The sequence below is a fragment of the Sturnira hondurensis genome, unplaced genomic scaffold (assembly GCF_014824575.4).
Source record: "Sturnira hondurensis isolate 20B ecotype Veracruz unplaced genomic scaffold, ASM1482457v3 Scaffold0014384, whole genome shotgun sequence".
Lineage (NCBI taxonomy): Eukaryota > Metazoa > Chordata > Mammalia > Chiroptera > Phyllostomidae > Sturnira > Sturnira hondurensis.
Genome location: NW_028087015.1, coordinates 28,985,841 through 29,274,198, shown reverse-complemented (window position 1 = coordinate 29,274,198; position 288,358 = coordinate 28,985,841). Strand labels below are relative to the sequence as shown.

The 288,358-nt window shown below is 40.3% G+C and overlaps 1 protein-coding gene across 1 annotated transcript; it reads right to left on the bottom strand.

Annotated features, from left to right (window-relative positions):
- Positions 1-123,230: 123,230 nt before the first annotated feature.
- On the bottom strand, positions 123,231-251,186 carry HMGA2 (high mobility group AT-hook 2). Its single transcript, XM_037062801.1, has 5 exons — positions 250,591-251,186; positions 247,902-247,988; positions 237,642-237,692; positions 135,804-135,836; positions 123,231-123,378 (listed from the first exon to the last, which is right to left on the bottom strand). The coding sequence occupies exons 1-5, from the start codon at positions 250,699-250,701 to the stop codon at positions 123,331-123,333; spliced, it is 330 nt and encodes a 109-aa protein (XP_036918696.1). The 5' UTR covers positions 250,702-251,186; the 3' UTR covers positions 123,231-123,330.
- Positions 251,187-288,358: the final 37,172 nt, after the last annotated feature.

The following is a 288,358-nucleotide window of genomic DNA, read 5'->3' as shown; positions in this document are numbered from 1 at the left end:
GTTGTTAATAATTGTGTGTTTGCTGTCCTTTCACTGTTAATATTTTTCATCTTCTTTTTCTTAGATAAGTCCCTTTAGCATTTCATATAATAAGGGCTTGGTGATGATGAACTCCTTGAACTTGACCTTATCTGAGAAGCACTTTATCTGTCCTTCCATTCTAAATGAAAGTTTTGCTGGATAAAGCAATCTTGGCTGTAGGTCTTTGGATTTCATGACTTGGAATACTTCTTTCCAGCCCCTTCTTGCCTGTAAGGTCTCTTTTGAGAAATCCGCTGACAGTCTGATGGGTACTCCTTTGTAGGTGACTGTCCCCTTATCCCTTGCTGCTTCTAGGATTCTCTCCTTCATTTTGGTCTTGGCTAATGTAATTATGATGTGCCTTGGTGTGTTCCTTCTTGGGTCCAACTTCTTTGGCACTCTCTGAGCTTCCTGGATTTCCTGGAAGTCTATTTCCTTTGCCAGACTGGGGAAGTTCTCCTTTATTATTTGTTCAAATACGTTTTCCACTCGTGGCTGTTTCTTTCCCCCTTCTGGTACCCCTATAATCCGGATGTTGGAACGTTTAAAGATGTCCTGGAGGTTCCTAAGCCTCTCCTCATTTTGTTGAATTCTCATTTCTTCATTCCTTTCTGGTGGGATGTTTTGTTCTTCCTTCTGGTCCATTCCATTGATTTGAGTCCCCGTTTCCTTTCCATCACTATTGGTTTCCTGTGCATCTCCCTTCATTTCAATCAGTCCAGCCCTCACACGTTCCTCTAATTTGTAACTTTGTTCCTCTAATTTGTGACTATAATCAACCAGTTCTGTGAGCATCCTGAGAAATAGTGTCCTGAATTGTGCTTCTGAGAGGCTGGCAATTTCTTGGTCGCTTAGAGTTATTGGCTCTGGGACTTTGAGTTCTTCTTGTGCCATCTTTCGGGTTGTTTGTGCCTGTTCCATAGCAGGATCAGAGCCCTAAAGTGTTCACTAGAACAGGGCAACTCAGTCGCTGGGTTGTGACGCTGTATGTGGGGGCGGGGTCAAAGAGGGACTATGGCGTCCTGACCGCCGCCTGCCGCCACGGCCGTCACCGGTGCCGCAGTTGCTGCCGTCACCGGGCCCACGCGTTTCGTCCCACTGCACGCGAGTGTGCCACCACCGTCAGCCCTCGCCCCCTGGGGCCTGCGTGGTCTGTCTCACTGTGCGCGAATATGCGCCCGCGGTCTGCCCCGCACCCCAACTGGTTCCCGTCTGCCTGCTTGCCTGGGTCGGGGGCCCTGTCCTGCCCGACCCTGCTCACTGCTGGCTCCGCCCCTCTTACCGTCCCCGTTGAACGGTTAGATGTAGTCGGACTTCCGTATAATTCAATTTTCTGTCTTTTGGTTGTGTCTGTTTCTCCAAACCTTTGTTGTATTCAAACTTGGTTGTGGGAGAAGGCACAGTGTTTCCACCTATGCCTCCATCTTGGCGGAAGTCCCCACAAGATAGAAATCTTAATGCTACGATTCTACTTCTAGTTAGGGTTTCTAAACTTTTATTTATTTAAGATCTCAATTATGAAGCTAAATTGCAAGTTTGATAGTGTCTAACCCATAATCAGTACTCAAAAGTATTTGTTAAAAGGATAAATAGATATATTCATTACGGAGTAAATTGCAATGTATCTTTTCATGAAAACCAATTTGTACCACCTCTCAGAAAATAGTTCTTGTCATTGCTTCAGTGAAAAAGAAAGATAACTCTGCCATGATCAAAGGCAGTAAAACTTTTAGACCTTTGGGTTGAACTTCTTTTTCAAATATACCAGAAGAGGCACTAGTTATATATTTTAATAAAACAGTGTTGCACCTTCATTTTCAAGCAGGGCAAAGTTATCTTTGGCATGGCTAACAAGTGAAGGAAGAGCCATGTTTTAGTAGGAAAGGTGGGACTGAATGGATTCGCCTCTGTCCACCTTTTTCTCATCCCTGGATCTGCCTTGTTGGATCACTGCTTTAGGGGATGGTTTACTGGTACCAAGATGGAAAGAGATGAGAAGAATTAAAAGTAATTCTTAAGGCTACTTGAGGATAAACAATGTGAAGACCCTCACATGGTTCAAGGTGTGTGCTATTCCTAAAAGGGAATTATAGCCCTGGCTGGTGTAGCTCAGTGGATTGAGCTCGGGCCTGCGAACCAGAGTATCACGTTCGATTCCCAGTCAGGGCACACGCCTGGGTTGCAGGCCAGTTCTCAGCAGGGGACACATGAGAGGCAACCATACATTGATATTTCTCTCCCTCTCTCCTTCCCTTCCCCTCTAAAGATAAATAAATAAAATCTTTAAAAAAAAGGGAATTACAAATGGAATTTTAACATGTAAACCCAGGATTGATGGGAAATGAACACAGAAAAAATGTGTTGTAACTAAAAACAACAACAAACACAATTGGGCTTAGAAGCCAAATATTAGTCACTTTCACATTGTATTAGTTGTATGATTTCAGGCAAATAGTTTTTCTCATCTTACAGCAAGGAGATAATGCCATTCTCACGAGGATGCTAAGAGCCTGACCTGAGATAAGACAGTGTGCAATAAGCCCTGGCTGATGTGGCTCAGTGGATTGAGTGCTGGCCTGCGAACCAAAGACAGTGTGAAATAGATAAATCCTAATGTCTTCCCCTTTTAATTACCATTGTTCCCTTAGAAGAATGAATTTTCATGTGCTGATGCCTTTTGTGTTAGAATCTGTAGTTTGTAGACCAAAAAACAGGTTCAAAGAACCAACCCTTTGGACTATAAAAGTTGTATCTAAGTTATTCCTTATGATGGGGTTAAAAAATTTCTCTTACAGTTTTAAAGTTACTCATCTGTAAATTGAAGGCATTGGTATAAGCAGACCTTGTAGCCCACCTGTGACTCTCTAGAGACACCTTGCTGAAGGTCATGTGTGAATTTTGGTACAAGGTGCATCACAGGTTTGAGTTATTTTTTTCTCCTGGTCTTGAACTGCATTGAAGGACTCACATTCTGTATTGCACACCCTCCCTTTTCTTAATAAAACATTTAGTAAAAGGGTATCTTTGGATTATCTAAAATCTGAAAACAGGGGAGCTGCAAAAACATATTCCTAGCATATAGAGCTAGTAAGTTGCCAAAGGAACAAGTCACAATTTATGCCAAAAAAGTTAGAAAAACATGTCAATTTTGTTCAATTTAAAACAATATTTTTAACACACCTTTGACTTCCAGTCAAGATGGAGGCATAAGTAAACACAACTCACCTCCTCACACAACCACATCAAAATTACAACTAAAATACAAACAACCATGTGTTCTGGTTTGTGTGAACACAAACAACCTAGGCATGTGTTCTGACCACTAAGGATGATCAGAAATTGAGTTGAATGGGAGTCCGACAACTATGGAATTAAAGAAAACACATCCATCCACACTGGTAGGGGCGGGTAGAGATGCAGAAAGGGCCAGTCTCCCATCCATGGGTGGATAAACATTGTTTATCCCATCTGTGGATAAACATTCAGGAGGGCTATCTTGGGAGCAAGAAGTCCAAGCTCCACATAAGGCACCCCAGCAGGGTTCCAGTGCCAGCAAGATAAATCGCCACAACTTCTGGCTGCAAAAACCAGCCAGGATCAAGTCAGTGAAAGAACCTTCTGGAGTCCCAAGAAGTTCCTCTTAAAGAACCCACATAAGGATTCACCTACTTAGACTCACTCCCTCTGAACTCTAGTACCAGGGTAACAGCTTGAAAGGCACCTTGGCATACCAGGAGAATCTGAAGTGTTTGGCATCAAGATGAGAGCTGGGGGACAGACTTCTCCTAGACGGAAAGGTAGGCAATTGCCACTTTTCTGAACCTGCCCCACTGTGGAGTCACAGAGCTGGCAGGCTGGTGCCATATCGGAGACTCCATCAACCTGGCTATCTCTGTTTGCCACACCCTGGGTATCCCCAGAGACTCTGTCTCACTCAACTTATAAGCCCACCCAAGCTGCTTTTCCACATAAATGGCTGGTTTTGGCTCAGGCTTCATAACTTCCTAAATCCTCTTAAATAAATAACAGCTAGCCTCAGTGAGGCCCCATCCCTCATGCTTCTTGCTAAGGGGCCCCAGGCCAGGCACTAGCAGCAACCAGTCTGGATTCAGAGCTTGGTTTTGTTGGGAATCTCAAAGCCCAGCACAAGTAGCAGCCATCTCAGATTGCTTTATAGGTCAGGAAGGGCAGCTCCAGGCAAAACACACATGGGTGTTGATGTTGGCCTGCACCACCTAGGAAACTCCAGGGCCTTCACACCCAGTGGACGACTATAGACCACTTTGGAGCACCACCACCCTGTCCTGCACAGCTGATCCTCCACAAGGGCAGAAGTTCGGGGTCAATGGTCACAGCCAATCTTTGCAGCTGACTTGCCTGGGTAAATTCCTCCCATTGATCTGCCAATAGTAACCAAGGTTCAACTACAAGAGGAGGGTGTACTCAGCTCACATGAAGGGCACACCTCAAGTACCAAGCTTGGGTTATAGGGGAGGCTGTTCCACTGGACCCTACAGGACACCTACTATACTAGGCCATACCACCAAGACAGGGAGTTATAGAAGCTCTACCTAGTACATAGAAACTAACACAGGGAGACTACCAAAAAGAGAAGACAAAGAAATATGGCTCAAATGAAAGAACAGATCAAAACTCCTATAACAGAACTAAACAAAATGATGATAAGCAATCTATCAGATGCAGAAATCAAAACACGGGTTATAACAATGCTCAAGGAACTTAATGAGGACCTCAGCCGCATAAAAAATTTAGTAAGAAATAAAAGATGCTCTAATTAAAATAAAGAACAATTTACAGGGAAAGAACAGTAGAGTGGATAAAGCTGAGAACCAAATCAATGATTTGGAACATAAGGAAGCAAAAACCAACCAATCAGACCACAAGAAGAAAAAGGAGTTCAATAAAATGAGGATAGTGTAAGTAGCTTCTGGGACAACTTCAGGAGGTCCAACATTTGCATAATAGGGGTGCCAGAAGGAGAAGAGAAAGAGCAAGAAATTGGAAATCTATTTTAAAGAAAGCATCCTTAATTTGGTGAAGGAAATAAACATGCAAGGCCAGGAAGTACAGAGTATTCCAATCAAGATGAATGCAAACAGATTCACTCTGAGACACATTATAATTAAAATAGTAAAGGATAAAGATAAAGAGAGAATCTTAAAAACACCAAAAGAAAAGCAGTTAGTTCCTGACAGTGGAATTCCCATACTGTCAGCTGATTTCTCAAAAGGAACTTTGCAGGTTAGAAAGGATTGGTAAGAAATATTCAAAGTCATGAAAAGCAGAGACCTACAGCCAAGATTGCTCTGTCCAGCAAACTATTATTTAGAATTGAAAGGCATATAAAGAGCTTCCTAGACAAGAGAAAACTGAAGGGGTTTATCATCACCAAACCATTAGTATATGAAATGTTGAAAGGAATTATTTAAGAAAAAGGGAGATCAAAACTTTAAACAATTAAATGGAAACTATTACATATCTGTCGATGATTGAATCTAAAAAATAAACTAAGCAAACAAGAAGAACAGAGACAGAATCATGGAAGAGAACATTTTGATGGTTGCCAGATGGGAGGTGGATGTGGGGAAATTGGTGAAGAGGTGAGGGAATTAAGAAGTACAAATAGGTAGTTACAGAATAGCCATGGGGATATAAAATATAATATAGGAAATGGAGCAGGCACAGAACCTATATACGACCCATGGACATGAACAATAGTGTGGAGATTGCCTGAGGAAGTGGGAGTGCTGAGTGGAGAGAGGCAAAGGGAGAAAAAATGGGACAACTATAATAGCATAATCAATAAAATATAATTAAAACAATATTTTATCCTTTATTTTAATCTTGGTGTTGGAAGTGAATTATAAAGTCTGTGAAGATGGTAAGATGTTGGGCCTAATTTTAAGACAAAATGCACTCTTGTCTCCTCAAATTGCAGTAAAGAGCTAAGTTCTCACCTACCTGATGTATAGACAGCACTGTTTGCAAAGGAAAAATCTCTGAGCCCAAGGAATCACAGAGTGGAGGGGTTGGGCTCTCCCACCATACACTTTCTTCCTTCTTCTTTGTTCTTATGCTATAGCTGTCTCTATGGGGCTTGCTACTCAAGTTCTTTCCTCGTCAGATACCCCGAGGAAATGTTTCTGCAGAATGACTCATAGCTAAGGTGTTCCAATGAAGAAAGAAAAATCTTGGAGCCAGGCCCAGCAATTAAAGAGAAGATCCGTTTTCCCCTAATACACACCCAATTTCTATTTGGGTCTCTCAACTAATAATCTAAGCTTCTGCTATGGGATATGGGTACAGAGAGACAAAAGGCTGGAAAATTCCTCAAGATGTAGTAGGGTTGAGCTCATTACCTTTAACCTACACCCCTGAATATACTACACAGTCTCTCATGGATGTGTGTGTGGCAGGATAGTGAAGGCAGGGTAGAGGAGGGGTGTAGCAGGACAGTAGTCACAGCAAGCCACTCATAGGAGATCAGGAATAGTCATACAGCATGACATCACCTATAACAGGGAAAAAGGAATAGAATAGAGTAGGTTGAAGAATACATGGTAAGCTGGGGAAATTCATTAGGTCATTACTTTGAACCGAGTGCATGGGTTATTTGATTTAATTCTCATAACACCTCTGTGAGGTAGGTTGCCACTCCAATTTTACAGATTAGGAAACTGAAGCTTAGAGGTTAAGTAGTTGCTTTGGATAATATAGCTAGGAAGTGGTGTAGGCTGGATTTGATCATCATACCTGTACCTCATCATCAATGCACATGTTTCCCACTTGTACTCTTTGAATACTCCCTCGTAGATACGTGCATCTCCTTCACCCCTGGCACATCCCATGGTGCTGGGCAGGTGTCAGGGAATGTGTCTACCACTCCTGCTTTCTTTTGGCTTTCTTCCTCCCTTCTTCCTTCCCCCTTCCTTCCTTCTTTCCTTCCCATCCTCACCCAAGGATATGCTTATTGATTCTGGAGAGAGAGAGGGAGAGAAACATCGATGTGACAGAGAGAGAAAAACATTGATTGGTTGCCTCCTACCTGCCCCAACCGGGGACCAAACTGGCAACCTAGGCATGTGTCCTGACCAGAAATTTAATTTGTGACCCCTCAGTTTAAGGGATGATGTTCAAACCAACTGGGCCACACTGGTCAGGGCACTCCTGCTTTCTTATATCAACTTTAATCAGATCATGTGACCAGGTTTTTACCTCCAGCCTCATTAGATTCCATCCTAGAGAGTCAATTTCATATTGCACTTGCTATCAACTTGTACTCCCTGTTTCTCTAATAATCAAATCCCCACCTAGATCAATCCTTATGTATTGTCTGGTCAATGCACTCCCAGGATGCAGTGTACTACTAAGAAAAAACATAAGTCAGTGTTTATTGTTTGTATTTTTATTTTATTTTGGTGTGCACAATATCTTTATGATAGTTTCCCATAGTCATTCACTATCATTCAACATTTTAAAATCCATCTCTTGTTGATTCTGTTCTTATCATAAACTTTATGACAGGTTTTCTAAATCTAGAATTCAAGTATTTATATTTGCTCCACTTTCTACTTTCTTAGATGTTGCACATTCAATTTTGTATTGAAATCTATTCTTGAAGGTAACCTGTGACTTTCTAATCATCAAGTCATATGCCATTTTATCCTGTCTGCAATCTGCACAGGAGGAGGTCTGGCTGACTGCCTCCCTCCCTTTCTTGAGAATTCTCCTTTCTCCTACGCTCTGTCCCTCGGCCCCTCCCCCGCGTCAATGGAGACAGTAGGTACATCACTGTGTCCTTTTCCCTGGAGGCCAGCGTTACATGCTAGAGTCTTCACCTGAATTCAGCACAGGTTCCTAAACTTATCATGTGAAAAACAAATTAATTATGTTCCCATAAAACAGGTACTTTCCCTTATTTCTTTATTTTTATTTTTTAAAAATGTAGATTCCAACGTAATGATCTTGTTTTATGCCCCTCTGGAGAACTTGTTGAAGTTCTGTGAAATCAGTCTCCATTTTCTTCAGTCCTCCCTCTCCATGTCCTTAGCTCCACGGCCTACTCTTGGTTAAGCCGGGAAGAAGTGCTCTTCCCTCTTTGTAACTTCCAACCACTGGTCCTGGTTCTGTTCTGTGGGGCTACAAAGTATATCTGCTCTTGAAATTTCAGTTTCCTTCTTTCCTTCTTCTCTCTCCTCTTTCTTTTACTTTTTGGTTAAACACCCCAGGTTCCTTTAAGCATGTCTCTCATATGACATCATTTCTAGACCCTTCATCATTCTGGTGGCCTCTGAAGACATGCTGTCTTTCACTGAGACTTTTTAAAAATGCATCTCCAGAATCGAACACACTATCCCAACTGTTATATTTCCAGGTCAGAGGGCAGTGGGGCTCTAACTCTACCTTTCTTGTCCTAAATTTGTACTTCTATTAAAACAGTCACATAGCACATTGGCCGCTGGCTTTAATGGGCAAATGAACATGTGTTCATTCTTGCCCCTTTTCCAGCTCTGAGCACTTTTACACTGAGGTTCTCCACATGCTTTTACGAACACGAATTAATTAAGCATCACCACACCTTGGTGAGGAATAGGGAATCACTTCTTCCAGCATGGAATTACAGGCTGCACCTCCATGGAATGCTAACCACCATGCCTAGCAACGCTGTGAGTTGGAGGGTTGAGACTATCGTATTCAATTGAAACTGCAGGGGGAATTTTAGGAAGGCAGAATGTAATTACTTTAGTTGGACTTGGGCCAGGATTCCTGAGTTAACACAACTGCTCTTAGAAAGTCTGCCATAAGACGTCTGGTGACCACAAATGGTTAGGTCTGTGGTTTTAGGTTTCATCCAAAAGGTAAACAGCACAGTGCCCCCAACACCACGCGGGGTGTTGATTCACACGGACCCAAAGAGGAGAGGCCACCTACTGAATGAGAAACGCCATTTCCTGAAGTACCTACTTGTTCCTGGGAGGTCTCTCATCCTCGCACCAAAGCAGGCCAGCCCTTACTTAGCTAGTACGAACTGACAGGCTCACAGCACAAAGTGGTATGGTTGCCAGACTAAATTATGTGCTTGTCATTTCCCCTCGTGTTGTCCAAGATTCCAGCAACAAAACAGTAGGGAACTCCCCATACACATTTTTGCTCAAAACACATTCGTTTCTCCTCTCTGTAAAGTTCCTGGATCCCACAGTCCAAGTTAAACACAACTGGAATTTCCCTATAAGTCAAAAACAATATTAATTCTGAGCCCACATATTTTTCTTCTTGTAGGGTATGTACACATTTAAACACAGCACATGTTGTAGACAATCTGCAACTGGTAAAAAGTTCTGGAGGAAAAAACCAAAAAGGAAGAAATGCAAGGGAACATATTTTTAACAAGAGAGCGGAGGAGATTTGGTTGGGTATCTGACCCAGCAGTGAGAATTTTCCTCTGTGGTCTGTTGAAAGAAGAGCAGAGGCTGGCATGATGCCGTGGGCTGACGGTTGGAGGTTTCTATACCACACAAATCTTCAATGAGGGCAACTGCTCGGTGGGGAGCAAAGGGACTCTTGTAGAATCTCAGCGTGGCACACAGCTGAACTCGTGTGTCCCTGACTTGGGCTGCACAGGAGGCACTGAAGTCCCTGTTTATCTGAAGTCTCAAGATTACCATAGTCATCTTTTTCAAATTAAAATGGCAATGTAAAGTTTTGTAAATGTTAGTTCTTCTAATTGACGGTGGCTTGTATAATTAAAATAAAGTCACTAATATTTTCTCTTGTTTTATTTTTTTATCACTGGAAGTTCATTTTTCACTAACTCAGACAAGGTCTTCATTTTTATGAAGACCCATGCTGACCCCTAAAAAATCTGAATTTTTTTTCAGTTAATGTTTGTGCCCATCTGGTTTGAATTTAGCATTCTTATGAGTCATTTCACTGTGATAGGAACACTCTGCTACAGAAAACTTCTGTTAATATTTTAACATTTTAAATCAAACACCGCATAGAGCATTACCTAAGCTTCCTTGCAATTATGAAAAACTGTGCCCTCTATTTGTTCATGGTTCTTGCCTTCACGTTTATTTTCTTTACGTTGAACATAGTACATGGTAAATAAGTGCATACCCCATATGTGTCTTCAAATACTTTACCATCTTGGGCCAACATATCCTTTTTCAGCTTAAGAGCCTTTTGGAGGCAGCGCTTGCCTGAGGAAGGATGAATAATTCTATAGGAAGTTGGATGGTCTTTACTTCTCAGGGCTGACACTTAGCCCACCATTTAAAAGAGCTCAATTTATTTTCCGATCAGCATTGACTTTATAACTTACATTTTTACTACCCAAATTTCCTGATTTTGAAGCTTGAACTCATTTTCCTTTTACTGCTGGGCAACATTTCTCAAGGTAGTCTTTAAGTCGAAATGAAGGAGGAAAAAAATGCCAAGAATCTCTTTAAGAAAATATAGCAGTGTCTCCTCTACCTTCTCAGGCAAATGGATGGTTCCCAGGGAGGCCAGACTTGGTTGTGTACTTAGTCAGTAAATTGAATTTGCACATGGGGTGGACATAATTTAACTTTAAAAAAAAAACAGAAAGAGGATTTTGAAGTATTATTTGTCTATATTAAAAGTGAAGTAAGCATGCCTTAACAGGCCAAGTCATTTTGTCCTTTGTTATATTTAAAATATTTCATCTTAATTTTGGAAGAAAAAAAAAAAGACCAGCGGTTTAAATCAAGAGCCTCGGTAGGAGCCGTCCATGTTTAAGGTATGTGTGAGTTCCACCCTTCAAAGATACAAATGAGCTCCTTCTTTGAATGAATAATAGGGCTTCACTCCCCTGTTCCTCCATTAAAGTTTCTTGAGTTTATTTCCTAATCTGCAGGAATAAAGTTTAAAAAAACAAAACGCCTTACCTGGGCTCTGAGCACCAATTCCTTAAGATAACTTTATTCTAATTCTCATTACAGTGTAGTTCACTGATGGCGCTTGGAGAGGTTTAAATCAAAATAGGAAAAATAATAACCATTGACTCACAGAGGTGGGGCCCGGTTTCCTCATCTTTGTTCAGGCAAAACATGTGTTGGAGGCTATGAAAGCTCCGCAAACTCCAAGTCTGGGGATTTTAGCAGCCACATGCCTTCACTGCAGATCCCAGGCCCTGGGCATGACGAATACGTTTGTACTTCCCGTTAGCCATATTGTTGTGACTGAATATAAAATGTAGTCTTTTTCACACAATTTAATTAAAAGTACCAGATGTGGTGTTGTATGACTGATGTCAAAATACGACACTTTTATGTAAACACTTTAACTCAATCAATCAAGTAAATAGCTTTCACTATTTTAAAGCATTTCAAATCTGCTTGGTACAAATACATTATTTTTTTGTTATGCTAAATAGATCATGGCCAGCTGCAGCATTATTAAGAGATTAGGGGAATAAAGTTAGATTTTACTATATTATTTTTCAAGGGCTGGCCTTTACAATTTCCTCCTCTGGGACGGACGAAAAGAAGATCGAGTTAGAAAATCCTTTAATTTTGTGGTGCCGGAGAAAGTCCTCCTTGAAAAAAAACTCTCTCTCCACCCCCATCAAATATTATTATTAAATGTATCTGTGCATCCCCCATCGCTTCTGGAGAAAATTGTTTCCCTCTGGTTCCCTGCCCAGTAAGCAGGGCATTGCTGAGCCGGTGTACCTTCACCCGCACACTGAGACACACCATATTGAGTGTCCTCGAAGTCTGATACCCCCTGGACCACAGCCTGGGAACTGAGCATTCAGACACCAGGCCATTAGTTTCCAAGCACCTTCCCTTATCCTGCTGAGTTTGAATTCTCTGTTAGTTCCAATTGCCTTGTTTCAATGGGGTCAATTTAACTTTATCAGTAAAACTGGTGCTTCTGCCCAGAGACGTGCCTCTTCGAAGAGCAAAAACTTAGGGGAAATAGGACACCAAGAGTTGTGAGTAGCTCTAGGGCTCAACTGTGAATTGCACTGTGGTCACGAGCTCTGAGAGCTGTGTGTAATGCTCCCGGGGAGGGCGGCTGATACAGCACTCGCTGGAAATACTTCATTTTAAGAAGATGCACAAGAAGGAATGGGTTTTAGGCTTCTTCGTGGCTCAGCAGGATGACCGAATGTGTTTCTAAGGAACTTGTTTCTCCCTTGGCCCTGTTTTCCACAGTCTTCTTTAACTCCCAACTCTGTGCCACCACCACCACGCAGGACATTTGTGACAGTAGGAAGAATCATTCTGGAGGGTGGTTGGGGAAAGCACTGTGTGCATATAGGGGTTGATGTACATTTGGCTAATGTTCTAGAATTTTCTGCAGCCCCTAACCTTGGTATACATGTGAAACAGTTCTTCCAGCTTGTGCCACTCATAATATGGTTTGCAAGACCATGGTGCTCCCTGCGGTTGGACAACACAGGGGGTCAGCATGTGTCCTGTGGAAACAAGGGGAGGACAGGATAAAAATGAGAACACTGCCCTTGAGGTTCTGATTTTTCTTGCTTTAAGAACTATTGACAGAGAGGCAATCTGAAAAAGAAGAGAGAATATGTAGGTAACATTTATTTTTTTCTCAATTCAAAACTGTTTTGTTTTTTTGGTTTGTTTATTTAGAACGAGACTGCTTTAAGACTCAAAACAGAACTAAGGACCAACTTAAACAGAGCTAAGGATAAACTTAAATAATACACAATTTGTTCAGAACTTACTTTTAAAAGCCTCTTGTAAACTGTGAGTGACTGTGTGGAGAGGTGGGAAAGACTGTCTGCACTCTTATAGAAGGTTTGAGACTGCGGAAAAGCCCATGTGAGCTGGGAGACACCCCACATGCATGCCGTGTTGGGACTCTCTTAGTCAGAGTGGTCTCTAGGGATTCCAAATTAGAAAAATGCTGAATAATCTGTGGTTGAGCTTTATATTCATTTATAAGTAAAATTTTAGTAACGTAGAGCTCTATACTACACTATCCATACCTTAAGAGTTTCTTCCGGTCCGGGTCCCGGGATAATGGAGTCTCTCCTGCCTCACCTCCACACCTCCCCCCGCCCACCCTCCCCACCCCCACCCATGTTTCCTGCACTTTATCAAGAGCTACTTACTTTACTGATCCTACTTAGGTTGCAGGCATTACCTGGGGGAAACAATAAGTGAGGAAACTGAATGAACTTGCAAAGAAGAGGTGTGGGCTTTGTTCTCCAAATGGATTAATTTTCTGGACCACACACTGTGAATGCAATCAGTCAGTGGGTCTGCTTTTTATGCCACTTAAGCTGAGTGACCCGGTTGTTGTGTGTTTCGAAAAGCTACAGGAGTCAGGTTGGCATTCAGATAGTTTTGCTGTGTGAATCCCCAAGTGCAAGACATCCTGAGGGGATTTACTTTCTTCATTTCCCCCCTTTCCCTCTTCTTATTCTTTTTTTTTTTTAAAGGCATCTCTGCTTACTTTGGCAGATGCACAAGTCTAAGTTAAAGGTGGGTGGAGGCCTTCAGGGAAGGAAGTGCGGGGGAAACAAAATGAAAAGGCAATGAGGCCAGCTAGCTGCCACCCTGTTTTGCTGGGAGACCTGAATGTTTTGGAAGAGGTTCTTGTGTAGGTTTCTCTCTCTCTCTCTCTCTCTCTCTCTCTCTGTATGGTGAGAGGTGGAGCAAGAGAGCCTCAGAGCCTCAGAGAGGCAGGAGAATCTTGGTAGACTTACGAACTTCCCAGAGGTTGTTCCTTGAGCAAATATTTCCTAACAATTTTTTATACTATGGTCAGTGATGTGATTGTTTAGGGTTTGAATACTTTTCTTGGTCTGTCTCGTAGTGCCCTATTTTCTAGGGCTTCATTTACATGACAGTTTCTTGAAAATATTGCTCTGTTGATAACCTATGAAGTGTTAATTTTTAATAATTGGAACAAATACCCATACCACATCCAGTTTCTTTCTGCCTCATGGTCCTTATACCTGCTGTCACAGGCTATTCTTTGCTTGGAACATTTTTTACTTACTATCTTCCCACCCCCCCACCCAAGCCAACTTCCATTCTTTTTCCATATTTTCTATTCAGGTGTCAGCTTAAACATCTTATTAGCAAGCTCTTCCTTGACTTTTCCAGGCTGGCATGTGTCGTTGCTGCTTCCCTCCTGCATGATGTGTCTCTGACTGGTAGCATATCCCGTCATTGGGATCTGTTAACTATTCGGGCAATTACTTGTTTACCACGAGATTTCCTGCTGGATCGTAAGATGCTGACAGTAGGACTGTATCTGGTTTGCCACTGTGTCCCCAGAGCGTGACATGTAATAGATGCGCTGGGAATATTTGTAGGGTGAATAAACGAACAAATGAGTGCTTGGATTACTACTAGATAGAAGAAAAAAGGGGTTGCTACCATTTCCTGGAGACCAATACACTGTTAGCTCAAACTGCACCCCCCCAACCCAACAGTAATGATAATGGTTATTCAGAATATTTAAAAGCTAGTTTAAGCTTGATCCTCATGGAAAATTTAATTAAAAAAGAGATAATGAGGAAGAGGGAGTGTGATTATCACTATATTTCTCTGCAGTATGCAACAATGCTTCCTATCTGTTAAGCAATCCCGGTAATTTTTTTAATTGATGCAATTCAAATTTGATTGCGATTGAGGTTGAAGGTATGTTTGTATGTTTATTGGATATTTGTATTTCTTTTTGCATGAGCTGCTCAAATTAGAGGAGGAAAAGTACTTCTTACAACACTCGTAAGTTTTTCTGACACTGGAGATCCTCAATATTTCCACGGCATGGAGAGTATCACTACCTGTAACCCCTTCTATCAGAAATACCTTTTCAAAACCAGATACAAGGTTCTGAATCAGAGGGTTACAACATAAACATGAGATTAACAATAGTGACCTACCTCAAAGATTTTCCCCACAATACAATTATTATAAAGCACTTTGAGTCTAGTCATTTTCAAATCATGCAGTCTCTTTTTGGTGTCTTTTCTCTTCAGTGCTAGTAATATGTGCCTACTTAGTGAGTTTTTGTGTTAGAAAACTATACTTTGAAATGCATTCACTTCACTTTTTCATTCAAACACATATTAAATACTGATTATGCGATACCCACTTGCCAATGGGTGACGTAGGGTAAAATACTTAATCTCTGTGTGCTTCAGGTTCCCTAGATGTAAAATAAGGTTCTTAGGATGAAATGAGATAATATTTGTAGTCGAGTTATTAGCACAGTTCTTGACATACAGTAAGCTTTCAGCGATGTTAGTGGTAATTACTGTTTTCATGCATCAGGGACTACATTCAATTCTGGCCATCCAAAGACTGAAAAGAAGTAATCCTTTTCATGGCTTGCAAGTGATTGGCACTGCAGGGCTTGAGAGTCTCTTTTCCTCTTTGCAACCAATCACGTTGGTAAAATGACCATCAGTGGGAGCTTCTCATTGCACTCACTCTGCGGGATGGCTTCCGGCTTTTCCCAAGTTTTGGTGGAGCAGCCGTATGTTCACAGCTCACCACTCCCAGCAGCATTTGGTTTGCCTTCTCTGTGGGCAAGTCCCACATGGGGTCCTCTCCTCCCCACCCTGGGGCCTTTGAGGAGCAGGACAGAGGGTGCACCGGGCATTTGCTGTCCTGCTTGGATTACATTGAGTTTGGGTGCTGCTGGATACATAGTGGAAGGTTCAGAGAAAACTGTTCACAATCCACGATGCATGTGAATTACATTTTTGGAACATTTTAGAAATTCTTGGCAGAGGGAGAAGTGCTGAGTGAAAGATAATAATTCGCTTTACCTTCCTCTTCATTTGCCTGTTCTAAGACATCTGTTGAGAAATTTGATGAGTTAAACTCATCATTGTGCTTCCCATTCATTCGGTAGCCTTTCTCCTTCTGTACCACTTCCCACCGGCAGAGCATGATTAAAAAATACTTTTTACACAGGAATGTGATTGATATCCAGTTCCCAAAAGCTTTGCTTCTTAACACAATGGATTCTAAGTGAAATTGAGAACACGTTTTGGCCATTACTTTTATAGGTGGAAATGTGCCACAAATTACTGCTGTTTCTTTAAAAACACCATCTCAGCCTTGTGGGAGATTGGTTGATGTTTATGGCAAAGTTATGATGACAATATAGAAATCTCCACTCCAAGTTCCTGGAGACTTTCATCCAGATATAAGAGGGAAAAAAAGGCAAGAAAAGAAAACTCCAAACCTGCAAAACTATGACTATGAATGCATTACATATGATTTCCAATTTTTCTAAAACAATTTCCACAATACTGTCCGGCAATTGTTCTTTCTTCCTTTTTGATTTCTTTCCTTTGTACATTCACTGTGTGTATGAATACAGTTAAAACTACTTACTGTGTATAGATATTACTCTGAGAACTTTGCATGGGTTAACTTTATTAATACTTTATAACAAACTTATGATAAAGTAGTGTTATTATCTTTACCTGCAGGCAAGGAAACAGAAGCAGAAACAACTAATATAAGTCACCTAAGGTCACAAGCTAGTAAATAAGGGAGGTGGAATTTGTGTTCTTTAATGAACATTTTAATTTTTTAAAGTATATTTTATTGATTATGCCTCTACATAGCATTTTTGCTACTACTTGTCCCATTTTTTCTTCTCTTTATTCCACTCTGACCTGTACTCCCCATTCTACCAGGATTTCCTGCCCCTTAGTTCATGTCCATGGGTTGCACATGTAAGCTCTTCAGCTTCTTCACTTCCTATACTATTCTTAACCTACCAATTATGCTTCTTGTTCCCTGTACCTTTTCCTCCATTCTCTCTCCTCCCTCTCCCCACTGATAAACCTCCATGTGATCGCCATTTCTGTGATTCTGTTCCTGTTCTAGTTGTTTGCTTAGTTTGTTTTCATTTTTGTTTTTTAGGTTCAGTTGTTGATAGTTGTGAATTTGTTGTCATTTTACTGTTCATAGTTTTAACCTTCTTTTTCTTAAGTAAGTTCCTCTAGTATTTCATATAATAAGGGCTTGGTGATGATGAACTCCTTTAACTTGACCTTATCTGGGAAGCACTTTACCTGCCCTTCCATTCTAAATGATAGCTTTGCTGGATAGAGCAATCTTGGATGTAGGTCCTTGCCTTTCATGACTTTGAATACTTTTTTCCAGCCCCTTCTTGCCTGTAAGGTTTCTTTTGAAAAATCAGCTGAAAGTTTTATGGGAACTCCTTTGTAGGTAACTGTCTCCTTTTCTCTTGCTGCTTTTGAGATTCTCAATTTATCTTTAATCTTGGGTAGCTTAATGATGGTGTGTCTTGGTGTGTGCTGCCTTGAGTCCAACTTCTTCAGGACTCTCTGAACTTCCAGGACTTCCTGGAAGTCTATTTGCTTTGTAAGATTGGGGAAGCTCTTCTTCATTATTTTTTCAAATAAGTTTTCCATTTCTTGTTCTTTCTCTTCTCCTTCTGGCACTTCTATGATTTGGATGTTGGGGTGTTTAAAGTTGTCCTAGAGATTCCTAAGCTTCTCCTCATTCTTTTGAATTCTTGTTTCTTCATTCTTTTCTGGTCGAATGTTTACTTCTTCCTTGTGTTCCAACTTGTTGGTTTGAGTCCTGATTTCCTTCCCTTCACTGTTTGTTCCTTGTATATTTTTCTTTACTTCGCTTTGCATAGCCTTCATTTTTTCCTCTACTTTGTGACCATACTCAACCATTTCTGTGAGCATCCTGATTACCAGTGTTTTGAACTCAGCATCTGATAGGTTGGCTATCTCTTTATTGGTTAGTCATACTTTTGGAGCTTTGGTCTGTTCTTTCATTTGGGCCATATTTCTTTGCCTTGGTTCACCTGTTACTTTGTAAGGGGTGGAGCCTTAGGTATTGTCCAGGAAACAACAACCCATGTTACTGTGCTGTGGTGCCGTATGTGGGGGAGGGGTAAAAGGGAGAACAATGCTGCTTGCTTGGCTCTCTCCAGCTTTCAGTCACTTTTCCCACTACTCACAAGCAAATTGGACCCTATTGGTGCTGATTCTCAGGTGCGTCAGTTTGTGTATGTTCTAGGACCCTGTGGGTCTCTCTAATGTGCTCCCCTATGAGGTTGGGAGTTTCTCCCACCACCAAAACCCCCACAGGTTTTTACAGCCAGAGGTTCTGAGGCTTTATTTCCCCACACTGGCACCTTGGGTTGTGTGGTTTGTCTTGCTCCCCAGTTGTTCCTCCCAGTTTATCCACATGCAAATATGGGACCGCCAGCTGCCACCTCGCCTACCTGGTCCTTCAGCCACCACTTTGCCACACATCCTCTCTGCCCTGGCTGTTCGTCTCCATCCCTCCTACCAGCCTGAATGAATGTTTCTTCTTTAACTCCTTGGTTTAGGGCTTCCATACAGTTTGATTTTCTGGCAGTTCTGGTTGTTTGTTTTAAAATTTATTGTTGTCCTTCTTTTGGTTGTATGAGTTGGCAAAGTATTGCCTAAACCACTTACACCTCCATCTGGGCTGAAAGTTGGGGAACTGGAATTTGAACCCAAGCTGTTTGGTTCCAGCCAATAACTACTATTCTCCATTGTCATTCCAACCTAGTCTATGCAAGGTAAACCACAGAGAGGGCCTATCTAGCCCACACCCAAAGGCTGTGCAAATTATTGGAGGAACGTGCAAGGCAACCAGTGTCCTCTGGGTCTCAGCGCTGAAGAGCCATCTCTGCTCATATTCCCTTCACTAGAGGTCATTCATTGCTTTGTTGCTTAAAGTAAAAAATCCTAACTTTAAAGATCAATCCAATCTTCATGACAAAAGTTGATAACAGATAAAACAAGAAAGCTTTCTTTTCAGAAATGGTTCAGTTGAAGAAAATTATCCTTAGTTGTGTTATAAACATATAATCTCTTTTCAGGCTTACAAATACAGACCTTGCATGTTAAACCCTATATATACGTGTATCATTAGTATTTTTCTGATTGTATCATTTAAAAGTATTACATGTCTTAAATTTTGCTTTCAAAATTACATGAGAAAATATAAGACTAAAATGATTTCTATGATGAGTTCACTCAAGCTGAGCCTAGAATTAGCCCAATTGTATCACTTGTCTTTTCATGTTTGTTTGTCTTCTCATGTTTGTTTGAGGAATTGAATTTCTTATACTCCTATTTGGTCCAGTCGTATGATGTGCTAGACACAGACTGACTTTACTGACTTCAACATCTGTTTTCATAAATCTTAGCACTTCTCACCTTTGTTTGGAAGCTGCTAAGTTCTACCCCAAGAACGAGGTGCACTTTGAGCAGTTAGGGTGAAGAGTTTACCAGGCCCTCTTAGACGTTCATACCTTTTATGTCTTCCTGAACAGAGCTCTGGGGATAGAACAATGTGGTCTCAGCTATTAAAGATAGTGGCCAGGAACACCTGGTCACAATAAATATAGACTCCTTCTTTCAGCCTTCCTTGTGGTCTTAAAATGAATCTACAAATTTTTAAGTTTGTCATTTCCAGGATTATGATAATCCTGGGTAACGAGACATTTTCACAAGTCCCACATTGTAAATCTGAAGCTTGCTTATTTAAAAAGCCATACCCCCAAAAGATGGAATTTTGTTAATTGTACGGTTTCCTGGATTCATTTTATACCAAAACCAGGTAGACTTAAAAATCAAGAATATTTTCAAGGTACTGAATTATTAAAATCATTAAAGCAAATAAACTTCACTGAATGTTATTTGAAGAAATTGACAACCACACTCAAAATGTTTAGGCAAATTTCTGTTGTGCAGAGATAAATTTGGTTGAAGTCTAATTACCTGTAGGATTACATGAGTCTAAAATCTTCCTTCCAAATAATATTAATTGGTATGCTTCTAATTATAGAAGTTATTTGTACTTATTTTAGAAAATTTGAGGAGCAAAAAGAAAACTAAACCATTTTTGGTCTTACTCATGCCTGAAATCTTGACATCCAAGAAAAAGCAATTGTGTATTCTATTAAGAGTTCTTTTTCAAAGCAACTATACATTTTGAACTTAGTGTGCATTTAAATTTAAGAATGTCTGATAATAGCATCAATTACAATGGCTCTATACCCTATTTCCTGGTGGTAGGGTGCCCCAATTTAAGATGTAGATTTCCTTATTCTTTTTCTAAGTTACTTTTTCCAATTATGAAAATAACACTTTAATTATGGAAAATTTGGATAATATAAAAAATCACTCTTAATTAACCCCACTTCTCCTTTAGACAAGCACTAATATTGGCATATTTTTATCCAGTCCCAAAGTTTTTTTTCTCACTTACCAGGTGCTTTCTTAGAAACAGATTGGCTCAGGACTTCTTAGAAAAGCTGACAAATTTGACAATGTCAGACCATGGGACAGGGTTGGGCAGAATAAAGCTATATAAGAGAAGAGTTTCCAACAATTGTGCTTTCTGGGCAGGAATTTGTAGGTGGGGTGTCTAGGAAGGAAAATGAAAATGATCTATTCCATAAAAGTAAATTCAAACATATTGGGGCTGTATGATCTATCTGCTACTAAGATGTGCTGTGAGCTCTTCTTTGGTGGAGAGAACTGGTACTTTGTCCTTGTTCCAATTATGTTCCACTACAATGTGGTCAGTATTCTCTCATCAACTTGTGAAAATAATCAGCCCGGCCTAATGGCAATGGGAACATAGCAGGTCCTATGTAAATGCTTATTGAGCACAACTGAAGAAAACTTATAATCTGAACTGCAATCTCACTTAAGAACATAAAATTGTTTTCATGAAAGACCTATAGCTGAACTTAGTTAAGGGATATATCTTTTAGGAAAGTGGGCATAATTTACTATGTGCTGAATAAGGTGATGATGATGACAAGAAAAAAGGACTGAGCATAAAGGTTAGAAAGAATTATTTTTCAACAAAGCATTCTACTTACCTCAAGATATATAAATAGATGTCTCTAAGTGCATATGTACAGATAAAATTTTCTACAAAATTGTCTGGGGCTCTGGTGCTTATAAGCCCATTTTAGGAAGAAATAAGAGGAACTGAAAATGCCAAAAAATAGAGAAAATGCTCAAGAAATAGAAAACCATAATGAGAAAAATTTACATTTATACATTTGTAGGAATCTTATTTTTGCTTTTATGAATTTTAACTTTGCATTGATTTGACTCAACCAATTTCATTAGCATCTCACTTCTGCTTAGGACTTTTAGCAACATGCAAACAGTCTAACTGAAATGAAGGCCAGCAACCCATATGTTTGAAGAATTCCTTAAAACATCCCTTTAATGTTTGGAAAGTGTCAACTGTAAATACTATCTGCTCAGTCTAGAAAATTGAATCAGTGAACATTCCTCTGTGTCAACAGATGCTCTTTTTATAATCTCTTAAGTCCTGAGACTCAGAGGGTCTGTGTTTCTGAAAAGGTGGTGCAGAGACCACTTAGGTCAGATGCACTTGGGCACTGATTAATATGCAGATTCCTGGGCCCCTCCCAGGTCTGCTGAAAGAATATCTAAGTATGAGCCTCAGAAATCTGGGGGACATTTACGCACACCAGACTTTGAAAATCTGGTGTAGAATACATACTAGAAGGTAGTACTTGTTTAAAGATTTATGCAAGTCCAGAGAAGAAGGGATGGAGTACGCAGGTTCTTCTTTCACCAACAGAGGTCACTTACTCTTTAGCCTTGAATTCTGTTCTACGAGGCTAAAAGATGCACAACAAAACCCACATGAGGAGACTGAGCATTCAACAGAAGAGAAAACCAGGAGGTTTTCTCCAATGGATGAATCAGCTTTTCAGATGTAATAATGATAGTAATGATTTGATTTTTATATAATAATATATATAATAATCTTTGATTACTTCTTGTGTTCAGCACTTTTCACAAGAAACTGTAGGGGATCTCATTGATCCACTCAATAATTCAGTGAGATTAGCACATCTTAATTTTATTAGTGGGCCTCTTGAGGCTCAGAGAGATTAAACAACTTGGACTGGGGCTTCCTTCCAGTAAGTTGTGGTAATAGCATCTCTGATTCCAGATCCTGGGATCTTGGTCCCCACACCACAGTGTTTCCATGACTCTTGTAAACAGGTTTCAAGCATACCTCCCAGGAAAAGAGGTTTTTTTTTAAGTTGAAAAGTATTTTAATTTTTTAAAAAGATTTTATTTAGTTAGTTTTTTAGAGGGGTGAAGGGAGGGAGAAAGAGTGAAACATTGATATGAGAGAGACACATTGATTGGTTGCCTCTCCTATGTGTCCCACATGGGGACCAAACCAGCAACACAGGCATGTGCCCTCACAGGGAATAGAACTGGTGGCATTTCCCTTGTGGGATGAGGCTCAACCAACTGAGCCACACTGGTTAGAGCAAACTTGAAAAGAATTTCATACATTTTTAACTGAACTGACTGGGGTCACATTGGTGAATAAAATTATACAGGTTTCAGGTGTACAATTCTATAACACATCATCTGTAGACTAGTGTGTGTTCACCACCCCAGGTCAAGTCTCTTTCCACCACCATTTCCCCCCTTTATTCTCTTCTACCTCTCTCCACTCCTTTTCTCTCTGGTAATCACCATACTGTTGTCTGTGTATGAAGTATTTTTTTTCTTTCTTTGCTTAATCTCTTCAGTTTTTAATCAGCCCCCTCAATCTACCTCCCCTCTGACAGCTGTTATTCTGTGCTCTGTATCCATGAGTCTGTTTCTCTTTTGTTTCTTAGTTTTGTTCATTAAATTCCACATATAAGTGAAATCATACAGTACTTTATCTGACTGACATATCTCATTTAGCATAATACTCTTCAGGTCAATCCTGGATGTCACGAAAGGTAAGATTTCTTTTTGTTCTACTGCTGAGTAGTATTCCATTGTGCAAATGTACCACAGCTTTTTTATCCACTCATTTACTGATGGGCACTTGAGCTGCTTCCAAATCTTAGCTATTGTAAATAATGCTGCAGTGAATATAGGGGTGCATACATTCTTTGGAATTACTATTTTGGGTTTCTTTGGTATATTTCTAGAAGTGAGATCACTGGATCTTAAAGCAGTTCCACTTTTAATTTTTTGAGGTAACTCCATACTGCTTTTCAGAGTGGTTGCACTAGTCTCATTCCCACCAACAGTGCCTGGGGGTTCCCCTTTCTCCATGTCCTTGCCAATACTTGTTGTTTGTTGAGTTATGGATGATAGCCATTTTGACAGATGTGAGGTGATATCTCATTGTGGTTTTAATTTGCAGTTCTCTGATGATTAGTGATAATGAGCATCTTTTCATGTGTCTGTTGGCCATCTGTATGTCTTCTAGAATTATTTATTCAGGGCCCTTGCCCATTTTTTAATTTGATTGTTTGTTTTTTGGTGGTGAGTTTTGTAAGTTCTTCATACATTTTGGAAATTAACCCCTTATTAAATACAGCATTGGCAAACATGTTCTCCCACTGAGTGGGTTGTCTTTTCATTTTATTGATGATTTTCTTTGATGTGCAAAAAGTTTTTAGTTTGGGGTAGTCCCATTTGCTTATTTTTTCTTTTGTTTCCCTTGCCCGAGGAGATATATCAGAAAAAATATTGCTAGGAAAAATGTCTGAGGTTTTACTGCCTATGTTTTCCTCAAAGATCTTCACAATTTTCAATCTAACATTTAAGTCTTTAGTCCATTTTGAATTTAATCTTGTGTGTGGTGTACAAGGTGGTCTAGTTTCTTTTCTTCTTCTCTTCTCTCTCTCTCTCTCTCTTTTTTTTTTGGCATGTACCTGGTTAGGACTTCCAGTACTATGTTGAATAAGAGAGGTGAAATCAGACATCCCTGTCTTGTTTCTGATCTTAAAAGCAATACTGTCAGTTTTTGCCCTTTGAGTGTGATGCTGGCAGTGGATTTGTCATATATGGCCTTTATTATGCTGAGGTATGTTCCCTTTATTCTCATTTTGCTGCGAGTTTTTATCATAGATGGGCGCTTCAATTTATCAAATGCTTTTTCTGCTACTACTGTGTTTTTTATCCATTACATTTACTGATTTGTAGAAAATGTACAAAACTTGCATCCCCAGAGTAAATCCTATTTGATCATGGTATATGAGCTTTTTAATGTATTGCTGGATTCTGTTTGCTAATATTTTGATCAGGATTTTTGCATCTATGTTCATCAGCGATGTTGTCCTATAATTTTCTTTCTTTGTAGTGTCTTCATCTGGTTTTGGAATCAGGGTAATGCTGGCCTTGTAAAATGAACTTGGGAGTCAGTCTTTCCTCCTCTTGAATTGTTTTGAATAGTTTGAGAAGGATAGACATTATTTCTTCTTTGAATGTTTGGTAAAATTCACCTGTGAAGCCACCCACTCTAGGACTTTGTTTGTTGGGAGTTTTTAAATTACTGCTTCAATTTCATTAGTTGTAAACTGTCTATTCAGATTTTCTAATTCTTTCTGATTTATTTTTGGAAGATTGTATGTTTCTAAGAATTTATCCATTCTGTTCAGAATGTCCAACTGATTGGCATATAGTTGTCTGTAACATGTTCTTACGGTCCTTTGTATTTCTTTGGTGTCAGTTACTCTCCTCTTTCATTTCTGATTGTAGTTATTTGGGTCCTTTCTCTTTTCTTCTTGACTACTCTGGTTAAAGGTTTGTCAATCTTCTTTATCTTTTCAAAGAACAAGCTTTTGTTTCTATTGATCTTTTGTATTATTTTTTAGACTCTATTTTATTTATTCTTGCTCTAATCTTTATTATTTCCTTTCTTTTACTCACTTTGGGTTCTGTTTGTTGTACTTTTTCTATTTTCTTTAGGTGTAAAGTTAGATGGTTTATCTACAGTTTTTCTTGTTTCTCGAGGCAGGCCTGTAATGCTATGAATTTCCCACTTTGTAGTGCTTTTGCCATGTCTCATAGATTTTTGGGTTGTTTTCATTTTCATTTGTTTCAAGGTATCGTTTGATTTCTTCCTTGATTTCATTGTTTAGTAACATGTTATTTAGCTTCTTTGTCTTTGTGTGTTTTTCAGTGTTTTCCTTGTGACTGATTTCATACCATTAAGGTCAGAGAAGATGCTTGATATGATTTCAATTTTCTCAAATTTATTGAGACTTATTTTGTATCATAACATGTAGTCTATCCTAGAAAAATTTCCATGTGTACTTGAAAAGAATGTATATTCTGCTGTTTGGGTGAAATGCTCTGAATATATCAATTAAAAGTATCTTACCTAGTGCGTTATTCAAGGCTGCTGTTTCCTTGATGATTTTCTGTCTGACAGATCTGTTGCTGACAGCAACTGGGGTCCTGCTGCCTGCCACTACCCTCCAGGCAAAATTCTACAGGCAGAGTTTCAGTGATCTGGGAAAGGAGTCTTTATTCAAAAGCCTCACAATTTTGGAATAACAGCTTTCCACATACATTAGTCACTTCAGCCTATCAATTAAGGCTAAAACTCTTTAGCACCTGAGTTCTTCTATCATTAGTTCCCCCTGTTAGTTTTAATTATCTTATTTCTATAGGGTTATTTTGCAAACTCAAACAACATAAGATACAAAAGCTATTTTGAAGAATGGCAGGCTTCTGCCTCAGAGGTCGTCCCCTCTAGAACACCCAGGGAATAAACCTGCCACCCTCTGCCAAGCCAGCCTGATCCTAAGCTGTGTCTGGAATCCCTTCCCATACCGTCCATTGGGAGATGCAGGCAGATGCAGCAGGGTCGTCCAGGCCTCCTTGAGGAAGATAGGGCCAGTGAGAGAGCCTGAGAACCCTTCTCTTATTTCAAATCTCGTATCCCACAATTCCCATGTGCTCTGTAAATATAGGTCTTATTTTCTTATCCATTCAGCTATCCTATGTCTTTTGATTGGAACATGTAATCCATTTACATTTAAAGTGATTATTGATAGGTACATATTTCTTGCCATTTTATTCTTTTAACTATCTTCTGTTGTTTCTCCTCTTCCTCCTCCTTCCCCCCTTCTCTTTCCCCTTCTCCTTCTCTTTCCCCTTCTCCTTCTCCTTCCCCTTCTTCTTCTCCTTCCCCTTCTTCTTCTCCTTCCCCTTCTTCTCCTTCGAATATTCTTTAACATTTCTTATAATACTGGTTTGGTGGTAACAAACTCCTTTAGCTTTTTCTTTTCTTTTTTTACATAATAATTTTTTAAAGATTTTATTTATTTACTTGTAGAAAGAAAGGAAGTGAGGGAGAAAGAGAGGGAGAGAAACTTCAGTGTGTGAGAGATCTATCTTTCAGTTGCCTCTCACATGCTTTCAACTGTGGATCTGGCCTGCAACCCAGGCGCGTGCCCTGGCAAAGAATCGAACTGGTGATCTTTTGATTCATAGGCCAGAGCTCAATCCACTGAACCACATCAGCCAAGGCCCTTAAGCTTTTTCTTGTCTGGGAATCTCTATATGTCCCCTTTAATTTTAAATGCTAGCTTTGCTGAGTAAGGTAGTCTTGGTTGTAGGTCCTTGTTTTTCATCACTTTGAATATTTCATGCCAATCCCTTCTGCCCTGAAATGCTTCTGTAGATAAATCAGTTAACAATCATATGGGAGCCTCTTTGTAGGTAACTAACTACCTTCCTCCTGCAGCTTTTAAGATTTTCTCTTTGCCTTTAACCTTTGCCACTTTAATTATGTTGTGTCTTGGTGTGGCTCTCTTTGGGTTTGTCTTGTTTGGGACTCTACGTGTTTTCTAAACTTGCATGTCTTTTTCCTTCACCAGATTAGGGACATTTTTGGTCATTATTTCTTCAAATAAGTTCTCAATCCTTTGCCCTCTCTCTTCTCCTACTAGTACCCCTATAATGTGGGTGTTGTGATGCTTCATGTTGTCCTAAATGTCCCTTAAAGTATCTTCATTTTTAAAAATTCTTTTTTTTTGGGTGCTCTGATTGGGTATTTTCTGCTATGCTGTCTATAAAAATCACTGATTCTATCCTTTGCTTCCTATCTACTGTTTATTTCTTTTAGTGCATTCTTTATTTCAGATATGGTATTCTGCATTTGTGACTACTTCTTTTTTATGGTTTTTATGCCCTGTTTCATGCTGTTGTAGTTCTCACTAAGTTCCTTAAACACCCTTATAACCATTGCTTTGAATGGTATATTTAGTAAATTGCTTGTCTCCATTTTGTTTAGTTCATTTTCTAGAGATTCCACCTGTTCTTTCATTTGATACTATGTTTCCTTGTCTCTGCATTTTAGCTGCCCCTTTTTGTTTGTTTTTATGTATTAGGTAGATCTGCTATGACTCCCAGTCTTGGCAGAGTTGACTTACTATGTATTAGGTGTTCTGTGGGACACAATGGTGCAGTCTCCTTGATCACCTGACCTGGGTGCTCCAGGAATGTCCCTTGTATGGGTCATGTGAGCCCTCCAGGTGCTATTTAGTCTTGATTTCTATTGACCCACTTGTGTGTGGGTTCGGCTCTCTGGTTGGCTGACTCTAAGGATCAACCCCAACCACAGTGTACAAACTGCTGTGTAGATGCTGATCACAGAAGCAGAATTTACCTCATAAGGGCTTTGTATTTGCCAAGAACTTTCTTGGGATATGCTGCTTGTCAAGCTAATTGGACTCTGCTGTGATGTCTAAAGCTGGCCATTGAGTGTGTTTGCTCTGGGGTCTCTTGGGAGGGACTCTGGTGTGCAGACCAGTGTTAAACACTGCATGTGACTGACTTTGGGCAACCTCTTTGGAGGTACAAAGTGATCCACAGTTTGTGGCTGTCTCTGCTGGGCTGCCTCCTTGGTCCTTCAGTGCGTGGGAAGGACCAAGCTGTTCAGAAAGCCAGCTTTTACCAGCACTGGGCTTGGAGGCAGGTCCGCAAAAGTCCCAAGGCACCTGAAGACTGGTCTCTGCCCATCTGCTGTTAGTTAGGCTCATTCACTGAAAGAGCCACTGCAGTACTTGAGTTACACAAAGTAGGCTCTAATTAGATTCTTGGTAGGGGTGAGTGGTGTTAACTAGATAGATACAAGTCCAAACTCAGTGCCAGTGCTGGGTCTGAGGTCACTCAGCAAATGTCCCAGGGTATATCAAGTCTAGCTACCACTCTCTGGGTACTTGCACATTTGTGATGGGGTGGGAGTTCAGGGAATCATAAGGGTGAGGCCAGAGAGGTTTTCATGTGCAGCAGTGACTGGAGTTGCTCAATGGGTTGAGTGTCATCTTGCAAACAGTAAAGTTGACGGATTGATTCACAGTCAGGGCACATGCCTGGGTTGTGGGCCAGGTCCCCAGCTGGGGGTTTGTGAGAGGCAACCAATTGGTGTTTCTCTCACCCATTAATGTTTCTTCCTTCCTTTCTCCTTCCCTTCCCCTCTCTCTAAAAATAAATAAATAAAATCTTAAAAAAGAAGAGTTTTTCAGACCCCAATAGATCAAGATTTGGCGGTGTGAAGGGAAGGCCCTATACCAATTTGGCATGTGAGAAAAAAATGTCTCCCATCCTAGAGCCACATAACTTGAGTCTGTCCTGGACTCTTCCAGAAGCTTGATCTCAGCAAGGCAGGGCTGCGAGGACTTGGGAGGATGGGGCTAGTGGATCTACTGTAAGGGGGAGGTACCAGAAAGCCTTGGGAAAAGGTATAGGGGGTGTCCTCCTCCCCCCAGAACCATACAACTCAGCCTGTCCCTGATTCTGCCCAGGCCTTAGCTGGCCTGAGCCACTAGGCATCATAGGGTTGGGGTCAACAGAACCCGGAGAATTTTTCGTGAGGAGGAGGCACCAGTCAGGTTCACAGAAAAGTGAGAGGAATGACCCCTACCCCAAAGCCACATAACTCAGTCACTGATACCCCTTGAGTCTACACAGACCTCTACACTCTGGCCCAGGCAGGTGACTCCTCAACAGGGCATTAATTTTGCAGGGTGGGGTGGCAAGGAGTCCAGAGGTTGGGGCTATTGCATTCCCTCAGACTGGTGCCATATGGAGGAGAGTGCTCCACTCAAGAAGCGGGTATGGAAAGAGGTATTCATGGTGACTGTCCCCTCAGCTGTCTTTCCAGAGCCACCAACTCCAACCTCTCTTGATGCAACACCAGTCTGCTCCACCCTCCCTCTGCCTGAGTCCATAGTGAGTGGCCGCAAATGAGACTTTGTTTGTTGACCCTTGAAAAGGGATTTGTGTGTCTAGCAGACTCCAGTCCTTCTCTGGCAGACAGAATCCTGGCTGATTTTTCACAGCCAGATGTTATGTGGGCACATTTTCCTGGCTCTGGTGCTCTGGGCTGGGAAGCCCAGGTTAGGGTTGAGGCCCCAGCTCCTTGGGCGGCGGGGAGCTCTGCAGCTGAGATATCCCTCTGGAATCTTAGTCACCACCCGTGGCAGCACGGCCAGCCCTTTTCGTGTCTCTGCTCTTCCTATCATTCTTGGTGTGGTTATAACACTTCTCTTCAGCTAGTCTTCAGGTTGATTGCTCTATATTTTAGTTGTAACTCAAGTGTGGTCCTGGGAGGTGAGCATAACATCTACCTACTCCACCGCCATCTTAGATCTCTTCACAGGAATGTTTTTCTCCCCTTTTGTGCCTTCCCCGAATGCAGCTCGAGTGGTCGCTGTCACACCTCCCATGTTGGGACCCAGTAGCTGTGTCGAAACCACGAGCAGAGGGAACTCGGTGATGGCTATTTTCATTTCTGTTGTTTTCCAGCTTCAGAAATTTGGTATTCTTTCAAATCACGGCAAGAGCAAGATCTACCACCGTAGGTGCAGCTATACTGCTAAGTTATAGAAAAATCTGCGAGAGTGCCCAGAACGTTTTGTTTCTTGACCTGGGTACTTGTTACAAGGATAAATCCAGTTTGTGAAAATTTAGCAAATTGTATACTTACAAAACAGTACTTTTAAATAGATATATTATGTATAGCTAAAAAATAAAAAAAAAAGGTAAACATGTAGTCTTATATCAAATTATGTAACTTAGTGGCCGAAACTCACCCCCTCTCTGCTGTCTTTCAATTGTCACCACCGCTCCCCCTTTCATTCCCAAATCAACCAACAGTTTTTCTGGTGAGAAAGTGCTAAGGTAACAACTGTGTATGGAATTACTTGTTAAACCAAAAACTCAGAGCAGGAGTTAACCCCGGTGAATCCTTTTTACCTCTTGGTTTCCGCAATCTTAAAACTTGAGCACAGTTTTCTATTATGTTAACACATTGTGTACTGAAAAGGCAGACCAAAGCGCTCTGAATGTGCTTTCACATTTTTGCTTAAGTAACCTCACAAGACTCCCACATTCTTCAGTTCTGCCTGTATTGAGAATCAGCAGTTACTTTTAAGTTTTAATAAGTTTCACATGTTTCGTAGTAAAACCGTGTTTGGTTAATTCCAACCTTTAATTAGCAGGCTCTGGATTGGTGTACGCCAGACATGGGGATGTTATTAGTGTGAGCCGAACGCGATGTGTGTTACTCCATAACAGATCAAAACAAACCCTGTGTGCTCTGACAGCGGCAAGCCCCACTGAGACCTGACCAGGATATGGTTTTCAGTTGTAAAAGAAAATTGTAATTCACAAGTCCTTGCCAGATGTCATACCCCCATACCTCAACTTCATTCCATCTACCCAGAGTCGGTGGTCATGTGAGGTTCAGCCAAAAAGACGTGGTGTGGTTTTTTAATCATTTAAATATTAGATTTATTCAAAATCCTTAGTGGATATATTGTGTATCTTGTTTGGGGGTGCTTTTTAATGAAAAAAAAAACCATTTGTGATGTATGTTCTTTGAGATGTAAATAATACTTTCCACTTTAGGAAGCAGTTTTAAAATCTTCACATCTAGTGGAAGTTCTATCTCTTGAGAATGTTATATCAAGAAGAAAATTTTCTTCTACGAAGTATAAGAAGGTGCTAAGATAAAATAGATGGAAATGAGCACACTGGAATGAAAACACAGGTTTTAGGGGCTGGTGTCTGTTCGAAGGAGTAAACCAATGATTTCTAAGGTTATTCTTAACTCAGACCCATACAAACGCCATGCATGTCACCAAGTACGAAATTTCAGAAAAGTTTCCTGGTTTGACCAAGAAAAAGGAGCGAATGTATTTTTTAAAACTAGTTTGATTGGCGGTGGCTTCAGTAGTGTTGAAGGCATTAGATAAAGTTCTAATGCTAATGCCCATAGTGTTTCACGAGTGACTTGTGTGGTTTGCCAGGACGGAGAGACTGCCCATGTAGGAGCGAAACACAGAACCCTCAACTTCTGGACTTCTCTCTTCCCGATCATTGCGTTGTAAGACTTTAGCAAAATGCGCATTTTATAACTTACATTTCTCATATCCTTTTTTAAACTGTTAGATTGGTGAATGTTTCTTTGGTTAGATAATTGGTATTATTCTCATACTTATTTCAATATAACTTCAATATAATTTCCCAGTACTATATAATGCAAATGGTAGGGCAGAGTAGTAGCTTTCACCTCACAAGCAAATCATATTGTATCTGGCTGCAACTATAACAACTGATTCTTGAGGGAATGTTATAGCAAGATTTTATTCAGTGAGATTTTACTGTAGTAAAGGTCACTGTTAAATCCCAAAGATTCAAAATGTAAATTATTGCATTATTTTTTCCCTATAAAAGAATAACTACAAAAAGCAACTCCGAGGTATTCTGGTTATACACATAATTTGACACTAAGCTCCCTGTTGACTAATTTGAAAGACGCCATTATGTTTCCCTGCTGTTAGAAGCCCCTGACTGCCCACCACTGACGAACAATCAACATCTTAAAATGTGGTGGAAGAAAGTTCCTTTAAAGAAATTCCCCTCTCTCTTTTCACACATTTTGAACTTGTGAGGAGCCAAATAATCACATTTTTGAGAAAGAGTGTTTTCTTTCATCAACTCCAGAAGGAAAAGATTTTTTTCAAAGCTGGCTTTTAGGATCGCCAGTGCTAATTTGTGTGTGTGAACTAAGCAATAAAAACACACAGGCAAACTTGAACTAGGCTCTGAGGTTAGAGAATAAATTTGAACCTTCTTTGGAATTTTTCCTTTTGACTTATTTTCATCTCCAAATACAAAACACAGAAACAGAATTTGTTGCTTTACATGCAATGTGTAAATTATTGTTGCCACTGACTGCTTGAAGGATGTTTTTTTGAACATCTTTCAAAGGGCTAAATTTTTATTCTTTCCTCTCCATTTTAGATGTAAAAAGTTAAACTTCATGAACTAACAAGATTCAAAGGTCTTTTTGTTCCTTATCTTTTCCAACTTTTCATTGACAATTCATTTTGAAAAAAATTTCCTTTTTCCACATTAAAACACATAGATAACGATTACTTCCCCTCTTTTTTCCTACAGTAAAAAAATTTAAATTATTACCTGTCATTTTTTAAAAGTTTGCAGTCTTTAAAGGTTATTAAATAGACAAACTAAGATAAATATATCTTATAATCAGTAAAGCTTATAATTTATGATGATCGATAAATACTTAATGCTTTTGTCCTTTATTATTAGGTTTATTTTAACTGCTACTAAGTTTTTGTAAACAAATAAAAATTGACATGTTTTAATTTAAATTACATTTTATTAGCATAAAAGATATAGTAAGACTTCCTTATTTGTTGAGTTCATGTGTCTATATGCTTGTGCAGAACAAACTTGCCATCACCCTTTTTTCTAGCTATATGGAGTATAAAATAGTGTAATAATAAGAGCAGAGAATTTGAAACCAGAAGATTTAGATTCCCTTTTCATTCTGCCTCATACTAGATGTATGACTTTAGGTAAGTCCTTTAATTTCTTTTAGCCTCCATGAACTCAGTTCTAAAAAAGAGAAGTTTAGCCCTGGCTGGTGTACCTCAGTGGATTGAGTGCGGGCCTGTGAACCAAGATTGTGGTTCGATTCCCAGTCAGGGCACATGCCTGGGTTGCAGGCCAGTTCCCAGCAGGGGACGCACGAGAGGCAACCGTACATTGATATTTCTCTCCTTCTCTCCTTCCCTTCCCCTCTAAATATAAATAAATAAAATCTTTAATTAAAAAAAGAGAAGTTTATAACACCTACCTCAAAGTTAGAATTACATATTCTGACATATATAAACACATTTGATAAACTGTAAGTTGCTATGTTACTATATTACCAACTAGGAGGAAGCATTTGCTCCAAGTAGCTCTCGAACAATCAACATCTTAAAATGTGGTGGAATTTTAAAAAGTATGTTACCAAAGACAAGAGGGAAATAGAAGATAGTAGTTAAGAGACAAGTCTTTGGAATTAGATGTTCCTGAGTTCAAAACCCAGCTCTGTGTTTTATTAACACTAATACACTTGGATAAACCTCTTTCTCTTTCTGACTCTCAGATTCCTTTTCATAAAAAGGAGGGTGTAGGGTGGGTAATAAACTGACCTCAAGGGTAACCAAGAGGATTAGATGAGATAATACACACATTGAACATCTAACAATGTGTGTGGTACTTTGTAATTGCTCAATACTTAATGAGGTAATGTTACAATTTTGTCTTTGCTATGGTAATCATTGTAAGTGCTTCTTGGATAACTATAATCTTTACTTCTTTTAAAAATGACAAGCATTTATACACAACGGTGTCTATTCAAATGAAGCAACGCAGTAGGTATTTGCAGAGTAAAAGTACATCAACTTCACCAATATGGAATTTTAAAAATGTACTTTGCATTACCTAGCAAAAGCCCAGCCTTTTAATAATGTTTTCATAGGATAGTCATCAATCAAGGCTTATCTACATAAGCTTCTAATGATTATTTTGCTACAAAACTTCAAACAAAGGTGTTTATAACTTTCTTATGTTCAAAGATTTTAGCATAAGATGGGTATTTAGACACACATAATTATCTTTATACAGTGTTCTCCCTTGCTAATAATCTCAAAACCATGTGTTTGCTACAGTTTTCTCTTAGTACTTCTCTTAGTGGTTAAGACATGAAGCAAAAGTATAACCATCAAACAACTTTGGAGACTAGCTAGAACAGCCTTTCATCAAAACCACTGTAAAAGAACATTTTGACAGGAATGTTAATTTTCCACAAAATAAAGCAAGTATGTTGTTTTTCTGTAAAACAGATCAAACAAAAAGAGAAAGTTCGAAGATTATTCCCGAATCCTACTGCACTCCTGTATTTTAACTTTTATCTCCACAGGAAGCAATGGCAGCTGAGAGGGTGGAACCGCACAACCAGTTGCGTGCACAAATGTCAGGAGGGGAATTGCCAGATGGCCAACAACAGAAGGAGGAGGTATTGGAGCCATGGTTAATATACAAATTAAGCAACCACGCCCTGGAATTTTGACTACATATTATTGTTCAAGGAAGCTCTTTTATGTCTATTTGGTCCTTTCACTGGTGGAGCTCAAGGTCTTTTTTCACGTGTTTGAAAAGTTCAAGGGCAACACAATTGTTATTTGACGGCAGAAGAAAGGGAGGTAGCAGAAGGCAAGGGTGTCTCAGGGACTGAAGGCTGGTGGGAGAAGATGCTGCCAGCAGATTTCATCGGCTGAAGCAGACTCTAGACACTGCCCTGCATCTTAGCCTTTTCAGGAGGTTTTCTCTTAAAAACCCTGGGAGACTCTCAAATCACACCACGTAAGCTTTGCACATGCTTCTCTTTTTTCCTGGGAAGTTCCTTGTTTTCCTCTTGGAGACCTTCTGTTGTTTGAGGACTGCTCAGACATGACTTCCTCCATACAGTCTTCCTTCACTGGGCCTGTCCCCTCCCCAGCCCCTCCATGCACCCACGGTCATATGGCTGACCTCTAGGAACTGGTTGTATACTCTACAATATATTGTAGGTGCGCCACCCAGCACTCACCTTGCTGTACTGCAGTCATTAGCTAGCATCTCTTTCCCACAGTCCTCTTGAGTCAGAATCATGTTTAACTCTCTGATGCTCAACACACAGCATAGCACCTGGCAGATAGAAGTCCCCATTTTATCCTAGATTTATAGATGATCAATGTAAAATAAGCAGTCTTTATTTGTATTTTAATCACATAATTGCTTAATACGGGAGTTTAAGTATAAGACCTAGGAAATTCTAAACCTGAATATAGATTGGGAGATTAAAAATTATTTTTAAAATGTAAAAAATTATAATGGCATTATTAGGTATTTAAAATTTTTTTCGGGACTCAAGAAGTTAAAGAAATACAGGGTTGCACAAAATTAAAAATAACATATATTTGAATTCCAGGTTTTACCAGAGCTTAGTATGTTGTTTTCTTACCTAGATTTTAAATTCTAGTGGGGAGAGAGAATATTTTTGTTTCTGTTTCCCAATAAGCAGACACAGTGCTTGATGCGTAGTCCCTGCTCAGTAAACGCCTAGCTGACATTACAGACACACACACTTCACTGCGACACACAAACATCCCTACGTGTTGAAAACCAATGGGAAGCTTGGCACTGGGTTTTGGTTAAGACGTGCCTAAGGAGACATCAGCTTTTAATTGAATGCCATCAAATATGCAGTTAATTCATGAATAACAGCATGTCACAGTCTGTGAATGATTTAGGGTTCTCCCAAATTCCTGACAACCCAGGACTACAATTAGAGAAACACACCCTTAAGGGTGTTTTGCCAACACGGAGCTCATATTTGTCTTTATTTTGGATTTTAGAAACCTGATAGCTGCTACTGTACCCAAAAGCGGGCACGATGGGAATGTGCCTCCAGTTGCAGGAATGATTTCAGCTGTGAGAACTTCTCCAGACAACCTGTTTTCTCTATTTGCAGGAAGAAAGGAGAGAGCAAATACAAGAATTTCCCCTGTGCAGTACGGACTTCCTCTGAGGCCCCAGAGAAGCCATTCCAACACTCTTCCTTAGTTCCTCCAGCTGTAAAATGGAACTAATAATGACTAATAATGTGTTTCACAAGGTAACTGTGAGGATTAAATAGCCAGGGTTTCAAGGTGGTGGACCCTGAGTATGAATTATTTCTATAATGTGAAACTCTGTTGGACCTATTTTTCCTGGCCGAGCATTAATGTTTCCTATTAGATTGGGTTTTCAAATCCCCTAAGTTCATTTACATACCCAATTCAAGTGGCTTGCAAGCAAGGTGGTTCATTTCTATGCTAAGAATTCCATTTTGAGGCAAAGACATTTCTAGAAAACAATAGCACTTAGCATGAAAATAGCATGAATTCCTATCTGAGCTACATCACAACTGTGGACAGCCCCAACATTCTTTGCTCCTCTGTTTCCTTTCAGGTCCTAAAACAAAGTATCCGTGCCTGACTTCCAGGGTTGTGAGAATGAAAGAGGTAACATATGGTGAAATACTTCAAGCTCTGTGGTAAAGATGCCAGAGAATATTCTTCTACAGATTGGAAAACTGAGTCCCAGAGAAGCAAACAGACTTGTCTCGAACCATGTGACAAGTGAGCATCAGAAACAGCAGCACTCGGTGCCCTGATCACACCCCATTGTGGTGGCCTTGTCGCTTTCTCTGCACTCAAGTCCCTGCAGAGGTGGTTTTTCCTCCCCACTCGGTGGACAGTCGGCTTTCTTTCACCTGGGGAGCAAGCTTTTGCCTCATTTTAAAAATGGAGGTTTATTTCCTTATTTGCTTGTTAATTCATTTATTAATTTTTGCTGAGTTGTCTCTCTTTTCTCCACGATAGAAGAGGAAGGCGGCTGCTAGAAGGGGAAAAAAAGTGCCCGATTAGAGAGTCTCCAATTGAAGAGTTATTATTGGCTGCAGAGAACACTGTTCTATAAGCTGTAGAAATCAAATAAAGTCTTGAGAGGAGGCCAGAAAGTCAAAGAAATCCTGTTAAATCTCGAGTCCTGTATGATGAAGAATAACTAAGGGGGAAATGCAGGGTGTAAATTGAGTTGTAATTCCAACCAAGTCAATGCAGTCAGTTTTGATGGCCAAACAACAGATGCATAAAGGCTTAGGGACCCCAAATGTTACAGACTCTGGCTGCTACCCAAACTCCCTTGCAGCTGAAATAAAAGAGTCCTGTATGCTTGCAGAGACAAAGCCTTCAGGACAAAGCAGCAGACCCTCTTGACTAAAAGGGTTTGCAATGGATATATTGCTAGTAATCTTAAACTCACTCAGCAGAGACTGGGCAGGTTTGGGAAACAAACAGGTTTTGTAAGATGGTGGGTTCTGTACATTTCTCACATGTTCTTGGCACCCAGTGGCCTACCATTCTTGTGAATATTAGTTATGCAACACAGTAGTATGTGGGCACAGGATGCCCTGGGCAGGGAAGAAAAGAAGCTGGCACGATTTCTACAAGTCCTCCCTGCTGGTCCCATCTCTTTGGGCCTGGGCTGAACGAAACAGAAGGAAAGAAAGGCAAAAAAGAACAGCTGGCATTTTTGATTGCTTATTATACCCCAAGTCCTGTGCTCAGTATATATACAATATCTTATTAACTAACACAATAAATCTATGAGGTTTATAACCTACATTTTTTAAAGATGAGAAAGCCTGGGCTCAGCTAGGTGAAAGTGTAGTCGTGAAGAGCTTGTCCTCTGGAGACCGTCTGGCTCTGAATCCTAGGTGTCCCACTTGTGAGTCGTGTGACATTAGGTAAGTGACCGCATTGCTGTCTCGTCTATAAAGGGTGTGAAAATAGTGCCTACTATCATTGTGAAGATTAACTAAGTCGACAGACACAAAGCACTGAGAAGAGTACCTGGCATGTAGTAGGTGCTCTACACATGTTGCTTAGTTTTATTACCATCCACGGTTATGAGCCCAACTGTAAACAGCGCAGTGGTACTACTGAGCCTAGAACTCAGGTCTCTAGTGACTTTTAAACATCTCACTCTCTTGCCTGTATGAAAAAGGAAGAGAGGATGTAGTCAGGAAACCAGATGCAATGTTCTGGAGCAGTTTCTATCTGCTTAGCAATAGGAAAGACCAGAAAGAGCATTCCTTCTCCACCGGCCACTCTCACCACCACCAACTGTATTTATTTTATTTTTTATTAGTTCCAATTGCCTCCAATTGACAGCCAAAAATAGGAGTAGCATAACAGCTCATAGTCACTTTCATGCTGTCTCATTAATGGTGTCCCCTGCTGATTCTTGCCTGTCCTTTGCACCCAGTGCTTCTTGCAAGCAAGAGAAAAGAGAGATGGTTTTCTTGGCATTCCTTATGAACTTAGAACAAATAGCTTCGGGTGGGGGGAAATCATCAATTCTATTTAGCGTTTTCAAGGCACAGGAGTTTGGATGTTGAAAGGGCACTGTCTGATGTGATTTCCTTGACATAACCCTCTGGTCTCGGCTTTGGTTTTGATGAAATGCACAGGAAGGCTCTCATCATCGGCTTGGACACATACTGTTTCCCGCACAGCCCTGCAGTGTTGTCTGTGCAGGGAGAGGAGGATGAATTGCAATCCCACACACTCGCAGCTGCCAGCCGTGCTCTGGTGGCAGCAAAGTTCCAGGCTCTCTGCAGATCTTGGATTTCAAGCAGGATTTGCAGGGTCCTGCATCTGTAGCACAGTAAGCTGTGAAACTCACACTACTACTTTAGAGGAATAAAGCTGTTGTGAGGCTTTTTAATTTTATTTCTTAAATGTAGGACCCAAAAACATGTTCATGTGGCTGTATTCAGAAGAATTTCAAGTTTTAATCTGGGAAATTCAAACTGATTTGGTCCTGCTGGCTGACGACTTCGATTCTCTAACAGGAGCTAAGAAACAGCTCTGTGGGTGTCCAGCTGTTAAAAGGATACAGGCAGGCAGGAGCCTGTTCAGCGGTGGTTAGGACATGGCCCCTAGGACGTGCAGCGCCACAGTGTTCTGCTGCAGGTGAACACAGCTTTGCCTCGGACTCTAGAGGTTAGGGACCCAACAAAGACCTCCCACTTTTGGGGGTAGGATGGCTGCCTCCATGGAGTCAGGAATTTGGCCTTTGCTAGCAGGCCATGGAGAGCACTAAGAGCAGCTGTAACAAAGTTTCTGGGAGTGTTTCGATCTCATTACCCACCTGCCTCTTCCCTTGTAGTGAATGCTCACTACAACACACCCAGGGGCTCCATGCTGTTTTTCCCTTACAAGGAACTAGCCCATCTCTACTTGCTGCAAGGAAACCTTGTCAGAAGTATTTCAGCAGCTCTAGCTTGGGGGTGGGCTCTGTCCTTGGGTGGATCTGCGCAGTATCAAATTCAGCACGTGCCATTCAAGATCCAGAGTCATTCAGTCCAAACTCCTGCCCGATGGGGAAATCCTGCCTAGAATACTGACACGAAATATGCCCCGGGACAGAGCACTCACTCCTTTTAGGGTTTTATGGCATAAATAATCTCTACACTGGGTCAAAAGCTTCTTACATGAAAAATGATAGAACTGTAAGGTTGATCAGCTATTATTCTGGGCTAATATCCAATTTCCAATTATGTTGCATCTGGCTTCCCTTCTTCAGTTTTTGTTAACCTCCTCCACCTTGGAGCTGGGGGTATGGGTGAAACAATATGTTCACTTTAATAGCTTATAGTAAGCTTGATCAAAGAGTTTTATTTGTTTAAGGGAAGTTGAAACTAATGCCTGAAGGAAACAACAGAGTCATCTATGCATTTTTCTTGTGCGGACTGTTTTCACTGCCAGATTTTCTGGGAGGGGTGTGGGAATCTAGTGTTGGAGGCTACTAGGAAAGTGACTTCTTCCCCTGTCTTTTTCGTTTAGTAGGGTGAAAAGCTATTTTACATGCTGGTGGAAAAATGCCTATTTGTCCCCTGGAGAAGCTCATGGAAGCCTGTGGCCTGCTACATAACAAAAATCACTCACCCCAAATGTAGTCACCCAGGTCAAATTGCTCTGTATAAACCATTTTACTTCATATCAGAGACCTATATAGCAAGACAATTTGTGTTTATTGGCTTCTCAATTCCCTAGATCTGTTAAGTACTCATCTCTGAATTAGATGTTAGTGATTCTCGTACTGAAAGAAAATGTTTTAGAATTGTTCTTTTTTCTCAATGGGTGATTCATCATGCAGCCCCTTCAGCTGTGAGTGTAATGTTGCTGGTCAAAGTTTCTCTTTGTTCCAGATTTTTCACGTTAACGTGGTCTGCGTAGTAAAATCCTTGCTGGGGAAAGGAGAGCCAGACTGGTGGCATGGCCCATAACACACGTACATTGCTGAGACCACACACAGATCAAAAAGATAAAGGCATGCATTGCTTTTGAGCAATGACCCGTGTCCCAAAAACGAGGGTTCACCTACAATAGACCAGAAGGATATCAGGGTTTGCTTTCAGGGTACCAAGAATTTCCTTTTCTGTTCATTCTACCTTTGAAAAGAATGGCAGGACAATATTTTTAACATTTTCAATTGTTCCAGTTTTGCTATTTACAACGTAAAGAGAAATAAAGAACATTTCCCTCGGACCGGCAACCATTGCTAGGAGAGCAGCAGCAAGGCACAGGGCCCAGGCCTTTAGCTCTAGAACAGGACTGCCGGGCCTCATTTCTGGATGACCCGGCAGTGTAGGTCTGGGCCTCACTGTCCTATAAAACAGGAATAATGACTGTACCCACCTGGAGAGATTACTGTGAGAATTAACTAAGACAATACAAGTAGATTGCTCAGCACAGTGCCTAGACCCTAGTAAGTAAGGTTTTAATCTGCTGCCATGAGTACTGTAGAATCTTCTCCAGTGTCATCAACATGCTCCAAAAATTAAATAGAATAAAATGTGGGGCGAATTTACTCCAATATTAATAAATAACATATATTCAGTTGATCTATACTGTTACAAAAGGCACAAGTAGATAGTAAAACTGACCATTTGTTAAACTAGGAAGGTTCAGGAAGAGGTCTTCCAAAAAATTAAAACTTTACTAAGCCATCCTACCACCCAGCTCCTTATAGGGTTGGAATGCAGTACATGCATAATTACAGTATATCTAACCAGTGTACTGGAGGAGGAGAAACAGTACTGAAGGCATTACTTGTTATTATTAAGGTGGATGTCTCAAACCTGCTTTTAATATTTCCAGTAGGTTGGTTCTCGACCCTGAATGCACATTATAATCACTCAAAAAGCTTTAAAGAGCCCTGGCTGGTGTAGCTCAGTGGATTGAACGCGGGCCTGCAAACCAAAGGATCATGGTTCGATTACCAGTCAGGGCACATGCCTGGGTTGCAGGCCAGTTCCCAGCAGGGGACACATGAGAGGCAACCATACATTGATATTCCTCTCCCTCTCTCCTTCCCTTCCCCTCTAAAGATAAATAAATAAAATCTTTAAAAGAAGCTTTAAAGATATATTGATGTTTGGGCCCAGGATGGAAGCGGCAAGTGTGTAGTCACTGAGGATTGGATTCAGATCCTGTCTCCACCATTTTGAACTATGTCAATGTGGACAAGCTGTTAACCTCTCTTTTTCCTAATTTGTAATATTGGTTGTTGTAAAGAGTAAAGACAATGTATTTAAAACTCTCAGCATAAATTTTGGCATGTAGTCAATAGGTGATTAATAAATGCCATTTGTTAATAATCTACTCTCTCTAAAGATTCCAGCTTGAATTGTCCTCCACTTCCACTGAGCTCTATTGCAGAAATGTTGTCCCCAAATAATGTCTTGGATAAGAACTGGTGAAGGCCAGTTTTACAGCTGAGAAAACAAAAGCACAAAATATTGCTCAAGGTTAAAGGGCTGATAATAGGCTAGAACTCAAACCCAGGTCTCTTAACTCTTTGCCCATTGCGTTTCTTCCTGTTTCATAGTTCTCAGTCATATGATCTCTGTGGCCCAAAATTCTGGCCCTAGGCCCCAGCTCCAGCCACACATTTTGCCAGTCCTTCCCTCCCTCTAACTTTTGGGTGGAGCAACACCAACCTGTTACCCCCTGATACTCATGATTGCTGTTTGTCACCTCTTTGCCTTGGCGTATGTGACCATTTCTGCCTGAAATGTTCTTTGTGTCTTCACTTTCTACCAACTATGCCTACCCCTGCTTCTGCTCACAAATGGTTAATTACTATACCAATCATCATCCCACTGTAACCAATTAGAAATCATACAAAATGTCAGATGTCACACCACCAGATTTTATTCCTGTAAGAAAGAATATGAGGTGAGCCCTATGAATTGCATAGCTTTCTGCTTAAAGGCAGTTTCCATACCACTTCCCAATGTGGGAACGAAAGCATAAACTGGTGGTCTCACTGATGTGAGGAGACAAAGGTCAAAGTCTGGAAAGACCAAAGAGGCTAGAATTGGCAGGGCATATTACTTTCTTTCTGTTCTGGCAAATTTAAATTGCCAGAACAGAAAGAATGAAATGGGAAGGTGACTCTAGAATTCACCCCATGTGTTTGGCTGAACATTATTATCTGCACACACATGTGGAGAAACTACCAAGATTGGGGAAAGAACTACCAGAATGCACTTAGCTGAATAATACCTGGAGCTCACGTAAGACTGGGAAGAGACTGTGTTTCCACCAGCCTGAATGAAGAATCTTTAAAACATATGGAGCATTAGCAGAGTCCTTAGAAGGCTCATGCCTTAGTAGTGGGGTTACATTAGCCCTAGAATAAAAGCTGCTGTGGACTCACAATAAAAAGCTTAAAAGCAAGTCTCTCATAGGTTAAACTGATCTGCCCTATAATCCAAAGTTCTTTAAAGGAACCTAATATGCACCCAATAAGATAAGACTCACAATATGTGAAATTCAAAAGTAATTACTAGATATGCCAAGAAGTGTAAAAACATGATTCATAACAAGGGAAAAATGAAATACTTTTTAGTGATTGAGAAATGATAAAGATTGTGGAATTAGTATACAAGGACCTTAACAGTGCTATTACAAATCTTATTCTTATGCTAAGGTTATGAAAGAAAATGAGCATCATGAAAGGAAAATAAAAGATATAAAAAAAGACACAAATGTAACTTGTAGAGATAAAAATACATGAAATATAAATAGACTAGTTAGAATTATCAGTCTATTATATATTACAGAAAAAAAAGATAACCATGCTTTAAGACATAACAACAAAAACTACCCCAAATTAAGTACAGGTTAAAAAAAAAGACTAAAAACAAAGCCCCAAACAAACACACACACAAACAAAGCCTCAGTGAATCTGAAACCATATTAAGCCATACAATATATGAGTGATTAGAATCTTAGAAATGTGGTACCAGAGAAATAAAAACACTATTTGAGGAAGTAATGCCTGAAAATTATCCAAATTTTACAAAAAAACAAACTCCAAACAGAAACAACATAAAGAAAACCATACCAAGGCACATCATAATTCAATTTCTGAAACCAATCGTAAAAAGAAAATTTAAATTGCCAGATGTAAAAAGACAGATCATCCACAGAAGAACAAAGGCAGAATTACAGCAGACTGTTTCAGCATAAACCATGAAGGCCTAAAGACAATGGAATGCTATCTTTCAAGCACTGAAAGAAAAATCTACCAATTTAGCATTCTGTACCCAACAAAGACATTTAAAAAATGAGGGACAAATAAGAACCATTTCAGGTAAATAAAAGATAAGGTATCTTCACTGTAGTAAATGTTTAAAATTTTTTTCAGCAGAAATAAAATTATACCAAATGGGAATTTGGGTCTACAGTAAGAAATAAAGAGCAATCCAAATGGTAAATATGTAGGTAAACACATATTTTTAAAAAACATGTTTTTTTTTCCTCTTCACCCTTCTAGAAAGAAATTCTACACTTCTTTACCATCCCTCCTTAGGTCCAACTCAACACCCTATACAAGCCAGATTGATAAGTTCAATGAGTGAAGCTTATTTGTGATGACAGAAAACAGTGGGGACAGTGGTGAACTGGAACATTCACTACTCAGCTTTAGCTGATTGTGGCTGGGAGGAAATTGAGCACAATTCTTTTGTGTTTATGTAGTCAACTAATTAAACTCAACCCAAACCAAAAAAAAACCCCCAAACCCTCTGTATATATTATACCTATGGGCTGTATTTGGCTTTTGGGCTACCAGGATACAACTACTAGTTTAGATATTTTTCACTTATGCTGTCATGTGAACATCTACTCAGTGGGTATCTCTGTTATATGTACTAAAATATATTATAATTCCTTCTTTATTAGCTTCCTAATTAGGTTAAAACTGTTCATGGGAGTGAGCTCTGTCTTTTTATATCCCAAGTGATTGGCACAGAGACTAGCCTGGCAGAGGAAGCACACAACAATCCTTATTAAATTGGAGGTCAATTCAATGTATTATTTTCTGAAATGAGCTCACACTCTCTGCAACTCAGAGAACTGGGGAAAGATTTAGGAGATAAGCACTTGACTAAAATTTTGCTGGACTACTCTGGGAATGCATCAGAATAATGTGGTTTACATTTTTTTAATTCGGTTGATGAATCTATTCCCATGGATGTGTTCTGTGAGACTCAGCAGTATGAGGATTAAAGCAATGTGGTATTTTGGTAGCTGCAGTCTCACTTCAATACCTTTATTTCTGGCATAAAGAAAGAAACCACAAAGCTTGTTCCTCTTAGTCTCCAGGAAATTCCTCTTCTAATGTAATAGATGCATTTGTTACTGGGCTAGTTTCTAAGTATTAATCAAGGTATAGCTGGGATCTCTCATTTTATTCTTCCCTGGACTTGCTTTTCATCCCACCTTCCGTACCTGTCCCCCACTGTTATCAAACCTAACCAGTGTGGGGGAGGTCCTAGTGCTTGCGGCCTACCAGGCAAATCTTCAAAGACGGAGTTCGGTGGAAAAGAAAAAAATCTTTTATTTAATGGCAAGTTCCTACCTAAAATATCTGGGAGACAAAAGTAAGCGGAAAGAAAAAGTCAGAGTATTACATCAAAAATAGCTCTTTAAATATTTGTCATTACAACTACTACGTAAGTTCAAGAACTGAAAAATAACACAAGAACAAAAATCTGTTCACAGTGCTGACTACTGTCACCAAAGTCTTTGGAAATGATGGCAAGTTGCTGTCTGAAAGCCCATTTCCTCGGAGACAACCACAGGAAAAGCACCCTGTCCCCACCCTCTGCCAACTCAGTTCAAGGTTGTGCCAGGAAATTCTCTTCCCACACAAACATGTCATCAACGTGGGTGGCTTAGCTGGTCTCCAGTCACTGTCCAGATTCAGGCATCTTTCAGAGTCTGTACCCCCCAGGCCTCTGCTCACAGGCCTGCACTGGCCGTTACTGGCAGACCCCCTGGTGACCACTGACATGCCCCCCACAGGGGAAGGGGAAAGAACCAACCTACTTTTCCTTCTTGGTGCGCTCCGTTTAAAAGTCCTCGCTCAGAATCCCATGGACCAAAAGCCAGTGGGCATGTTCAGCCTTCCAGCCAATGAGGGCCAGTGATGGCTCTGTTTGCTTTTGCTTTTTCCGCTGTCATATTTGGCGAAAGGCAACATCTCCAGCCACGCATGCTCTGTACCAGCTCCCTGCTCCAGTGGCTCTTCCCTTGACAGGGAGCGCAAGCCTCTTCTGAACTTCCATTTTGCCTCCAGATTTTCTCCCCGCCCCCTGCCTTCCCTTGGCGACTTGGCCTGGCCACTCTGTCCCACCACCTCAACACACGCACATTTCATGGCATCCTACACATCTTGGTCTCACCATCAAAAAACCAAGTGCACAATGGGCATCATTCTTTCCGAGCTGCTCCAATTCTCAGAGTAGTAAAACTAAAGTACTGGTGGTAGTCAATGCCAATTGAGTACTGTGAGCATTAAATGACATGATGGCATATAATAAGTAATCCTACATGATAGTACTTAATCCCTATCTCACAGAGAAGAAGCCTGAAGCCCAAGTTTTCACAACTCATGTGTTGTAAAATTGGATTTTGTGTTTTTTTACTTTCTATACCATTGCCTCTCAAAGTATCATCATCTTAATGTTTGTTGGAAAAGTATCATCTCAGGTCCCACTCTGGACTCTGAGTCAGAACCTGCATTTTAGCCTGACCCCAGTGGACTTGTATGTGCATTAAATTTTGGGAAATGCTAGTCCACACAGTACCACTTCCTGTTGGGTACACACTTCTTGGTAGTGATCATACTCTCTGTGGCTGGAAGCCCCAACACACTTTCCAGTCTACCCAACTTTCTCTTTAGGAGTGATCTAAGTCGCAAGATTTTTGCTCATAGAATTCCATTGTATTGACATGAATACTCACCCCAAGATCTCTCCCTTCCTCTCATCTGTCATCATGCTGCATTTTCCACATTTGGACACAGCTCACAGAAGTGAACAAGAAAGGCCAGGAGGTTTGCAGAGATGTGGATAAGCCATGGAGCTTGCTTATGGCACTGGTGCCCTAAACAATGGAGAGTTCCAACTTCTGATTGATGTGGGAAGTTCACTTGACTAATAATTTCTCCCAGTGGCTGCTTCTGTCCCTGTGCAGGATATAGGGAAGTGCTGTGGATGACAGGGCAAGGGAACCTTCACAGGAAACACCCAATAGGCAAGAATCTCAGCAGAACTGGAGGCATGAAGTAGTTATGGGGACAGAGTATCCATACTGGTACATGGATGCTGGTAACTATATTAAAGGCTATTTTTACACCGATACTGCTCACAAGCAGAAGTCTGACCACTACATACACATTTTACTGGGTCCAAAAGACTGTGGAACTGATTCATTGTAAAAGTGGGCTCTCAAAATACTGTAGGAGGTCAAAGTTGTTGGCTGGTCAATGAAAAATAATTTTTCCAGTTCAAGTATCTCATACATCTTTGCTTTAGTATGCCACTGGTAACAAAGGGTGCTTTATGACATTCTTATAAGGGCTATTGTGATGTTAATAAATAATTTATTTCCTTCTTTCCAAAGGCTAGAGTGATTTTGTTTGCCGGTTCTGTCTGGAGAAACCTTTTGTCTTCCTCACCACCTGTCTGTGGGGGTCTGCTTTAAGCAGAATGGGCTGCTGTGGAGTGACGGGAGGAATTCTTTCCTCTTGAGATGTGGTTGGGGCTGAATGCTGGGACAGAGGCCAAGTTTTCTGCCAAGAGAGACGGCAGCATGATCATTAATATTGTTGTAACTTTGTTTTGCATGTTGAATGAACAGAAACACTTAGCAGAAATAATGTTTTGTAGAAGCAGCATGACGTAGCTGACCAGAACCCTATTTCTGGGCACTAATCCACCTGAATAGCAAAGGGACATTTTTCACAGGGTTCCTGCATTCATAAGATTAGAAAGTTATGGGAATACCGTTATCACAGAATCAAAGTGCTCAAAGGGGGCGCCGTAAGATCATTTTATATATTTTCCTCAAAGGCAGACATCCAAATTTTCAGAGATGAGAGGCAGCAAGGTACAATGAAGAGAACAAAGCTGTAGGCTGATGTAAATCTTGGAATAAATCTTTGTTCTATTATTCATTAACATGACTTTGAGGAAATTGTTTAACCCCTCTGGTTTTTAATTTTCTCATATAAAAACATGAGGAAATAGAAGATTTTGTACTTTTGATACTTAAAATGTGGCTGCAAGTTGATTAGTGAAACAATTCATTTAATGGGTGAGGGATACTGTTTTCTTAGAAGTTTTGCTTCTTAGACACACTATTTGAATGATTTAAATTCTAGCATGTCATCCATGTTAATTTTTCTTTTCAAGTGAACATGTAGTCAGCCTGTTTAGCTGAGATTTGTCTGAGGTGAAAGATTTAGCGTTTTAAACATGCCTAGTAGTTTTCATCTTTTCCTGGATTATACTGCTTGTGAGACTCCTATTACTAGTATGCATGCCTTTATTTTTCTGTTTTCAATCATTTTAATAGGAAAAATGAATTGCAATGAAATATCCAAATAACTGCACAAATATTGAACATTATTTGGATTACTCTATCCACAGAAGTTATTTATTGGGATAGTTACTGTTAGCTGTTGCTCCGAAGAATTCTCCAAACCTCAGTCACTTAGTTTATTTTTTTGCTCACATAGAATCCAATGGGGATGATTTTGCATGGGTAGCTCTTCTCCTAGATGGGGCGCAGGGGCTCTGGCATGTTCCCTGAGTGGTTCCACCACCAATTAGGTCCTCCTTGGGAGACTTCTGCTGCATCTGCTATATTCAGCCAGCTGACGAGTAAAGAGAGAGAATAAAGAGAATCTAATCCATGGGTCATTTTAAGGGCCAAGACTCTAAGTATGTACATCATATCCGTTCATGTTCCATTGGCCATAAAACAGGTTCCCATTTAGATGCAAGAGGACTGAGAGATGCAATTTTTATGTTCGCTCAGGAGAGAAACAAGACCACACTGCCCATGCCACACAACATTGCTGCTCAAACTGAATTGTAGCTGGCAGGCAGCCCCAGGGGGATCTCTCAAAAAGTCTGTTCATCAAATGATGTACAAAAGGGTGGTTTTGGTGTATAGTAAACAGACTATGGCCGTCCACACACGATATATGAAAATTAAATGTATGAAAGTTGTGGAATATATGTATATCAAACTTTACACATTACATCCACTCCTGAGCTATTACATCAATAGCGAGCTATTGATGTGACCATGCCTAGCACAGGCTCAGCACTGACCAGTGGCTGTTCTCGGGGTGTTGCAGCCTGACCGGCACCATTGGCTCCACCTTGGAACTTGTCAGAAATACTCTCCTGCGTTTTACCCCAGACCCACTGCGTCAGAAACTCTGGGGGTGGGGCGGACTGTCTGTGTTTCAGCAAATCTTTTCATGTGATTCTGATGCAATGAAGTCTGAGAATGACTGACACAGACATTGGTTTTCTTCTTTTCTTTAAAGGAACCTCTTCAAAGAAAATGGATTCTTCCACAGTCTCCTTTAGTACACTTTTCTAGTGATAAATGGGTTCCAGCTAGTCTGAAATTTCATACATGTTGCCAAACTTAATTTTTCTACTGAGTTTAATAATATAATTTTGAATTGTCCTCGTAGAAATAGTAAAACATCTGATCACTGCTCTTCCTGTACTTCTCCATCAATGTCAAGACCATTCAGCCATCTGTAAGTCTTTTCTTCTTTTGGCTCAGTTAAACCTTTTTTGATATGTCTACCAGTTTTCACATATGACTCAAAGTATATGAACTTCTATTTTCTTGTGGCTTTTTGTGTGTGAAAATGGCACATTATAATAATTTCATACCTGGCAAAGTTTCCATTGACTTTTATTTCTCCAAATGCTCTTTGTCAAATAAGAATGTGGACTATGTCAGAATACCTCAGGAAAACAAGGATTTCTTTACAAAGCTCAGAATGTTAATTTATCCCAATGGGATACTGTTCTCTAAAAATTATCACGCATACCATCGCAATCAATACTTTCTTTCAAGAACATAGGAGTGATACTTGTTATTATGATCACTATTTATATACAAATATTTTATTTTTTAATCTTTAATAAATTAGTATGTAATTACTGGTTTTATGAGCTAAATCATACTTCTATGTTTTGTGATGAGGGTAAGGGCCTTGTTTGTTAAAAGAAGAAGAACGACAACAATAACAATAAAAATATGAGTGAAATTAATAGAAACAATTGAAAAAGCTGTCTGGGACACTAGAAAAGTAGTAAATCCTTATGAGTTTAATGACTTGAAAGGTATTTGATTTGAATGAAAATTTTCTAAGTCATATAATAAATCACAATTTTTCAACCAGCTCAAAGATTAGTCCTTATTCTTCTGGGCTGATAGTGACACTTTCTCCCTTTTCTTTGGTGAAGAGAAAAGTAAGAGAATGATATCATGGGTGCATTTATAAAGGGCACTTGAACATACAAAAATGAATAACAAAGAAAAATAACCTCAGAAAGAAGATGGCTTGTCACACTACCTTGGACAGACCCTCTGGGAATATCTTGCCGAGATTTTCAACTTCTTCTTTTCTTTAATTTTATCTGCATCTCAAAAGCAGAACTTTCTGAAACCTACTATCTTCTGGAAATGACTCCTAATTTGCCCTGGGTCTTCCTTCCTGCTGTGCCCTAGGACTCAAATCCTTACAAATGAGTAGCCACTTTAAAATGTGGACACTCAAGAACTGAACAGGGACCTGTTTGATGTAGATTTGGGAGGACTGACTTGTCCACTTTAAGTGTGGTGGCCCAGGGACCTGGGGACCGTGCTTCCCTGCTTCCCTACCTATCCGCTTACCAGTTTCCTACCCATGCTCTTCTTGCACTTAGTAGGTTTCTGGGTAATGTCACTTAACAGTTAAAATTGCCATTTCAGACAAATTACTCATTTACACATTCAAATTAGAATTTTTATTCACCGGTTTCATCACAGCTGGCTTAATTAACGATGTAAAGTTTAAAATCTCTCCTGTGACAACATTTAAACTTGTTATGCTTTTGTCTGTGTGTGTAATTAACACAGTGTGCTTGGTATCACTTTATTCTTAAAAAGTGAAGTAAAATCAGATGAAGTGTATTCACAGACTCATCAGCCAACGATTAGATTAAAGAGGCAAAGGACTTAGTAGGAAAAAGTCAGCCAGACGTAGGAAAATCCAGGAAAGAAGGAAAACCTCCAGGATATGTAGGAGCTTTGGAACCTGGTCTGGCCACTTGAAAACTGTTTTGGTTTGGACTCAATGATCCACTCTGGTGCTGTGGATGCTTTTCTTCAGAGCCTAATGTGCCAACATTTTCCACCCATAATTTTGTTTCCATTTATCATACACTTTTCTTCTTCCTGCTCCTCTGTGAATTTTGTTGATGCATTTAATTTATGTGTGTGTGAAGGTGAGATCTTGGTTTCACTGTTTAGAGAGGGAAGGCGATACAGTCTCAATGGAAAAGAAAGAAGGGAGGGAGGGCATGAGGGAAGGAAAGAATAAACAGGATGAAGGGATAACAAATTCAGTTGTTTTGATCATCTTATCAAACAATTCCTATTTCTGAACCATCTCCTCAGCTGTCACCCATCTGGAGAGACTGAAGAAATAAGTTCACAGAGAACTCTGAGCTTTGTTTTTGCTGAGTTGATTTTTCTGTTATAGATATAAGACCACTATATATATTTATGTATGTATATTTGAGGCTATGTATTTAATTCACAAGACAGTCACCTGACTGTCTAGATCCCTTTGTAATTTAGACAATACTTTTCAAACCACCAGGACCAAAGGTCCCTTTTTAAAATTTCCAGCAAGTCATGTCTGATATTTTTGTAAAATATAGTAAAGATGAGTGAGAAGAAAAATTAAATTAAAAAATCACAAATCATGAAAAATGCAAGCCTCTAATGTTTAATATTAAACAGGAAAAAATTACCTGTCGAATTGCGATAAAAGTTCCTAAATGTGTGCTCTCAGTTTCTGTGCTCAACTATGGCAGGACAGCAGCAGTCGGTTCAGGGGCCACACTGTCCTTCCAGGACCCTTGAGTAGCACCAGTTTAGATGGTTCTGTGTTGAAGAACAAAAGGAAGATGATAATCGTTTAGATTAAGTTCAGAGCCTTTAACATACTATTGAAATATAGACAGTCTGATCAATACTAGCATTTTTCAAATAATTTCATTTTCCTACATATATTCTTTCCTTTTGAAAGAAAATATTTAATTGCATGGGCACTGTTGATCTATAAAAATCACTGACTTGTTTGCTGAAGTAAAATATATTATATACATGGAGTACCTCAGATATCATATGGGCCCTGTTTATTCTCAAACACTAGGAAGATGAATCTGTTTTAACACCGAAATAATTTTAAGAATGAAACTGTTTCTAAAATATAAATAAGGGTATGCTAATCTGAAACACACATACAGCGAACTGGCATGATACACACATTCATGCGTCCATGTTATTTCTTTCCATTGCTCTTTCTTTACCCCCAAATAATAAATTGATATGGACTGTTGCCAATCCAGAGTGAATGAAGTAGCATGACTCGCATATATAGCCAGGAATCTTGTGGCAAGCAGAAAAGGTTCTAAAGTAAATTGCATGTTTCCTTTGTAGACATTGACCGATTCTCACCGATCCCAAGTTGCCCAAACAAACTCCCCACGCATAGGTTGGAATTTATGTCCATAAAAACAGTAAGTTGAAAGGGATGCTGGAGTCACAAAGATATTCTCCTGCTATAAATTTATTATTTGTGAAGCAGAATTCCTTCTTTAACAACAAATGCAGAGCAGAACTATTGCTTATCATCCCCACATGGAGTAAGTGGTGAAAGCACAGCGGGTTGTGGAAGTTGTATTTATTATTATCATGTGTTTTCCTTTGCTGTGGCTATCGCAGGGAATTTTTCTGGGAAGGTATCACTTACAAAACCCTATGGTTTGACATCTAACTTTTATGATTCTGTTTCAATAGTAGTTTATTACTGGGACATCTTTTTTTTCTCTCTCTTTCTAGGTTTCACTTTAAGAAAATGTTGCACTCAAGTGATAATATTTTAGGGATCACTCTGAAATTGAACCATGTGAATTGATTGGTTGGTAAGCCTGGGTTCTTAAGAAATGACATGTCAGTAAATTCTGGGTGGTGAGCATGAAAAGAGTTCACACCAATATGTCATTTAAAAATGGAACTAAAATCCACTGAGTGGCATCAAATTGACATGAATTGGCTTTGAGATGGTCAGCGAGAGGAGCTGGCTCTCTTGAGGCTGAATCGGAGGCAGGGACAGAATGTCAGGGCTGGGTGGGGATGCGGTTTGTGGGTCTGGGTACACCAAGGCGTGGAGTGTAACTTTTGATTCTGCACTTTGGACACAGGCTGCTGAAACCTGTAAAAATGTGCCCTGCTCAACATCGTTTCCCTGTCAAAAGGGGCCGTCCCTGTGTTCCTGAATGGAGGAACAACACCATCCAGTTTTGTCAAAATCTGTGTTCTGTGAGAGGATGATTCCTGGACAAGACCGTCATCCTCTCTGTTTCCGTTTTTGACCCCAGAGAGCACCAGTTAGACTGGCATCTGATTTGCCCGCTTTTGGTACATTCTGGGTCTTTGCCTTTTGTTTCTGTTCCCCTGCCTATACTTGTGAATATACAGCCCCTAGTTGGTTACTTTCTAAGTGCCAGTTATGATTCATATTTCCACAGCAATGACACCAGCTGCTTTGGTTTTAGGAACTATCAGCTACAGCCCCTAGCCCAGAGAAAGGGAGTGAGGACTAGTCCTGAGTAATTGGTAAACGATGATCATTTTGTTAGTTTCCTTTTCCTTTTGCCTCCTGGAAAATACAGACCTACTCTGTGACCAGGTCAATGTTCCAGATGAACCTGGAAGGATGACCTTGAATTCCAATGCTTCATTTTTCTCTACAGACCCCAAATTAGGGAGTTTTAGTACGCTTGGGATCAGGTTCTATACTGACTTTGGGCTGTTTTCGAATGGAAAAACAAGGGGAGAATTGGGCCCATTAATTATCTTCATCTCTTTCTTACAAGGTATTAAGTAACATGATTTTTGGACTATCATGAAGAAGACAAGGAGATTCATTTTTCAAGGCCAGCAGGGCCAGTGGCTGTGAGCAGGCCTAGGTTAGCACATACAACCCTGCTCTGCTGGACCAGTGATGCTTTCCGGATGATGACAAACTCTTCCATGATCTGATGACAAGAGCTGAGGGCAGAGGGGGTCACTAGATTAAGTAGACGATGCTTATAGTAAGAATGACCATGGCCCTGGCTGGTGTAGCTCAATGGATTGAGCACAGGCCTTCGAACCAGAGGATCGCAGTTTGATTCCCAGTCAGGGTACATGCCTGGGTTGCAGGCCGGTTCCCTGCAGGCCAGTTCCCAGCAGGGGGTGCACGAAAGGCAACCGTACATTGATGTTTCTCTCCCTTTCTCCTTCCCCTCTAAAGATAAATAAACAAATAAAACCTTTTTAAAAAAATGCTACTTAAAAAAAAAAAGAATGACCAGTCAGCCATAACATGGTCATTGAACCTTTACTCTGTGACAGGCTCTCTGCTGGGTGCTAGACAGTACCAGGTCTTCACTGTAGTCTGAACTCTTTAAAATAATTTTTTGTTATCTCATTAGCACTTAGAAGTCAACTTCCAGGGAATGTTGTCAAAGAATTCCATAGAACTCCCCACAGTGGGCAAAATTTTGATTTGATTGTTGATCTACTCTCTCTGTCTTTCTGTTTTCTCTCTCTCACAACCCCCCTCCCCACCCCACACACTCTTCATTCTAACTACTTATTGAGGTTGCAGAGGGAAGAACAATATTGTAGTATTACCATTACTTCAGTGAATTTTAAATTATTATTTATGAGGCCTCTTCGTTTCATGTCCAGATAAGCAGAAATATTTTGATTTAGACTTTGTTGAAGTAATGTTTCAAAGTGGTAAATATTGGTTATTCAGTTCAGAAGAAATAATAAAGAACACATTTGTGCTTTACTGCAGAGGTGTCTAAGATGTAGAATTATAGAAACCCAAAGAAGGAAATAATCTTTAAGGGAAGCTATCCCTGAAAACTTATCAAGTTATAAATTTGAAGAGTGCTAAATGGCTTCTCGTAAAGCCACATCATTAAAAACGTTTATCACTTAACAATGTTAACACATGGAATGCTTTAATTCTGTGGTCACTGTAGCCAACAGCTTTCAGGTTTTCTAGACAACTACACAAATGTTTTCTTTTACTGTGATATTTAATGTATTCTATCTTCATTCTGAAGGTTTTTCTCATGCTTCCACATCTGAAACAATTCAGTGCTATCTGTATTTGAACTCTTTCCTGGTTAGCAAGCTGGCTCTTGGTGATGGATCACATACAGTGGTTTCTGTGATGTGGTTTGCTGACCACGGGAAGATGAATGAAGATCACAGTCACAGTCACAGTCATAAGTTGAGGACTATGGTCAGACTTAAACCATTATTCTTGAGGTGTATGGCTGTTAATTCATCAATGTCTCATTTTTAAGAATGAAATCTTCTCAAAGTTGTTTTACACTCTGTGGATGTATGTTAAGTGAAGTATAATGTTATATTCTCTCATAACATCACACGTAAGAATGTATTGCTTTGAGAATGAAATAAAATGACAAGCTGGGTGGATCCCGAAAGAGAAAATCATGACAACCACATGAGGGCGTTTGCCCAGAGATCTGGAAGGCCATGACTCCTCCCATATCCCCCTGCAGCCCTGTAGCTATGGGGCAAAGCTCAGAATTCATCCAAATGATGCACATTAAGAGTTTCTCATTCTTGGTTATTGGATCCAAGATGGCTGATGGGTAAATGGAAGCTACCCTAACTTCCTCCCAGGACCAATCTGGGAGGAAGACCAATCTCTACAATTACAACTAAATTGTAGAGAAATCATCCAGAATAAATAAGTGAACGCTTATAACCAAGGACAAACAGAAGAAATCCCTTCATCACAATGTGACTGGTAGGGAGTGTGAGGAGGTGCTAGAGGGTTGGCTAGGCTCCCATGGGTGGTAGCTGTAGTGTCGGAGTGATATTTCAGCAGCCGGGGGGGTTCCCATGAGAAGTGTGGGGTCTAAACCCCAAGCAAGGCTCCTGAGTCTAAAGCACCAGGGCAGGAAAGTAACCCAGATAACACTCAGCTGTGAGAAGCAGCAAGACTTCTGTCTGCCAAGAAGAGATGGCTAGAAACACAGAGAACCCCTTAAAAAGTCAAAGCACAAAATTTTGTTTGTAGCCGCTTACCCTGGGTATTGGCAACAGGAGGGCAGAGTGGACTAGAGATGCTTGAGGAGAGTCTGGGGTTGGTGGCTCTGGGGAGAGAACTGAAGGAACAGCCACCAGTATCTCTTTGCTGAGTCATTCCCCATACTGTAGGAGCCAATATTTTCAGGCAGAGCACTTCTTTCCAAGTGGCATCAGCCTGAGGGGAAACCAGAGTCCCGCCCTCAGGAATTACTCTGCCCTGCCCTGTGGTGCTTAATCTAGGCTGCTAATCAAAGCTTGATAAGGTTAATAACTAATCAGCATAAGTGTAAATTAGTTTAAACTTAGAAAGTTAGATTAGTTTAAATCTAAGAAACTTTGATTAGTTTAAAACTAAGAAAATACAGAGCAGCAAAAACATTACAAAATGGAAAGACAAAGTAAGAGACCACAAATGAAAGAACAAGTGAATTCTCCAGAAGAACTTGATAAAATGGAGGCAAGTAATTTATTAGACAAAGATTTTAGAGTAATGATTATAAGAATACTCAACAGCATGAAAAAAGGCATAGAAACCATAAAAAGGGAATAGTCAGAAAAATGAATGCAATATCTGAGATAAATAATACACTGAAAGGAATAAACAGAAGGATCAATGAAGCAGAGGATAGAATCAATGCTTTGGAAGATAAAGTAGAAGGAAAAAAAAACCCACCCAGGCAGAGCAGCAAAAAGAAAAAAGAATTTCAAAAAATGAGAAGAACTCATGAAACATTTTGGACACCATGAAGCATAACAATGTCCACATCATGAGAACACCAGAAGGAGAAGAGAACAAGTGAGGATCAAGAACCTATTTGAAGAAATAATGACTGGAAATGTCCCTAATCTGGTAAAGAAAAAAGTTACACAAGTCCAGAGAGCTCAGAGAGTCCCAGACAAGTTGGGCACCAAGAAGCCTACACCTAGACACATCATAATTAAAATGGCAAGGCTTAAAGACAAGAAGAGAATTCTAAAAGCTGCAAAAGAAAAGCAGGGAGTTACCTACAAGGGAGCACCAATTATACTGGGATCTGATTACTCTACAGGAACATTTCACGCTAGAAGGGAGTGGCATGAAATATTCAAGGTGATGAAAAGCAAGGACCTACAACCAAGTTTATTCTACCCATCAAGGTGATCATTTAAAATTGAAGGAGAAATAAAGATATCCCTAGACAAGAAAAAGCTAAAGCAGTTTGTTAACACCAAACCAGTACTACAATAAATGTTAAAGGGCTTGCTTTAAGAAGAGAATTAAAAAGATGAAAAAAACAAAAAGGGCAGAGAAAAACAGTCTAACAATAAAATGGCACCACTTGTGTATCTATCAATAATCTCCCTAAGGATAAATGGTTTAAATGTAAATGGCTTAAGTGCTCTGACCAAAACACATAGGGTAACTGAATGGACAAGAAAATAAGACCCATATATATGCTGCCTCCAAGAAACCCATCTCAGATTGAAAGATAAACACAGACTAAAAGTAAGGTCTGGAAAAAGTTATTTCATGTAAATGAAGAAGAATAAAAAGCTCAGTAGGAGTATTTATGTCTGACAAAATAGACTTTAAAACAAAGGCTATAGTAAGAAAGAAGGACACTACATAAGGATGAAGGAAAATCCAACAAAGGGATTTAATCCTAGAAAACCTTTACCCACCCAACATAGGAGCACTTAAATATGTAAAGCAAATCTTAATGGAAATAAAGGGGAAGATCAACAGAAATACACTCATAGTCGTGCATTTTAACACATCATTGACTTCCATGGATAAATTTTCCAGACAGAAAATCAACAAGGAGACAGCAGCGTTAAAGGACAAACTAGATCAAATGGATTTAATTGATATCTTCAGAGCATTTCCTTTCAAAGCAGCAGAATATACACTCTTTTCAAGTGTACGTGGAATGTTTTCTAGGATAGACCACATTTTGGGACACAAAACAAGTCTCAATAAATTTAAGAAGATTGAAATCGTATCAAACATCTTCTCTGAACACAATGCTATGAAACTGGAAACCAATAGCAAGAAGAACACTGAAAAAATACACAAAGACATGGAAGCTAAATAACATGTTATTTAACAATGAATGGCTTAACAACAAGATGGAGGAAGAAATCAAAAGATACATTGAAAGTAATGAAAATGAGGACACAACAATCCAAAATATGTGGGACATCGGGAAAGCAACCCTAAAGGAGATTCATAGCATTACAGACCTATCTCAAAAAAAGGAAAAAAAGCTCAAATAATCAATCTAACTTATACTTAAAAGAACTTGAAAAAGAACAACAAAGCCAAAAGTGAGTAGATGGAAGGAAAGAATAAAGATCAGAGCAGAAATAAACAAAATAGAGTCTAAAAATGATACAAAAGATCAATGAATTGAAGAGCTGGTTCTTTGAAATGATAAACAAGATTGACAAACCTTTAACCAGACTCATCAATAAAAAAAAAGAGAAAGAACACAAGTAAACAAAATCAGAAATGAAAGGTGAAATAACAACTAACACCAAAAAAATAAAGGATTGTAATAACATATTATGAACAATTACGTGTCAATGAATTGGACAACATAGACAAAATAGATAAATTCCTAGAAAAATACAATCTTTCCAAAATATATCAGGAAGAATCAGAAAATCTGAAGAGACAGATTACATGTAATGAAATTGAAGCTATAATTAAAAAAAAAACAAACCTCCCAACAAACAAAAGCCATGGACTAGACCAGATGGCTTCGCAGGTAAATTTTACCAAACATTCCAAGAAAATAACACCTTTCCTTCTCAAACTATTTCAGAAAATTCAAGAGACTGGAAGGCTCCCAGACTCATTTGGTGAAGCCAGCATTATCCTAATTATAATACTAGATAAAGATGCTATGAATAAAGAAAATTATAGGCCAATATTCCTGACGAACATAGATGCTACAATCCTCAACCACACATTAGCAAACTGAAAACAGCGATGCATCAAAAAGATCATACACCATGATTGTGGCATTTATTTCAGGGATGCAAGTTTAGTACAACATTCACAAATCAATCAATGTGATTCACCACACAAACAAAATGAGGGATAAAAATCACATGATCATACCAATAGATGCAGAAACAGCATTTGATAAAATCCAGTATCAATTTATGGTCAAAACTCTTAGCAAAGTGGGAATAAAGGGAACATACCTAAACACAATAAAGGCCATATGTGACAGACCCATGGCTGGCATCACACTCAATGAGCAAGATCTACATGGGTGTCAGGGACTTCCAGCCAAGATGGAGGCATAGGTAGAAACACTGTGCCTCCTCCCATGACCAAATTTAAAGACAACAAAGATTTAGAAACAAAAATGCAACCAAACAGACAGAAAAGTAAACTGTACCAAAGTCTGACAACAATGAACCATTCATCCAGACCAGTTAGAGGGGCGGAGTTGGTGGCAGCAGAGAGGAGTCCTGGCAGGAGGAGGCGGTGATTGGTGACCCGGGTGGTCACAGATGGCAACCCAGTAAGGCTCACAAGATGGCTGGTCGACTGCGGACACACATTTGCGCACAGAGAAACCGGGCAGGTTTAAAATTGGTCAGTGAGACAGACCACGCAACCCAGGGCCCCAGTGATGAGAAATAAAGCCAGAAAGCACTGATTGGACAAACCTGCAGGGGTTGAGGTGCTGGGAGAGACTCCTAGCCTCACAGGAGAGTTTGTTGGGGAGACCCACAGGGGCCTAGAATGTACACAAGCCCACCCACCCAGGAATCAACACCAGAAGGGCCCAATTTGCTTGTGGAAAGCAGCAGAGGGGACCGAAATCTGAGAGAGAGCAGAAAAACGCCATAGCTCCCTCTCTGACCCTGTGCCCAGTAACAACCCAGCAACTGGATTGACCCACCCCAGTGAACAAGGCTCCACCCCTCTTTCATAACAGGCATGAACAGACCAAAATATTATGGTTTAAGCAGAAGAACAGCTTAAAGCCCCAGAGCCTATACTTCTAAGCAAACAAGAGATAGCTAACCTATCAAATGCACAGTTCAAAACAATGGTATCAGGATGCTCACTGAGCTGGTTGATTTTGGTCACAAATTAGATGAAAAAATGAAGGCTAAACTGAGTGAAATGAAGCAAATTGCACAGAGAACCAATAGTGATGGAAACAAATCTGGGACTAAAATCAATGGAGTGTACCAGAAAGAAGAAAGAAATGACCAAACAAAAGAATGAAGAAGCAAGAATTCAAAAAAATGAGGAGAGGCTTAGGAACCTTCAGGACATCTTTAAACGTTCCAACATGACAATTATAGGGGTACCAGAAGGGGAAGAGGAAGAGCAACAAGTGGAAAACTTATTTGAACAAATAATAAAGGAGAACGTCCCCAGTCTGGCAAAGGAAGTAGACTTCCAGAAAGTCCAGGAAGCCCAGAGAGTCCCAAAGAAGTTGGATCCAAGGAGGAACACACCAAAGCACATCATATATACATTACCCAAGATTAAAATGAAGAAGAGAATCCTAGAAGCAGCAAGAGATAAGGGGACAGTCACCTACAAAGGAGTGCCCATCAGACTGTCAGACGATTTCTCAAAAGAGACCTTGCAGGCAAGAAGGGTCTGGAAAGAAGTATTCCAAGTCATGAAATCCAAAGACCTACATCCAAGATTGCTCCATCCAGCAAGGCTTTCATTTAGAATGAAAGGACAGATAAAGTGCTTCTCAGACAAGGTCAAGTTCAAGGAGTTCATCATCACCAAGCCCTTACTATATGAAATGTTAAAGGGACTTATCTAAGAAAAAGAAGATAAAAAATATGAACAGTGAAAGGATAGCAAACTCACAGCTATTAACAACCACACCTAAAATAAATGCAAACTAAGTGGACAGCTAGAACAGGAGCAGAGCCACAGAAATGGAGATCACAAGGAGGGTTAACAACAGGGGAGTGGGAAGAGGAGAAGGGGGGAGAAGGTACAGAGAATAAACAGCATAGAGTGTAGGTAGAAAATAGAGGAGTAGGCAAGAATAGTATGGGAAATGTAGAAGCTAAAGAACTTATGACACATGGACATGAACTAAAGGGGGGAATGGGAGAGGGGGTGTGCAGGGTGGAGGGGAATAAAAGGGGAAAATGGGGCAACTGTAATAGCACAATCAATAAAATATATTTAAAAAATCTACATGTGTTCTTTTTAAGGTTGGGAACCAGACAGGGATGTCTGCTTTCAGCTCTATTCTTCAACATAGTATTGGAAGTCCTACCCACAACAATCAGACAAAAAGAAGAAATAAAAGCATCCTAATTGGAAAGGAGAAAGTAAAAACTGTCTTTATTTGCAGATGATGTGATACTGGATCTATAGAACTCCAAAGATTTCACCAAGAAACTATTATAACTGATAAATGAACTCAGCAAATAGCAGGACACAAAATTAATATTCAGAAATCAGTTGCCCTTTTATGTGCCAATAAAGAAACAACAGAAAGGGAAATTAAGAAAACAATCCCATTCACAATTGTTACAAAAAATAAAATAAAATACCTAGGGCTAAACCTAGCCAAGAATGTAAAAAATTTGTACCCAGAAAATTAAAAGACACTGAAGAAAGAAATTAAAGAAGACACAAATAAGTGGAAGCATATACGGTACTCATGAATAGGGAGAATTAACATAATTAAAATGTGCATACTACCCAAAGCAATCTGTAGAATCAATGCAATTCCTATCAATATTCCAATGATGTATTAAACAAAACGAGAACAAATATTTGAAAAAATTATATGGAAACACAAAGGCTCTGAATAGCAAGAGTGATCCTGAGAAAGAACAACAAAGCTGGAGGAGTCATACTACCTACTATCCAACTATACTACAAAGCCATAGTCATCAAAACAGCCTGGCACTGGCCTAAGAACAGAGACATAGATCAATGGAATGGAACAGAAAGCCCAGAAATAAACCCACACCTTTATAGTCAATTAATATTTGATAGAGGAAGCAAGCTCATACAATGGGCTAAAGATAGTGTATTCAATAAACTTGTTGGGAAAAATGGACAGATATGTGCAGAAAAATGAAACTAGACCACTCTCTTATACCACATACAAGAATAATATAAAAATGGATGAAAGACTTAAATGTCAAAGACTTAAATGATAGACCCAAAACCATAAAAATCCTAGAAGAAAACACAGGAAGCAAAATCTCAGACTTTACTTGTAGAAAATTTTTATCAGCTACATCTCCCCAGAGAAGGGAAACAAAATAATAAAATAAGCAAATGGAACTTCATCAAACTAAAAAGTTTTTGCACAGCAATGGATATCATCAAAAAAGGAAAGAGACAGCCCACAGAATGGGAGAACATATTCATCATATTCATCATGGTAAGAGGTTAATATCCAAAATTTATCCAAATTTTTGTAAGTATGAGTGCTTAATATCCAAAGCACTTACAAAACTCAACACTAAAAACTCAAACAACTCAATGTAAAAGTGGGCAAAGGACCTGAATAAGCACTTGTCCAAAGAGGACACGGATGGGCAATAGACACATGAAAAGATGCTCAACATCACTAATCATCAGAGAAGTGCAAATTAAAACCATAATGAGATACCATTTCACACCTATCGGAATGGATATCATCAATAAAGTTATAAACAACAAGTGCTGTGGAGGATGTGGAAAAAGGGGAACATTTTTGCACTGTTGGTGTGAATCCAGACTGGTGCAGGCACTGTAAAAAGCAGTATGGAGATACCTCAAAAATTAAAAGTGGGCCTACCTTTTGACCCAGCAAAACCACTTCTGGGAATATATCCAAAAGAACCCAAAACACCAATTCGAAAGAACATAAGCACTCCTATGTTCATTGCACCCCTATGTTCATTATTTACAATCGCCAAGATATGGAAGGAGCCCAAGTGTCCATCAGCAGATGAGTGGATAAAACAACTATGAAACATTTACACATCGGAATTCTACTCAGCCATAAAAAAGAAAATATTACCCTTTGCAACAGTATGGATGGACCTGGAAAACATTATGCTAAGTGAAATAAGCCAGTCAGAAAAAGAAAAAATACCATATGATTTTACTCATATGTGGAATCTAATGAACAGACTGAACTAACAATCAAAACAGAGACAGATTCATAGATGGAGAGCAGATGACAGTATTGGGGAGGGTGTTAGGGAGTGGAGGGATTGAGCAAAAAGGAAAAAGGACTCATGGACATGGACAACAGTGTGGTAATTGCTGGGGGGAGGGGGGTATAAGGGAACTAAATGGTAATGGAAAAAATACAAGAAAGATTAAATTTAAAAGAGAAATAAAATAAAATAAATTAATTAAAAAATTACAAGCTGTATTTTGTATCTATATATTTAAAAGGTCATGAAGAGATTAATGGTTGTTGGCAGCAGGTCAGATTTCTTTGATGTCCACTATTTCCCTCCCTGGAATTCTGCATTTGTCACTCCCTGAAGGAGTTGCCCACACATTTATGTACGTAAATTATGGTGCCTTTATTACATCACTTCCAACCTATCTGGATAAAAGCATGGTTCAATTTCTTCCCTGTGTGCAATTCCATTTTGGTGGCATTTCTGCTTCCTAATAAATTCCAGACAAAGTATATACCCAAAGCCTGTTTTTTATGTATTTCAGCTTTCTGAGTTCAGCCACACTTGGTTTGGGAGATGTCCCGCTAGGAAGTTACTTAGACTTACGAATATTTGGAAAGCTTTTTGCAGAAGTGGGGGTCTGGAGAGTCATATAATCTCATTGTATATTGTGTCTCTTTTTCTTTTTTTTTTACTGTGAATTTCAATTTTTGGTAATTTGGAAGAGACATTTAATAATTTATCAACTAAATTTAATTATGTACTTACAGTTTCAACTTTGATCTCTTTGTAAACAATTATCAGAAGGATGTAAAAAAATTCCAAAATGAACTCTGACATAGATATAAAAGGTGCCTCCTCTATTTTTATGGTTTTCTGGTCTTTTAAGACAGGGCGGATTTTTCACTTCCACCATGTCTTTAGCATGAAATGTAAAGGTGCTCAAATGTCCTCATATGGTCTCAGCTCACACTCACCTCCTTCTGCGACTTCCTGCATTTTGCTGCATTCTAGAATCAGAACTTAGCATTTTTTGTTACTTCCAATTAGTGTCTAAAGGACAAGGGCTTGTATATTTTTATTTTGGTTCTTCTACTGTTTTAATACTAACACACCATTGAATAAATGTTTCCTGGGCAAATAGCAAATGATAAAATCAGTTTATTGGTTTTGTTTAAATAACAAACTAAACAGGAAATACATAAAAATCACACCTGTAGCTCTTTGAATTAAAAATATAAATTTGTTATATTCAACATATTAAAGATTTAGTAATATAAATTCTGTTAGATGGAGAAACCAATCTAGCCTCTGCAAAGATGACTTAATTATCCAGCTCAATGGGTGAAAGCCCCAGCTTCATGGACATCCACATAGAAATATCAGAGCACGATATTTTTGGACAATAGTTTTGGCTCCCAATGCCATATAATTTTTACTCACCTGGACCTAGGTAGACTGGCTGCATTGCTTTCTGGTGGGGATGCTTAAAAGCATACTCAGAGCCTGGAAGTGGCTGGGGCTTGGGGATGGGCGTAAAAAAAACAAAGATCCTTAAACAAATGGACAGCCAATTATTTGAAGACTGACTACAATATAGGCAACACAGCCAATTCCTGTATTATACCCTTTAAAAAATCACTTAAGATATAGTTCATACCTGTTAGAAAGAATGTCAAAATGGCAAGAAATAACAAGTACTGGCAAAAATGTAGAGAAGATAAAACCCTTGTGCACTGTTGGTGGGAATGTAAGTTGGTGCAGCCATGATCAAAAACAGTACAGAAGTTTCTCAAAAAACTAAAGTACAATTACTATATGATGCAGCAACCCCACTTGTAGGTACTCACCTGAATGAAATGTAATCACTAACTCAAAAGGATATCTGCACTCTCATGTCCATTGCAGCATTATTTATAATAACCAAGGCATGGAAACAACCGAAGTATCTATAATGGACAAATGGATCAAGAAAATGTGGCATGAATACACAATGGAATGTTATTCAACCATAGAAAAGGAGGAAACCCTGCCATTTGTAATGGCATGGGTGGACCTTGAGGGTATTATGCTTAGTGAAATACGTCAGGCAGAAAAAGATAAATACCATATGATATCACACGTGGAACTTGAAAAAAAATCAAAGTCTTAGATACATAGGACTGATTGGAGGCTGCTGGAGGTGGGGGCTAGGGGATGGGGGATGGACAAAAATGGTGAAAGGAGTCAAAAGGCAAAAGCCTCCAGTTTATAAGATACATAAGTTGTGGGGATGCAATGTACAGCATAATGATTACAGTTAACAGTAGTGAATTTTATATTTGAAAGTTGCTAAGAAAATAGAGCTTAAAAGTTCTATCAAAGGGACAAACAATTTTTGTTACTGTTTGTGGCAATGGCAATTAAATAAATGGATTGTGGTAAACATTTTGCAATATATACATATATCAAATCATTATGCTGTACAACTAAAACTAATATGATGTATGTCAACTATATTCAATTAAAAATTATTTACATAAAATGACAACAAAATAAGCCAACAAAGACGAACTTTCCTAATTTTCAGGATTAAGAAGCAACTACTTGCTAATACAGTATTTGTTTACATTAGCTCATTCTCAATCTTTTTTTGTTTAACTCAGAAACCTTTCCATTGCATTAAAAAATAGTCTACTCAATAAAACTGGAAAAAAGCAAAAAACAACTAAATTAAAATTAAAATCTCAAAAAATAATTCACTTAAAAAGTTCAGTTTTACAGCAAGGTTTTGGTAGACATAACTTGTGTGTCTTATACAGATTGTGAGATGTACATTGTGAAATGCTATTACTACATTTTGTGGTACTGTTTTCCCACCCTGCCGTGTAAGATATTCTGAATTTTCTTATCATCAAAGGTAAAGATATAGTGTCTTGTTATGTGATTAATTTGAAGACTATGCTCAGAGCTAAGCAGAATAAAGAAAGCTCATCTACTGAAAGGGATGAGATACCTTACAAAGGGCTATACAGAAGACCTTTCGATTTTTCTCCAGTGTTAAAATTCACTCAGTTAACATCACAACTATTAACTGAGCATCTTCTATAAGCCAGACATTGTTCTAGGCACTTCAGCACATTAAGACCCTGCACTGCCTTACCTGTGAAGGTTTCAGATGATGAAAAACTTTTTCATAATGAGAACATAGTAGCTGAGGAGTCACCAGATAATGGAGGTGATGGGTATGGTAGCAATGACTATTGGATTCAACATGTAATTACTGAATATCTGCTTTGTAACAAGACCTCTGCCAAGTGCTAGGCAATGGTACCACTTTACTATATTTTGAACTCTTCATTTTTTGTTATTTTATTTTATTAGCATTTATAAGTCAACATTTAGGGAACTAGGTTAAAGCACTCAATAGAATTTGCCCCAGCAGGCAAAATCTTAACCTGACTAATGACTTTCTCTCTCCCTCCCCACTCCCTTCTCCTCTTTTCCATACACAGACACACCCTTACACTCCCCATTTGATCCCAATTTGGCAGAATACAGGACAGACAGCCATCCCTACCTTCATGGACCTTACATAACAATGGGAATAAATATGTCGATCACATGTTATATTGGCAGGTGATAAGTGCTGTGAAGAAAAATAAAGCGGGGAATTGCAATGAGCCATGGGGGATGGAACACTGTAATGTTAAACAAAGGTGGTCAGAGAAGGTATCACTGTGAAGGGACATTTGAGCAAAGCCCTGGAGAAGGAGAGGGAGAACGCCACGTGGATATCTGGGGAAGAGAGTTACAAGCACAGGGAACAGGGGGACACGCACGGCCAAAATGAAATGGGAGAGGGGAGCATATCAGAGGGGAAACTGAGATGGGCAGATGGCAAGTATCCCTGCAGTAGTCTGCTAGGGGCACTCTAACATAGCACCAGAGAATGGGTGGCTTTAACAACAGAAATGCATTTCCTCACAGTTTTGGAGGCTAGGAAATCCAAGATCGAGGTGCCATCAGTGTTGGTTTCTAGTGAAACCTGTCCTCCTGTTTTGTAGATGATGAGTTTCTCGCTGTGTCTACACAAAGCCTTTCCTCTGTGAGCCCTCAGGGAGGGAGAGAGCCTGGTGTCTCTTCCTCTTCTTAGAAGGACACCAGTCCTATGGGGCTAGGACCCCACTCTAACAACCTCACTTAACTTTAATTACCTTCTTAAAGGCCCTGTCTCCCACTACAGGCACATTGCGGTGAGAGCTTAAATGTATGCATGGGGAACACAGATCAGTCCATAACAATCTACAAGTGCATACAGTTGTAAGTCAGAGTGAGGCAAGGAATGGAAAGGTGTGATCAGACTTTCTCTTTGAGGAATTGCCTTGGCTGCTGAGAAGTTGGCAGACGAGTTAGGAGGCTGCTACGGTACAACGGGAAGAGATGTGACAGTGGCAAGCCCCAGTGTGTGGGATCTTCTGGGCAGGTGAGTTGGAGCACATTCTGGATGTCACACTTGCCATGCTACCGAGCTCTCCTGTGAACCTCTCAATTCCTTTGTACATCAGCCCCTCTGATGCTGGACACTGCTGTGTCTTCATCTGGTGTAAAATGTGTAAAGAATTTCATATTAAAATTAATATTAACACTAACCAAAAATACCAAAGCTTACTAATGAGACTTTAAAATTCAGAATGAAATATGTTTCCTTTATTTCTGGTAGGATGACATTTTTACTCCCTTGCAATTAAGTTGTCTTGGGTAAAAGTTCAATGGAACAGAAATAGGGAAGAAGTCTATAGGAGTGTGTTTTGGTTGAAAAATCTGATTTCCTCCAATCTTCACAAGGCTGGATTTTACTTGGCATTCCAGTTTTAGCTCCCAAGTCTCCTTTAAGAGGCCTTTCTTGATTACTCTATCTAAGGTATTTCCTGCTGTCACTTTCCATCCCATCATGCTGCTTTTTTTCCAGCATGGCGGTTTCGCTCGACAGTATTTATTTGTTGGTTTGTTGTTCACTATCTGTCTGCCCTCCCTAGAATCTGCACTCCAAAAGAACCAGGTCTTTGTCTTGTTTTTCACTGTATCCCCAGCATCTAGAACAGTGCCTGACTCTTAGGAAGCACTCAATAAATATTTGTCAGATGAATGAAAGGATAAACGAAAAAACATGGAGACCCGGTTATGTAGCTCACCAAGACGTACAGACCGTAAGGAGAAAGAAACCCCTTCTGTGTAGTGCCATGTTGAAGGTTGACAGGGGACCACACAGTAGACGAAGGGCTTGGCAGAGTTCAGAGCTAGAAGGTTTGTATTTTTGATGGTTTATGTGCAGATCCGGGAGAGTAGAGATTGGGGTTCACATCTGCTCTATCTCCAACTCAGTGAGTGACTACAGTACAAATCATTAACTTCCGCAAGCATTAGTTTCTCCATCTGTGTGGCGTTACTGGCTAGTTTAAACATTTAGAAACCTTCATGGGCAACTGTGACTCTATTTATGCTGTTTCTTTCAGGAGATTGAGTGCCTTGGGGAAGCCAGCCCTATTTTTTCCCTTTGGTTTCTGAATTGCACCTCCTTGGCAGGCAAGGTGATTAATGGCCCTGGATCCCTCTTCTGCTCTGTTTCCCAGCCTCTCCCAAATAGTGTCCTCATTAAGTAAGGCCACATGACTTTGATGGGAAGGACAAGACCTTGATCACCTTACTACATGCCTTGGGTTATCATTCCCAGCCTTCATTTCTCTTTTCTTGCCTACTCCAGCTAGATGAATCTACCAGCTTTCTACCACTCAGATGTGTAAGTCTGTCTCAGTGCCAGAAGGAGGTATTTAGCTTTTACTCATCTCCCACTTGAGAGAGTGCAGTAATTAAGTCTTGTGCCCCAGCGCAAGAGGCTGTCCATGCATCTCCCATTTTTTCTTCCCTGCTGTTAACCAGAACTACTCTGCCAGGACCTGGCCTTGGCCTGGGACCAACCATTGAATGACTTCCTTCTTGACTTCGTTGCATCCTCATTTCCTAAGAATCAGGCTTTGGGATCTGTCCTCCAGCCCAACTTTATTGCAGGAGAAATATTGGACATCGTACTTAGGGGCATAAGCTTTGGACTCAGGCAGACAAGGTTTGAAATCCCAGCGATTCTACCAACTCTGTGAGCTTAGGCAAGTTACTCAACTTTTCTGAGCCTCAATTTTCTCATTTATAAAATAAAGATGAGAAGGAGTTGTAAGACCTGAATGATGTGATACGGGTCAATAGTTCAGCATAGAGCCTAGTATGCAAGTCTAGTAGTTGCTGTTATCAATCAAACGATTTTCAGCCTACCTTTTATCTACTCATCAGCCTGTCTCTGATGGCTAGTGTTGCTGGAGCTCAGAAATGTCTCACTTCATCCTTTCAATAATGACCCTGAAAAAAGAAAGTGTTCTCATGCCATGTCTACACTGACGGAATCAAGCAAAGATCATGTAATTTCCTGGAGAATGGAATTGTAGAGACAGCCAATCTGGATGGTTCCAACTAGACTATAGCATGTCAATATTTAATGGATTACTTAATTTTTCTTCAAATATTTGTTAGCAATAAAAATAATTTTATTCTGAAGCAGACTTTATGTGACTTTTCTCCATACAGTAAATGTAGTATTGGTTTCAGATACAGCCAAGATTGATGAAGTATTTTCTTAGTTACATGGATGGAATTTGTTTTCTCTAAAAAAGGAAATATCTCTGTAGGAGCATTTAGGTATACATTCTCCAGCTATCAAGTGGTACAGCAGGTTTTCCTGAATGGCATGTAATATTACTTTCTGGTGTTAAGAAGTCAGTTTCAGCTGAGAGAGAGAAAGAGAAAAGAAAAAAGAGAAAAGAAAGAAAGAAAACAATGGGAGCCTTGTAAGAAATATTTATAAGTCAAATGTACAGAGAAAAACCCCAAACCAAAACCTATTTCAAAAAATGTTGGAGGAAATGGTATATCTTTTTATGTGCTTAAGAAAACAGTTAAAAAGAACTTCACAGCGTCAGGTCTATTAAGTACATTTATTCCAGTGATTTCCCAGATATTTCCAAGTTCCATTGAAAACAGAAGTCTCCTATCAAGCAATCCTTTGAAATTATTTACTCTTTTATGGTTGTAAAGTATGGAAACATAATACTTTTAATGGAAACCCTAATAAACGGCACATGCTACAGAGTGTCTACTGATGTGCTTTATAGGTTGGGGTTCTTAAGTCTACGCTTCTGATCCCAATAAATGCCCAGTGATGTGGACGGGGATAGCTGGAAGGGCAAGGCCTTGTGAGAATGGCACGGACCATTCACGCCCACTGGGAAGATGTGGCAGCCAGCGTCCACTGGGATGGGACGCAAACCATGCCAGCCTGCAGCCACAGATTATTTAGAACAAGGACCTTGGTTTGTTTGAGGGATGGTGACCTGATGTGCACCAAAACTTAGAAACAAACGTTTTTTTTTGTCTTGTGGTCAATGTAAAAGAATGCTTTGTAAAATCCTGATTGTGAATCCCCGGAATAAAGTCGTCTGTAATATTTTGGGCACATTTTTAATTGGCCACAGAAATATTAAAACCACTTGACTTATAATGTTAAAATGGTATTTTGGTTAAAAGCAAGTCCCAATCAAGAAAAGTTAGTGTATTTTCACACAAAGTAAATATATTTTAAAGTTATATATCCTTAATTTAACGCTGAAATAGCAATAGCAGTTCACAGATGGATTCCCTCTCCCCTCCCCAGCAAATTATTTTTTGTTGACATGTTTTCAAAGCATTCTCACCTGGGTATGTTTTGATTTAATAGTTCAGGCATTCTATAATAATTGGTTTATTGACGTTTGATGGATTCATATTCAGTTTCCTTGGTTTAAAAAATCTTGATAAAATGTTGTTAATAATCTGGGGTATACATTTCAAATAACTGTCATTAAATTTAGAATAACTGTCATTAATAGAGACTTACACATAATAGACTAGTTAACTATATATTCAAATATCAAATGGATGCTTAGAAGCAGATTAGTTCAGGGTTTAATCATGGCTGCCTAAATGCATGTACTTTTAGCAAATATATTCATTTTATTTCTTTTGTCTTGAAGTAAATGGTTAGTAGGCACTTAAATGGGTAGTGTATCAAAAACTAAAGCATCAGTAAATTTGTCTACAAAATATACCGAATGGTCCTGGCTGGTGTGGCTCAGTGGATTGAGTGCTGGCCCACAATCAAAGGGTCACTGGTTCATTTCCCAGGCAGGGCATATGCCTGAGTTGCAGGCCAGGTCCCCAGTAGGGGGTCTGCAAGAAGCAACTACGCATTGATGTTTCTCTCTCGTTCTTCTTCCCTTTCCCTCTCTCTAAAAATAAGTATATAAAATCTTTTAAAAATATACAGAATGCATTCTACTGTTTGAGACCATTCAAGACCATGTATATTCATCCTTCACGAAAGTTGAAAAGTCTATCCTTTACAGAAACACTCAAAGAAGTCCAGAGAAAAATGGCAGTTACAGATAAAAGGTAGGAAATTCACCTGATTTTTTTTCATATTTGCCACTTGGGAAAACAGTTGCCTAACCCCTTTTAAAATGTCTTTGGTACTACGGGTGAAATATCAAAGACTGAAACTTTTAACAGCATTGTTCAGAAATGTCAGTTTGATACACTTAGACTATCATGTTTTAGTTTTGTTTTATTTTGAAATAACAAGACATATCTCCCAAACTATCTGAGAGGTTGGTTTCTTCTCCCCAGCCCTTACCCCACCCTACCCTAAGTTTGGAGCTTTTTGTTAGATCTCTTTGATCTTCTGTTTGACTTCTGCTTCATGGAAAAATGCTCATAAACCTTCAGAGAAAAACTTTCTTTACTTTTAGCTTTATTCAAGAATTATAAACAGTGGACAGATCTATAGCAAAACTATTTTAAGAGCACTTAGGACCCACATGCTAATTTATTTGCTCACCACCAAAAAGAGGCTTGTTTGGTAAAAAGAACTTTGAAAAGTTCAACTTTGCTTCGTGAAAAAGAACTCCACTTTTAAGTGGCTAAAAGGATTGCATTTCATTTTTTAAAAAAATATTAAGATCTCTAAAGCAACAATCTCCTTAAAGATGTTATGCACAAGGATTGGCATGACATTCCAAATGGCTTCAAGAGTCCTGTTACTCTTGACATGCTGGCAAACATGTCACAGATGTGCTTTCTCAGTGCAGCCACAGTCAAGAGAGAATACAAAACCTGCAACTAAAAACAAGCGTCCTGAATTGCCAGGGGAAGAGTAAGCCGGAAGGCATTCCGGTGTGAGAGCACCCCGTGAGCTCTAATCCGTCATCACGCCAGCCTGCTTGTAGCTTCTCTGCAAATTTTGGGACCCACGGATGGGGCTCTGTGTTCTTAGATGTTGGATAATGATTGTAGTTTGGGGTAAAATAAATAAACAAGAAATCTTTGCCACTTGGCATTCTGCAGTTCTAAAAAAGAAAACAAAAGGAAAAACCTTTCAGTATAGAAAGTTAAAAAAAAACAGTAAGGACTGTTCACGCCACTGCTTTTTTTAAAAAATGGAGTTCCGCAAGAGTCTCTGTGAGAGACACACACTGATGTCTCCTGAACTGAACTCTTACTGTTGAAGAATTTTATTTGAAAAATCATTTAATTTCATGTAACACTCAAATTTCAGCTTCTCTTGGAAAATTAGATATGACCACGCTGGCATTTTCTCCATCAGCCTCACTGGAAAAGGTAGTGGCCACACATTTTATAGAGACAATTAAAATTTTTTTTTTTTGGTAATTTTCCTACTCTATTTCACTGAGCTTCTTTACGCATTTACCCGTGACAGTGAGTTGGCATTTGAGTCTGTGACTCCTATAGCATAAGATTACGCTGAACTACCAGTAATGTCACTGGGTATTGGTATGAGGGAGTCTGCAAAATTCAAGTTCTGTTTTCAATAGATATTCATTCTACAGAACGGGCCCTTTTTCTCTAGCAGGACATTATGCAGACATTGTTTGGGAAATCTGCAGACCATTCTTGGAATAGATTGAATTCAGACACTTCAGTCATTTCCAGCAGGCTTACAATGGAGGTGGGTAGGTGGAAAGAGTTCTACTCTAGGCTCAATGGGAGAAGCATCTCTTCCCATGTAGATGGCATATAATATACATACTCTCAATAAAATGCAAGTTTGAGGAGGTCAGAGATTTCTTTTTCTTTGTTGTTGAATTCTGAGTACCTAGTAAAATGTTCATCGCATAGTAGGTGCCTAGTAAATATTTCTTGACTGAACTGGATCGATTGTTTATTTACCAATGAACTAGATGAATTATTTAAAACTATAAAATGTCCAACTTTCAACTTAAACAGAAACTTTAAAAAGACCATTATTATTATTACTGTTTACTGAATGCTTTCTATGTGTTAAGTGTTTTATAAACATCATTTCATTTTCCTCATGGGGTTTTCCCATGGAAATCCCACTGGGTAGACATTGTTGACCTCATGTTATATGTTGGGACATTGAGACTCAGAGATTTTAATTGCCTAAAGTTATATGCATAGGAACAGCAATCATTTTCACTCATCTGTTTAACTACAAAATATGTTCTTTCTGCCACTCCATATTTCATTTTCAACATAAAACCATATTTTGAAACATTAAGCAAGAGTAATAATGAACAGACTGTCAAAAAATACCAAAATACCCGACATATTTATTGCTGACATTGTCAATTCAATCAACTGGCTTTTTTATTCCACAAAATTAGCTGTTTGGCTGAGTTTACTGATCAGTTCTGGACTGTGCAGGGGAGCAGGGTGGGTGAGTTGAGCATGCAGGAGTTAATTTGTGAACCTGAATCAGAAAAGGTATAAAACACTACAGGTTGGACTTCGTATTCAGCTTCAGATTCTCTCCTCTCACCTGGCAATTGGCCTTCTTGACCCTCCTTATCTTTTATCAGCCAGAAAGCCTAAAGGATTACATTTTCTCTGAGCATTCGCTGTGACCTCTGGTTTCTCCCACCATGGTTTGAAAGCCTGATCAAACTCCCAAAGCTCTTGGCCTTCTTTGCTTCCTGTCGACTGTGTCTGCTTTGTCTCAGATCTTCGTTTTTGTACGTCTAGTTCTGGCCTGGCAGTCTTACTCCAACTCCTGATTTCTCCACTAGCCTGGCAGTTTTGGATATATTTTTGATCTTGAACAGTAGCCAGCCCCAGGACTGCAGCACACAAAACTCAAGACCTTGACTTACAATTAGAATGATCTGAACTGGTCTATTTAGTGTGAGGTGGGGAAAGTTGTTTAACTTCTGTGTCTTATGATTACATTTTCTCCCTACCCCATGGAGTTGTGAGGGGCACCTTTAACGGTGATTATAAAGTGATTAACTTAAAAATGCTCATGAATTTGAGGTAGTATGGTAATAACATTTTTTACTAAATTTCTGTTATTATATCTAAAAACAATTATGTAGGTATAACACAAAAACAATTTTCACACACAAAAATCAAATAATCATGAAACACAGAATGGAAAATCAAAACTGAAACAGATATAGAAAACAGTGATTCTGTGAGATAATTGAACACCCTTCTGAAACACCTTCTGGAACTGGGATCCTTATATAACACTTTTGTCTGTTTCCCTTCTCATAATTTTTTCACTGAAAAATTAATGTAGTTTAGATACAGTAAGATTTACACTTTCAGTGTAAAGTTTTGTGAGTTATGTCAAATACATTCAGTCATATAATTACCACCACATTAAAAACATAGAACAGTTCCATCACATTAAAATTTGTTTGTGCCTCTTTCTGGTCAAGCTCTCCCTTCAACCCTAGTCCCTGGCAATCAGAGAAAACCAGGTCAAAATATTTGGGTTCCCTAACCATTTTCAGATATTATCTGGCCATTTTCATGCTACCCTGTGTGCATTGGGATTGGAGTTACCAGCACTAAAATGTTGATACTCTGGTGAATGTTATTGCTGTAATAAAATCCTTTTGTCTGATCTAGGAATCTTATGCCTTCTGTCAGCATCCATGAAACTGGGGTAGGTTAACTGGTTAATGTGCAAGTAGGGTAAGATTTCAGACCCTTTATTTGGGTCTGGACCAGGTTATTTCTTCCTTTCGAATCCATATGCATCTTATTTCTTTTTCTTGCTTTGTTACATTGGATAGGACTTCTAGTATGATGTTGAATAGGAGTGATAGGAGGGAACAGCCTTACCTTGTTCTCAATCTTAGGGAAAAAACATCCAGATTCTCCCTATTAAATATGACATAAGCTCTAAGTTTTAAAAATGTCTTATTGTTCTATGCAGCAGAAAGGAAGAAGTAGCTTCTACCTTTTGCGATAGCATGAATGGAACTGGAAAGCATTATACTAAGTGAAATAAGCCAGGTGGTGAAAGACAAATACCATATGATCTCACCTTTAACAGGAACCTAATCAACAACAAAAAAAAGTAGCAAAATATAACCAAAGACACTGCAATTGAGAATGGGCTGACAGTGACCAGAGGGGAGAGGAGAGGGTATTTCAGGGGAAGGGAGGAAGGGTTTGAAGGAACTAGTATAAAGGAAATATGGACAATAATGGGGGGTTGGAGACCAGAGGGAGATGGGGAGGGCTGGGGGGTGGGCTGGGATGGAGGTAAAGGGCAGAAAAACTGTACCTGAACAACAATTAAAATAAAAAATGTTTTATTGCCTATGCTATTGCAGTTGTCCCGATTTTTCCCCCTTTAGTCCCTCCACCTAGCACACCCCAATTCCTCAGGCAATCCCCACACCATTGTTCATTTTCATGGGTCATGCATATAAATTCTTTGGCAACTCCATTTCTTATACTGAACTTTACATCCACATGGCTATTCTGTAACTACCTATGTGTACTTCTTAATTCCCTCACCTTTTCACACATTCCCTCACATGCCCCTCCCATCTGGCAACCATCAAAATGCTCTCTGTACCCATGAATCTGTCTCTATTCTTCTTGTTTGCTTCATTTGTTTTTTAGATTCAATTGTTGATAGATATGAATTTTTGCCATTTTATTGTTCATAGTTTTCATCTTCTTTTTCTTAAATAAGTCCCTTTAACATTTCATATAATAATAGTTTGGTGATGATGAACCTTTTTAGTTTTTCCTTATCTGGGAAGCTCTTTATTTTCCCTTTGATTCTAAATGATAGCTTTGCTGGATAGAGCGATCTTGGCTGTAGGTCCCTGTTTCTCATGATTGGATATTTCTTGCCAATCCCTTCTAGCCTGCAAAGTTTCTTTTGAGAAATCAGTTGACAGTCTTTTGGGAACTGCCCTGTAGGAAACTATCTTCTTTTCTCTTGCTGCTTTTAAGATTCTCTCTTTATTTTAATCTTTGGCATTTTACTTACGGTGTGTCTTGGTGTGGTCCTCTTTGCATTCATCTTGTTTGTGACTCCCTGTGTCTCCTGGGCTTGCATGTCTATTTCCTTCACCACATTAGGAAAGTTTTTCTTTTGTTATTTTTCAAATAGATTTCTAGTTTCTTGCTCTTTTTCTTCTTCTTCTGTTACCTCTAGATATGAATATTGGACCTCTTGAAGTTATCCCAGAGGTTGATTATAATACCCTCCTTTTTTGGATTCTTTTTCTCTTCTTGTTCTGAGTGGTGGTTGTTTTACTTCCTATGTTTCAAATCATTGATTTGATTCTTGGCTTCATCCATTTCACCATTGTTTCCTTGTTAATTCTTCTTTATTTCAGTTAGTGTATCCTTTGTTTCTGACTGGGTCTTTTTTGCACTGCTGAGGTCCTCACTAAGTTCTTTTAGCATCCTTATAACCAGCATTTTGATCTCTGCATCTATCTAATGGATTGCTTATTTCCATTTGGTTTAGATCTTTTTCTGGAGTTTTGATCTGTTTTTTCATTTGGACTGTATTTCTTTGTCTCCTTGTTTTGGCAGGCTCTCTGTGTTTGTTTGTATGTGTTAAATAGAGCTGCTTTGACTCTGTGTCTTGGTAGTGTTGCCTAATGTAGTAGGTGTCCTATAGGGTCCAATGGTACAACCTCTCCTCTCATTCAAGCTGGGTACTTGAGGGGCATCCTTCATGTCAGCTGAGTACACCCTCTTCTTGTAGTTGAGCCTTGGTTACTGTTGGCAGATCAATGGGAAGGATTTACCCAGGGCAGTCAGGGGCGAGAACTGGCTGTGATCACTTACCACTAACCTCTGCCTTCCATGGAGGATCAGCTGTGTAGGGGCAGGGTGGTGGTACTCCAATGTGGTCTGTAGCTATCCACTTGTTGTGCTGGCCCTGGGGTTTCCTAGTTGGTGCAAGGCAGTGCCAGCCCCCACCTGTGTTTTTCCCAGGGCCATCATGAGTAAGCTATAAAGCAATATGAGATGGCCGCTACTTGTGCTGGGCTTGGAGGTTCCCAGGTGAAGCCAAGCTGTGAATGAATTTAGGTTGGCTCTAGTGTCAGTCCTGGGGCTCACCAAGGCCAGCTGTTGCTTATTTGAGAAGATTTAGGAGGTTGTGCAGCATGAACCAAGACCAGCCATTCAAATGAAAAGAAGTTTGGGTGGGCCTGTAAGTTGGGTGGGGCAAAGTCTCTGGAGATCTCCAACGCAGGTCAAACAGTGTTAGCCATGTTGATGAAGTCTCAGATATGGCACCATCTTGCTGGCTCTGTGGCTCTGAGTGCAAATGGTTTAGAAAAGGGACAATGGCCTCTGCTTGCCTTGATGCCAGATACTTCAGTTTCTCCCTGTATACCACTGCCTTTCAAGCAGTTATCTTGGTGCTGGAACTTAGAAGGAGTGAGCTGAGTACTGTATTTTTTGGACTATAAGATGCACATTGTATACTTCCGGCCAAGATGGCATACTGTGCCTTCTTGAACAGCCAAAATAAGAACAATAGCAATTTAGAAACAAAATAGCAACCAAAACTGAGAGAAAATTGGAAGTCCAGCAACCAAGGAGTTAAAATAGACACATTCATCCAGACCGGTAGGCAGCGCGGAGTCGGACGGCTGAGCAGAGAAGGGTCATGGCACAGGAAGCGTTGATACCGGGTGCACAAGGCACCCTAGGGCGCGCAAGACAGCAGAGGGCAGACCCTGGGTGCTCAGGCAGCAGCTGGCAGACCCCAGGCGTGGGGTGGCAATGGGCAGACCCAGCAAGGCAGAGATTGAGAAGCGGTGCAAGGTGGCTGCCTGACTGGGCAACGGTCCCACATTTGCACGCAGATAACTGGGGAGCAAGTCAGATTGCGCAATCCAGGGTCCTAGGGCTGGGAAATAAGGCCTCAAAACACCAACTGAAAACACCTGTGGGGGGTGAGGCACAGAGAGAGACTCCCAGCTTCACAGGAGAGTTCATTGGAGGAACCCACAGGGGCCTAGAATGCACACAAGCCCACCCACGTGGGAATCAGCACCAGAAAGGCCCAGTTTGCTGGGGGAAGCAGTGAGGGACTGAGGTGCAACAGAGAGCAGAGCAAAGCGCCATTGTTCCCTCTCAGACCCTGCCCCGACATACAGCATCACAACCCAGTGACTTGGGTTACCCCACCCTGGTGAACACCTAAGGCTCCACCCCTCATACCTAACAGGCACAACCGAACCAAAACATATGGCTCAAGCAGAAAAACCACTCAAAGCCTCAGAGCCAATATGTCTAAGCAACAAAGAGATAGCCAACCTATCAGATGCACAGTTCAAAATACTGGTGATCAGGATGCTCACAGAACTAGTTGATTTTAGTCACAAATTAGAAGAACAAATGAAGGCTACACTAAGTGAAATGAAGGGAAATGCACAGGAAACCCATAGTGATGGGAAGGAAACTGGGACTCAAATCAATGGAGTGGACCAGAAGGAAGAAAAAAACAACCAAACAGAAAAGAATGAACAAACAAGAATTCAAAAAATGAGGAGAGGCTTAGGAACCTCCAGGACATCTTTAAACGTTCCAACATCACAATTATAGGGGTACCAGAAGGGGAAGAGGAAGAGCAACAAGTGGAAAACTTATTTGAACAAATAATAAAGGAGAACTTCCCCAATCTGGCAAAGGAAGTAGACTTCCAGAAAGTCCAGGAAGCTCAGAGAGTCCCAAAGAAGTTGGACCCAAGAAGGAATACACCAAGGCACATCATAATTACATTAGCCAAGATTAAAATGAAGGAGAGAATTCTAGAGGCAGCAAGAGATAAGGGGACAGTCTCCTACAAAGGGGTTCTCATCAGACTGTCAGCTGATTTCTCAAAAGAGACCTTGCAGGCAAGAAGGGGCTGGAAAGAAGTATTCCAAGTCATGAAATCCAAAGACCTACATCCAAGATTGCTCTATCCAGCAAAGCTATCATTTAGAATGGAAGGGCAGATAAAGTGCTTCTCAGATAAGGTCAAGTTGAAGGAGTTCATCATCACCAAGTCCTTATTTTATGAAATGTTAAAGGGACTTATCTAAGAAAAAGAAGATAAAAACATGTATAGTAAAATGACAGCAAACAGAGAATAAGTAGCATAGATGGCAGGCAGAAAATAGACAGGGGGAGGGCAAGAATAGTGTGGGAAGTGCAAAAGCTAAAGGACTAAGATACAGGGACATGAGCTAAGGGGGGAATGTGGGTGGGAGAGGGTGTGCAGGGTGGAGGAAAATGAAGGGGGGGAAATGGGACAACGCTATTAGCATAATCAATAAAATATATATTTTTTAAAAGATGCACATTTTTACCACATTTTTTGCTTCAAAATTTTCCCCCCTCTGGGGTCCACACCAATAAGACACACCTAAGTTTTAGACATGAAAGAATAGGGGGAAAATTTGAAGCAAAAAATGTGGTTCAAAAGTGTGTCTTATAGTCCCAAAAATATGGTAGGTGAGCCCTGTGTGTGAATTCTGTAAGAGGAACTGCTTAGGGCTCCAGCAATTTCTTCCACTGACACAGTCCCTGCTGGTTTTTGCAGCCAGAAGTTGTGGGGACTTTTCCTGGCACTGGAACCCTGGGCTGGGCGGCGGGGGGGGGGGGGGGGGGGGGNGGTGGGGGGGGGGGGGGGGGTGGCGTTCTGGTGTGGTGGTGTGGTGTTGGGACTTCTTCCTCCTGAGATATCCCTTTCAAATTTCTATCCGGCACATGTGGGTAAGGGCCCAGCCAGTTCCACGTCTGTACCCCTCCTATCAGTCTGTATGCTGTGGTTTCTTTAATTCCATAGTTATCAGACTTCCTTTCGACTCGATTTCTGACAGTTCTGAAAGATGATTGTTCTATATTTCGTTGTAATTTTGATGTGGTTGTGTGAAGAAGTGAGCCACATCTGCCTATGCCACCACCTTGACTGGAAGAGAAGCTCTAAGTTTTTGGTAGATATGTATCAGGTTGTAGATGTCCTCTTTTATTCCTAGTTTGCTCAGTTTCTGCTGACTATATTTTCATCTTTGTTCAAGAGAGATATTGGTCTGTACTTTTTGTATAGCATCTGTATCTAGTTTTGGTATCAGATTAATGCTGGCCTCATTAAATGAGTGGGGAATTTTTTGTCTCTTCTATATTTTGGAAGAGTTTGAACAATGCAGTTGTTATTTTTTTAACATTTGGTAGCACTTGCCATGAAGTTATTGGAACCTAGAATTTTCTTTTTTGGAAGGTTTTTAATGAGAAATTTAATTCCTTTAAAGGATATAGGACTGTGCGAGTTATCTATCGCTTCTGGATGGAGCTTCCTGAGGAAACTGCAGGTCCCTGTTCGATAGCTCCAAAATCTCTCTCTCGTAGTTGAATGACTCTGATGATTGCTTTGTACCTTAATAGTGTACTATTTTTGCTCGCTGCTTTGGTGTCTTGCAACTTTTTGGCTGAAAGCTGAATATCTTGTGTAGAACAGTATAGACTGAGGTAAATGATACCTGTGCCTGATAATGGGTGTATTTCTTAGTTATGCTAGGCCTTCAGCGTGTGGGACTGTCATTAAGGCATAGACAGTTGTGCTGGGTTTGGGTTACTCCTAACACTGGGGAGTGAATGGGGGTGTTTTCTGTTGTCCTGCTTCGGTCCCAATCTCAGTGCTCCATCCCCGGCTCTAGGTGGTGAGGTTTTCTCAGTGACCCTTCTACTCATCCAGCAGTAAAGGATTTCTAATGGTGTGAGCTGTGGATGTATTCCTGCCCTTTCCCAGAGGTTTTCCTGTTTCTTTCCTGAGCTGCAATGTGCCTTCACCTGTACCCTGAGGATGTCAGGGTTTAATGCCCTTTGCCCAGTAGGATGAGGCTTTATCCTATTGGAGATCTGGGAGAGAAGGATGTGGACAGATCTTTACCTCAGGGGCTGCTCTCCCCTTCCCCAGGTCTGCACCATAAGAAGTGCTTCTGCAGACTCTCATCCTGTGTTCTCATGTACGCTTCGTAAACCATACGGAGAAAGTCCTGTGAGCGGGTGTATATTTCCCTTATGTATGTAGCTATCAGTAGTTCTATACCCTCACTCTATACTTGCTAAAAATTTCAGCCATTTTTTTCTTACCAGCTCTTATTGCATCTAATGTTTGCTGCAGTTAAAATGCCTCCCTTTGGAGGCACCTGCCTTTTTTTGCATTTCTTACGTTAATTATTTGCCCCGTGACCACAGCTGTGCGATAGATTCAGGAAAAGTTGTAACTTTATAAAATATCTAGCTTTTTTTTTGTTATAATTGTGGGGTAATGTTTTTTGTTTTGTTTTGTTTTCTGCATCCCATAGTGAAACCAGAAATCCTGTTTATTGACTTAGAAGAAAATTCATTTGTAAGTGCTCAAACCAACTACAGGCAAATCTTATTTTAGAAGCTAAATGTCACTTAGGTCATTTTATACCTCAAATGATGGAAAATATTATTATAACCCAAAATATCTAAACCCAAAGTTATTTATTATCTTACTTGAAGAGAAAAGTGGAAGTGTAAGTTTTAATAAAATCAGGTTCTTTCTTTTTTCCACTCAGCTGTTCTCAGGATATTGTGATGTCCTCTTCGGGCAAATGCCTCCAAAGTCCCAGGATGACTATTAAAATACTGGACATCACAGCAGAGGCAGAGAGAGAGAAAAAAAACACCAAACCACACAAAAAACTATAAAGAAAGTTAACAGTCTTTCTGTATCTTTATTTTCTAAGAGAAAGAAAAATATTTCAAGAAGCCTTCCACATGTCTTATTATCCAACAGTATTGGATCATATGCCAACTGCTCAATTAGTTGCTAGAATAAGAATAGAATTATCAAATTTGATTTACCATCAAGATTCACCTCTGCTCTGGAGAGGGAACAAATTCCTCTGAAGCACATGGCCACCTGATAGCTGGACAAAATCAGGATTCTATTATTAGCAGAGAAGAACGTGGAGAATGTCTGTGCAGCAAGGGACTAACGCTGCCTGGCAGCATTCACACAGCCTAGAGAAGCCAGGCTGTGGAGTCCGGTTGATCTAGGTTCAAATCTTGGCCCTTTGAACTTTGCAAAGTACAAAGGGGATAATATGGTGTAAATACTAAATGCCTAACACTTGTCTTTCTCCCTCATTTAATCATGTTTCTTGGCATTCATGTCAATATTGTATATAGCTCAGGCAGGGCAGGGAGAATACCACCTCGAGAAGCTAGAGAAGGTGATTTTCGATATAGTAGATGGTCAGCATAGGTAACTATTTTTATCCCACAAATCAATTGCTGTAACACATTTAGCCCTTTTCTGGTTACAGGCCCTTTATTACAGCTGTATTTCCACTTTGGGGAAGATGGGGAAGAGTTTTCTAGCTCATAGGCAGAGTGACCACCTCTTAGGTGATAGCAAGGGATGGGGCATATGGCATAAATGGCAATTTAAGGGTAAGGGGAAAGGTCCTATATTCCTCTCTGATCCAGGTGAGCTATACTGCAGGGTGCAGAAGAACAGGAATGTACAGGGAATGGTATTTATCTTTTCATCCATAGCTATGGGATTCTGCAACAAATACGAAAAGTAATAAGATTGGACAAGTAATGACTAGGTTAGATAAATCTAGAAAGACTCCTATTTATCTTTTACTATAACATAAGAAATAAGACATCGTTCAGGTTAAAGTGCAATACATTTCAAATAGGGCAAAAAATGAGCCTTTTATGTACATCACTCACCAAAGAAGTTGTTTTGCTTTAGTTTTTCTAAAATGCATGCTTATTCTTATTAATCTTGTGACGTATTTATTTCCCCAAGGCTCTAGACTGTGTTATTTCCTTCTAGAACAGTCGTTCTAACATGTGTAAAGGACGCATGGACCTGGACAATAGGGTGGGGATTGACCGTGGGAGTAAGGGAGTGGTGGGGTAGGGGAGAGCAATAGGGGGAAATTGGGACAACTGTAATAGAACAACAATAAAAAATTGAACATTATAGTTATTCTCTAAAAATCATATGGGCCCCTACCCTTAATTTGGTTCTTATAGAGAGACACACAAGAGGGTAATTAATGTACAGGGTTATTTCTTACTTAATTGAGGCTTTTCTGGGAAGAGCAGGGAGGGAACACCAAGCAGGTCTGAAAATGGTTTGAGAGAGCTTGGGATTTTCACGGTGCTGAAGGGCGGTCAACGCTGAGGGTGTGTGTGAATGGAGACTCGTGTGCCTTGACTCTCCCACCACAAAGGAGGGGCTCAGGCTTGCTGGTCAGCTTGTCCAGATGTGGGGCCGAGGGAAAGAGGGAGAGGTGAGGCTTAAAAGCTGTCAGCAGTCAAACGTCAAAAAATGAAGTCAGGATCCTTAGTAGAGTACCATATCTCAAAATGTGTGTCCTTGGGAAGGCCTGTTGAATTTGATAATCCAGGTATTTGAACCACTTGAGATCTGGGTGGGAAAGTTGCTGGAAGCGGGATGAAGAGAACATAGAGAAGAAGGGAAGGAATGACCTTTTAAAGTCTTTTGCTAGTAATAGTTTACTTATTCTGGTTCTCAATAAAATCCAAACTTAGTACTTTGGTCTGCTGCCCCTTCGTGACCAGTTTCCTGTCTGTCTGCCTCCCCGGTCTCCCGGTCATTAAGTAGGCTTCATTCTCATTGGCATTTTATTATTATTTTTAATGCTTTACACTTATGAAATATTTGGTGCATACGAAATAGTCTATGCTTTCCACAGACTATTTTAAAAAATATGTTCATATCCACAACACAGATTTTAAATACACAGTCAATTCCCTTCATTCACAGTAGTTATGTTCTCTGAAGTCCTAGAAGTACTGAGTTAGCACTGAACCATCCCTCCTAGGAGAATACAGGGTTAGGGTTCTGAGAGCCTCTGGTCACAATATTTTCATCAACGGGTGAACACACAACCCTGCTTTATGCATATTTCTCATTAAAGACCCCTTATTTAACAAGTATTGTTGATTAACTTTGAACTTAAAGCAACACTATACCTCATATCTGAATGTTTACTTAACATGTTTTGTCAGATGTCTTAATTTTTGCCAAATTACTTGGCATAAAGTACTCACTTTTGTTTAATTTGCACTTTCCTAATTACTAGGGAAGTCAGATATCTTTCGGTGTGGTTATTTGACACCTGGTGACCTTTTGTTGAGAATTTCCTGGTCATATCATTTACCCATTTTCTTTTTTTAAAAAAGTGAGTTAGTTTCATTTTATATATTTTCTTTCTTTTTTTTGCCTTCTATTTTTTCCATGACAATTTAGTCCCCTTATACACCCTTCCCTCTGAAATTACCACTCTGTTGTCCATGCCCATGAATCCTTTTTCCTTTTTGCTCAGTTCTTCCACCCTTTAACTTTCCCCATTTCTCAGCTGTCATCCTGCTCTCTCCATCTATGAGTCTGTGTCTATTTGGCTTGTTAGTTCAGTTTGTTCATTAGATTCCACATATGAGTGAAATCATATCATATTTGTCTTTCTCTGACTGGCTTATTTCACTTAGCATAATATTCTCTGGGTCCATCCATACTGTCGCAAAGTGTAAAATTCTCTTGTTTTTCATGGCCGAGCAGCATTCCATTGTGTAAATGTCCCATAGTTGTTTTATCCACTCATCTACTGACTAACACTTAAGCTGCTTCCATGTCTTGGTGACTGTAAATAGTACTACAGTGAACATAAGGGTCTTATGTTCTTTTGAATTAGTGTGTTGGTTTCTTTTGGATATATTTCCATAAGTGGTTTCACTAGGTCAAAAAGTAGATACATTTTTAATTTTTTGAGGTATCTTCATACTGCTTTCTATAGTGGCTGCACCAGTCTGCATTCCCACCAACAGCGCAAAAACGTTCCCCTTTCTCCACATCCTCACCAGCACTTGTTGTTAGTTGATTTATTGATGATGGCCATTCTAACAGGTGTGAGATGGTATCTCATTGTGATTTTAATTTGCATTTCTCAGATGATTAGAGACGTTGAGCAACTTTTCTTTTCATATGTCTATTGGCCATCTGTATGTCCTCCTTGGAGAACTCACTATTCATATCCTCTGCCCCTTTTTACATTGGGTTGTTTGTTATTTTGGTGTTGAGTTTTGAAAGTACTTTAAAATTTTGGGATATTAACCCCTTATCAGATGTACTGATGAATGTATTCTCCCACTCTGTGGGTTGTCTTTTATCTTGTTGATGGTTTCTATCACTGTGCAAAAACTTTTTAGTTTAATGGAGTCCCATTTATTTATTTTTTCTTTTGTTTCCCCTGCCTCAGGAACTATATCAGTAAATGCTATATCAGCAATATCCGAGATTTTGCTGCTGCCTAGGTTTTCTTCTATGATTTTTACGGTTTAAGGTCTAATGTTTAAGTCTTTGTTCCATTTTGATTTTATTCTTGTCTGTGGTATAAGAAGATGGTCTAGTTTCATTTTTCTTCACATATCTGTCCAATTTTCCCAACACCATTTATTGAATAAACTATCTTTAGCCTACTGTATGTCTTGCTTCCTCTATAAAATGTTAATTGGCTATAAAAGTGTGGGTTTATTTTGGGGCTCTCTATTCTGTTCTGTAGATCTATGTGTCTGATTTTATGACAGTACCAGGCTGTTGTGATGACTATGGCCTGATAGTATAGTTTTATATTAGATAGCATGAATACTCCAATTTTTTCTTATGTCTTAGGGTCACTCTTGCAATGCAGAGCATTTTGTGGTTCCATGTAATTTTTGAAATATTTGATTTAGTTCTGAAAATACGTCATTGGAATTTTGATTGGAATTACATTGAATCTATAGATTGCTTTGGGTAGTATGTACATTTTAATGATGTTAATTCTTCTCATCCATGAACAAGGGGTATGCTTCTACTTATTTGTATCTTCTTCAATTTCATTCTTCAGTGTCTTATAATTTTCTGCATATAGATGTTTTACATCCTTGGTTAGGTTTATTCCTAAGTAATTTATTTATTTTTTTGTAGCAATTGTGAATGGGGTTGTTCTCTTAATCGCTTTCTGTTCATTTATTTTTGGCACATAAAAAGGCAACTGATTTGTGGATATAAATTTTGTATGCTGCTACTTTGCTGAACGCATTCATCAGTTGTGCTAGTTTCTTGGTGGAATCTTTGGGGTTCTCAATGTACAGTATCATGTCATCTGCAAACAGAGACTGTTTTGCTTCTTCCTTTACAAGTTGGATGCCTTTTATTCCTTCTTCTCTGACTGCTGTGGGTAAGACTTCCAGTACTACGTAGAATAAGAGAGGTACAAGCGGACCTACCTGTCATGACCTGATCTTAGGGGGAACTCTTGTAGTTTTTGTCTGTTGATTACAATGCTGACAGCGGGTTTGTCATATATGGCCTTTACTGTATTTAAGTATGGGCCCTCTAGTTTCACTTTGCTGAGAGTTTTTATTGTAAATGGCTGCTGGATTTTATCAAATACTTTTTCTGCACCTATTGATATGATCACGTATTTTAGCCGTAATTTTGTTAATGTGGTGAATCACATTTATTGATTTGCAAATGCTGTACCAAACTTACATTCCCAGAATATATGCCACTTGATGAGGACATATGATCTTTTTGATGCATTGCTGTATTCGGTTTGTTAATATTTTTTGAGGGTTTTCGTGTCTATGTTCATCATGGGTATTGGCCCAAATTCTCTTTTTTTATAGTGTCTATCTGCTTTTGGAATTAGGTTAATGCTGGCCTTGTAAAATGATCTTGGGAGCCTTCCCTCCTCTTGAATTTAATGATACAGTTTGAGAAGGATAGATATTAGTTCTGCTTGGAATATTTGGTAAAAATCACCTGTGAAACCATCTGGTCCAGGACCTTTGTTTGTTGGGAGTTTTTTGATGACTGTTTCAACTTCATGAGGTGTAATGTGTCTATTCAGATTCTCTGATTGTTCCTCATGTATTTTTGGAAGATTGAATGTTTCTAGGAATTTATTCATTTCCTCCAGGTTCTCCAGTTGTTGGTATATAATTGTTCATAATATTTTCCTACCATTCAAATAAATAAATAAAAAGAAAAGAAAAAAGGAAATGTTACCCTCTGCAACAGCATGGATGGACCTGCACAACATTATGCTAAGTGAAATAAGCCAGTCAGAGAATGATAAGTACCATGTGATTTCACTCACATGTGGAATCTAATGAACAAACTGAACTAACACGGAAAACAGAGACAGACTCAGAGGGAGAGCAGATGACAGCTGGTGGGGGATGTTTAGGGGGTGGAGGGAAGGAGCAGAAAGGAAAGGACTTATGGGCATGGACAAAATGTGATGATTGCTGGGGGGAGGGGGATATCAGGGAACTGATTGATAATGGAAAAAATAAGATAAAGATTAAAAATTTTGCTGTGTTCATAAAAGAAATCAGGGAGCTTCTCCCCTTTTTTAGTCTTTATAACCATTATATAAAATAGAAATTAGCCCTGGCTGGTGTAGCTCAGTGGATTGAGCTCGGGCTGCGAACCACACGATCGCGGTTCGATTCCCAGTCAGGGCACATGCCTGGGTTGCAGGCCAGTTCCCGGCAGGGGACTCACGAGAGGCAACCATACATTGATATTTCTCTCCTTCTCTCCTTCTCTTTCTCTCTAAAAATAAATAAATAAAATATTAAAAAAATAGAAATTATATGTTTATAAAGGTTTAGTGATACCTAATCTAAAAGCTTTGAGATACATATTAAACACACTTAATATACTTAACATCAGTAACTATTAAATTAGCATATAATTAATATTAATGATTATATTAATATATTACACCAACAGAAAATAATGTAATTAAATATAATAATACTAAATTAATATATGGACAATTAAGTAATAATATATAATTAATTTAATGCACTCTATATATTAAATTAATATAAATTAAAGTTTAATATTTTATGTCTTCCTCTAACCTCACAGTTGAGGCTGAAGCTATATTACAACTGTTCCTTAATTTCCTTGGTTTTGCATTTAGAAACCTTATTGTTTTTCTCTGGGGATTTAAAAACTTCCTGGAATCTCAGTATGCTGAGAAATATGGACCTAATCTTTTGACTGATTCTCACAGATACTCAGTTCTCGGCTCCTCCTGATTTTCCAGGTCTCAACAGGGCACTTTAGAGATCACCTGCCTGTGGGGTTAGGACTTCCTTCAAACAGTAAAAGAAATGGGGTTCTATCTGACAACAAGCTTTTACACTTTTCCAGTTGAATCTTACCCATTTTCTTTTAAAAATATTTTATTGTTTCTGCTATTACAGTTGTCCCATTTTCCCCCTTCACCCCCACATCCAGGCTATCCCCCAACTCGTACAGTTAATTCCCACAGTTTATTTGTTTCATTCGATTCCTGTTATAAGTGAATTCATATGATATTTGTGTTTAACCAATTGACTTATTTCACTTAACATAATAAACTCCAGTTCCATCCATGCTGTTGCAAAGGCATTAATTCCTTCTTTTTTCTGCTGCATAGTATTCCACTGTGTAAATGTGCCACAGCTTTTTAATCTACGCATTTACTGATGGACACTTAGGCTGTTTGCAGCTCTTGACTATTGAAAATAGCACTGTTATGAACATAGGGGTGCATAGGTTCTTTTCAATTGGTTTTTCAGGATTCTCAGGGTATATTTCAGTAGTGGAATTGCTGGATCCAAAGGCTGTTCTATTTTCAGTTTTTTTGAGGAAACTCCATAGTGTGTCCCACAGTGGCTGCACCAGTTGTATTCCCACCAACAGTGCGCTAGGGCTCCCGTTTCCCCACAACCTTGCCAGCACTTATAGTTTGTTTACTTATTCATGATAGCCATTGTGGCAGGTGTTAGGTGATTATCTTATTGTGGTTTTAATGTTCATCTCTCTGATGGCTAGTGATATTGAACATCTTTTCATATGTCTATGGGCCATGAACTTCATCCAAAGCTAAAATTCAAGGGAAGATAGTTTTGGTTTTTATAAAACACTCTCAAACATTATCATAAGCCATTAATCTGTATCAAAATAAGAAAGTGGAGAAGACGTCAATTGCCCAGTCACCTACCATTTGAATGCTCCTTGCAGATGTCTTTAGCTGCTGTAAGTCTTCTAATATAAGACAAGGCCAGGGCTTTCTTTCCCTTTGTGAGATCTAGACCTAACCATGACACCTGCAATCTGTGTAGGTGTCCTTTCTTCCAATTCAGCACTCGGGGCCTCCGTTCGCCTTCTAGATACAAAACCATCATGGGCAGAACAAGCTCCGAATCCCTATGCTGGGTCTTCTTTCCACCAATCACAGAGTAATGGGCTTAATCAAGCCAATGAAAGGAAAGGTCCCTGATCCCTCATTTTCATTTCTGACATTTATTTTCCCTTCACTCACGCCTTTACTCTGTGGAGTCAGTACTGCCTAGAGACTGTTCTTACCGCAATTACTCTGCTTTCCCAGAAACTCTGGGGCTGGCACACCCAGGCCCCTGCATGTCACCACCCTTACTCACAGCTCCTGTGGGCTTTTGCAAGACAGAGAAGATTCAAAACACACCCTTTGAGGCAAAATGGCCCCAGGAAAAGAGTCATGCTAATATAACAGAGTCTGACAAGGAGTACAGCTCACTCCAACCCCTCACCCCTATTAGAATGGGTATTTGAGAAGAATTGGCAAGCACCAAATAGAAAAAGCACACTATTTCATTCTTGTGGTTTTTGTACCCCTTATTTCAGACAGGCTTGGACAAATTCTACTCGTTCTATTGCTAAATGATGGCCCTGGAGGCATTACCAGCTACCTGAGGGAAAAGGAGACAAGGAGAGGGGAGGGGAGGAAGGCTGAGTAAAATACACCTGGTGGCCCTGGCAGGGCTACCCACACTGCTGTGGGAAACTGCTGCTACTCACAGATATTTTGAAACTTGGCTCCTATTGAGGTAGGGGTTGGCGAGGGTCAGAGGGCACACAGTGAAGAAAGAAGGTGTAGCCCACCTTCTTTCTGGGAGGTGGAACAGCTGTTGCGCATGAAGGTGAGCAATGTCCACCCGGTAGATGAATGAGGGGCATAGGATTCTTGCTTTGGTGCTTGTCCAGGTACCAGGATTGACCAAAGCAAGACCAAGATTATACGTGTTTGTATTCAAAGAAAAATATGGTGCTGAAGGCATGGCTGGGTCTAAAATATTAAGCCCAAGGAACTCAAAGAGAGAATAAAGCCAAGATTTCAAAGGAAAATGAGCAACTGGATCTGGAGCGGATTTAGGAGGCAAGGCCTGGAAAAATCCCTCCAATACTGTCCTTGAAGGAAACATCACACAGTGCGGGGCCCAACTTGGATCAGAGAAGCAAATCCCAAGGTTTCAACCTCAGAGAATGAACACATCGGGAGAGGAGACAGCCACAGAAACAGATAAAGGTGCCACAGCACACTCATGGATGTAATCCCTAAAATGCTGAGGTGAAAGAGGAAGCCTCACTGTGGGGACAGTGACATGGAGAATTTTGCAGAGGAGCTCATGATTAAGCAAGCTTTAGAGTGATGCTGACAGAGAAGGATGTGGGAAAGGCCAACAGAATGGCTTGTGCAAAGGCATGGAGACATGAAACATCATGGAGTGTGGGAGCTTAAGGAATGAGATCATTCTGTAGGGGAGGAGCAAAGGATAAAGGTGAGAGCCAAATCTGGAAGGTAGGACCTATGGGGGGGGGCATGATGATCGAGGGCCTCAAATTATGTGGAGTTGTGTTTGTTTTGTTTCTCACGAGAAGGGGCAGAGCTGCTGATGTGTTATAACTAGGGCTGTGTGACTTCCTCAGTTTTGAGTTTTTGAAGAATGAGTTCCTGAAGGGAGTGGCTGTAGCATACAATATCCGTTTGTGCTACAAGAAGCAAGGGACTTGGCCAGTTATAAAGCTATTGCATTGGTTCCCTTCAAGGCTAGAGAGACTGGAACCAAAGTAGTGGCAGTGGTGTTGGGGCAGGACGTGGAGAAAAGATTCCTGGTATGATTAAGATGTGATCACGAGTTAGCTATAAGAGGTGTTGTAGAGATTAGAGTCAAAGATGACCAGATAAAATGGCATTCACCCATCTGCTATTGTCTCTCACGTCTCTAACTTTCCATTGCACTTGACCTTTGCATATAATACCTGTGAACCAAAAAGGCTTTCTCATCTGCAACCCCCGACTAGCCTTCCCAAATTCTTGTCTTACTGCTCTCCCCCTGGCTCGCCGCACTGTGGCCACACTGGTCACGTCACACACTCCAAGCATGCTTCTGTCTCAGGGCCTCTGCCTGTTCCATCTTTCTGCAATGCTTTTCGTCTTGGTGCCCTCATGTCTGGCGCTCTGATTTCTTTCAGGTCTCTGACCAAATATCAATTTATCCGAGAAAACTCCCCTAACCACTCTACCTAAAATAAAAACCATTCTTCCTGTGTCATTAAAAAAATGCCATGAACTCTTCTTGATTTTTCTGCGGAGTACTTAGCCACCCTCTTTTTGAAAAGTTCTGACTATTCTGTGGTGAGCGGTAATCTTCAAATACTAGTGGTAAAATATAGCAAAAATGTGTTTTGCTCATGCAACTTGTCCACAGCAGGCTAGCAGGGGCTTCCCCTGTGGTAATCACTCACTGTCACAGAACAGCGAGGCCTCACTCACATGTTTCTTCCACAGTCACGGCAGCAGTAATAAGGGAATGTGGTAGTTTGCGCCCCAGCTCTAAATGCTTTTGCCCGCGAGTGACATGTAATTTCTACTCCTATGCCATTGGTCATAACAAATCACATGGCCACGCTTACATCAAAGGGAGAAAGAAAGAATGGTGTCACCATGTGCCCAGCAAGCACGCAACCAGCAACCTTTGGTGAACAGCACTAAGCTGGTACTACAATATCAGATACATGATACAGGATAGAGCAAAAGTAGGTATACGCTTGTTCATATGGAAAAAGGCACGCAGGTTATGATTATTACAATAGCTTGATTAACTCCATGTTTTGCATACTCACAACTGTAAACCCACTTTTGCCCCACCCTGTATAGTTATTTCTTTGTTGTCAATCTCCCTCCTCCAGAGTTTGAGCTGCATAATAGCAATGTCTTTACTTTGTTTCCTGTGGTTTCTCTGATGTTTAGAACATGCTTGGCATGCAGTAAGTACTTAATAAACATTTGTTGAATGATTGGATAAATGTCTAAGCTTTTTCCCAAGACTGAAACTCCTTGAGGGCACACTCGATGCTCATTTATCTTTGTGTCTGCTTTGATTTCTGGAGAGTGTCTCTGACCTGCTAAACATTCATTAAACATTTTCTTGATGAAAAACAACCTATGGCTTAAGACTATGCCTCCCGTTTTTCAGAACTCAGGAATAGAGTGTTTTTCAGCTAAGAAAATGCTGGAAACAGAACAAGATAATAAAGGGAGAAAAAGAAAGAGAAAAGAGGTAGAAGACTTTTGACAAACTGTGGCCCTGTGTTAGGCAGTTCCAGAAGTCTCAAACTACACTGGGGTCAACTGAGTCAAGATTTCTTAAAATAAATGATCTTCATTACCTGCACTTTATTCTAATCTACTTCCCACCCCCAAAGCCTTCAACACATAGTCTAACACTCTCTTTTCCAATTTTGGCTGGAGAAAATTTTAAACTCAGAATGTTGAAATGGATCTCTGAGCCCAGATCCAATCAGTAGACATCGACTCTTTCTAAAAACTTGCTGTTCTTCTTATAGGTTGTTTTTGAGTTTATCAACTAGTTGAAGACTCATCTATAGTGAACGACTCTGCAGCTGTGGCATGCCAGAGACAAGCCTGGGTAGGCAAGCAAACTAAAGAAATGACCTTGGCCCTGGCTGGTGTGGCTCAGGGGACTGAACACCCATCTGTGAACCAAAAGGTTGCTGGTTCAATTCTCAGTCAGGGCACATGCCTGGGTTGTGAACTGGGTCCCCAGTACGGGATGTGTGAAAGGCAACCACATTGATGTTTCTATCCTTCCATTTCTCCCTCCCTGCCCCTCTCTCTAAAACTGTATTTAAAAATCTTATAAATAAAGAATTAAATAAATAAAAGAGACCACCATGAAGCACCCGAGATTGTGGTTGAGAGCATAAGTGACATTTGTGCCCTGGTCAAGTGGCTTGGTTGGTTGGAGCATCGTCCTGTACACCGAAGGGTTACAGATTCAATTCCTGGTCAGGGCACATAACCAGGTAGTGGGTTTAATCCCCAGTTGGGGCACATATGAGAGGGGCAGCATATATATCAACTGGGGCAGCCAGTTGATATTTCTCTCTCATATTGATGTTTCTCAGTCTGTCTGTCTCTCTCAAAGACATGAACAAATGCCCTTGAGTGAGGATTAAAAAATAATATTTGTGATATAGGCAATTGATACCTAGGAGTAGGTATCAATAGCCAGCAATCTGGTTGCAAATTGCTGGCTCCTGGGTATTTGGTGTCATCCTCTCTGAAATGTGGAATGAGTAGATGACTGAACATTCAATCTTGTTCAGAAATTGAGCATTTATATTAACACACCTGTCCTAGCTTTGTAGCCACAAAGAAATCTGTTGGGACCAAGACATAAAGATCTTTGAGGCCTTTTCAAAAACGAAAACTATAAACATTGCCTCTTTCCCAAGAAAAAGCTGGATACAGGCATAGCACTGAGTCCTGTGCTTGCAGAATAGCTGGGTTTCATTTGCTGGTTTTTAGTCTCTTAAAAGAGGAAAGACCAATTTGTTTATGGTGCAGTTAAAGAGGGGTGCTGACAAAAACACTCAACCACGACGCGAGCCCAGGGAGACCCAGACCTGCCCCTCGCCCAGGAGGACCCACAGTGCAGTGTGGTGCAGGCAGGCCGCAACGGGCAACCACCGCAGGAGTTGCTCCTCAGTGCTAGCAAGCTTCTTGGAAACAAGGGCAGGATTTCTGACGAGTGAAAATGGGGCTCAGAAACAAGGTCTTTTGCAAGGTCTTTTTCCTTGCAAGAGGCTGTGACTTGATTCTGGCACTCAACTTCTACCTGTGTTTTGAGATCTGGCATTACTTACCTGCTTCTCCTGACCCTCCCTCTGAAGTCACATGACCATGAAGTGATAGTACTTATAAATATTAATGTGTCAGATACCGTATCAGGATGCACCCATGACCTCGTTTAATTTTCAGAACAACCCCATGAAATTGTAAACTTAGTTTTACAGAAAAGAAGCTATTAAGAAACTCACCCAAAGAGGCAGGACTCCTAAATGGATGGGGGAGTATTTAAACCACCTCTGCCTGATTCTAGAGAGACACTGACCAAGAGAAATATAAATCAGGACTCAAATATAACTTTAAAATTTCTTGTAGCCATATTTAAAAAGTAAATAGAAGTGAATGAAATTAATCTTAATAATATATTTTCTATAACCCAATATATTAGAATATTAGCACTTTAACATGTAATCAACATAAAAAATTATTAATGAATACTTAAATTCTGTTTTATTCTAAGTCTCATTATATGATGTGTATTTTACATTTGTAGAAAATCTCAATTCGTAGCAGCCACAGTCTAAGTGATCAAGACTTAAAAGAGGCTAGTGACCAGTGCAGAGTGAGAGGTCTGCCTACTACTCCCTCGCATCTCTCAAATGCTCCCAGGGCAGGGAGAGACTTAGAAGAGTGGAAATCAACACCTGATGTCACCATTGTCATCCTTAAAGTAGAAAGAGGCCAGGGCAGGGCTGCCAGTAATACATTTGGTGAATATACATACATATACTTTCAAACAACGTTCCCCTTCTGGGCAGACACAACCCTGCACTAGTGTGCATGACTTGGCAAGCAGAGTGCTTGTTAGAGTTTAGTCTCACTCGCCACCTTGGCTGAGCACCCTTGTACAGTGACTAACCTGCACAGCCATGCACGATGGCCTAGTTCCTCCATTTTTCTTGAGCAAACTCCCACAATTTTCTGGTTCTTAGAGTGACTAAGATTCAGCTGTGGAGAAATCTCTTTGTCAAGCTTTTGTATCCTGAGAAGCAATTCTTTTCCCTTCTCTTAAAATGTACATTCTTCTAAACATTTTTAATAGAATGAAATGCTTCTAATTGAAAAAAGTGTCTCTCAATGGGTTATTTGGTGAGGCAAACAGATTTTCACAACACGACTCAGAAATCCTGCAAAAAGAAACTTTTGTCTCTTAACTTTGTTAATTGAGGAACTGTGTTTCCTCTTTGAGTGGAGAGTCCCTTAACCCACAACAGAAACCCTATCACCAAGCTATGGAGATGAGCATGTTGTAGAGATGGACCAGATGGAAAGAGTCCGTGCTCCATCTGTTTATCATATAGATGTGGCCATTGTCCAAATTGTGTAAAATTGTCAGGAGGAAAAAAGCACAAGGCGATGCATTTTCAGGGTAATCACAGATCTATGGACTATTTTAAAAGCACTGCCTATTGTGTGTGTGCATGTGTGTGTGTGTAAGGGACACCTTCCATGTCTTTCTGCATCCTGGTAGACCTGAGTTTGAACTTCTAGCTTGTCTCTAATCGTGTCAGGGCAGGTTAACTAATTTTGCTGCCCTTAAGTATGTTCACCTATGTCGTGGGGTTGGTGTGAGAATTAAGAGATCATATGGATTGTTCATACAGAGCACTTACCATGGTGATCAACATGTACTAAGCGGTTGGTAAATGGCAGCTGTTAGATTTGGTACTAATAACTTCTTATGATTTTAATTTTTATTAATATTTTATTGTTTTCAAAGCTTTAGCTCTCTCGCAGCATCTCTAAAAATGAGCTAATGGGGTCCCAGCATCCTTTAGATTTGAGACCTTGGGAAATAGTTCACAAATGTGCCTCTTGTGATAAAGCCTTAAGGATAAATTTAAGTACTCCAGCTGTAATTTTTTCACTTCAATTCAGCAACTACTTTGTTTCAGATGCTGGGCCAGGTGGATTTGCAAAGAAACTTGTACCAAGGACCCCTCACTCACAGTGCTTCTTAAAATGTGCAGAGTGTTATACAACACCTTCCCCCTAAGCTCACTTCACATAAACTTCTGGAGAAGAAGAATGGTTCTGGTTTGTAGTTGTACCTCCAGCATCTGGCACATGGGAAGTGTTCAAAAAGATATTTCTGAATGAATGAAATCAGCAGATGGTGGAGGCCAACATGAAATAGGTCTGTCAGTTCTGGATGTTTTTCTCCGAGTCTTATTGCTAGCTCCATGTCCAACTGTTCCTACGTCCTCACGCCGTTCTAGGCCCATGTCAAGATTACTGCATTTCCTAACACCCAACTTTGCATATGCTATTCCTACTCTCTGAATTCCCTTCCTTCTTTGCCCGGTGCACTCCTAATCACCCAGGATGATCCAGTGAAGCACCATCTCCTCAGTGGAACCAGCCCTGACCTTCCAGAGTTAATCACACTCGTCTGGGTGCTCCCCTGGTGTTTTGGACATGGCTGACTGTAACACCTATAGGACACTGAAACAAAAGCGCAGATGGGGGCCTATATACCACATGTCTAAATGTTTAAGAAGTTATAAGTCAAGCTAATTAATGGTCGAATAAAATATATTCTATTTTCTTCTCTTGTCAAATATATGATCATAAGAGAATAAAAATTATGAGAATGTTTTTATAGAATGACTTAATTTAATTTAACAGTCATTACTAAGCATCATTTAATTTATACACTAGAAATATTTGTATGAGTAATAAAAATATACATAATTTATACATGATTATACATTACTGTGGGCATATTTATATAGTTATTCCATGAAATAGATTTTAGCAATATTATGTATTGTATTATAATAAATATTTGCATTTAATTTGTATTACATTGACAATTATGATCTAAAGGATTAAACAATAAATTGTTGTAGTTGATGGATATGAAATTGCACATATCTTGTGTGTACATTAAAGTAAATGTAAAATCAAAGAAGTTAAAATTATTTCTGTTTTCAGGAAAGTTATTTCTCCTAAATATTTAGAATTGTCTACAAAATTAAAGGTAAACTACATTGTAATCAATGTATGTCAAAATTTTAAATACAAAATTTTAAAAAAGATTTTATTTATTTATTTTTAGAGAGAAGGGAAAGGAGGGAGAAAGAGAGGGAGAAAAATATTAACATGTGGTTGCCTCTTATGCGTCCCCCACTTGGAACCTCGGCTGTACCCCAGGCATGTGTCCTGACTGGGAATCAAACCACCAACCCTTTGGTTCTCAGGCTCATGCTCAATCTACTAAGCTATACCAGCCAGGGCTAAGTACAAATTTTTAATGTAAACTGATCTCTCTAAAAAATGTTCATAGCAGTGTATAGGTCCTGGGCTATCCATGGTGTGATGACCATGGTCATGGGAATGCAGCTGATCACCTCACAGAGCTGATGCTCAAGGCTTGCCTCTGCAGGACTCTGCCTGGTCTCCTAATTTTTTCATATTTAAATGAAATGTTTTTGCAAAGTTAAATGTTATTAAATATTTTTACAAAAGTAAAATCGTTTGCAAATTTAGCATCCAACAACCATCTAATGACCAATACAAATAATCAGTACTATATAGTCATATGCCACATGCAACATTTTGGTCAATAGTATATATGATAGTGGGTCCATAAGATTATAATGGTGCTGAAAAATCCCTGTTGCCTAGTGATATCGTAGCCATCATAACATCATAACACAATGCATTGTTCACATGTCGGTGGTGATGTTGGTGTAAACAAACCCACTGCACGCCAATTGTCCAAAAGTATAACACATACAATTTATGCACAGTATGTAATGCTTGATAATGATAATAAATGATGATGTTACTGATTAATGTGTTTACTCTGCTACATTTTTATCATTATTTGAGTATACTCTTTCACTTATATAAAAACTTGCTGTAAAGCAGTACATTGTGTTATGCTACCAACAGCCCCGCACATCTCTCATGTACGACATTTTTTGATTACGTCATTTCTTTTTGTGCTTGATTTAATCTTGTGTTGTTTTATAAATTTAGCACAGCCTAAATATACAGTGTTTACAATGTCCACAGTGGTGCACAGTAGTGCCCTAGGCCTCCACACTCACTCACCCCTCACTCACTGACCCACCCAGAGCAACTTTCAGTGCTCCAAGCTGCAGTTATGGTAAGCACCCTATACAGGTGTGTCATTTTTATGTTTTATACCATATTTTTACTGTAACTTTTCCTTGTTCAAATATATTGAGGTACATAAATACTTACCATTGTGTTACAATTGCCTACAGGATTGGCGCAGTAATATGCCGTTCAGGTTGGTAGCCTAGGAGCCATAGGCTACCCGAAATGATATTAGCATAACAACCAGATAATGATGCATCTTTCAGAAGGCGTCCCTGTCCTTAAGCGGTGCGTGAGTGTATTTGACGCATTACTTAGATCTAAGTCTGCGTGCCTACATTTAGGGAGAATGTGAATTTTTTAAATGTTGCAAATTGTTTTTTTCAGAAGCCACGTGCAACAGTTTTGAATAATGAGCTAATTGGTGAGTATCTTCCGGGCCATGATTTGGAACATCCAAAGAAGCAAGAAAATTGATGCTCGGTACCGTTGGGAAATGAAGTTATTTACGCAAGAGGAAAGATGCGACAAGTTCATTTGTCTTTCTCTCTTACCTAAGTACTTTCACTGCTCAAGTCCTCTCCTCACTCAAAGCAATGTTTTATCTCCAGCACTGGCAATGGCACAACCTATACACATTCGGGGCAGTCATATGTTTATAGTTTAAGGATATGGGGCAAGAGATTCAGAGAAGTGTTTCCCTGGGGGTCTGAAGGATGTTAGTTTTCAGAGTGGTGTTTAGAATTACCAGACATGTGCAGGCACTGAGTGCCAGATCCTCAGTCACAGAGTTCATGAGCTCTTTTTAATGAAATGTATGTGCGTGTGTGTTGTGACATTCTGCCTTTATTCTTTATGTATTGTCACCTAAATGAAACTGGTGCTTCCTCCAGCATGAAAACTTGAAATCACCCTGGACGCTCTTCTTTTTCTCTCATCCTACATCAAGTTAACTTCCTAATCGTACTGGCATTAACTTCAAAGATGATTCTTGAATCTAGCCGTATATCCAACCTCCTCCACCACCACTCTAGCCCAAGCCACCGTTATCTTTTCATCTCTCAGTGCTCGGTGCCTTCTAGCTCATCTGTTTCCTCTCCCCGCTTCCCTGACGCCTGCTGACGTCTATAACAGTAGGCAGTCACCATCTTAAAATATAAGATGTAACATCATGTCAATCCTGTGCTCAAATTCCTTCAACACTTTTTAACACATTTAGAATAAAGTCTATGGTCTCTGCCATCATGGACAAGGCTGTCCCTGATTTGCATCCTGTCTACCTCACTTTCTTCATCTCCGATCATTTGCTTGCTTGCTGGACTCCAGACTCATGGGCTTCCGCTGTCTGTCAAATACTCTGCATGCACCACCCTCAGAACCTTTGCCCACACCCGGAGCACTCCGCACCACAGAGTCAAAGAGTAGCTCCCCATCTCATTTCCTGCTGACCCTTTCTAAAAAGCACACTTGTCCTCCTCTATTCCTTTACTCTGATATATTTTTTTTATTTAGGAGACATCACCACCTGATGTAATATTACCTATCTGCTTTTTAATGCCATGTGTCTGTCACCCAGGTTTGTCATTTCAGATCTGCTTTGTGTGGTTCCAGGGCCGGCCTTGCCCTCCTGGCTCTGCAGGTGGAAATTTTACCCAGGTCTGGCCGCTTGTGGCCACAGTGACTGGTTTGGGATTAGACAAGTGGAGCAACTAAGTATCTGCCTAGTACTGTTACTAACACATCTTGGTAAGAGAAGCTCTAATTTTGTCAGGTTGTTAAACTGGGAGCTATTGAATACTAGTGGCCAATCCACCGATCTATGGGAGAAACTGCTTGAAAAGAACGACAGCGAGAGGAAGGCAGCGCGGGGGTGGGGTGGGGGAGAGCTTCTCGAATACGTGATTTGAGCACTTGGATCTTCAGTTCAGTGGTCAAGGGAATTCATTTTCACTGAAGCCAATTCGATTTTCAACACACAATAAATACTTGGATTTTCAGTTCAGTGATCCAAAATTCACTTTTTTTCACTTAAATCAATTTGATTTTCAACACCCAAAAGCTTCTGCTAAATATTTTTATACCACATTACTTCTATATTATTCGCCTAGTATGGGTAAACCAGACTTTACCAAAGGCGTGATGTGTCTAAAGAGAACTACCAAGTGGAGGATTGTAGTAATAATATGATACAATTTATTAACATTATGTTAATAATATAATAAGTATTTAACTTAATAAAACAGTAATCCAAAATTATACACTAAATATGACTTTCCCCACAATCTAAGGGAAACTAATCCAAGAAGTTGAGCAAGTCACAGGGTGTTTTCTAGTGGGTGTGTTATGCCCAACCTCACATCTCTGCCCTCAGCTGCGCGCCCCTCTAAAATGCAAGCCTCCTTTTCCTCAATTCCCTTGGGGTAAACTCCACCAACCTTTTGGGAAATCTTACCTGGGGCAGGAGTGGAGTGTGAGGGAGCGTGGTGGGGAGAGGCGGCAGCAGCAGCCCAATTCAAGGGGTCCTCTGGCATTCTAAGTGCCACAGAGAAGCCTGAGGTGTACACATGCAGACTACTATTTAGGTCTCCTTCCGGGGGTGAGATGCAGACGCCCTGTCCAGTAAGTATGTCCCCTTGTTCAGAAATTGGTTAGCCATTGGCTCGCACATATGTAAGCACCAATGATTCTTAAAGACAATGTCATCTAAGTATATAAGAAACAAATGTTTTCCTAACTATCCCCCTGGAGACTTTCAGAGTAGTATTGGCTCTTTTCTTTGATCTTATCCCTAAGTTTTATCATACAGTATATTCCTCAGATGTGATGGAAATGTGAGAAGGTCTTAGTAGTGTGCCATTATGTACAGTTGTGGATTCAATTTTCAGCCCGACGATCATCCTCTTCCCCTGTGACCTGGTCTGAGGAGGGGAGATGGGGAATTGCCTACAGAAGGGACAGCTTCATTCTCTTAGTTATAATAGCTTTCTCCCTTTTTGGGACTGGGGCTCCTTGAAAAATCCTAACAGAAATCCTTTCTCAAAGGCAGTAGAGTCAATAAATAGGTGTTGACTTAACGACTGAAATTGGCCGTGGTTATATTTATGGAATTATCACTCCTGAATTTAGTAGTGGACTTGATTTCTGTCTACTACTAAATAGAAGTGGATGTGGAGTCTTTATTTTGGGGAAAACTGTTGGTGTTCTAGAAGCTGCCAATTAAGACACAAATATCTGAGGACATAAATGAATCCTTGAACATCCATCAAAAGGAAATCATCGGTACCCCTGTTGGCCAGGAGGGGGCAGGGTCCCTGTGGGAATGGGACAGGATGGGTGTATTTTCTCCTGGCACAAAGGCTCCAGAGCACAGGGGCTGCCTAGGAAAGGAGGGAGTGAGTGACAGGAGTCGGATGGGGGAGGAGGAAGAAATAATCTCCATAAGAGGGTAGGATGGGAAATTAGTCACATTTCTGTTTACTTTATCCAGATCCATCATTCAGTATTAATTGATTCCTTCATCAAAATTATTGAGTACATACTATATGTGGGGGACCACACCTAGGATTATCAATACAGAGATGAACACAGTAAATAGCGTCTCTGCCCTGAGCAGCTTACAGGCTAGAAAGAGTCACAGAAAGTAAAAAAATAAGTACACCTATAATCACAGATTTGATAGGGACTACAGAAGAAAATAATACTGTGACAACTAGTCAGGGGAGATCTATCCTGGAAGGTGAAAACTGAAGGGTGAAGAGTCATGTAGAAAGTTAGTAGGAATGTATTCTAGACAGAAAGAACAGTTTATATGAAAGCCCTGATGTCAGAAGGAGATTGGGATATTCAATGTTAATGTGACCGCACAGTTTTCCAGAGACAGTGAGAGGGGCCATGGCAAGAGACAGACTAGGAGAGATGGGAGAGAATCATGGAAGACCTTTCAAGCCATGCTTTAAAGTTTGCACTTTTTTACCTGAGCAATGGGAAGCCATTAAAGGGGTTTAAGCAGAGGAATGACATTGTGTTATTCAGGTCATTTTAAAATATATATATTTTACTGATTATACGATTACAATTGTCCCATTCCTCCCCTTCATTCCCCTTCACCCTGCGCACTCCCTCCCACCCACATTCCCCCCCTTTAGTTCATGTCCCTTTGTCATAAGTTCATTAGCTTCTATATTTCCCACACTACGCTTGCCCTCCCCCTATTTTCTCCCCACCGTCTATGCTACTTATTCTCTGTACCTTCTCCCCACCTCTCCTCCTGCCACTCCCCTATTGCTAACCTTCCATGTGATCTCCATTTCTGTGGCTCTGCTCCTGTTTTAGGTGCCTGCTTAGTTTGCTTTTATTTTAGGTGTGATTGTTAATAACTGAGAGTTTGCTGTCCTTTCACTGAAGATATTTTTTATCTTCTTTTTCTTAGATAAGTCCCTTTAACATTACATATAGTAAGGGCTTGGTGATGATTAACTCCTTGAACTTGAACGTATCTGAGAAGCACTTTATCTGCCTTCCCATTCTAAATAAAAGCTTTGCTGGATAGAGCAATCTTGGATGTAAGTCTTTAGATTTCATGGCTTGGAATACTTCTTTCTAGCCCCTTGTTGCCTGCAAGGTCTCTTTTGAGAAATCAGCTGACAGTCTGATTGGAACTCCTTTGTAGGTGACTGTCCCCTTATCTCTTGCTGCTTCTAAAATTCTTTCCTTCATTTATTATTTTTTAATTTTTATTTATTTATCTTTATAGGGAAAGGGAAGGAGAGAGAAAGAGAAATATCAAAGTATGATTGCCTCTTGTGCGGCCCCTGCGGGGAACTAGCCTGCAACCCAGGCATGTGCCCTGACTGGAAATCAAATTGCAACCCACTTGTTTGCATGCCTGCGCTCAATCCACTGAGCTACACCAGCCAGAGCTCTCTCCTTCATTTTAATCTTGGGTAATGTAATTATGATGTGCCTTGGTGTTCTTTTTTGGGTCCACCTTCTTTGGGACTCTCTGAGCTTCCTGGACTTCCTGGAAGTCTATTTCCTTCGCCAGATTGGGGAAGTTCTCCTTTAGTTATTTGTTCAAATAAGTTTTCCACTTGTTGCTCTTCCTCTTCCCCTTCTGATACCCCTACAATTCAGATGTTGGAACATTTAAAGATGTCCTGGAGGTTCTCATTTTTTTTGAATTCCTGTTTTTTCATTCTTTTCTGTTTGGTTGTTTCTTTCTTCCTTCTGGTCCACTCCATTGATTTGAGTCCTGGTTTTCTTTCCATCACTGTTGGTTTCCTGTGCATTTTCCTTCATTTCACGTAGTGTAGCCTTCATTTTTTCATCTAATTTGCGACCAAAATCAGCCAGTTCTGTGAGCATCCTGATTACCATTGTTTTGAACTGTGCATCTGATAGGTTGGCTATCTATCTCTTGGTTGCTTAAAAGTATTGGCTCTGTGGCTTTAATTTGTTCTTCGGTTTGAGCCATAATGTTTTGGTCTGGTCGCACCTGTTACATATGAGGGACGGAGCCTTAGGCGTTCATCAGGGCGGGGCAAGCCAGTTGCTGGGTTGAGACACTGTATTCGGGGGCAGGGTCTGAGAGGGAACAAAGGCGCTTGTCCTGCTTTCTCTCGAATTTCCGTCCCCTCTGCCCCACAAGCAAATTGGGCCCTTCTGGTGCTGGTTCCCAGGTGGGTGGGCTTGTGTATATTCTAGGACCTTGTGGGTCTCTCCAACAAACTGTCCCGTGAGGCTGGGAGTCTCTCCCTGTACCTTGTCAATTGGTGCTTTTAGGCTTTATTTCCCATCACTAGGGCCCTGGGTTGCATGCTCTGTCTTGCTGCCCTTTTTTTGCCTAGTTTATGCACATCACCTGTGCTCCCAGGTCTGGCTGCCACCACCTTTTCCCACTGCGACCCCTCTCCACTGGCCACCAACTCTGCCCCTCTCACTGGTCTGGTTGAATGGTTGTCGGACTTCTGTACAGATCAATTTTCTGTCTATTCTGGTTGTGTTTTTGTTTCCAAATCTTTGTTGTCCTCAATTTTGGTTGTGTGAGGGGGGCACAGTGTTTCCACCTATGCCTCCATCTTGGCTGGAAGCCTCAGGTCTTTTTTTAATTGTTGTTCTATTACAATTGTCCCAATTTTCCCCCATTGCTCTCTCCTGCTCCAACCAACCCCTGCTCCCACAGTCAATCCCCACCCTATTTATTGCCCATCTCCATGGATCATTTATAATTGTTCTTTAACTAGACCTTTCCCCTTCTTTCCTCCCTTATCTCCCTTCCCATTCCTCTCTAGTTTCTGTCAGGCTGTTCCTTGTTTCCACACATCTGGTTCTATTTTGCTCATCTGTTTCTTTTGTTTATTAGGTTCCTCTTATAGCTGAGATACTATGATATTTGTCTTTCATTACCTTGCTTATTTCAGTTAACATAATATTCTCTAGTTCCATCCATGCTGTCATGAAAAGTAGGAGTTCCTTCTTTTTTTCTTCTGTGTAGTATTCCATTGTGTAAATGTACCACAGCTTTTTGATCTACTTATTTACAGATGGGCACTTAGGCTCTTCCCAGCACTTGGTTATTATAACTAATGCTGCTATAAACATAGGGCTGCATAGATTATTTTGAATTGGTGTTTCAAGATTCTTAGGGTATAATCCCAGCAGTGGAACTGCAAGATCAAAAGGCAGTTCCATTTTTAGTTTTTGAGGTAATCATGTACTATTTTCTACCAATAGTAGAAATAGTGACTGCAAATAGTAGAAATAGTCTGCAATCCCAACAACAGTGCACTAGGGTTCCCTTTTCTCTAGCCCTGCCAGCTCTTGTTGTTTGTTGATTTATTAATGGTGGGCATTGTGACTGATGTGAGGCAATATCTCATTTTGTTTTTAATGTGCATCTCTCTCATGGTTGTGACCTTGAGCATCCTTTCCTATATTTCTGGGTCCTCTATATGTTCTCCTTGGAGTACTGTCTGTTGAGGTTCTTTGTCCATTTTTTAAAAATTGAATTATTTGTCTTCTTGGTATTGAGTTGTATGAGTTCTTTATGTAGTTTGGAGATCAAACCCTTGTCTGAGGTACCATTGTCAAATATATTTTCACATATGGTTGGAAATCTTTTCATTTTGATGATATTTTCTTTAAGACTTTTACGGTGTCACAACTTATATTTAAGTCTTTTATCCATTTTGAGTTTATTCTGGTGTATTGTATAAATTGGTGGTCTAGTTTCATTTTTTTGCATGTATCAGTCCAATTTTCCCAACATCATCTATTGAAAAGGCTATTTTTACTCCATTGAATATTCCTGTACCCTTTGTCAAATATTAATTGACCACAGAGACATGGCTTTATTTCTAAGTTCTCTGTTCTGTTCCATTGATCTATATGCCTGTTCTTATGCCAGTACCAAGGGTTCTGATTACAGTAGCCTTGTAGTATAGTTTGACATCAGGCATTGTGATTACTCCAATTTTACCTTCTTTCTCAGCATTGCTGTGACTATGTGGGGCCTTTTGTCATTCCATGTAGATTTGTGAAATATTTGTTCTAGATCTGTGAAATATGCCATTGGTATTTTAATGGGGGTTGTATTGAATCTATAGATTGCTTTGGGTAGTATAGATATTTTAATGATGTTAATTCTTCCAATCCATGAATATGGCATATGCTTCCATTTATTTGTATTTTCTTTAGTTTCTTTCTTCAGTGTTCTATAGTTTTCCCAGTATAGGTCGTTTACCTCCTTGGTTAAGTTTATTCTTAAGTACTTTATTTTTCTTGTTGCTATAGTACATGGAATTTTTCCAAGTTTCTGTTTTTGATGTTTCATTGTTGATGTACAAAAATGCCTTTGATTTCTGAATATTGACTTTGTATCCTGCTATTTTTCCAAACTCCCTTATTAGGTCAAATAGTTTTTTTAGTGGAGTCTATAGGATTTTCTATGTACACTATCATGTCATCTGCAAATAATCACAGTTTTACTTCCTCCTTTCTAATTTGGGTGTCTTTTATTTCTTTTTCTTGTCTGATTGCTGTGGCTAGAAATTCCAATACTATATTGAATAAAAGATGTGAAAGCGGACACCCTTGTCTTATTCACAGTCTTAAGGGGAAAGCTTTTAGTTTTTGCCCATTGAGTATGATGTTGGTTGTAGGTTTCTTGTACATGGTCTTTACTAGGTTCAGGAATGCTCCTTCAACTCCCACTTTGAGTGCTTTTATTGTAAATGGGTGGTGTACGTTATCAAATGTTTTTTCTGCATCTATTCATGTGATCATGTGATTTTCGTCTTTCATTTTGTTTATGTGTTGTATTACATTTATTGATTTGTGAACATTGTACCATCCTTGCATGCCTGGGATGAATCCCTCTTGGTCATGGTGTATGATTTATTTATGCATTGCTGCATCTGGATTGCCAATATTTTGTTAAGAATTGTAGCATCTATGTTCATCAGCAATATTGGCCCGTAGTTTTCTTTCTTTGTTGTGGCTTTACCTAGTTTTAGAATTAAAATAATACAGGCCTCATAAAAAGAGTTTGGGAGTCTTCCCTCTTCCTGAATTTTTTAGAGTAATTTGATAAAGAAAAGAGTTAGCTCTGCTTTATATGTGTGGTAAAATTTTCCTGTTAAGCCATCCAGACTAGGGCTTTTGTGTGCTGGGAGTTTTTTGATTACTTCTTAAATTTTACTACATGTTATTGTTATATTCAGGCTTCAAAATTAAAATAAACTTCAAAATGATTAATTTTGCTTACATGTCCTTTCAGTATCTGGTTCCATTTTTTAAAAATTAATTAATTTTTACTTTTTAATCATAGTTTACATTGAATGTGAAACTAATACAGGGTCTGGCTCCATTTTTTAAAAATTTCTCCCCAGCATCTTCTGTGATCATTTCCTTCTTTCTAAATTAAATTATACTCTAGCCATACGTGCAGGTCCACAGTATGCTATGCCCTTTCACTAGTAAAAGACTACACACATGTACATACATTTGTATATATACGCATTTATACATATAATATATATTTGTGATAAATACATGGAAAATATATGTATATATGATGGAAATTATAACAATCAATAAATGCTTCTTATGTTGTCCATAGAAATCTGATTATAGAAGGCAGATTAGCTAATACATTAATCCCTTTTTTCCTAGACCCCATCAGAATCATAGTAAGGGCATTTAGAAGTTATAGGTTCATGAGAATAAAATGAATGGTATTAAAGCCAATAGCAAATAAGAGATTTCCACACATTTCTGAAATACGGATTTAGCAAATCTAGCAGAGCACAAGGATCTGCCTCTTTGTACACAAATGGAAACACAGACAAAAGAAATGAGGTTTGCCCAGGGGAATCCCAGAAAGACTTTGGAATGATGGGTAGACCAGTGGGTGGTATTTAGCCTTAGGGCTGAAGGTAGGTGGAGGATATGGGTCAGCTGACTGCCATCCATTTCTTTGGGCATAAAATGCCTGTGGCCTGGTTTCTGTTCTTGAGCCTAGAGGTTGGTGGTGACTTCCCAGAGGACCTTGAGAGTTTCAAATAAAAGACCACAGACCTGTTGTATGAAGAGTTAAAAAAATAAAATTAAGAAAATCTCCCAGAGAATAGAAAAAAAGATAAAGACAAAAAAGGTATTTGTGGGTTTTTTTTGAAATTTTATTTATTTTATTTTTATTTATTTAAAATATATTTTATTGATTATACCATTATCGTTGTTCTATTTCCCCCCTTCATTCCCCTTCACCCTGCACACCCTCTCCCCCACCCTTCCCCCCGTTTAGTTTATGACCATGTGTCTCAAGTTCTTTAGATTCTATATTTCCCCCACTATTCTCGCCCTCCCCCCTATCTATTTTCTGCCTACCATCTATGCTATTTTCTGTGCCTTCTCCCCTCTTCTCCTCCTCCCACTCCTCTGTTGCTAACGCTCCATGTGTTCTTCATTTCTATGGTTCCACTCCTGATCTAGCTGTCCTCTTGGTTTGCTTTTGTTTTAGGTGTGGTTGTTGATAACTGTGAGTTTGCTGTCCTTTCACTGTTCATATTTTTTATCTTCTTTTTCTTATATAAGTCCCTTTAACATTTCATATAATAAGGGCTTGGTGATGATAAACTCCTTGAACCTGACCTTATCTGAGAAGCGCTTTATCTTTCCTTCCATTCTAAATGAAAGTTTTGCTGGATAAAGCAATCTTGGCTGTAGGTCTTTGGATTTCATGACTTGGAATACTTCTTTCCAGCCCCTTCTTGCCTGTAAGGTCTCTTTTGAGAAATCCGCTGACGGTCTGATGGGAACTCCTTTGTAGGTGACTGTCCCCTTATCTCTTGCTGCTTCTAGGATTCTCTCCTTCATTTTAATCTTGGGCAATGTAATTATGCTGTGCCTTGGTGTGTTCCTTCTTGGGTCCAACTTCTTTGGGACTCTGAGCTTCCTGGATTTCCTGGAAGTCTATTTCCTTTACCAGACTGGGGAAGTTCTCCTTTATTATTTGTTCAAATAAGTTTTCCACTCGTGGCTGTTTCTTTTCCCCTCCTGGTACCCCTATAATTCAGATGTTGGAACATTTAAAGATGTCCTGGAGGTTCCTATGCCTCTCCTCATTTTTTTGAATTCTTGTTTCTTTATTCTTTTCTGGTTGGATGTTTCATTCTTCCTTCTGGTCCACTCTATTGATTTGAGCCCCAGTTTCCTTTCCATCACTATTGGTTTCCTGTGCATTTCCCTTCGTTTCAATTAGTTTAGCCTTCATTTGTGACTATAATCAACCAGTTCTGTGAGTATCCTGATCACCAGTATTTTGAACTGTGCATCTGAGAGGTTTGCTCTTTTCTGGTTGCTTAGAGTTATCAGCTCTGGGACTTTGAGTTCTTCTTGAGCCATATTTTGGACTGTTTGTGTCTATTATGTATGAGGAGTGGAACCCTAGGTGTTCACCAGGGCGGTGTCCATCAGTGGCTGGGTTGTGATGCTGTATGTGGGGGCAGGGTCAAAGGTAATGGTGGTCCCCTCTGCCTCCTCCCACCACCAGGGCCGCCTGGTCTGTCTCACTGCTCACTCCTTTGCTGGCTTATCTGCACGCGCGAATGTGCAACAGAGGCCAGCCTGCCCCGCACCCTCACTGGGTTTGTCGCTGAGAAAAAAGTATTTGAAACATCCAAGCAGTATAGAGGATTAAGCCAGCAGGGTCAACATCTTACTAACAGGATCCAAAAAGAATAAAGAAAATGATGGTGAAGAAATTATTATAGAAACAACATAAGAAAATTTCCCAAGATTAGAATCTGTTCAAATAATCAACTTCTCAGCGAGGCCTTTCCTGACCAACTCATTTAAACTCTCCTCCACCCAGCACTCCTGTTTTCTCACCCCACTTCAATTTTCTCCATTGAACTTAAAACCACCTGACATACTATGTGCACTACCTGTTTAATGTCTCTCTTCACCATTAGAATGAAAGCTCTATGCAGGCAGAAGCGTTTTGTCATGTTCGTTCACAGAGGCATCCCCAGGGCCCAGCTAGGGGCACTCGGCACAGGAGGCATTCAGTCATTACTTGTTGAGCAAATGAGTAAGTGAATGATGCAAGAGATCTAAATTCTCACCTGCCGAAGAAAGAAGTCAGTTGATAATGACCCAAGTTGGCTCCTCAACAGAAAGTGACATAAACTTATGAAGCAACTGCCTGAAAATACCAATAAAATGATTAAAGGTACTTTTGCATGTGAGAAATAGGATGAGTGAGCAGGAACGAGAGGAGGCAGGTCACTGTCATTTCCATCATTGGTTTTTGCAAATTATTATTATTTGTTATCACATGTCTGTACTGTTTATTTTTCAATAATGTATATGTGTCAGAAAACATTTTGAGTTTAGTCACTGGAATTATGTCATATCAACAACAATCATAGCTAATTATTATCGAACACTTATTATATGCTAGGCATTGTGCTGAGATTTATAGGGATTATTGAAGAATGTGTTACAGATTTGTTGTCATTTTGCAAGGATTAAAAACATCTGGATTTAACATAAAATTAGGGGAAAAACCCCTTAATACCAAAATATAAATATCGAGTAACCTAAACTCAAGTCAAGTCTGCTTCCCAGTCCTCATAACACAGATATTAATTTGATGTGCTTCCTCATGTCCTTACAATACAAGGAAAAAAGCATCCTACAATAATTTTTTAAATAAAATTTTTCTTTATTGGATGTCCTCATAGAACTACAAAAGCATTTGTCAACAGGATTTGTGCAACAGCAACCAAAGAAAGTGGAGGGGAAACAGTGTGTAAGCTCTTCAGAAAACGTGTCGGTGTCCTCGGCCTGCTTTCCCAACACCCTCCTTTCCACTCCACACCTCTCTCTCAGTCTGTTCATCTGATGTAAGTCTGATGTAAGCGACCTTTGTTTCAGGACATTTACGAGATTTTTCACAACATGAAGCAGCTTGTGGACATTTGGGGGCTTCAGCTCTGATCTGCTGCCTTCCGTCTGTGCCTGGATTTTCTGCTACAATGTCATCTACCAGTTGATCAGGGACACACAGAGCCAGTCACCATTGCAAATCATTCTTCAGACTTCCCAGAGGTGGAATTTAAACATTAACAGTTGTTTTAAAATACAAGTTTTAGCACAATTCTTTTTTTCATCCTCATTTGAAGATATACTTACTGATTTGAGAGAGAGAAGAAAAGAGGATGCGAGATCGATGTGAGAAAGAAACATCAGTAGGCTGCCTCTTGTTTATACCCAGACCACCCAGACCGGGGACTGCGCCTGCACCTGTGCATATGCCCTGACTGGGAAAGGAACCATGATGACCTTTTGATTTATGGGACGACACTCCATCCAACTGAGTCACACTGGCCAGGGTTTGCTCAGTTCTTTTGCTTAGATGCTGCTGGTGTTTAGACCGTGCTATGGATGTGTTGAGAGAAGTCTCTTCTTCCTTTTTGCATTTGCTTGGCTAAACTTCCCCTCTCTCTGGCTTCAGCTGGGATGTGTCCTCCCTGTAGGAGTCCAGCTTGACAACGACACGACCTAAATCGGGATCCTGCACCTCCCACAGCTCCTGGAACACCCCTCTGACATTTATCTTTATACACTGTATTGCTGTTGGACCTGTGCTCCGTGGGCACAGAGACTGGGCTTTATGTATTGCTAGCTCCAGTACACGGCACATAGCAGGTGCTCAATAAACATTTGTTGGCTAAATTGAAAGACTGAATGAATGAATGCAACTGTCTCTGTATTCAGCTCTGCTTTAGATTGCATACTGAATATGCACACATATTGAGTATGTGTGAAAATTAATAACAAAACAGCTGCACAATTGTGCTTAACAATTACTGAATCAAAGGCTAACGAGTTAAAAAGTGTTGGACTGCTTCCAGAAGTTCAGGGAAAAAGAGATAGAGAGAAGGTTGTGCTTATTTCCTGTGTTCCGTAGGAAATGAATATTTCCTAAGCTCTTTTCCTCTAGCAATTTCTTAAGTAAATTGAAAATGCGCCATATAATTTTATAGCCCCACGAAGAAGAAAATAAAATGCTTTCAAAATGGTTTGTGCCACATGCTATAACATAGCCTCTTATTTATGGCTTGACAAATAGGTGAGGGAAAGTCATTATATTTTCCTCTTTCTTTGGAGCCTTTGAACAATAGTTAACAAAGACCACATTGAAAACTAAATTTGCCTTATCACTCATGAGATCAGGTTCTGGACTTCTGTGAAGTGAAATGTTTTCAATACAGCCCCCTCCCCCGCCTATCCTCCCACCCCCATCAGCTGGGGCATGAAGTGCCCTAGAAGCATCATAGTTACTTCATGCTTTTTCTATTGCTCTTCATTGGACCAGAGCTAATGTGCCCTGAATGCCCTCACAAATGATATCAAAGGGTTGAAAGAGAAGTTTAAACCTGGTTTTAAATTTTTAATCTAAGGCTGGTTGAAAGATGAATGTTTGTGGAGGTGTGGTCCTTTTGTGCTTATGGGGAAGCTGGAAAAGATTTTATTTTTTAATTTAAGTTACATGGCAGGTTATGGAATAACAAATCATAGAGACAAAAATTCATTGAAACTACCCCATTGACATACAAATGAGCAGTAAGAAGAAGCAGAATTATTCTACTTTGACGGCTTGTGTGTTTTACGCGCGAAGCCAGCTTTTCAGTTTGTGTAATTCTGAGGGAAAAAGGTACATCAGGATGTGACTAATAATGATTGTGGGAGAATTTTAATTGACTTACATAAGAAAAGATCTTGGATCAATGTCTGTTTTCCTTAAGTAGTTGTTTCTTTGGTAAGAAAAACACTCCTTTTAAATGGAATGTATCATTAGTGTGAATGGTGTTCCAAGGATATGCAGTCTGGCACAGATAACACCCCTCATTTTATTACAAAATCTTTCATTACAAAATCATAAGCATGTAATTCTGTAACATAACAATATCATACTCGAGCACACCATATGACATTTCAGGTGAATTGTTCAAATTAAAACTGTAAATTATTACACCCATATTATTACCCTACCGACCACACGCAAGCAGGTGTTACTTCTGCAAGACCCTGTATTTGGATAAGTTGAAACCACTTTGGTTGCAAACCTACATCATGCTATATATTATGACCACTGTAATAGGTACATTATCTTTCATTTATCTATAAACAATAATATGTGCTATTTCATTTACTTCTTTACTAGCTCTATTTTGTGAGTTAGCCTCTAGATAGAATTGTAATTATTATCATTATTACTTATACTCATATGAGTGAATGCATCTTTATATTATCTTAAATTCAAGAAAATATATCTGCTATGTATATTTAACTTAATATATATGCATACACATATGAGGTCTGCCCAGAAGATGTCCGGCCATGTAATATGAAAAATAGAAACATTTATTGAAGAAGATACAAGACACAGGAAACACTGTGTATAAGACAATGACACCTTAGTCCCCTTCAAAGAAGGCATCTTGGGACCTTACACAGTTCTCCCAGCATCTCTTCCACTGTTCAAATCACTCTGCAAAATCCTTTGTTGGAATCACCATCAGCTGTCCCGTCATATTTTCCTGAATCTCATCGATGGTCTGAAATCTCTTCCCTTTCAAAGGTGATTTTAGTTTTGGGAAAAGCCAGAGTCACAGGGGGCAAAGTCTGGGTGTAAGGGGTCTGAGTCACCTAGGTGATTTGATGTTTCACCAAAAAAATTCTGCAGGCCTTCCAGAATGTGGATCACTTTCAACAGCTTCTCTACCATCTTTGAAGTGTTTGTTCCACATTTTTATTTCTGCTGCACTCATTGCAACATCCCCGACAGTACACATGCTCACTCAGCATCATCTACTGCCCCCACTGACTAGTACAATGAAGACGTCGTTGTTCACACATGCACATTCCAGTCCACCCTCCTTGGCTGCCTGGTTATATCGACGTCACGCAAACCATTCTCATTATATTAACAATGGCTGCACTTTTTCTGGACAGACCTCATACACAAAGAGATTATGAAATAGACAAGCTCTTTCAGGAAATTACACTGCTGACTTATGGGGTTACAACTTTGCTATTTGTTGGTTTCAAACTCCATTTGGTTCTATTTTCAGTCCAGGTAGTTTTCTATTTCTTTAAGGTAGAAATATAATAAGAATCTGCGCACCTCTGAAATAGAAAAGAGCCAGGGAGGTTTCCCCCATCCAGTTCTGTTTTCTTTACAGGATCTTATCCTAATTTTCACCATTTGGAACTAATTCCTTCAACATCTTAGTATCACGGAATCCTAGAGTCTGAAACCGAGGAGGAATATTAAGCATCTAATCGAACCATCATCCTCAGTTTGTAGATGAGGAAATGGAGCTCTGTTCAAGGTTTGTCACACTCTGAGAGCTGTAGAACCAAACAACGATCACGGTCTCCTGGAGGTTCATGCTGCTGTCTTTCACTATGTTCATTCATCGATTCATTCCTTAATTGGTGGTTTCAGCAGGATTCTTCTGGGAGAAAGTGAGAAAAGCCCTACTCTGGAACATGAAGGGAAGAAGAAACTTTTTTTTTTTAAAGATTTTATTTATTTATTTTTAGAGGGGAAGGAGAGAGGGAGAGAAACATCAATATATGGTTGCCTTTTGTGCGTCCCCTGCTGGTAGTTAGCCTGCAAGGAACCGGTTTGCAACCCAGGCATGTGCCCTGGCTGGGAATCGAACCGCGATCGTCTGGTTCGCAGGCCCGCGCTCAATCCACTGAGCTACGCCAGCCAGGGCGGGAAGAAGAAACTTTTACTAGCCTCCAGGCACAACAGGATCCAGCGGCTCAAATGATGACTTCAGTACTTGCTCTGCCTGCAAATCTTTGTCTCTCCTGTCTCCTGCGCCGGCTTCGTTCCCAGGTGTGTTCACCCCATGCTATGGCAACATGCCTTCCTCACTGACCTCCCCTCAGAAGTTACAGGTATGCATCCCACTAGTTTCAGTTCTACCGGAGTGGGAAAGGGTCACCTTCCTAGCATCATGGAGCTGCCTAGGATGATGGTCCAACCAACTGAGCTGCCCAGCCAGGGCAAAAAGATTTTGATTTAGACCTGAGAGAATGACATTTGTCCTCAGATTTGTTTTTTTTTTTTTGTTTTTTAAGAGAGACCACTCTAGCAGTGGGTAGAGAAAGAATTGAAGGAGGTGAGACAGACTACACTGGCAGAGCATTCAGGAGGCGATAGTGGCTTAGACTGTATAGTAGTGACAACGAAGATGAAGAGAAAGCAGCTGCATTCAAGGGGTGTTTGCGTTTCTTAGTTTTACAAGAGTGACTTCTGCAATAGTTGGTCAGGCATTACGACCGACTTGTGGATTTCTGGAAGTTTCACATTTTCATTAGCTGGTTGAATTGTAGGTTTTATTTTCCATGACAGTATTAAGTCGGCTGAGGATTAGGCTGAACATAATTGTTTTATGGCTAAGGGTATCCCATTGTAATAAATAAAAACCATATATCAGCCTGCCGAGTGCTTGATTTAAGAGTGCACGGCCACAGGGAACTTTGCTGAGCCTACAGATTTGGTGACTAAAGAAATGGGACTTTAAACTCTTGTGGCCCCACAAAATGTTCTGGGACCTATAACCAGCTTGTTTGCTGCAGTTTCGAAAATCCCTTAAACCTGTTTGGGCTCATATTCTCCTGAAATATGTTCTTGGATTGATAAATGGGACGAACAGCCAGGCTGAGATGCTCTGTGTGCAGTGGAAGCATTCCAGCTGATGGGGGATGAAGACCCATGCTGTTATTACTGCAGTCCCATGAAAAACCAGCTCTGCAGAATCCAATTTGGGCCTGGGAAGCTAGAATGAAATGTGTTAGGGATGTGCACTTAAGAGCAGGCTTATACCAAGCAGCAACTGCATAGGCAGAGCTGCTATGGATGTTCATTAGTCTAAAGGTGAGAGTACGAGACTAAATTTGGGGGCCCCGAGATTCCATTAGGGCTGTAGCTCTGTGTCCTCAAGCCAGTAGTCACTTCTACTCTCTGAGCCTCAGTAAACTCAGTAAGGTAAACACAATAAAAATAATGCCTGTTGTATTTCCTAGCACAGTACTGCAGATGAAAACAAATGCCATTTGTGAAAGTGCCTTGTGAGCAAAACGTGAAGACGCCACAAGAATTACCATTATTTGCTCCAGTCCGTGTAGACTAAATTGTGCCATGGTAAGGAACAACAACATCTCAGAGCCTTAAAACAAGGTTTCTTTTTTGCCCCTGCAACGTCCACTGCCAGACTGGCAACTCTCAGGGCATCTGCCTTCTATTCACGTCGATGAAGTAGGTGACTGGCAGCCCTGCCCCCGTGGACCTTGCCTCACTTCCTGGTTCTTCAGTGGGCTCGCTGGCTGTGCCACTGTAACACATAGTGGTGTTTTCCCCTCGTCTGTGCCCGTTGTCCCTTCTGTAAGAGCACTTGGAGGTTTCATTGAAACACCACCCATTTCATGTTTCACACGGAGCTGGTCCTTCCCTGCCCACAGACATACTTAGAGGTTCCCCATCCTTGATAGGCTCTGGGATAGATATGAAGCCTGTACCTGGCCAGTGCTATTTTTCCCTTGGCCAGAATCACTGGTAGAATGAATGATGCCGGGGGACCCAACAATATTCAACCCGACTATGTTGTTGTAAATATTAGGGAAAATGTATCTTTCTGCAGAGGTTATGAGGCCAAGAAGATATGTGTCTGGGGTTTCAAGCAGCTAACTTGCCACCGTTAGGGGGGCACCTGTCTGGCAGTAAACCCCAAGAAAGAGAAAAGCTTAACTGAGAAGGATGCAAAGTCAGACTCACGGCCACACACTTTGGGTCCCTGTATCGGAAACCGTGCCTGAAGATCCAGTATTCTGGACTCCTCAGTTATATCAACTAACATCTTGTTTTCCTCTCTCTTTTCTTTCTTCCTTCTTTTTCCTCTTCTACTCCTCCCTCCTCTTCCTCCTCCTTTCTCTTTTGAATAAGCCATTTCAAACTGGACATATGTCTCTCACGGTTGAAAAACCCCTGGCTCCTAGGGTCATTCATCTCCAGTGGAAAGTGCTGCCAGCCTGGTCAAGGGCCTGGCGGTGCTGGTGGAGACAGGTGCGCAGCTCCCTCGTCCCACCCCAGTCCTGATCAGTCACCAGGGAAACTCCAAAGCACAATAAGCGTTTACTCTCCTTTTCTCTTCTAGTACTCTACTTAAGTGGTCCATTTTCCTCTGTCCAGGAAGACTAGCATCATTGTGTTACCTAAGGAAACCTGAGGGGATGTCGAATTCAGTGGACACAGCCCGGGCAGGAGAGGACGACTAGGCAGCCTATGGAATGCTCATGAGATGAGGTGCAAAGACTGGCTGCAGAAGTGTGTCTAGTTCAGCTCCATCAGGCGGGCAGGCTATAGGGGGCGGCTGGAGTCTGAAGGAATAATAGGAGTTGGGTGCTGAGCCAGGAGGGGGAAGACCACCAGGAGGCCCTGTCCTCCAATACTGTGATACTTTCAACCAGGGCCAATGTCAGGATGAGACTGGAGCAATCAGGGCGAGGGCTGGACTGAAGGGTGGAACTTGAGCAACCCCACAAGCAAATAAAGCTGGGGGTGGGGGCATCAGGGACCTTCTATGACTATCACTGTAATAAAGTCAATTGCATTTTGCTGGTTTTTCAGGGGTGACTTCCTTTAGTAACCACTGAGCTCAAACGATGCAAGCCATTGTGTGAAAAGGAAGCCTGTGCATATACAGGGTCCAGCAAGAGTAAGGCCTGCTTGAGTGTGGTTGGTAGGGTAATAACACGGGTGTAATAATTTTATACCCATTGGGTGTAATAAGTTTTAATTTGAACATTTCACCTAAAATGTCATATGGTGCACTTGAGTGTGACATTTTTATGTTACAGAATTACATGCTTGTGACTTTGTAATAAAAATGGGGTGTTATTGGTGTCAGACTCTGTAGGAATGATTTTCATGCATGGAGTGTATAACCAAAATGGTGTTTGAAACCCTCTTACCTTCTGACCAATATCTGTGGATATCCCTGTGTGGCAAAGATCAAATAATGATAGAAACCAGAGGAAAAATAATTCATTTTTAAGTCCACCTGGAGCCAGAAGCAGAATAACAGAAATAACAGCTAACACGACACAGAGCCTTCTATTCACCAAGTGAATTTCACATATACTGGCATATTTAATCCTCAGAAAAACACTCTTAGGAAGATGCTGCTATTATTTCTATCTGAAAAAATGATCTCAGAACAATGATGTGACTTGCCCAAGGTTCCCCAGCTGGTTAGTGGCAGAGCGAGGCCTCAAACCCAGGCTGCCTTGTTCCAGAGTCCACACTTTCTGCACCAGATGGCACAGTGGGTGGACTTCTCCAGTGCCCCTGGACTGGACAGTGACTGTTCCTTCCCTAAGGACGACCCCGCCTAACTTTGTGAGTTTCTCTTGTTCACTAAAAAGTTGTCGTATGTAAATAAAACTTGGTAAGAAGCACATTCATTCTGCCCTCTTGTCAACCCTTCTGCTTCATTTTTTTACTTTTCTGAAGTTTCATTCACTAATCTGTAGTCTGAGTTTGCATCGTGTCTCACTGACTGGAATGTTATTCTTTAGTTCTGTTTTTATTACTGCCCGTACTCCTAAACCATTTAGCATTCCTGAGTTCACTGGAGTCAAGTACCACTGGTCCTGTTGAAAAGCAATCTGCTCATATAAAATGCTACCTAGGCTGAGACTCATTGTCCACACAGCCCCCGGAACCCTCTGTAATGGCAACACTAAAGCCCGTTGGTGGGAGAGCCTGCGGTTCGTCCCTTGAATAGGCAGAGTGTGGGCCGCCTCCAACCACCTTCAGGGCAGCTCAGTAAGGTTCTACCTACACAGCTCTCCCTGGGGGCCTTGCTGTGAAGTTTCGGCTGTTTGCGGGCAGGGATGAAGTCTTGTGGACTTTTATTGCCTCAGACAATATCCAGTACCTACTAGAGGCCTCACTGTGATTTTGAACTTAGGTTTAAATTTTAGATTTCTTTACAGCACGGACTGGTAGGGCTCAGTGGGCTGGGCATCATCCCGCAATCCCAAAGGGTTGCTGGCTGGATTCCTGGTCGAGGCACATGCCTGGGTTGCGGGCCAGGTCCCAGGTTGGGGGCGTGCGAGAGGCAGCACGTTGATGTTTCTTTCACACATGGATGTTTCTCTCCCTCTCGTTTTCCCTCCCTTCCCCTCTAAAAATAAATAAAACCTTAAAAAGACTTCTTCACATAATAACTCACATAAGTGTACTGCTTGCTATGTACAAGCAATAGTTTCATTTTTTATAAAAAAAGCCTAATTCAAAAATGGTTTAGTATCGACTCCAAAATATGGTAAAAAATTTTATCCTATTCATCGACTTATCCTATTCTGGACATAATAAATCCTTTTCTTGTCTTTCTTTTTCAAGCCAAAGATTCCCTCTTGGTTTATTTTCATTTTCAGGAAGTAATTTCTTCTTATGTGCTTTTCTATATTAATAAAAATGAAGAGACTCAATATGGGTTATATTAAATACTTTTGGCCTGTCTCCCTCTCAGTAGGCTGAGCTGATCCACCCCAGCAGGAAATGGCTTTCCTGCCTCTGAATTCTTGAAACTTGTTGCCTAAACAATATAGTTGGTTCTGTTCACATGCTGCACTTATTTCCATACTTGCAGAATTTTCTCCAAGGAGACAATCTCTTGGACTGGGGCTCAGCACAAAGTAGGCACTCACGAAACATTGGCTGTGAAAATAAATGAACGAAGGAGTGGAGCAAAACTGGACAATAATTCCCTGCAGGACATGTTTTAATATGGGGAAGTCCTTCCTAAGAAGCTGAGTGAAGAAAAAGTTCCAGTGATCATGGTTGCAGCACTAACCAGGAAATGTTAGCTTTTTAAGAATCCTGGTTTGTTCATCCATCATCAGCACTTGAGGTGTAAAAACGATTTTGAACTTGGTGGAATAATTCTGACTCTGCTTATGGGTGTTCAGAAAACGGAAGACTCCTGCCCTGACCAGTGTGGCTCAGTTAGCTGGGCATCATCCTGCAAAACCAAAGGTCACGAGTTCGGTCCCCGGTTGGGGCGCACGCCTGGGTTGTGGGTTCAGTCCTGGTTGGGGTGTGTGTGAGAAATAACTGATCAGTCACGCTGATGTTTCTCTCCCTTTCTCCCTCCCCTCCCTTTTTCTAAAAAACAAACATTTAAAAATGAAATACTCCTGTTTAATAGTATCCTTCATTTCTTATTTTTTTCTCCGAACTTTTGGATCTCTCTACAAATGTTACCTGAAAGATAACCAGTATATCCGTTACTCCCCTTCCAAACTTGGTTGATGCCAGCCTCAAACAGAAATTCTCTAGCTTTAAACTACAGGCTCTGCTTCCTTTGTATTTTCTCTAGGGTCATCTCTGTAGAACTAAATGTCAGACCATGCAAGGTGGTTTAGGGCAGTTGGTTTAAGAAGTATGATGCTTTACAATTTGCATCAGTGTCTGAACACACGATATGCAGGAGGGGCAACGCAATGACTTGTGAATTGAATGTCTCGCTCCTTGATCTGTTTTGACCAAACTTTATTTAATGGAGTTATGAAAAAGAGTAGGAATCAAAACACATGGGGATCACAGAGGCTGTTATGTTTATTGTGCAGAACAGACAGTGATAATCCACTGAGAAATATTTTCAACAAGCAAGCGATTCAAAGTACAATCATAGACAGCAATTCTACATGAAGAACAAAGAGTAAAGTTAGAAGACACTCAGAGGAATGGGAGAAAGCCAACTGCAGTTAAACGTCTTGATAATTTTCTCCTGCAAACACGCAGAAATGGTAGAAAAGTTAAATGTCCAGTCTTACTTAGCTGAGACCAACAACAGCAAAGAACAGTCCTATAAAATTTATCTCCCACAAAAATAAACTATATATATAAAAATTTTATGATGTTCTTACTGTTCCATTGGCCACAAGCTTTTTTTTTTCAGTATGAAAAATGAGGTATACTGGGGCTTAAGAGGTAGTAGTGTGTTTTGATTGTACAACATAGAAGACATAAAACAGTAACTTCATCAGAGATGGAAATTGCTCGGTTTCCTAGTTTGGCCAACATGAGTAACCACGTCAGTTTTATGAGCTGGCCAATGAGGTTTCAAAAAGGCCCCACCAAAGATACGGATCGGGACTCTTATGTTTATGAGCCACTGTTTATTTGCTTATTTAACGCACAGTTAACAGTGAAGTTGAGTTTTAATTCTCTCCACAGCTCCTTTGGTGATTCACAACAGCGAGCCATCTGCCAGTCGGAGAGAGGTATGCGGTCTTTGAAGCTACCTCCCTGAAGTGGCTGGAAGATAGATGGTTTTGAGCTCCGTTTGGTGTCGGAACGGGAAGCCACACTGACATATGTGCTCATGAGAAACTACCTCCTGGCCCAGTTGATAATACCATGTTAAAAAGTCAGCACACTCACTAGCAGAGAAAAGAATAAAAACTCTACGTAAGAAGCGCTTAAAATAAATCTAGTTGAGACATATTACAAAAAAATCACATTTGTGTAAAATACATGAAAATCTTTGTCAAGCATTTTCTCATATTCAACTAATCTTAAAAACACATATTTCTGATTGCATCGCAAAAGCTGAGCTTGTTGCACCTCACCTGCAAAGCTTCAAGTTTCTTTGAAGGTTGGCTTTATTTTAGGTACTTATTTGCAAAAGTATGTAAAAATATGTTCCTTTCTAGCAAACGTCTTGTACAAAAATAGTTTTGACTAGGGGTAGCGGCAGTTTGAACTGTGTCAAACGTTGATGAAATTGAAGGCTGCAAGTAACGAGTTTATTCATTTTGAAGTCTGGAGGTAGGTCTTTGCAAGTCAATCAGCTCATTTCCTTAAACAATTCATTTGAGGTACAAACTTGGAGGGTAATATTTAAACATTACAGTCAAATTTTGTGTGACGTGTAGTGCGATGGAGAAAAAAGATCCTTAAGAACCTAGGAGCGACTTGGTTAAAAAAGTGTCCGACTTAATGTAGAAATCTAGTGGAGAAGCTGAAACAAGTATTTGTAAAGTTTTAATTTAAAAAAATGTAGAAAAATACATAGCCATGCTGACACACAGTAAGGAGACCGCTTCTTTTACTGGAGTTTAAGTGTACAAAAAGAACTGCGATTAGCATCACCTACCCATTCAGTTTTCTCTCTTGCATTGCTTGTGTATAGCAGCATGTAAAAAGTACTAGACTGTAAATCAATTGTAACATTCAGAGGTAGTATTGAGTAGTGGGGATATATTGCATCTCTGGCTAAAAGTGCAGTTTGAATGAAAAGATGGTGAACCGAAGCCCAAGTAAAGCACCTCAGTCAACCATCCTATGTCGAAACGTATTACTTGAAAGTAACACATCGGCTTGATTTGAGGTAAGTGGTATTTAGGTCTTTCATGGAAACTGATACACAATGGAGAGAGGGGAGGAGGGGAGAGGGGGAGAGAGAGACAGAGAGACAGAGAAAGACTGCTTTAAAAAAAAATCATAGCATAACTATAGCAAAAGAAATTTAGATTTCGCTCCTCCTACCTCATAAATCAAGTGAGTTCATCATGCATTATTCTTGTACCTTTTCATTAAATTACAAAGAGGATAATTCTACTTGTCCAGGTTCCTTAAATGCTTTGAGGCCGACAAGTGCAATTTATTGCTAAATGGCATTTGGCTCTGCAGGAAGTAGACTCTACCCGGATGGTTGTTCTTCCCGAAAATGAGTGTGGCAAGTAAATGTATTCCTCCTACCGGTATGTGTGGTGTCCATAAATATAGGAGTTGCTGACACTTGTTTGCTTACTTCCCTTTTAAAAAAACGAGCACCACCTTTTCTGGTCCATTAGCTGAATGAAAGGATACATCAGCATTTCGTCTCATTTAGAAATAAAAGTTAAAAAATCATCAAGTAAGTGTCTACAAGATTATACGAAAAAGAGAGAAATAGTATCTATTCCTATCTTTGGTGTTCTAAACAGAAGCTTGACTATGGTGAGCGGGGTGGGTGGCGCTGCAGGCAGCCAGTGTTACACACCGCGCCTTTCCTACGTGAATGCCCGACGTCACGAGTGTGACAGGTTTCTGGTTTGTGTGCAGTGCAGTGATTGACTAAACCTGATTCAGAGTTTTTCTCACCCACCCACTCTGGCTTATCAGATCAACAAACTATTAGTAGGTTAAGAAAAAAGAAAACAGTAATTAAAAGTTGCATTGTTAAATTGTGTCCCCTGTGTTTACAGCAGTTTTTCACTAAACCTGGGACAGTGAAGGGATTACAAAGAAGGTGAGTAATATAGTCCTTTTTAAGGTTATGTGATTTCTCCCCGACCCCCACCCGTCCCCCGCCCCGCCCGCCCCGCCCCCGATGAAAGTGGAAAGACCATGGCAATAGAGAGTAAGTGGTCACTGCAGTGTCTTCTCCCTTCAAAAGATCCAACTGCTGCTGAGGTAGAAATCAAACGCCGGCGCCCCCTAATCCTCTTCCGCAGACTCTTGTGAGGATGTCTCTTCAGTCTCCTCCTGGAACACACGAAAGGGCACAAGCGTCATGCTGTGTGGGCTGTTCTTACAAACAGTTCAGAGTGACCTGCTTCCACAGCACATTGTACTTGCTTCAAAAGAGGACACCGATGGTGGGCAAGCCCCTCACTCCCAGGGCTTCTGACACTGTAACTGAGGAATCAAGGTGTTGTTTTTTCCCAGAGCAGTCATCAGCCACTGTTGACTTAAGGCTGGACAGCATGGTGGCTGGTCAGCAAATTCAATTGTTTGCAGTCCAGAGAACGTCAGGCCAATGCAAGCTCACTCACCAAGTAAGAGTAGAAAAAGAAATGGGTGCTTTTCCCACCCCCCAGACAGCACGCCACTCATCAGTTTTAAAGGCCGTCATACAAATAAGAAAAATAAAGTTCAGGAGATCCTTACTTAAGGCATAAATAGACATGTTGTCTAGACACTGGTCACAACAGCTAATACTTTTATGGTGATTACTGGATGCTTTTAGGGACTACCTTCTTTTATTCCCTTTTCACTGGTGAGAAAATCAAGACAGCAAGTCATATACTCAAAGCGACAGGGGGAGTAGGGTGAGAATTCGGGCAGAGCCAGATGGGCGCCAGACCCTGTGTGTGACCACAAAACTACTGCCACCGTCAGTGGCAGCGCGGGGGCAGAAGGGAGCCCGACCAAAGGCTGTAAGAGCTGGCCACTAACTTCCTCTCTACATTGGCTTCCTCGGTCTTGTGTGTATTGAAGGACATTTTAAGACAGTGACCAAAGTTTGGCATCACTGCTCAATCTCCATGCTAAATCCACATCGACCAAATTTAATGCTGGGCTGGACAAGCAGAGAAAATCCAATATGTATGTTTTTGCAGGGCCCCCTCTTCATATAAATCTAATTCCTCCTTCTCTTTTCCTTTTTCTGATTCCTTGGGGTTCTGGAATCTATTGGCGCTTCTGCACGCTGGCTTGAGCTGCACAGTTCTCCTTCCTTTTGCTTATTTTAGAAACGTGCAGTACCTTTCAGGACACGGGTGGTAAAGCGGAGACAATAAACATTTCTGATAAAAGCGACGTTACTGAGAGGATGATTTTAATTGAACGCTGCACCCTGTCTCCTAGGACGGCATGTGAGAAAGATCTGGGAGAAGAGGTAAACATTTACCCCAGCAGCAAACTGAGCCCCTTTAAGAATGGCTAGCTTAAAGCAGCTTAGAACAGTCTTCCTACTTTAATAGATTTGATTTTCCACACGGCTTCATTTTGTCTGGGTGGCTAACTGACACAATTTATACCTCTCTTCCTTTCCCGGGTCACTACAGTACACCATTCAGTAACGCATGCCTTAAAGCTTGTCTGCATTATATGGCCAAACTTCCATTCATTAGTGTTTGAAACACTTCAGCTGTGAAGGAGCTCCTAAATGCTACCATGTGTGACGCGTTTGCGTAAAAGCAGCAAACGGGAGGGGGAAAAGCCCACATAACCCGACACACACACACACACACACTCTCTCTCACTCTCTCTCTCTCTCTCTCTCTCTCTCTCACTCTCTCACTCTCTCACTCACACACACACACACACACACTACACACACTCTCACTCTCTCTCTCTCTCTCACACACACACACACACACACACTCTCACTCACACACACACACACACACACACACACACACACACTGCACACACTCACGAACTCTATCCTAGGCTTTAATCACAGGCCACTGCTTACTAAAGAGCCTTGGCAAAAGGCTTCAAACATTCTGCCCCTGAAAGACTGAGAGAGCTGTAAATCCTGGGAATAAACACACCTACAAATGAATGGATCACAGCTTAAAAAATGTAACCACAGCAGCATCAAGTCATGAGATTTCACACCGGTTTTGTTTAGTCTGCTTTGGGCTATGTGGGAAATGCGGAACGTATGAAGCTACCTCCCTCTACTCCTAAACCCCCCAACTCCAGGCTTTGCATATTTAAACAGCAGGTTTATACCTCTTGATAGGCAACAGGCCATGACCCTGAGATTCTCTGTGGAGTCTTGGCTACAAAGGAGGATGTTGGGTGATCAAAGCCATGAGCAGACGAAAGAGAGACAAGCCAAGGTTCAGCTGCCCTATGACCTTCTCTTTTCACTTAATATTTAAATTCCAGAAAGCCACTAAGCTGTCTGGCAGATACACTCTTCATCTGTCCCCAGATGACTCAGTTCTCATGATGACATGAAGTGTGAAACAGGTCACAGCATAAGAGATGGCAGGTACATCTTATTCCTTCTTCTCATGGTTAATAAATTAATAGAACTCAGTCAAGCTGGAAACCCTCCTGGACCTAGCTGTAATCATTCCATTTCTAACTGCTCAATTTTTCTATACTATCTGGAAACCAAAGTACCAGGTTTTGGGGGACCACAGACACACCTAGGCTTTAGAGGAGGAAAATAGGGAAAATTTTGAAGCAAAAAAAATGTGCTCAAATATTTAATAACATAAATCACATAATACTTCACCAATGTAAATATAAACAGAACTCAACAGAAGCATTAACAACCATTACTCCTTTCAAATTTGGGGAAGGGGTAGTAGTGTGTCTTACAGTCCGAAGAATATGGTACTTTGCAGCCTGGAAGGAAACATAATTTTCAGGCCATGAACTCACAGAGACCTTGTAGTGGATGGAATGTGATGAACTGTCCAAAACACTCCCAGAAACTTTGCTTGATTTGGGTTTTTGAAGCTCCTGATATGTAAGTGGTTTGGTTTATTCAAACCCCTTAGACACAACTGAGTTAAAAAGGATGCACCCTCATACTGTTTCCTTAGTAGTTCTTAACACAACACTGACAGTTGTTTTATTAAGGTATCTGTCCACTGACCTTGGGATTCTTCTACTGGTAACTGTTAGTTATCGTACTGGTAGGTAACTAGGATGTCAGAAGCGGGGAGCTCACACTCCATTAAACTTTCGGAGGCAATGGGACTCTTGCGTGCTCAAAACAAATGGTTTTCTCAAAAGTCTAGTTAGTGGAGAGTGGTCTCTTCTTTGTGTAGCCCTGGCTGGCCACCCTGCAAAAGACAGCATGACTACCAAGCAGATGACATTGGCAGGGTGTGTGGCACTTCTCACCCCCGAAAACCTCACCTTTCCAGGGACTTGGTTGCTGTGACAACCAAGTGTGCATGAGATGAGAAGAAAAATCCTTCCTGTTAGGAATGAAGTTGGAAACCCAGCCTCTGTTGCCCCATCCTGGCTGGCCAGACTTCATAGAAGGCTCTTCTGCGGTGCCAAGAGTGTGGTCCCCGTGATGTCGGGCATAAGGAGCTGGCTCTGGTGCCCCCAAAGAATCATGGCAGGGGAGTTATTAGGGACCCCTCAGATTCAATCCTGTCCATTCACTTGGAAGACACTGTCAGTCATTGCAGACACCAGCTTGCACCTTGAGATGTTTATTTAAATTGCTTCATGTTTGCACATGCAGCCAAAGGCCCTTTGGGCTTGTGTAGCCCCCACCAAGAGCAGCTTTGAGGCAATAAGGAGATTGAAATATTGTAGCCAAGAATTATACACATTTCATTAGGGGCTAGTCTTCCAGGTGGGAAGGCCAAACAGCAGCAATCTGGTCAAGAAGACTCAGTCTTGGAATGGGGCTTAGGGACTGTAGGATACAAGGACTTGTTGAAGTGACCGTGCACGGTGACATTTTTACTACGGCCTCTAAACACCGTGTAGCTCCCAGCGATTCATGCGGTTACTTTACAAAGACGACTGAAGCTGCATCAACTGGGGCAAAACATGTGATTTTTTTTGGCAGAAAACTGATGGGAGGGAAGGGAAAATGGGCAGAGTGGGAGAACCATATTTTTATTATGACTATTGGAAAATTGTACTCACTTTGAAAAAAGGAATGAAATATAAAGGAATTTAATAAGTGTAACTCTTTCATGGCTTCGGTTGCTTGGAAAAAACCCACTGCAACTGAGAAAGACTAGTGCGGACATATCTCCATTAATCTGGTCCAGCAGAACGCACGTGGCATTCGCCTCTGAAAATACTTCCATTAAATGACTCCAAAGGAGGAAAAAGACAGTCTGTTATCCAACCATATGCCCTAATGCTTGATGGGATTTTAAAATGTCTAAGAGTGGAATTCTAGCTCTTACCACAGAGACATGGGTAAGGGTGTGTGCTGGAGGACAGCCCAGTATTTAATGCAAGAGGTGAAGCTCGGGGTTTCATTTTCAGATGCAGACTAACAAGCAGGTTTGCAGCGGAAGGGAGGTCAGTGAATTCTCAGAAGAGCCCAGGCGTGGAAATGCTCTCCCTGCAAACTTGGGCAGTTGCATCATCATAACGCTCCTCTTCGTGGGCAGAAAGGAGTCCATGCTGGCTTTAATACAGCCTTCTTTTTTCCCCTTGATTGCAAAGAATTCTGCCATTCTGACCATAAATGTTGCAGGCTAAAAATACATTTATAATCCAAGTTATCTTACCAAGAAACCTAAAAATATCTGGTCATCAGAAAGAGTAGTTATGGTTTTATGGCATTCTCCTTTTGTCATCTTGATGTGTTTAATTTCCTAAGGCCTTGGGCGACACATTTAAGGGTTCTTCACATTCACGACTATTTTGAGCCAGTCCTGTCCAGAACAGAAATCATGGGCTCTCCTGGTTGGCAGCAATGGCCAAAATTCAACCACTGTTCCGTCTGCAGCTAAGTGACCCGCAAGACCACAGAGCCGAGTTTTCCTATTTCTCTGTCAGATATTTTAACTTCAAATGGATTGGGACTGTTTAACTTAATGGAAAGTGATTACTTCCTCCAACTAGGAAAACTCTGTATCAGGGGTTTTAAGAAACATATTAAATGGAACATATATAAACCATGGACTCTGGCAAGTACAAGGGGGTTCTGGTGGAAATACAAGAAGGCAAAAATGTTTTTTGAAAGGAGACATAAAAAGTTGGATGTTTATGGCATCTGAAGCCTGTCTTTACTTTAGCTTTATGTATGTAAAAAATACACATATTAGGACTATCTTGCATATGTTACCATCATCTTAATGAAGTCAGTTAAGGGTCTTATTGGGGGTTGCTTGAAGTAAAGATGGTTGATCCCAGATGTTACTGACCAGAGCACCAACTGTTAAATTAATGGGTTGTCTAACTTGTGTCTTATTCCCACTGTGTCAGATTGGTAACAATAATACTCATTTATCTGCCAAGCAGGGCGTGAGAAAAAAATGTGACAACCAGATGGAAAACTTTGAAGAAAAAAAAGTAAAAAAATCTTATAAGACTATAGTGTGGAACTGCAATTATTAATTACAGTTATTCATGTGTGTCTATTTCTTTACCTGGGATTCAGTGATAGATTTTTTTGAGAAAGGAAAAAGCAAACAATTAAACAATACCTCAAAAAAACCCCACCAAACCCAAATAAGACATCTTAGGTTTCAAAAATGCACTTCCGTTTGTCTCCTTTTGCCCTTGGTCAGATCCCATCACTGAAAATACGGCAAATGGAGGTAACATGCATGGGTCTGATCGTAGTGAGTTCCTGCCTGGAATGAAGGGCTACGTAAAAAATCTCTCCAGAAGGGAATCACATTTCCTGATAGGGTAATCATGTTATTTCTCAGTGAACTGCAAGTTTCAGGGTCCCATAAGCCACGATTTCTGAGGATCATGAGCTTAATCAGCTTTCCATGCTGGTTCTTATTCTTACTGAAGGACCCTCATGTTTAAAAAATAACTAAAGATATAGCCAAAGGATTTTTGCATGAGGGAAGCACCCAGAAGAAGGCAATTTATTTCAACATGTCTAAAGTTGTCAGGGAACATCCTTCTTTTTGTGCAAAGTAGTTGTAAAAAACATTTATGGAGAAGGCTGCTTAACAGTTATATTGGAGGTGTGCTTACTGATGGACAGACTAGGAGAAGCCTTTTCTCTGTGTTTTCCGTGTGTATGAAACTTTGCCCAACTTGCATTTGTGGCCAGAGAACAGGACATTCCTGAATTTTAATCATTACTATACCAATCATTTGTCATTATCCTAGGACTTTTGAGAAGATTATGAAAATATCAGTACCAGCAATACAAAGTCAACAAATAATTACTTAATGGGCATCTGAGCACCCAGAACACATTTTCTGAAAGTAAAGGAAGCATCTTGGATAAAGCAACGTACTTGTATTCAAACATTAAGGGTTTTCTTAGGAAGATCAGGCTCTAAAGCCAGTCACTCTTATTCATATTAATTTGGGTCAGCAAGCTTGGCTAATAAGAAAGTTTACATAGTTAATAAGGAATTGTTTTATGTCCAACTTACCCCAGAATGCAGAGAAGAAAGAGGAAGGCAGACGTTGCTATTTTAACTTTAGTCTAATCCACGGACTTCGTCACACCGTTAAAAAAATTACACTTTTAAAGACTATATGAGATCTGTCAAGTCCCGGAACAGTGAATTTTCCTTTGGAGTTTTACATATTGCCTAAATTGAGTGATGTTCTTTCACTTCTGTTAGAGGTTTATGTCATCTCTACAAGACATTCCCCGCCCAGAAACAGCTAGATTCATCTTGCCAATATTCCTCTATTACAACTGTTAGCTAAGCTAATTACTTCATATGTTTACAGTTAAAAATCATTTTGATGTGTTTCCTCTTCCCTACCCCTGTGTTGTTATATCCTTGAGCTACTTTATTGTAAGGGTTAAGTGTTAGTTTCTACTTTGCTTTCTCCCTTCCCCATGACCTCTCCAATGTCAGAGGTCAAGGGGTGAAAGCTAAAAGTATTTCCTACACAACATAACAGTATCACTCAGGGTGGACTTCGATATAATTCTTCGTGTTTTACCAGTTGGTGCCAAACGTTTACTGGCCCACAAAATGTTTTACCAGCTTGAACGAGCATAAGTAGGAAAATAAATCAGTTCTCTTTATGGCTCCGGCAGTGTAAATCACTAGGCTCCCCGAATGAGCAGAAGACTATTTGCTAGTCTGATTTATTATGAACTGTTTACTGCGTTGGCCAAGGTGCCGTGTAGGAGATGAGTGCTGGAGTGACCACGCTCTCTTCTCTTTCTCCTTCTTCCTTTGTACGTCTAGACTTGAAGCCCCCAGTGAAAATGCTTTCTTTGAGAACAAGATGCTGACTGCAATTCATCAACTTGCTTGTCCCAAACTGAAATCTCTCATTTTGCTCCAAACAATGTTTAGGTTGTCTGAAATATAAACATCCTTAAAACTGCCCTTGAAGTCTCTGTAAAAACATTCAACTTTTTTTTTGAAGGGGAGAAAAAAAATCCTGATAACCAAGACTCCCTGAGATTTCTCTGCCCTGATGCACAGCACCTGCAGGAGATGTTACTTGCAGGTAAAAACTCTATTTTGAAACAGAGAGCTTTGTTTCCAGTCTTGCAGAATCTGAAAACCTGCCACTTCTCTCACTGCGAAACCTGAAAAGGACTGGGTTTATACCTGTTTTAATTGCTACCGGGGTGGCTTGCCAGGGCTGTGCAACAATGAGGGAATTGGGTGGAAAGGCGGGATAACTGTTGAGATTTTAAAAACCTGTTTTTACTCTTTGGGTGGGGCTCTGGTGGAAAAAGAGTCTGAATTATATAGAAGGACTCACTTCCAATCTCAGCTTAAAATTGAGAAACAATAAAATATCTGATAAACCAGCAAAACCTTGATAGAAGTCTGAGACGGAGTGAGATGTGTTCTTATCAAAACAGAAACTTAAGAAACAAAGCCTCCCCCCCCATCAATGATAATAACCTGATACCTTTCTGGTGTTTTTAGAAATAAAACAACAATGACAACAGCAAAACCTACCACAATTTCCCTACTAAAGTTAAGAATGTAAGCCATGGGGCTGAGAATTCAACGGGTTCAAATTGTGAGACAGCTAGCCAACTTTAATTTATTGCTTATTTTATCACTTTAAATAAAAATACAGTAGTGATCCCTAGTAGGGTTTTGTTTTCACTGGTTTTGGAATTTTTTAAAAAGTTAATGTAAGTATTGAAAAATTTCCCCTTTAAATTTATAAGAGACTGGAACTTTCCCACTAGGATTATTAGACACACTAGGTTTGCAGCTGATGGCACCTGGTGGATTCTCCAAGCACCCCCACTCCAGTAGGGGTTCCCTTAAACTTTTATTCTTTCTTGGACACATGCACTCATATACACAAACTCAAATATCTAAACTTTGAGATTTGTCACAATCCTGAATTTGTCTCTCAGAGTGAATTTTGTCACTTTGTATCCCAGTTTCAAGAAATGGTATTCTCACCCTGGCTGGGGTGGCTCAGTGGACTGAGGGCCAGCCTTCGAACCAAAGGGTAGCTGATTCAATTCTCAGTCAGGGCACATGCCTGGGTTGCAGGCCAGGTCCCCAGGAGAGGGCGTGTGAGAGGCAACCACACATTGACGCCCCACTCCCTTTCTTTCTCTCTCCCTTCCACTCTTTCTAAAAATAAATGAATAAAATATTTTTAAAAAGAAGGGGCATTCTTGAAGTTCAGAGAAGGTTTCAGAATTTGATGGATTTATGAGACTTCACAATAGACCCATTGTAATTCTAGATACATGTGACCCACAGGGAAAGTGATTCTGACTGCTTTAGTCCTAATGATAGGATGTAGCAATTACCATAAAATTTCCCCCTTAGTTAAACATCCTTATTTTAAAGAGAAGCAATAAGAACACTTGCAGTAAAACGGATGGTAGTTTTAAACTAATCAGAATTTGGGGAAATGAAAAACCTAGCATCCAAAAATAAGTCAGAACATAACAACACTCCCTGGAATTTATATAATTATGAATCTCTCAAAATGTTCTTGAGAGTACATTGAGGGAAGATGTGTTGTATTACCCCACTTCGTAAGTAGACAAAGGGTACAGAGACATTCACTTGCCCAGTGATGGGGCTAGAAGGCAAAACCTAGGTCTGAGTATACTTCACTGAGCGCTTTGCTTTAGATATATAATACTAAATTGTGCTAAAATCTTCACCGCCCCCAAACAAAATCGAAATGTAACCCCTCAAAGTACTGCTGACGAAGAAAGAACATGAGCCTGAGGCAATCCAGACTGCCACAGGGACAGCCAACTGGGAGGGTGTTTTGAAAGAAACAGATGAAAAAGGAAGAGATTCTTTTGAATGTAGTATAAAATTTACATTATCCTCCATGCACTTCCATGTAGTCCCTGTGTTTATATAATTCATCGCTGTGTCCTGAGGCAATATAGATTAAGAAGCCCAGTGAGCTCATGCTCTTTCTTCTGTTTCTGAGTCTGAACTCTTTTTAAGGGCAACTAGGGAGCAGGTTCTGTGGGGCAGCCGGGTTGATCAGTGAAGACCAGCCCAGTCTGTCTGGGGCTCCTTTGATATTCTTGACTGCCTTGGGAAGCAATTTGTGATTCCACTTATATCATTTTGTGGTATATTACTGCCCAAACTGCAGTCGGTCTCCACCCGAGATTTATTTGTTTCTGCCCCTCTACTTTTGAACATGCCATTCATCTCATCTGTAAGGTTTTTCTTTCTTTCCCCTGATTTATCTCTGTTTTCCCTTTTACGGCTAAACAACAACAGAAGAATCAAAACCCTTCCAGTAATCATCCCCTTAGTGACCCCCTTGTGGCATTTTGTATCCCCTATATATCATCTACACGTTGACATTCTGTGTTTCAAACCTCTTCTCACGAGTGTTCGCTGAGTATCTTCATCCCTGGCTGCCCATTAGAACCACTCAGGAGTTCATAAAAAATACCGATGCCGGAGGCTCCAGACCAGAGAATCAGAATCCTGGAAGGGCGGGGCCCTTGGTGTGTCGGTACATGTTTAACAAACTGCTCTCCAGGAAAAAGAAAGTCCCGATTGGCAGTATCTGGTCAATTTCCATGGTATAAATATTTCCAGCGTCGTTGATTTCGAGCTATCTACTTGACATCGCTGAATGCAGAATATGGAAGAGATACTCCCAGTCGGTTCACAAGGGCCATCTCCAGCACATGCCATATACCACTGAGTGGGGATATATGTGGGATATGTATGCCATGTGTATGGTGATATATAAATGTATATGGCATATACATGGCAATATTTATAACGGCCATTTAAATATACGTGGTCTCACACACACACACCCATATACAGTTTCCCTTATCTGTGAATTTGCTTTCTGAGGTTTCAGTTCCCTGCAGTCAACTTTGGCCCAAATATGTTAAATGGAAGATTTCAGAACTAAACAATAAGTTTAAAACAGTGCACTGTTCTGAACAACATGAGGAAATCGAGCTGTCCTACTCCGTCTGCCCGGGACTTGAATCATCCCTTTGTCCCGAACATCGTTCATCCCCTTTACTGACTTAGCAGCTGCCTAGCCTATCCATTGGTTATATCAGAGATCGACCAAGAACACATATACATAACTTTTACTATAATATATTGTTATTTAATTCATTATTATTAATCTCTTAGTGTGCCTGATACATTAAACTTTATTATGGATATGTAGTACAAGGAAACACGGTACAAATAGATATATAGGGTTCAATACCACAGCAGTTTCAGGTGCCCACTGGGGGTCTTGTTATGGATCCCACAGCTAAGGGGTAACTACTGTGTATGTGTCATCACTAGGTTAATCTAATACGCAGCCAACGCTAAGAACTTCTGAATTAGATTACACATTTCTTGGAGGGACTATGTGTTTGTCTGCCTCATCTTCCCTGCAACACCAAGAATAGGGACTGAATCAGCATCGCTAACAGACCACACGATGTTACTACTAACTTCTCCTTCACAGCCCGGGACCCAACAGTGAACTCTGTAGTATCTTCGACTCAAAGGCACAGAATTACAAATTCACTTTCTCTTGATTTTTTTACTGAAGAGTGAGAGGCTCAATATATTTGGGTTGTCCTACTTATAATGTTACATTTTTGTTTATATTTAATTTTGTTTGGTATTGTATATAAACGTTGAAACGCTGGGTATTTATTTTTAGTGCCCTCTACCACTCACAGCTTTTAGGTATGGAGGTAGCACGAGAATGATTTTTTCCACACTAACTCTGCTTTTATCTTACTGAAAGCACATGTTTTATTATTTGGATACATATTTCCTGTACGCTCACACATGTTTAGAAGCTTCAATTCTCTTTCAAGCAGCATTTGGGGGGAAAAAAAACCAACAGTAAACACATAAAATTGTGTGGGTGATCTTTCCCAGGCAAGGTAACGCTGCCCCAAGAGAACAGGGTGCAGGGTACAGTTTCTGGGACCTCTGGGGAAAAGGGCCCAGAGATACTTTAAATTATATGAAAGAGATCTGCAGAGACCTTGGTAACCCACAGCACTGCTTACTCACTCACTTCAGCCAGTTCTGCACGGCACACCTACATCTCCCGACCTCCTCCTTAAGCCCAGAAGGGGAGAGCAGGCGGGGCATTCTTATACTTCAATAACAACTCTCGTATTTGGCAATCATGCTAATTTATACTTCAGTATTGCTTTCTTCAAGATACACTTCCTGCCCTGGCTGGTGTAGCTCAGCAGATTGAGCGGGGGCCTGCGAACCACACGATTGAGGTTCGATTCCCAGTCAGGGCACATGCCTGGGTTGCAGGCCAGTTCCCGGCCCCTGGCAGGGGACACACAAGAGGCAACCATACACTGATATTTCTCTCTCTCTCTCTCCTTCCCTTCCACTCTAAGATAAATTAAAAAAATCTTAAAAAAAAAGATACACTTCCTTAATAAATATGATTCTTATGTTTCTATGCATAGATGACAGTCAGGACAAGGATTCCAGTCATGTGGGACAAGAGCAGGGCAGCTGATTCCTAATACTGATGCACCTGAAGGCTGCAGAGACTGGCTTAGTCACTGGAGCAAGGCCTGAGAGCGCATCAATCTGCAAAACCAGTGTCACTTAATTTCCTCGTTTCCCAGACTTCCCTGGGGGTGGTTTGGAATCATCAAATGTTATGAAATAATTCAATGAACAGATATGCTTCCAGTCATGGACCATGAAATATTTTGCAGCTAATAAGTCCCATGTCAAGTCAATGAAATACGGATCGCTGGGTGGGAAGGACAAAGCCTGAGGTTTCAGAACTGGTGAAACAAATGATAACATTAGACATATGTTTCCTACACAAGGCACTGGAACAAACTTTTTACTTTTTAAACTTTAATATTTTCTTTGTGCACTTAAGCAAAGGTTTTAATCTTTTGGGGTCTTTAATGACAATCTCTGTGCACTTCTGATTTTTTCTGAAGAATATAATAAATGGTCAAGAATCCTTTAATGCTGATATAATCAAAACTAGAAAAACACTAATTAAAGGTTTAATTTGTTTTTTTTTCCACTTTACTTTTCATATTAATTAGGAAGAAAATAGTCATCATGACCATCTCTTACCTGAGCAGGCTTCTTCTGAACAACTTGTTGTGGCTGAAAGGAAAGAAAAAAAAAAGAACTGTTATAATTTAAGAGAATACATAAATAATGAAAAAATTAAGTATACATGTTTTAAATATAGACATGTGTCTGCAAATAAGATGAAAATTTCAAGGTTTGAATGGTTTATTTACTCATGATCTCTATGTGTTAAGGAAATAAAATGCAGGTTGTCTCTATTAAAACAATTCCCAACTGAAGTCTGGCATCCATACCAGCTCCATCAAAATAAACTTCTTTAATTCACTTTTTTTTTGCTTGAATACCATGAAACTTGAGGAAGGAATAGACCAAATTTGTTAATATTTTCCTTTTTTAAGAGCTTTATTGAGATATAATTCACATACCATAAAACTCACCTGCATACAGCATGTAATTAAAATGTTTTTAGTATATTCAGAGGATTGTACAATCATCATCACACTTTAATTTTAGAATATATTCACCTCCTTTAAGAGAAAGCCGATACCCATAAGCACCATTCCCCATTTTTTTGCCTCCCTAGTACCCTCTCATACCTAATTCACCACTAAGCTACTTTCTTTCTCTATAAACTTGCCTATTCTGGATACTTCGTGTAGATGGAACCATGAAATATAGAGAGTTTTGTGACTCAGTGTCTTTCACTTAGTCCAGTGTTTTCTAGGGCTGTCCACGTTGCAGCATGCGTCCGTGGTTCATTCCTTTTTATTGCTAAATAATATTTCATTGTGTGGATATACTATATTTTGTTTCTCTGTTCATGAGCTGATGAGCATTTGAGTTGTTTCCACCTTTTGGCTATCATGAATAATGCTATGAGCATTATTATATGTAAGTTTTAATGGAGGTATGATTTCATATATATATGAATGAGGGGGGACCCCCCCTAAAGCTGAAATTATCTTCTGGAGGGCAGGCCCCTTGAAGTATAGGCTTCTCCAGCTAGGTGACTATTCTAGGAACCTATTTGTATCAGGGTACCAGCTGGTGTTATTGTGAGAGGCTGTGCTTGGCTTCGGTGAATTGTTTTTGAAGACTCAAATGTTTGCTCATTTCATAATAGGTGATTTATGAGCACGCCTGCCCACACTGTGCTGCGTGTTCAGCAGGTTTTGACCAAACACGGCATGACCCCGTGCTCCACCATCCCTATTCACCCCATCTCTCCCAGAGCTCCTTTTTTTTGTTTTCCCAGATGTAAAAGTCTTTAAAGGAAAATGTTTTGCTGATGTGGAAGAAGTGGGAAAAAATGGCAAAAGTACTAAAAGGCATCAAAATCGATGAGTTCAAAAACTGTTTTAAGCAGTGGAAAAAATGTCTCAATAGGGTTATTGCATCAAATGGAAAGTACTTTGATAGCGACTGAAGTTTAAACATGTAAGAATAAATACACAATTTTTTATAAATGAATTCTGTCTTCTGGGGGTCCCCCTTGTCTGTATATGTGTGTATATATGTCTGTGTATATGTCTGTACACATATATAATACATATATATATATAATCTACAATATATATGGAATTTCTGGGTCACACAGCTAACTATGTTACTTTTTGAGGAGTTGCCAGTTTTCCAAAGCAGCTGAACCATTTTAAATTCCTACCAGCAATATATAAGGGTTCCATTTTCTCTAAAACTTGTTACTCTCTGCCTTTTAAATATTCTACTGGGTATAAAGTTGAATCTCATTGTTGCTCTGATTTGAATTTCTCTGACTAATCATGTTGAACATTTTTTCATGTGCATATCATCCATTTGCACTTCTTTAAAGAAGTATCTGTTCAAATCTCTTGCCCATTTAAAAATTTGTCTTTTCATATTGAGTTGTTAAGAATTCTTTAAAAGTCCTGGCTAGAATATGTCTCATTAGAATGAGAGTCTACAAGTCTCATTAGAATATGATTTGCAAATATTTTCTTTCATTCTGTGGGTGGGTTTGTTCACTTTCTTTATGGTATCATTTGCAGATATCACCTATGCCAATATCTTATTTATCTACACCTATACTTAATTCTTATGTCTATATTTATTTATATCTATTTAATTGTATATGTAGAGCGAACCTTTCCACTTTTAAGTAAAGCATCTGAGGGAAATTTTCTACTCAGCCTAAATTTTCCAAGTATTAGAGTATTAGAAAAATATTTAAGTTATTCTTTGTATTGTAAAAGGTATATTTGAAGCCCAAGCTTTTTGATGTATTACTTCCAGGACTCACCCTCATGCCTGAATATTATAAGCCTTATTTACACTACCTACACAGCATTAAAATTTGGATATATAACTGAGCCACTTGGATGCAGACAGTGAAATGCTTTCATGTTTCAAATGAAAAATAAAAAATAAAATTGCCACAGTTCTCTCAAGTAACAGAGGTCAGAATAAATTCACTATATCATGCGCCCTGGCTGGTGTAGCTCAGTGGACTGAGCTCGGGCCTGCGAACCACATGGTTGTGGTTCGATTCCCAGTCAGGGCACATGCCTGGGTTGCAGGCCAGTTCCCAGCAGGGGACTCATGAGAGGCAACCATACATTGATATTTCTCTCCTTCTCTCCTTCCCTTCCTCCCTAAAGATAAATTTTTTTAAAAGAACCTAAAAAAATTCACTATATCATGGAAGGGGTAGAGTTCCTATTCATTTTTCTTCCTCTTAGAATTTCTGTGATTGGTGCAGTGTCTTATTGTTGCTGTATTAAAGATATAAAATTACCAGAAGTTTTTTTAAGGTGAACAAACTAAAGATAAAATAAATGGCAAAATGCTTTTGTTCACCAAAAAAAAAAATCCTTCCCAGTGCCTTTAAATCATAGTAGAGATGACCTCATAAATGCCCAAGATTTGAGATGATGTTTTCTCCAGGCAGAATCAAACCAAGGATGATGAAGACTTCTTGCCTTTTTGGATTCAGAGGTGTGTCCTAAGAGAAAAGTGTTCCTTTTAAAAGAGTCCTTTGTCAGAACAGACCACTCTTCCTTCTCTCTTTTTTCCCCCTGCCAATTACACCTGCATGTTCACTTGTAAACTCTTTCAAATCCGCACACATTCTTGCAGGCTGACTGGTTCCTGCTGCTCAGAAGCTCCCTCCCTCTTTGGCTGCACATCCTGCAGTCATGTGACTCCTGCCTGCACACTGAGGGGCTCAATGAAATCCTCTGCAAGGGCTGCCAGCTCGCCCAATTTTCCATGAATGAGGTCCTGACACTTCAATGAGGGGAAAGACAATGTCTGAGCCGCTCCCAGCCCTGGCTCCCGGCCGAGTCCGTGTCACAGAACTCCGACCAGCCGCCCTCCCTTCCACACAGCACATCATACTTTTCAGACCACCAAACAAACAGACCCTTGAGTACTTTCAGTGCTGGCTGGGGTGATGGCGTGTTTCCCCAGTCTCTGGCACCCACTGGCTCCGGACTGTGCCAAGAAAGTTTTTTGTTGTTGTTATTTTGTTTTGTTTTTATTTTTTATGAATGGCTTTGGGAGAAAATGGAGACAGGAGCACAACACTACTACCATTCATGAAAAGGGAAAGGAAACAAGCGTCTGTCTGGGAATTTTTGGGGACAGCCAGCAAATGGCAACACTTATCTTCCCTGGGGCTTCTTCTTCTGGCTTGAAACTAAGTGTTGATACCCAGGGCTCGTGTTATTAAAAACACGGTTGGTCACCATAAGAAGAACCAAAAAATATCAACTATGCATCATAATCTTGAATGGGCTTAGCAGTATATTTTGCTGCCTGTTAATAAATGAGTAATACTTTGTACATGCATTTCCCATATAAAAGTTTAAAATCCTTTCCCTTTTTAACATCCACCCCTTTGTGAATGGGAGAATCCAGGCCTTAAAATTTCCACTTGCTCACAGGGAAACTAAGACACAGGGACTTTAAATAATTTCCTTGAGACTATTTTCTAAATCCAAGCCTTCTAATTTCTTAATTCTCTAAATAATGACCAGAGGAAACCCATTCTCATTCTTAAAAAAAAAACAACAACAACACTCAAACCTGGCCCAATCCAGGACAGCTATGCTCATGGCCCGTACAGCCATTCTTGTCCTCGGGACAAGAGTTAGGCCTGCAAGATCCAGCTGCTCCCCCTGGAGATTCTTCCTTGGTTACCAGTTAGTTGTGGAGAGTCTGAGGACCTTCCTTTTAAAGGCGTGAATTTCATAGCGACTATTCTAGGGAAGCAGCAAAGCCCTCCCAGTTGCTTATTTACACAGTTCTGAAGATGGTTTCTAGTAAGTTTGTGTGCATGTTTAAGTACAGTTTGGGCACTTTGTTGACTTGGCATACAAACTCCCAATGCATTGAGATTTTGAATTCCTCGTGGTAAGAGACTGTTAGACCTTTCAGAAGCTTGTAATGAAAATCTGTCAGTCCACTGTGGCATTTAAACTTTTAAAATACAATCAGTGAAAGAAGGCTTTGTCCCAGAACAAAATATCATCAACAACAAAGAACCTTGATGAAATGTTATGGATTAACATAATGTTAAAATAAAACTCTGAGGAGAATAGACCCCATCAATTAAACATAGATTAAGAAGGGCCCTATCAAACCACATGGTTCTTGGCAGGTTGATCTTTAGCTAAATTAAAATATAATCCTTTTTTAAACTTTTGTTCAGTTACAGTTGTCTGCCTTTTCCCCTGTTGCTCATCCCAACCCCATCCCCTCCCACTTCCACAGCCAATCCCTTCCACTGTCCGTGCCCATGAGTCCTCTATTTGTGTCCCTTTACTTGCCCCTCCCCCCTGCTCTCTGGTCACTGTCAGTTCGTTTTTTATTTCCAAGTCTCCAGTTCTATTTTGCGCATTTGTTTGTTTTGCTGATTAGGTTCTGCTTATAGGTGAGATCATATGGTATTTGTTTTTCACCGCCTGGCTTATTTCACTTAGCATAATGTTCTCCCAAAGAGTTCCTTCTTTCTTTCTGCTGTGTAATATTTCATTGTGTAGATGTATCACAACCCTAGTGGTCTGTTGGTGGGAATGCAGACTGGTGCAGCCACTGTGTAAAACAGCATGGAATTTCCTCAGAAATCTAAAGATGGAACTGCCTTTCCATACAGCGGTTCCACTGCTGGGATTATACCCTAAGAATCCTGAATCACCAATTCAAAAGAATCTATGCACCCCAATGGTCATGGCAGAGTCGTTTAAAAATATGATCTTTAAGCAAATAAATATTAGTGGCTTTAAATAGCTTAGGACACAGCATGCTATGAAAGTGCAAAGGATACAAAAAATAAAGAACATTATTTTTGGATTTCTGAGACCTAGAGCAAACCGGTATCTCTCCAAATGAAAGGAAAAACGTTACTGCACTTTTAATGTCCACAGAGTATTTTGGTTTTTCAGATCCTGTACACAGACATTGGTTCGGAAGTGATCTGCCAGCGCATTGACTTCAGAGTACGGAAGGGGCTCCCTGTCCCTTCTCAGAATTCAACCTGTGGTTCCTGGGAGTCTAGGTATTTTAAAGCTGATACTCAGGCCTCTAAGCCACCCCTTCTAGCAGGAATTGAAAGAAAATCTTTCATAACAAAGGACCTAGACGTTATTAGTTCATTGTACGACTAATCTCAACATTAAATGAAAAGAGGCTTGCATTGGGCTTGCCAACTCAATTGTTTTAAAAGCGAGGTGCGAGAATGTGCAGTAAAGTGAGGATGACCATTGTGCAAAGGGTCTTACGTTGACCTTTGAAAGCAAATAGCCCTTCCTTTGCATCTTTGTTCTCAGCAGAAGTTTAATCTAATTATATCCTTCACTTGCAGTTTTGCTCTCTCTGTTTTAAAGTGGTAAGACCATTGTTGAATCACCTGACCCCATCTTTTTTCACCTTAGTTGTTCTTCACTCTCCTAGCAGTATAAGGTAAGACAGACCCCCTAGCTAATTACTGAAGAAGAATTCAAAAACCCTCATTTCTTTTGTGAGACATGAAAGGCCCAAAATTGTTAGCCAAATAAATAACATCTTACAAGATAAGCTCAGTTATTTAACATTAAATGTGTTGGCAAACTAAAAATATTTGCTCAAGAGATATTTACTTTTAAACTTCCAAAGCAGTCCCTTATGCCTAAGTCAGCAAACTGAAATAGTGAGGCTTCTGATTGTGTGTATCCGCACATGCGCAAACAGCTTCGTCTTCTGCCTGAACCAACTGATGAATGTTTCTCCACCATTTGAAGAGAATTTCAATAAATAAATCGATTTATTGCTCAAATACGTCCACTGCTCTCTGGACCAGACTGATTAGTTATTTGTAGCAAAAAGTGTCAAACAAACTGAATAAGCAGACATAGCTCAGATAAGACAAGTAAATGTCCAGTCCCTATGCAAACACTCCATACATGGCCATGAACCAGAAAGGCCAGCAGCAGCTTCGTGTCTGTGGTGTGCACGCCGGTAGTCCTTTTTGAACAATATCCTTTTTTTAAAATTTTTATTTATTTATCTTTAGAGGGGAAGGGAAAGAGAGAAGGAGAGAAGTGTCCCTGTATGGTTGCTTCTCGTGCATCCCCTGATGGGAACTGGCCTGCAACCCAGGCATGTGCCCTGACTGGGAATCGAACTGCGATCATGTAGTTCACAGGCCCACACTCAATCCACTGAGCTACACCAGGGCCGAACAATAATATCCTTTTGACTCTTTGACCCAAGTAGTTTAAAGGCTCAAAAAGTGACCTTTCTCTCTGTATATAACCATTCACCAAGATTCACGTTCATGTATGTGCTGAAATATATCTTTTTCACTTTCTGAAGATTCACAGTGCTGTTCTTGAATATATTTTCTTTGTCTGTGACATTAACCCAACTAGAGGGAGATGACCCTCATCAAGACTGGAAATCCTTTCCTGCTTTTTGCAAAATGACCTATTCAACACACTTATTCATGGCATTCTGGATTTATAGTTTTAAAGTTTCAGTATTCTAGAATGTCAAGATTTATATTTGGCTGCTTTAATAAGTGAATTTCATGTTCTATAAGCTTTCAATGACTTCTTTTAAAAGCATAAGAACCTCTTCCTCTTCTTTTCTAAAACAGATCTTATGTGGAAACCTACAACAGGAAGCAGACAAAACGCTACTTCTGATTGGAATGCTGATGCTCCAACACATTCCTCGGCCCCCACCCCCAGGTGCCCCTCAGCGAAACACCAAGAGGTCCAGGGAAGGTCAAGTAAAAGCTCCTGATCTCTAGATGCAAATCCTCCATTGCACTTGTGTCTCGCCAGAGTGGCCTCTTCATAGCATTCATTCAGTGACATGTTGTTAGATTGAACCATATGAACTTGAATTTTTGTCAGTCAAAACCAGTCAAATAGCAATAATTCCACATGGTTTAACCTAATAGCTTTGGCCTAATAGAATCAAAGTAAGGTGATGGCTCTTTCTAATTCAGCTATACCATTTGTATAATTTGTTATTAGATTGTGTTAGCCAGCCGATGTTTGTACTTCCTGTATACTCAGATCCTGCTGACAATTCCGCCCTTGTTTTCTTCCTTTACACTTTTTCTTCCAAAGGATGCCAGACATTGTGGTAAAAGGTGGGACTTGCCCACACCGGGCATGATGTTCCATCCAGTTTTTCATTTATTCTGTCACCTTTCTTAAGAATGTCATGGCTGTCTTTGTGACCAGCTAGCTAACTTCTCACACCTACTCCAAGCCCTTCTGAACTCTCCCTTTTCACTGAAACCGAATGGTTGGAATAATCTGCCTACAACAATTCTCAATGGCTATTCAAGGAAGCTTTAGAATTAAAATGGTGACTTCTAATTCAACTGAAAATAAACAGTCAACTCTCGGTTACTGACACCAATACAGGGGAACTGAGTTCAGGCTATTCTCTAACACCAAGGGGTAAAAAAATTACTAGATTTACGTAAGAAATGTGTTTGGTAATTAGAGAGGAAGGTGTACCTGAAGTTTTTTAGAGCATGTATTTCAGATCATATGTTGGTGCAACAGTGTGAGCACAAGACTCGGTTGCAGCCATGCAGATCCCATCCCTTTCGCATGGACCACTCTCATGGGTCTGGAACCTGTTTAATAGCTTCATCAACTGAGAACAACACTGCCCCCTCATGGTGGAAGCCCTTGGTAAAGAGGAGAAACCATCCTCCATGAGTAACTCGTGCCAATTTCCCTCCAGCTTAGAAAAAGCCTGGGTTGGACCATAACTTGTATTTCTCGTGCCTCCTGTGTGCACTCAGTGATGACTGTGTAATGTGTGTATACATGTTGCCCCGGATGGTTACAATTTGACAGTAACATCTGGCCCTTACCGCGTAAAGGAGATTTTGTAGTTCTTTGTACAAAGTCTCCTAAGAAGTGATAAATCTATGGGAAGTTTTGGCAAAATCCCTAGAACTTCTGCTTGATATTGGGAGGAAGGTGAGTTGTTCTTTATTTTCTATTCTACTTGGCTTTAATCTTAGACTTTAATGCAAAAGTCAAAAGTAAGCATCATTTCAAAAGTATTTATTGGCTTATTAGAGCAAAGTGCGTTCACTGAGGCTGGCCTCATTTCATCTGTTCAAGAATGAGAGTGGTTACAATCTGCCCTAGTCAGTGATTGTTAGTGCCAGGCTGCATGTGTACGACAGCAAGCCATGTGAAAGCAGTTCTTGGGACAACAGATTTGGGGTCAACATTTCGGAGCCTTTACCTTCCCTCAGGTGCCTTTCAGACACCTTTGGAATGAAAGGGAAATATCGATGAGGAATCCTGTAAAATCTTAGTGTCCTGATTAATTTCAAAAGCCAAACTTCTTATAATCTGACCCGATGGTTCATAGAATTCTAACTGATACTTGATAAACAGTACATGAGACTGGTATTAGGTATAAAAATGAGCAAGAAATGTTTCTGGGTCTCAAGAAGCCTGGAGTCTAATGGAGGAGACAAATGAGGAAAGAGACATTTATGTGCAATTATATATATATATACATATATATATGCAATTTCAGATCAATTTTTCCCACATTCAAGGTAATCTCTTATGTCAAACGTAATCTTTAGAGTAGATATTCATGTTCGTGAAATACAGAGAATAACCAAAGGCAAGAACATACGACTATTTTCCGTCTAACAGGGAAAATGAGAAAGCAGACATAACTTCATTGAAGGAAAAAACCTAGGAAGAAATCTGAAGACTTGATGTAGAAGAAAAGGATCACTTCTTCCCTATCACACAAAAAATACAGGTAGAAAAAACTTTTCTTTATTTTTCACTTTAGAAAGTTAAAGATTATGACTAAGTTTTTTTAAAAAAATCAGAAAACAAAGCCAAGAAAAAAAGATGCAGCTATGGGGGTAATGATGTCAAAACCACGGCTAGTTTTAAAACGATACTTTGATGTGCTCCCAAGTTACTGCATTCACGAGGCACTTTTATTTTACGGAAGGTGACCGTACTTCGGGGACATAAAGCACGCTGAAGCGAGCAGTCACACACAGGCGGGGCAGAGAAACGCTCGGTCTCATGAGTTGGCTTGCCATCTCAATTTTTATGATTTCCCAAGATTTGGGGAAACGTTCACCCTTAGGCAAAGAAGCTGAATGAAATTGTAAGATTAATGTTACTTCATAGAGAAAAAGCAATCTGTTTCAGCCCTATTTCCTTATCCTATAAGTTTTTAAACAGAAACACCACGTATTTTTTTAAGGCTCAAATGACTTACTCTTAACCTATTTCTTTTTCTCTGGACGTAGCTACTCGCCCAGCTTGTTCCTTTTGTGCACACATGGCTGCCAGCATCAGAGTGAAATGAGTAAATACGTAAAACACCGTGCTGTCTGGTTGTGACAGATCAAACACACGTGCACAGATGCTGTGGACTAAGTTGAAACTTCAGCGAAGGTCAACTCTAGCCAGACAGAACAACGCTCAAAAATAGATGAAAGTAGACATCTATGAGATAATGAAAATGAAATTATATACTATTGGAGATAAGCAATAATTAATACTCCAAATTCGTTGGTGATATAAGTGAAAGTCCACTTAAGAAGATGTATATCTTCTTAATATTAGGCCTATTAGTTAGGTAGTAGTTATATTAAGTTGGATTTGGACTTGAACTATATACACAAAATTTTCACATGATATTTGTATCTTTTTTGGTGTGCTTGCCCATATGCTTATGATAGAGATAATGTGATTTTGAAAGTAATTCTAATTAGTTTTATATTGAGGAAAGAGATTTAGAGTCAATACTTAACAAAAATTTCTTTAGCTCCAAGAACATTCATTTGGGCCTAACACTAGAACATTTAAAAACGGCTTTAGGAAATGATTTGAGGGCCCAGTTTTTCCCAGCAGCTCTAACAGTTACACATGGAATGAACTGAAAAAGCTGAAACATTGTTTTAGGCATTTCCTTTCCTTAAGGAAAGAGTCAGTGAATTTATTTGTAATCTCTTATGTTCTCAAGGACTATAGAAAGATAGTTTATGGGTTGAGAGCTCTGTGATAGGTAACTGAGTCATATCTCTCCAAGAACCCTAGCTTAGCAGTGTTTTCTTGGCACCAGTTTTGGGCTGACTTTAGCCGTTGCGTTGTTTTCCTTGGAGGAAGTTTAATGTTCAATCTGAGAAATGTTAACTGTTCCCAAACATTAGCTTACATCCTCTAACTTCTTCAACAGTTGTAGAAGCAAGTTCTCGTTCTCCCATGTCCTTGCATTTCCAGAGAAGACTTCCTTCCTGCCCCTTCCCTCAAGCTCTTCTTGAGATCCGTGTCCCTTTCTGCAGGACCCATTACTTAAAATGTCTCCATTCCTTCTTCAGAAAACCAGGCATTTCTTTCATTCAGCTTGTCTCCAAAATCTCTATTTCAAACTCAAGTGGAGTTTCAGGCAACCCACTGAACTCCCTAAGTTGGCCAACTGCTCTAAAAATTGATGTTTCTGAGATCAACATACTGTTTTCTTAAAAACCGCTTATCTTTGTTTAGGCTTTCCAGAAATATCTCTCCGAACTCTGCTTCACTATCCTATCTATTGACTCAAACATGATTTAATTACAATTCAGGATAAGATGATACGAGTCTTTATTTTACACGTACAGTTGTCTCCACCCATGCACGAGGGGATAGTTCAAGACCCACAGTGGATGCCTGAAATGGCAGATACTGAATCCTACATATACTATGTTTTTTCCATACATACATACCTGTGATAAAATTTAATTTGCAAATCAGACACGGTAAGAGATTAATAACAATGCCTAATAATAAAATAGAACAATTCTAATAATATATTGTAATGAAAGCTATGTAGATACGGTCTCTCTCCCCCGTCTCTGAAACTGATCTGAAAATCCACAGGGCTCCCGAGTAGCAGCTGGGCAGCGAGCGCGCACAGCACAGGCACCGGGACGACGGGGCGACCCGTGTCTTGGGCAGCATGGAGTGGAACGGAGTGACATTGCATCGTGCTACAATGAACAGCGTGCGATTTAAACCTTGTGATTTATTTCCGGCAGTTTTCACTTAATATTTGTGAACTGTGGTTGAGTTTGGGTAACTGAAATTGTGGGAAATGGGGACCACGGTATGCTGATGATACGATAATAGAGCAATACATAGTTTACAAAGTGATGTAAACCAAACCACTGTCTGGTTTACCGCACCACAGCCACCGAAGGAAGTGTTGCCATTCAGATTTGCATGCGAAGAAGCAAAATGCCAAAGGCAGTAAGCGACTGGTGGACAATTACAAGGCCAGTGTGTCCGGAAGCTGCACTTCCACCCGGGGCAGACACCCAAGCTGCCTGGTGCCACCGCTTTTGCGATGCTCGCTACAGCGTACTGCTCTGCAGCCGCTTACTTTGTGCTTATTTCCTTATAAAATATCCGGGTTCCGTGACCCGCCTTCCCTCATCCATGCAAATAGCACCTGTAAAAAATAAGAAGAATCTAGCTTCCTAGGATTTGAATTCCACCAAGCAGGAAAATGACTAAATAAGAAAAAAACTTCATAAAATGTAACAGTTTTAAAGATCTTAGTTCAAAAGAATGTTTCTAATACATTTAAAGAAGTAATCAGTCTTAGAAAACTCTTTTGATAAATAGCAATTTTGCTCTAAAATACGTTTTCTTCACAAAAAGTCCAAGATGCCTTATGAATATAAATAGCATCTTGCTTCTCACTTACTTTCTATAAAAGTAGAAATCTGATCCTGCTATTCTTATCTTTGCAATATATATTTTCCTTCATCCTTTTATTTCTTTTATTCTCTTCAAGTCCAGGCAAGGCTGTGAAGGCTGATGAATCTGAAGCATTTCACCAAAGAAAACGTCCGTGATAAACGGTCATGAATTAGTTTTGCTTTTCCCCTTCCTCTTGTTTAGCACTTATTCTAATGTGCGATCCTGTCAAAAATGTTAGCTATAAATTTTGTGGGGTCTACAACATAGGACATACATGGACACAGCTTCTGTATTTATGTTGTTTAGAATCTCATGTGTTACATACACACACACATAACACATGAGATTCTAAAGTCTGTGAGCAAAATGTGAGGAAGCAAAGCGATGCCTGCTTCCCACGGGGGCTCCTCATCTGCATCACCAGACGTCACCCCTTCCCCTTCCCGCTGGCTTTCAACTCAGGAAATCTGTAGGTCTCTCTCTTTTAATCCCTTGTTCTGCATGGTGGCTGCATTCACTGGCTGTTGCTTTGGTGATATTTCCTATCTTTGGAATGTGGCCACCCATTATACTTATTTTTTACCCATGATGTATGTAAATACACAGTGCCACACAGATGGAGTCATTTATTTAAAGCCTGCGCATATAGGTATAATATTTATATATATTTACATTAAGGCACAATGACTAGTCAAAGCTATTGATGCCAACCACACCATGCTCCAACCTCACAGGAGCTCTGCCCACAGACCCCGAGCGCACCGTGCCACCAGGGGGAAATTCCCAGGCAGATTCTTCACAGGCAGGGCAGTTGCTCACCCACCTGACTCAGCTGCTAACACCAGTCCTGTCTTCTGCATAGAGTAAATTTTTGAAAGAGGGTTTGGACTGGCTTTGAAACACTCTCACTGCCTGGAAGAGGTCCTTTTCCTCTGCCAGCTCGGCTTCCGCAAGTGGTGGTGATACTCTCTCATAGATCTCATCATAAAAGGGTGTTGGTTGCACATGCAGATTCCTGGCTCCACTCCTAGATTCAGGAGGGACCCTGTAACCTGCTTTAAAAATAAACAACGGGCCCTGAGGTGGCCCTCTGAGAAGCACCGGCGTGAGAAAACAGTGCTTACATACCCACAATTCTTCCCTCCAAGGTGGCAGTTGACATGAGAGAGCTGCTTTCTTTGGAGGTCCAAAAGTGGAGAGATGAAAATGAGTGAGAAACATATTACATATGACTTTATTTCCCTATAGTTCCTGTAGATCAGTGTATCTAGTGATGGTGTGGGCATTCAACAGATTTATGAAAGTGTAGATAACAAAACCTGATGAATCCCAAATATCTCAAAGAAACGCCCCCTTGTGTGCTCTCGGGTACCATAGAGAACCCCAACTCAAATGGACTCAATCAGCATATAATCTACCTAACGTGACAAAAAGCCTGGAGATGGTGTATCTTCAGAATTGGTTAATTCAGCAGGTTAAATTCAGTTGGTTAAACCCTCAGGGCTGCAGATCATTTCTATCTGTCTCTTCTGTCATCTTGGTTTTACTCTTGGTTAATCTCCCTCAGAGTCACAGAATGAGGACGGCCATTCCTGGTGGCGCCTCCAGGAATGTCAATGTCCAAAAGGACAGATGGTCTCTTCCTGTGGTCCCAAGGAGACTGCCCTGCTCTCTTCAACAGTCCAGACTTGCCCTACTAGGGGAGAGGGACTGCCTCTAAGAACTCAGATGTCCCCCTTGCTAAGTGAGAGTCACTTTCTTAAATAAAGGAAGATGGGGGGCAAATCGAGAAGAGCAACCACTTTGGCTTTGAGTATTTTATTATTCCCTGAGCTAGTCTGTCTTTGAGAGCTGGTAAGAAGGGCCCTCTTAACTCTGAAATCAGCTGCACAAGATTTTTCTCTGCATAGTTTATCCTGCACTAGTACATAAAGCTTTTGTTTCTATCAAGCCGTTCAGAGGAGGTGGAAGAGGCCTCTTTGTAGAACCAACACATTTCTGTTTTATAGTTATTATGGAGATGATGTCGGTGGTTTTCACTTGCCTAGTCTGTTTGGAATTTCCCTCCAGTAAACCTAGACTTGTGTTCACTTCATTGTGGGCAGAAGAGTGTAGCTGCCTAAATTTGTATGCTGCCTAAAACCCAGCTGTAACTCACTGGTCATGTCCAAAAGGCATGCCAGGGATGGGTAGAAAATAACACACATGAGCTTCTGCTCACATATTGGAAGTCCGCTGAATGTCTTCTGACTTTTAATGGGAGTCACCTAGAGTTCTGCATGGCTAAACTGAAGAACAGCAGAACCTGAGGGCGTGTCTGGGGCCTTCGCTGCTAGGTACTAACTGCTGTCTTTGTTTTATGCTGCCCTTTGGATCCTTGTCACTTCAGCAGGGGAGTGTCCCTGCCCCGAGAATGAGTCGTCTATTTAGATAAGACGCTTGTCTGTCGATGCAGTGGGATTCAAGTCTTGGCCCTAGATAATACATGTTTTGGTATGTCTGGGCTTACTGCCAGATACGTGTAGGTATCCGTCCCATCTTAGGAGGGCCTGTTGGTGGAAGTAGTTTTTCTTTTTAAATTTTTTTTAATAAAGGAAGGATGTTTGTAAGGTGCTATCTTTGATTACAGTTCCTGTTTCCAGGATATGGAAGTTGCTTTGGAGTACTACAGAGGCAGCTTTTTGGCCTTGAGGAAATTCTTCCCCAAGGAACTCAGTGAACTTAGTAAGGGTGAAGGTGACATCTTAATACCTGCAGAGTTTCATTTTCTACACCTGCAAGGAAAGGAAGTTTGAGATAATGGGGAAGAACAGGGCTTTGGAGCCAGAAAGGCCTCTAAAATCAGGTTTCAACCAAATACGCACAAGTTATGTGACTTGGTAGTAATTTAAAGCTCAATTTCTTTATTTGTATAATGTGGCTACTTCATGGAATTGTTGGGGTGATTAAAAATAATGAATGCCTGTAAAATACATGGCACACCATTGACTATAAGAACTTATTAACCATTATTCAATAGCACTAAGGAGGGTGGTGGTGGTGTGTTTTGTAATAGTAATAGTAGTAATAGAAGTTGCAGCACTAAGAGCAGCAGCAGAAACAGCAGCAGCAGTAGTAACAGTAGCAAAGGTCCTGTTAGCAGTAGTAAAGGTAGCAGTAATAGGAGGAGAGTAGGAATAGGAGTTGTAACAATAGCAGCAGTAGTAGCAATAACAGCAGCGATGACTGCAGTAGCAGTCACCATGGTAGTAGTCATTGCAATAGTGTGGTAACGCTGGTATCAGCAGCAGCAGCATTCCTTGTTTATCATTGGCATTGTTCATTATCAAACAATTGTGTGTCACTCTGGTGAACAATTACCACACTTTCTGCAAAAGATCCGCCCTCTCTGACCCGCCAATACATCACTTAAAGCCTTGCCATTTCTGTGGCCTTCAAGGTTCCAGTTTTGGCTGCACAGGGACGTGCATGGCAAGGAGAACAGGGTGTTTTGGGTGCTTTGTTCACCTAGCTTACACAGCACAATGGCAATTTCCTTTGTATTGTGTGATGGTGTGATGTAGAGTTCATAGGCATACACTTCACAAAGATGTTATCTAGCCTGATTTCCTTCATTCAGCTCTGGCCTGGTTATTTAAAGCACTTGATTTGTGGATAGGGATATCTCCCTGCACATTCTTGTAAGGTCAAAAAAAAAAAAAGAGAGAGAGAGAGAGACAGAAAGAAAAGAAACAACAGATTTACAGAGAACACAAAACACACCCATTCATAATATTAACAAGGCACCATTACTTAATGGTAATGGAACAGCTTCATAACAGTGGCTTGCAAACTGCGCCTGACCCACAGATCTCATCTACTGAATAGTCCAGCTGTGTGACCATTAAAGCTACACATGCGAGGCATGTATGCGGAGTCCTTGTAGCTTTTTTCCATAATATTCCTGTAATATGGTGCTGCCTCAAGCGTGTGGCACCTAAAGCGCTTAACTGAAACTCGGCGAGACTTCACAGCTTAAAGTACTTCCCTGGCTCTCTGATCTTCAAAACACCCTGGGCTGCTGGGAAAGGGAACGAGGCTTTAACAAACCAGGCTTTGATAAAATGTACTATCATCAGGGATTTATTTTTTTAGGCCTACATATTATTAAATTGAATTAATGACTATCAATTAGATTGTAGGATTTTTAAAAACCCTCTTTATTTCTTCACAAAAAAAGACCTGTCTTCAAAAATAACTTTCAGGAAGTTATAAAATTAGTATTTCAGTAACAGTAATTTAAAATCTCCTTCCTACATTATTTGTTGCTTGCGAACTACCTCTGGGATGTTTAGCTGTTAAAAGTGAAGAGATATGTTTTTCTTTAAGATAACAGCAGTTAAGCATTTATATTATGATGCCTTTACGCTATAAAGAGCATGTACAACACACAGCAATGATGCAAACATTTCTGTCGAAGAGGTTTTATTTAGTCAACACATTTTCGAGTAGCTTCTTTGAGCCGAGAGGAGTAACAGGCTGATCTTGAACAACACCGCTGAGCAGCCGTCTGGTAACAGATGACATCTGACTATGAGTTTACTGCTCAGCAACAACAATTCTAATGGTTTTAATAATTGGTAGTACTCTATGTATAAACACAATTTAAAAAATTGAGTTAAATTTCCAACCAATAATTTGGTATCAAGAAGTTAATGTGAAAGCTTGCCTATCTGAACAATATAATTTTTCCAATGTTTCCCTCAAAAGAGGCAACAACTTCAGCATCTTCGGGATGCTAAGCCACCCATACTATAAGTTCCCTTCTCCTGGGAGGCAATAAAGCCACTACTAGCTGTGGTGACAAGGGTGGAAGAAGGAGGAAAGAAGAAATTTTGGTTGCTACTCAGTTTAGAAGCCATCTTTCCATCTTGGCTGGAACCTGTAACTTGCTCTTCAGCTTTCTCTGCTCTGAGGAGTGAGAGGAATCACTCCTGCCTTCTCTTGCTCTCAAATCCCTCCAAGTCCTGCAGGGTAACACCTGCCTGACAGCCAGAGAAGTGCCCAAGACCGTCTCTGAAGGCCTTTAGGGACACTCACCACTCATTCAAGGCCTTCAGGGAAAAGATGAGGAAACCAGGAGACAATGGCATGAATAAAGAACAGGATCTCCCAGTAGAGTGTTTACATTATTCCCAGTCCCTCAGCCTATTTGCAGATCACTCTCAACTTGTGAACTCTCATCCATACACACGAAGGTAAGCACCAGAGCAAAAGCTTCTCAGTGCTGCTCATCGCTAAGGGATGTCGCGCTCCAATGGTTTTTATGGAGAAAACATAGGCACAATGGATGCAGATTTGGCAGAAAGCATGAGGGCAAATTTTGCATCCTCCAGTTATAGCCACAACACATCAGGCAGTAAAATCATGGGTACATAAGTGCACAAGTGGGCTGGGGCTTTAAAGGAACCATACCCCGTCATGAAGGGCAGTATTCCTCAAAGGAAAAGGCAAAAGACCAAAGCATAAAAACATGCTACTGTTACTCAAGAACACAGTCATCGCTATACAGAAGTGGAAAGAGTGAGCACAGGAAATGCCACTGGACTGATGCAATACTGATTGGTCTACCTCATATTGGATTTAAAGTTCCACTGTTGAAAATTTGTATAAATTCTCGATTACTCCAACAGTGTGGAATGGTACCTCACCATGTACCCACCTGGAGGTGAACTAGAGCACTTCCACCATTATCTCTTTAAAGAGGTATCTTCCCAAAGAGACATGAGAATTCCCCCATATCTGAGGGCTACTGGTCCAGACAACATACAAATAAAGGTGAACGTTTTCTGAGGAATTCAAATGGTTGGCAGAGACTCGCCTATCTTACAAAAGGGAGAAAATGCCATTGTGAACAGAGGCAGAAAGGAAGGAACATATATGTTTCATAGGAGAGTTCAGAAAAGATTTCTGTGGCTGCTTTTGAGAACTCGTTTCTGTTCATACTCTATGCCCAAGACAGTTTTCTAATGTGGGTGAATCATGTCCCTCTGGGAATAAGCAGATTAGAAACAGGTTTCCTCTTCTTAGAGATGGTGGTAAAAATTTGGTGATTAGAACATATTCCACCCTGGTCGAGGGGCCATCTCCTACACTCAAATGCTGTGGGTTCGATCCCCAGTCAGGGCATGTAGGGGAGCAACCAACTGATTTCTCCCTCTCTCCCCCTTGTCCCCTTCCTCACTCTCTAAAATCAGTAAAAATCCTGGGGTGAGGATTAAAAAAACAGAAAATATTGTCAGTTTTCTTACTGCTCACAGAGTACAAGCTAATATATTAAGAAGGATAAAGACATTTTTGATGGTTAGTCCCCACCATCTTCTGTATTTATTCTTTCAGTAAACAATCAGTTTTTGCCTGGATGGCAAAACCGTGGGTGTACCGAATGGCAGTAGTGAGGAAAAGTTCATGGACTGGTGTTGCCATCACTGTAGTTTTTGAGAAACTGAGGAAACCATTTGGGAAGAGGGTGGCATTAGGTTTTGACTTGACCATGCATTTTGCAGACAGTGGCCTTGTCGCATGCCCAGGGAGTTTTACAGTTTTCTTTCTATTTCATAAGCAAGTGGTCAAGGACCAAAAAGGCACTCTCATGTTTGGAGTACTTTTCAAGGAGGGACAGGGCACTGCTGGCCTGCTGATGAGCATATTCACCCCTCTGTTCCACACTATTTACGTTCACAGAGCTCTACCTATACTTTCAGCTAGCACTGTGCCTAGTCCTATATCCAAACTCACTGAGCTTGTTTATCCATTCATTTCTTCAACATACATTCTCTGAGTGCATTCTCCCATATGGTAAGCAACCAAGAAATGAGAAAAGAAGAAAGGATTAAAGAATATGATCTTTGCCACTTGACAAACCTAGGGATACTCAGGCCAAGGACCGAACATCAAGAAACACATAAAGTTTCAATCAGTGCATTTATAAATGTAGCCAGAGACACATGTACCATACACACTGTGATATTCTCACATGCAACATTATCCAAATTTAAAGTTAAAATTTGAAGATGTTAGTATTCGATTGTGTGGAAAATTAATAGTTTCAACATTAGCTAAACTTTCCCTGTGTCTGAGTTTGAACCCAGCTCTCATGTTCCCTTTCTTCTTGGAAAAAGAGGTGAGATGATAATAAATGTGAACCTTAAGTAAAATGAAAGTATCTTGCTTTGTACATCTAAGGATAAAAATGTAGATTTTTTTTTTGCACTCGAAAACCTAGACTTGAAGCCAAATTTGTGCTAAAAAACAATTAAAGAATGAAGCTAACTATTTAACCTAATCAATAGTTTAAACTGAGTCCAGTTTAAATAACTCAAACAATTCAATTTCTTGGATTTGGTCAATATTTTAGCCTTCCATTGGTAGCGGCTATTTGGCCCCTTGCGATGAATAGATCTGCACCAGCAGAATTTTTAGAGATAAAAGAATACAGATGCCTAATCAGCAATTAGTATATTAAAAATACTGTGCATATTTATAAATATAGGGCTTTGGGTATGCACAGCACACGTACACTTGTGCACTCACACATACATACCTATATCTATAAACTTTGTTAGTTCCTAAGCTTCATTTTTGTTGCCCTTGATAAATACAGGAGTTATAATCATAGAAAGAACTTTTATAGGATTAAGAATTTCTTAATCCTTTCAACATTGGATTGCTTTACATGGTTGTGAGATGATGGTTTTGAGAGGAAGTAAAAGAGGAAATTCCAAAATGTGAGTGGTATTTAAACCTCTTAAATTTTTTCTTCAAAGGAAGAGAAAAAGATTAAAATTATGTTTTCTTTATTCAACAAGATGGCACGCAGAAGGGCTGTTGCACAGAAAAGTAACTAAAAAGAATACAAAGACCAGTGACTTGAGTCCCTTTCATGAAATATGTGAGTTAAAAAAAAATCCAATAACCATAAAACAAGTTTTTCTTTGATGCTGAACAAAAAACAAGCTTGAAATTTAGTGCTGCTGAGCAAATGAATAAAAAATACAGATGTCTTTACCTTCAGCTCAACTCAGATTTGCCATCTGAACAGTCCCATGCTTAACTCTTCGTACAACTCACTAAATATATCAAAGCACCAGTTAACGGCAAAAGTTTAAAGGAAAAGTTTAAAACACATAGTTTTTTTTTTCTATTTTTTCCTCTCTCTCTGAATGAATTAGGAAATCCGGCTGTGCATACTCCATTTCCTTGTCTTCCATAAATTACAGACTCTGGGGTAACACATAAAAGTAAAACATGTTATGTCTTTTCCTGGTGTAGTACTCCATTCTAATTTTTCAAATTAACTAAGATATTGATTGTTTTACTTAAAATGTAGGATGATCTTGATACTATTTTAATTTTCCAAAGTCAACTCATAATACCAGTTTCCCCAAAGGTCACAAACAATATATTAAGGAAATACCACCTGCTACTTAGAGCTTCCACAGGAAATTTGCATTTCCAACTTTGCAACACATTATTTGCGGGAGGAAGTGACAACCTCCTTCATTATCCTGAAGCACAGCATCCCAACAGCTCCAAAGCATCAGAGAAAAGAAAGAAGGCCAGTGTCCATTTTCCCACTGACGTTTTATGGAAATAAAAAATTCAGTGGAAGAAAAAAAGCATGCACTGAAAGACAACGGGCTCACTAGAGTGGGGATAGTTCCAAAGAGGGGTGGCACGCGCCCTGGGCACATTTTTCAATCTTTTGTAAACAGTCCCCATAAGATTAAGGTACTGGCCATGGTCGTGCCCTTTAACTACTCTCCAAGAGTGAGAGAGTGAGAGAGAGCGAGAGGGCACATGGAGACAGCCTTTCCAAAGTTCAACAGAACTTTTCTACAGTGTTATTTACAAACTAAACAAGGTCGAAGATAGATTACTTCCTACTGTCCAGCTCACAGGAAAGAAGCATTATGCTCAGGTATAGTATGCACAGTAGGGAACAAAGGAGCTGCTGAAAGCATCTCTTTATAGAAGCATTCGGCTATATTGGATTTATACTTTATACAATATACTTTACTCTGAAAATCCCTGTCGATTCAACTGTTTTGAGTGTGTCATCTCTCTTCTTCCCTTTTATCCTTTTCCATCTTTCCTGGATTTTCTTTCTCCACAGTTCTTAATACTAAATACATAAGAAAAGTCTGCAGTTCCCTGTCATACACCCCATACTTAGTGTGTATGGTAAAGTTACCTATGAAATTAATTTAGTAAATGAGTGATTTTATCTGGCTAAGGACAAACAACTAGTTTAATTAATTGTTTTTCCTCCCTGAGTTGACTATCCTCTTTAAAGTATAAAGGTGGTTTTCCGTTGAATTTTACTTAAAATTGAGTAGAAATGGGTGTTCGTTGAAGCACTTGGTGCCAGGTGCTTGAAGAACTCATGTCAGGTTTATTTTGTCCCCTAGTTGTGTAAGTTGGCTGTGTAAATATGCATGTCTTCAGGAAAGATCAAGTTGATAAGGCTTTTCAAATTTTTTTAACGGGTGAGTTACAGGTCATTAAAACGAACAATAGCTTTCGTTTTCACCTAAATTTTGAGGTCACAATGCACTATAGCTAGCAAAACAAAACCCTGCTTTAAAAATCAAATGTGTCAAATTTTTAATCCCGAAATACAAGAGTTACAGGAGGCAGTTTGGCTATTGAGAGACATGGCCCAACAAGCGGGTCACACACAGGACGCCGGCACTGGTCCCGGAAGTCACGCTGGGAGCTGAGAAATGTGGAATTTGTCTACATGATATCCAAATACCTACATAAAAACTCAGTCCATTTCATGAATGTTTTGGTTCAGATTCTAAAAGTTTGATTGTGCACTGACCAAGTTAAAAATGGTAAAAAGATTGGAGAAAAGAAATCTCAAAGTGAAAAAAAAATTGGATTGTTTAGTCTAAAGAAAGTGAGAATGCTGGTGACTTAAGAGCTGTCTTAGCCCTGGCTGGTGTAGCTCAGTGGATTGAGCGCGGGCCTGCAAACCACACAATCACGGTTCGATTCCCAGTCAGGGCACATGCCTGGGTTGCAGGCCAGTTCCCAGCAGGGGACTCACGAGAGGCAACCATACATTGATATTTCTCTCCCTCCCTTCCCCTCTAGAGATAAATAAATAAAATCTTTAAAAAATTATTTAAAAAAATAAAAAAATAATAAGATGCAAAAAAAGAGCTGTCTTGGGGATATAATTACATATATAATGTTATATATATAGGTATATATATATATGTACACATATATATATATAGATATAAAAACTATATGCCATGACTCTGACTTCAAACCCATTTCCTGCTGCTATTCAGCTGTAAGATCTGAGGCAAGTGTTCCAGACTCTCCGGGTTTCCATCCCTCCATTGCGAACGCAGATCGCTAATTTCACCATTCTATAAAACACCAAGAGCTGTTGGTCTTTGCCTGCTTCAAAACTGAAATAATTACCAATTTTGTCTACAACCCGACCACTTAAAAGTACAGGATTGTCTTTTCCAGTGTGGTTTATATATCCGGCAATAAAAAGGAACACCCAACAGAGGTAGAGTGAGAAGTCAAAAGACAGACGACCTGTGGTAAAGCAGCAATCTGTCTTTTCAGAGAGCTGTGATCTCACCCTAGAGAATGATGTGACCACAGAGTACAGCTCATCACATTAAACTTTACCAAACACTCTTGCTTTTCCTACCATTAAGGGAAATTCCTACAAGTATAGTAATTAACAGGCTCCTGTGTTCATCTGGATGCGAGAGAAAAGGGACCATTTTGTAAAAACAACCCAGGGCTGGAACTCAGGCTGGTTGGAAAATGGTGTGAAGTTGTCCTTTTAAAATGAGTAATAAAACCTCCCATGTTTCGAGAGATGGCCATAAAATACAGCAGCTCCTCCTTCTGATGTAAAAGGAACACCCAGGGCCTGCGCCCGGGGGTCCACAATGGCACACTCCCCCTAGTCACACTTCAGCAAAAGACGACCCTGCCTGTCTCACAGTTAACAATGATGGGCCTGGCCGTGCGAAGATGAAGTGCAAGACCACTTTTTTTTTCTTTCCTTGAATGAACACTGGGCTGCTTCTAGAATCAGAGTTTTGATTTTTCTCACCACATCCCTTCCCTGGAGCAGGGTGTGAGTTGGGAGGCAGCTGAAGGAGCCCCCAGCAGACGGTTTCGTGGACATTGGGGGTGTCTCGGAGCTTCCTGCTGCGGCTGGGAATCCTGCTAACCCTTCCTTTCTAGTCTTTGCAGTTGAGGGGACTGTCAACCAGCGTCCCAGCTGACTGAATGCAGGTTCCAAGGGCAAAAGAAAACAATAGTTACTTCATGATTAAGTGCCCTTTTTATTGCTAAACACCGAAGATGTTTTATTTTAATGTTTAAATCAATGTCCATGCAGGATGCAAACTGCGTGCGGGTTGAAACAGAACTTTACCACACTGTTGTGATTGGTGGGGGAGGGCTACTATTATTTTAAAAATTCAAATTTGTGAACTATCCTTGAAAAAGTCTCCCCCCTACCTATATGCCTCGCAGAATTTTAATTCTATAGAGACAAAGTTAAACACATAATTTGTAAAACTATTGGGAAGCAAACTTCTTGTTCCACAGTAACCAAAGTAGTTGCCACATACAGATAAATCTTCACCCCAAGTAGGAAACCCCACACTGTTGTGAAAACAATTCCTAGACTCTGCTGCTGTTGAACCTGACTGAGTGCTCAAACCGCAGGTCCCTCCCTGTTCTTGATCTCAACTCACTGCTTTTAGGGGCAGAGTCCACACTTTTCAAATATCAGCAGCTTCCTTAATAAAGAGTGCAACTTAATGAAGATTTTTATTGTCTTGGGTTGGTAGGCTTGAAAACAGAAGCTTTCATTTATTTTTCTCTAAGCAGGTGTGTAATGAGAATAGATGCTGTGTTGATAAGAGATCCGTGGGAGTTAGTAACATATTAGCCTCGTAATTTCTTCCCCAAATAGACTTAATGGAAAGAGGATGCATAATATACCCCTTCTCAAAGGAAGCATTCCCTGATACAACAGAAGCAGTCATTCTAAAAACAGCTTTACGGCTCTTCAGTCAATAGCTCTATTTTCTCCCCTTTCATAACTTCCTTCCTTCTACTATGTAAGAATGAAGGTATGTGAGGGCACACACTCATTCACATCTCGGCTCCTAGCGCACAAAACAGAAAACACCAAGATCGGACGCCCCCTCCATTGAACATTCAGTCATTATTTGATGTGATTTAACCTGAGTCCTTTATAGAACTTAATTTCATTTTTTCCAGCAAATCTGATGGTGAAGAAGCATTATTTGGCCTTCGGTTACATTCAGTGCAGGAAGCAATTACTAAGTGCCCTGCTCTGTGGCCTTGTAGTAGACACAAAGACAAACAAGAAACGGTGTTCACAAAACAGGGTCCCTGAAGATAACAATGGCCTCAGGAGCAGCCGGAATGCTAGCATCCAGACTGCTCACTATGAATCCTAATCACACACCTCAACTGCAAGTCAGGCTCCTTTCCAAAGTCTCAGAAGTGAATGTCTTCGCTATTCCTATGATGTTTTCCTTCACTGTATCTCTCAAGCTAGAAGAACATTTCCTCTTGCGTAGGGTCAACCAAGTCCTCTTTGGAACAGAAACAATCCAAGAGCTGAGTTGGGTGTCACCTTTTTCAAATTTGGAAGAGGTTTCCCCTTGAGTGAAAAAACTTATAAATGGTGGTTGGATTCTCGGGCTGGGTGACAAAAACCTATCACCTAACGTGTAGCTCATTTATAACAGAAATTGTAGGAAAAATACTCTTGAGCTATTCACAGTTAATTAAAATCGTTAAACAAAAAATTTGCAAGAAATATTTTACAAATTCATCTTGGAATTTGACATTTGAGAAATACCAGGGTTTAATAAAAGACAGTGGATGGAAACTTTTAAGAAGGGTCTGAATAGGAGCTTCTGGGCATTTTTCAAGGGCTGGAGATTAATGGCATTCTTTCTTTATTCTATTAAATTTTACCTCAAAACATATGGTTTCTCTCCTCTCTGATATGTATTTCCAGGGCCACTCTAGCAATCTGACCAAATGGTAGATAAAACTGGCATAGAAGAAAGTCATAAGACTTGTTCTGCAAGCACTGGAAAGGGTGGGGAGAAGGGAAAGGGAAGTAAATTGGTATTTGCGTGCATGAGAATACATGAGAGACCAGAGGGGATGCAAAGTCAGAAGAACCTCCGAGCCACATGTTATATACTCTTTAGTCCATGGCGAAATACCCTTTTCCAGAGACCTCATAGTTACCGCTATCTCGAGTGACTTCTGAGGTATGTGTGTTGTAGGAGGCTGAGCCAAGACAGAGGGCATTTGTGATTTGTAACTTGAATGCGTGTCCTATATCCAATTTATAGCCCAGAAATTAACATAATGAAGAAGTTGGAAACTACCCTCAGGCAGAGCAAAAAGAGCAATGGGATTAGAAGCAGGTCAGATGAAGGTATACTACAATACATTTTTATTTACCTTAGTAGGTTTACTTAAAAATAAGCTTCCATACATGAAGGGGAATGCAACATGGGTGAAGTTTCCACTGCCCCAAATAAACCAAGACAAAATAGATATTAATTACAATAAAATAAATTTTAGTTAGTATTAGGAAGTATCCTTTCCAAGGCAGGCTGGGTACAAGTTTACTCAAGGCATAAAATTTAGGCCCTGGCTGGTATGGCTCAGTGGACTGAGTACTGAACTGCAAACCAAACAGTCGCTGGTTGGATTCCAGGCAGGGCATGTGCCTGGGTTGCTGGCCAGGTCCCCATAGGGGGTGTGTGAGAGGCAACCACACATTGATCTTTCTCTCCCTCCCTTCCCCTCTCTCTAAAATTAAAGAAAGAAAACCTTTAAAAAACAAACTTTAGCATTCCTTATCAGATAAACTCTAGAGCTCCCATTTGAAGCCATAAAATGGCACCTATATCAGCCTCCCGACATACTATTCTGGGCTTCCACTGCATATAGGAACCTACAGGAACTTGAAGTATTCAGTAAGCAAGGAGAGGAGTTTGATCTTCAGCATCATAATGCATTTTGTTCCATCCAGTGCTTGGGCGGGCAGGGGGAGCCCACTACCATTCCAGTGTATTCCCTGAAAGCGGGAACTGACAGTGACCTGTGTGGAATACAGGGAAGGCCACAGTGGGGGACAGGTGTTCCTTCATCAAAGAACCCTCCACTGTACATTTCCACCCCCGCCCCCCCTGGTCTTCGGAACACCAATTTATGGACAAGGTATGAACAGAGCTGCTCTGCTCTGAGAGGGAGGAAGGGCCCAGAATCTTGTCCTCTTGTTCCCTGGGGAGTGTTGCTCTAAGTACAGACATAGGATTTTTTCGCTTCTCTTTTACTCGGCTGGGCCCACATTTATCAGCTAAATCCACTAGAAGAGAAAGTGATCCTTCTCTGGGGTATGTACATTGGGAGGAGGAGCAGTTTCACCTTGTTTCCAGTTAGCAACACCAAGGAAATGGTCAGACAGACTGTTCCCACCTGGTTAGTAGTAGAACTGAATCTAAAATACACATTTTAAATAAATCGTTTATGTTTTCCTCATCTTTTGTCCTTTGCTCTATAATTTCCTATTATATTTTAGTAGTCCCTTGATGATTCTGAGGATTTGGCAAACCCCCAAATTCACGGTTTCTAAATTTGGGGATCCAGGAAACACTTTGCTCAGGTTTGGGGATTTCTCCTGCAGCGATTACTATCAGAGGCAAATGTTTCCTGTGCACACCCTCTGACCAGGGTTAGCTGCCTCTCCGGCTTGGACTGAGGACTCATCTCTTACTTGATGGCTGTTTTCACAAAGGAACTAAAGTGATTGTTGAGTCTCTTCAAGGAGTTACTCTGTAAACTCCAATTAGGAAACAAAGAGGACACACTGGCATGTGACCAACGGTAAAGTGTCAGCTCACTTCATTCACAAACTAAATGACTTTCTCCCGAACGCCAGCTTCCGGGAGCCAGGATTCTGTTGTGTGCCTGAGAAAAATGACAAACTACTAAACGTCACGGGCCTCAGGGTCCATCTCTGGTCACTGAAAACGTGAGGTTGCCTGAAGTCTATTGTGTTCTTTCTATACAGCCTCAATTCTCTTCTGGATTGACATAACACAAGAAAATACTAAATAAGGCCACTCATACACAGACAGCAGATGTGAACGCCACCTGGCGAGATTTTTGGTTATATGACCCTTTGTCATTTAAATACATATTCTATCACCAATTTGACTCTGTGGCACGTCTTCCAGTGGTGTTGATGGATTCGCAGACATTTTAATTCTCAACAATTTATTGGCAAGTAGTAGAACATGCCACACCTTCCCACACTGTTCTCGTCTTCCCAGAGGTGGGAAAATGGCAGAATGACATAAGAATTATTTTATTTGCCTTTGAAATAAGACTCAGTTTCTGTTACTTGAATTCTGTTTCACCTGTAAAGGCCTGCCCTGGAAATACTTGTCCTTATTAACTAAAATATCTCCTAGATAGTCAATGTATTCACTTGCTTCTACATGAACTGACTAGAGGGAGGCGGCTTCCGCAATCGTGCTTATGGCTCATCTGTGGCACCAACCCATCTTTAAGAAAATCAGACAAAAGTGGAAAGAGAAGAGTTGATCAGCCTGCATACGGTTTTCCATTCGGACTACTGCCATCTTTTTACTAGATATCTTGCCTAATTCACTTTCACTTTCTTTGGCCTGGAGCTCATGGCCCACCGCTGTGCTTTCATTAGTGGGACTGTCTGACGTATCACTTGGCAAGCACGCCAAAACACCTCACCTACAGATCCATATGAATAATGGAGACTGGCTACCATTCTTCTCGGGCACAATCTGTATTTTTATGGTGCTTTCCAGATTCCATGTTGGGAACGAGCAAGTCTGTGCTGCATCATGTCCCCCCAAAAGATGTGCTGTAATACCTGTGAGGTCTGATCAATGTTCTTATCTGATACTTGTCCCTTTTCTGTGGGAAAGTCCTCGCAGATGAAACAAGACCGTCTGGACCTCCTTTCCTTCCTCATCCTGCTGAGAGATTTACCAGAGCAGCGCCCCTCCCTCCTGCAGAAACTTTTTTTTTTTTTAATCCAGAGGTAATTTGAAACGTGTGGTCAACAACCCACTGGTATCTCTTGATCTACAGTATCATTAACATCACTCCTAAAAATAGAAACTACTGCCAGGAAGTAAATGCAAACAACCCTTATATATTTAATGAAACAAGCAACACCACTGCCTTTCTCATCCATCTCCTCACTGCCCTCAGAGAAGCATTTGTGGCAACAGCACGATGGAGTCACACGTAGATGTCATCCACAAGGTTATTCGCAGAGTCTCCAGCCTCCTGACACTTGTCAACACTTTCAGGGTGATCTCCACTCAAAAGTCCGTTTCATTTTCTTAAAAATTTGGGGGAAATATGTTGAGTTTTTAAATCATAAAAAGTTGAAAATTACATTTTTGATCCTTCCCAAGCCATTTTTCTTGTTTTCAGATCATTACTTACGAAAACAGAACAAACACAGCCTAAGTGAGAGAAGCATATTTCACTCTTTTAGGCCAGTTTCTTCATTTTGCTAAGATTAGGAAGGATGTTTGCATAGCTGGCTCTGAAGGAAATCTGACAAGCAATGCATGTAGACAGAGGCAGGGCTCTGAGTAAATTATTTAGAAAATCCAAGTTGAAAAGCCTCCTCTGAGTGGAGAAGGGATGTTTTGGGTTGATTTATCAAAACTGAACATTATCCCTACTAAATTTCTGGATTTATACACAAGAGTAGTGTCTGTCTTTGCCAAGAAGCGTGAAGTTCCACCAGAGAGACAAAATGAATGTTGGCGAAGTGGCTAGAGACTCAAGCAAATGAATGGCCAAACTTAAACATTTAGGCTGTTTCCCTCTCTGACTTCACACTCCAGGAGACCCCTGGCCTTCTTCGCCCGCTGCTCCTGTCTCCTCTCTTCCCAGGCTCTGCCTTCTCCGTTTTCTGCTCAACTCCCTTTTCTCTTTTCTCACTGTTTTAACTGTTAGGTCTATTGAGGATATTTATAGTTACTGTTCGGTACTATGCTATTATCTTCTCTCTCATGGGAAAAAATCATGACTACTTATATCTGCATATTTCACTGATTCATTTGCTCATTCACTCAGTCATTCATTCATTAAACAAATGTTGCCTTACAAAGCACTGTGCTAGGCAACATGGAGGGTCAAAGATGACCAGGCCTAGATTCTGTTCCACTTTTGCCTCTTTCTCTGCTGTGCTTGCTTTTGTCTGATGCTTTTCTGAGGGCCATCAAACACTGCAGCTCTTTACTGAACTTCTTAGCAAGCTTCCCAGTTCTCAGGTTTTGGGCTGCCTTCCACAATGCAATGTGCTTCCCAACATCTTCAAGGCCTCAGTGGCATGGGACTTGGGCAATGGGAATTGTCAAATAATTTCCACCTGCTTTTTTCTTTCTTCTTTGCTCCCCCGTTGCTCCAGGCAGCACCACTTAGTGTCCCCAGGGCTCAGCCTAGAGGGCCTTGCTCCTCTCTTCCTGGCCTACTCACTTCCTTAGTGTACCCACATGGATTCAATTAGCACCTATGCCCAGATGAGCCCCAGATCCCTATCTCCTGCCCTAACCTTTTACCCTCGCTTCAGTCACATTTTTAATGCCCATAAAATATATAGACTTGATATTTTACTGCCATCTAAAGTAAACATGTCAAAACCAGATTTTATTGTCTCTCCTCCAGAGCCACCTCTGCCGCCTGCCTCCCCGGGAGCAGCAGAAGTGCTCGTCCTAGCACCCCAGGTCCCCAGGTCTGCCTTCCGCCAGCCTCCTGTTCCGCCTAACTGTGCCCTTTGCCTGCCCCCTTCCTTCGGCCAAGCCCTGTTTGCTCTGTATCTGCATTATCTCCTGAGATCCAAACTTTTCCCCAGCCAAAGGACTATTCTAGATATTAAACATCTCAAAGTAATATATATGTATATATGCACTCAAAGAAGTAATAAACAGGAAAGCTTTCTTGGGGTACCCTGCACATCCTGCACACCATCCTAATGGTTCCTGTCACGTGGCTTCTAGTGATTTATAGAGCGTGAAAGAAATGATTCAAGCTGGAGCCATATGAATATTTATTAGCTTTTCCTATTTACTCAACTCCATAGTTGTTTTATTGTTATGTTCCATGGAGGCTCTGGCCTAACAGGCACGTTAGAAATGAAGCAAAATGAAGACAAGGCACATTTCACAATGGTGTTCCAATGACATCCAGTTTTGAGACTTTGCTGCCGTCCAGTACATCAGGATGTCAGGAAGTCTTGCCTCTGGGTGATCTTTGAGCTCCTCATTCCTTAATTTCGTGCCTTTACACAAGCTTTTCTTGTGTTAAAGTATTCTTCCACCTCCTTCAGATGAACTTAAGCTTAACCATCGGTCCCTGGACATGAGAACAAGCTGGCCGAGGCTCACAACACCATTGGTCACCAGAACTGACTTGGCCAAGTTTTGGAAAATCTAATTGTTCACTGCACCCCCAATACTGTCGGATGTGGGACTTGCCCAAAGTGTGATCAGAGGGTAGTGTAAAAAGGATCTTCTTGCCTGCTAAGGATGAGAACACCCATGGTACTCCTCTTACAATCGCTGGACTCTCACTTCCTGTTCAAGTTAGTGTGTGGATTGTCTAATCTTCTGGCAGTCCCTCTCCCCGTCTCTCCCATTACCTCAGCGCTTAGGCAATTTAAATACTTACTAGTGTCATCTCCAGAGGAAAAGCAGAGGGAAGGGGAAGCGACACTGGGATGAATTAATCATATAGATTTTGCCAATTTGCTTTCAAAAGAATCTGTTAATAGAATGTTGAAAATTTTAGGAAAATCCGTTTGGCCTCATCTGTTTAGCCTCAAGTTGAAATACAAAGAGTAACTCCACAAAACATGTAAGTCAAGGCAAGTATTCAAAGGTGCATGTAAAGAAATAGCTAGAATCAGTAGAAGTAATGGGAGCAAATCTGAAGCAGAGAATAAAATGTTATTTATAAATTGTATAGGGGGTGACAGGTAGAGAAAAAGGAGGAGGCCACTGGAATGAGAAAGGAAGGTTGATAATGGATGACACCAAAGAGACAAAGACAAGGAATACCTTTTGAGCATGTTTTGTGAAATTAAACCACATTAAAAGCAAACACTGTGGCTCTCCGGAAAGGTTAATGCCCTACAGGGTGTATGAAGTCCAGCCCACTCTCGACTTCCCTGCTGTCCCCCTGCACCTGCTAAAGAGAGGTGGCTTTCTCTAACTTACACTAAAGTGCCACAAGGGGCAGCAGTGAGACTGCATCCAGGATTCATCCAGATCTGAGGCGGAAACATAGAATGAGGAACTCAGTGTTTTGAAATGATCTGAACAACCTTTGATGGCTCCTATACTACAGAGAGTCACAACTAAAACCACATAGAGATAACTTGGGAAATTCCTCAGTGTGCAAATAAGGTGAAGAGCTGTCCTGGACTGCTCCGATGCCAATTAAATGACTCCGCAGAGCTGGTCCTTGGAAGCAATTCGTCCCTGTGGACATAATACCAGCAGTGTATGGAAATGGCACACATACCACAGAAGAGCTCCAGTCCAATGGAGGGGGAGGCATGTTTGGGGATGAGTAAGCAAGATTATTTACAAGTCTTAACACTGTGTTCAATTCCAGGTTCCATAACTAGTAGGAAAGAGTGGCCTGATGGAGAGGAGAGTCACAAAGAGAGGGAGGGGGAAGAGAACTAATACTGATCAGACCATTGGTTATACACCAGGAACATAATGTGCATCACCAATTGTGACAAGGACCCAGTGAGACAGGAGCCATGAACCCCACCTGACAGATGAGGAAACTGCAGTTCAGAGAAGTTAGGCGCTTAGACTGGGGTCAAACAGCTAGTGTGTTCCATTGCTCAGATTCAAACCCAGGTCTAACTACGAAGCCCATATTCTTTCAATTACACCATGCTGCTTATTAAAGGGCTGAACAATAGGCCCGACGAGAAGAAGCTAAAGGGAGAGCTATAACTCATTCTTGACAAAAAAGACTGAAAAGTGACCTAATGTTTTTGAAGTACTGTCGAGGAAGGACAAACCTAAAGGATGGCAACCAGCTGTTGTAGAAACTCGATCTGAAGAAATCAGACTAGGAAATGGGCTTCAACTGCAACATGAAGGAAAGCTTCCTTACCGGAGGGGTTGCAGGTACCGGAGTGAGGGGCTGAGGAATACTGTGGAATCTTCTTCCTGTGCAGAAGCTAAGACAAACGACTTCCCTAAGGGGATGAAAAGTGGAATTTGTTTAAAATGGTGGGAACCACTGAAGGAGTTGCCTGGAGTGAAAGAAAATGAAAAAGGGAAGCTCCCACAGAATGGCACGCTGCAAAATGGCACCGAGCGGCAGCAGGCATGGTGGAGCAGGAGTGATGGACGGGGAAAGAAATATAAAACAAGAGGATCCTGATTACAAATAATTAACACAACCACTTTCTTTTCATGTATCGTGTAACTATCTTTGTGGAACAAAGTCCTCCTGCATCTCTTTCTCTGAAAGTACATTCAAGCAATATAGACTTCTATCCGAATGGAAGAATTCAAGCGTGCTCCTGCTTCGTAGCAGGAGTATACGAGTGCTAACGGGACTGTTAGGGGCTTCTGTAATCCTCCAAGCAGCTTATTTTGTTAACTTTATATTTGTATGGATTTCCAAGTGATGTGAATTAAAATAGAACACTCCATTTAATTCTCATATTGCCCTATATACTGGGCATTATTTTCCTACGGCAATTCACATTTTAGAGTTATGAAAACTGAGGCTCAGAGAGACTAAGGGACTTATCCAGTTAATAATGGACAGAGCTAAGACTTAACATTAAGTCCTTGAATGAATCCCAAATCCAGGATTCTCTCCAGAATCTTAACCTGCATATCAAACACTTTCTGAAAGTTGGCTACCCGTCCGTCATGACTCAGACTGTTCCCTTAACTTCGCTGTGAATCAGTTGCAAAGTCTAGAAACTGCTTGCAAGTGTGGAAAAGAGTTGCTAAATAAAATTGGTAATTCAGAGTAAGAGAACATGAAAAAAATCCCCACTATCTAAAACACGTGTGTCCCTCCACAGAAATGGTGACGGGACTAGTTGTATAACGGTTGTGGGCCGTGGGAGGCAATGTCTAAAAGCTTTTGATCTTTATGTTGTTGAAGCTCACTATAAGACTGCACTCAGAACATTCTATCCTTCGTTTATTCATTCATTTATTCAAACTTAAAAATGAGCGAGGTCCCAACTTTTTGTCTATTTTTGCAGCACTGAAACATTTTAAAGTTGTGGAGCCTACAGAAAAATAAATGCCCAAATATAAAAATTGTCAAGTTCATTTTAATATTTTAAAAAGTTTTCATGATTCAGCTTACTAGAATAGCATGCATCCACGTAAGGAAATTTTTTTCACATTTATAATTTACTTTAAGACCCATCCTGGGAAACGGGGTAAGGATTGCAACAATTGGGTATTTTGCAACTGTAAAGAGAACATAAACAGAAAAACTAATAGAAATAAAATATAATTATATACACTAAGTGATAAAGAAGTCACAGTGTCTCAGTCAGGCAGCACCGGAAAAACCCTGATTTAGACACCAGAGATTCCACGTGATATATTACCTCTAAATGTAGATGCTCCTATATCCACTGAGAACAGAATTTAGTATAGAAGTGGCACCATAATAGCCTCATTCCTGTTTGGACATGCTTATAAAATAATTTCAAGCCCCAAACTGTTTATACACATCGAATTCAATGTGGTAAGTCCCAACATTGGAGATTTAATAATACTGAAGCTTCACCATGGTGTGCTATCATTTCTGCACAAGCACCCTGATCTTTGAGGGGACAGGGGACAGCTACAGTGCAAGGGATCCCATTGACACAAGTATGACAGAGAAGATGGACAAGGGGCTCAACTGAACTTGTTGGGTATCCTGGGAATTCAAGTGGCTGGTGTTTGTTAGGAGACGTGGCTTTGGGGATAATCCATGTTAGCAGAATGGGCCACGCTGAAGGAACAGGAGACACTGACAACTCAGAGCACATGACCCAGCCCCGCTTCCTGTACCCCAGTCTTGCTGTCATCACACAGCTTTCCTTGGAGCTCTGCCAAGCAATGTGCCAGCAGAGAAGCTGCTCCGTTGAGCAGAGGATGTGGACGCTAACTGCCCTGTCACCTGCTTCCGGGGAAAGCTGAAAGCACATTAAGGTTTTTAGAAGCCTGATCCTCCAAACAGCAAGCCCTATTATTAAGTTATGCCTTTTATCTAAAACTAACCTTAAAGTCAAGTGAAGAGATAGCATGTCTGCTATCCCAGCCTTTGAAAATCTGTTTTTCTAACAACAAAACCAATTCTTTCCCAGACACAACAGTCAAGCACAGTGGCGTCTTCTAAACTAGCGTGTACTTTTCAGCTTGCTTATGTAAGTTACTGAAGTATTCCAAGGGATTTGGATATACAGGGCTTTGTTTGGAAATATAAGAGTTGAGTTTCTGTTAGATGTACATCAGTTTTTAGGACAAAATACCCCTTGTACTTCTGAAGCCTTACTTCTTAATGTGATTGCTCACAAGGGTCTTCATAAATGTTGCAATCTCTGGGGGCTCCAATGCTAAAAGAAATAAACTTGAGTGGGGGCATAGGGACACGGGAAGGCTAAAAATCAGGTCTCCTACCTACTGACGTTTAGTGACTACTAACTGCTACTTCTTAGCCTATACAGTTAAAAAATCCAAGAGTGGAATTCAGGTCTTTGAATTCAGTCAACCCTTAGAACAAAGGGAGCCTTAGCCTTTTTTAAGAAAAAAGGAAGCGTGTAAAAAAGCAAAAGATAACCATAGGGGTGTGTGTTTCAGTTTAATTTGGACAGTGCTTTAACAACCAAAAAGAAGTTATTTTACAAAGAAAATAAAGAGGAAAAAACTGTAAAAAGTGGCCCAGGATCCAATATCCACAGCTTCTACATGAAGATACCCATGGAAAATCAGGGAACACAGAAGGGAGACAGAAATGCATTCAGGAGCAAAAAGAAAAGAGTAAGAGTCTCATGCAGAATTACACTATACATGTTTCTATATTCATGGGTAAAGTCATATAGCATCGTACTCAATATTTAGAACTGGGACAATCTAACAGGAGTGAGGCTTGGGTAAAATGTAAAGATTTTTAAAGTAAGAGATAAAAGATTTAACACAGCGCTTCACTAAATGGTAACTATTATTCATGATTGTAAGATTTGCCTCTCAGAGAATATTTGGATTATTGGACAAAAAAAAAAAAAAAGATTCCAAGAAAGTACCTGTTCCTGGCAATGGGAAGCTACCTCATGAGGATGATTAGACAATGACTCAATTAAAAGACTGAGTAGTGGCCCTTCTTTCTACTGGGAGCAGGGAAAGGAACATTTTTCCAGCTGTGGCCTGAGCATAACTGAATACAAGACTCATCAGGAGCACAAAGAGGAAAGGTGGTCAGAGCTTACTTTTATTGTTTTGGTCTTGACTTCTCTAGTCTCCTTCCGTCCCTCCCTATCTGTTTCACTCTCTCCTTCCTTCCCTCCCCTCTATCTCTTTTCCAATACATTCTCTTTTTGTACACATTCAACACCCAAGATGATATGTATGCCACAATCTTATACCCTAAGACCACAAGGGCCACGGGGGCTGACAACAGGGCATCAGGGATGTCAGCTGGGAGAAGTGAGTCACTCAGGATGTGCCTACAAGTGGGAGGCGGAGCTCTCCATCTGAATACCTGAGCTGATATGTGCTTCTGCTACACGGCATAAGTCTCAAGGCTTGGTCCTATCAGCAGGGTATAAAATTGTGTTCAATGGATTTAAAAGATGACATTTATGTCTCCATATTCCTGCCCATGGATATCCTATCCCTCCATTAATGTTTACATAGACAGAACAAAAGTGTGACATCGGGTTTGCGCATGATGGTCTGGTTAAATTAGGTCAACACCCCCTATTTTTCCTCACTATTCTTTTCTGTGGGGGTGAGGGGAGACCTGTTTCTAAACAGACTTACTCAGATAATGGCATCTCTCCCCCACATCACCAGAGTCAAGTAAAACCTTCACACGACTAGTAGTTTAAGTAGTTTTCATTCTTAGGTCAGCTTAAGAGAATAACTAGATTTTTAAATTTACCTTGCACATGAATGCAAAACTCAAAATATGCCTGTAAAAAGATTAAACAGAAATTAGGCATGCTAAATATCCCATATTACAGGAACAAACTGAAGGGTTTTTTAAAAAGCAAACGATGGTTTAAATTTCCTGCCTGCAGGGCATGCTACACCTTGCATCCTCTTAAATTCCACAGGTAATATAATTTATTTGAAATGGGACAGGTCCCAGCAGAAATTTGTACTGGTGCCAGGAAAACAATTACTTTGATGTGCTCTTTTGAAAGCATTACAGCTGCCAGGTACAGGGTTTACATGCAGACAAACAGTAGAAGGTTTAGAAGTATATTCTGCTATTAAAATTATTAAATTGCTAACAGGTAATTGTTGAGTAAAATACACAGACAAAACTAATCTATTTACTTGTTTTTTAAAGAATGATCAACAGTTTAAAAGTAAGAAAAATTAAAGTCAGACGGTCTAATAGTTTGCTAAGCTACAGTTCCCTAGAAAAGAAAGCAAAACAAAGCTTCTGCCAGTAGATGTGTTCAGAACTAACCTGCTTTAACATAATGGCAGGATACATGTTGTAAAGGCAACTACAGTGGCATGCACTATTCACTACAGTGGGGCTGGAGCGCATCACCATTACAGTTCTGTAAGACACAGCCTGTGGCTGTGGTTTGACCGCGTTGTAGGAAGTCTCCAACCACCACAAGCACTGGGTTCCGAAAGTCTGTTTGTAAATTGACTGTCTAGAAATCAGAATAAATTTTCTTATTGAAATTATGATGGTTAAAAACAGAAGCATTTATTAGGTTCCCACTGGACGCCATAAAAGTTCCCTCAAGTCAGAGACAGACGTATAAGCAAATAACTACAGTGCAATGACCTTGTGCCTTCCGAGAGATGCTATAGATTAATGAAGAGATGAATATCTGACTCTGCTTCTCAGTAACAATTGTGGCCAGATTTACCTCATATTGAGAATGCAAAGAGGGAAAGAATACAGAGAAAGATAAAGGAAAAAAGGGAGGAGAGATGTAGAGAAGGGAAATATAGAGAAGACAGTGAATAAGATTTCAATGAGATGCAAAAAGGTCTAGAGAAACACATTGGAATGTGAGAGTAAGAAATTGCACAAAATAGAAGCACAGACAGACCGAAGAACAGAACTACAGTGTATGTGAGAGATTTTCCATGTTGGGGCTAATGGCTCCAGTCTCATGCCTGTGCCTGTTCTGGAGGGGGAAGAGGAATCCTGGGCCATATATGGGCCATCCTTTGTAGTATGTAATGTCTGTTACAAAGTCCAGTACAAGTAATCCAGAGTGCCTTGTATATCGTACTATAACGCACCATAAAAATAAGGTAAGCTCCTGCAAATTTACACCAAATCTCAGGCAAAGTTTTGGTTCACTTGTCTAATCTGGCCTTTCCCACCACAAGTATTTAGTTTCCACTAAATGTTTAATTGGCAGACTCTATAGATATTGCTATGGTCTGAATACACGTTTCCCCCACCTCTAAGTTCATTTGAAATCCTTACCCCCAGAGTGATGGTGTTAGGAGGTGGGGCCTTTGGGAGATAGGAGGCAGAGCCCTCATAAATGGGATTAGTACCTTATAAAAGAGAACCCAGAGAGCTTGTTTCCCCCTCCACCGTGTCAAGATACAACAGGCAGTCTGCAGCCTGGAAGAGGGCCTTCACCCATCCCTGCTGGTGCTCTGACCTCGGATTTCCAGTCTCTAGAAGTGTGAGAAATAAACCTCAGTTGATTGTAAGCTCCCCAGTCTGTGGTACTGCATTACAGCAGCTCAAACAAACAAGACAGGAATAGTGTCAATTTTATGTAAAGGAGTATAAATTGAGCAAGTTAGTGTAAAGAGACAGATAGCCAAGCTACCTCTGCAAAGACTGCAAAGCAGTGGAAGAAGGTTGCCAAATGGAACTTCAGTTGCAGTGGTAGTTGATACCACCCCCTAGTAACAGAAGCCGGAGGACTGAAAATCATGTTGGAAGCATAATTACATCATTATTGTGTAGTGCAGCTACTTAATCCCACACCTTCCACATCCCAGAATTACTCAGCCACAAAAGGATTGTTACCTAGAAAGATCCTTACTAGAAAAATTAAACACTTGTCCAGTAATTGCCCATTAATGAGCGATTTCCCTAAATGTTGGCTTGCATACCTCCTAAGTGGCCACTCCGTCTTTCTGCTCCCTATTCCCAAATTGCTGTCATCAATGAACAATTCCCCCAATAATAGACCTTCCAGGTGCTTCCAAAGAGGGACATAGATGCATTTTTAAATTTCTCCATCATTTTAGGTGGCATCTTAACTTAGGACAAATGCACAGGGGTCCACCCAAGTACTTACCCCTTTTTATTAAGTTAACAGTTCACATATTTGGTCACCACTTGTCTTAAGCTAAGGGACCTAAGGTGAAAGGTGCCCATTCACCTTGGGAACAAGGTGCTAACCTGGCACAGCTTTGACGCATTTGTATATGGTCAGTAACTGTGGATGAAATCCAATTTAAAAGGTCTTGATCGTTAATGTTGGTAGCGATGATATATTTGATAATGAGCCACTGGAATAACTATTAAGACTCAAATGGCTCCTAAGGGTATAATACCTTATAATCACGTTTTTTGTCTTCAAAAAACTTCCAGTCTAAACAAGAAATAACAAAAGAAAATTCAAAATCCTTACTCTGTAAGACTTAATGTTCAGTATAATTTTTAATCACTTTCATATTGATGCTCTTCTCTGACATTCTTGCCCTTTTCCTCTCTACCCTTCTAGCCAGTACCACCAACTCTAATCAGAGTCAACAAAAATATCCCCAAAATACATTCTGTGAGCTGAACCAACTCCCTTCCACATTCTAAGCATTGATGCTGGGGAATGCTGTAGCGTCGCCTTCTTGCTCAATTATGGGAAGCAAAACCACACACTGAGACTTCTTAGCTTTCCCCCTCTAATGTCACAGAACCCACTGAGGAACACAAAGATGCAGATAACCACTAGTGACCGTTGCTGTGCGACTGCACACCCACTTCTGTAGGAATCAACTTTCAATCAACCTTCACATAAAATGGCAACCAATCTGTAGGCCTATGAGATGCTATCACCAGAGGCACTGACCTCTCCCCCTCCCAGTGACCCCGTACGGCCCCCCTCACCTCTCTCACAAGACTTCCAAAGGAATTCCCCCTCCAGCCCGTGTCCCATGTGACCTCACGGCAACTTCCCGACATGAGTTTCGCCGCAGGCTGATTCTAAAGGTTCAGGCACTATAAAAACAGGTTTATTAGACGCAAAAGAGAATCAGGACTTCAAAGACTCTTACTCTGTCAAATTAAATTAACATGGAACAGCAACTAAGCTATGGTTGGTATTCATAGCGTCAGCTCTTTGGTAAGGCTCTGGCTGGTTTTTAATGCAGCTTGTTCACTGTTTTAAGTGAACGAATGCCAATCTATCTGGTTACTTAGAAGAGTATTTAATGACATGGGAAATGCTCACAATATATTGTAAAGTGTAAAAAGCTAAACAGAAATTGTATGTAAAGTGTAAGCCAAACTTTTGAAGATAGGTGCTTAGAAAATTGCATTTATAATTTATAGTACAATTATATTCAGTTTTTAAAAAAGACTTCATTCATGTATTAAAGAATTAAATCAAAATATTAGTGCTGACTTCCTCTGGATGGTAGGATGAAGGGAACAATTTTACTTTATTTCTTGTACTTTTATAAATTTTCCAAAATGGCTAAAGAGAATATTACTTTAATAATCAGAGAAAGAACATGTGTTCTTAAGGAAAGTACATTTTTAAAGGAAAATACTCCTACGTAAGTAGAAACTTGCAGAAAATTGTGTGCATGAACAGAGACAAGCATTTCTGTGCACGCTATTGGCAACATGTGGCCATTTTCGGAGTGTGGTGGAGGGTTTATATCCCTGTTTAATATAGGCTATGTCCAATGCAGGGCAGGTTTTGATATGAGGTATTTTATCTACTTTTGGTTTATTTTTCATTTTATTCCCCAACCCCTCAGGAAACTGTAATTGAACAAGCAGAGTTTTAGAATAACAGTAATGTTTTTTTGTGGAAGAGGAATCAGTTTCAAAATCTAGTGGAAAGCATGATAAAGACTGAAACAAAGTCAGGCAAACTGAAGCACACAGGGTAGAACAACATTCAACAGGTTTTGTCTTACAAAAATAGCAATTTCATTTTGTGTAGCTGAATATATCAATATCGCAAATTATGTACAATACTACTGATTTTAATAGTCCCTTATTCCTGTGTCATAGGTATGTATTTTGGTGATAAAGTCCATTTGGTGTACCTACTCCCAAGACAATCAGAAAGTCAAGCCTCTGAGAAAAAAGAAAATTTGAACACACATCTCAAAGTCTTGCATGAAAGATTTTCTATTTATCTTCAAAGTTTTGAACTTTTTAAATGCTGTTTTGCTCCACAAGTCACCTAATCAAAAGCAGACTTGGGAGGAAGTTTAATTCCCTAAAATATCAAAATAATTGTTTGAATTAATTAATAGATAGCGTCCTTTAGAATCATCAGAGCAACCAATTGGGCATATCAAAACCATTCTGGTCCTGGTCGGTGTGGTACAGTTGGTTGGAGTGTTATCCTATAAACCAAACTGTTGAGGGAGGGTTTGATTCCCAGACAGCACATAACCAGGTTGCAGGTTCGATCCCTAGTCAGGGAGTGTGCGAAAGGGCAGCCAGTTGTTCTTTCTCCCTCCCATCAATGCTTCTGTCTCTTTGTCCCTCTCCCTTTCTCGCTTTCTAAAGGCAATGAAAAAATGTCCTTGGGCAAAAAAATAAAAAAACCCATTACGTATGCACCTTGCTTTATTAATTTATGAAAGGCAATACTTTACCTATACATTGCAACAAAAATAGGTTAAGAAACAATTGCTAAGGAATTGGGGGTGGGGTGGCTTGCACTGTTATCCTGAGTCTGGATGTTTTCTATTGTGGAAAAAACAGGATATACCATAACTACATCTTGAAAGAGAGTGTCCAATAATTGTACAGTGTTTGAGATTAGAATTTTAAAATAAATTGCTCTTCAACTTGGAATTATTAGACAGATTTATAGTGTAGAAGCAGATATAGTAACTTCAGTGCTTTGACCACTCAGCGGATTGCTCGAGACCGAGAACAACACCGGGTGGAATCAGTAAATCCAGACACCTCTAGTCCAAGCTTCTCAAACTATGAATTCTCTGACCTTGGACAAATCTCCCAAACCTCCCTGGCCTGGCACCCTCTGGAAAATGAAGCAAATGACTCATATGTTGAATTAAGTGGTGCTTTTTAAAGTACTCTACAAATTCAAGATACTATAATTACTACTCATGATAATAACTATGTGATGTGTTTGGTTTTGTTATTTCCTATTACTGGCAAATATAATTCCGCCTCCTCCTCCTCTTTATTTCCCCCAGGAAAGCAACCTGCTCCAGGCAGTTATCATGAATGTGAACTTGTCACTGTCGAGCCTTGTTTCGTTCCAGCAACAAAAATGAGTGTTTCTGTTATCTGCTAATTGTCCATAGAAGCTCCCATCTCCCCAATCAGGTAACCAGCAGGCATGACATAAGTATGGGTTCTGTGATTTAATCCAAATTAATTTTCAAGATGAAGGAGCGCTGCCCTCGGAACGCAAATAGCCTCTCCTCAGCCCACGGAGGCAGTGTTTGACAGGGCTGTCAGAAACATTGTGCTAACATTTGACTAAATAAATATTCACTTTGACACTTGGAACCCTTAACATCCGACGCTTTCCCAGTGGTTCTGGCTGGCCAGGGACCTTGCTCTGCCCCGAGCACCCTGTGATGTCAGTCTGCTTGGTCTGCACTCGTGGCTACAGTCTTTTCAGTTTTCCCCAAAGGTATCACCCGCCCCTCCCCCGCCCCCTCCCCCCGCCCACTTACTGTGCATTTTGGCATTTCTCCAAAGTTTCCTAATAGACTACAATTTATATTACCTCAAAATGATGAATTAAATAAACTGATTAACTTTTTTAAATCCTGTTTTCCCCTTAATTTTCTAGTGCACACTGGCCATTCATATATTGAACTTTGTAGCATGATTTTTCAGGCACTACTGTAGTCAAGTGTCCCAAGTTTCAGTCTTTTTTTGTTTTAAGCAGCAAAGCCACAAGTTCCAGACTGTGTGTTTCGTGAAAAACATATACCTAAGTAAGCCCTTGACCAAGCTACCTCAGGTTCCAGTGTTTTTTAAATAAATATTAGTCACTGGACCAATATTTATAAATAATATATTCTCTCTTCCTTCTTTTCTATCTCACTTCAGCTCGTTTTATTTTCTTTCTAATCACAGCACCTGTTTTCTATGACCATCTTACTCCACACGACTGAGACATCGAATACCCCTAAGTAGCACATGCCTTTTTAGACCTGATGAGAGGAAAGCGAGGAAGTTGGAATCACATCCATTAGGCTGCGCACTGTGAGTTTAATAACTAAATCCTATGGCACGAATGGGTCAAAAACTCAGTTGTAGCAGAGATGACCAGCAAGATCACAGTGTGAGTCTTCCCTCTGAAAGTAAAAGACGGACTAAGACACCCTGTCGTCTGCTCAATTCCCTGACTCTGGACAGCTATTTTCTCATCCTGAGTTATCTGCCGCCGAAACAGACCGGGTCATCTGGAAGTCACTCGGTTTTGTTTTCACACTTGTTGGAAAAGCGTTTCCCTGTAATGACGTACCAAAGAACATAATTTTTATTTGTTTGTTTGATTTCACTTTCTAGGGCCTCCTGGGGTAAAAAGGCTTTTCAGAAGAGACATAGAATTTTTGAATCAGAGAGACCTGAACCCAAATCATACCTCCATCACTTTATGACCAGAATGATCCTTAATTTTGTATAAAATTTCTCATTTTTGTGTAAATGCAGAGATAATAAAACCTAGCTCACAGAGTTCTTTAAAAGATCGGTCTTGAGAAATGTGCCCGGGACAAAGTGTGGCACATAGCTGATGTTCAACATCGTTGGTTCAATACTAACATTTTAGAGAAAACCAACTCGGATTGTCACCGACCTTCACTAATATATGCCAATTCTCCTTAAGAAACTGAGATTGGTTCTTGAATTTTACTACTTATTTGGAATGGGAAAAATCATCTTTAAAGTGGGATGATCCATATTGTGAACAGACATTTGAACTTGACCTGGAAAACAGGCACCAAGCCTTACTTACCTCTGTGTGGAGCCAAAGTTTGATACATAGGTAGTTCTCACAAAATAAATGGAGTTTTTTTTTTAGTAAGTTAATCAACACCATCATTTTCTACTATACTTGAAACATACTTCTACAGGTCTAATATAAAAGACTTCATTTTCTGATATACTTTAATATATGCCAGTTTAAGTACTTCAATCAAATTTTCAAAAACAAAATAGATTAATAGTGACAGCTTTTCTTTCTTAGGGTTGTGTGTGTGTGTGACCTTTCATGCTGTTTGACAAGTTCTGCTGCTGTCCTTGGAATAAAGACTAAAAAATAGGACTCAACAGAAATTTGTAGATATTTCATGGACTCAGGTCATAGGGTTTCCTTTGTCTTCTATTATCTAGTAAATGATTAACACCAGGCTCTCTGGGTGGAAAAAAGTGTATGTAAACAATGCATACAAAGTGCAAACAATGTCAACTAATAATAAATATACAACACTCTTTGTAAATTCAAAACATCTGTAACTTCCATTTGACTTTCTCTTTTTTTTTGCAAAATTCACTGTTATTTATAATTCCATCACCAAATTATAGTGTAAAAAAATCAGACAACAAATCAATGCTTGATTTTCATTCAGTTCAGCAAAGAAATAAATTGTTAAGAAATGAGTACTGTGCCAACATGAACATGGGCTGATATTTTCTTTTATATTAAAAAGTAAGACCAAAGTGAAACAATGAAGTCAAAACTTCACTCATTCATCAGTAACATGAGCGACTTCTATGCTGAATTGGATAATAGTTTTTGAACACTCAAAAAATATTTCCTCAATTTTTTTGTGCTAGTCACAAGGTAAACGCTACAGACATAACATTCTTAGATTTAACCTGAATTTTTACGGTGTCCTCAGTAACTTTCTTATGTCTGGACAATCATCAGAACAATAGGTCAAGTCCTATTTGTAGTAGTTGCCAATTTTTGTGGCATATATGCTCCTCCCACCATGGTCAACTCCAAGCGGCACACATTATATTCCATTTTCTCCAGACAGATACAATAAACATAAGCTTCAAGAGCATAAATAATAGTAAAATCTAGGGAAATAATTTGGAAATGATTATCTTTGTTTTTACCAATTTAATTGTAAACTTATATATCTTAATTTTTAATAATGGTTATGTTTAACAACCAGCTCACAAAAATTCTGAAAATGTAAAAATCCACTTTAAATTGGCCCCTAAACACCACAAAATCTCTTTTAATAATGCTGGCTAGTTTGGGCCTGTCTAGCTTTATCTATAAACAGGGGAATTTAGTGAGTTTTCATAAATGACTAGAGCTTCTGCTACAAAAATTGGGCTACTTTTAGTCATTGTCTTAGTTGCGTTTTCGAGAAGAGGAACCATAAAGCCATTGCTGTGGTCTCTGCACCCTGCCCCGTGCGTTTCCCTCCATCCGCAGACCTGCTCAGCCTCCTCTGACGGAGCTGGTTCTCAACCAGCGGCTAACAGTGTGCTCATGGGAGAAAAGTTCACCATGTTCGCCCGGTTCTCCCTGAACTGAGCACCAGATTCCAGGCTGATGAGCTCTGCTCTCCGGCACTCAGCTGTGTTCTGAACTAGGAACCAATTCTGCTTAGCTTGGAAACACCCCGGAAAGAAGTCTTGGGAAGAAGAGCCCAACCATATACCCTGGGACGTGAAAACAAAAATGAGTCCTCAGAATAGTGGTATGGGAAATGCTCAGCCATTTAATGTAACTTAAAACCTGACCATTTAATGTAACTTAAAAACCTAGTACTTCCATAACAAAGTCTCATTATACAGAAATTTAGAGCGTAGTATGGCCTCACTCCAGAATGTAGAGACTGATCACTCCTGTCTTTTCTCTCTAACTTGACAGGCAGCTATGACTAGAACAATCCAAGGGGACATCAACTCAAACAAATCATTTTCATTGTTAACCAAGTAAACAAAACCTAACTAGCTACTAGTAATTAGCAAAATAATCTATACCGCACAAACAAAATAATCTAAAACGGTGAAGTAGCAATCCTATAAGTCAAGATTTTGGAAAATACAAAAATATTCAATGACTGAGACAAAAGGATTTCCCCCCTCATTTTATTATTTGTGTATTATTTTATTAAATTGTTGCCCACACAGCTGCCTCCAGGCCTGCTACTGTGAGAAGCAGAAAAGCCTGGGCACTAGGAAAGTCATTATGCAGGTGGTGAAAGCGTCGACAGGTAAAATGAGCCAGTGCATTTCATGATGGAACTAGAAATGTCAGCTTTCTTAAGATGCACTGGGATATTTGTAAATTAAAATAAAAACTATCCAGAGAGAAATATTCTTTAATTCTTATCATAAACGTAACACGGTCTGGAAAATCACCTCCTTCCTCAGAATAGAAAATCCTAAAGGGTACATGTGGTAAATGTCCAGAATACAGGGAAGAGTCTATAGGAAATTAGGCTTTTTGTCAATTGGCATTCAAAAACTTGGCCAGAATTCCTCTCATTCACAGATAAACTTGATTCAATCCCTTGTTTCTCTCTCCTAAGACCTTTTGCAATTCAGAAAATATTTTTAGTTTCTCACATCATAAGGCAGATTTTTCCAAAATGCGTATGTCCTGTGATGATAAGTAAGAAAGGCAATGAAATAATGGAGTGAATTTGGAAGAGGGCAAAGTAGGATCTGAAAGCATCACGGGGGTGGGGGTGAGGCAGATTAAATGTACGTACTATAGTGAACAAATAAACATTCAAAAGCATTTGGTCCCAAATGTGCCACAAAAGCACAAAAGCTACGAAATATAAGGATATTTGGAAACAGCTGGAAACCCTTCTGTTTTCATTTGGTTTGAAGTGCCACATAACAGACAAGGGACGGGATAGGAAGAACACAGCCATTGTAATTTCCCCATCACAGTTGGAGTCTGGCTCCATTACTCTCTAATACTACAACCTCCCTGAGCCTCAGTTTCCTCATCTGCAAAATGGGAATAATCATAACACAATTTCACAGGGTTCCTGGGAGGATTAAGGACAATGTGAGCCAAGTGCTTGAGACAGTTGGGGTTAAATGTTGAATTGCTATCACTGAGATCATGGTAGATATAAATAAAATTTAGTCCTGAAAGAATGTCAAATATATTGAATAACCATATATATGAAACACAGAAATATTACATAACAGATATTTTAAAACTTTCTTAATGAAGCCTTCTTTATAGAAAAATAATGATGCCTAGTTAGTACCTTTCTGGGACTGGTGGAATGGGGCTTTGCAGCAAACACTAGCCACTGCAGGTTTCCCTTGAACCTGGGAACCTCTCCGCCCTCTAGAGTTGTGTAAGTCATTGAGAAGATCTGAACACTGGTTCATGATTTACAATGGGTCACGCAGAAGTGATGATAAAAAATAGCACTAATCACAAACAAAAACTGAAAGAAAGTGAATAAAACACAGCTCTCTCAAGCATAATGATTTTCTACATTATGCTGTGCTGACTGTCAAACTTTTCCCCCACCTGAATGATAGTACTTGTATATTTAAAAATTTACTCAGGTAGGCATCTTTGGGGACTGTTAAACAGTATCACCACATCTTAGCTAGAAGGTAGCCTGGTATCATCATATTAGGTTTGTTACCTAATAAGGAATGAAGCTCCTACTGAAACACCCATGTTAAACCAGGTCACACCAAAATTTAAATAAAGAATTAACATCAATGACTTCTGGACACATGAAACCACTGTGCTATCCTTCTCTATCAATGAGTCATTTAACTTTCCTGTTTCATTTTGTCCTTTCCTCTGCCCCCACCCCTGTATTAAGATGGAATATAAGAAAATAAGTGGAGACTAAGTACAATACCTCTACTCAGATGTCTAGCACTCAACCTACTCTCAAATTACAGCAAAAAAATCCATTTATTTATTTTATTTTATTTTTAAAATTCTCATCCAGTGATATGTTCATTGATTTGAGTGAGAGAGGAAAGAGGGGAGAGAGAGAAACATTGATCAGTTGCCTTCCATGGGTACCCCAACCAAGGATCAAATCTGCAACCCAGGTATGTACCCTGACTGAGCACTGAACCTGTAATCTGTTGGTGTCCGGAACGATGCACCAACCAACTGAGCTACCTGACCAAAGCCAAGATTTGCTCCTAAAATAAGATTTTTTTCCCCTTAAAACTTATAAAATCCAGAGAGATTATAAAATGATGTAGTTAACACAACTGCCTGGTCTCTAGTTTATACGACTTTCTTCCCATAAAAAAAACTAGTGTTATGTCACCTGAGATAATTCTACACTGTACTTCTTAATTTGCTATTGCAGGGATAAGGTTCTGACTAACCAATTCTACATTCTGCTCGGAAGCACACAGGAAACAACAGTGACTGAAGCTGCCCTACTGAGCCTGACACGGGCAACACGGATGCACCAGGCAGAGCAGCCACATGAAGTCACGTTCTTATGTCGAATGCCTGTTCCCGCAGACTCATTCATCCCAACTACCAGATATTTTTGGTAATTAAATGCCAGCATGTAAGAAAGCTTCTCCACGCAGTGTTGTTCCTCTAATGCTTCATCCATCAGGAAAACCCCACAGTCTGTGCAACTACCGTGGATCGGTTTATAGAATCATCTGAGTTCCAACAAAGGCCTGCGATCGGCCACACTGACTTTCGAACAGCAGCCAAGGTCGGAAGATCCGCTTCTAGAAATGGCCACGCTGCACACACACAGAAATGTACATTCATAACAAGAAGGGGGAGGAAAAGCCTCAGAGGAAGAAGGAAAAAACAGGAGGAGAAAGAAAAAGAGAGAGAAAGCACTACACCTCCGACAGCAGCAGCTTTGTGACCCCACTGGTAACATTACCCAGTTTTGTTTATCGTGAAAAGATCCCATTAATGTCTCAGCCCCATCAAACGGCAGACCAAGTTTATGAATGGCACCTATCAGAGCCCAGGGTAAATCCAATGATTAGAGGGAATTCGCCAAAGGGCCTTTGTAGCTGAGAAAAATGCCTACTCCAGAGAGGAATGCAGAAAATTCCTGGGAGCACAGGCCCTCCTTTGTTGGCAGTCTGGCGGTATTCTGGAGCAAATAAAGGGACAAAAATGGGATCTTAGATGCAATGAACATTTGAAGAAAATGTTTTTCAAAGACCTCCTTGAAACAGTCCTTTTAAAAAAACCCCAAGAGCTATTACTCTGATAAAGATAAACTACAGAACTTTTACCCAAACCAGCGTTTCATAGTATTGCATAACCTTGGAGATTCTCAATAGGAATATAGTTTTTAGTCAGATCTCCTTTGTCCCGCTAGGATTCCTGGTTAAATAATAAACCAAAGTTAAAACTTTACAGATAAGAAAACACACACACATTCACTTACCTCCAGTGTACTGTAAGAACATTTAGCATACCATAACAGCATCAGTCAAGGCAATAGGTCAGCATGTAATACTGAATCGAGTATATTAACCAAACTCAGACCAGAGCAGAGCATAAAGAGTATGCTGAGCTCTCATCATTATTAAGCCATGCATCCAACCAAAAAGAAAGCAAATCTGCCAGACAGACTAAATAGGATGCAGAAGGGAAGGGAAGGCAAAGAGACTCTGGACATCGGTAAGCGTTGTTCTCACCTCTTCTGCACACAAGAAAAGTATTTGTTTGCAAAGACCCCCTACCTAAACAATGGCAGAAAGAACATGCCTCATATTGTTTTAACATGCTATTGCCCGGGTCTACCAGTGCATGCAAAAGGAATGCTAGGCCTAATATACTTCTTTTAGTATGTTTTCCTGGAGAAAACAGAATTGTTCAGTTTCCTTCGGAGAAAAGCAGCTGACATGATAGAATGTGAATCAGAACCTTCAGCCTTAGGTACACTGGTCGGGCATCTGGTGCATCTGGTACATCTGAATTTCTCATTTTTCTAAAAAGGTACCCCACCCCTTCCTAAGGCCCAAACAATTTTAATGACTTCTCTGCCCAATGTGCCCCTAAGTATAATACCTTTCCTCATAAATCTTGTTACAGACTTATTTTATGTTCCATTTTAATGTCTGCTGAGTTGAGGGAGGAACAAAGTAATAATCATGTAATTCTAGTTGAAGGTTTTCCTCCCTTCTCTCCTGGGCTGAAATCTAATAAAATATTATTTATTTGCATCTTTGGAGAGCTGTCCACTAACATTTTTCAAAACTGAAGTAAAGCACTTGCAGAGGTGATATCTTTACTGCTTTGCAAATGTTGTCCCCTTTATTATTTGGTTTAAATGCCATTTTACTGATACCAGCAGATTTACATCACGCTGCTGCATGAGAATATTCTTTGAGGGGTACACAACAAATGCAAACCTCTGGGTCGCGCTTCTCCGTGCTCACTTCTGTTTTCCATGTAAACATATAAAACACTTCTGCTAGACGTCCCTTCCAAATAATGGAGCATACATAATTGTGGGGCTATGGCATCACTGTTTATGACCGACCCTGCCCTTTCTAAGAGTTATTTCAATAAGTTTCTACCTTGGGGTGTGCTTCCATAAAATGTATACATCTGTGCACCAAAAGGGAGAGGTCAATTTTCCTTTTGCATCATTAAATATATAGTTTTGCAAACACTAATAAATACAACGTTTTTCAACATATTATGATGGCTTGAAAAACAATTGACATACTTACTTTACTGAGGCATTTTGCAAATTTTCTCCTATGTCTGAACTGAAAAAGCTTTGTTATCAGAGTTCTTATGAATAAAATGCTTAGTTTTGCCAATGTAAAAAAAAAAAAAGACCCGTTTGAAAGAAATGTTCAGAGCAGAAATAAATTTAAGCACGGGAAAAAATAAACGTTCTCAGTGACCCTGATTCAGGATTCCTTATAAATGGAGTGTACCTCTCCACCACTGTCGAGTTCTCTGAAATCTTGCCAAATGCATAAATCCTGGAAACATCTTCTAAAAGATAAGAATGAGCTTGCAAAATAGATCATCAAAGAAATATGCAGTGCCTATAAAATAAACCACACACATACACACACAATTTTCATTTACCAGATCCGCTTTCAAAAATATAACAGATGGTAGAGTTTTAAAACTAAGTTTTTCAAACTGAAATTTGATTTCCTATTTAAACCAGAATCCTTAGCATGTTAAAGAGAACATTCAGTGGATATAATACAAACACCAAGAGCACAAAACCACGCTCATGTTAAGGTAGCTAAAGAAAGAGGGGAAAATCAATAAAAACCGTGAATTCAAAAACATGACACTAAGTTTTAGCTAGGTAACTTTTTACTCACCCGTATCATTTCTCTGTAGGACATCTAAAACAAAGGGTGAATTAAAAATGCCAACCCAGACATTCTCCTTCAGCTAGTGGCATGTCTGGGTGCGCAAGACAAAAATGAACACAACGAGGAAACAGCCGTTCTGTGTAGACTGGACTCTAAGCAGAGTCAGCAAGTCAGAAATCAGTCTTGCTGCTTCTCCTCTTAGAAGACTCAAACCATTCTGACATCTTTGATTTTTATGCCCATGCCTCCCAAATTAGATGAATTAAACAGTCTGTCACTTAGTTGCTTACAACTGCTCTGGTTTACTACAGCTCTCATTTAGCTTCATGTCAGTGGGGGCTCTCAGGCCGGCTATGAACCATGAAGGCGGAGGCCACACGGAAGAGGTTTCAAACCAGCCCTTGCTCCGGACCACTGCAGTGTTCACTAAGGATGAACATCTTGAAGAAGGAGGTGGTGGCAAAAACAAGTTCAATTCTGCATCCATTTACAAATACTCATATGCAAAACCTCTAAGCGGACTCAAGGCTACTCTTTATTTTTTTTTAAAGATTTGTTTATTTACTTGTAAAGAGGAGGAAGGGCGGGAAAGAAATCGATGTGAGAAAGAAACACTGACCCGCTGCCTTTCCTGCACGCCCAGACTACAGACTGTACCCACGACTCAGGCGAATGCCCTGACTGGGAATCAACCTGGCGACCCTGCGCTTTGCAGCGTGAGGCCCAAGCCATGGAGCCACAGTGGTCAGGGAAGGCTACTCTTCTTTTTCACATTTTAAATGTGTGCTGTCTGGAAGGAAAGCAAATCACACTGCGGATATAAAACCTGTAACAAAATTGGTTAATTGTTCTTTTCTAATGCGTCCGTGTGGCCACTACCCGTATAATGTTGAATTCTGGACTGCTCTGTCATGGGAGATCTTGTCCTAAGACGACGTGTCTTGCACTTCAGTTATAGCCACACCAACGCGAAGAGACAGCAGATGTCACTGTGATCAAAATGGGTCTTGCAGAGAGTGGCCCATAAAGGTCCTCCTGTACTAACAGCAGTTACAGAACTGGGCCACTTCACCCTTCCTCATGCAGGACCTCGTCTCCCCTTCTACAGGAAGTGGGGGCTGAGGTAGTGGGGCATGACTATAGTAGGAATCTGTGGCTGCGGAGCGAGGCAGCCATCAGTATAAATCTGTCATAGACACACTCGCAGAGGAAGAGGGACTTCCATACACTGCAGTCTGTGCACTTTCTGATGCACATACAGATTTATGGCACACGGGAAACTGAGAGCCTTTGAGCCGAAGGGGCCCTGTGAATCAAGGCCATTTTTGTAGGTTTCCGCCGCTCCAAAGAGCTACACATTTATAATTGCGCTTGAAAGTCAGCCCCCTTCCAGCCCCAGGAGGCAGCACCATTTGGTTAAAATAAAACCGAGGACTTTTCCCAACAGCTGGTCAGCTCCAGTTTTAAGTTTTAACAACAGGATGAATGGATTGAGGGGCTGTTGAGGGATCAAAAAGCATTATGCCAGACTTGGAGAGACCCTTCCCGGACTCCCCCGTTCCCATGGATCAGATTCATTCAGAGATGACGAACTCACTTTGAAGAGTTCCCTTGCATTGTTCGCCCAACACAGATGACCCTTTCACCCACATATTTAAAAATGATCCAAATGAAACTTTGAGGAAATGTCTAAAATGATTTCAGACAAGAAAAGACAAAAAAAAAAAGACTCAGCTAAAAGTCAATGAAATACTGGCCCAGAGTTGGTGTTAATTAATTGAGAACAATTTCAGAGCATCCCTAATAGAAGACTTCCTCCACGCGGCCCGTATCTGATTCAGTGAGTGACTCAAGCAATAAAACCACGGTTGGGATGACTCTCGTGGTGCCGGCCGGCCAAGTTCAATATTTTCCCTATGAGGCATGCCTGTACTATAAAAAGAATGTGATGTTTGAAAATGAGTGTCTCTGCTCTCTGTGTGCTGGCATTAAAAGCCTCTCCTAGCCCTCCTGCCACATTTGGAGAGTACAGTATGAATCACAGTCATGCGGCGAGCACCTCCTTGCCAAATTCTTTCATGCCGCTACCATGGTGCTTTCCCTCTCGGGCTTCTGCCAGCAGCCTCTGTCCCCCCGCCAAGACCATCAGTGTGAGCAAGCGTCCGTGGTCAGGCAGAGCTCTCTGCTCCACATTCACCAACACGGAAACAAGGAGGCACATTATCATAAAGCTGTAATCGCTGAGTTGACTGCGTGGGCAGGAGAAGGGTAAAAGACAGCGGAGAGATGAAGCAGAGAGGCTGGACAGAAAAGATGAGGCGTACAAAACAGGGACTGCTACATTTGGAGGGTAGCCTCTGTGCCAGTCACGGGGCCGGGCTCTTTAAATTCGCGCTCCTGAGCAAGGATCACTGATACTGTGGGTGAGGAAACGGAGACCCATATTGGCAAAGTGGCTTGTTTTACTACGTAGCTTAGGCTGGAACCCAACCCACTGTCCCCGTCCCTCCCTACTCTTTACCCTGCCACCTCTGATTCTACCCTCAGACTTGGAGGAGACAGAAACTGCTCTTTGGGGGCTTTTTAATTATTAAGCCACTCTCTTAACTACCTCTATCCCCTAAACGCACATCATGCCACTTTTGACAAGACATGTTTACTCAAATATGTGTCGGCCAGATTAACCTCCTTAGGATCCACCTTCCACCGTCATGACCACAGAAGCCACCCCAAGCCTACCCGCCATCCCCAAACGCTGCTTGGGTCGGAAGGGGAGCTGTGAGAGTGTATGGAGACACGGATCACCGCAGTTCAACATCATGAATCACCACCAATGGAACCACTCAAGGTTTATCCCTTGCTCACATCTGCATTTCCTTTGTGTTCATGTATTGCCGTGGGTAACTACAGATTAATCGACTTGCCAGTTTTCTTGCTCAGTCTCCCATAAGCGTAGCATGATCTGGCCCCTGCGAGGCAGAAATGGATCATGAAATCAGGAAACTCCCTGGAATTACCATGTTTGTTTACCCCAGTACTGTAAACTGCCCACTAGACATAAGGGTTTGGAATCAAAACCACTGTGTGTGTGTGGCGGGGGGGGGGCAGGGGGGGGGCCTGGGTTTCTATGCTGCACACAAAAAAGACAGCTTGTTCCAATGGCTGGGAGGAAGAAGATATAGAAGAGGTAAAGGAAAGGCTTCTGGTCTACCTGAAAGTGGGGTGGAGGTGAGGAATGCGGATTTCCATGACACATGCAGTTGACTTGAGTCAGCAGTGTAATATAGCTGTCAAAAAAGGAAAGCAGCATAGAACTACAGTATTTAGAATATACTAGGTGATGGTCTCACTCTTCTTTGTACTGATCAAATCACAAGAATCTATCAATGAAAGGTTAAGTCCATCCTTTACAGATATGAATTGTGCAGCTATTATGTCTCACACACTGTGCTAAGGGCTCGACACACAGAGATACATAAAGCCAGGTCTCTGCCCTATTGGAGTTGAATATAGTTGGATAAAACAACGTTTTAAGTGCTACACTTAAATAGTGGTCTGTACTTCCTAACTACAGACCTTTGCAATATAACACTTGCCAAGATTTGGGCTACTCTCACCTTAGAGTTTTTGCTGATAAAATTAGGCGAGAGAGATCTGTAAGATTCTTTGCTACGTGACTACTCTGTGAGTTGGTGGTATTGTTGCTGTATGGATCCACACCTGTAACAACTATGGAAGAAATGAAGGTGGGTGAGAATTAGTGGGAAAACCGCTTGAATCTTTTTTAGTGAAGAAGGCAGAAGAATTTCCCAGTGCTCTGCGATATAGATGGGGCTCGGGCACAGACAAGAAGTAGTCGTCAAACACAACATCTCTGATGAATTGTGTTTGCCCTGCCTGGCTCTACTGCTTATTAATTAGCTGTTGAATTCTCTAGCAGATGATGTTTCGATTTGTATGTTGGTTTCTTCACCAACATACAGTAAAATCGGGATGATACTGGTACTATCTCACTCAGTTACTATGAGAAAGAAATGAGATAACCCTCGTAACAACCCTCACATGTACTTTCCATGACCTAAACCACTTTCAAACTAAGATTTCTCAACAGCTACCCACCTTCCTCTTTCAAGCCATATCCTGATTCATTCTCCGAAGCTAGAATTATTCTGTCCCACTTTTTGCTGGCCGTGTGGACTGGGTTTTCAGTTAGCATTCTTGTCGTGGAAACTGTCTAGAGTGCCCACCTGCTTTCATGTGTGATGTATAGTTAGTTCCTATATGTGTATTTCCCTTTTACCTACTGTAACAGGTTGTCTGGGGATCTGCAGTACACCTGAGTACCCTAGATTCAAAGGTCGGATCTCCTGTTGAGACAACAGAAAGAACAAACGCCAGATAGCAAAGGCAGCTTGTCATGAGCTGAGGATTGTCTGAAATCCTTCTTTCTTGAAACTTGAAGGAAAAAGAAATGGTGATACCCTGTTAATCAGAGTAAGTCTTATCAAAATCCAAATGAAAGAAGTCCTAAAAAATCTAGCTGGATAACAGAGTTTTCATGTGACTAGGGTAATAAAAGAAGTTTAGGAAATTAAAATGAGAACAATTAAAATGAGAAATATATAGTATATATATATATATATATAGAGAGAGAGAGAGAGAGAGAGAGAGAGACTGAGAGAGACAGACAGACAGACATTAATCAGATGCCTCTTGCAAGCACACCCCAGCTGGGAACTGAACCCCCAGCCTAGGTATGTGTCCTGACCAGAAATTGAACCTGCAACCATTTGGCAAATGAGATAATGCTCCAACTAACTGACCCACCCAGCCAGGGCTTAATATGTCTTTTAAGAAATGTTTAATACTTTGGATGTTTTGGTGCCAGTTTGAGTAGGGTGACAGTAAAATTCAAAAGTAGAGTAAAAAAGGTATCAAGCTTTTTGTCCTTGCTACTGTGTACACGGAATGCAGCTCACTAGTGGTAGGAACAGCACAGGTTCGAAGTTAGACAAGCATCTCTAAAGGGGTTGATGGCCCCTGAGCCATCTTCATTGTAAGAGTTAAGTGATATACTCTGATCAAAATGCCTAGCACACTAGACACTCCATACATACTGGTGAATGAATCAATGAGTCAATGGTGTACACTAAGTGTTATTCAAAGGTTTCTCTTAAAGAAAATATCTGTGCCTCCTTAACTCACAAACTACATCCTATGACCCCAACTGTTAAGGAAAAGGGCATTAATAACCCCAGGAAAACCACTTTGTGAAGGTGTGTGTGGGTATGCATTTCCATGTGTTTGTGTAAGTGAGGGAGACCAAGAGGAAACTTTAAAACCTAGTGGATGATTTAGAAGACACGTAATGCCTTAGGGCAAGAGGCAAGGAAGTACAGTTAGAATAATAAACTCAGAACTAGTTTTTTTTTTTAAAGCTGATCTATGGCAGGCTATGTTGATTACAATTATCTTCCTACAGAGGTTTTAGTGATCAAACAATGTTTACTGTTAAATTTTCTGAATTATAAAAACGAAGATCTATGACCCTCTAAAATTTTTTAGAATTTTGCAGATGTTAAGTATAAAATGTTTTTTTTTAAATATTCTTCCTTATGGTATTTCACTGGAATGTCCACTTTAAAAAGAAGAGTCAAGATAAGATTTTTTTCACTGCCTGCATCTAACTGGCTATAGAGCAAGTCATCAAACTTCCGTCTTTGAAATGCGGGCGAAAATAACACTGATTGCAGCACAGGCCATTCGGGTAATGAGATCTTTACAGAAAAGGCATCATTTAAATTGCCAAATAAATAGTGAGGTAATTGGCCTACCATTCTGGGCCACAAGGAGCATGCATTACTTTCTAAAAGGGCTCCAAGTCATTAAAAATCTCCAGGATTTCATAATCCAACCTATAGTTCAAGAGAGTCTTGCTTACTTATTACTACTTATGAAGGGCTGGTGGAGGAAGCCCATGAATATAAGAGGAAATGAGAAATTCAATGGACTGTGCCTTCAAATAGCAAAAGTGGATTGAAGATAAGGCAGAGAGTGAAAGTGACCATGGCCAGTTGGCTCTTGGCTGGCAAACTGAGAAACTTTGTCTGAAAAATTTTTCTTGAATTCAATGGCATGCCCTGGTTGATTTATGCCTCCTTCCTGGAACACCTCTGTGTTGCCTTTGGATCATCATTCTTCTCAGAAATTCCTTGGAAGAAGGATGGATCAGAAGAAGCTCCTCACCAGAAGGAGACAAAGGAACTAAGGGTGCTAGAGAATCTTTGAACTGTCAGCTTGAAAGCATTTTGAGAACAGCGCACTTTCAATTCTACTCGGCATCCCAGTCTCTTAACACTCACACTCCCTTCAGACAATAGCTATTTTTAAAGAATGGTGACAACAGAGCAAAAAATATAAATGTAAGCCAAGTTTACGAAGTCTGATTTTTAGACTTAGTTATCTACCTTAGAAAAAAGACATTTTCATAGCACATCTGATATCATCAAATCACATTTTAAAATAATTTTGAATATGTGACTCTCAGAGCATAGTCATTAGCTAAGAAAATCTTTTCATATCATTGTTGTGATTATTTTCATTTGAACCAAGAAATGCGGGAAACAGGGCCTGCCTTGACACTATTTTTTGAAAGGAAAATCGCTTTGAGATATTTGGAGTACGCTGTAATAAGGTGCATGAATGGTCCTGTTCCCTCAAAACAAACTGTTTTCTAGCATGTTATTTATTCCCAGGGACTGCGCACAGTCCAGATGACGTCAGCAGGGCCACTAGTGCACAAGAAAATAAGCAAATGAAACACACATTGGCTCATGTGGCAAATCACTGGGTTTACCGAATGGAAAAGAACAAAAACGGGGAGGGAAAACATTTTGTTTTCAATCTACAAGGATATTAATAAAACTCAAACACAGCATTCTGTGGCTACATTTCCCAGGAAGAAGAGTCTCTTCTGGCCAAAAGAACATAACAACAAACTTTTGTATCTGAGAAATTTGTATCTCGTGATGTCATTTACCATGACTAGGGCTGGAAACAAGTTTCTCTGAAACTCAGACGCTAAGAAAGAAAAAAACCTTGAGGACAAATTCTACCCAAAATAATCAGCAGTTCCGAATAAATCAAGTGGATGAGGGTAATTTGACCCATTGTATGTCACAGCTTAAAAGCACAAGCTCCTCTAGATAAAATTCTAAAGAAAAAAATTAACAGTAAATCACCACTTATTGTAGTGCCAAAAAGAGGATGAAATAGAAGGTGAAAATTTCTTTAGAAAGACTTCCTATGCAAACGTAATTTACAGACACCAGAGAGAAATGAAATAACAAAGTGTATAACATCAAATATTAATTCCAAATAGAACCAGTTGGAAGGCTTAATATAATTTAAAACTTATTGGGCACAACTTGAAGAAAATTCCAGTTTGGAAATCAACAGTGATTAACAATTCCAGTTAACACTGGGATAAGACGTACTATGTGCAAGGCATAATTTGCAGCATTTTATATACTGTATTTTTTAGACTATAAGACATACCCCCCCCCCATTTGGGAGGAATACTGGTTGTTAATGATGCTGTTGAGTTCTGTTTCTATTTACATTGGGGAAATATTATGTTATTTATATTATTAAATATTTTACCACATTTTTTGCTTCAAAAAATTTTTTACTGTTCTCCTCCTCTAAAATCTAGGTGAGTCTTATGGTCCAAAAAATATGGTAACTAACTCATTGAAGTTCTCAACCACCCACTGTAATCATACGATGATTCCACTCCCATTCCCATTCTATAGCTGAGGTAGCTTAATCCCAGAGAGATGAAGAAATGTGTCCAAGGTCCCTCTGGCAGTGATTATCGGCACATATTAAACTAGATGAGGTTAACTAACAGAATGTTAAAGATATTAATAAATATTGAGAATTTAGAAGCATCAGTCTATTAAGTCATGAAAATTCTGACAAAAACATTTCACTTAGTAAAGTAATAATGCTGAACTACTTGGACTGCTTACCTTGGGGACACAAATTATGCAGGGCTGGGCAAGACTAGGTTTACAGTTGTTTGCATGGAAAAGAATCCAATAATTAAGAAATAATAATATAAGAATAAACTGTTTTGCCCATTCACAACTGCAAACCTATATCTGCCTCACCTTGCATGCATAAATTCACAACCTTCCTTAGAAACAGAGTAAAGGCCAGCACAAATAAAGTTTAAATTCTGCCCTTGACAGTGAAAGAAGATACACTTATGCATTAATATTGATCAATGACTGTTGACTAAGCACCCGCAATTTGGTAAAAACATTAATTTCTACCAGTGGTTACTGGGCATGCATATATGTCAAAACATTGCGTGAAATTACTTTTCCCAGTTTTTAATCCCTTCCTGTATTCTCTAACTAACTTAAATGATACATACATATGAAAAAGACAACTGGCTTTTTGATTTTGGTAGAGTAGAATTTATTTGGAGAGCAGGATTGCTTATTATAAACTGTGCTTCCTTCTGGAAATATTTAGAATTTTGGAAGAAGTAAGTTTGGCAATAGTACCTTCCAGCCTTTCTTTACAGGGGAGAAAACAGTGACCCACAGAGATTAAATTCCGGTTAGGATTTACAATAAGCAGGAAGCAAGCCATAGTCTGGAGCCCAAGAGCATAGGAGCATGTAGCTGGGTGACTCTGGGCAAGCTATCTAGCTAGCTTTTCTCTGACTCTTTTTCCTCACGCTAAGCAGGAAATATTTCACGGGTGGCTGTGTAAGTTTAGAGAAATACTCAATATCAGAGTACTCTGCACAAGACCTCACACCCAGTGGGGGCTCAGTAAATGGTCATTGTTATTGTATTATGATCTTTATCAAATGATTCATTACTATCGGAACTGGATGTAGAACACTTTTGGATGAGTGTAACTGGAAACTGATTCCTTATCTCTTTCATATTCCTGGGACTAAGGGGGGAAAATTATATATCATCAGTGTTTGCCCAAATGTGATGCAATTTGCCACCTCCTCCATACTTTTACCTCCAGAACAAACTTTCAGGCTTTTAGGAAGTGTACTTCCACAGAATATAACTTCGAAGCCGAACACGTTAAACTCTCGGTCAAGGAGGGTTCAGAATGCGCTTTCACAAAGGGGATAAACATAGACTCAGGAAGTCTGAACAGCAGCGATTCCATGGATCACATTACCCGCTTCCTCGTGATTCCAGTTGGGCTCTTCCTGACGGGGAGGAGTGCCTACGGTCCGATTAAAGCTTTCAATAACAGAACTAAACAAAATCACATAATCAACCTGTGAAAAGCAGTCCTGTTTGGGGAAAAAAAACATTTTGCTAACAAATCAGGTGATTAGGAACAATTCCCTACCTTTTCTACTTCACTTGGATCTCAAATCCTTGTTCAAATGAGACAGGCCAACATTTTAAGGGCTGCCAAAGTGCCAGGCCTTGTGCCAAGGGCTTCATTTACATGTTCTCATTTAATTCTCACAACAGCCCTTAAAGGGAGGTGGGTATTATTCTCATCCCCATTTTAGAGATGAGACAACTGAGGCTGGGGAAGAGTATGTTGTCCAAGGCTACATCATGAATGGTGGAACTACCAAAATAAATAGCCCACAGGAGATTGGGCTAGGCCACTGCTCAGATACAGCATATCCCATCTTTGAGAGGATGCAGCCCCTCTCAAAGTTCCCTTCCAGCCTGCTGCTCCTGGGCTGCTGTGGCTGCGGTGGCTGCTGCAGGCAGACTCCTTTGTTTCCATGCTCAGCTGCTCTGGCTGGCCTCCCGGGGCTCTGCCCTGTTTTGTTTTTGCTGCTGGACCTACTACAGACGCACTCCTGGCAGCACAGCCCGGAGCAGAGCCGAGGCTTCCTCTTTCGCTCAGTTCCTGGCTGCTTTAGTAAGAACAGAAAAGGTGGGCAGGGGCCAACTGGCAGAAGCCACAGAAATAGCAGCGCATGATTCTCAGAGGAGCAGCGGAAAGGTCTGCACGCAGGACCCAGCCGTCTGCTGAGCTCTTTCATTGACTGAGGTTGCTTTTGGCACGCACAGACACAAGGGGTTTCCACGCTCATTTCCCTCCAGTCAGAGCAGACAGCCTTGGTGACAGACAACTCTGAGGCAGGCCAACAACTGGTTGTCCAGGGACAGGAGATGGAGACATTCAACTGCCACACGGGAACCCCCCCACCTGAATCTCTCAACGCATTCTGCAGCCTGGAACATCCTTGGGGACCTACCAAGGGCTCAGGCCACCTCTGAGCCCAGAGGGGAAAGGTGTGCAGTTCACGGATGTGTGAGCAGCAGTGACCCAGCCATCCCACGTGTGAGAGGCGGGTTCCCGGATCAGCAGGCTTGCTTCATCAGCATGCTGCTCTCATTAGCAACGGCCGGGAGGGGACCATGTGCCGCTGGTCTGCAGGGAGCCGGGCAGCAAGTGAGTCACCCTCTGTCCTTCGGTATAGTTTCTCCTCTCCCTGCCATTCTCTCTAGCTCTGTCTGGGACGGTTCTCAAGGCCAGGTCAGTTCCAGTCAGAGCTGGATCTCTCCACTCCTTAGTAGCACACACGGGGATTTGTCGGAATGGCTTTTTGTTTTGTTTTGTTTTGCTCCTATTAAGCAAAATAGCTTCATAACCCTTTAAGAGTTTTTTAGCCAAGTTCTATTTACACATCCTGGCCAGCAAGCACATGATTGACCCAAAGATGTCACAGGAGTGGGGGCAGAAGAAAGCAGATGCTACCTCTAAAAAAATGCTGATGCCGTTTCATTCAAGAGACACCAACCGCTGAGCTGTCAAAGGACAACTGTCCCGTGGGCCAACACCACACAGAACTCTCAGACTCTGGAGACTCCAAGAGAGAAGGAGCTGCTGAGGTAGGAGGTAGGGGCACAGATGCAAACAGTCCTGCTCCTGACTCCTTCCCTTCCTTCCACTCTCTCCACTGCGGGGGGCAGAACTTTAGGCTAGCAGGATGCACAAGGCATTTAATACATGTGAATGAATGGTGGTAAGCTGCCGGTTTGCTGCCCCACAGTGAGATACATAACACGTGATGTCTACCTCCCAATTTACATACCACCCAGAAAACAAGCTGCCTGGGCATCACAGAAAAGAAGTTTGAAGCCTTTCCCTAGAAGATATTTCAATATCTATTGAGTGGTTTTATGAGATAGAATCATGTTAAACAATCAAGGAGATTTTTGTCTCTTTTACCCCATGATAAGGATAGATGGAGCCATTTCTCAAAACTCTACCTAATGATCTACCAGAAAGTTGAACAGATCTCAATTTATCAGTGAGTTTTTTAAAAGTCAAAGAAACCTAAAACTCAAGACCCAGACTCTTTGAAGAAGGATCTCTTCACGGTTGAGAAATCCTTCAATATTAAAATAAGCGTTTACCAGGAGGTAACAGTGAGGTCTTGGCTACATACAGTCTGATTCTCGGGCACAATACACAACACAAACAGTAACCTTCAATTTCTAACTCTCACCCCTCGACACTGCCTTGCCGTGCAACGTTAGGCATGGCATTCATCTTCTCTGAGTGTACATTTTGTTATCTTCATTATGAAAGGACTATGTTAGGGATTTCTCATTTCTCATCTAGTTCTAAAGTGAAATATTTCTTCAACAAAACAATCTATTAATAGTCAATGGCAGTTTTTAGTTTAATCTTTACACACAACGGGCAGTACATGCTGCACAGCACAAAAATATCTCGCTGCCGTAATCTCTGAGAGAACTATGTCTGCAAAATTTTTCTCGCTTTTCTTGGTAAAAAAAAAAGAAGAAATATCATAGCATCAGGCTCTGAGTGAGGCAATGCCGAGGACACAGAATGGGGCAGAGGTTTCATTTACTTGCTTTCAACTGAAATGCTCTGAAAGTGCTAGGATTTTCCCCACCAGCCTCTAACAGTGTCTCCAGTGATGGAGAGTGTGTGTTGAAGGTTTGTGAATGGGTTTCAGACTGTGTAAGTGGCACCTCCCATCGTTAGCTGTCTACATTTTTTTATAACCACTTGCATACTTTTGGTCAACCACTGTAAAATAAACAGCCTTTCCCAAATGTTTTTGTTTTCTTTGACAGTACAGCAATAATTCACTTGGAATGCTGTAGAATAGAACAGCACTTTAATGCTGTTGTAAGGCTAGCTTTTTAGGATTTCTATTCATCAAGTTGTTTTTCCAGTTAAAAGATGCCAGACTGAAAAGCACACAAAACACTCTGGAGACGTGCGATGCTTGTATCTGCTCCCCCTGCCCTTCAAAAATTCATATAAGTATAATATACATATGACCACACAGGCATATGTGTTCTCTCTACATACATATATTAAAAGTAATACTCGCCTACCGTGTCTACTGGTTCTCTTTTTGTACTTGTACTTTTGTTTCATACTTGAGAAGTAGGTAGTTTCATGGTCATAAAAATGGAGATGTCAATTAATATTTATTCCTGTCTAGAAAAATTTGGTTTTTTTAAAATGTCCTAACACACTCACCACTTACTTGGTAAATAGCCCTGATCTTTTTCTTCTCCATTCATGCACATACTATGGAGTAAGTTTAGAGAAAAAAATCTATCATCAAAAAAGCTTTATTTCCTTGTGGAGAGGGGATGGGGACTATTATATTATTCTATTATCTAGAATAAAATATCTAAGTGTCAAAAGTGGGATAGTGAAAACTGACTGGGGAAGCTACGCAGTCTCTGACCATTACATGGGGTTTCTTTATACAGGGCAACTTTTGAAGTAAGACGTTGGAACCTGGGCACTGTTTCATTTCAGCTTAACCATCTTCCCCTCAAAGAAACCTGTCTCTAGGCTGCACAACACAGCCCTTCACCTGGGATCTATAACCGGCACAAATACGCTGTGTTTTGAGTTGAACTGCACAGGCCCGGAGTTTATCAGCTACACCAGCTCACCTGCATTCCTTGCAAATGACTGCAGCTGGGGACGCCTGGCCTGGCTTTGGGCTCCTCCAGCAGAGAGCAGTGAAACACTGTCAATACACTTCATTCTGCAGACCAGAGTAGCCTCCGAGCCAAGGAAAGGGCAAAGGCAGAACTGGTAGGCTCATCAGAGTTGCAAACTATGGGGAAACCTGGGCTTGTGGATTTTAAAAACTGCGTATGTGTTAGAAGTTTGATGCCAGTATTGACAGCATTGCATAAAACTGGGGCACTGAAATGTTGTCCAAATGGCGCTTCATGGCCAGGTAGATGTCAGAAAGGAAAATGCACTTGCTTTCCCAAAACAAGGTTCTTATTTTAATCATGCAACTACTGCATTATTATACATTAATGAGGTCACTTCCCTTTGCACTCAGGATTGTCAAAATGTCAGCTCCTGCATCCCATTCTCAGGCCACCTACCTTGGCAGTTCTTCAAGCGCCCCTTGTTGGCAGTGGTGGTGACTGCTTGGGAAATCGAGTGCGAAGCAGCCTATTCATACGCATTCTACAGGAACCCTGGTTGCAGGGAGCCATTTTAAGAAGCTTGAAAATGGCTTCTATTGCTCCAGTTCAAAATGAGGTTTATCGGGGGGATGTGTGCATGTCACGTGCAGGTAAAATGATTTATGTCCTTACACATGGACTTGTTAACGGTGTAACACAAAAATGCAAAAACTCCCTGGACACCCAGCCCTTGGCTGAGGTGCGAATGGGTTACTCTCCATCCAATTAACAAAACTGATGACAAAGAATATTAGTGAAAGAAACAGACTGTTCTTAGAAAAAACATATATTTTCACACAGGAAGTATGAGCATTTATAATCTCCTGTGGTACCATATGATCTGACCTGTTAACTTTCTTAGAGATGAAGCAGTTTCACAAACAAACAAACAAACAAACAAATGCACAGACACGGCCAACAGTACGGTGGTTACCAGGGCAGGGCGGTGAGAGGAGGTTGAAGAGGGCAAGGCTGTTGCATCCACGCTGTAATGGAAGGAGACTAGACTTTGGAGTGTGAGCACTCCATGCAATATACACATGAGGTATTATAGCATCATACATGCGAAACTTACATAACATTACCAACCAATGTCACCTCGATACATTTAATTAGAAAAAGGAGTTTCATTATTTTTTTCTGAAGCAAAGACATCAGAGATATTCTAAAGACATCTAAGAAAAACAGGCAGGTCATTCATTTGCTCCACTGAAGTGAAAGATAATACCTTACGTACACATCACACAGACTTTTAACTAGTGACTTGATGAGCTCTCATTCCAAGACTTGGCTGTCTTCAAGGGCTGGGCTCAGATGCCAGCCTCTGCGTGCAGGCTGCCAAAAGACCGAGGGAGGCACGGGGCACTACACATTAAAGGGGAGAGGTCAGCATGGCGCCATGCCCGAGAGGCACGCTGTACAAAGGATGAACTTCGAAAAGACGGGCTCACATCAAAAGTCACTGCATGTTTTACATTCCCCCAGTGACCAGGGTCATTTAACCTTCCACTGGAATCTCCTCTCAGCCATTCTATCTCCCACTTCTTGAGGGAAAACTCCCTCCTTTCCTCCTCCCAAAGCCCCTCTCCACAGCACCAACACCTCACAACCAGAAAACTACTTTCGGAGGCCAAATAAAGCTGCGGCTGGCACACCTGATGGCAGGTGTCCCTGAGGAAGGCGGCCGATGCAAGGGCTGTGTTGCTTGGTTGCTTGGGAAAGTGCGGCCCTGCCGCTCCAAGTCAACATTCCACTCCCTCCGCCTTTCCCAAGGTCTCGGTGAGAAAACCTTTCTTTTCTCCCCCCTGTTTTTTGTTCTTATCAGTTCAAACAAGAAGAATGAATTCCTCAAACCCTGCAAGAATGTGACAAGGTGTCAACAAAGCCAACCAGGAAGGTGATGTATGGCTCAGGAGCTGCAGCTCCATAAATCACTTCACAAACCAGAGTTGCAAAGAATGGGAGCGGCAACCCGAGCCCAGAATGCCAGCTCCCTGCACCCCCAAACTGATGCACCCCACACCCACCCTCACTCAATTCCACCTGTCACCCTCCCAGCAACAGACTGGCCTGCTCCAGGATTCAGTTCTTTTCCTCCTGTGACAAATACTGCTCACAGTGGAGCACAATATAATTCATGTGCTTTAGGGATGTGTGTTGACAAGGCTTTGTTGAAGGCTGTCTGGAAAGTTCTACTCAAAACACTAATTTCAATGGGTTATAAATAGCAAAAGTATTTGTTCTTGGGTCAAAATTTGATTTAGAACGTTTGGGCTTAAGTAGTGAAATGATTTTATGGTTTTCGAAAATCAAATGCAAGAAACTGTTTTGTCTGCTTTATAAATGATACCAAGAGAAACCGAGAATTACCAATTTGGAATTCCTTTCTGGGTTCCTAGGATGTGGCTTTCTTGAAAGAAAAGTTGGATATATAGTTGTATACATACTAAAATTAGGAGAGGGATGGGAGCAGTTCACGTTGTCTTTTGCAAAGTCACTTATTGGCAAATGTAGAAATACAAATAAGGATTTCCCATCACTGTTTTAATATATCTAAGTGACTTGCACTTCAGACCATGATTTGGGCATGAGTACAAAGTATACACTTCTAGTGCAGAAACTCTTGAAAATATTTAATTACAAACGATTGACTAAATTTGCAGCAGCTTTGAATCCATTCTGTGAAAAACACAATACAGAACTTCTATTTTTTTCAAGAAGTGTCTTAAATACATATTTAACTAACAGACCAGAACAGCCAAGTAAATAATTTATAAACATGCATTCATATGACAGGCTGAACTATAACTACTGCATTCTTATATAACAAGTTCAGAAAGAAAAGAACTTCCAAAGAAACCATTTTATGGAAAATCAGAGACAAATACAAAAGAATTGTGTTTTCAAAAGAATTTGTATTTGTCCACGCTAATGGAGACCAAGGCCAGCCTAGTTGAATGCAGGTTCATTTCTTCCCTCCAACTACTTTTTTTTTTAAATCAAAGATTCTAAAAATAGCTAGGGTAGCAGAAACGAGTTCATTATCTACAAGTAACCTTGCTTATCCTCTTATGATGGCAAAAATAATTCAAAGACAAGATATTTAAAAAGAAAGTAACATCCACCAAATGGGTAGTTCAAATTCATAGGAAGTTTACTTCTTTCTAAAATTTATTGTATTTTTTTCATTACCATTTAGTCCCCTTATACCTCCTCACCCCATGATCACCACACTGTTGTCTGTGTCCATGAGCCCTTTTTCCTTTTTGCTCAATCTCTCCACCCCTAACCTCCACCCTCTTGGCTGTGGTATTAAAAATAAAAACTACATATATATAAATTTGAATAAAGGATTATTTGCAGTATGATCTTTGAAATAATAATTTAAGGTTGTTATAAATGACAAGTTCTTCTAGTACATGTAAACTTGTCAACTCTGAATAATACCACCTACTCATTTAAGACACAGCTATCCAATTAACTGGAGCACATCTGGTATTGCTGCCAATAAGTCAGCTGAAGCAAGTAGGTACTGGGCTACTGCCAAGGTATCTTCTAAGATGAGTAAACATTCAATTTGTGACTACTTTTTCAGAATTAGCTATTGTATTCACTCTATTTAAATACAAACACTACTTTTTATTTTTACATGTATGTGATTTTGAAAAACACAAAACTCACTATGGCCATAGCGTCAAGGAACATGATAATTCTACAAGAAAATGACTGGGGGAATAAAACCTATCTGGTTGAATATAGGGAGACGAAAAGACAAAATAAGTACATGCAGATTTTGTAAGATTCTAATTTTCTTGCACTGGAAAAACCTGTAAAAAGAGCTACACCTGTTTCAAAATGTGACTATTTTTGGCGATGGAGCTCCAAACCAGAAAAGGCAAAAAAAAAGAAGACATCAGAGACAACCATTTAAAAATCTTCTGATATTTTTAAGCAAACTTGTGAAATTAGTATCATACATATATAGAGAAAAATATGTATTAGTATCATACATATATAGATGAATTAGAACCATGATAATCCATTCTCTAGTAAAAAAAAAAGATATCTTGCTAAGCTTTCAGGAAGTTCTGTGGGTAAACCTTGGCCGTCTAATGTATATTATAAACAGACACAAAGAACAATGATGCACAGGTCATCTGTACTCCACTACAATGAAGCTAGAGAAGCATCTGGAATCACCTACACCTCCTTCTGAAAAAGACTCTAAAACAACTTCTAGAAGGGATCACATCTTTAGATGGCTTCCTTCTTACTGGAAACGTAGGCTTTGCTGTATGAAAGCAATTTGTTTCTATTCAAAGAAGATGGTCAAAATTTCCTGAGTACCTGAGTCAGATCATAAAGAGTTTAACCCGTATTTTTGCCCAGTGGGGTTCAGCAATACTGGCAAAGCCTTCCACTAAGCAGCAGATTTTACATAGCTTTAAATCATATACATTTTAATATATTTATTACTTATATATTTTATATATTTTTACTATTTATATTATATAGTCATTTTGACTTTAAATTTGAAAATATAAAAATAAGCTTTATCTTCACAGGTGATAAATAAAATCTAGGAAAGTATTAAAGATAAACTCTCACTCTTATTCACAGCTTGTGAGTGTCAATAAATATAGACCAAGATCTAACCCCACTGTAATGCACACAGGTAGGAAAGAACAATTGAGAAATGGCTGCAAACGGGCGTCGATTCCACGGCTACTTCATTCATTCAGCACATACTTACTGAACACCCAGTGTGTGTTCAAACACTTCAGGAAGGTAAAGAGAGGTACAAAATGGAATCTCGCTTACAATCTGCTATAATTGGCATACCTCAAAACGCCTTATATTGTTACCTATCTTTTGGTGCTTGTGATTTTTCAATTCTGTGAGGCATGGACTGTATGTTAATCTCCATGGGTGTCCTGCTCAGTCCCTGTCTTTATTGTTGGCCTTAAAATGATAATTTTCTAAGGGTAACTATTTAAAAAAAGAGAGAGTAATATGGTAATGTTCACATTAAAATATATATACTTTATATTACACATATATAAGTTCTTTATATGACTTATAAGACAATGATTTCCTTCTAAGCTCTCTTAGTATTAATATGGGAAATTAAACTTTACTTCTAATATATGCCACTCAAAAACAGGGACATTTGGAAGTCTCTTCTCTACCACTCAATTAAAATAAATACTATTCCTCCCGCATCTGACTTCAAGAGTGACTATTTGTAGCCACATACCCTTGACCAAAATATAGTATCAAGAGAAGAGAATAAAACTTTTCTGCCGATAGTATCCCTACTGGGTGTTCCCAGCACCATCCATTGGTAACCTGCCTTGTGATGGCACCTAGGAGGCTCCTGGTATAGGTACAGGCATATAGCTAGGACACATCCACTCCTTGGGAACTTTTGCTAAGATAAATACTGAGCTTGCACTGAAAATACAAGGAGGGAAAAGACATGGTCTGCTGTGTGAAAAACATGTCAACAATCACAGTACACTAGGAAATGTGCTCTCCTCCAGGGCTGTACAAACTCCTGGGATGGCAAAGAGAGGGCGGACTAATTTTGGGAGAGGGTACCACATCTGAACTGGGGCTTGGGAGAAATGTTGAGATTTGTACAGATGGAGATACATGTAAAGAATATGGCAACTCGATCAGAGGTGTGTAGGTTTTAGAAAAGCTGATCTTTCTAAAGTAAAGAAGTAAAGTAAAGACAAAGTAAAGACGACAACTGACGAGTGATAGCAGGCAAGGCCTAATACTACAATCAACATAAGAAATTTGGACTTTACCACTTTAGTAACCGGTCGACACTGGAGGCTTTTGGCAGGAGAGTGATAAGGTTTCTGTCTTGAACATAGCATTTGCTGTAATAACGAGGGTAGTCAAAGAGAGATGACTAGGAACAATACAGAAAATAGCAGGAGACCTGTGCAAATAGTTCAGGAGGGGATGATAAGGACCTGTACAGAGGAAGCAGCAATGGGAATAGAGGGAAAGAAAACTCAAAACATATGGAGCAATAAATGACAGATGAAAAAACAATTTGTTGAGTGTTGAAAATGAAGAAAGAAGGGGGTTAAGAACGATCAAGGGAATTATGGTGCTCTCAAGTATGCTATGAATACAGTCACCATCGAAATGTAGATAGTACATCAAACATAGATTGTCCTGAACTTACTCAGTATGGACATATGGAGTGAAATATAGACGCCCTCAGCTGTGACCCTGGAGATGCACAGTGTGGAAAGGGCAGGTAGAAAAGGAAAGAGACTACCAGATACAAGGAGCTTTCGGGTAAGAAAAGAAACACCAGGACTGATTCTGGTTCTGAGATCCAAGGAGGGAGAGTTCGAAATGGGGAGGAGAGGTCAGAGTGTCTGATATTTCAGACTAGACATCAGTACAATGACTGAGAAGTGTCCCTTACATTTGAAGGTTAAGAAGTCAGAGTACTTTCTGTGGAGGAAGGGTTTGGAGGCCTGGTTACAATGGGCTCACAAGTGAATAAGCAACATGAAAAGGTGAGGATATTTTTCACTCTGCATCCAGTTGCCTTTCTGTCATATCAGAATGGCTTCGGCCTACAAACAACAGGGTGTCTCACCCTCTTTTCTATGCTGAAAGAGCCCTACACCCAAGAGAACCGTGATGCTGCCAGGCGAAGACAAAGCTGCAGGACGCAGGAGGCCACCGGTAGGTTACTGCAACATTAGCACAACAAGCAGAAGTTAAATACACTGCTGGTAACCAAAGGAATAGTGCCTGATTCCACCACTCCTGAGCCCTTCTGAGGAAAACTACCTGAGTAGGATATGGACAGAAACCAAACCGGAAGAGATTTTTAAGAGATCCTAAGAAGCTCATTTGGCATTGTGCTCTGGAGCTGACAGCCAGAGTGTGAACTAAAAATGGAGTGTGACTAGCAAAGGAATGTTGCTTTCTAACCTAAAGGGAAAACCACACTTTTAGGATCCCCATAGTAAAGGGATACGGTAATGGATAAAACATATTCTACCTCATTATTCTTTAGCTTTGAGAATCTAGATACAGAACATTCAAGATTCTCAAGAGAAGGAAAAAATAACATCTGGAGGCAAAGCTAAAGGTTTCTTGCTTCTATTAATGAACTTAAATTCATTTTCCACTTGCACACTAAAGGAAGAAATGAATATAAATAAATTAAAAGAGCCAGAAAGACATACTTGAGCAGGGGTCAGCAAACTTTTTCTGTGAAGGGCCAGATAGCAAATATTTGAGACTTCGCAGGCCAGGTGGCCTCTGTGGCACCTATTCAACTCTGCCACTGTGGTGTGAGAACAGCTGTGGACAATCCACGCAGGAGTAAGTGTGGCTGTGCCCCAGTGAAACTATATTTATGTATACTGAATTTGGTATCTCATATCATTTTTACATGTCACCAAATTTTACTATTCTTTTGATTTTTTCCACCACTTAAAAAATGCATCAGCTGTTCTTAGATTGCCGGTCATACAAAACCAGGTGATGGGCTACCTTTGGCCTGTGGGCCAAGGTTCTCGGACTCTCACGCTAGAAGAGCCTCATCCAGTTCAACTTCTTCCATCGGCCCAGACTTACTATTTTAGAATTTGTGGGTGTGAAAGCCACTGACTGACCTGTAGAGACCATGAAATTTATATATTTGGCAATTTACAGAAACATGGTTCCTCAGAAGTCTCACTGTGACCCTGGACGAATCATTCACCCAGATAATGAGAGTGAAAGTTACAGTTAACCTAAGGCTATCCATTCAATTCTTCATCCACTTGACAAGTATTCACTGAGTAACAATTTCTGCAGTGCTGTGAAAGGTGGTTAAAAAAGCACAAATGAGGTCCCTATCCTCCCGAAATGGTTTGGGACAACAGACTGATGCACTGAACTAGTAGTACAACTTCAGTACAAGTTAATAACATTAAGGGGAGAGTTCTCAGGCTGCTAACATGTAGACGAGATTGCGAGAAGGAAGTAAATCTTTTCACTTTCAAGTTAATCAAAACATGTGATGATTACCAGCCCCTGGTATTAAGAAAGTATAAAAATCACCTTATAAAATGCTAATTAACTATAGTATAGACATCTATTTTTAAAACGGTTTTAAAGAAGAAAATTACTCTAGCAAATACAGTCAGTCATGTATTGCTTAATGGTGGGAAGACATTCTGAGAAATGCACCGTTAGGCGATTTCATCACTATACAAACAACATAGAACACACCAGTATAAACCTAGATGGTGTAGCTACTACACACCACTATATGGTACAGCTTCTTGTTTCTTGGCTACAAACCTGTACAGCATGTTGAATTACTGAATACTATAGGCAACTGTAACACAATAATAAGTATTTATGTGTCTAATCACTGAAAGGGACTGTAAAAATAAAGTATAAGACAGAGGAAATCATACATTTGTGCAGGGCACTTACCATGAGTGGACCCTGGCTGGAAGCTGCTCTGGGTGAGTCGGTAAATGAGGAGTGCATGTGAAGGCCCAGGACACCAATGAACAGCACCGCAGACTGTGTAAACACTGCCCTGTCAGCCTCTCCCCTGCTCCTTTCCAACAAGGTCGGGAAGAGAACATCCAAGCTGTCAGTGCTGGAATGATTGGAAATACTAAAATTTTGGCTGGGTAAGGGGTAGACCACCATTATAATGACTGTCAGGAGGGAGTGAGCGTGGCCTGACATCATCAGGAATAAGAAGCCAAGAGGGAGAGAGAAAGAAACACAGGGAATTGTAATGGCCGTGTGGTTTTGACTCTTGCATGTTGGAGCAGTGGTCAGGTCAGAGAATGCCATTGTCTTTTTTAAGGGTATTTAACATGGGAAGGGTGTAGAACTGAGGACTGAATATTTTGACTTGGAAATTCGGTTTTGGTTCCACTGACCCTATCTGGCACAAGGGGCTCTGGCACTGCCCAGGTGGAAGAAATAAAACTCCTCTGCTTCGCATAACTGCAACCTGAAAATATTTCCCAAGTACAAGGGCAGGCTGGCTCCACAGGACCACAGAAAGCTTTCGCTAAATCGGCAGTGGCACTTCACACTTGCTAAGGTAGTTCCTGTGGACCAGTGAGAGTCCTCGTATAGGATCAGGAAATAACTTGCAGCGGCATACTCTGAAGCCCATGGAGCTGGATCCGGGAGGGCTGTAGCGCCCTCCAAATGGGCAGCGCCGGAGGCACAGGCTCCTCTGTGCTGGCAGGTCAGTAGCTGTTTGACTGGAATGTAATCTGCGCATGCAAAATTGAGGTGCTGTGAGTGAAAAGCGAATCTATTGCCCCACATATACTGCTCCCATCAGAGAAAAAAAAAATCTCCTGAACCATAGATCCTCCTGAAGCTGTGTTAAAAACCTTATGGAACCACTGTCATCTATGTGACCCACTGCTGACCAAAATGTCATCGGGCAGTGCATGACTATAAGTCTAATGTATCTGTTATGAGACTACCTATAGCTAGTGATGCAGGCATCTGAGTGAGCTTGTATTTTTATAAATCAAATCAGATCTGATCATTTTCTTACATGGAAATATGTTCCCTTTTCCTATAGTGCCCAATCTCCTCAGGCATGCTACCCACGGCCCTCGCAACCTGGTATCTCCTATTGTTCAGGCTCATCGCCCATATCGGCCTCGTCCCTGGGCATGGCCCTCATCTACACCGTGCAAACCAAACGAGCTGCTGTTATGTGCACACACCCTGCATTCACTGCCTCACTGACTTGCTCCTGCTTTTCAGACCACATAGCAGACTCTCTCTAGCAACTTCCCCTTCCAGCTATCCTATTAAAGTCCCGTCCATCCTTCAGGGTTCAGCTAAAGTGCCATTCATCTTCTTCACTGAGTTTTCCTTACCTTACCTAGTTGGAATAAAGGCCTCATGATTTATACTTGCTAAAATATTTATAAAATATCTAGTGCATAAGCTCTTATAATGATTAAGCAATAAAACAAGATAAGTTTTACAGTCCGGGTTCAAAACAAACAGAAGTTTCATACGTATGTATATCTACTCTTAGACCATAAGTTCTTAAAGCTAAGAACCACATTTTATGTACTTACCCACAAATCTATTATGTTAAGTGATTAATAAATGTCTGTTACACATGATTGGAATATTGAACATTATGTTTTTGTAAAGCATGGCCAGTGACTTTAATCCTACAGCTAAGTGTCAAAGGGACCGAAGAACTAATCTTTCTGTAATCTTTCTAATTGGATTGGCCTCATGGCACAGAAAAATCATGGGCTTTGGCATATGACAGACCTGGGTTCCAGACTCAGTTTTATTACTCTCTGTGTATCTGTGCAAGTTACTTAAAGTTTTTGAGACTTGGTTTCCCATTTATAAAATTATGCCAATCAAGTATGCTTTGAAGGTTTATTCTGAGGTCTTTATTACCAGGTCTCAAGGAAAATACCTGGTACTTTGTAGGCATTTAGTAAGCATTGATTTATGAATATTAAGCATGACTGTGTTTAGCTGCCCCATTTATATTATCTATATTGAGAAATTATGCTCAAAATAGCATATACTAGAATAAAATGCCAATTGTATTTCTCAAGCATTTTTTCTTAAATACATAAATGGAGTAGGAATCTCTAGTCCATTCATGGGGAAGGGCCGGTACAAAGAGGGTAGTTTACTATGATCTCTGAGGAGTTACCTATTGAAATCACTCCCTTTGACTTCTCCCTGGTGACCTGAGCAGATAGCTAGACGGGAGTGTGGACCACAGTGACAGATCAGACTTGAGGATCCATCAGCCTACTAGGTGGAACATGAAGAGCTGTAATAACTACCATCCGCTGGATAGGACCCCTGAAATACAACCACTGTGTTTCACTTTCTAATCATTGCTGTCATCTTTCTGAGTTGCACTATATTCCTTCCCCTGTCTTGCTTTAATTTATATATGTCCATCATGATGGTGGTCATGACACTGTATTTCAAAGGATGTATATTCAAACTAAAATGGTCCAGGGAACTTCACATAAAAATGAATCAAAGTCTATTTGGTATTCAGCTGAGTGAGTAGGATCCTTAGAAAACAGTGCCTAGATTCATTCTAGCTAACCATTCCATCAACGGAATGTTTCGCAAAGGTTCCTATCTGTTTGATCAAGGAAGTACAGCAGTTTACCAATGTTTGTCTCTTAAAATATGTCACAGAAAGTCAATGGTAATCTAACAGACTCACGTGTTCATAATATGTTGGTGGTTTGGGGCAGCACTCATATTTTTAGTATGATAGTGTCTATAATTTGGATTTGGGCACAAATTCCTAATTTACTTTCCAATTTCACAACACCACAATTCCATTAGTGTATCAAAAATTACCAATAAAAATCATGAATCATCTAGTTGGTAATTTATTAAGACGGATGCTAGCATCTCCACAGACCCTGGTGAAGATTTAGGTAAAAGAGTTAGATGAGGACGAGCAAGACTGACTGATGATACTACCTGGGTTTTTCTGCCAAATCACCTTTCCCCTAAACCATCTCTTAGGATGTACTGAATTGGACAAGAGCCATGGACAACGTAGCAGAGAATGCTTGCTTCAATTTGTCTCCACTTTCAAGGGTAAATGGTGCTTTGGTCCCAGAGGAGATGACTCATTGCCTCAGTTCTCTCTTTCCTGTTCCACATTCAGAAACAGGCAAGACTGGAGACTGACCCAACTCCTCCCTGACGGTAGCAGACTGCCCCCAGGAAGACACTGAGTTTTCATTTTCCGCGTGCTCCATAAAACCCCCTACCGCTCAGAGAAGCTCTTTGACATGTTCTAAACTCACACAACAAATGAAAATGGCATTTTGAAACAAACAACAACCCTGAAGCCAGAACAAAGCCAGAAACCTGATATTGCGAGATCAGGCCCTTATCTGCACTGAAAGTGTAAAAAGCTTGGGACTCAAAAAACGTAGCAATTTAACCACTAGCTTTCCCCCGAGACTTTACAGTCACAAGAGAGCCTTACATTTCCAATGACATTCAACAGTTTCTCTCCTTTCAGTGAAGCCTGTGCACGAGGGGACTGGATATTTGTTCACTTTCAGATGGGCAGATTCTTCTGTGAACAATGTTGGAGGGAGAAAGAGCTCAGAAGTGAGTGGACACTGGAAGACAAAAGGGACAGGTCTACAGGTGCCTGTGACAGCTGTTTCCATTCTGTAATTTAACCACAACTAGGGTAGCCAATCGGTGGCAGAGTGGAAGGCCAACCCTTCTTCAATTTAGTAACATGGTGCCCAAGTCCTGTCACTCAAGCTCTTGGCAAATATGCTACAGAGTAACAAAGGGGCTTCAGGAAATGTCCGAGGAAGAGAAGCCACCTCCTTGCCCCCCAGGTGCTTTATGTATATTAACTCGAATCTTTCCTTCACTTCCTTCAAAACGTCACCCAAAATGCTCCTTCTGCCGGCACTTACATACTGACTCATCAGTCATGCGTTGACTCCGCATTCCCCACAAGACTCATATCCTCCACTTTTACACAGTTGGAACTTGGCGGAAGTGTGTTTTAGTTGATTCCTGTGTGCTCAGTCCAAGTGATTTGTCAGTATCATGAGGATAGGGTTTTGGTTTTCCCTTTCCTTTGTGTCCTTTCACAATAATTAGTTCTGTCGCTTAAACAAAATAAATGCTCACTAAGGGAGGGTGGGCCAGCCAATTTCGCATCCCCTTGCTCAGATACCGTTCCGAGTGTGCCGGTTCCTGGCTCTCCCCGAGACGGACTGAGTTCCAGAGGTTCCCCTCCCTGAGAACGTCTCCAAACTGCCTTTGAATCCCAAAACCAAGAGGTTCCCAGCAGAGCAAAGAGTTAGAATTCAGTGCCTCAGTGGGCTCGACATCCACTCATCCAAACAACAGGACAAGAGGCTGCTGCTACAGAGTTCGTGCCATTAACTACTTCCAGGAGCAGCAGTTAACAAGGGCAGGTCCACAATTCAGTGTCAACCTTTTCTGTCACACGAACTAGTAATGTCACTCACAAATAAGGAGGCTCATGCCTCTCTTTCCATCTCTTTCTTCGCAAATGTTGTTTTCTACTTTTACTATACTTTCTGCAGTGTTTTGAAACCAGAAAATCAGAACTGATTTTTCTTCCTCATATGCTCTCTCTCTCCCTTGCCCTCTTTCTCTCATTTCTACAGGGAAAGCAGAGGCAGAAACAACAATTTGACTCGGGTGAGTCAGGAGGGCACAACGCCAAGCAGTGTTGATGCAAGTTGGCTACATCTCAGCTACGTGCCAGTTATTTTTTTCTACATTAGCACTGTTAAAAAGAAGAACAACTATTCTCATTAATGACTTCTCGGATGGCTTTCTTATATCCGTACTAAGGTGACCTAAAACAGCAGAGCCAACATTTATTCGCGTAAGCTCTGAAGCTTACAAATAGGCATATAGGCATCACAAGAAGAACAGATACAATAAATTCTCTTGCCTATCATCTGCCTTTATCGATACTTACAACGTATCCAGTCACATTTTTCCTAACCCAGGGCATAAGACAAAGTTGAATGCTCAGTTAGCCTCTCCTAACTCCCTCCTCCCATCTGTTGTAATGTCAGCCACAGATCGACCTTCTTGCCATTCAGGGCGCTAAATTCACACAGCACTTCCTCCGTGATGCCCACCCAGACTGTCCAACGTAAAGCATCTCTCCCACTCCAATACTGGACGTCACATGCACTTGGTTCATTTTAGTTCATAACTCATCACTGCTGGAAATGATCAGCTTTATTTTTCAGTAACTAGAGACCATTCTTCCTAATTCCTCTTTAGAATGTAAGATGGATGCGAGCAGGGGACGTACACCATCTCCAAGGTCTAGCACAGTGCCTAGCCTGAGCATGGGTATGAAAAATGTTAGCTGAGTGAACAAACGGATGTCTCCTTGGGCGTAATTCTCAGTTTCCATTCTTTCTCCTATGTTTGTGAACTGCTTTTCTTTCCAAAATATAGCCCACCCACCCTGGACACATAGAAATTACATATTTGGTGTGATCCCTAGAGTTTTCTCCATCACTTTGGCTGGGAACAATATTGAATATTAGTGAAAAACAGGTGAGAACACAATGATTAGAACAAGTGTCTTCCCATCCTGAGAGTGGAAAAAATGAAAAAGTGTCACTCTGGTGCATTTTCTTCAAATATGAAAACCTTAGAATGTGTGAGGACTAATTTAGGTTTAAATATAATAATTTTTTAAACAGCAGCTACAATATTTTCAGTACCTATAAAGTGCTTTCCTTTCTACCTGTAAACATATAGTGTAAAATATTCCCCCTCATGCAATCAAACAAAAATACACTAACATGCGAAAGAGCAGAAGTGAGTAAAATGGATCCCAATGTTTCTCATTGCAGTTGAGTAAGCTAACAAACACAGGCCAACGACAATAATACGCTGTTGTTCAAGTGGACATTGTACATGCAAACTAAAGGAAAATGCTAGAAAGTCCTTTGTAGCGTGCCCTAGGAAGCACGAAGACATAATTAACATTACAATGTCAACACCATTACTTTAAACCATTTTTCTAGTATGTTGAATATTTCTCTATATTTAAAAGATCATGAACATTAACAGGAAATTGTGCAACCTCTGTCACATGTAAGGTGACTGTGTGCTACTACCAAACAGCCACCGATGGAGTCAGTGACAGAATATTTTCAAAGAGGTGCAAGAAAATACTGGTATTGCCCTAATACTTATATAATTCAGATTTTGGCTACGTAACTTTATAACTCTGTTGAGTTACATTAACAGGTGAGTCAACAATTATCATCTTGGGTACTTTGTGGCATTCTTCACATCTCTTAAAATCCCTCGCTTAAGTTTGCTTTTCTGACAAGCACTTACCACGTCTCTGGGGTGTTGCATGAATTAAGAACCCTGGATCCCACAATGCCTAAGCGTGGCCAGCAGGTTGGAAGCTAATCAGCACGAGAGAAATGGGCCGGGTTAGTTACTATGGATACGGTAGACATAAAGGATTCCTATTTGTGGTACTCATCAGCAACTACTAACACAAAATCCCACATGCTGCTTGGACCTAAATATGGTCATAAAAGTTTACTGCGCCTACGTATTATTCATGGAACTATTCAAAGAGGGCAGAGCCACGACCCAGGAAACAACATGTTCCTTCCCTGCGGTGGACCCGCCTACCCCATTTTTCACCTGGAGATGTTAAAGTTTTGTTCTGCAATTAGCTTTACAGAATGCAGCATTTTTATTGGATTACAAAAACTGCTTAGCCAAAATCGGGAACAAGTACAAATCCTGTGCCCAGCCAGCCTACCAAGAGACACCATACCATTCAAAAGGTTTGGAAACTTCACACTGTCTGCTCCGTGTGGAAGTGGCACCTGCAGTGGCCTGAAGACCAAGTCCTCTAACACGTCAGAGGGGACAGGCTGGGCACGGAGCCCGGAGTTCCCGACTCTTGCGGTCCTATTCATCTGAAAACCTTTCAGACTTTTTCTTGTGAATGAATCTCAAATTACTCCTCATTTCCTCATCATTTGATCCATGCAATGAATATCACCTTGATTTTTTTTTGTCTTTGAAATCTAATGATCCTTGAAGTCAAGGTTGTCAGTTTAAACACACCAGGGACATTTCACCCTTCATTACAGATGTTCACTTTGTTCCTAAGAAAGGAAGGCGCAGCCAATTGCTGGGAACGGGTCTTGCACTTGTGTCCTATTTTGCTGAACACTTTCAGGAAACCAACAGAAAAGCTTCATTTTGTAGAGCAATCGCACAACAACACTTTAACTTTTTCAGATGGGAAACAGGATGTCATTTGATCTGAGTTAATGATCTGGCCCCAAAAGGACTCTCCTTGGTTTCATTTCCCTGCTCTCCTTGAGCGCTGACAGCATGGCCAGGGTTTAGGGTTCACTGCTGTCCACAGAGCGCCACGGTGGGGAGCCTGGTCCAGTGAGAAGTAAAACCCATGCCAATGATCAGGAGCTGAGCACGCAGGCAGACGGCAGGGGATCCGTACGTAGGTTCTCTGTATGGTGGGGCAGCTGGGGGAGGAGGCAGTGAGGACCAGGGGTCCGCATACCATTGCTGGCAGCTGACCACCTACTTTATCTGGTATGCAACGATCCCCATAGTCCCTTCCTAACTTTTTGAATCACTTTTCTGTTTTCCACATTTTCTTGAGATCTTCCATTCACAGCCATGGCTGCCACCACTGCCACCAATGCTGTCATGTCCTCACCTGCAGCTAAGCCCCTTCTCCAAAACTCCACATATAGATGACTAAGAATGAGAGGGGGTCGGTTCCACTCGCGACTCTAAACAAATCTTCTTCTTCCTGGTTTTTTCTCTTAGTTGACAACATGGCCATCCTCCGAGTGACCCATGCTTCTAGACCCCAATGCCACTTTTTAAATGTTTGAAGTACAAGAGATTTCTAACAACTGGCTTCTACTTTTATACTACCGAGCAAATTAAGTGTTCTTAAATAGTATTTTAATATGCTTTCATTCATATTTAGTTTTTCCTCCATTCCTAAGCAACATAAATATGTAAAATAAAATAACCCTGGCTGCTGTGGCTCAATGGATTGAGTGTCAGTCTACAAACCAAAGGGCCACTGGTTTGATTTCCAGTCAGAGCACATGCCTGGGTTGTGGGCCAGGTCCCCGGTAGGGGGCACTCGAGAGGCAACCACACACTGATCTTTCTCTCCCTCTCTTTCTCCCTCCCCTGCCCTCTCTAAAAATAAAATAAAATACATTTTTTAAAAACTTAAAATATTTAAGCCTGTTGGTAGTTGTGGCAATGATACTGATTGTAGGAAGCAGGGAGAGAAGTAGGTAAAGAGCCATTTTCTGGTTTTGCGGGGTTGTTGTATATATACGTGTGTGTGTTCTGGGGAGTTCGGTGTTGTAAGATTCTAAGAAAAAGCAAACAATTCCCTTTTAAAATCTAAAGTTACACTGTGGAATTAGGAACAGGTGTGTGCATAAGTTAATTTTTTCAAAAATATACATATTGGTGTATTAAAATTTTAAATATCATTTATTGGAAAATAGTTGCAATATGGATCTTCTGAATTTACCCTGATATTATATCATTTTGTTTACCACAGACATACAAGGTGCTTAAATTAAATATATAGAGTGCTTAGGCTTTTACCAATTTAAGAGAAGTTGACATAACCTAAAAAAAGATGAAATTGTTGATGCAATATTGAGAAAAGGAAAACTAACTTATTTCCTGAATTCTATGCACAGTGATCCACATACACAGAAAGATAACTAAAAAAAATAAGAAATATATTCACATACAAGTTTTGCCTTGTATGTGAACTCTGTTTTTCCCATTTCAACTAGCAAGTGTTGTTTCTTGGAATATTCTTTTTAAAAATCAGTCAGACACATTGTTTTTTTTCTTTAAATTTGGAGGAAAAAGTCCCCCAAATAGACACAACTCTTTCCAACTGCACAGAAGAACACGCCAGCTCACTGTCAATACCGCACCGGTAGCTTTGCTTTGGCGGTGTACCTCAGCTAATCCCAGCAACATCATCTACACTGTGTTATCTTTGAAAGCATTTTTCCAACATCCGCTTCTAAGTATATTTTCTATTTTGTAATCTTGTTGAACACAGTAGCAGGACTAATGTCACTTATATTTATGTCTCTCAGTATTGGATCCAAGAGATTAGCAGAAGCAGTTAATTCCTCTGGGGACAGTAATTAATGACATAATACTGTGGAAGTACTTAAAAAAAAAACAACCTTCCAATTACAGTTTTAAGAAATCATCTTGTGGGAATGACCTAAGTAGACTAGCCATATCCTTTCTTTCCTTCATTCAACAAATATGTGTGTTAAGCAACTACTAAGTACCTGTCCTAAATTCTCCAGGAGTTTACAAAACTGGTAAATAAAGAGAAGGAATGTCCAAAAATTACCAGGACAAGAGAAAGTGTATGACGCATGCTACAAGCAAGGCACTGATAATGTGTGCTCCCACGGTGCTGAGATTCGGCAGCCCCGCTCTGACTAGGGGTGTTGGTCAGAGGAGCGCTGTCTAAACTGAATGTTGGAGACTAAAGAAGATTCTATGCAGCTGAACATGGGACAAAGAAATTCCAGGTAAAAGTGATGCTGAGAAATTGCTGGTCCTGTGTGGAATAGAAAGTTCACTTACTGGGCTACATAGGTATATGTTTTACATGCACACATGTGAGAATGGTACACACAGCACAAAGTAATTCTACTTATAGGACCTGAAAAATTTATAATTTACGCAGTGACGAAGGAGGAGCCATTGGCAGTTTCTGAATAAACAAATGACCTAATAGAAAAATGGCCTGAGAAAACAAGCTGGAGGTGGCCTAAGAACATAAGTGCAACAAGATTAAGGGAGGTGCAAGGTATGCGTGCATGTGTGTGAAAAATTTAGGTAGACTATAGGTAGAGTGACCACAGACTTTACTTTCCCTGAGTGGGGTCCTTTTGAGAGCAAAGGGGATGCTACTGACAGACACACTGGAACAATGGGCACAAACTGGGACTGTCCTGATAGATCCATGACCTATGCATGTCTTAATTATGGGGTGCTAGGGTGGCAACTTCAAGAGATAATATTTTTCTACGATATAAAGCACCTCATTCAAAAATGGTTTGCAAGTTAGCCCGTTTAGAAGTAAAAATCACATATTTGTTACAATACCTCCCATCTCATATCCCTAAACTCAGGACAGCCCACATCTGGCTTACTCAGGCCATTGTTGAATTGTGACCTGTCTACTCATGGCCATGGAGAAAACCCTGGTTCTTTCTATTCTGTAAGCTGTCTGAGGATTTCTCTGCACTTCCTCCAGGACCAAGCAGCGTGGCTTGCATGTCACGGCTGTTTGATTTCTGTCCTGTTGAATTAGGCAAAAGACCAAAGGCAGAATATGGCAAGAGCTGAGTTAAAGGGCATCGAGGTCTCCTCCAGAGGCAAGTGGCAATTAGAGGGAGTTGATACACAGTATGACAGAGGCAAAAGGACAGCTATGAAGGGAAGGTGGAGACAAAATGGGTCCATAGGTGACTGCGCTATGCAATACAGTTGTCATTGGCTGCGTGTAGCTACCGAAATTCAAATTAATTAAGATAAAATAAAACCAAACATTCAGTTCTTCAATCATATGCATCACATTTTAAGTGTTTGGGTATCTACATGTGGCTGGTGGCTACCACAGTAGATGGCACCAATACAGACTATTTCTGCTACTGCAGAAAGGTCTCCTGGGCGGCATTGCTCCAGAACTGGGAGGAGCCCAACACTTCTACAAAAGGGAAAGAAAGTGGAGCAGTACGTCTGAGAGGCAAAGCAGCATATAAGCCTGTCATGGACATCAAAAGCCCAGGAACGAGAAAAGGAAAGGAAAAGCAGGCTGCAGACACTTGAGGACTTACGACAAAACAGGCTCAAGACATGATTGAGCCTTATGATTGCAAAATAATTGACCAAGGTGAAGCACTACTTGGAGTGAGTCTGGTGAACAAGGAAAGGGATGGGGGCAGAACCTGAGGTCCAAACACAGTGAGACTTCTTAGCTTGACTCTTGTATTTCTTTTGATGCAGATCTCTCGCCTGTAACTTTTCCAATCCTCCACTGAGCCTGGCTTCTATATCAGAAGCCTAATAAATGTGGAGTCACCAACTGGTGTTATAGATAAAAATGGTCCACAAGACCATGATTGGATGACACTGTCCACATCCATAAGTCAAGGGTGGCAATATTCCAGGACAGAGAAAAATCAAAGAGCTACAGGAAAATCATTACAACATTACACGGTTTTAAAAAAAATCTTACAACATTTTATTCTAACAGAAAAAAATTTTTTTTACAAAAATATAAAAATACTCTTTTTGTCCAGACCATACGTGAAATCTGAATATTATTTGAAGTTGATAACAGAAACCGGTTTTTCCAAACATGTCACTGAATACACTGGTAAGCTTTGAGCCAGTGCAGAAATTACTGAATGAAATTTTCTTCTTTTTTTAAAGTGGGAAAGATAGGGAACTGTAAAGTCAATCATAAAATACATGGAATATTGAGGGATGATTCAAACAATCTGACCTACTACTGTATGTATACACATTCATTTTCTCGAATTAGTCCATACCATTGGAAACTGCAAAATTCCATAAAAATTACTCATACACCTATTATGTTTTTCCATTTTAAGCTTGTAAGAGCAATAATGACCTCAGCAAAGACATTTCCCTAGAATTAATGGCTGGCTGGGAGGCAGAGCCAAGGGCCACTGATTCCTCCCAGCTGGTCATTAATCCTCAGGAAATGCCTGTACCTCCATCATTATTGCTAAAGCACCATTATAGAAAATTCTCACAGTTCCAATATATGGAAATTTGAGGCTCTTATGCAAGCCCATGGTATTCATGTTAGTTAATAGGCCACCACTGAGCACAGAGGACGTAATTATCAAAACGACAGAAGGGAAAATGTTGTTCTCCTAGGTCTGTAAGGTTATAGGAAATGGAGACTAGCCTTATGGGAAGAAGTGTATTTGAAGCTAAAAGACATTAATTTAAAGGGAGATTTGCAGTCACATATATAAAAGTTAATAAAATCACGGCATCCATTCCCATTACTTGGTTTTAAAAATATTTTTTAAAGATACAACTTAAGGTTATATGGATATTTCCTCCAAAATTGATTAAATAATACTAAAGAGAACAAGGACAGGAAGACTGTTTATGAGCACAAATTATTATATTCCACTAGGAGAATGAATGCACATAGAGAGTGCTGAGAGTAGGATTTCTATCTCTTAAATCACACTTAAAAGTTGTGTACACACTGTTAAATATTACTAGCAAATATTTTGTTCTAGACTTTATGACTACAAATAATGTTTTTAAGTTCAGATTTTTTTCATCTTAGCTAGAGGCTCAGCACATGCAAACAAGTATCTAATAACTGAAGATCAAAATGACAAAAAAAATACAGTGCTGGTTGGTGTTCTGCAACAGTTTTCAATTCTCTAAAAAAATTTTTTTACTGGATTCCAGACTGAAATGAAAATGAAAATGAGGTGTTTTCAGGTCTATTCATTCCCTCCTTTAAATAAACGGGGCCCAACAAATGGTTTCAAAGCAGGGAATTAATCCAAAAATCACACCCAAAACAGTCTATAAATCTTTTCAATGTGTTATTGTAACAAACTACAAATGTTGGATGTGATGCTTTACATTTAATGAAATTCATTGCAGGTTCTCATTCTGTGTTACAAATACCTGACTGGTTCTAAAAATGGTTTTGAAGCTAATGAGACCTGTTATGGGTTGAACTGTGTTCCCCAAAACGATGTTGAAGTCTAATCCCCTGCGCATTTATGAATGTGACCTTATTTGGAAATACAGTCTTTGAAGATGTAATGAAGTTAAGATGAGGTCTTTAGGGTAGGCCCTGACCAAATATAACTGGTGTTCCTTTAAAAGAAGAGAAGGAAACACCAACACACGAGAAGACTATCATCTGACGACAGAGGGAAAGATTGGAGTGACACACCTGCACGCCAAGGAGAAGGCATGGAAGAGGCTCCCCCTGGGCTTTCAGAGAGAGCATGGCCCTGCCTACACCTTGATTACAATGTTCGGTTTCCAGAATCATCAGAGGATACTTTCCTGCTGTGGTAAGGCACCCAAGTTTGCATTACTCTGTTAGAGCAGCCCCGGAAAACCAATACAGGACCTGGAGGGTGAGGTTAGTCAGAAGAACTGTCAACATTGCAAATGGCAAACCAAGGAAAGACTGGTCGGGTGACAGGAAGCTGCTCCCTATAGCGGAAAAGTAATGGACTAGAAGTCAGGAAGCCTGGTTTTCATCCAAGCCAACAAGGTTGTGTGACCCTGAGCTGGGCACATTTCATTGCCCTCAGTTTTTATTCTGTCACCGCAGAATAAGAGAGAATTCAACTGCATGATCTCTGAACTAAGTCTAGGGTTATTATTGTTGGACAGATCAAACACCAAATCGATGAACGTTTTCACAGTCACAAAATCAGAGTTCTGGCACTGCTTCGACAAGGCCTCAGTCCCAGACAGCGGGACACAGGAAGCAGGACTAGGGGTTTCCCTTGGCCACACCCACGCCCACACCTGCAGTCCAACGGCATGTATTTGGGTCAAGTAAGGCCCAAGGAAGTTTGCTATGGAAGTAAAGCAGCCTGTCCTGATAATCTTTACAATTTCTCCTTTAATAAATAGTTTTCTCTGCACCTTGAAAGAAGATTTTCAAAATGTCTCCAGCTGACTAAAGTAAGCTTTGTTTAAATAATTGTCACCATCAAAGATAAAAGTCACTTATAAATCGTGAATTTTTAAAGTGCTAATAGAAAAAATTATTCGTCCAAAGAGGAAAAGAAATGCTTTGTATGCCAAGGTATAGTTGAGATTTAGAAACCAATAGGACCAATAGGACATTGGCAATAAATTTACTAAACTTATTCTCTAAACGGATCTCATAGTGATCGAATCTCCATTTTTGTTCACTGGTTAATATGCCCAAATATCATCATCATAAATTTTGGTCATCTAACTAATCAACCAGTTAGTCTCTGTCATTCTTAAAGTTTAATATTCACAGTTCGAGCTATTTGCAAATCCAGTTTTTCTCAGACTACAGTTCAGAATTGAGATACTTAGCTGGTGAGGCAGCTTGACAATCCGCCAAGTGTCTGCATACCAGCACAGTTTGGGGCTGTTTGTGTGTGTGTGTGAGAGAGAGATAGTTGCAATTTTTTTAAATTGAGGAACCTCATGTTATTGTAGCATTCTCGAATGTGGGTATTCCTAAAGGTCTCAACATAGTAAGATTCCACGAAACTTCATTTTAGAGACTGGGCCAGAGAGTCAAACTACAGTTAACAGAACATTTCCTCCAATAAACATCTGTCCTGGTGGACACTTAAAATCTGTGTGAAATGAATTTCTGGGGGTGGGGGGGAGTATTTTCCACACCTTCAGGACTCTGGAGACGTGTTTCAATACATCCCAGGAGGGCAGACAGGTACTCAATCAGCCTGTTGTATGTGGCCTCAGGAAAAGCAGGTGTGTCACACTCCTAGGCCAACTCTTTGCTTCCTGGTCTCTGAAATTGGCAGAACTCTTAACACAGTACAAAAGCATACGTTACTCCAGGCAAGTGGTTAGCTGTGTGCCAAGCCCACCTATGATTTCGCCTGGGCCAGCCAGCCCTTTCTAATGAGGGACTGTGGAAGAGTTACTGCGTAGCCACAGACAGGAACCTTGGGCCAGATTTCCCCTCTCCGCCCCACTACAGCCATGCAAAGTTCTTGGTTATTTAAAAGAGAAGACACATCTTAATATCTGTCAGCCTGGGATAGGCCCAAACTCTCAAGCAACTTCAAGTTTTAAAAGAGAGTACCTCTTGTAGGGGATACACAAATCTACACAGGCAGTGAGGCTGTGTGGCACTTCACACACACACACGCAAACAAGGACATACAAAACTGGGAAAATCTGAAGATGATGGGTGGATTGTATTCATCCTGTATCCTATTTGAGAGACTGTACTACACAGTTTTAAAAAAATGCCACCACTTACAGGAAACTGGGCAAGGTGTGAGAGATTTTTCAGCATAGCTTTTTACAACTGCATATGAATCTGCACATATCTGATTTTTTTTAAAAAATAATATATTTGTTGGAATTTGAATTAAAGGGGAAAGAGAAAAGGCAAGAAAGACACTTTTATTTTAAAAATATAAATGTTTAAGACTATCAATAGTTTGATATGTTTCTTATTTAGGAATTTGGAGATAATGCAGAGGACTCTCCTTCTGACCATTTGGGGGGGGGGGACAGGGCAATAAAATCCAGACAACCTTGGTGGAATACAAAGTGTCTCAAAATACATGCCCCTACCAGCTACTTTTTATGGTGAGTACTTTCAAATGTCACAATATTACACACAGTTTGTCAGTGCTGCAGTAAGTTAAAACTCATCAGTCCCATAAGAGATATTATGATTCATGAGCACAGGAAGCCTAGCTGTAAACCCAGTGCAAGCATCTTTGCTAGACTAATGAAAGGGCCTGGAACTGCTTTCCCACACATCTGCCTCAGCTTTCATTATGGATTTTAACTGGGGAACCTGATCCTATGCTGGTGTTCTCACATTTAGATATTCCTATTTGAGAACCAGAGAGGGACAGGAAAAGCAACCAAATTTCCTGAGCACCCACTACGGGCCGAGCAATGTGTATTGAACTGCCTAGACCAGGAAGGGTGGGACCTACGTGTGGTGAAGGTACAGGCTCATGTCCCAGACGTGACATCACACTACCACTCTGCCCACTCAGAACCACTGACTTAGAAGGCCAAAAACGATTACGTGATTCAGTGGCTAAGGTCACAGACAACCATGGAGTGAAGGGCCCCAGGAAAGCAGCATCTACAAATCTCAAATGGACAGTTGGACCATTATAGCTAGTTTTATTAGAATATAAAAATATATAAAGTTATCAATGGGGATATTTACTCTCCGCTACTCAAACTTAAGTACTTTCAGCCCCCAAATTAAACATGAAACCAAACAGAATTGAGGCAACAAAACAACATCAAAAATACAGTACAAATATGAGAAAAAGCTTTTTGCATCTAGAAACTCTAACTATACTCAAGAGAGTTAAAAACTAAAACCAACAGCACATATAAAGGATCTCGTCTCTTAAACATGACTGTATTTAACTCTACTCCCCCCCGCACCCCGCCCAATTTTAGCACTTTGGAACAGTCCTCATGGTTCAGCTCACGCAGCTGTGACCCTCAACTTTACCGCCGGTCTTCTCCAATACCACATTCTCACCTCCCCAGGTATCAGTTGGCCATTGTCCTCTACTGCCTGAGATCACTACAACCACCAAGGTCACTTCCATTCTAAGTAGTCCCCCATGTCCTGAAGTCCTCTTCTCATTCAGATATGTTTTGACCACAGCCGTGCTCCTGTTTGGAACGTGCCAGTGATTGTTTTAGGAAACACAGATCTACAATCCTCTCCATAATGTCCATCCCTGGAGACATCTCTTTGCTGATCTACCTCTCCCAGGTCCCTTCATCTCTCTGTGCCCATGTAGACCACCTGGCCCTCTTCGCAACCTCACCCAACTTTGCCATTGACTCACTCCTTGTACACAAACTCAGCACCTTTAGTGTCGGAATTGTGTTAATACCTGTCTGTCATACATCTGGAAGTTGTCAGTTTTAGCCTTGCAACTATAAGAGCAGATGAAAATGAAAATTTTAAAAAGAGTAAATGCCTCATAACGGTCATGCGGGACAAGGGTGAGGTGGAAGATGGTGACCAAGGTTTTAAAAGTCATATAAATAACAAGACCAATTTAATTAACCCCGAAGTATTAAATTCTAACTGCTGATTATATATACTGCTATCACCTTATGATTGTACAGTGCTTCCTGACTTATAAATTACTTTCTTACAGTATTCTCACCACAGCCTAGAGAGGACGGCACAGAACATATGATAATTACCACCCCCACCTTACACATGAGCAAGCAGGCTCAAGGCTGTTAAAGTGACTTGTCCAAGGTCATATACAAGAAACTCATTAACTCAGAAAGCAGGTCACATAAGCCTTTCATTGCAAGCCTAGTGTTCCATCTACCACAGCATCCGAAATCTCATTTAGAGCCATTTTTAAGTGGATTCAAAAACCAGAACACAGTCAGAAAGATCTGGGAATGTTGTTATGGAAAAGGAAAAGCTGACAATAAATTCTCACAGATTTAAGCAGTAACTATACAAGGTACCATATTTTGAGCATGTACTAGGAACTGGACTCTGAAGCTAAAACTGCAAGGGAGAAATGATCAGCCTTGTTTTACAAAAGAAATGTAGGCTCAGAGAAATAATAACGGCCTACGGCTACCAAGTGACAAGGCTCACACTCAAGCCCAGATCTGTTAGGGCCCAGAGTACGTACACCGCACACTCCCCAAGGAAGAGGATTTATTTGGAAAGGGGACACACCAGATGTTCTCTATCACCATGAAGAGGAAGACAAGAGGAAATGGCCTAAAAACCGTATAAGGGGAAATTTAGGTTGAATGTATTGAGAGCCTCCTGCCACACCATTACCAAGGGTATGCATGACATTTCCTTCTTAGATGTATAGATTTCTCTATGATACATAAGGGTATTTTTATATAAGTAGATTTTTCTGCTAACAATACATTCAGGACTGTACGTAAATCAATGGAAACATTTTTGCAGACTCAAAAAAAATTATCCAAAGATAGAACCATAAACTGACCCCTAAAATTTCACACAAATTTAAAACGTTGTGTTTGCCTATGGATATAAAAACATCAGCTTCCCAAATAGGACCAGGGAGGGGAGTCTAAATTTTAATTGTAACTATGTGAACAATTAGAATCACAAATAGTAATTCTGAATACATACCACATTATAATGATCCCAGGCAGAAAACTTTTTTTAGCAAAAAAGAAATCATTCACAAGGGAATTCTTTATACCGTGACCGTGTATGGCCCAACCCCCTCACACTATACAACCCCGCACTTTGAGCAACCTGTTAATCTCATAATGTACATAAGTCCACTTGCTTTATCACAGCAGAAAAATGTGGTACAAATCGGTACAGCATGAGTTAGTTCCCTGCAGATACTAAGGAACCACTAAGAGGTTTCAACAACGCAAGATTGTGTTTTGCTCCAGTGGGTGCTACCTACTAAAAAGGGGTCCCAATTGATATTCACTGGGATTGGTGATTTAATAGCAAGAGAAGATTAAGGCTGTATTAGAAAAACTCACCATTTTAGTGTGACATTAAGTTATGCATTTTAAATGATTTTATGTATCTCATCAACTGTCTAAACAGGAGGCAAAGCAATGCGCAAAATCATAAGCCTGGCTGGTTTACTGGTAAATGTGAATGTCCAGCAAAAAAGTGGGCTATCACTGGAAGAAGAACATTGCTAAATAAACACACACAACCCACTATTGCTTTGGTTTGAAGACCTGCAACTGAGCACTCTAAATGGCCGATCCAAACAGAACATCATTCAACTCTGTACCATTGCTCTGAAAGGAATTATGAAGATGAGAATTAGGGATGGAAATGAGGTCGTTTTCATCCTGTGCATCTAGGAAATATATGGTCCAAAGAAAAGAAAGAGGAACAAAGGAGGTGAGCAAACTTTATTTACTTCTAAAAGAAAAATTTAAAACTTAGTAAGAGCACAGGAAAATAAAAATGCTGTACGAGGGATAGCATTATCATACGTTGCCTTTTCATTTCTTCCATTAAACTCACACAGTGCACACCACACTCGCTGAGTGTCAGCCTCTGGAGGGAGCAGGAGACCAGAGATGGTCACGCCCACATGTTCTAGCTCCATCCTGGGCCCGTCCACTCGGAGCGGGCCCAGGCCTGCAACTGCTTCATCAATCTCCAACTGGGAATCTAAAGGATATTAAAATCGGACCACCTGAGAGAATAACAGTAAGAAATAAAATATAAGGACCGAGATTCTGTAATAAGAAAATTCTGTAACACCAGAATCGTTTGGAACTGAAAATGAGGAGACTGTGAAACACATGGTACTTTACAGAACATTACCAGCTATAATCTTATGATTCCCTGGTCTTTGGAGGGTAACTCTCTCACCTCTCTGGGCTCTGGTGCTCCCTGCAATAGGGTGCTCCCTCAAGACTGAAAATACTTGGATTGTCTGGAAACTGGGCCGATCCGCACTTCCTTTATTGGTAATGTTCGTGTTTTAACTTCTACGTTACGTGATCTTGCTACCTGTGCAATTCTGACGGTGAAGCCCTTATGCCTGTAGTGACGTAAACCTAGGATATCACATTTTTTCCTCAGTGAAACCTTACTTGTACACCCTGCTGCTCTCTGTCACTTCAAACAGCGTGCTTCACTGTTTGTTTCCTTTGAAATTGGGCTTCAGAATGCCCTTGAAAGAAGTCAAAGAAACAATAGCATTATTAACTGATTTTCCTCCTGTCTTTACTTCCACGTTAGTGCTAAAATTAGGTGTAAAGGAAATGGAAGACAGGCAATTAAAATGTGGGATTTTTTTGTCAAAAAAAAAATTAGAAACTACCTTAGAAAATTCTTTTGTGCCAACAAGGCTCTCTTCTGTTTCTCTGATGATCCAAAGCTGTGACAAAAATTCTTTTAAGGTACAGCACTGGAGTCTATTTTGGAAAGCAGAATGCTATTTCCAGGAGTGAGGGAATGGAAACATTAATATAGGGCAAGGCATTCAAAGTCAGCCTGGGTGATAGGGGCTCACAGCTTATGCCTGAAGTGGAAAGACTGAAATTCAAAATTCTTACAAACAGTGCTTTGATGCCCACAGATTGTACTTTAACCCTTGTGTGGCTTCTTGAAAAACACAAATGATCAGATTAAAGGTAAAAGTCAAAAAATGCAATTCAAATCCACATTCACTACCAGAAAACAAAACGTCAAAGAGCATGTTTTAGACACACTACAGAAGTACTATTCCATTCGCCAAACATTTATTAAATCCTGCTATGAGCCTGGAACTGTACTAACATCAACAACTATGATCTATTGAGTGTTTGTGACATGTTGAGTAAAGTTTTTTGATGACTTGTCATTTAGTTCTTACAAAATAATCCTATGAACTGAAAACTTCTATTACCCTTTGTTTTATACACAGGGAGACTGGAGTTGGTGACAATAAGCAAGTTGCCCTGTTAAGCTGATAACTAAACCCGTCTGAGCTCTTAATCACTTTGCTGAATTCCCCGCTATGTCCTACAGGTGCTGAGAGTGAAAAAAAAACAAGTATGATATGCTTTCTACCCTTAAAGAGCTCATTTTCAGTAAAAAGGGTAACACTATTCAGAAATATTAAAGTGTCTATATAATTAGTTGCTTTAACACCCAGTTATTTTAAAGTTATTTGATAAACATAAATTATACTCAGCATGAACAAAGAGAAAAATAACATATATTGAGGTGGTAGCTCAATGGAGTTATCCTGGTTTTTCTGATTCCCCGTCACCTCCTCTTTTTGGAGCTGACACTGTAATATTTGACACTTAAATACCTATCACGTTAAGCCTTTCTTAACCAGATTAAATTTGACTCAGTATTTTGATAAATTGAACATGTATACATTTGCTATTTGCCTGGATGTTTGCTATGGTGATAACGAGAGAATTGCAACCTCAGGCTGACTGGTACGACAAATTCATAAACTATATATAGTTCAATTCAAACAATGATAGTGTTACTAGGATTTGGAAAGCAACATTATCACTTGTATGGAAGGACTGTTCAATTCTAAACAATTCAAAAATACTTGAAAACTGGAATTTAACCTCAAAACATCCAAAGCACATAAAAGTAACCTAATGGGCGGGCATCAGACCTTCCCCTCAGGTCCCAAGACTGCAAGTGCTCCGAGGGCAGCCCACACTGGTCCCGCTGGCCTCCATACACGCCAGGACCTAGCACAGGGCTTGACCCAAATACTGTCAGAAGACTTTGGCAACACCATTAGGCAAACAGAAAATCACAAAATCAAAGGGTCTCAAAATTAGAGCTCTAGCGTCTACATGGTCCAGCCCAGCCAGAGAGAAGCAAACACGGGAACAAAACAGTGTTCAAGCACTTTCTTCCACATCCGTCTTGTCTGTCTTCCATACTGAGACTTCTGTACATACTATGTTCAACGAGACGCTCGAATGAATTTTCTGGGTTAATACAATGAAACCGTAGGACAAAGTGATAACATGGACCTCCCTTGGTCATAATGGCTAGAGTGAGTTATATGATCTTTCTTTCTTTTTTTTAAATTGTTGTTCAAGTACAGTTGTCTCCATTTTCCCACCACCACTCCCCCCAACCCCAGCCATGCCCACCTCCCACCTTTGACCCTACCCCCCCTTTGGCTTTGTCCATGTGTCCTTTATACATGTTCCTTGACAACCCTTCCCCCTTTTCTCCCCATTATCCCTCTCCCCTCTGGTGACTGTCAGTTTGTTCTTCATCGTAACGTCTCCAGCTATATTTTGCTTGTTTGTTTGTTCTGCTGACTAGAGGAGTTATATGATCTTTCAACACCTCAACAGCACTCTTGACTCTTTCAGCATCATAAGGTAACCTTCCTTTGCCTGCACTTAAAGAACTACCACCCCACAATCTGAGTCTAATGTAAGAGTTAACCTGTGAGATTCCTCTGAGTTTGAATAGGGGGCACAGACTTGCTAAAGCACAGCTATTCTTCAGCCACTCAACAACACTGAGATTTTGCTTCCTATAGCATGCTGAAAAAAACACATTTTATCTTCTCCTGTCTCACTCATTATTAAAAGAATGAATAAATAACGAAAGAAAATCAAATTTCTATGTCCTGGCTGCACTGAGTTTACTCCTGAGGAGCAGGTTTAGGGGGAGTTTGGGTGTATCAAATTGATAGATAATCTGAAAACCTTATGTCTGCCATTACTCCCAGCCTCCTTCTCCCCAAACCGTTTAGCAGAGTTGACACCCTGCTCCCAGGCCTGCCCCCAGCTGGCGGAGGCACTAATGAGCAGCCAAGTGGCCAAAGGGCAGGCAGCAGGTGGGAGCCGGGAAAACAAAGCTGAGAAGGGGACAGGAGGCTGGATCATCCACAGCCCCATAATCAGTCCCTGGATAATAGAGCTGGTCGTGGCAATGAAGGTTTTTGTGTTTTACAACCCTGAATGCTTGACAGTCATTAGGTACGGACAGAACATTCCTGTCAGACACTTAAACAGGAGAAAAGGCGTGGGTAAATTAAGCAATCTGCCCAAAGGTACTCAGCTCATTAAAACACAGAGGTTCTTATTTCACTCTGGAGGGGAGAGAGGCTTCATTAAATCCAATGGGATTGAAAAGTTGCCAAAAATGGTTAACCATTTGTGTCAAATATTGATGAATTTGGACTAAAAAATTCTTTGATTTCAACAATCTTAAAATAAAAGCACAGCCCACTCTTAAGAACAGAACAAAAATGTTCTCTTAAATATGGAGTAATAGTTTTACCTATCTTGCCTAGTTAAATATATGTATATATTAATTTTATTTGCATAGGACATGAGGGTGTCCAATATTTTAGAAATATTTACCACGAATACTTCAGATGTGGGTGAGCATAGGCACCCAAGTATATGGTAGAAGAGAGAGAGGCTTAAACACACTTACTGTTCTACAAAATGGTCACTGATTTCCACAATACTTGCCATCTAATTATACTGCAATTGAGATAACACTCCTGGCCAAGATTCAATGAATCTGATTATTTTTTTAATAGAGAAACAGGACATTTATCTGAATCACCTCCTGTCTATAATTTGCCATTCAACCACAAGAGGGGAAAAAAAAACATGTTTTCTCTTGATAATTTAGTTAAGACCACATGGCTATTGTGGTACTATACCAGGGTCACTTAAAGGGCAAACCCCAAGGCCAATGTCTCTACAATTCTTAAAGGTCAAGATCTGGTAGAAATTGGCCATACCAAACTTAACTGGATGGCCAGGTAGGGCAGGTTATCAATCTCTTTTTTCAAGACTTTGTTTAACAGACTAGTTAACAACAGCACGTCAATGTTGAAAAGAGCAAAAAATTAATATTGAGACAAAATGTTAATGATCAAATCTAATACTTGCCTTGTGAGTATGATTATTAGTGTTTTCACATTTAGCCTTGCAATTTTAAAAAATCATTTTAGTAAATTTTACAGTATGTTATTAAAAAAACAAAATAACCAGTCATTTTCCCCCCAAAGTTCTGTTCTGTAAAGTTTTCCATTTTATGACAAAATATTGTTAAGGAGGGGATAATTTTATTTTATTTTTTAAGATTTTATTTATTTATCTTTAGAGGGGAAGGGAAGGAGAGAGGGAGAGAAATATCAATGTATGGTTGCCTCTCGTGTGTCTCCTGCTGGGAACGGGCCTGCAACCCAGGCATGTGACCTGACTGGGAATCGAACCGCGATCATGTGGTTCACAGGCCTGCACTCAATCCACTGAGCTACACCAGCCAGGGCCAAGGAGGGGATAATTTTAGAAAATATTGCTCACTAATTTTGAGCACCTTATGTGGATCAGAAAATTTATATTCTATTTGCTGAGCATATAACATGGGCTTCAGAGGGACCATCTCCCAAATTTTAAAACCTATTATAATCACAAGTTTCTAAGGGAAAATGATGTTACCTTCACACACTCCATTAGCAGAGAATTTTTTATGTTAACTTAAAGTCATTTCTTTCCTTCTGACTCCATTAAAAAGTTGTAATTATCTGCAATATGCATTATTTCAGTTCAAACCAGGGAAGTGTTAAATTTCAAATGGCTACAAGTTTTTTTAAAAGTAACAAACATCTGGAAGGAAAAAGTAATGGAAATGAAGACCTAGGGTTTTCAACATTAGATTTCCAGGTTCCTCAAAATATCAATGGTTGGGATCTTTTGAAGAAATCCAATGTTTCAATCAGTCTAGCTATAATAGGTTTTAATTCTGATGTAGTTCCCTTACTTGATTTTCAAACCATCATTTATGTTTCTAGATTTCTACAAACTTGGAAAAACAAACAGCCCTTGTTGCCCACCGAGAATCCTCGTATGTTTGACTAACAAATGAAATTACATCACTTTCCTGTGTATCACAAGCTCTTTAATAAAAGAAAGACAACTGTCCCCAGAAAGAGATGGACTGGGATGCATATTTTTAAATCAACATACTGCCACACACACCCCAGCACTGAATAAAGAGGATCGAGAGCCCAGAAAACAGCTGGGCTTTGTTAGTTAGTTCCTAGTGACCAAATGAATTTAAGCTTCAGCATCTGGTCCTTGGGTCAATTTCTGGGTCAAGCTCAGTATCTCCAGAATCATTTTTTTAAATTTAAACACCATTAATTCAGATTGGAGAGTGTTTTCCTTTTGTTGTTAATGTCCTTTCTCAAAAAGACATTCTGTAAGCAAAACACCTAAAAACATCTTTTTCCCATTGATTTATTCTTTATTATTTTGTCCTTCCTTCTTTTCCTCCAGAAGCACCAGTTGCTTCACTAAGCAACATCTGGATGGAGCCTTTCATACGTGAGGTTAACATCTTTATTTTTTCATTGTAGCCTTGAGCCTTAGCTCCACTCTCTAAAACTTTTTCCAAATATTTTCCACCACTAAATCAGATATGTGACAAGCTTCTTTCCTGGGCAAGTACCGAAGAGTACAAATATGAAATGCCTTAATTCAGTTGGCAGAAGGCCTGACTGATGGAAGTCCACACAGGGTCTGAGAAACCAGGGTATCTCTCATGCACATATTGAGACAAAGAGCAGAAATTCTACTTTTCAAATTGGTAAACAGCACAAGACACCAAACCTCTACCATGAGAAGAAAGGCTCATAAAACCATAATTTAAAGTGTTCCCCTTAACTGTAAATAGATTTACAACGTACTTTAGTATTCTTTATTAGCAATTCTTAAAATGTATGATATTTAGCATAGACATATTGAAGACATGATGATACCCACAAGGTACTTGGTTAGTGTGATGCATAACCTCACTCCACGTGTAACTACTGGTAGCTGTAAGTAATAAGAGTTCAGGCTGTCAGTGATATCTCCATGAAAGTGTATAGTGGAATTGAGAGTAATTTCTAGCCTTTATACAGCACTTACTATATGCCATGCCTTTTGAATAAGTCTTTTGGATGCATTATCTTATTTAATCCTCAGAACAACTCTATGAGAAATGTACTGTTCTTACATTGTTTTAAAGATAAGAAAACTGGACCTTTAAAATGTCATGTGATTTGCTCTAGATTACAGTTTAGCAAAGTGATGGGCCAGAGTTTGAACCCAAGCCGTCTGAATCCAAATCCTGAGTTCCCAATTATTAAGACCAGGAGAAAAGTTAGGTCCTATTTCCCTCTCTTTCTTATATCATTCACTTCTTCCAAAAATATAAATAAGTAAATAAATAAATAGGAAGTCCAAACTAACTCATCACAAAGAACAGACCTAAAATCTAACTCAAGTGAAAGGTAACCACCTAAATAGAAGTGCTCCTAACCAAAACTAGTTAATGTCCTCACTGGATGGGCCAACCCTCCATCTCCTGCAATAGCAAGACCGGCACAATGTTTTTGGTTAATCTGCCTTTGAATACCTGACCAATTACGGACGCCAATCACATCAGATGAGAGGGTTACACTGTAGACATGTTTTTTCTAGCCCTATTACATGGCACTATAGGATTTACAAGACATCTTTTTTAAATCAAAAGAACTTTAAAAGAAAACAATCCAAAAGAATAACAGGGAAGCAATTTGGCTTTTAGGCTATGTACTTCGCTTAGTAAATCCAGTCAATTGAAAAATATATCTCTGATACAAGGAAATCAGAGAATGACATTGTTGGAAAGAACTGAACTGACTATAAAGTACAAACCCATTTCCTATGGAAAATGCAATAATTTACTTCTTCAGCACCAGCTTTCCAGGGAAGAACGCCATTTAACGCCTTGCTGTGACTGGCTGCACACTCTGCCCAACAGAACATATACAAGCAAAGAGGAAACACGCTGTCTAGAAAAAATATACAATTTCCTTTTATTTCCTCTTCTGAGTAGAGCAACTCTTCTTTTGGAACAAAGCAGTGGCTTATAACAATTTACTACGTAACATTTTCCATTCGGACAGCCAGTAAACATTAGAAGCCATGAGAGTCAATGAGGATGACCCACTGACTCTCAGAAAGACAAGGGTTCTGTGGTGGGAGCTTCACATGGGCCTCTGACCAAGCAGGATGATCAGCTGCCTGGAATGCGTATCTCCACCAAGTGAGCAAGAATCCATTGAGAAAAAATAAACATATACTGTAATTAATCCACATTTTATTCCAGCTCAGCTGAAATGTCAGTTGTGTGAGGATGAGTAGTAGGAAATAAAGCTACAAAGACAGGCGGGTATAAACTATAGGAATCTCAAAGTGCTAAGACAGGCTGCAATTAATTCAGTGGCTGGCTGCAGACCCACAGAGGCTGGTGGGTGGGGGAATGAGGAGATACTGGTCAAAAGGGACATACTTCCAGGTGTAGGTAAGTTCTAGGGATCTAGCATGGGATTATAGTTAACGATACTGTATTATACACCTGAAAGTTAAGAGAGTAAACCTTACATGGTCTCACCACAAAAAAAGATTACTGGAGGTGATGGAGGTATTAACTAATGTTACTGTGGTAACCATTTTGCAATATGTATAAAATGTATCAAATCAACATGTTGTATTCCTTAAATTTACACACTGTCATATGCCAATTACATCCCCAAACAAGCCACACTTGGTACCTATTGTGCTGGTTAATGTCCATTGTAGTTTCCTATAATTTATTTCATTTCATTTCAGCAAAATTAATTTCATGACTTCAAACACCTTATCTATTTTCTAATATGTAGCCTATTAGAAAGTTTATACAGGTCTTTCATATTGATTAGTTCAATGGGGTAGGATATGCTATCAAAGTTCTGATGCTTGAAAATGGAAGCCCTCTATTTACGTGTATGTATGCATGCCAATGCCAACCTAGTCAACAGGGTGCTCATTTGAGTATAATGCAAGGAGCACTTTTTGATGTCTGAGACAAAGTCAAAAAAGGCCTTGTAACTTCCTCCTCACTAGTCAGAACACTCTCCAGCAGGCCTGAGTGCGTGTCAGAAGGCCAAAAACCTACCCTGAGATCACGAGGCTGGAAGGCCACCCATGGGTGGGTGGCTCCAGTCATTCCCAAACGCAACCAAAATCCAACCCAATCCTGTGAAAGCACCAGATCTGTGAATGAGGAAGCCTCCAGGTTCGAGGCTCCTAGCACTGGAGTCGCCCTCTACAGCTTGAGCCCTTGCAGCTCAGGCTGTGGACATCCTGAAGCACCGGCAAGCCTTTCTGCTGGGCCCGGCCCATATACCTGACCTGAAGAATCCGTGAGCATAATAAAATGTCCTGTTTTTACATGATTAACTCTGGGGGCAGTGGATTACGCGGTGATAGGTAGCTAGAACCCTGTGCACAAGATCGGTGGTAAATCCACTGGTTGTGGAGCCCACACCTAAAATGTGACACTTAATTCTGGGAAACACATTTCCAAAGACTAAAATCAAGCATAGTCAGAAGAGAGTCACAAGAATGTTCATTTATGGGGGGAAACTGAAAGGACTGGAGATACTCAAACCAGAAAAGAGAAAAAGGGTATATGTTAACTGTCTTCAAATACATGAAAGGCTATCATGAGTGAAAATGAAAAGTTATTCTGTATATTCTCAGAATAGAGGCCTAGGGACAGTGAGCAGAAGTTAGAGGAAGTCGGATGGAAGAATTTTCTAATGTTCAGAGCTTTCTGGGAAAGAAGAGGACGGCTGAAGTAGTAAGTTCCCTAATATTCATAAGGTAATCAAACACAGCCTAGATAGATGGTCACCACCCAGGGAGTAGGTTTGGAGAGAATTCATTTATTGACCAGAACGTTGAATGAAATGCTCTTACTTTAAGGTTACACTGTAACACTGAGATGGGTTTAATCTAAAGATCAACCCCATTTGCTTGCACGGAGAAATCTAATCCCAGCACATGTTGAGCAGAGGGGAAAAAAATACAAGATGAATAAATTAAATGAAAGGCAATACCTAGGTATAAAGAAAAAGTGATGGAGAACTTCAGGTGAAGAAATGGCAAACTAACAGGAAAATATAATCCAGCATAGCAGCAAAGAACCCTTTAAAAAAGATGAAGCATGAAGCATAAGCCAAGGAAGAGAGACAGGGAAAGGCAAGGATCCCATCCCGGACGATACTGGGTATAGAGGACGCCTTTCTTTTCCTTGAGAAATGGTTTTATTCACTGTTAAGACTTTTCTCTTCTGTCCGTGGGAAAGACAAACCAAAAGAGCATGGCAGAGTAGCAGCAAAGGGAACAAGTTCAAGTGGTAAAATGAGCAAAGCTCTTAAGCGGTCACTGAATTTCTGGCCTCAAATAGATCTGTCTGCCCGAGGGTCAAGCGCACTTGCACGGAAACCACTGTTGATACCGTCGGGATATAAGAATGACTAAGGGAAGCAAGAAAAACTGGAAATTAAAACCTGGTTTCTTAACAAAGCCAATACGGGGGCGAAAAACACAAACCACCTAGAAAATGAGATGTGTCTAAGAGGGCAAAGCCACAAAGGAAACAAAAAAGAACAAAAAAACGTTAAAAAGTTATCTCAAACACATTTCATCTGAACTTTATCTCCATTTGTAATCAGCTTCTAAGGTTTCATAATAGCCTTTAACCTTCATTACACAACCCACTGAACAAGTCCTCTCATTGTTACCCCACTTGAAGGAAGAGTGGAGACTCTTTTCATATTGATAAGAGAGAGAAAAAGGAGTCACTCCTAGGAAAGAAAAGTGTTCTGAGTAAACTCCTGGAGCCTAATGGTAGGTAAGGGTGGTGATAATCTTTCCCTTGCCTTAACCCTTTCAAAGATTCATGGAACCATAGATTACCAATTCATGTAATTGATAAAATAAAGCACAGGTTTCATTTAAAGAAACAGACACTTTTTATTAGGAAAAAATAAAAATTGTATCTTATTACTCACCCATTTCCTAGGTCGGCCCCTTGGCCGTTTTTCTCCAGTGGCTTCTGCTTTCTGCAAAATGAAAGAGGAAATCATGCGGTTTCCTACTTGACATTATTTATAAGCGCTGCACCAAGGCACGCATTTCAAGCAAGTCTGTTCCAGTCTGCAGAGGTGGTATTAAGATTGTTTTACCAGTCTCCTCTCTTTAGGTTCGTCTTCTCCATTTTTGATTCTTCTTCTTTGTTCTCCACTGTATGATGTAAATAGATACCTATACAACCCTCACCCTAAAAGGCACCCCTGGAATGAGTTTCTTTTATTTTTATCCATAATAAAAAATTATTTACATATACCCATAGTTGTATAAAGTATTTTAGAAAATGAATGTTTCTTAAGTGATGGCTTCCTCTCCATGTCACTAAAGTTACAAAAATTAATATTGATGTACTGCTTTATAATTTACAAAGCACTTCTACCTATATTGTTAGTCAAAACCAAGTCTAAATGTAAATAAGACATAAAATTCTGATGAAAAGAACTTCTGCATATTTCTGCAGTTAATTCCCTCTTCTTTACCAAAAAAGAATCACTTATCAATCATTTCACCTAAAACAGAGGGGAAAAAGTACTGGAAGAAATCATCAGTATTTGTCTCTGAAATGAAAACTATGGATATTAAAAATAATAACTAACAAATATGTACATTAACTATAATTCCACACTTAACACAGATCTAACCACCTTGAGAATTGTTCACTGCTTTACTTCATAGAAGATTCTTCTAGTATCATGGGTATTTTTTCCCTTTTGAATCTAAATTTAACATTGTCTATTAAGTAATTTCCCTGTGTTTACCATCCCTTACACACACACACATACACACATCACATACTCCTTCTATAAAAACAGGATAAAGAAAACTTAGGCAGCTTGAGTCAGTATAGCTTGTTTTGCATTTTACTTTGGTTACCTGGGGTGGCAGCCAGTAGGTTCCTTCATACATTGATACTAAAATGACCTTTTATACTTGTCTACCCTGCCAAACGAGAATCTCCTCTTTCTCGATTCAATATTCGGGTAAAAATAGATGGAGACAGCTGATAGATTAGATGGATAGATAGATAAAAGATAGAAACAAACAAACAAACAAAACAAGCCACAGGATTTCTCACCAAGAACCTTCCTGGCCTGGCACTAGTATCCAACAGGTCCCATGAACTAACCCAAACCCTCAATAATCACGTTAGTTCACATTTATTTAGTATCTAAAATACCCCAAAGGGCTAAGTCATTCACATGTTATTTTAATCCTTACAAAGTGGTTGTTTTTTCTTATTTTGCAGATGAGCAACTAGATTTCAGCCAGGAGAGGTAAATAACTCAAGGTCACACACAAAGCTGGTAGGGAAATGGCAGATCTGGGAACTGATCCCAGTTCTGCGGGCGGGGCTCTAAGGACCGATTCCTATACTCTCAACAGTGCTGCTGCCTTTCCTTGGGCATTTGCCACCATAAGGAGATATTTTAGTTAACTAAAATCCCCACTGATTCGGCTAATTTCCCCAAACTGAAGGAAGCCTGCTGGGGCCTTTGTCTATCTGACCATCGGACTGGGCACTTTGAATGGCGGTTGACTACTTTTCGGCAGCTGCACAAAGGAGTCACTCATTGTCAGGGGTTGGTGGCAATGTCTTAACGTCAGTCATGAGGACATGAAGTAGATTAAGTGAAAGCCAAGAAGGTCCACTGAATCGTACCCTCTTGCTGAGTGTTGTCTCAGGGAGAGAGGGAGCTACCTTAAGAGGAACACAAGCTCCACTTTGGAAAGTTTAGATGCAAACCCCTGCTCTGACATTATAGCTTTAGATTGGACTGGTCCCTGAAAAACCCACTTTGATTTTATATGTGAAATGGAGATAATGCCCCCTGTGAGGAGTGAAGTGCCCACCACGAATGAGGTGCTCAAGAAATGTCCCCCCCCCTTCTAATAAGATGGAACTCTAAAAGGGAAAGTTTTCCTTTAGGTTAGTCCAATCTCACAGAAGGCTCAGTCTATGCAAATATTCCATTACACCCGTCACCTTTAGAATGAAGCTTTTAAGAAACCCTTTGGCTAGTACATAGTGAGTTATAGAAGTACAAAATTCCCTAATACAGAAGCAGTGTCTGAGTGAGTCTTTGGGAGCCTAATTTACCCAGTAGTAAATTACACCAACACAGAAGATAGAAATCCTTCCTAGCGTGCATGGCGATGATAGGTGGAGTTGAGGGGAGGCGGCTGTTGACCTTCAAGACTAGCAGAGCAACACCAGGCTCCCTCTGCACAGTTGCTATGTTTCAGGGTGTATCTAAATTCTGTTGAAGAGAAGGTTGTTTTCTAAGAGGGTTTCACTGCATTTCAAAGTCAGAGAAAGCAAATCTCTCCAACAGAGAGAAAGCCCTACAAATAAAAGGATTTTAAAATGAGCATCTCATTTACAAAAAAAAAAAAAAGCCTCTTCAAAAACAAAATTCACACCACTAGCGAAAGGGCAAAATATCACGACTGTCCCTTGGATTTGTTAAAAGCAAACTTGCTCCGAGATCTTCGGCCCGTGCTCCATGTAAACTGAAACCCTCTTCTGAGACTACATCTAGGAGAAACGCATTAGCTGTGCTGTGTGGCGTCGATCTGGGAGGTTTTCATTGTTCTTTAAAACCCACATTATTTAATCATTCTGATCAAACTTCACAAAGCCTGCAAAACAAGTTAGGATTTTAGTTTATAAACCAGCATAGATTCAGGGTTTTTACATACTGAAGAACACAGCCTTTAATTTTTTCCCCTGTATTTAACGCTCTTCGGGATATTATTTTTCAATAGAGGACAAACAAAACATTTTGGGGGCTTCTTTTCTGTTTAATATGTCAACATATGCAATACCCGTGGAAGTGTATATTTGTTTTTCCTCTGTCAGAGAAGAATTTGGTTCTGAACTGCAAACCCTGAATGAATTGAGACAAAAATTCAGTCTAAGTATTTCCTGCTCATGGTGGGGGGGGGGGGGGCGGGTGTAGAGGTGGGGTGAGGGTGGAAATGCTACATTTGCAAGAATTGAAATTTCAGACTATGATCAGCACTGTTATACTAATATACGCAGCTACCTTACTGTATCTTGTTAAAAGTGATGCCTCTTCCTTGCTTGTCTTCATTCATATTGACTTTTTTTAAAGTTTAGATTCAGAACTGTATCTTTAATTTTATAATATGCTTAGAAGCAAGTTCATGAGGACTGGGAGGAATGTCAAATGGGAAATGTAGTTATTTCTCTCTCTAAGAAGTCCTGGTTTCTCCAGGCTTTTAAATGCACTCTGCACTTAAAAAGTAATTAAGAAAGGAAATTCATCAAACAAACACAACTCTTGCATTTGGAAACAGTGCTTTGTCTGGAGCACAAGATACGCTCCCTACATATTTGCTGAAGAGGGAAGGAAGGAAAAATAGAAACACTGCTGTTTATATCATGTATATGTCTTGTTTCCTTCTTGCTATCAGAATGCTACAACTTTGTAGGACTTCTGGGTAGGACTTTAAAAAATCTAGCTCCTTCGTTTAATAAACGAGAAAGCTTTTAGATGCCTTATGATCTCCCCAAGCCTAGCCCTGTGGTTTATCAGGGAGCCCGAAGTCTGTGGGTATCAGCTAAAGTGCTTCTGCAGTCCAAGCTTGTGGAGCTGCCCTCCAAAGGTATCTCAAAACCTGACTTCCAACCTGCATTTCAGGTTACTGGAGATAACAGTCTACATTCTAGCAAATGGTTTATGAAATATTTGACATCTATAGCAGAGGAACTATCCTAAGCTTTAGAATGAGATTTGAATCCAAATCCAGGAGCCACCATTTGCTAGGGTTTGAACACAAGGTCTGTCAGTTTCCCACTTGTGCAATGAAGACCAGAATGTCTACACCAGAGGATAGAAGACGATGTATATGGAATGTGCCTGACAAGGGCGACAGCACTGAGTAGAGACTCAAATTTAATTTCTTCTTCCCCCCACATTTCATAATGCTACCCTTAAAAAACACCTTCCAAGTTTTTAAGATTCCATAGTGATTTTTTTGAGCATCATCTTAAGTATGGCCCCTATGACTTCCCCTCTTCCACAATTGGGAGATTAAGCCATCTGCCCATATTCATAAGTAGTGGAACTAAGACCCAATTTAATTTCAAGGCAATAAAGGCTCTATTCTTCTGGGAGAGGCTCCCATACAAAATAAAATAGCCATGGGCAAATTTTTAAAAATCAAAACCTTCTGGGGTGAGAAGCAAATGAGTAGTTAAAAGTAAAACATTTCCTTGCCCTGGCTGGCATAGCTCAGTGGATTGAGCGCGGGCCTGCGAACCAGACGATTGCGGTTCGATTCCCAGTCAGGGCACATGCCTGGGTTGCAGGCCGGTTCCTTGCAGGCTAACTACCAGCAGGGGATGCACAAAAGGCAACCATACATTGGTGTTTCTCTCCCTCTCTCCTTCCCCTCTAAAGATAAATAAACAAATAAAATCTTTAAAAAAAATCTTAAAAAAAAAGTAAAACATTTCCAAGTTTCCTGTAAAGACATGGACAGGAGCTGAGGTTGGGAAGCAAGATAACTGTCCAGTTCTGACTTCTAAGTCAAACTTAGACAGCTATTAATTTTTTGCTAATCTAAATGCTCTCATCATATTTTATATGTACTGTGGTATTGCATGAAAGTCAGAACTTTCCCATCCTTAATCAATCAGTACCTCTGAATAACAACCTGCCCCCCAAGAAAGAACTAAAAGAATATTTAGGCATAGTAGACCTTGTTTTGTTTTCATGTATCTGTGTACGTATATAAGTACAATACGTATGTATGCAAAGATGGATAGACAGATCATTTTAAGACTAAGACCTGAAGACCTAGGAGCAGATGAAACCAACTACCCAAAGTTTAAAAAGTCACATTTTATTTCTTTCCGTTGTTCTCTTAAAAATATAAACAGGGTAAAATCAATGTACACTGGTATCAAAGTCACCTGGACCCATCCATTAGACTAAGCACTGACTAGTTCTCATTTCACCGTTTTGATGATCCAGTTTTAAGGGTTTCTAAGTGTACGTGCAACCATTTGTAGTCTTAAAAAGATGCTACAAGCTTGCCATCATTCTATCCTCTACTGAAGTTTGTGCTCTTTTTACCCAAGGAAGCCCTCGTTGTCAACTCCCATATCATTATTTACACCGGCCCGCTCTTCACCTAGACAGGCACTAAATTAAAGCCAGGCCAAAATGACTTGAGAAGTTATTTCAAAGTTTAACTTTACCTTCCTTTAAACCCTCTGTCGACCTCTTCCATAATCAGAAAAATCAGTATCAATGATACAAGGGTTCATAGGGGTTACCTTCTGAGCAAACTGTCCCCAAGAAAAGAGAATGACTGCACTACCTCTCGCTAAACCAATGAGAAAATGCCACTCAAAACTGTTCAGTGCATTAAAGCAATAGAGAATAAAACAATAGCCTAGAATACAATAGGTCCTCCATTCCCCTTCTCCTCCTGGTTGGCAGAACAAAGATTCGTAACTAAAAATTTTAGAATTTAGAAGAGTGAAATTCCTTGTTTCACCCTTGGCCAAGTGATATGGTTCCAAGGTGAGCTCTGGAAACTGCAGAAAGTCAACTAACAAGACAAGATAGGTTTGCATGACTTCACTGACATAAAATGCTTCCCAGCATCCATTCATTCGCAAGAAAGAACTGAGATGCAACGGAATACCAATCCGGTATGTTTTCACTCCTTAGCACCTGTTGAGATCTGGAGATAAAAACAAGTCAGGGTTGTGGTCAAAGTAATGAGGAGTTTTCCATGAAAAAAGGTGAGAAGAATCATAGTTTGCAGACAGTGAGAATTATGACTCCCTTGAAATAAAGTTATTTCATAAAATAATTCAAATGCACTTGAACATCCTATATTTGGATCATAATCTGTGATGACTCAAAGGCATTGCCAGATAAAATTTACTGATGCAATAAGGCTTGGTCCTCCCTGGCAACGTGAAATGATAAAAAAATGAGTTAATTGTTTAGGCAAGTCAGCCTAAAATATAAAGATTATGGAGACAATAATAGGGATTTACTTAATTCTACCTCCCTACCTACTTAGATAGGGCCCTGGATCCCAGTGGAAATTACCTTCCCACTAAATCATACCAGCTACAGCCCTTACTGGTGTGGTTCAGTGGGTAGTCCCGCAAACCAAAAGGTCACCAGTTCGATTCCAGGTCAGGTTCCATGCCTGGGAGGCTGGCCAGGTCTGTGGTTGGGGGCATGTGAGAGACAACAGATTGACATTTATCCCCCTCTCTTTCTTTCTCCCTCCCCTCTTCTCCCACTGGAAATAAATAAAATCTTTTAAAATAATTAAATAAATCATACTACTGATGGAGAAACCATAGGCTGGAATTGTACGATAACTTCCAAAATCATCTTTCTTTCCCCAACTTACCTATAATGATGCCTTTGGTTATTCTCTTTAATTGAGCCTACTGTTCTGAAAAAAAAATTTTGTCCTCACTCAGCATTATGCTCTAACATGTACCTGAAATGATGAGTAAAACCCACATCCTCTCATCCAAAAATATCTATGATTGGCGTTAGTAATCATTTATGAAAAATCCAGAACATTTCTGGGAATGTGATTAGAAGAAGCACAAATCTGCCTTTTTAGTATCCAATTAATAGCAGGCCTTCTTTGCTTGCACAGACAGAAGATACAACTTAAATCTTTACCTAAACATATTATTTGAATCATATATCTAGACATTTTCATTCTGCACTTTGCTCTCTCAGTCTGGTCAAAAATGAGCTCAAGAAAATCTACGACATTATGAAGTAGGGCTACCTCACACTTCATATCTTTTTTGTATGCCATTTCCTTCTATTAAGGTTTGATTTCATCTATTTTCCCCTAAAAGTACCCGAATGAGAAGTGGCTTGAAACTTAGACATGAATTTGACTTGTGACCTTAAACACTGGAGAATTAATGACAACCTCTTTAGACTTCTCTCACGATGAACAAGCTGCAACAAAAATCCTCAACCTAACATAAAGGAGAAGGTATCTTTCTTTTCCCCAAACAGGGGTAATGTGAAAATACAAAGTGTTTCCCTCTAGCACAAACATGAGAAGAAAACAAAACAAAACAAAAATGAAATTAAGAAGCAACCGGTCACAGGTGTATCTCAAAGTAAGACATAAATAAAAAGGTCAAGACACACACACACAGACACACACATGAATAAGTTATGTATTCAGGAAAACAGTAACTTCTGGTTTCTTTTATGAAGATAACAATATGGAACTTGTTTGGGGACAAATTTTGAGCACTCAGATTGGAGTTCTAAGGAATGAGAGGACTGCTACATAATGGTCATCTATGAGAATTTGTCATAATGGAATATAAGAATATTATATTAATTTGTCATAATGGAATATAAATCGGAAGATTTAAGAATCATCTGCTCTTCTAAAAGTTCCAAGCATAACAGTGTCTTTAGAAATGTTTGTTTTACATTACACAAGTCAATTTACATTGAATGTGGTCTGAAATTAAAGTGAGTGCTAATGTAGGAGTCAAATACTTGGACTTGCAACACTCTGCATGCATTGTAAAATTTCACATCGCTAATTTTCCAACAAGCAGTTTTGTTTTCAAATGCCCCAAGGCCAGTTACTGAGACCAAACATAAACTTTGTAAGTAAACAAACTTCAAGCTGCAAGAAAGTTTAAACACATATCTTCAGGATTCCACTGTTTACTGCATCTCCTCTAATTTCAGAGTTCTATTCTCTTATATATATACTTACCAGTTTTTGTTATATAGTTTTCATTTTGATGAGCCTTAGTTCTCAGGAGAATATCCAATGTGTTAATCATAGAAGACTTCTCATATCTACTCTGGTCAGCCTAGCAGGATACATTTACCTTACATGTTATGAACAATATAGCTATTTCTTTAAAAGATCCCTTTTCAAAATCATTACAAACATAGGTTTTGTTAGAATACAATATATGTTTGATAAGTATATGTCCGATAATCATGTTTCTATAGGGTAGTAACAAACTCAATAAATACTGACTTGGAAGTGAAAATACCTTAAGTTTACACATGCCATGAACAATTTATCAATGTCATTCATTGTTTTGCAAAGTATTATCTTCTCCAAATGAAGGGTAATTTATAAAGCTGAAGAAGTGTAACAGTCATGTTATGGGAAAATATATTTATTCACTTATATTAGAAGGGTGACTTTTATAACAGAATTGTGTGAAATAATTTTGTCTGGAAGAATGAAAAATGTCAGAGAAGTATTTCCTTGGGAAAAAGAAAGCCTATTTTGTTTTGGAAGCTGTAATACATATGCATACAGCACTGTCACAGAGATGAGTGGCTTGTGAAGGTCACTGTTGATGCCTATCATAAAAGTAACTAAAAAAGAAATTAAACCTTCATTGGGAAGAGATCAGATTTTTTTGTTATTTTGTTTTAGGTGGTAAATTAGCACAAGTGTCAGCTCTCCTTGTCAGTGAAGATTTTGTTAGTCAGTGGTAAACTGTCTAAAACGAAAGGTGATGATGCAAGCATCTCTTTACTCTCTGGAAATCATGTGATGCAAATGAAATCTGAAAGATAATTCCTTTTTCTTTTCTGACTTAAATTTTAAATATTTCATTTATGATGAGATTTATGTATTTCCTCCTGGGAGATATTATAATGCTGCATCTTTCTTCAGAACAAGTCCATCATGGTCCAACTCCTTGATAGCTACCCACCAAGATACCCCTGTCACCTCATTAAAGAAAATCAAATTAGGTAAATCCTACACTGTGCAACATTAAAAAAACCCTTTTGAATTAGCCATTTTAGTTAATTTAATAAATGAGATAAAATGTAGCAGAAAGTATTCATTGTCAGAAATATAAGATTATATATTCTCATTTCTAAATGACAGGGTAGTTCAGAACTACTTGAAAATTTACTGATTGAATGTGAGTCACAAATCTTCATTCTGACAAGCAGTTATATTTAAATATATGAGAAATCTGCCCCTTCAGCTCTGTTCAGGACTGTGAAAGTAAAACAGACAAGAAATCATAGTTCCACTCAAAATACATATCACTGGTTGCTGTGACAGTTTACGACACAAAACCCATCACATATAATACAGTTAGTGCCCATCATCATAGAGAAAACCACATAAAACACTAATCCCCCAAAGAGGAGCCTGTCAGTCCTTTGTAACAAACACCGTACATGGTACACTCATATCTACTCAAAAATACATCAGAATTTACTTCTGAATATTGAAACTTTGTTTTTAACTAACAAACAAACCTACAGATAAAATACAGAAATTTCTCATATTTATTTATAAAGCTAAAAAAATGTGCATTTTATAGTGACCTTCACTTCTCTATACAAGTGTGGACCCTGAGATATTTCCTCTTCACTACCTCAAACAAAGCAACATAAAGTTATTTTAGACTGAAATGTAAGGTTTATAAAGAAGAACACTGGAAGTTGTACTTGACTGGGTCCTGTCCTGGCCCCTCAAAATACAGTGAGTCAAATATTTGTTTAAGAAAAACGTTTCATTGTGCCCCATTTAAAGCATTTCTATACCACCTAGTGGAAAGACTTTTTAGAAGATTTTGATATGTTATACTGCAAACTTATTGTAAATAAACAGTACACTTTATCATCAAATTTACAACTGTAAAATTCACAATTTATTTTCCAGTATCCCATAATTGGATTTACTTCTAATTATTGTCTATTTGGCAAAGCACTTAACTTTAATAGGGGGATTTGGATCTGCAGTAGTCTTGTAAATAAGCACAAAGTAAATTAATCTTTATTATTTTTAAAGGAAATTGCAAAACCTATAGTCTTGATTTGTATTTAACTATTTCACAACTGGCCCAATTCCTAATGGTGTCATTCCTCACTCCCCCTCCTCCCCCTCCCACATCCGTTTTAGGTTTCATAGTATTTGGTGATTGCTTGTTTAAAAACAACACGGAAGCCTCTTCATGAACTTTTTCATGAACTTTTTATGCTAAGCACTTGCTTAGAAGTCTAATATGAAGGGGAGGAAATGAGTCTCGGGGTAGCCAAGTGAAGACAAATCCTTAAGTGTGGATCTAGAATGGGAAAATTACAGGGGAGTTCCTGTGGTCACTGAGAAAGTTGGGAGGATTTAAGAAATCTCACCTTTTGAGCTGCTTTGGAGGGACTCTTGTTTTTGCTGCCTTTGGGTCTTCCCCTGGGTCTCTTAGGAGATGGCTCACCAGTTGGCTCCTAATTGTAAGGGGGAAAAAAATGCTGTTGTGGCAAGAATGTCTGCAAGAAATTGACCCTGACTCTATAGTTATACTTTTTCATGTGTTGCTCCACCAAACTGTTGGAACACATTCAGTTCAAGTATAAATAGTGGTGAGGGTACAGAGTTTACAGAAAGGGGAAATAACTATACTTTAAATCCAAGGGTTCAAAGAGGAAACTGTATTTTACATATGAAAACTAGATTCTATTTCAACCCTACAAAAGTAACAAAGGGTGACAAGTTTGCATGTTCTAGACAGAAAGTCATACATTTATGAAATGAAAAAGTCGAATGGTTATGCATTTGGCAACTCAACAATTAGCATGTTACACAAATACTACTAAGCATTGTACTAGCATCTCAAACAGACATACCAAGCTTACATCATAAATATTCTAACAATCTTCCCCACTGAAGTGATGCTTTTTAATCACATCTATATATCTGCATTGCCAGTCAACACATTGAGTATTGGAGCAATTACCCGAGTTCTTCAACTCAAAATAACTCTATTCCCCTTAAAATTTCCAAATAATTATGGTAAATCTGTTGTGGGAGGTTTTGCTTGAATTATCTAGATAATTGCTTCAATTCTCCACTTCCTTTTGGAGATCCAGGCATAGACTCTAGTCTAAATTTAAATATTTTTTGGTAAAAATGAACAATTTCTACAAAACTTTCTTTTGAGAAAACTCTTTAAATTCCTAGGGGGTTGAACTGGGGAAAACAAAAGGCGGGGGAGTGAATTGGACTAGAAGTGGGAAGAAGAAATTGAAACTATCAATAGGTTTAGCAAAACTTTAAATGGCTTCTATGCCAAGTAGTAAATACTCAAGTGGTTAAGAGAATGCGATGATTAATATTCCAGTTCCTCAATATTTAGCCAGTGAATCACCAACTTTCATTTCATTCAGATTTGGTGATTAAAATGAGAGTAATTAGCTTAAAACTCATGAAAGTCTTCAATGAAAATTCGCATCCTACTTAGAGAATCTGGGGAAGGTTACTGAAAGCTTCTTTGGGACCACGAGCGCCAGTGGGCACATCCGGAGCAAACACTTCGGAGACACATTTTCCTTTCTTTGTGAACTCTGCCTTAACTCAAAGGTAAAACCTCCAATCACCTCCAGACCCCACTGCAATTTCTTCTGGATTATTTTTTTGGAGGTTGGAGGCAATTAGAAGAACTAGAGAAAGCGGGGTGGCGGGTGGGAAACAAGGGCGGGGGGACGGGCAGAGACTTCCTGGGAGGTGTAAAACAGGATCCTAATGCGGTATAAAGTGTTGCTTGGGCAGAGCGGGAAAGCTCGGGGGCCTCTAGATGGGCTTGTTTCCTTTGATGATTTCAAAAAGGTACAACCCTCTTAGTTATTTAAAAAAAAAAAAACGCGCTGGCAAGCAAACATTGTACGATATCCCCACCTTGCTCTCGGGCAGCTTTGGGACTCTAGGATAATTTTCTAATCGGCCGATTTGCCATAAAGGAAGTGCTTTAAGGCTAAGGAATGAAGAAGTTTTAAAAGCTCGAGGAAGCGGAGTTTAAATGTTCTGAATAGTCAAGTACCGCTCCAGCCATGCCCGCCAAGGCTTGGAAATTTCAGCGAACAAAACCCCCCGCCCTGGGTGCTGCGCTCAGCCCTGCAAGCGCCGGCTGCACGCTTAATTGGTTGCATCCTCAGACAAAACCTTCCATTCCGCGGGGTCCAGGGTGCCCCTTGATCGTCCCCTCCCAACCCCCAGCCAATGGCCCTAAAGTAACACTTTTAATGTCTGAAGCTCTCAGGCGCGGGATCCAGGAGCATAAGGGAGACTGGGCGCCTGGCGAGGAAGTGACCCTAAACTACGGTGCACCCTCTCGGACATTAATTTCCATCGCGCCCTTGGTCAAAAGAACTAATCCCGTCCTTTGCGGACCCGGGCTCTTTTTTAGCCCCTTCCCAAGGACACCTCGGCGACGGCGCCGCATTTAAAGAGCCCCGAGAGGACCCGGCGGGCCCACGAGTTCTTTGTCGGGAGGGCGCGAGTCTCGGGCCACCGAGAGCTTGGGGAAGGCGCCAGGGGGGCGGCTGCTGCCTGCCAGACCCGGGCCCGCGAGCAGTCCCGGTTGGCGGGAGAAAGAGCCAAAGGCCCCCAGGACTTCGGGCCCTCCAACTCTGCTCCTCCAGCGCTGCCCCTCCAGAGCACTCTTGCCCCCCGGCACTTCTTTTCCCCCCGGACAATTGCAAAGGGGCTCCGAAAGCTCCTGGGGAGTCTCGGATTGTCAGACCCCGGCCGCGCTCAGTCATCGGGAGCTACCGAGACACTCAGAAGGGTGCACAATAGCGAAAATCCGTGAACGAGCTTTGCCCGACCCCACCTCCCTCCTCCGTCCGGCTGCCGGCAGAGGCTCCCCACCTCCCGGTCCAGAGGGGCGCGGGCGCCCCGGGGTTCAGCCGCGCACGGGACACCGCAGCCTGCCCCCCTGCTGGCGGGCAGCGCGCGGCGGCCACGGCGACTGGACTTCCGCGCTTTCCGGGGCCCTCGCAGAGAGAGCGGAGGTGGGCTGGAGCTCCCACCCTGCCCGGGGACGGTACTGACTTGCTGCTGCTTCCTGGGTCGGCCGCGTCCTCTCTTCTGAGGCGCCGGGGCGGCAGGTTGTCCCTGGGCAGAAGTGGACGGCTGCCCGGCGCCTTCACCGCGTGCGCTCATCCTGCCTCCCGCCGCCGCCGCTAACGCCGCTGCAGCTGCTTCGCCTCCGCCGCCCCCAATCGGCCCAGCACCTTTGGCGAGAGCGGTGGATAGGGCTGGAGAATGTGGCGGGATGAGAGAAAGCTGGGTGCTGAGAGGGCTGCTGCTTAGACTGCCACAGCTGCCACCATCAACACCGGACGTCCAGCGGCTTCCAAAAAGAGAGAAGAGGGGAGGAGGAGGAGGAGAGAAGGAGGCGCTGCTGGTGGCTGCAGCAGCGGTGGGTGGGTGCCGGAGGTGGAGGTGGCGGTGGCGGTGGAGGTGGAGGTGCGGAGAGGAGGAGGAAAGCGAGGGAGAAGAAAAAGAGGGTTTGAAGTTGGGAGGCTTCCCTCTCGGTTTAGGATCAGGAGTTGCGATCACCGGGAGCACTTCGGAAACGGCTTGGAAAGGGAAGAGCTTGGAGTGAATTGTGTCCCTTGAAATGTTAGGCGGGGAAAGAATTCCTCCTCCTCTTCCCCCCCGCTCCGCGCTCGCAGAGCAAGAAAGAGAAAGAGAGAGAAAACAAATAGCGCCTTGGGCAGTCGGAAAGCAAGGGAGGATGGGTGGATTCTGCTGAGCCTGGGTCGGGTACTTTGCACGGGCAGGGGACGAGCAGTGGGTGGCACCGCGCCTCCTTGGTAGCGAGAGCTGGCGGCAGCGGCGCGGGAGAGCAGGAGGGGGACCCGGCTGCTCGCTCCTGCGTCCTGCACCAAGTGCGCGCTGCCTCCGCTGGAAGTTTTCTGAGTTCCTGCCCCCAAGATTCAAGTGGGATGAGTGTGTGTGTGTGTGTGTGTGTGTGTGTGTGTGTGTGTGTGGAGGGGGCGGTGGGATGGGGGTGAGGAGTAGTGCCCACCTCTAATCGTGGGCGGATAAAGGGGAGGGGGCTGCGCAGGAGGAAAAGTATGAGGAGGAGGGAGGCCGGGCAGACCGCCGAGCCAAGGCGCCTGGCCGCGGGCCAGAGGCAGCGTTCGAAATACAACTGCCTCGGCGGCGGCGGCGCCCGGGTGCCACCCGGAGCCCGGCTCACGTGCTCTCGCCTGGCGGCGGGGTTAAAGGGACAGGCGGAGATCCCAAACTGACTCGCAGAGTCCCTCGCCCCGCCCGCCGCCCTAGGACGCCCGGGGGCGGTTGTCCGAGGAAGGCGCGGGAATGTGACTGCAGTAGAGCCGCGATTTGGGGCTTAGCCTTTACCTGCACCTCCACGATGCGGAGCCAGCACTCTGCAGGAAGCGTTTAACTGCAAGCGCAGCGGAGTTCTAGGTCCATGTGAGTGGGAAGGCACTGAAAAGTACTAGGAGCGGGCCCCCTTCAGCCCTGCCCTGCTTCGGAATGCCCTCATCACAGCTCGGAGGACCCGGCGCGCTCGCACACTTACACTCACAGACGTGCAGGCAGATATACACGTGGACGCAGATACACACGTGCACACTCGCACAGGCACATGCATGCTCAAACGCGGGTAAACAAACATTCGAGAACTTACATGCACGCAGATATACATGCACATTCGCAGATGCAGGCACTCGTGCAAACAATGCGCACACACGTGCAAACAATGTGCACACACGCACTCGGAGCGCACCAGCCTCTTCATTTTTCCCCGGGGAGTGACTAGAGGTGATTCGAAGTTCCCCAACTACTACCACCGCCCCCACACCCCGGCCGGCTGGCGCGGTGCACTGAATCCCAACGTTTGCAGGGCAAAAGCTGTGCCCCGCGCGAGTGCCTTGTAAGCTTCCTAACACCGCAATGTGCCAGATGACCACCTCTCCCATCCATTCACCTCGATTTAACCTTCTCCTTAAGAACTCCCTTTCTCCAAGTCCTAATTTTATAGCTGGGGCCGTTTCAGAGTTATGTGAGCACAATAATGATCACAGTCCGTTTTGAAAAGGTGGAGGACATTTTTAAATGTGCCTCTTCATCCTTGAATAACAAAAACCTTTGGAAAAAATTAGGTTCAGATTTTCACACATCAAACCCAAAATTATTTTGGATTAATTCCAAAATAAAAACTTTCACTCAAGGAAGAATTCTTTTCCCCAAAATACAGACCACCGTGGAATTAAAACGCCTACTTAACAGCCCCAGGCAGGGAGTTAGGCACCGCCAGGTTCTGCAGAGCCGAGGAGGAGGTGCGTGTGAAGGTCCGCTTCGGCGCAACGGCGCTGATTGGTCCGCGTTGCCATTTTAAATCCGTTTCCAGCTGCCCTTTGGAGAGCTGGGACACTCCGCTGCGCGAGGAGTGCCCTGTAGGAATCCGGGGTTTCTCCTGAGTCTGGGAACGCTTGGCTGTGATGGAGAGAAAGAGCCCCCATCCCTCCTGACGGAGCGCTGGAGCCCTGCAGCTGACTGGGGAGGGAGGGGTCTAATAGGAACCAAAGGTTTTCTGCCTGGGCTTGGCTGAAAGATGGTATCTTCATCCAAGCGTTTGAGATTTCACGTACTAACGGTTATAGTGACAATGCCTCCCTGCCAAATTTGCACGTTTTTTAATGTGATTACACCGGCACTGTGGTGTGCACCTTTTACACACACATACACATGCAAAATACACTTCTGGGCATGTTTTTGTTTGCTTCCTTTTTGCAAAAGCACAAATAAAAGTCTGAGATCGAAGTTAAGAGTGATTACTGAATATTTCAACCAGCAAATTTTACACATTTTTGGGGGGTTTGATTGTTTTTCATATTCACATGGGCCAGGAAGGAAGGGATTCCAAAATTTTATTTTTGTATTAATCCTTGACTGTAAATAAAGCACAGAGAACTTGGGATTGAGAGAATGACCTGCCACTGTCACTTGACCCTTTTTGAATTTTTAACAAGAAAAACAGGGAAAAGTACTGCATCCGGTTTTGTATTTAATTTTTTCAGTTTCNTAAGAGTGATTACTGAATATTTCAACCAGCAAATTTTACACATTTTTGGGGGGTTTGATTGTTTTTCATATTCACATGGGCCAGGAAGGAAGGGATTCCAAAATTTTATTTTTGTATTAATCCTTGACTGTAAGTAAAGCACAGAGAACTTGGGATTGAGAGAATGACCTGCCACTGTCACTTGACCCTTTTTGAATTTTTAACAAGAAGAACAGGGAAAAGTACTGCATCCGGTTTTGTATTTAATTTTTTCAGTTTCCTGTGTATTTTCTGTAAAGGAGACATTAAAATTTGTTTTCACCTTTGAAATTATTTGAGACTTTAAAAGTGGTGTTATACATTTTAAGTTAAGTGGCTATATTTTAATTTAAAGAGTGAATTTTTTACATTCACATTTGAGCGTTTTCTTTTTTCAGTTTATGTTGCTCAGTTGTTTACTTCCTCTTCTTTATCTCACCATATTTCAAGTCTAAGTTTTTATTTCTAGTTTGAAAGCTTTTCAGGTGGTTTTTGTCCACATAAAACTATTTCTTTTCTTCTTCTATACTTACTGTCAAATTGAACAGTTAGCACCTTGGTTGCATATATTAAAAGTTTCTGATTACAGTGTATCTGCAATACATGATTTAGTGTTTGGGTCACGTCCCCTCCTTGGTGGGTAAAAAGGTGAACCCAGGGACCCAAGACGTCCTTTAAAAACAGTAAATTGAATGCAGTAGATAATATCACATGTAAAAGTTCTGTTTTAACTATATAATATCTGTGTAAATTTGTATGCAGATGCATTTTGGAAACTGGGATGTGTCTTCCAGTTCAGGGTATCTTAGCAATGTGTTATCACATACTAGACAGTATCTTTTCTATTTTAGTGGCATATATAATAATGATGTGTTTTATATTCAACAGTACCATGGGTCAGAGAAATACATGTATATAAAGTCTATTTCTTAGCATGAGTTACAGTGTAACATGTGTAACTGGCACTGACTTAGACAGCTGTGAGAACTGACTTCACTAAACCAGCTCTACAGCTCTTGGTAAATCATTTCTCCTCTCTGCGTCTCAATGTCCTTATCTCTGAAATGGAAGATCATTGTAATCTCTGAAGTTTCTTCCAGTTCTAACAGCCTTTAAAACACGTATAAAACCTTCTTCTCTAATTCTGTCCTGTGTATATGTAACTTGTATGTAAATTCCACAGTCATAGTTAATATTTCTGACACCTCTTTTTTGTACTACTTATGTATTGGTTGTATGCTGTTTATAATAGACCTTTGGTACTTACTAATTTATTGCTATGACAAAATTGTTCTTACTGAGTTACCATTTTACGAATGTACCATGGGGTGAAAAAAGCATTACATATGTTAAAAGATCCTCAGAATTCTTTTGATCAAAGGAAGATGTATCTGTGATGGAGTGACTAAAGTTCTCACATTGCACTGTATCACAGTATAATTATACTTTAATATGTTCTTAAATTAAAGAATAATTTAAGAGCTATCTGAAATTAGGACTGATTGAATTAATCATGGATATATGTATTTTAAATGTAATTAAACAGATTTATTATAACCAGATATTTTGGAAGTGAATCTATATAGAACCACAGGAAAAAATAACTAACACTTATGGGACAAAGCATAACATAGATACACACATATAAAAATATGTGCCCATGTACAGTTTATAGAAGCTCAGTGTAGTACAAGGTAGATATGTATTTCTAAAAAGCATTTTCAGTGTTTCTATACGAACTCACTTATACTGCTCAATCTGTCCATTTTAGAGATTGTGTCTTTTAAAATATGCTTAGCATTTAATGAAATGCCGGAGAGAGCATGTCTGAGAGCTTCCCTGTAGTACCACCAAGAAAGAAAATACGCTGCCAAGTTAGCGTTGTGGTGACTGGTGGGAAGAGAGGTATGTGCACAGGCTTCCTTGTCCCATAGACAGAGGATCACCAAACAAAGTGAATTTGTCTGCTCACTTATTCAACAAACATATATTGAGTTCGTTTTGCAGTAACCTCACCTATTATTCTCTCAGGACTCAGGAATGTAATTCATTCAGAACTGGAAAGAATCTCTTTTGAAACAGCTAGGTAATCATTTAAAATCTATTTACCTCTTATGTTAAGCCTTTCATTTACCCTTACAAATGTTTATTCTCCTCTGTGCAATCCATAGTTCATTCGACAAATATTTATTGAGTACCCAGTATGTGTTAGAATCCACAGGGCATTCTTTTGGATAAAAGTCATGGAAGCAGAACAGAAGTAGAATGATTTCATTTCCATCTCTCATCTGTTGATGTTATACTGACAGCCCCAAACAATCTTGGTCTAAATATACTGCCCAAGTGGCTTTGAATAGCAGGAGGAACATGCGCTTTTAACTCACATTTAGGAATGGGAGGGGTGTAAGCAGAATGTTAAAATGGCACCTAAGATTTCCTGCCCCACTGGTGTTGGTGCTGGGCAAAGTCCCTGGGACTCTAATGTGATGGATTTTACTCCTGTGGTTAGGTTGCATTAGATGGTAGAGTTAACCTTAAGATAAAAAAAATTATCCAGGTGAACCTGACCTAGTCACATGTGCGCTTTTAAAGTAGACAGTTTTCTCTAACTGGTTTTAGGGGAGGAGGTAAGAGATTTGGGGCATAAGAGGATTTGAGTCACATTGTTGGCGTGAAGACAGAGAGGAGTCATGGCAAGGAATGTGGGCAGCCTCTAGGAGCTGAGGGAAGCCCCAGGCAACAGCCAGCAAGGAAACAAGGGACCTCCTTTTTAGAACCACAAGGAACTAAGTTCTGCCAACTAGAATAAGCTCGAAAGTGGAATCTTCCCCAGAGCCTCCAGAGGAGAACTCAGCTGGAGCAACACCTTGATTTCAGCCTCTTGGTACTCCCAGGCGAGGACCCAACCGTGTCATATTTGACTTCTGAATTACAAATCTGTGGCCTAATGAGTGGGTATGTTAATGATATTTTTAGGCATTAGTTTGTGGTAAATTTGTTATGCAGCAATGGAAAACTGATACAAGAAAAATCTCTGGTCAGATAAACTTCCCCTCCTTCATCTCCTGGGCTGCTTCCAAAATATAATTACATGTGCAGTTGGTCTGGAGATGTCCCAAGTGGTTGCACCACACAAAGCTACCAAGGTTTATCTTTGGGGGCTTGTAGTAAAGCAATAATCAGCATGAAAATGCATCACTTTGCATTGCTTTTCATCCTTCCCTCTTTCCTTCTCTCCCTATTTCCTATCTATCTATCTATCTATCTATCTATCATCTATCCTCTATTATCTACCATCTCTATGTATCTCAATACCGTAGAATTCCTGAAGCCACCATGCTGGAGACACGTGGGAAAAGATCACACAATCAGACAATTCCAGGTCCCCCAAACCCCTGCCTGTAAACTACCCCAAGCTGATGTGAATCAGAGCGGGGAGACTCCTGCTGAGCCCTGCCCCAACTACAGGCTCATGAGTAAAATTAATGTTTTTTTGTCGCTGTTCTTAAGCCACTAGAGATTTGATGGTTTTTTTATATAGCCATAGAAACTGACTCATCCCCCCCCCCGGAAAAAACTAGTTTCTCTCTTTATTTACCTCATCCAAATCATCCAAACAGTGATTTGCTTAGCTAGAAACGACTCTTTGCTGGGACTCACTCAGAATCATCATTCTCTTTCCACATTGATGATCAGCAAGTCCTTCCAGCACTACCTTCTAGACATTTCTTAAATCTATCTGCTCTCTACCTCCCCATCACTGCCTTAGAGTTCTCTCCATTTTTCATTGATAACTCCAATGTCTTTCTCACTGGTTTTCTAGCCTTCAGTCTTATGTTTTAAAAATCCATTCTCTACAATGCTTCTAGAAGAATCTACATCTTTTTCAATTAGTTATCTTTATTACCCTGTTTCTTATCACAAATGTAGCATAAAATGCATTATAGAAAATGCAGATGACAGAAAAGCAAAAAAAAAAGTTTCTCTTAGCCCTCCATAGATAATTCTGTAACATATTAATCCTTCTAGACTTTAAATGAACTATTATAGGTTCATACTGCAGTTTCATAACCTATTTTTATGTGAATACTATATCATGGTTATTTTTTCATGTCAATGAATGATCTAATGGTTCTACGGTTGTCTGTGGCATATTTCTACACAAATGTATAAGATGTAGATATCAGAACACCTGGAATTAAGTAAGCATTTGAAAAAATTTTTATGACATCCTTGTGAAAAGATGAAGAAATATGACATGGATGTTGCGCATTCCTTTCTGTTGCCCTTAACTTCAAAGGTGGTCTCTTCTATCAACATCTTGGTATAATTTTCAGGTATCCTAAAGTTAGAAGAGATAGCTTCTACTCTATGGATGCCCAAGTTAAGATTCAAAAGTATCTCAACAAGCTATAATACAATTTAAAAAGATGAACATGAGATAGCTAATTAGTTCAAAAGGTGGCCGGTGGGGGGAATCAGCCATACTAGTATAGGATGGAAAAAGTAACTTAAAATCCATTGCTAACATTACATATAAGATCCAGAAGCAGATATAAATATCAAATCATTACATGGTACACCTGAAACTAATATAATGCTACATGTTGATTATGCCTCAATTTAAAAAAAAACTTAGCAAAAAACAAACAAAAAAACAAAAAAGTACATATTGCTAGGTTTCTCACCTTATATCCATTCTGCCCCTCTAACTCAGTGAAAGAACACCTATAGTGCTGAGTATGGCAGTGTGCCCAACCATGAAACTGCAGTTCCCAAACTCCCTTCTAGATGGGGTACTCAAGGAAATATAAGCAGAAGTCTTTAGGAAGCACTTCTGGGAAAGCTCTTTGAAGGAGACTGACTCAGCTAAGCAGCTTCTTCATTTGCATGTGGATATTCAGTTGCTCCAGCATCATGTATTGAGAAGACTGTTTTGGGCCCTGATTGTTGTGGCTCAGTGGGTTGGACATCATCACACAAACAGAAATGTAGCCAGTCATATTCCCAATCAGGGCACATGCCCGGGTTGCAGGCAGGGTTCCCAGTTGGGGGCAAGCGAGAGGCTTGCTCCTTTGTCGGAAATCAGCTGACTCTATTTGTGTGGGTCTGTTTCTGTGCTCTTCTGTTTCTGTTTCGTTGATCTCTTTGTCTATTCATTTGTGAATACCACACACACTGTCTTGATGACTATAGCTTTATAATAAATCTTGAAGTTGTGTAGTGTAAGTCCTCTGACTTTGTACTTTTCATTCAATATTGAGTTTGCTATTCTGATCTTGTGTCTCTCCATGTAAACTTTAGAACAAGCATATTGACATCCACAAAATTACTTGCTGTGGTCTTGATATTGATTATGTAGAATCTAAGATCAAGTTAAAAAGACTGACATCTTGACTATATTGAGTCTTCCTATTCATGAACATGGAATACCTCTTCGTTTGTTTACTTCTTTGATATCTTTCATGAGAGTATTGTAATTTTCCTGAAGTAGAACTTGTACATATATTTGTCAAATTTATACCTAAGTATTTCACTTTGGGATGTGTTAATATAAATAGTAAAGTGTTTTACTTTCAAATTCCACTTTGTCATTGCTGGTATATAGGAGAGTGATTAATTTTATATATAAGCCTTATATCTAGTCTTATTATAATCACTTATTAGTCCCAGGAGTGTTTTGGTCAATTGTTTTGTACTTTCTACATAGATAATCATGTCATATGCAAACAAATATAGTTTTATTTCTTCCTTTCCAATATGTATACTTTTCTTTTCTTGTCTTATTACATTAGCAATTTGTCAATTACAGTTCAGGCTTCCTTACCCAGTACTGGTCCTGCAGTGGTTTCAGCTCTGAGAAGTTGTGATTCTCTGTATTCACCCGTCTCTCCAAATTTTGAGGCAATAACTTGTCCTGTGGTTTCCCTTATCTTATGCATCTAAGAAAATTGTTTTTTTCAGTTTGTTCAGCTTTTTATCTGTTAGGACAGAGTGGCAACTTTAAGCTCCTTATGTGCCAGACTAGAAATTTTCAGTCTCTGTAACTGACTTTAAAATACTCAGAATAGAGAAGGTAATCATATCATTCTATTGTGCTCTTGTCAGAGTACATCAAGAAAATTATTTTCGGTTCTAGGCATCCTGTTTTAGGAGGGAACTTGACAAGTAACTAATGACCCAAGTGGGCTTTCCAGACATGCCCTTTGAAGACCATTTGAAGGAAATGGGGTTTTTGGCCTGAAGAGAGACTTGTGGCAATATGATCATCATCTTAAAGTACTGCTATTTTGAGGAAGTACATTTACATATACGCTTTATTGTTTCAAGTAGGAGAAAGAAAGGCAGCCAGATTGCAGCCAAATATAAGATAGGATGTTCTAAAGTTAGGGTTGCTCGAAAATGTATTGTATAATTGTATTATGTAGCAAGTGAACTTCCAGTTAGTGGTATCTAGGCAGAGAGCTAGCATCTAGACAGAGGGACATTGTGGGGATGCTTGGGTTGGGAGGTGAAGTTAGAGGAACTGTTCTCATTCTCTTTAAAAGGCAGAACCCTTTCTTCCAGCGAAAGCCTACTGAGGACTCCTCAGTCTATCCCACTGCTGGAAAGACTCTCCAGAACTTCCCAGAACAGAGCTTGAGAAGACCAAATTAGAAGATAACTCTAGAATTCTGAATGCAACCTGTAGATAGTCTCAGTGACAGATGAATGTTTGCCCATATATGATTTTTTCTTTGCTGCCAAGAAAATCATTGGGAGTAAAAAGGTCTATCACCTGACAACCTGTAAATAAAAATAAAATCCCCTGTTGTATGTGTATAAGAGGAATGATTATCGTATATTTTAAATGTAACAACTACATTATCACCAATGGGAAATTTTAGTCTGTGCCATCATTTTCACAATTTTTTGTGAAGTGCACACTGTAATTAGTAACATATCTATTATAATACAATAATAAGCAGTAATGAGTAGCAATAAATAGTAACAAGAATAAGTGATAGAACAGACATTTTGTACCAGGCCTTGTTTCGGGTGTTTTGGAGAGAGAGGCAAAGTTCAGGGAGGAACCCAAAGGAAAAAGAGAAAAACAAAAACAAACCAGACCTCAGTGTGGGTTCAGACTTCAAAGAATTTACAAAATGGCCAAAGTTACATGTACATAAGTCACTATAATTTAAAGCAGAGAAAGATAATCACTCTCAAATATGTGCTGAGTGAGTTCAAGGAGAGAAGAGATTTCCACGGTGTGGGGATTGGGGAGGCTACTTGGGAGCAGTGGTGTTTGGGAGGGCCTGGAAGGGCAGCTAGACACAGAGGTGGGGGGAAAGGGATTTCAAGCAACGGGATTATGAGAAAAGTTGCTGAAATGCATATACCAAGAAAGGTTTTACTACACTAGTCAGATGCCAGCTGGAAACAATTCACTGCAGATGGTTCCTGCGAAAGGCACTTTACTGTGATGACCACATATAGATATTGGGCAGAGTTATAGAAACAAGCAAGGAATGTCGAGGCACCCAGATACTAGCAATATTGGGGAGCCATTTCCACTGTAGAGAAGAAAGGGTAAGCAGAGGAATTTGTGGTAAAGACCCTAGTGAGGACCCCAAAGAAGCAGTGATCTGATAGGAGCTGAGGTCAGGGAGGGGTGTGACCACCACCATAGAAGAGGCACAGGGAGCAGGTTGGGGGAAATGCCCCCACTTCTCTCCTGCTTTGCTTCCCTATGCCGGTGCATCCCATTGGCCAGACTCAATCAGCCATCCCAGCAAGCAGTCAGCCTCCAGGCAGGGCACAGAACAGGGCAGAGAAGGACAAAGGATAACCATAAGGTGGATGATTAGAAGTTTAGGGGGGGGGCTCTGGAACATCTTAATTACCAAATTAAAATGTCTCTAAATTATTTGAGAGTTCACATAGAGACACTGAAGCTTTATCAAAAAGCGTGTGATGGAACAAAAATTCCATTGATGGGCAAACCACGTGGGGCAGAGCTCCGTGTCCCTGTCAGCGTTCCCTGTTTCCTCTTCCATTTTGCACCCCAGTTCTGAGCATGTGTTTTTCATCTGTGTGGTCACCTCATGGCTGAAATATGTCCACTCCACCTCTCAGCTCATCTTCACTTCTAGACAACATTAAGAAGAAAAAAAAAGACAAAGAAACCAAACTTTTCCAGAAATCCACAGCAGATTTTCACCACAGGGTCAACCTTACCTGCAAAAGAGGGAGGCTGGGAAAAAGCACATTGCCACTTTAAATAAAATTAAGTTTTGGGTTTTATTTTATTTTAAATTCTTAAAAGATCTTATTTTATTTATTTTTTAATATTTTATTTATTTATTTTTAGAGAGAGGAGAAGGGAAGGAGAAAGAGAGGGAGAGAAACATCAGTGTGTAGTTGTGCTCCATTCTGGGGACCTGGCCTGCAACCCAGGCTTGTGCTCTGACTGGGAATCGAACCAGCAATGCTTTGGTTGGCAGGTCCGCATTCAATCCACTGAGCTACACCAGCCAGGGCAGATTTTATTTATTTTTAAACAGAGGGGAAGGGAGGGAGAAAGAGAGAGGGAAACATCAATGTGTAGTTGCCTCTCACACATCCCCCACTGGGGACCCAGCCCCCAACCCAGGCTTGTGCCCTGATCTGGGAATCAAACCTGAGACCGCCTCGGTTCACAGGCTGATGCTCATTCCACTGAGCCACACCAGCTAGGGTGGGTTTTGTTTTAAAGAAAGGATAGGAAAATATTATTGGGTAAAAGCTAGTAGGATATGATATTATGATATAGAACAAAAAAAGTGATGGGAGAAAGCACTCTGATTAATTTGTTGAGCTTCTAGTCATTCTAAATGTGGGTGTTGTTGCCCCAAGGAAGTTGGGAGGAGGAGTCATTTAAAGAATGAAGAGGGTTTCTGAGATTTGGCACATACTGAATTTGGAGTGACAGCAACATATAACATAATGGCTATGCCATGATGGAAAACAAGAAACAGGATAGAAATGGAGATAAAGAACTGAGTAGTAAGACAGATGGGATGGTTGGTTCCAATTCTTTACTCCCATACTTAATAACATTATACATTCATGCCCTTTGCCACTCCAAGCCAAGCTTACTTACCAGCTCCATTGAAGTTGGGTTAGGTAACATGAATTTTTTGGAGGACAGTGTGAGCACAGAAGTGCCATGTGCCAGATTTAGGTTGGAATACTTCGGCTTGCTGTTTGAGGTTCTAGCTCCCTTATGAGAAGAGAATCCCCGGTCCTAGGATAAAGATTCATGAAATACAACAGGACTAATGCCCAGCCAAGCCCAGTCGAGCCACAGGCAATGACAAAACCCACGAGGGAGACACAGATACTTGTGGTCGAAGCCACTGAAGTCTGAGGTTGTTTTTGTCATGCAGTGCTATTGTGGCAGAAGGCTAATTAATACAGCTGGTCGTTTTCAAAGACACAAGGAAATAAGGAAACCACTTCACCTCCATTAGGATGACTATGATCAAAGACAGGTAAAATTAGATCTGGCAAGAAAACGGACAAATTGCAATCCTCAGATATTACTGAGGAATGTAAAATGGGACAGTCTCATTGGAAAACTGTCTAGTAGTGCCTCAAAATGTTACAGGTAGAATTTCCCTGTGACCCTGTTATTTCACTCCTATATTATCAAGAGAGATGAAAGCATAGGTTTACACACAAACTTATGCCTGAAAGTGGATAGATAGCAGCCTTATTCCCAATAGGCAACAAGTGAAAACAATACCAATGTCCATCAACTGATGAATGGAGAAACAAAATGCAGTAGACTCACAGAACGGAATTCACTCAGCGATACGAAGGGGCAGTGTACTGACATGTGCCACCACATGGCTGACCCTTGAAAGCACTACGTGAACTGAAAGAAGCCAAACCAGATAGGTCACAGATTGTATGATTCCACTTACATAAAGCATCCAGATTAGGAAAATCTAAAGAGACAAAAAAAATAGATTTGTCTATTTTTTTTAGACAAAACCGCCAATGAGACACATTCTGTGAGCAGGGAGCAATAAACCAATCCTGCTCTCTCACTTGTTATGGCTGTGACCAGTGGCATACGTGATTGCAATCTCTGGCTGGGGTGAGTGGGTACCTTCTCTGTCAGACAGATTTTCTGTCTGTGACACTGACTTGCCTAGGTGGGAGAAAGGCAAGTACTCGTGGCTCTATTAGCACCATTATCTAACCCAGTGGTGGTTTTCAAACTCTTGTGATAAACATTTCCTTTAATTATGCATGCAAACTATACTTGAATAAAATCTAATTGTGAAGCACTCAAACAGTTCAGAAGTATTTGGAGCAAAATATGGAAATGTGAAAGTCTTCACTAGCCTGCCACCTCTACATATTCTCCTTTCTAGAGGTAACCACCAGAAACAGTCGATGTAAAGTATTCTAATCTTTTATTCTAAGCCCTTGAAAAAATATATAAGCAAACATACAGCCCTGTTTTACATAAATTGGACCATACTATGTACAATGCCCTGAAACTAGCTTCTAAAAACTTAACATGTCCTGAAGATCTTTCCCTGCACTTTTATCACCTGTATAGTATTTTCATAGTGTGGCTGTACAGTAGCTCGCGTATCCATTCCCCTGTTGAGGAACATTAGATTGTTCCCAATTTACTGCTATCACCAAACAAGAACAAAGGAATTCTTCATATATACTTCTTTGAGCATGTATACCAAAGTATATCTACAGGGTAGTTTTTAAAAGTTACATTTCCGAGTTGACTAGAATACACATTTTAAATTTAAGTCACCTTTTTTTATCGGTAGAAACCTTTTCAAAATTAACCCTTACACGGAAGCCCAAATGTGGAAAGTTAGGAGAGGAACCGCACAGATGCGGGGCGGGAAAGCAGAGGTCCGGAGCTCTAACCCCTCAGCTCCGCTCTCCACCTCCGCCTTCACTGCCCACGGCACCTCCACGGAGCCCTAGGGTTGCAAAGTTCAGGTCGGAAAACATTGTTTGAATCAACCCAGTTGACATGTTATATTCCAGGATGTAAAGATGGATTTTCAAGCATGGATGATATAACAAATTCATCTCAAATCAAAGAGTTTTAGGTACTTTCATGTTTTAGGCAACCAGTTGGACCGCGGTCAACCAGGAGGACTTCCTAAAGCAGTGGTGGCTCCAGAGTTTCTAGGGAGGAGGGGCTTAGGGAGGCAAGTGGATTGCAAGGAAGGTCTGGGTCTCACTGCTGCACACACATGGTGAGCTAGCTGCCTGCTCAAGGTGACTTTGGGAGCTGAGAGTACTTGTGGGGTCCAACAAAGCATCCCTCTTCAAGCTACCACGTGGCTTGGCCTTGTCATAAATGGCTCATGAATCAAAACTAGATATCAGGAAGACAGAGCAATTCAGATGTTAAATTTTATACTTCTTCTTTTAAACTTATGGTTGTGCATTAAATCCTAGCCCTGGAAATATGAACTTTCAGAATGCTTATATTACCATCAGCTAAAGGAATACATCTGGAGAGCAATGAGTCTTTTGCACTCCAAAACAAAGCATAAGGGGTGTAACCTAATTCTAGTGAAATCTCAAAAAAATTAAGTTCAAGAACATAAAATACTTCCATAAAACTCCTTTCAAAGACACCGACATTATTTAGCCTGGAAATCCTCTTGAAGATAATACAACTTTTAGTTCCCAATTTCATTTTATAGGAAAAATTTAGCAAAGCTTGTTAAAGTCATATAGTTGAGGTACTTACTATTTGGGAAACCAAAGTCTGGTCAATATTTAAAAAAACAAAACCTCCAAATATTTAAATATTTAAGTGCATTTTATTTGCACTTCTTGTTACAACTGTTCATTCTTCTTTGAGAGCAGATGTGTCTTCTATCTCTATATCCCATAAGTCTTGCATACAATTCAATGAAACTTTGATAAGTAAATGAAAAAACTGAATGGTAGCCTCTAAATCTGTAAGGAGAGGGTATATAATTTAATTAAAACATTGTGCTCTCCTAAAATCAGTTCTTAACAAGAGACAGGTCTTTTAAAAAGCAAACCAGTGCTTTAAAATTAAGGAAATGTATACATGTCCCTTATAAAATACTGCAGAAAGATATAAAATGAAGAAGCCCTCCCTGAACTCTTACTCTACTCCCAGCAGTAATTTCTGTTAACAATTTCTCATTATCTCTCAATGTGTTTTATGGATGTGTGAGTCCATGTATAGTGAATACCTCTTATTATTTTCCGTCACACAAGATCAGCATCCCCTTCCTATTTGGGGAATTCTCACTTAATATTTGATAGGGCACATCTTGCCTCTTCATACAGAAACTAAAAATGGCAGGTATCCCTTCTACTGGCCCTTCTTGCAGCAGAGGTGTAAACACGCCGCCTAGCCTCCATCACGTACACCTGTAGCCTTTTAGAAGCTAGAAACTTAAGAGTAGGTGACCGGAACCTATGCTGACGAAGGCAGGGGCAGCGGCGGCAGTCAGCCACAGGAAGCGCTAGTGGGTCTGGTGGAGCTGGTTGGTAGGTAGCAGCAGCGTCCAGAGTTTCCCAGGGCGGCCACATGGTGTGGTCTGGAGCATTGTGACTGGCTGCGACGTCTGAAACTGGTTGTTTGAAAGTAGTTGTCCCAAAGTAGTGCATTGTGTTTGTGCGTGGCCCAGATTTCACTGCACCCCTCGCTATTGTTTATGCGCCTCTTCTCCCAAGCATCGCAATGTGCTTTCATTTCCCAAACCAGCAGCGCTCCTTTATCCTTGGGGGGTATGTTCCAAGACCCCCAGCGGCTGCCTGACACTGCAGCTAGTACTGAACCCTATATATACTGTATGCTTTTTCCTGCACTCCTGTCTATGCATACCCATGAGAAAGTTTACTTGATAAATTCGTGCAGTAAGAGATTAACAACGATAATCAATAATAGAAAATAGAACAATCATAACATACACTGTAATGAAAGTTATGTGGATGTGGCATTATGAAGTAAAATGGGGTTATTTGAACACAAGCCCCGCCACACCAGGACAGCAGATCTGATAACCCAGACGGCTACGGAGAGACTAACGGAGGCGTGTCGACGGCGAGGATGCTCTGGACAAAGGGGCGGTTCCTGCCGCAGATGGGGCGGAGCAGGCCAGTGCAAGATTTCATCACGCTACTCAGAACAGGTACCAATGTAAAACTTATGAGCTGTTTATTTCTAGAATTTTTCATTTAATATTTTCTGTCCATCGAAGTGAAATTGCAGATGAAGAGGTGGGGGACTACTGTACATTTTTTTTCTCAATAGCTGTCCATTGGCTCCTAGAGCTAAGTTTTGCCAGAATGCAGGGAGATCCAGAAGTCCTGGGAATTTGTCCTTAACCAGTGACTCAGAGGTGCAGAGTGGCAAAGCCCAGCCCACAGGCCTGTACTGGGAAAACACGGGGGAGTAACCGCTGCTACAGAGTTACTCGGCGCGACCAGGAGGAAACTACCCTGGGAAACTGGGCTTCCTCCCCTTCCCTGCCCCGCTTCCCCTACTCCCTTCCCAGTTTTTCCTGGCTTCTTTAGTAAATCACTGGCACACATCTTCCAGGGTCCACTTCCCGGCAACCTGACCTAAGACAGCTGGTTTCCTGGAGACTGTACACTAATCAAAACCTCTTCTTTAAAAAGCCCCCTTTCTGTCTAAATTAGCCTAAGTTGGCTTCTCTTGCTTGCAATTTAGAATACATACAAGCATATACATTCGTACATATATGAAAATATGAATATACTACTAGGGCTTGGGATCAATATTGTGCAATAAAGCAAAGAAATGGAGAGAGGGACGCATTTTCTGTGCTCTGGATGAAGCCTGAAAGACTATTCATTTGTGTGACCCAACAAATCTGTTTTGTTTAAGACCATGTAGGTAAGGCTTTCTGTAAATTTCACTCTGTAGCTTTGTTATGAAGATAAATATGTAACATATGTAAAGTGCTTAGAATCATGCCTATATGTGGTATCCATTAGATTATGGTAGGAGAAGCAGTGAATACAGTACCTCATACACAATACAAAAACCTTCAATTTGCCTTGTTTGTCTCTGATGCTCACAGCAGCTGTTATTATATTCCTCATTTCTCTATCTTTTAACTACCCCTGAGCACCCCCACTACTTGCCCACCCCACTTCCTCCCCATTTTCCTGTCCTCTCCCCAGCACTTCATTTTCCTCTCCTTCTCCCTTCCCAGAGCTTGAAGTGATATGAGAGGCAGAGACCAGAATCAGGGCAGAAGCTCTGGAACAAGATGATAACACTTCCATGCCTCTTCCAGCCACATCTCTTTTTGTCCTGTACTGAAGCTAATTTCTCTCTCTCTTTGTACTTAAAGTCAGGCTACTCCAAAGGCTCTGTTTTTAATAAAAAGAATAATAATCAAGCGTTAAAATCATGTCTTACCACACTGTTTTGGAAGCACACAGCTGCTCCCACATTCCCTGAATAGACCTGCAGTAGAAAGGCAGGTTGTTCTTCCTGCGGACTCAGTCATTCACTAAGGGGTCTAGGCTGTTTTATGCATTTTTTTGGTATTTCCTTTCCAGTCGAGTCTTTCTATCAAATATGTATGATGTGCAAGTATTCCTCCTGTGTTCAGATGAGTAGTCATGTTGCCCAGGAAAAAATTCCATTGAAGTGTTTAGATGGCCTCACAGAAGAGGCAACTGAAATTTTAGTGGCTTGGCATGAGACCTTCAGGGGAGAATTTCTTTTGTGGTACAGTCTTACTTATCTTTAAAATGTACATCTCTCCAAACTCTCATTACCACAAGACAGCATAAAAATTACACGGTATTGATATGATTAAAATATCATTTTATGAAGATAATACAGTCTTGATTACTAGTCTGACTTCCCTTGGGACATCCACAAACATTTTGAGTAAGAACATTCCAGTTTACATTTTAATGCAAAGCAAAGATACAGAATGATTCAGAGGACAGAGTTTTTTTCTCATGAAACACTAACTACATCCAATTCAAATTTATTTTCCCCAATTTATGTCTTCCCAGATCACTATTTAAATTATTTAATGGTCATCTTCTCACTTTTATTCCACTCATCAATTATTAGCTCATGTGTGCAGTAGACAAATAACTGCAACGTGTCTACATCGTGCAAAGCACTGTGTGCTCAGCAGTGATGGGGGGACAGAAGGAAACGGAAGTGAGAGTCCCTTCCCCAAAGAGCCTATTGTTGATTAGGAGCAAGACCCCACATACAAATAACTAAACCATATAATGTAAAGATACTAAATACAGGGCAAAGAGACAGAAGAAGTACAGACCAAACAAAGAGAGAAGCAAGAAAATATGGTGCCTATGTGTGACTTAAAATTATTTCATCTGCAACAGCATTTGATTTTTAATGTTTTTAATCCTCATCTGAGAATATGTTTATTGATTTAGAGAGAGAGGAACAGAGAGACAGAAGGAGAAGGAGAATCATTGATGTGAGAGAGAAACGTCCATTGGTTGCCTATTCTACATGTCCTGACTGGGGATTCAGCCGCAACTTTTTGGTGTATCAGTCACTTCAAACAACCACCAGACCAGGCCTAGACCAGCACTTGAAAGGGAGCAGTGAAAGGTAAGGGCAGAGGGCTATAGACTGGGCCAGACCATGGAGGGTCTTGAAAGCCATTTTAAGCATTTCATGGTTGAGAAAACTGAGGGTTATTTGTAGAGGCTCCAGGGATCAAATCTGAATTTTAGATATTTAAATGTGTCAGAATTGTATGGAATAGAATGCAAATGATTACAAACTAAAGGCACTATAATGATGTACCAAATATTGAATTTTTCTTAGATACACAGTTTTTACCAACATGGTGTACCACTAAACAACGTTTTTGCATGCATTTTGGGGCTGGGAGAAAAGGAAGAAATGATGGTGAAGCTCAAGTCAATCATCCTAGACCTAGTCATTCTCTGGAACCCAGGATTCGGAAAGATTTACTGGGATTGCTGACGAGAGGTCTACGAGGAGCACAGTTTTCTCCACACTTAGGACATTATGGATGGAGATGGCAAATTGGACCCACCATTCTTTTAATTCCATCAAGGTACACCATATGTTTATAAATAGCGTTTTTGTTATAACCCTAATCAAGAGAGATTTAGTTCTGTAACTGGCCTATTTATGATTCGCTATTGTCTATGATCTCGCATTCTTTCAAAAGTTGAAACAGAAAACAAGAGTAAATTACACATATCTGCTGCCTAAAGGATTTATATTTTCCTTTTGTTTTGTTCTTAAATACCATCATTCTACTCATCTGCTGACTGTTCAATTGCAGGACATAGTGGCAGAAAGCCAGATATCCTGTCCTGCGGTTTCCCCTCCCTCACTCGAGAGATTAGAGGGAAAGCGGGCAGGGGTGTGGAGGGGAAAGAGGAAAAAGGCAGAGGAAGTTCTTCTGTTTTACTAAAGACCTCATCCAAAAATAAAAGAAGGCATGTTAGTGTAAATACCACGACAAAGAAAACTCCTGATTCGCCAGAAGCTTTCAGTGCTATACCTGGGACTGGTTCACTGACTCTATACAATGGGAAATACAGACAGCATGAATTCCAGCAGCACACGGAAGCTCTCCGTGATGGCACGAAACCTCAGCCTACTGTGCTGACCATGGACGTGGCCCACCTGCCTCGTTTCTCGGGGATGCTCCCCTCGGGGCTCCTCTCTTTAGCATTGCCCAACTGTCTACTCGTTTACCTTTTTGTAGTCCTCTAAGAAGATAGGCAAGATTCGACCTAACCTATTCAAATATTTTTTCTTTATGAGCATTGCCAAAAGAGTAATGTGATTTTAATACTTAATGGGACACATTCCACATTCCCTATACCAGTAGGGTTTTCCTTCTCTCTTCTTTCCCACCCTCTCTGCTTTCCTTCTCTTCCTTTCACCATCCTGTGCTTCCTTCCTTCCTTCCTCTCTCTCCTTCCTTCTTTTCATCCCTTATTCTTCTTTCTGAGGGACAACAAACCATTTCATATTATGCAAGTTAAGAGACATTCAGGAATTGTATCATGCTCAGGAAACCATGTTCTGCCTTCAGGAAATGGTAGATGTCATCTGCTGTACACTGTCACAGGAAACGGGCTCGTCTCAGTCAGGGTTGTAACTGCAGGTAGTTGGTGTGGCATTCCTGCTCAAGGAATTCTGTAGTCTGAAGGCATAGGAGAGTTCATGCTGTTTATCTATGATGCTGATATTTGCAAATAAACTACAGGCTTTTATCTTGGCTACCTGTTTCCACCAACCGGTGCCAACAAATGATTGTATGGGCACCCGTCCCCATTACCATTGCAGCTGGTGGTGAAGCATCAGTCCTTCTGCTTTCTGTGGCTGTAATTGTAACATGTTCTGACCGCATCTAGAAAAAAAGAACTGTGTCAAGAGCCAGACAAGTGGCTTACACTGTGTATTTGTTTCCTACGGCTGCTCTAACAAATAATGCAAACTGGGTGGCTTAAACCAGCCGGAATTGGTTATCTCACAGCTCTGGAGGCCAGAAGGCTCACCTCAACATGTCAGCCTGGTTGGCTTCTTCTGGAAGGTGTGAGGGAGAGCCTGTTCTGGGCCTCTCTAGCTCCTGGTGACTGCTGGCACTCCTTGATCATTGGCTAATAGATACGTCACTCCAGTCTTTGTCTCCATCTTCACATGACTTACCCCTGGGCTGTTTGTGTCTCAAATCTTCCTCTTTTTTCTTGTATAAAGACAGCAGCCATGTGATAGTCCTATTTTTAGTTTTTTGAAGGACCTACCATATGATCAGCAATCCCACTTCTGGGTATTCATCTGAAGGAATCCAAAACACTAACTTGAAAAGACATATGCACCACCATGTTCACTGCAGCATCATTTACAGTAGCTATGATATGGAAGCCACCTAAGTGTCCATCAATAGATGATTGGGTAGAGAAGATAGGCTATATACCTGCAATGGAATATTACTTGGCCATAAACAAGAATGAAATCTTATCATTTGCAATGTGGCTGGACCTAGAGGGTATTATGCTAAGTGAAATAAGTAATACAGAGAAGGCGAATACTATGTGATTTCACTTATAGGTGGAATCTAAATAAACAAACAAAGTAGAAACAAACTCATAGATCCAGAGACCAAACTGATGGTTGCCAGATGGGAAGGGGGTTGAGGGCCTAGATAAAACAGTTGAAGGGATTAAGAAGTACAAATTGAAAGTTATAAAATAGTTATAACGATGTAAAGTCCAACCTAGGCAGTATAGTCAATAATATTGTAGTAGTTACGCGTGATGCTAGGTGGGTACGAGGCTTACTGGGGGGAGCACGTCATAAGTTACATAAATGTTTAACAACTATGCTATATGCCTAAAACTAATATAGTATAGAATGTCAACGGTAATTGAAAAGAATTTTAAATGAAAGTAAAAATTAAATAAACACAGCCCACCCTAAATCCAGGATGCTGTCATCTCGAGATCCTTAATAATCTGGGCAATGACCCTCTTTCCAGCTCATGTCACATTTACAGGTACCAGCGGTTAGGACTTGGGCACATATTTTTCGGGGACTTAATTCAACCCACTCCAAACTTTTACAAAAATATCAAAGATTAAAATCTATAAAGCTACTACAAAACCAAATCCACATTTCAACCAGTGGGAAAGGAACTTCAAGCTCCAGGACGAGTCTGAGACTTGTCACTAAACAACAGAGAAAACAAATGCTTTCTGCCCACAATCTTTTCATCTGGAGTGATTTTCGTTGAGTTTTGTAAAGAGCGCTCTCCTTAAACACTGACGTCATGTTTATGATCATTTCAGAAACCTGGTTGAGGAAAACAATGCTGCCAAGTTGCTTCCAAATGTTTTACAAAGAAAATTAAAAATGACTTCAAGGAGAAAAATCATGTGGATGGCTTCACTGAAAATTATCTTAGGGTTAAGAACCATGCTGTATTAGCTGAGACTTGATCTCTCAGGAGACACAATTCAGACAAAGTCAAGAGTAATATTGATTACATCAATTTAAGTTTTAATACACAAAAGCCAAATGGTCAGTTTGAAAAAAAAATAAATCTGTCAACTTCATTGTTTTAATCTTAAGCTAAATTCAAATGGTAGGTTTTACTTAATCAGCACAAAGCCTTTGAAATTCCATAACTTTTTCCTACTTCTAATATTATGATTGTGCCACACCCCTGCCTCAGATTGGAGAAAAAGATAAGCCAGAGACTAGTAAGTTAACCTTTACTATAAGGAGATCACAGCCAGTGCTCTGATGGTTGCTGACAACTCTTGTTTTTGCAGGCTTCTCTGTTTTGTTGACATTTCTCTACATTCACTCACTGGAACTCATTTGGTACTTTTGAGTGAAAGCCCGCATTTACTCCCCTACATGTTTTTTGACATCTCTACTACTGGCTTTGTGTGTAAATAAGTCCTTTGAAAAGCAAGTACTTAGGGAAGATGATTCAGTGAGCACATCGTGCCATCAGTCTGAAAGATGGAGACACATTGACTGAATGCTTCAACTTCTTTGGGCAAGTAGCATTAATGGGACCTTAATTAGAATTTAATTCTGGAAGTCCATATTCAAATATGACCACAACAATGCATAGCACTAAAGTACCTTTTCCACCACCTGATATTTGGCAGGACCCATGCCTATGGGTCCCTGCAACTGTGTGAATTATTAAGAGCTGAATTTACCTTTGTGCTTACCTCTAGGGACATTTCAACCTGCAACTACTATCCATAAAATGATTAAAATTGATGCATTAATGTTAATTCCCATGTACAAGTGACTTTTAAGATGAGATGGTACTCAGCTCTGGCTGGTGTAGCTCAGTGGATTGAGCATGGGCCTGCGAAGCAAAGGGTCGCCGGTTCGATTCCCAGTCAGGGCACGTGCCTGGGTTGCGGGCTGGTTCCCTGGTGGGGGACACATGAGAGGCAACCACACATTGATGTTTCTTACACTTTCTTTCTCCTTCCTGTCCCCTCTCTCTAAAAATAAATAAATATTTTTAAAAAAAGATGAGATGAGATCGTACTCAGATTTTTGGACTGGATAAACTGGCACCAATTTGATGAGAACACAGAGCAGTTTTGGCATTTTGTTGGCACGACCTCAACAAGAAAAACTTATCAGTTGTACCTACTGGTGCTGTGGACACTCGGAGTTACACATATGCACATCAAAAACACAGAATGGGACCCTCTTATACAGCCATGTGACTCTTGAGTGTATTTATGGATCTAGGCACTAACACCTGTGAAAATACATATGAAATAGAAACCTTAATTGAAATGTGCTCATCATGCTTAATTGAAACATGCTCCCAAGAAAGCAAAGAGGTTTTGCCTATGTTAAAAATTGCAGAAGGGGCCCAAAGGTAACAATGTTATTCTATTAGTGGGGTTTTTATTTAATAAAACGGTAAGGCAAATATGTCGTGCTTGGCTCATTAACAATACTCTTTTTTATCAGAATTAATATTCTTCCATATTTTCTTTGGAAATAGTAATATTGATGTTTATATGAAATGCAAACAAATGATGCAATGTTTCACATTTGCCAGCTTTTCACTGTAATATATTCATTCTCTAAAGTTTTATATTAGTGCCATTAAAAAAGTGCTTCCACATTTTGTTTCAAGATAATATATTGCTCCATTATAATAAGTGCAGGATGACTTGGCCTTGGGAATGGGGAGCTAAAGCAATCTTTGTGCATGTGTTCATTACATCTTGAACAAGACTCTTTTGGTAGGTCTTGGACCACTGATAAGTTATTAAAAGACATAATTTTCATGCAAGTCGCAAAACTTTTTAAACACATAGATGTACATATAGTTATACAGGATGGTACAAAAGTAGATTTCTGGCTGTAAGTATGTAAAATAGAGCTTATTCTTGTATTATTATTTATTAACTATTGTATTATTTTTCATATGAACAACTATAAACCTACTTTCACCCTACACTGTAGGGGTGGACATAGACATAGTCCATTGCAACAGTAATAATTGTTGAAATATTCTTAAAGGGAACATTCCTGTCAGCAAAGAGAAAATTATCAACACGTAATTTTAAAAATTAATTTAACTTTACAAGAAAATGTATATTTTGACTTTTTATACTTTTATGGCTCTATAAATGAAAGATTTCACTCAGAATGTGCATGTGCTTCTAACCTCCACCTGTTTACATGGTCATTAAAACATATTAATATATATTCTTATATGTAATTATCTATACATTTCATAAATATTGTTAAACATTCAAAAATATAAGACCAGTTTAAAGACACTAAATCAATCAGCTTCTTCAAAAGTTTTGATAGAAACAGCTGAGCATGAGCATAAAATTGTGAGGAGTGAAATGGAAACAGACAATATGTTCTATCATATCTCCTTAAATTTTATTGACTTCTTGGCATGTGCCAGGTACACATACATAAGCTCATTAATCCTCATAGAAATCCTTTGAAATAGGTATCCTGTAGATTTCAAGCAAATAACCCTGAAACTTAGAGAAGTCAGATTATTCAACATTACCTCGTTAGTAAGTGATGGAATCGGTACTCTTAACCACTGCCGTCTGAAGATGATTCCAGTTACTCACCATATATTTCCTAAGGAAATCACTTGCATTCTTAAATAGTATACACTCTATTTTTATATTTAATTGAACAAAGTCATTTTCTCCCATGCTTAAACAGAAAAATATAGGAAAAATGAGAATTTTAGGTTGTTAAAATATTTGAGCAATGTACACTAAAGCCAAGTACTAAACAGCCAGGATGACATTACACATATTTTCTTAGGAATAAAATATTTCTGCATGATCATAAATATTTAAACATAAATGTACCGTAGATGGCAATCAGGACAATCCTTGACTCAATGTGGAGTTTTCTTGACCTTTAGATTGCTAGCTACACAATCTGAATTTCTCATTAACTTCCAAATATCCACTTTTCTTTGGAATGTGCAGATCTTTACGCTAGATCTTAACTTTCAAGATGTTTAACCTCCGAGACCTCAAGAAGAACTTGTGAAAGTAATGCCTAGAAGGAAAAATAGTCCACAGTCAGAGATTTTTGTGTTCTCGCTTAATTCAATTTGAATATCTCGGTCTTTGCCAGGTTCTCTCCCACTCCATTTTTTGTAATTGCTGTAACTTTACTATTTTAGTTTTATTCATTAATCAGTTTTACCACAAATGTCCTTTTCCCCCGTTTCTTCAAAAAGAGAAATCTCGAGCTTTAGTTGGTCAGATGGCTTTTCAGAATAAAGGCCATGTTTCTTAGTTTCCCTTATAGCTAGATGAGACCGCGGGAGTAAGTTCGAGCCCATGGAATGGAGTCAATGCATACCCCTTCTTTTTTTTTGAATTAATTTTTTGTCTTTTTAAAGATGTTATTTAGAGAGAGGAGAAGGGAGAGAGAAAAAGAGGGTGAGAAACATCGAGGTGAAAGAGAAACATCGTGCCCCAGCTGAGGACTGAACCCACAAACTCAGTCATGTGCTCAGACCAGGAATCAAACTCCCCACCCGTGGGATGACGCCCACCAGCGGAGCCACACCAGGCAGTGCTGCGTGCTCCATCTTTCTGGTTTCTTCCCATTGACTAAAATGGAGTGATGATGTCCGAAGCTTTGAGTCATCTTTGAGCACCAAGTGATCTCCAAATGGAGGCTTCACACAGCAAAGCAACCACCTGGAAGGAAGTGGTTCCTGCCACAGGTCAATGCCATGCCAACCAAGATCAACTGCCTTCAAATTTTTTAAAGTAAAAGAAATATTTCCAGCTGTCTAATCCATATTTTTATAACTTACAGCCAAATCAGTTTAGCTAAAACAACAGTATCACATTTGATCTCTTTTCAATAATGTATTTGAATTTTTCATTGTATTTTTTAAATTTATTTTCATTGTAGTTTTTCCATTATCATTTATTCCCCTTACATCTTCTTCCACTTCCACCCACCCCATTCCCCCTTACACAATCACCACACTGTTGTTTATGTCCATGGGTCCTTTTTCTTTTTCGTTTGTTCCCCCCAAGCCCTAATCCCCCACCAAGAGCTGTCAGCCTGCTCTCTATCTATGGGTATGTCACTATTTTGTTTCTTAGTTCAGTTTATTCATTAGATTCCACACATGACTGAAATCAGATGGTATTTGTCTTTCTCTGACTGGCTTCTTTCACTTAGCATAATGTTCTCCAGGTCCATCAATGCTGTTGCAAAAGGTAAAATTTTCCAAAGAAGACATACAGATGGCCAATAGGCATATGAAAAGATGTTCAACATCACTAATCATAAGAGAAATGCAAATTAAATCTACAATGAGATACCACCTCACACCTATCAGAATGGCTATCATCAATAAATTAAGAAACAAGAAATGCTTGCAAGGATGTGGAAAAAGGGGGACCCTTGTGCACTGTTAGTGGGAATGCAGACTGGTGCAGCCACTGTGGAAAGCAGTATGTAGTTACCTAAAAAAAATTAAATATGGAAAAACCCAGTGATTTCATTTCTGGGAATTTATCCAAAGAAACCTGAAACACTAATTTGAAGGAATGTAAGCACCCTTATCTATGTTCATTGCAGTGTTATTTAAAATTGCCAAGATTTGGAAGCAGGCCAAGTATCCATCAGTCAATAAAACAACTATGGTACACCTAGAAACAAATGAAAATGAACACACAACAACCCAAACCCTATGGGACACAATGAAAGCAGTCCTGAGAAGGAAGTTTATTGCATTACATGCATACTCCAAGGAGATGGAAAGATCTCAAATAAGCAATCTAACCCTACACTTAAAAAAACTTGAAAAACAACAATAAACAAAACCCAAAGAAAGTAGAAGGGAGGAAATAATCAAGATCACAGTGGCCAAAAAAAACCACTATTCAACAGATCAATGAACCCAGGAGCTGGTTCTTTGAAAAGATAAGTAAAGTCATGAGTGTTTAACCACACTCATCAAGAAAAAAACAGAGAAAACCCAAATTAATAAAATCATAAATGAAAGAGGAGAAATAACAATAGATACTATAGAAATACAAAGGGTTGTAAGAAAATACTATAGACAACTATATGCCAAGAAATTGGACAACCTGGTCAAAATGGATAAATTTCTAGAACCATACAATTTTCTGGGACTGAATCAGGAAGAAGCAGAACACCTGAATAAACCAATAACAAGTAATGAAAATGAAGCAGTAATCAAAACATTCCCAGCAAACAACAGTCCTGGACCAGATGGCTCCACAAGCGAATTTTACCAATCGTTCAAAGAAGAACAAATACCTATCCTTCTTAAACTATTCCAAAAATTTCAAGAAGAAGGAAGTCTTCCAATCTCTTGTTATGAGGCCAGTATTATCTTAATTCCAAAACCAGGTGAACACACAACAAAGAAAGAAAATTAGAGGCCAATATCCCTGATGAACACTAGTGCTAAAATTCTTAACAAAATACTAGCAAACTGGATCCAGGAATACATTAAAAAGATCATATACCATGAGCAACTGGGATTTATCCATGAGTTGCAAGCTTGGTATAACATTCACAAGTCAATAAATGTGATATATCACATAAACAAAATGAAAGATAAAAATCACATAATCATACCAATAGATGTATAAAAATGATTTGATAAAATCCAGCACCCACTTATAAAAACTCTCAACAAAGTGGAAATAGAGGGATCATACCTCAATGTAATAAAGGCCATATAAGAAAAACCTACAGCCAGCATCATACTCAATGGGCAAAAATTAAAAACATTTTCTCTAAGATCAGAAACAAGACAGGCATGCCCACTTTGACCTCTCTTATTCAACATAGTACTGGAAGTCCTAGCCACAGCAATCAGACAACAAGAAAAACATAAAAAGCATCCAAATTGAAAAGGAAGAAGTAAAACTGTCTTTATTTGCACAGGGCATGATACTGTACACAGAGAACCCCAAAGATTCTACCAAGAAACTCTAGAACTGATAAATGAATTTAGCAAAGTAGCAGGATGCAAAACTAATATCCAGAAATCAGCTGCATTTTTGTATGCCAATAATGAACTAACAGGAAGGGAAATTAAGAAAACAGTTTCATTCACAACTGCTTCAAAAAGAAAAAAATACTTACGAAAAAACCTAACCAAGGATGTAAAAGACCTATATTTGGAAAACTAGAGGAACTGAAGAACAAAACTGAGGAAGATGCTAATAAGTGGAAGAATATACCATGTTCATGGATTGAAAGAATTAACATCATTAAAATGTCTATACTACCTAAAGCAATGTACAGGTTAATGCAATTCCTATTAAAATATCAATTCCATATTTCACAGATCTACAACAAATATTCCAAAAGTGTGTATGGAACCAAGAAAGACCACAAGTAGCCTTAGAAAACTTGAGAAAGAAGAACAAAGTTGGAGGGATCATAATACCTGTTATCAAACTATACAATAAGGCCACTGTAATGAAAACAGTCTGGTATTAGCATAAGAACAGGCACATAGGTCAATGGAACAGAATAGAGATCCTAGAAATAAACCCACACCTTTATGTTCAATTAATACTTGGCAAAGGAAGCAAGAGCATACAATGTAGTAAAGACAGTCTCTTCAATAAAAGGTACTGGAGAACTGGACTAGCACTTGCAAAAAAATGAAAGACCACCAACTTACACCATACGCTAGAATAAACTCAAAATGGAAAATAGACAAATGTAAGTCACGGTATCAAAAATTCTAGAGGAACATATAGGCAATAAAATTTCAGGTATTTCACATAGCAATATTTTTGCCAATATACGAGTCTCCTAGGGCAAGGGAAACAAATGAAAAAATACTAATAAATGGCACAACATCAAATTAAAAAGCTTCTGCACAGCTAAAGGGATCATCAGCAAAATGAAAAGGGAACCCACTACATAGGAGAAGGTATTGCCAATGATACATCAGACAAGAATTTAATCTCCAAAATATTTCAGACAAGAATTTAATTTCAAAATATTTAAAGAATTCATACAGCTCAACATGAGAAAGACAGTCCATTTCAAAATGAGTGAAGGCACCAGTCAGAGTGGCCATTAAAAAAATATTGAGGAAAAAAAAAAGGTGAAGGACCTGAACAGACACTTCTCTGAGGAGGACATACTGAGGGCCCATAGTTGTAAAAAAAAAAAAATGCTCAACACTGCTAGCAAACAAAGATATGCAAATTAAAACCACAATGAGATATCACCTCACACCTATCAAAATGGCTATCATTGATAAATCAACAAACAAGTGCTGGTGAAGATGTGGAGAAAAGGGAACCCTGGTGCACTGTTGGTGGGAATGCAGACTGGTGCAGCCACTCTGAAAACAGTATGGAGTTTTCTCACAAAATTAAAAATGGAACTGCCTTTTGACTCAGCGATTCTATTTCTGGGAATATATCCAAAGAATCCTGAAACACCTATTCAAAAGAGTATACGCACCCCTATGTTCATAGCAGCATTATTTACAATAGCCAAAATTTGGAAACAGCCTAAGTTCCCATCAGTAGATGAGTAATAAAAAACCTGTAGTACATTTATATAATGGAATACTATGCAGTAGAAAAAAGAAGTTGTTCTTGCCTTTTGCAACAGCATGGGGGGAACTGGAGATTATTATGCTAAGTGAAATAAGCCAGGCAATGAAAGACAAATACCATAGGATCTCACTTATAACTGGAATCTAAAGAACAAAATGAACTAATGAGCTAAATAGAATCAGAGGCACAGAAACAAAGAATAGACTGATAGCTGTAAGGGGGCGGGGGAGATTGGGACTGGCTGACAGAAGGTGAAAGGATTAGACCAAGAGCATACGTGCATACCCCATGGACAGGGACAACGGTGTGGTGGATGACTGTAGGAAGGGGGTTGGGGGTAAAGGCGGGCAAAGGGGAAACTTGGGACAAATGTAATAGCATAAACAATAAAAAGTGTTAAAAAAACAACTATGGTACATTTACTAGAATACTACTCAGCCGTGAGAAAGGAAAAGTTTACACACTTGACCTTCCCTGCCTCTGACTGCCGCAGCAATGACCAGCAAGGTTTGGCTTTAGCATTCTGGTAGCAGGCATAAACAGCGCACTGGTCAGAACTGTGCTGAGTTTTCATCGCTTATGAATTTGCTGGCTGGCTTACTTTTCTTATATTTTACATGCTACAATGTGATTTTTCTTTAGTTTGAATTATATCTGATAATGGCCAGTGAACAGACCTTTCAGGTGAAGTGCTCCTTGAAAAAATCACCTACCGTGTGTACTTAGCTTACAAAGTGTTCTAAAATGATACTGTGTGAGCAACTGGGAATTAATTCACATGGACAGTTCTAGCATTCTGCATTCTCAGGTTAGGCAGGTGGGGTGGAGAGCTTCAGTGGGTGAATTTTAAGGCTAAGGAGATTTTGGCACCTGAGGTCCTGCACAGCTGCGAAGCTCACCTTAAGAAGACTCTCCTTGATAGAGAGAAGCAAGTCACTGGAGGCACGGAGGCAGATGTCGAAGGGGTGGCTTTGTCAGCTTGGCCAGGGGCCTGAATGGCATTGGAGCAGTGGACACTGTGGTGCTTTATCTCGATTCCACGCCTGGCTGAATAGATAAACCACTGTGAACCAAACTTCCGTCAAGTTCAACTCAACTGTAGCTCTATAAAAGCAGTCCTGCTTTTACTCCAGCTTTGAATATAGCAAACAATTTATTAAACTTTGTAAAATCCTAGATGAATTTGGTTTCTAATTTCTCGTGTGATATAGCAAAAAAGAATGATGAAATGATACTTAAATTTATATAAAATCTTAAATGTTTGGAAGTTTGAGTTTTGAAGTATTTTATACTTAAAAGCCTTGGGGAAAGAAGCAGTTGAATATTTCCTCTTTGAATAGAGAAAGTAATTTTTCTTTAACTTAAAAAAAGTCACATTTGGGAGGCAGCCACCAGGGACAGTTTCACTTGGAAAGAAACTTTTGAGAAAGTTCCAAGTGACTGAGAAAAGAGAATTATAATGGAATTTGCTCCACAACTTTTATTCTGACAGAGGAACCATTCATCCTATGGAATTCTTTTAAAGTCACTGACCTGAACAATATGCTTCTGAGAATGTTTTTCTGCTTTGCTTATAAAGATTTTATTATGTATCTATGATATAATCACTAGAAAATGCTCCCTTTTGGGCATTTGTTGTTTCTCTAATTATCAGAGTTGATTATGAAACTGATATACCTGACGTGCTTAAAGGTATAACAGGAAAACAGATATAATCTTTTATGCAAACTGCACCTTCAGTCTTCATATGGAGTCCATTGTTACATACAGTAATACAATAATACATACATATAATACAATACAATACAATACAATACATACAATAATACATACAATAACCTCTCCTTTACAGGACATCCTATAAACAGATTTTTAATTTAAAAGGACAAAATTATTTAAAGGACAAACAGGTAAACAGATATGATCTTTTATGCAAACTGCACCTTCAGTCTTCATATGGAGTCCATTGTTACATACAATAATACATACATACAATACAATACATACAATACAATACATACAATAATACATACAATAACCTCTCCTTTACAGGACATCCTATAAACAGATTTTTAATTTAAAAGGACAAAATTATTATAACGAGGTTAAAGCAATGATTCCTATAGTTATTTGTAACTTGATGTCAAGACAAATCTATTTTCAGCTATGAACTTTGATACAAATTACGTCTCTGACCCTCAGTGTTTTTCCTGTAAAACAGAAGTAGAACTATGTCCCAACTCTTGTTTGGGGGATAAAGATACATGATTTATATGAACAGTCTAATGTAAGTATGTGACTCATTGCTTTGTTATGTTATCTTAGAATTCATACAATTTTAAAGCCCAGAGCCACAAATAATCAAATACATGTTATATTATACTGATTTTTATTCTTTTGGTTGTGAAACTGAAGAAAAGTAACTCAATAAATTACCCAACTAGGAAGAAATTGTACCCTTTAACTGCTATTTAGGTCTTCTCAATTATTCAAACTATTTGGGAAGATCAGAGATTAGGTTAATATAAAACAGCTATGAAACTAAAATTTTTTTCCATTTGGCTTTGGAATGTGTTTGGCTTTTATATTTGAAAATTTGTGCATCTGGTGGTCTAGATACTCACTTCAAAGACAATGATGAAGACACGTTCAGGAGACATGGTTCAAGCACAGAGAAATATGTAGTCCACTATCCACCCAGCTCTCCCCTTACGCAATGGTAGGGAATGTCTGCTTTCCTTTAACTGATGAAAAATCTGTGTTTGCTCAAAACTTCCTTAAAGTAGGGAGGTAGTGAAGTATTTGAGCTTCAAAGGGCTTCTCTTCATGAAAACTGAGTAAAAAAATTGAGATGTCTGAAAAGCTATAATTAAGCAGATGCCATACTAACTGCATTGAACTTGAAAGCAAGCTTATTATGGATAGCCGAAAGTTCTGATAAACCACCCAAGAGCAATACTGATTAACTTCCATGTGCTTTGAAGATTTATGAGTAATGGATCTGAATATACCAAAACAAAGCCTGAACCATTGGTTTTATTATTAACCGAGAGGTGTTAATCTACTTTTAGCCAGCATCTAAAGAGCTTATATAATAATACCATTAATCTGGAAAGATATTTTTTGAGAAATACACACTTCCAGAAATTCTCAAATTTTTTTATTTTAGATAAAATAGTGCTTGATTTGAATCTGATAAAAATCATTTAAATGAGGCACATTAAAAGGCACTTCAACAATAAAACCTGCAATACATATCTTTTAAGATTTTATTTATTTAGTAGAGAGAGGGGGAGGGAGAAAGAGACAGAGAGAAACATTGACCTGCAATGCAGGCATGTGACCCAACCGGGAATCAAACCTGGAACCACTCAGTTTTCAGGCCGGCACTCAAGCCATTGAGCCACATCAGTCAGGGCCTGCAACATATTTTTAAGGACACATGTAAATGTAAAGCTAATGAAAGTGAAATAAACTATTCTCAAAAGGAGAAGGTGGCATTTTAGCAAAGTAAAGATGTTAAATCTGATTTTTAGAAAACCTAGAAGTAATGCTATGATAGTGGTTTTTTTTCAAAGAATCAATTGTAAAACACTTTAAAAAGAAAAAAACTTTATTTCTATAAGATCTAAAACAGAACTTCAGAGAAATTTGATAATGTGTAATTGCACAGCGATTTTTAACATTCCAACAAGGATGTGGGCCACAGCGTTCAGGAGCACTGCGTGGATGGGTGTCCTGGGCCAAACCTTTGATTGCATAAAGTTAAACATGCTTCGTTCTGCACTAGTTCTCAATGGCTACATAACAAATTGCCCCCACATTTTGCAGCTTTGCTGGGGCATTCTGGCTTAGAGTCACTTCTAGGTTGCGGATAAGGCGCCATCCAGGGTTGCAGTCATCTGAAGGGTTGACTGGGGCTGGAGGGTCTACTTCCCGAAAACTCACTGAGACAGAGGACAAGGAAAAGGCTTCAGTACTTCTTCTGACCTCGTTTTAAGATTAGGGAGGCACACATCGTCTTTTCTGCTATAAGCTATTCCTTGGAATTTAGTCACTAAATTCATAATGCAACCAGAGAGGAAGTAATCTCCAGTTCTTGAAGGGAAATGTATCAGAGGATTTATGACTATATATTAAAACTATAGCACATCTTTGTAGAACTGCTCTGAGTCTTTTAACACCCTAATGTGAACCCAGTAGTGTGTGTGCCATTTCCTAAGCTTACCTGGCCACAGAAGTCATTTTCGTGGATTATTTTGCAGAACCGGTGTTCCACTGGAGTCACGTTGGGACACACAGGTTTGACACTACCAGCACGAAGAAAAATACATGTATCTCTTCAAGGTTATAATGTATATAATACTGTTAGCTTTAGTAATAGCAATTCATCATTACCCTGGTGCTAGGTAACAGATTTCTAGGTCTTAGAGAGTCAAATTTAGTCAGTGAGTGTTTGTCATTAACTTCTGTGCCAGGCACGGTAGGCGAGTAAGAAAGGGTCCTTGCCACCAATGAGCCAACAAATGAGGCACAATATAGAAAAGTTGCAATGAGGTAACAGCAAACATATAGAATATAAACTATATGCTTTGCATGGATCTAAGTGTTTTGTACATGTTAACTTATTTAATCTCCCCCTATGATAGATCCCTCTTTTACAGACAAGAAAACTGAGATAGAGAGAAGTTAAATAACTTACTTAGTTGCATAACTATAAACGTCAGAGCTAGGATTCAACTCAAAGGGGAGTCTGGCTCCCAAGTTTAGCTCTTATCATTATGAACATTGTTCCACACTCTGCCTGCCTGGTTTCAGGAGTTGTAACTGCTCCCCATGGATAAGGCTGAGTGAGCGACCTCTGGAATGCAAGCCACTAAGGAGACAAAGTTTGTCTCTGCTTCATCCCCTGCCCCCAATGCTTGGTTGGTTAGTCTATGACAGTACGACCCCTCAGAGGGGGGCAACCTAAGCCAGACCATGATCATTTGGGAGGCCTTCATGGAAGGACTCGGGGAGGCTGCAACAAAGAGGGAGTGATGGACCCTCACCCCCTGGCTGTTCTGACCTCTGGGAGAAGCACTTCCTGGCTGTAATCCACTGAAGCCCGAAAACCTATGATGGGGAAGGTGGTGCAGCCCTTTGCTGGAAAGGGCGTGTTCCCCAGGGTGATCAGGCCAAAGAAAGAATATGTAAAAATCCTGTGAAACCTATTTTGTTTAGAATGCTCTCATTTAAATGATAAGGATCCAAGCTAGAAGCTTGTTCCTCAAAGTTTTACGGCTCTTTAGCTATCTGACCCTGACTGGGAATAAGCCCTCATAGTTCTTTGAATGCTATCTATTGTTTGATCCTTACCTGTATTCTTGTGCAGAGGAACCCAATAAAAACCCTTGAGGAAGAGGCTCTTGGTCTTTCTCCTGTGAGAGATTGACCACCTGTCCTCCCTAAGCAGATCACGTCTTGGTAGTTTCATTTTCACCCGCAGCAGATGGGGGGACGATGAGGGCAAAGTTGCCCCCACAGAACATGACATGCTAAGTGCTACACTACCAGATACTTGTTAGAAGGAAAAGAAGATTGCAAATGGCTCTGGTCTGGGGTACTAGAGGAGAAGCTGACATTTGAGCCAGGTCTTAAAAGGTCACCAGGAATAAGCCAAATGGAAAAAGGAGAAAAGAAATTTCAGCTTAGGAGTGACCATCTCCAAAGGCACAGAGTTCTGATCCTGAATTGTGCATTTAGAGAGTGTTGGTGTGAATGGAAAGAGCCACAAATCATACAAGGTTCTGCAAGATGAAGCTGCAAAGTTAATGGCAATTACCTGGGAATTAAAATTCAGAACTGCAGTGTTATTTAGCTCATATCTGCAAATGTTTAATATTAATGTTCACCTTTGCAAAGAATGATTTATTGAGCCTGGAATACCTGTCTAAGAGCCTTGAATACGGGGTGTTGTAGGCACTACGTTGCACCACCCAGAATCCTCTTCAGGGATGAAGGACTTACCTTCCCAACTGTTGCGGCTGTTTCCACCAGAGCACTCTTAGCGGTCAGCCCACTATGGGGACTGTGTCCTGCCACTCAGGAGAGCTGCCTCACCCAACGTCATGACCCTCTTCCAGAATACCTACATCAAAAGACTGATCAGCATTGGGATATAAAGGCTGGCCCCTTATCTCTTAGCTTTAGAGATCCCTGTTAAGTTGATTGCAGACATGGATGAGACTGTATCACAGTTGAATTCTCTGTCTTGGGATCACTACTGTCAGAAAAGGAGAGAGAAAGCAGGTAGTGATCTCAACAAGTTCCTTCATAAACTTATTCAACTCTAGTCTCCACCACAGAGTCTGCATCCTAGGGAACTCAGCCAGCTGCAATTAGGTCTAGGAATGGGTGAGAAATTAGGTGTTGTGATGAAATTTTGGAGCTCTTGGCTGGCAATTCCAGTTCTATCACCGGGGTAGGTGGTGCCTTTGTGGCCTTTAAAACAAGGCAGCAGTGCAGTTGTTAACACTGTTGCCAGTGGCGAAATTGGATGGTATACCAGTGACCCATGGAAGGGAAAGAACTAATCAATGTAATGTAGCAGGAATTTGAGAAATGTGTGAAAAGAGTAACTGTGAGGATAGTGGAATACTAAGCTCAATAGACACTCTAGGAAAAACAATTATGACCACCACCCCCAACAACAAAAACAAAAACAAAAACAAGAGTGACAGACTTTAAAAGATAAGAACGAAAACGAGAGAGGGCCTCCGTGGTAGCATAAAGAGGCTCTCATCTCCTGGAGGGAGTGCAGAGAAAGCTGAGGACCAGACCAGGAATTAATCATAAGAGTAGCAGAACTCAAGGATAAGCGCCCAAATCATGCAGATCTGTTATGCCAAGTTCAGAGCCTGGCCTGAACGTGGGGTAACCCTGGCACATAGACAGGACAACTGGATTAATGTACATTATAATTGTGAATTCCCAGATTCTCCTGAACCTACTGAACCTGATGAGGAGCCTACAATTCCCATTTAAGGGCTAGTATTTCCCCTTGTTTGCTATGAGTTCAATAGCTAGGATTCTGTCACAATATAACCAGCCAAGGACATAATGGGTCTGATAAGGGAAGAAAGGAAGTAGACCCCAAAGCATTGGTGAATGGGCAGGAGCAGATGAAGGTGTACCAGTCTGGATTCTGGAGGGCTTGATATAGGGTAGTGGGATGTAAGGCTGCATGAGGGAGAGTTTAATCAGGATACAGGATTTAACATCCTAGCAAGGACCCTGGGAGACAGTACAAACACATATCTAAGATGCCTCCTAGGAAAAGCAATGGAGCACACTAAGTGACATAGACACGAGACATGCCAGAATTGGCTTGACAGACAGTGGTAGGAGTTGAGAAGCTCAGGGTAATGGGCATGCAGAAGTGGGTATGCTCTGTAAGGCCTCAAACCACCAGAGGCCCTCATTGTACAGAAACAAGGGAAAGCGTCTTTCACCAAGCAATAGTCCTATCCTGGTCAAAGGAGTGCCAGCATCCCTAAGAGGCTCACTGCTGGCTGTAGCCTTTTGGGGCAGAGCTGATGGTAGAAGAAGCCATCTCTAGTGGCAGTGGGGATGATGGGAGCCCAAGATAGACACAATTATTGTAATGAGAAGCAAAGTTGTCAAGACAGAGAGGTCTATGCTCAGGCTATTATGGACCTTGTGAATAAAATATAGAGCCACTGAGTGCAAAAGAGATGGGCAACCACAAAGGATACTATTCAATCCACAAAATCAAAAGAGTCAAGGTTGGATGATAAGGAGGCTGAGAGCAGGCATCACAATAAAATGTGTCTGAACTGGAGCCAAGTTTTGAACCCAGAGCCCAGTGTTTGAAGAAGATGCTATGTTCCCAGGAAGAAAGATGCTGCAATACCACAAAAAATGAACTCAGTAGTGATTCCCTTCATCTTCCCTGAAGAAACCTATGGCCATTTCATAAGAAAGAAGGGACCCTGATGCCCAGAGACCCAAAGCCTTTGCTCCCTGTTAGCATGTGATCACATAAGGTCAGATAACAAATGGAGTGCTGGCCTACATCTGGCTACC

Excerpts from the sequence above, each read along its gene's own strand:
- HMGA2 (XM_037062801.1), bottom strand. The coding sequence starts at position 250,701 with ATGAGCGCACGCGGTGAAGGCGCCGGGCAGCCGTCCACTTCTGCCCAG. Across the intron at positions 237,693-247,901 it reads CCTCCAAAGCAGCTCAAAAG|AAAGCAGAAGCCACTGGAGA; the intron begins GTGAGATTTCTT and ends TTCATTTTGCAG. Across the intron at positions 135,837-237,641 it reads GGGGCCGACCTAGGAAATGG|CCACAACAAGTTGTTCAGAA; the intron begins GTGAGTAATAAG and ends CTTTCCTTTCAG.